Below are 281,657 nucleotides of genomic sequence, written 5' to 3'. Positions count from 1 at the left end.
GCCGCTTTCCTTCTCTGACCTCTGCTTGGATCCCAGATAAATGGCATCGCTGTCCTTTGGGGGTCAGAAACCAAAAGATGGATGTTTGGACTTGTGGGGCTCCACCTGGGAATGGGAGGATGTGGGGAGGTGTTGGAGGCCGGAGGCAGCGGCAGCTCAAAGTGTCTGGGGCAGACAATGGGCACTGTGTGCGGGGCACGGGTGGGGCACTAGGGGGGCAGAGTGACACTCTGGCAGGAATGTGCCAGGCCTGTCTGGGAATGTCAGCACATGACTCCCCCTTGCTGGCTCTCCTGTGGCAGGCTCCCTCCTCTGGCAGCCCAGGCACACAGAACACTGTGGGTCAGAGATCAGAGTTTGAAGCAGGGGAAGGGAAGTTGAGGGTGGAGAGGGCGTGGCAGGCCTTCAAGGTCCCCCCCCCTCAAACCTAAGCCATCTCTTTGGGTCCAGGAGGAATAATGGGGAGGGACATCGGATTTGATGCGTCCCTGCCTGGGCGGGGCGCTTCAGTGAAGTTCAGCCACCTCTAGGACTCAGTTTGCCCACCTGGTCAAACAATCTCTGATCACTGGGTCCTCCAGGAGTCGAAGCACCTCCTCAGTTGATCTCCCACCTCCCTATGGACGGGTAATTTTGCCCGCCATGATCACCAATTGTTCCAGGTTTCACTCAAGGATTGAGAACAGGTTGCCTGAAGACATTTTCCTCCTATTTCCAGAGGTCTGCTTCCAGCTCCTTTCCCACAGGCCCCACAGGGTTCCCACTGGCAACTAGGTGGGCAGAGGGGGTCTGTCTGCTTACCCCCTCTTTGCTCCCTTGCCTGCCACACTGCAGTACTCTCTGTTGGCTGTCCTCCCTTCTCTGGCTTTGGTCCCCTCAGCCCCTGCCTAAGCTGTCTTCCCCCAGAACCTTGGTGTTTTTTGTAACTGGATTTGAGGTTTGTGCTTTCCGGCTCCTCCTCAACCACCATGCTTGACTGTTTTCATGCTTACCACATAAAGAAAGGAAACTGAGGCCCAGGGACGTGATGGGGTCCCAGGTCCCACAGCTGGAGATGTTAGGATGTGAGCCCTTGTCTTTGGTATTCCTGTGCCTGGACCTTGATCTGATTGTCACAGTCAGAATAAGCTTAGACAGCTCAGGTAGACTTCCTAGCAGGTGACACGAATGACCAGCCCTTGCCAGGCCCAAGTGCTCACGGTCAGGACCTTCATCTGTCATTTAAGACATTTTCTTTAGGGGATGGAGAAATGGCTCAGTGGTTAAGAGGACTGGCTGCTCTTTTAAAGGTCATGAGGTCAGGCTCACAACTATCTGTAATGGGATCTGATGCCCTCTTCTGGTGTGTCTGAAGACAGCTACTGTGTACTTATATATAATAAATAAATCTTTAAAAAACAACAACAAACAAACAAAACCCTTTAAGACATTTTCTTTGTTCCTCTCTGCAGGGCAGCAGGGATAAAGGAGTTGGGCAGTCTGAGCCTGTTTGCCTAAAGCGACTTTTTAGGGTCAGGGAGTTCAGCCAGGGCGTGGAGCCTCCGGGACAGTCCCCATCTACATGAGTGTCTCTCTTACTGTCAGGGGAGCAGACGCTAGCCTTTCAGGGATTCCCCAGCCAGTCCAGAGATTGTCTCATAAGCCCCCAAGGTGGCCCGGGGCTACTGGATGACTTCATGGGTCTTTCCCACACCTGACTCACTGTGGCTCACAGATGAACCCTGTGCCACCTCTGGAGGAATGGGACTTGTCCAGACTGCCAGGAGGTATGTGTGTGTGTGTGTGTGTGTGTGTGTGTGTGTGTGTGTGTGTGTGTGAGAGAGAGAGAGAGAGAGAGAGAGAGAGAGAGAGAGAGAGAGAGAGAGAGCTCTGCCTGCTGGGCAAGTTTGGGCTCTACTGAATAAAGAACAGGGGAGACAGAAGGACACTGGAGGTGCTCCTAGGGAATTCCTGTCCCTCTCTGGGCCTCAGGTCATCTGTGGTGCCCCCCCCCCCACATACACACACCTCCTAGACACTCCAACTAGGACTGTGGCTGCATCCAAGTCAAGGAAAGAGGACAACCCTGTCTATCTCCTCCTGGCCCCACCCCCTGACAAATATGGATTGGCCTAGGTGAGGAAGTTAACTCAGTTTTTCAACCTGGAGAAAAGGCCATTTTGTCTTCTCTAAAGCTTGGAACTGAACTTGACTGCTAATCTCAAAAGGGAGTGGGTTGCCAGATACTAAGTATCAGTTCTGGACAACTCCTTGGCAGATACTGTCTTCAGTCGTCCTCTCTAATTCTCAAAGCCTTGGGGCTAGAGAGAGGGTTTAGCACTTAAGAACTCTAGCTGGTTTTCCAGAGGGCCCCTGTTGGATTCACAGTACCTAACAAACATCCCTAACTTCCGTTCCAGGGAACCGATGCCCTCTTCTGGCCTTCAAGGGTGTTGCACCCATGTGGTGAAGAGAAATACACACAGGCAACACACACACACACACACACACACACACACACACACACACACACACACACACACACACGCACACACTTGGTGGGCAGTAATGGTGCATGCTTTAAACCCCAGCACTTGGGAAGCAGAGGCAGGCAGATCTCTGAGTCTGAGGCCACCCTGGCTTACAGAATGAATTCTAGAATATCCAGGGCTACACAGAGAAATTCTGTCTCAAAACAAAAACAAAACCCCCAAACAATATAAATAAATAACAAACAGTTTTAAATATAATAACTCTTTTTTTTTGGTTCTTTTTTTCGGAGCTGGGGACTAACTCTTTTTTAAAAAAGATTTATTCATTTATTATACACTGTAGATGTCTTCAGATACACATCTCATTCCAGATGGTTGTGAGCCACCTTGTGGTTGCTGGGATTTGAACTCAGGACCCCTGGAAGAGCAGTCAGTGCTCTTAACCACTGAGCCATCTCTCTAGCCCATAATAACTCTTTAAACAAATAAATCCTCAAAGCTTCCCATGTCTTCATTTTGTAAATGAGAAACTGAGGTTCAAAGGGGAGGAGAGAGTCAGTGAAGGTCACGCAGCCCTCATATGGTGAGGTCTGACCCAAGGCCGGAGTTCTTGTTCTCAGTAGTATTTTCTGCACTGGTTTAGACCTCTCGGTTCCCTCTAGCGTCCACCCCATCCCCACCTCCCACCCTGTTCCTTAGAGAGCAGCAGGGGCTTGGGGAGAGGCAAGAGGGGTAAGAGAGGCAGAGCCAGTCTCTCTCACTGCCCCCTCCTGTGCCATGGTGTCCAGGAGTAACTGCCACACCCCCCTCTGTGTCCCAGTCAACACACTGGTTAAGCCTTCCAGCCCACTGCTCTGCCTTTGTAAATCTTTAAACAGCTTGATGATTAATTAGTTACTCTGAACCAGGGGTCACTTGAGAGCACCTGCTGCCTGAGGCCTAGGGTACCCTCTCCCCTGTACCCAAGACCTCAACAAGTCCCCAACCACAAGGTGAGTAAGAGATACACAGACATGTCCTGCCTTATGTATACAGATATATACAGACATGATATATACAGACAGATATATACAGACACGACCCATACTGGCCCGGCCAGTGTTCTGGGCCCTGAGCAATAGCAGTCAGGTCTGCTGTAATCATTCCTCGTAGCTCGGCTGGAAAAGGTACTTTCCAGAAAGCCAGACAACCAACCCTGGTACCCACAGGTAGAAAGAGAAAACTGATTTCCATAGGGTCATCCTCCCATCTCCTTCTGGCAGCCATTGGAGATCCCCCGACCCCAATCTGTCTTTCTTACTCTCTCTCCTCTGTCTCTCTATCTGTCTCTCTCTCACATACACACACACACAGTAAATAAATAAAAAGTCAAGATGTATTTTTTTTTTAAAAATTCAAATGTCAAATGAGAGTTAGCAAGATTCTGTATGTTATGAAGTATAATTTGGTGCGTGGGCACCGGGGGTGGGTGGTTGTACCTGGCCGGCTCCTGCCAAGTGCCCCTGAGAAATCACACCATGTAACAAATCTGGTATAAAAGAGGTTTACTTGGGGGAAGGGAGGGAAGTAAGGGTCTGGATAAGGGGTAGAGTCAGACAGAGCCATGAGGGCAGAGAAGGGGGGCAGAGAACATAAAGAAGGACAGAAGGGGGTAGAAAGAGACGGGCAGGGGCTGGGGATTTAGCTCAGTGGTAGAGCGCTTACCTAGGAAGCGCAAGGCCCTGGGTTCGGTCCCCAGCTCCAAAAAAAAAAAAAAAAAAAGAACCAGAAAGAGACGGGCCAGGAGCACGTGAAACACAGGGAGAGAAAAAGACGCAGTGACTTGGGATGGTGAACAGTGCTTTTCTTTTTCTTTCTTTCTTTCTTTCTTTCTTTCTTTCTTTCTTTCTTTCTTTTTTTTTTAAAGATTTATTTATTTTATGTATGTGAGTTCACTGTCACTATCTTCAGACACACCAGAAGAGGGCGTCAGATCTCATTACAGATGGTTGTGAGCCACCATGTGGTTGCTGGGAATTGAACTCAGGTCCTCAGGAAGAGCAGTTGGTGCTCTTACCCGCTGAGCCATCTCTCCAGCCTGAGCAGTGCTTTTCTTTTCTTTTCTTTTTTTTTTTTCCGGAGCTGGGGACCGAACCCAGGGCCTTGCGCTTGCTAGGCAAGTGCTCTACCACTGAGCTAAATCCCCAACCCCGAACAGTGCTTTTATATGCGGCCTCCATTTGGAGGCAGATAATGGCAGCCAGTGATAACGTCAACCATTGCTAAGTCCCTGGTCCCTGGAAAGAGCCTGGTGGAATTGCCTGTAAATCAACACTGTGCAGGACTGTGATCCCAGAATTTGGAAGGTGGAGGCAGGAGATCAGGAGTTCGAGGTCACCTTCTGCTTCATAAGGAGTTTGAATGAGGCCTCGTTCAACCAAGCAACCAACCAGAATCCCTACCACCAAGCTGAGCACAGCCGCAGCACTCGGGAGGCAAAAGCAGGCAGGTTTCTGTAAGGCCCAGGCTAGCCAGAAGTACAGAGTGAACACTCTCTCAAACACAACCAAATGAAACAAACAAACAGCCACCCAAGCCTCAAACTGGCAACCACACCCTCCCTCCAAAAAGATCAAAAATTCAAATGAGGATTGCATGCCTTTAATCTTAGCAGCTTGGTAGGCTGAGGCAGGAAGATTACTGGGAATTTAAGGCCAATCTGGGCTACAGAGTGAGACCCTGTCTTGAAACCAAGACAGACAGAAAGAGAAAGAAAGAAAGAAAGAAAGAAAGAAAGAAAGAAAGAAAGACAGAAAGACAGGAAGACAGGAAGAGAGAAAGAAAAAAGAAAGGAAGGAAGGAAGGAAAAAAGACAAAAAGACAGACAGGAAGAGAGAAAGAAAAAAGAAAGGAAGGAAGACAGAAAGACAGGCAGGCAGGCAGGCAGGCAGGCAGGCAGAAAATGTAAATGAGGGGACATAGGTCTGGGGAGAGTACTTGCTTCTTGTGTGTAAGGCCACCAGTGTGAGCTCCCGCAGAGCAAAAGAATAAAGACCCTGTAGGCTTTAACTCCATGCACACCAAAAGTACCTCTCTAGCCTGTGTAGTGAGCTGACTAGGGTCCCCAGGTTCCTGCCTGCCTGTGCCTCAGAACGTGACCTTATTAGGAGGAGGGTTGCTCACTAATTAGAGGGAGGATCTCAAAATGAGGTCATCCTGGAACGGGAGGGGCAGAAATCCAGGTAGAGTCCTTTGGAGAGGAAGGAGTGGGCTCCATGAAAACCAACCAAAGGGGAGGAACCCACTCGGAAAGAGGCCAAGACTAGAGGCGGGTGGCATCAGGAGCAGGAGGAGGCTAACTTTTTCCTGAAGTCCTTGGGCGCAGACTTGGTACGGGCTGGTTTGGGACTTCCGGTGATGGCTGATGTTCGAGCTTCAGTTTGTGGTTACAGGGGAAACCATGTGCACACCCCATCGCCCAGCCCTTCCCTACCGGCTGTGCTCCTCTGCTTGCCGACACCGCTGCTGAGTATACACACAGGCTTGGTTTTGTTTTGGTGTATGTGAGAGTGTGTGTGCACATGTGTGCTTATACTTGTGGGTGTCGGAAGCCAACCTCCACTGGAATTCTCCATGCGGGAACTTGCAGTAATCCTTTTATGCCCACCTCCCAAGAGCTAGGGTCACAAGCATGCACAACCACATCTGGCTTAGCCATGGTCTCTGCCCATTTGGGCTACATGAATGAAAACAGAGGATGTGGAAAAGGAGCCGTGGAACCTTGGAGTCTTTCTTGGGAGCTCTAACAAGGGCCAATAGGGTACCCTACCCAGTCTGGTTCTTGCTCCATACCCTCGGGGCTGCCTTCTAGCTGAGGTAGCAAGCCAGTGGGGCCTCTGTAGCCACACACAATAGTCCCTCTGTGCCTGACAAGAAAGAAAATGGGAATGGAGAGGGTAGGGGTGAGGGCGAAGGAAATACCGCCGCTGCCTGTACCACAATAGAGTTTTGGCCTCGGCGGAGGTCTGGTGTCCAGAATTGGGCATGAGGCTCTGGGCTAGACATTAGTTGACTGTTTTGGGGTCACCTCCACTCTCACTGTGCTGATCTCGAATAATCGCTCCCCCAAATATTTAATCCTGATGCCGGTAGATGAGGGTCACATGGCCTTCCGTGGAGGAGTCTGAGATCTCTTAGGTGGGTACACAGTGTGGCACAATGATAGTGGAGGGGTTTCTGGGCCCAAGAAACTGCAACTTTTGGGGTCAAAGAGGTGGCTAGTGTGCAGCACTACTGGTCTTTCGGAGAACCTGAAATCAGCTTCCAGCACCCAGGTCGGGATGGCTCACAACTACCTCTAACTCTAGCTCTAGAGGACCTGACACCTTCTTCTGGCCTCTGAGGGTACCCAAACTCATGTTCACAACACACACACACACACACACACACACACACACACACACACACACACAAATCTTTAAAAAAAAAAAAGGAGGGGGGGGCTGGAGAAATGGCTCAGCAGTTAAGAGCACCAACTACTCTTCCAGAGGTCCTGAGTTCAATTCCCAGCAACCACATGGTGGCTCACAACCATCTATGGAATCTGGTGTGTCTGAAGCTGTCTACGGTGTACTTGTATACATAAATTAAATGAATAAATCTTTAAAAAAAAAACCAAGAAAACCAAATAAACTGTAACTTCTACTTCCCAGCTCTTGAGAAGCCAGATGCCATGCTCTGATGCCCATCAACTCCCAGGACGAGACCCATATGGGAAGCAGTAGAGGCCAAGCTGTGAGTCCTGCAGAGTGATGGGTTATCCAGACTGTCCAGGGCCCTAGCTGATGCCACATGGGGAGGAGAGGGGTCTGCTGAGCCTAGCCCAGCATGCGGATTTGGGAGCTAGATGAATGCTTGCTTTAAAAATAAAAATGGGAGGTTGGGGATTTAGCTCAGTGGTAGAGCGCTTGCCTAGGAAGCGCAAGGCCCTGGGTTCGGTCCCCAGCTCCGAAAAAAAGAACCAAAAAAATAAAAATAAAAATAAAAATGGGACTGGGGAGATGGCTCAGGGGTTAAGAGCACTGACTGCTCTTCCAGAGGTCCTGAGTTCAATTTCCAGCAACCACATGGTGGCTCACAACCATCTGTAATGAATGGGATCTCGGGATGCCCTCTTCTGGTGTATGTGAACACAGTGACAGTGAACTCATATAAATAAAAATAAATAAATCTTAAAGATAAAAATGAAAAAAAAAAAACCCAAACAAACGAAAACTCCTGTATGTGTGAGTGTGCAAGTGTGTGTGCGTGCAAGTGTGTGAGTGTGTATACACAAACGTGTGTACAGGAATGACAACCACCGGTGTCATTCCTTATTTTCTACCTTGTTAGAGACAGGTCTGTTTGTTTTCATAGCTGGCCTAAGGGCTTCTGGGAAACTCTTCTGTCTCTCCCTCTTCTGTCTCCACAGGACGACTGGAATTCCAGCAGGCACTGCCACAGCAGGCTTTTTGTAAGTCCTAGGAGTCCACACTCAGGTGCTTATACTTGTATGACAAACATTTTAATCACTGAGCCATCCTCCCAGTGCCTGCTCTTGTTTCCAGACTAACGTTTCAGGCCTACATGCTCCATAGCAACAGATAAATGTAATTCTTCCGGCCGGGCGTGGCAGTGCACGCCTTTGATCCCAGCACTCAGGAGGCGGCGTCAGGTGGGTCTCTGTGAGTTTGAGGCCAGCCTGGTCTCCTAGTGAGTACTATCCATGTAGCCAGAGCTACCCATAGAGAGACTCGGTCTCAAAAACAGAAATTCCACAGCCAATAATGTCACCTTTGATGCCTGTGAGCTGGTGGGAAACATGGGCTTCGTGGGAACACTTACCAGTGGGTGCCGAGACCCTCTCCTGGCTCCAGCTTCTGGGTCAGCAGGTGACAACTGTAATACTGCTCAGCTCGTGAGTGTGGCAGAGGGAGAGGAAGTGATTGACAAGGGGCCTGGTGACATGGGAGTTTATTATTATCATGGTCTTTTGCTTTTTATATTATTATTATTGTTATTACTGTTAGTATTATTATTATTGTTGTTATTACTGTTGTTGTTGTCTGGATTTTGTTTTTGTTTTGTTTTGTTTTAGACTCTCTCAGCTGCCGGGATTATAGCCATGCCCAGATTTACACGGTGCTGAGTGCTGAGCCCAGGGCATGCTGGGAAGGTACCCGACCACATCCCCAACCCCATCATTTTCATAAGCAGTAGATAATTCCTTTTCTCCAGGCAAGTCTTCGCTGCTCACCTCTTCTTCCAAGAAGCCTTCTCTGGCCACCCCAAGCTATGTGGCACCTCTGGCCTCCTGCAACAAGGGTCATTGCTTATCTATGGCCACCACACTGACCCCATGTTGAGGGTACCCTTTGTGAAGCCAGCAAAGGGCTAAAGTCTCAAAGCTGGGACGGTAGACATGGACACACAGTGGGGGCTCTGAAAATGTGATTTTTTTTTTAAATATAGCTGTGACCGCAGCCCAGGCTGCCTCCCTCAGATTGTGCTGGACTGCCTCCCTCAGACTGTGCGGGTTTCTTTGTATATCACGGTGCCTGCTGGGGTTATGTCAATACAAGCATTTGCACACATGGATGTGGTTTTGACATCTGCAGGAAAGGATATAGGTATGATTACACACCGTCATTAACTGCCACGTCCATGCACATGCTCGTGGGCATGGGTGTGTCCCTACAGGATGCCCTGACACTGGGGCATGCCTCTGTGTGCCCAGAGCAAGGCTGTGGCAGAGAAAGTGCAGCAGCTGCTACATCCAGGTTCTGCCATTTCTCATTTGGAAACTAAAAATAGCCAGTGCCCAACCCTACCCCAGGAGGCAGGGACCAACAGGCAAGCCTCATAGGACACCCCAGACTGGCTGTTGCTTTTGTCCCTTCTTAGGCTGCCATGCTCCCTAGCCTTCCCTGCCTTGGGCTCCCATGACCTCATGCAAGCCTTGCTCAACCAGGGCTACTGAAGGAGGAAGGGCCAAGACCCCGCCCATGTCCAGGCAGCTGGACACAAGCAAGGCCTGATAAGGTCAAGCAGGGATTGGGGTCCACCCCCGCCTCCAGCCAGGGCCAGGCAGGCGGACATGAGTCAGCAGAGGGGGCATCAACAGCCCAGGCCTGGTCACAAGCTGGTGGCAGAGGGCTTGGAGGCCAGAAATGAGTGTGGAGGACTCACCTGGTCTCTGACCTCACTTTCCAGCTTTCTGGGATGGAAGGCTCTCCTTCCACCCCAGAAGCCCCTTGAAGAGCCCCTCCTCCCCTGCTGGCTTCCGGAAGCTCTGGTCATGCCCTTGTCCTTGGAAAAGTTGATGGCCTCTTGCAGAAGAGCTTCTGGCTTGGCTTAGGAAGTGCCCGTCCCTGAGTGCTGTCCCTGCCCTCCCTAGGCGGGAGGTCAGCCTTGCCTTCTGGTCTGGAAACATCTCAGAGTCCCCTTCTCTGGGAAGTCAAGTCCTTTTCTCACACATCCAGACCTGAGCTTTGTAAGACCCTGAAGCGTCTTTTGAAACTCTACTCACGCGATGATCCCTGGAAGGGTCCAGTCACAGGCCAGGAGGGGTCATTGTTGTCCTCCTTTACAAGGAACAAAACCACAGCCCTGTAGGACACATGCTGGCTCGAGACTCGCCAAGCTTCATCTGAGCCCAAGCACGCTCCAACATCCACTGTGGCCGTTCTGTTCTTTCCTGTGACTTCTGTCTTTAGTATTGACGACCCAGGTCAAGAGCCCTGAACTTAGGAAGATGAACAGCTAGGGCTAGGTCAGCCTGAGCTACCTAGTGAGACTCTGTCTCAAAACAAAACAAAACAAAACAAAACAAATAAAACAAAAACAAACAAACAGGTACTGCTCTTGCAGAGAACCTGAGTTCAGTTCCAGGACATAAGTGAATGGCTCAATTGCTCACAACTCGAGCTCCAGGAGATCTGACGCCCCCTTCTGGCCTCTGAGGGCACCTGCACTCATGAGTATATACCCACTTTGGACCTCATATATACATATAATTTAAAAAATTCTTTTTTTTTTTTAAAGACAGGGTCTCATTAAGTTGCCCTGGCTGTCTCGGAACCCACTTTGTAGACCATACTGGCCTTGAATTCACAGAGATCCCCTTGCTTCTGCCCCCAGAGTGTTGGGATTGAAGGCATATGCCACCACACCTGGGCTAAAAAAATAAAGTTCCTTAAAAAGACAAAACAAGGGGTTGGGGATTTGGCTCAGTGGTAGAGTGTTTGCCTAGCAAGCTCAAGGCCCTGGGTTCGGTCCCCAGCTCCGAAAAAGAGAATAGAAAAAAAAAAAAAAAGACAAAACAATAAATAAACTCATTACTAAGTGACTGAGCCCCAGTTTCCTTGTTTGGAAAGCTGAGCCAGTAGGAAGCGTTCTCTTGGAGTGGGGAGATCTCCAAGAGCGAAGATTCAGTCTGTGAAAAAGAAAGCAGCAGAGGCGGGGTGGATGCCTACATCAAGGCGTTGTTGATCAATTTATTTACATTTTTAATTGACGAATTAATTTTTTTAGATGTAGTCTCAGGGCTGGGAAGATGGCCAAGTGCCCACAGAAATGCCATGTCTGCTTGTAATTCCAGTGCCGGGAAGGCAGAGACAAGGATACCCACATCCCCACTAGTGAGCTGGCTAGCCAGACTCGACAAATCAATGATTTCTGTGATCGATTGAGAGACACTGCTTCACAGAGGGACAGAGCAATGGAGGGAGAGTCCCGACCATCTCACCAGTGCACATGTGTGGCCATGAGTGCCCACACACCTATACACATGGAGGGGGGGGGGAGGGAGTGCGCCAAGGCTGCCTTGAACTTGCTGTGTTGCTGTGTTGGCAAAGATTTCAACTACTTGGGCTGGAGAGATGGCTCAGCAGCTAAGAGCACTGACTGTTCTTTCAGAGGACCTGGGTTCAATTCCCAGCACCCAGATGGCAGCTTGCACCGTCTGTAACTCCAATTCCAGGGCTTCTGACACCCTCACACAAACATACATGCAGGCAAAATTTAAAAGATAAAAAAAAAATTAAAAAAGATTTGAACTGCAGCTCTTCTTCCTGCCTCTACCACCCAAGCGCTGGGGTGACAGGGTTGAGGCTTGTACCATCATATCTAGGTTTCTCTCTGTGTTAGTATTTTCTTCTTCTTCTTCTTCTTCTTCTTCTTCTTCTTCTTCTTCTTCTTCTTCTTCTTCTTCTTCTTCTTCTTCTTCTTCTTCTTCTTCTTCTTCTCTTCCTCCTCCTCCTCCTCCTCCCCCCCTCCCCCCCTCCTTCTTGGTTTGCTTTATTTGGAGACACTGTGTATCCCTGGCTGCTATGTAGACCAGATTTGTCTTAAGATCACAGAGAAAAGGTGTTACAGCTCTTTTAGAATTTGTCTAGCAGGTTTTCTGACTTTGGTTGGGAAACACCCCCCCCCAAAAAAAAAAAGATTACAGAGAAAGCTGCCTGTCTCTGCTTCCCAGGTGCTGGAATTTAAGGTTCGAAGTGTTCGGAGACTAGAGTTGAGGGAGGCAAACACCATCTAAGCCTCCTGGGAGGGAGAGAGCAGTCATCCAGAGAGCTACGATGTGTCCACAGGGGAGATGTCCTGTCTTGTCTCTGTCCCTGTGATCAACACCGTGAACGAACACCGAGAGCGAAAGCAACTTGGGGAGGAAAGCATTTATTCGGTTTAGATGTCTGGATCAACAGTCTGTCACTGAGGGGAATCAGGGCAGGAACCCAAGCAGGAACAGAGGCAGGAGCCGTGGATGAAGGTGGCTCGGGCCTGCTCCCAGACACATTTCCTTATAGTCACCCAGGGGTGACACTGACCACAGTGGGCTGGGCCAAATCCTTAGGTTTGTATCAAGTTGGCAAAAACTAACGGGCACAATGTGACTGTTGGGGACGAGACAAGGGAAGAAGGGGCAGAAAGTAAAGGGGGCTGTGGGGGGTCCCTTGAGAATCTTCACGGTAAAGATATATTCTTGTATTTCTTCTACAAGCAAATCCAAACTGTTGTGGTTTATCTCTGTGCCTCTTTACTGTGTGACTGTAGGCAAATATCTTAATCTTGCTGGTTTTTTCATTAAAAGAGTCAGTTAGATGGTAATCTATCTCTTCCTGGGCCCAAGGGACACCGTGAATTCCCAGGATGCTTTACTACGGACCCACTTGGGCAGGATGTACGGGGGTTGGGGGGGGCGGGATCCCCAGCTGTTAGCTCCTTTGGGAGCTGCAAGGCACCAAGCTGTGCCAGAGGTTTAGGGATGGTAAAGGCTTGGCTGGATTGTAGCCAGACCTTAGACCACGGCTGGGGCATTCCAGGAAGAAGCCCAGTTGCTCCCAGCCCAGCTGGACAGCGGGAGTGTGGGGTATGGAGGGGCCGGAATGGCCACCTGGCCCCGGGAAAGAAACCTAAAACCTTTTTTGGGCCAGGAACTGAACTGCCACAAAGCCCTGGGTGAGAATATTGGCTGACAAAGGGAAGGCCCCAGGACTTGGCCTGTTCCTGAAGCCAGCTTCCTAAGCATCCGGTTCCTGACTCAGTTTCCTCCTGTGTAAAAATGGGGGCAATCAGTGCTTAGCTTCACAGAACAGTGTGGAGGACCCAATGAGCAGTATGGTACAGTAGGGTTCTTCTGGGATCACCTCCCCCATCCTCTGCGGGGACCTCAGGGACACCTGCAGACCCCCTTTTATGTCCCAGACTTAAGAGACTTAAACAAGAGGAAGAAGAGGAAATAGTTAAATACAAATAAATAAAACGGCTGTTTATGGAGGAAAAGCTGCCGAAATCACGTGACCAACCATTAAAATGCGTCAAAAGGTTCCTGGGAAAGAGCTTCCCCCACCCCACCCCCGTGCCCCCACTGTCCCAGTCCATTTCTGGTACATTCTTCCTGAGCCAGTAAGAGCAGAAGCATGCCAAGATGTATTTACCCCTTCCTTAGACGCACAGGTTCCGGTCAGCCTTGTTTCTGCACCACCAACAATGCGAGGATCAGGAGCAGCTCATGAAGCACTTCCTGGTTCCTCTAACGGCTGGGATAGGCACATTATTGTTAATTAGCTAGGCTCTGGAAGGAAGAGCTGTGTTCTGTTTTATAAGCCAGGGAATGGGGAGGCCTGGGTCTGAGTGTAGGATCCACTGCTCTCTACTCTGGGCATTGTGTGTTTCCCTTCTGCTGCATTTTCTTCATCGGGAAGAGCATGGCTGCATCCACAGAGGAGATCATGTGGTCCACTGATGGCCTGCAGGCCATATCCTGCAAATGCATGTGTTTTGCTCATACAGCTTTCCTTAGAGCGCCCTGGGGAATGTACCCTGTGGATATAGTCTGCCTAGCATACATGGGACCCTGGGTTAATCCCCAGCATCATCTGAACCAGTGGTGCTAGCATATCCTTATCATTAGTCATCGGGAGGATCAGAAGTTCAAGGTCATCCTCAACTACATGTTTTCTTTTTTTAATAATTCGTCTTTATTTTATGTGCACCGGTGTTTTATCTGCACGCATGTCTGTGTGAAGGCGTCAGAAACCCTGCAACTGGGGTTACAGATAGGTATGAGCTGCCATGTAGGTGCTGGGAATTGAACCCAGGTCCTCCGGAAGAGCAGCCAGTGTTTTTAACTGTTGAGCCTTGAAACTCTGTTTCAAAAACAAACCAAATAAACATTTCTCCTAGATTTGGAGCTTTTTACATTGAACACAGATTTATGGATTCAAAAACAAGACCACCCCAGGACTGAGTGCTGGCTGGCTACAGACTAGATGGCCTTAGACATTGGCCTTAGACCCCACCCTTTCCCCTATTGCTAACTCCCCTACCTGACTTAAAGGCCTTGAATACATGAGGAACGTTGCCGCTCTGAGATTAGCAAAGTTTAAATAGAAATGCTTTGTGAAGCTCTGGTCCCCAGCATCCACTTTCCTATTCGTGGGACACTTGGAGGTTCTGAGAGTCAGGAGCCACCATTTAGGATGAGCCAAGCCTATGGACCCAGAGACCCTGAGCACTGGCTCCAGGATGTCTCCCCAACCAAAGGGAAGAGGAAATGCTGGCACCACGTCTAGGAGGGGCTCTGGGCTCTGGGCTCTGGGCTCTGGGCCAGATGCTGCATCCCAGGAGGTAACTCACAGCTTCTCCCTTAGGCCTGAGCCGGAAGCTGGGCCACCAACACCTGGACTTGCCATCTCCTGGTCCCCAGGATGTAGATTCCTGTGTGCCCTGCCCCCACGCCTTCCTCTTCCCCACCTACATTCAGAAGCCACATCCTGCTCAGAGGGGTGGGCCCAGGCAGTCCTGAAGGAGACAGGGATGTGGGTGGAGTCTCTTGGGACCTAGGACATCCTCTCTCCAAGGTGGTTGAAATCCTTTCTCGGCCTCAGGTTCCTTGGAGCAATTCTTTTTTTAGTTGAGTTTTGTTTTGAGACAAGGTCTCACAGATGCCTGGCTGGTCTCTAACTTGCTATGCACCCGAAGGTGACCTTGAACTTGTGATCCTCCCGATTCTTCTTCCTGAGCTCCAGGGTTATAGGCTGGCAGTGCCATATCTGGTTTCCAGGGACTGCCTATCAGCAGCAGGGCTCACAATAGGTACCGAGGCTGAGACACTGCAGAGGACGATAGAGACTCGACTCCATCTCGGGCCAAAGTCACACTGAGAAGAGTCCTCAGCGTTACGGTCATTGGAGGTGGGGGTAAGGGTAAGAGGTAGGGGGTGTGGGGTGGGACAATGGTGCTGAGGAGGTCTGAGGGGCCCCAGCACTGCAGGCCTGACACCTGAGACCTACTACTATTTATCTTCTTTGTGACCTCAGAGAAGATCCTCCTGAGGGCCTCTGCTTCCCCATCTAACGATAACTCTGCTATATGCATCAGACTTGGTGCTAAAGCCGATGTGATAGAGGCCAGGGCGGACCTTGGTCCAGACCTGGGAAAGGACAGAGCATGAGGCAGCTCTGGACTGCGGATCTAGGGAAGAAGTACATCTGTCTCTTGATTCTTGTCCCCAGCCACCTGCTGCTTCCACTAGGGTGGGAGTGGAGAGGCTGGGGAGGAAGCTGGGCCGAGGAGGAAGCCCTGCTCACTCTGTAGAGAAACTGATAGACTGACTCACCGGCTTTGAGGACCTGTGGGTGGTCAGCCCAGGTGCAGCCTTGGGCCTCCCTTGACAGCTCTGCCCACAAATAGCCACCCTTTCCTTAGGAAACCCGATGAAGGGGTGGACAGCACAGGATGAGAACCATGCAAGATACTCCAGCCCTGTCCTCACTGGGCTCCAGAGGGATAAGGAGAGACAGAAAAAGCAAGGACAGAAGACACGACAGGGACCTCCCAAAGTGCCATGTTTGCTGGGACCACACGTGACCCGCCCCCTCAGATACAAAGCCACTTAGTTCAGGGGGCAACACTTACAAGCCAAACCTGTGTTCGCACGTGCCAGTGGGGAAGGGACCTAGCACACACCAGGCAAGCACTCCACCACTGAGCTACACATCCAGCCTATTATTTTTTGTTTAGTTGGTTTTTTCCAGACTGTGTAGCCCAGGCTGTCCTGAAACTCACTCTGTAGACCAGGTTGGCCTCGAACTCAGAGATCCACCTGCCTCTACTTCCTGCCTGCTGGGATCAAAGGTGTGGTGTGTGCCACCACTGTCTCCGCTCACATCCAGTCTATTATACACACCCCATTCTCATTTATTTGCGTGTGCACCCGAGGGCAGACATGTGGAGTTCAGAGGACAACAATGTGGAGTTGGTTCTCTCCTGGCAATCCAATTCAGATCAACAGGTTTGTTTGTTTTCTGACATGGAAGTAGGGTATACTGTGTGGTGTAGGCTAGCCTCGAATTAATTCTGCTGAGTTTTCCTCCAGAGATTCTGGCAAGATTGTAGCATGCACCACCATACTTATCTGGACTGGACGCTTTTAAAGGGCTGGTAGTGGTGAATGGCTACAGGCAGTCTGTGCCTTAGGGTAGCTTGGGGGAGTGCAGGAGGATGGGGGAGAGGGCAGTTCGGGTGATAGGAGTTTGGGCACAGGCCAACACAGCCTGAAGCTTTATCTGCCGTCTTGTCTCCGCCATCCTTCCGAGTTGCTCCTTGGGTTTCAGCCTGGAGTCTTGGGGAATGGAGGGGTGGTGAGAGACCCGGGGGCAGTTGGATGGCCGCACTGGTACTGCTAGTCTGTCCTGAGGACCCAGGACTGTCAAAAGCCCCCACCCCCTGTCCCTAGTTATCTTCTCCCAGGATGGTGGGGAAAGTGAGAAGCCCTTATCTCCCTCACTTCCCGCCATAGATATCTCCTCAAAGCTCTGCTGTTCTGTCTCTCGTGCCTACCCCCCACAACTCCAGGCCCCAGGGAAACGGAGCAAAGAAGGGGGAGCTACCTGTAGCCCTCCCACCTTGAGGCCTCAGAGAGGGGCAAGAAGTAGGGTGAGATAGGGCAGGAGGAGTTCGAGGCCCCTTCCCTCCCTGCCAGCTCCCTGGCCATCTACCTTGCGCCAGAATACCATGGGAAACCTCAAGCAGTCAGTGTGGCTGAGCTGAGAACCATCAGACGACCTGGGACTTCTTCTAGGGCTCACAATACCAGTTATTTGCTGGTTCATGACTGGGACCGGGCTGAGAGGAAAGGTTTAGGCAGCCAGGATGGTTGGAGCAAGGGGCCTAAGGGAGTTTCTTAGTATTCCAGGTTTGTACAAGACAAGGGTGACCTTGAACTTCTGATTGTCCTGTCTCCACCTCCTCGGTGGTAAGATTACAGATGTGGGAGGCTGGAGAGATAGCTCCGTGGTTAAGAACACTGACTGCTCTTCCAGAGGTCCTGAGTTCAAATCCCAGAAACCACATGGTGGCTCACAACCATCTGTAATGGGATCTGATGCCCTCTTCTGATGTGTCTGAAGACAGTGATAGTGTACTCATATATATATATATATATATATATATATATATATAATACTTCTTAAAAGACAGATTAATAATAATAATAATAATAACAACAACAACAACAACAACAACACAGATGTGAGCCGCTATCCTCACATACTGTGGCCCTAGATGGAATCAAGGGCTTCGTGCATGCTACCAACTACCCACATCTCAAGCCCCCTCTTTCAGGGTTTTAACAGATTGCAGTGCCACAGTGAGAAGTCTGGAGAGGTAGACACCCATATGCAAGTGTGCCCATGTATATGTGGGGACTTTGTTTGCCTCTCTGGGCTTCAGGTTCCTGGTTGTAAGATGAGTCACTGCCCCACATATTGCCAGATGTGAATGAGGGGGAACCTAGTGACATTAACAGCGGACCATCTCCAAAGTGGTCCTGTCACACGCTCAGGTGAGAGAATTGCTGATAAGCAATGGAACAATGGCGTTCATGTCTTCCGAACCTTGTTCTAGGAACTGGGGGTGACTAAGTGTGGGAGGAAGGGGCTGTCTGTGCAGTGGAAACATCTCTCCATTGCTGTCAACGTCTGCATTATAATTCTCAGAACCTATGAATCTGTCGTTGGACACATTTGAGGATTCTGTGGGGGGAGATAAGAGGCTCGGGATGGAGTATCCAGGCCAGAGGTGATCACAGAGCTTCAGAAAGAGGAACAAACAGAACCACATGCTTAAAAGGTTAAAATAAGGGCCTGGCAGATGGCTCAGTGGTTAAGAGCACTGGCTGCTCTTCCAGAGGTCCTGAGTTCAATTTCCAGCACCTGCATGGTAGCTCAACACTGTCACTCCAGTTCCAAGGGATTTGACAATCACACAAAAATAAATAAGTATAATTTTGGAAAAGTTAAAATGATGCTGGTCATGATAGCATGACCTTTGCTCCCAGCACTTGGGAGCCTGAGGCAAGAGGATCTCTGTGAGTTAGAGAGGCCAGCCTGGTCTACATAGCCAGTTCTAGGACAGCCAGGGCTACAAGGTGAGACCCTGTCTTAAAAAAGAAGGAGGAATGGGTTGGGGATTTAGCTCAGTGGTAGAGCGCTTGCCTAGCAAACGCAAGGCCCTGGGTTTGGTCCCCAGCTCCGAAAAAAAGAAAAAGAAAAAAAAAGGAGGAAAAAGAAAAAAAAAAGGAGGAAGAAGAGGGGGAAGAGGGGGAAGAGGAGGGGGGAGGAGGAGGGGGAGGTTAAAATAACAAATGCTGGGCTGGAGAGATAGCTCAGTGGTTAAGAGCACTAACTGCTCTTGCAGAACATCTGAGTTTGTGCCCAGAACCCAGACAGTGGCTGGAACTCCAGTTCCAGGAGATCTGGTACCCTCTGCTGACTTCTTCAGGCACTGCACACACAATACACATACGAACGAGTAGGCACACGCATACATGTAAATAAAAAAGGAGAGCGTGCTGATTGGGACCATCAAATGTGGAGGAGACTGTGGAGGCTGGAGCAGGAAAAGCACATCAGTGGGAAAGGGGGTGACTGACTCCCAGCTTAGGTGGCAGGATCGTGTTAATGGGGGTGCCCCCATCTATTTGTGTTACTAACTGTTTTTGCATTACTCTGTTGTATGTTCCTGAGAGGCCATAGTCCAAACCTGGGTGTGCTCTCCTGACTTTGTTTTATCTTTTATCCTTTGAGACAGGCTCTCAACTGTGTAGCCCAGGCTGGCCTCAAACTCGACTCTCCTGCCTCAGCCTCTCAAGCGCTAGATCATTCTGACTCTGTTCCTCATGGCTGCATGTGTAGCTTGATTCATAGGGGGCATGCCCCAAATATCTCCACCCTCCAGCAGGGACCCCAGCCCTGCATTTCACTATAATCGTTTGTCTCTGATATGGTCCTGTGACCTGCAAGTGTGGCATGGCACATACCTGAAATCCTAGTTCCAGGAAGCAGAGTCAAGAAGACCTCTGTGAGTTTGAGGCTAGCCTGGACTACAGAGGGAGTTCCAGGCCAGCCTGGGCTACAAACTGAAACCTTGTCTCAAAAAAAAAAAGTATGTTCTTCTAATTTACCAAGAATCTTAGTCCACTTTCCATTGCTATGACAGAATGACAGTGATGGAGTAACTTATGAAGAAGAACATTTGGCTCTCAACAGTGAAGGCTTGAAGTCCAAGTGCATGGGAGGCCCCCTTGGCCTTGTGCTTACAGAGAAACTGGAAGAGCAGGCATCAGGAAGAGGAGAAACCCAAGGAGCAGGCACAATTCATAAGAACCTGCTTGGAAGGTCACTAAGCCAGTTCTACAAGAATGGAACTAAGCATCAGGAAAACTAACTCATCCCGTGAGTCTAGCCCCGCTCTGTGAGAGGGGTGTCCACCCGTCCTCCTGACCTGATCACCTGTTGTCTCACTGTGGTTACACCAAGGAACAAGGTGACATTTGATAAACACCGACCATATTCCAGCCAAGCCACCAACTCTGTGGTGATTGTTCACAGCAGTCCAGAGTCGAGGAGGCCAGACCGAGGGTGCTTGGTGCTACTGTAGGATCTATGAGCACCCCAGCACCCCAGGGAAGCATTCTGTCTATGATGGCTCAGCTCTCTCTGCAGAGGGATTAAACTTTTTTTTTTCCTTTTCTTTTTTTTTTTTGGAGCTGGGGACCGAACCCAGGGCCTTGCGCTTGCTAGGCAAGCGCTCTACCACTGAGCTAAATCCGCAACCCCGGGATTAAACTTTTTTATTTGTGAGTGTGTGTGTGTACGTGTGTGTGTGTACGTGTGTGTGTGTGTGTGTGTGTCTTTGTATATGCCATGGTACACATATAGCGGTCAGAGGACAGCTTGTGGGAATCTGTTCTCTTCTTCCGCCATGCAGGTCCCACATCTTGGTCTCAGGTCGTCAGGCTCTGGTCAGCGCCTTTACTTGCCGAGCCATCTGAGCATAGTCAACTTCATTTTACCATTGAGAAAACGCAGGCGCAGAAATGACTTGTCCAAGGCCGCATGTCTACAAGTGGCACAGTGGGAATCTTACCCATGTAGGTGGTGACAGAGTCCCATCACGTGACCACCTTCATTCACTGAAAGATTTTACTTTGTTAACGCCAAGGTCACTGGCTGAACACGGGTGCCTTTTAGAGAAAAGATTTGGTGGCAGTGGTGGCCCACAACTTCAATTCCAGCAGAGGCAGGTGGATCTCTGTGAGTTTGAGGACAGCCTGGTCTACAGAGTGAATTTCAGGACTGCCAGGGCTGCCTGAGAAACCCTGTCTCAAAAAAGAAAAAAAAAAAAAAAAAAAAAAAAAAGAACTGGTTCAGTTTCTTGCCCTCCTTGTGGTGGATGTTATTATCCAGGGGAGAGACTTGCCTTGCCAAGGGCAATGAAGACAGCAGGTGTTTTACAACGAGGAGGAAGGAGTAGGGGGGACTCAGCGTGGTCTACTGCAACCCCCTTAATTCTTGACCACTTTTCTGCCTCATGGCCATATTTGCTCTGCTTCCTGATTGAATGGCAATGGTGCCCTTGTCTGATGTCCTCACACCCCTGCACACCAGAAGCTCAGGGACATCCCAGCCCCATTGTTCAGGCCAGGAAACCACCCACCTTCCATAGCCAGGGAGTTGTTCCTTCCAGGAGGCGAAGGCTCAGTAGCTGGCTGGCTATGTGTGCCTGGATATGGATACACTCTGCTGTGTCAAGGCATGGGCCTGGGAGGGGCTACCCTACCCCAAGGGGTCACTGGACTCTCTACCAGGGCCCTTTGAGGGATGGACCCAGGTCGGAGGGCAGAGGATGACAGAAGCCAGATGAGAGTAAAGGTGATCTGCTCCCTCACAGCTCTGGAAGGCAGAGTTGGGGGCCTCTAGACCCTGGTGGTCCCTCCATCATTCATAGCATCCCAACTCTTTATTCATCTACTCCATTGGGTCTTGTGGTAGCTAGTGTGTGTGTGTGTTCTCCTTAGGGTCTGCTGTGTGTGTGCGGGTGCATGGGTATGGGTGTGTATGTGTGTGTGCGTGTGCACTGGGGAACTGAGGTACAGAACCACGAAGAAAGGCCCAAATATGGTCATGTAGAAATAGGAATGTATTTATTTCTTACTGTTTTATTTTATTTTATATTTGGTTTTCTGAGAGACAGGGTTTCTCTGTGTAATGTCCCTGGCTGTCCTAAAACTCACTTGTAGACCAGGCTGGCCTTGAACTCAAAGATCGCCTTCCCAGTATTAAAGGCATGTGCCACCATGCCTGGCCAATTTTAAATTTTTTTTTTTTGGTTCTTTTTTTTTTTTTTTTCGGAGCTGGGGACCGAACCCAGGGCCTTGCTCTTCCTAGGTAAGTGCTCTACCACTGAGCTAAATCCCCAGCCCTAATTTTTTTTAAAGACAGGCTCTCACTATGCAGCTCCGGATGGCCTGGAATTCACAATATAAAGCAGGCTGACCTTAAACTCAGACCGTTCTCTTCCTGTCTCTGCCTCTGGGATTAAAAGTGTATGTCACACGCTCCGCCTGAAGCTGGAAATTATGAACAGAATTCTGTCACTCAGGTGCCATTCTTTTTTTGTCCCTTTCCTCACTTCACAGAGCTTACTTGTTGCTGGGGGTCTCCCATCCATGTCCCTGTTGATTCGGTCTCTTCTGGCTAGGCCCAGCCTCCCCTCCTTCCTGGCTCAGGATTCGGGCACCAGATGAAGAGTGTCCTCTCTGATCCTAGCCAGGGCTAGGACTTTCTGGAGGAGGAAGCGTCTCATTGAACATCAATCTGGGGGAGAAAGGGCGAGAGCCCTCTGAGCAGAGGGAACCTTAGGTCAAAGAAATAGGAAGTTTCCAACCCTGTCTGTGAGTTCCAGCTCTCAGGCCCTTTCCCCCATGGGAGACACTGCACAGTCACTGTCTTTGGCACGGCAGTCTGTCCACCTGCGAGGCCTCTCACCTCTCAAAGATTTCCCCTAGGACTAACAACAGGGTGGCCTCTGGGAGCTTGGTTGAAGGTTCAAATCTTCCCTCTGTCAGTGCAGCTCTTAAGGCCCAAGACGGAATTAATGTGCTTGGGAAAGATGGTCAGAGAACAGAGCTCCTGCTGTCAGCATGGTTTAGGGCCCAGGAGAAGCTGGAAGGAAACCAGGCTTTGAGGAAACCACCTGACTGGTTAGCACTGTGTCTTAGGGTTTCTATTCCTACACAAAACATCATGACCAAGAAGCAAGTTGGGGAGGAAAGGGTTTATTCAGCTTACACTTTCACATTGCTGTTCATCACCAAAGGAAGTCAGGACTGGAACTCACGCGGGGCAGAGAGCAGGAGCTGATGCAGAGGCCATGAAGGGATGTTACTTACTGGCTTGCTTCCCCTGGCTTGCTCAGCTTGCTCTCTTATAGAACCCAAGACACCAGCCCAGGGATGGCACCACTCACAAAGGGCCTCCCCACCCTTGATCACTAATTGAGAAAATGCCTTACAGCTGGGTCTCATGGAGGCATTTCCTCAAGGGAGGCTCCTTTCTCTGTGATAACTCCAGCTTGTGTCAAGTTGACATACAAAGCCAGCCAGTACATAGTGTCAACTTGACATGGGTTAAAATCACCTGAAAAGGGAGGCTAAATGGAGCAATTTATCACGTTGGTATGAGGGCGTGTCTATGAGAGACTATCTTGATTTTTAATTGATGTAAGAGGGTCCAACCTAGCTGGGTATGATAGAGTACATCTTTAATCCCAGCACTTGGGAGGCAGAAGTAGTTGGATCTCTGTGAGTTCGAGGTCAGTCTGGTCTATATAGTGAGATCCAGAACAGTCAGAGACATTGTCACAAGAATTAAAAAAAAAAAAAAAAAAAGGTTCTGCCCACTATGGGTGGTACCATTCCCTAGGCAGAGGTGGGGTCCTGGGCTAGATAAGGAACTAGCTGAGCTTCTCTCTGTCTGCCAGGCAATATCCTTCCTTCATGGTTCTTGCCTTCAAGTTCCTATCGAGTTTCTGCCCTGCCGCCTTCTCCCAATGATGAATTGTGACCTGGAATAGTAAACCAAATAAACACTTTCCTCCCTGGTTGCTTTTAATCTGAGTGGTTTTTTTATTTGCTTATTTGTTTGGTTTTGAAGACAGGGTTTCTCTGTGTAGCCTTGACTGTCCTGGAGCTCACTTTGTTGACTTCAACCTTAGTGATCTGCCTGCCCCCACTGCCCGGTTAAGTCAGTGGGAATACTGCCCAAGGTTTGCTTTAAGTACAGGCAACTAAACCCAGAGCCTCATGCATCCTAGGCAAGTGCTCCACACTGAACCCAACCTTCTTTTTTTTTTTTTTTAAAAAAAAGGTTTACTTTTATTTTTTTAATTACAAAATTATCTTTTATGATCTTTTGGTGTTTTGCCCCTGTGAAGGTGCCAGACCCCTGCAACTGGAGTTATAGATGGATTTAAGTGATCATGTGGGTGCTGGGAATTGAACTCAGGTCCTCTGAAAAAGCAGTCAGTACTCTTAACTCCTGAGCCATCTCTCCAGCCCTGAATTTATTCTTATTTCATATGTATGGGTGTTTCTCTGTGTATCACATGAGTGTAGTGCCTATGGAAGCCAAAAGAGGGCGCTGCATTCCCTTGGAACGCCATAGTTGTGAGCTGCCGAATGGGGTGCCGGGAATTGAACTGAGGTCCTGTAGAAGGGCAATGTGGCAAGCAGTAAGATACACAGTTAATATAACAAAACTTATATTTTATTATGCCGAGGCTCATCACAAAAGTTCACATTCAGGGGTTGGGGATTTAGCTCAGTGGTAGAGCGCTTGCCTAGCAAGCGCGCAAGGCCCTGGGTTCGGTCCCCAGCTCCGAAAAAAAAAAAAAGTTCACATTCTAAATTACGGTCCTTAGCCTATCTCTCCAAGGCTGCTCACCTGTGATTTATCTTAGGTGAAGATCAGGTCCAGTCTCTAACAGAAGTCTCTGATTTGAGGGTCAGGATCCTGGAGGAGACTCCCCAGTCACAGGGCAGATCAAGGTGTTGCAGTAAATATTAAAAAATGGTGGAATCTTTTATCCCACGCTAGCGCCGGCACCCATGGGGCCGCATGGCACTGTGGGGTATCTTGTACTCTCTCTAGCTCCAGCACCCCGTAGGGCCACATGATACTGCAGGATATCCTCATCTCAGCGCTCCATGATGCCCCCAAGTACTCTCTGACCCAGGGGAATGGCAGGCCGTTCCAGCGTGTTACCTTGCCACTCTGGTCCCTGGAGTTAGTTCTGGCACCCATGGGGCCATATGGAACTAACCATAATTTATCTCTGGTTAGTATCTCTCCCTGCGTCTCTCTGTTAGCCTCGAATTAGCTGGTTCCAGCTACCTGGTAAAATCCTGGCTCTAGACGTCCAGCATGGGTTGGCCTATTGCGGCTCCCTGCCTCGGACTCTGCCCACACCTCCAACAACGGTCCCTTGGTGTTGAGATATAAACTCCTAACTACTCAGTGAAGTCAGGACTCAATAAACTGTAATTTACCAATCAGATTTTATGTTAAATCCTCAACCCACAATACATACATACAATAAACTCACAACCAATTGATAAAGCTATAAACCGCTCACCTATATAAGATAAACTGACCTATAGAAATCCATCCCTTAAGAAATATTCATAACTATCTGTTTCTATGTAGAGATGCATGGTAAGGATCATTTATGTCTGCCTCCAAATTGCCTCTTCTCTCTCTTCTGCCTCTCTCTCTTCTTCTAAGATCTCTGTTTCTGCTTCCCTTCCTTCTCATCCAATGATTGCGTCTTTTTATCTTGTGTCTGCCTTCCCCTGCATAACATCAACCTACATCAAGGGGTCATCTCTCCAGATGTTCAGAGCAGAGCAGTGTTCTTGGTCTCTGCTTAAATACTGTTTAATGGGCGCCTTGGTATTCATGAACCGTGTCTGGCTGTCTTGAGTGATTAGTATCACTGAGTTCTGGTTATCAGGTGTGTCTTGGGTGTTGACTAAACTGTTTTTACATGTCTAAAAGGCATTTTCTAAACCATACTTATTATAAGCAGTAAGCACTCTTAAATGCCTTCTCTCCGGCCCCTCCCTTTTTGTTTGTTTTTTGAGACAGGATTTTTCTCTATAGCCCTGACTGTCCTGATACTTACTCTGTAGATCAGGCTGGCCTTGAACTCCTAGGGATCCACCTGCCTCGGCCTCCTGTGTGCTGGGATTAAAAGTGTGTGCTGTTATTGCTCCCTTTCTCTCAAGTTCTAAAGAAGTCAGTGTTACCTCTGCCCATCCACTCTCCTGGGGAGGCATGCAAATGAGGTGGTGAGCCACAGAACACCTTGATTTGCATATAACCAAATTTCAGCCCTGGTTTCTTCTGGGCCTTCTTTCTGCTCATGCCTTCCCTTCTCTTCCTTTTTTTTTTTTTTTCTATTCTTTTTTTCGGAGCTGGGGACCGAACCCAGGGCCTTGCGCTTGCTAGGCAAGCGTTCTACCACTGAGCCAAATCCCCAACCCCCCTTCTCTTCCTGATGGCAGGTTTTGTCTGTCTGCTCAGGTCCCTGCAGTATCCTGGAGTCTAGACGTGTGCCTAGTTTCCCCTTACGCACCGAACGGAGGGACTGAGGAGTGAGCGGAGAGAAAATGACTGGAAGAGGCAAATGAGGTCCAGAGGAAGGAGTAGCAGAACAGTGAGCGGCAGTGGGCACTCCTGTCACCTCCGGGTTGAACAGGCATGGCCACGTCCTCTGGGAGGCCACTGGGTCAAGGGTTCCAGGGCACACATGAGTCACCAACCCAGGAATTCCATTCCAGCTAAGGAGCTAGCCCTGACTGTGGAAAACAGGACACTTTCCGCACAAAGATACCAATCACGGCTCCCTGTCTGTAACACTCCAAACTGGAAATAATGGACGTGTCCGTCAACAAGGGAATGGCTAAGTCAACCATAGAGCTTCCACTTGATAAAATATTAGGCAGCCAATAAACATGAGGTTCAGAGATAGGGAGAGGAAGCCAGGCCGGAAGTATAATAGCCCAGAAAAGAGCCTGGGATAAAAATGGCGGGGCCAGAAAAGCAGGATACTACTGTTTGGGCTTCCCCCGCCTCCCCTTTTAATATACAGTGTGATCTCAGCAATGCCTTTTAAAACAGTCGTCAAACAAAACACTATGGACGGAAATACATCAAGCCCTAACAATGGCCGAGCCCCGGGGGTGGGGCTGTGGGTGGTGATCTTTCTTCCTTATTTTGACTTTTCTGCATTTTTCAGATTTTCCCAAGTGCTCATGCATCATGCCTTTTATAGTCAAATTAAAAATGAGGATTTAGACTCTGGGGTGAGCACCCAAGATCTGCCTAGGTGCTGGAGTGTCCGAAGGGGACTGGCCCCGGGCCCAGTTCTGGGCTTGGAGGTGGCCCAAGGGTCAGGATCAGGACAGCCCTTGTGTTCCTGGACAAGTGCTCTGTGACTTAGTAGTCATTCCTGCCCAATGGGTTAGGGCAAAGAACAGCATGAGAAAGTGGCCTAAATGGTGTTGATAGAATGTTTTCTAGAAGAGCTATTCTGCCACCAGACACTCAGAGCAATGTCAGTCTCTGGCCAGGGCATCCTGGGATTGGAGATAGAAGTCGGGTAGCTTCCAGAATCTTATCGTGGGGGTTTGGGAGGGAATTGAGGCACACAGCCAGGAGTCAGAATCCTGGCTTCTCCCTCAGGTGAGAGGAACTTAACTTTCCTGTGCCTCGGTGTCCCTGCTCTGAAGGCTTTGCACTGAGGACCTTGGGTCCATAAATGCTCTCAGTGCTCCCATGCCCTTGGAGTAGGGACAGGGGTCTGAGAGGCTGCTCCTTGCACTGGGGTCACTGACACCTCTCCTATCCTACATTGTTTCTAGCACTGTCCCTGGATAAGAGTGTGTGGGTGCAAGGCTGTTCCGGGGTTCTAGAGGCTTACACCACTGAGAACTTTGTCCTCGAAGTCCCTCACTGTTAGTAGTACAACCCTCCTGCAGAAGGCAGGCAGAGGGCAGGGTGGAGGCTGCCTCTGGGTAGCAGTGTGGATGTTCACAAAGACCCCGTGTACAGACAGTCCACACATCCTGCACAGTGAGCAAGCGTGCTCTCAGCTCGGGCTGCCTGTCATTGCAACACTGCCAAGGCTCCTCCCCTCACCTTGTTCTGGACACTGCAGAAACCTCAGAACTGGTTTATACCGGGTGTCCTGCTCTGATGCAGTCATTAGCTTCAGGTATGTCTGATTCCTGGACACACACACACACACACACACACACACACACACACACACACACCCCACATATATTTCACATACATACCCCATACGTATATACATGCACATACACCACAGACACACAAGCACCCCCTCCCACATACACATACACATATACTACATATACATATGCACAAGCACACACACCACACACAAACACATATCATATACATATACCACACACACAAACCACAAGTACATACACTTCATATACTACACACAAACACATGTTATACATACATATACTATACACACATTACACACAAACATACCACATATACATATCACACAAACTCACACATAGACCACACACATACACCACACACACATGCAAACACACGCCACACACACACTCCCCATCTCCTCATGTCATCCCCTCACATACACAACATATACACACATATAAAACACACACACACACACACACACACACACACACACACACACACCCCTAAGGCCTGACTTTGACTCCTGTGTGACGGTGCCTCTGTTGGGTTATCCCACAAACACTCGGGAATCTGTGAGACTAAGGCTCAGTCCATGGAGACAAGCTGAGAGATATTAAAGTAAGTCATCGGTGTCATACAGCTGACAATGACCAGGCCTTGACCCAGGCGGTCTGCTCTACATCCAACCTTAGGTCTTGAGCTTTAAGAACTGAGACTCTGGGCTGGAGAGATGGCTCAGCGGTTAAGAGCCCCGGCTGCTCTTCCAGAGATCCTGAGTTCAATTCCCAGCAACCACATGGTAGCTCACAACCATCTGTAAAGAGAGCCGATGCCCTCTTCTGGTGTGTCTGAATACAGCTACAGTGTACTTATATATAATAAATGAATAAATCTTTAAAAAACAAAAAAAGAACTGAGACTCTTCTACCTGCTGTTGTTATAAAACCCAAGGCTTCCCAAGGTCACTGTATATTAATGCGGGGGTCAGAGTGACTTCTAAATTAGGGAAGGAGCTCTTTGCCCATGAACGCTGAATGCAGTCAGCTATCAGAGGGACCCTTGTTCTGAGGGTTTCTTGTTCTGACACAGTACCCAATATTTAGAACTGACTGGAGTTGAGTCTGTGTCTGTCCATCCTTCCATCCATCAAGATGCTTCTCAGAGGCCAGCCCTGTGCCAGTCCTCGGGGGACAGAGATTAAGACTCACCCTCTGCTCCTATCCCAGGATGCCCAGGGGACAGCACAGGTCTGATTAGATGGAGAAGGTCAGGAGGGACACTGTAGGCCAGGGTGAGTCCACTATGTGGTGAGTTCTGAGGTTCTAGGAAGGCTGTGGACAGCAAAAGAGAAAAAGCTACAGGAACAGCAGCTGCTGGGGCCAGGATGAGGGTCAGTTGCTGGGGTCCCCTTGCCTATGGGAGGGTGACTGGGGCCACCTGCTCCCGGGTGCCATCTAGGAAAGAATGTGGACACTGCCTTCCCACTCACAATGGGAAGAGGAAATCCAGGCTAGAGTTAGGGGTAGGTGGGGCCAAAGGTCACAGTGGGGAGGGAACTGGGAAGCAGGCAGTACCCTGGTGTCTCGACACATCCCCTGCCACTGGCCTCCTCCCTCACTTCCCCCTTCTTCTTTAATAAGCAAACTGTCCCCACCACGGGGCCTCTGCACTTGCTCTTCCTCCAGTCTGGAATGGAGCTTTCTCTTAACCATTCTTGGGAAGGTTAACTTTTTCTTTTTTCCCCCAAGAGTCTGTGTAATATTGATTGGTCTGGAACTCATGAGGTAAATCAGGCTGGCTTTGAATGTATGGTGGACCTCCTGCATCTGTGTCCCAAGTTCTAGGGTTAAAGGCTACACCCAGAACAATGGGTGACTGCTGTCGGCTCAACTGGACTTAGGCTCACCCAGGAGATGAGGAGTTTTCAAAAAGAATTAACACAGAAGAGACCCGCCTTGAACATGGTTGAGACTGTGGTAGACTGGGGCCTGTAAGGGCCTGAAAGTCCTGTGAGCAGTACCCTTTCGGGCATCCTAAGCCACTGCCTGGAAAGTGCCCTCCATTTCCCCTACCTAGACAGGATGGGCTGAACTCTCTAACACCATGAACAAAAATGAGTCTCAAGCCAGGTGTAGTGGCTCACACCTTTAACCGCAGCACTTGGGAGGCAGAGGCAGGCAGTTCTTGTGAGTTCAAAGCCAGCTGAGTCTACAAAGTGAATTTCAGAACACCCAGAACTGTTACACAGAGAAACCCTGTCTCGAAACAAAACAAAACAAAATCTCCTTTAAGTTACATGCATCAGGCCACTTGGTCACAGGAACAGAAAAGCAGCTAATGAAATTCATCCCCTTCAATGTCTTCTTCACAGGGACTCCTGACCTCTCTCATGGGCTATTCCTCTATGGTTGGATCTCCTTTAAAGGAGCCAGCTCAATTCAGAGTTCAGGACAGGTAGATACCTGGGAAGGAGCACCAGAGGTCATGATTGGTTGCCTGCAGTCACTCCAGGGATAGACCTGAGAAAACTGAGGCACAGAGAGGCAAGCCACTTGTCCCCCTGGCCTGCCAAAGTGGCCCTGGCTTTCTGGGATCCGACACTGAAGGGTTGGGCATTCCATGGTTTTCCTCCTTCAGCATTGGCAGGGTGTGTGGTGAGTGGTCAGCCTCCTATCGACGACCTGCCTGCTCTGTGCTCCTTTTCCTCCTCTGTACTGAGAATGCCAATGTTTCTTTCTCTGGTAGGGATGGAATCCAGGGCCTCAAACACGTTAGACAAGCACTGTACCACTGAGCCCCCTTTCCACTAAATATTGTGTCACTAGTTATTAGTATCGTGCGTGGATACCCGCACGACCCTGTGCATCGGTGGAGGTCAGAGAGCAGTTTTCAGGAACAGGTTCTCCCCTTGCATGGTGGGTTCCAGGAATGGAACATAGGTCTTCAGATTTGTACAGCAAGTTTGATACAAGTTTTCACTAATGTCTTAGGATTTCCATTGCTGTGACAACACACCACGAACGAGGCAACTCTTATTAAAGACAACCATTTCATTGGGGCTGGCTTACAGTTTCAGAGGTTCAGTCCGTTGTCATCATGGCGGGAAGAATGGCAGCGTGCAGGCAGACATGGTGCTAGAGGAGCCGGGAGTTCTCCATCTTGATCTGAAGGCATCCAGGAGGAGACAGAATTCTACACTGGGCAGGGCTTAAGTATAAGAGACCTCAAGCCAACCACGACAGTGACACACTTCCTCCAACAAGGCCACAACCTATTCCAAAAGGCCACACCTCCTAATAGTGCCACTGCCAAGCATTCAAACACATGAGTCCATGGGGTCATACTTATTCAAACCACTACAACTAAGACAGGCCTTACACTAGAGTCCACGCCGACCTTGAACTCGCCCTTTCTGCCCCAGCCTCTCAAGTGGCTGGGATTGCAGGTCTGGATTTAAACGTTAATTTTTAATTGGCACAGGTTGTTCATGACTATGTATGGGAGGGTGGGATCCTTCAATGCATAGATACACTATGTGCTGGTTACATAGGCGGATTGGTGTACTCAAGAAACATATCAAACAGAAGTTACTTCTTTGTGCTAGGAACATACTCGAGGTGTGTGTTTTGATTTTTTTCTTGTTCTCTTTTTCCAGACAGGGTTTCTGTGTGTAGTCCTGACTGTTCTAGAATTAGCTTTATAGTCCAGGCTGGCCTTGAACTCAGAGATCTGCCTGTCTCTGCCTCTTGAGATTAAAGATATGGACCACCACCACCCAACCTTGTTTGTTTATTTTGAGACAGGATCTTACTATATAGCTCTGGCCAGCCTGGAACTCTCTATGTAGAGGAGGCTGTCCTTGAACTCACAGAGATCCACCTGTTTCTGCTGAGTTCGGGGACTAAAGGTATTCACTAGAACACCCAGATATCTACTAAGTGTTTTAAAGTATACATTTGTAGGCTACACAGTAGCTTATAGTAGAGCACTTGCCTGAGACACACAAGACCCTGGCTTCAAGTGCCAATACTGAAAATGGTCATGCATGCCATTGTTGTCAACTAGAATATGCTCAGAAACAGTCATCTTTTTAAAAGGTATTAGTGCTGTTATTAGTGTGTGTGTGATGTATACGGAGGGCAGAGAACAATTTTGGAAGTTGTTTTTTCCATCTTTATGTAGGTTCTGTGATCAAACAGGCTGTCAGGCTTGCAAGGCAAGCATGCTCCCTACTCCCACCTCAGACGGCGTCTTTTTGTGTAGCTCAGCTGTGGTTGTCCAGAAACTTGTTATATAGATCAGGCTTGTCTGGAACTCATAGAGATCCATCTGCCTCTGCCTCCTGGTGCCGGGATTAAAGGAGTGCATTACAACTTCTGGTTTTAGTTTTTTAACCTTTTTTTCTTTTGGTTGTTATTTGAGACAGGGTTTCCTATGTAGCTCGGCCTGTCTTGGAACATACTATGCAGGCCAGGCTGCCCTTGAACGCACAGAGATTCACATGACTCTGCTTCTCTGGTGCTAGAATTGAAGGCATGCATCACCACCAGCTGGTTTTAGTTTTTGATATTTATATCATTTAATTTTATGTGTGCATGTGTGTGCCTGGAGTATGTCTGTGTACCACATGCATTCAGGAGCTCAGAAGCAGCACTGGACATCTGTGTTATAGACAGCTGTGAACATCCTTGAGTGCTGGGAATCAAACCTGGGTAATCTACAGGAGGGGGCCAGTGCTCTTAATGGCATCTCTCCAGCTGATCGAGCTCTCTCATTCTCTGAGAGAGAGAGAGAGAGAGAGAGAGAGAGAGAGAGAAAGTGTATGGAAGCATCACCTGTCAATAAAAAGCTGATAGGCCAATGAGCTAAGGCAGGAGACAAGAGGTGGGAGTTCTGGTAGGGAGAATGGAACTCTGGGAGTCAGGCATAGGAGGAGATTCATCTCAAACTCTGAAACATCTCAAACATGAAACTGAGAAGAGGTAGCCAGCCATGTGGCACTTGTGAAATAGAATAAACAGATTAATTAAGTTATAAACTAGTTGGGGAGCAAGTCCAACCCTATGGCCTAGGTATTTATTCATATATAATTAAATCTCAGAGTCAATTTTTGGTAACTGGGGTGAGAGTGGAAGAGACCACGTGTGTGTGTGTGTGTGTGTGTGTGTGTGTGTGTGTGTGTGTGTGTGCCCATGTGAATGCAGTGTCTCTGGAGGCCAGGAGAGAGCACTGGATCTCCTGTAGCTGGAGCTGCTGGTGGTAAGGTAAGCCACCTGCCTGCTGCGAGGACTGGAAATTGTACTCTGTTTTCTCTGGAAGAACAGTATGTGCTCTTAGTGGGGGAGCCATTTCTCCAGCCTTGGCTAATCTTAATTACCAATTTGATGGAATTTAGGATCACCATGGAAACAAGTCTCTGGGCGTGTCTATGAGGCATTAGGCTAGCTGATATGGGAAAAGCCACTGTGAGTATGTGTGTGGGCAGCACCCTCCGTGGCTGGAGTAAGAGAATACACACCAGAGAGCCGAGCCCTGGCGGTGTTCACCTATCTCCGCTTCCTTACAATGGAGGCCGTGCAACCAGCTTCCTCCAGTTCTTTCCACCACGCCTCTGCACCACGATAGACTGACTATACCCAGGAACTATGAGCCAAAATAAACTCTTCCTTCCATAAACTGCTTTTGCTGGGGATTTTGCCACGCTCAGGAGTAACAAATACACCCTTCTATGTGGTCCAAAATTAGAAGCTTTTCTTCTGGTCCAGCTGAACCCTGAACCTGTTAACCATCCTCCCTCTCTCCCCTCCTCCCCTCCCCCAGCCCAGTGTCTGGTAAGCACTCCTCCATTTTCTCCTCCCACAACAGCCACTTCTTCAACTTCCCTGTGGAAGTGAGAACATGTGGTTTCTGTCGCGGGCCTAGCTCACTCCACATAGTGAAACGACCTCTGGGCTTATCTATGCTCCTGAGGAGAGCAGAGGTTCCTTTTCTCCACCATGACTTGTTCTCGGTGGCACACAAGTACCACATCTCTTCCCAGCCATCAGCTGATGGCACTGGGCTGACTAAGCACTGGGCGCTGAGGTTGGTTCCTTGCCCTAGCTATGGTGAATAGAGGCTCAAGGGAAGGGGCAGCATTCTCCAGCACACTATTTCCCCTCCCGTGGGCATGTGCACCTAGTGAGTGATGGGCCGGCTACACCAGGAAGTAGGGCCTTTCTGGTTTCCGAGGAACTTCCACACTACTTCTGGGATACCGGTGCAAATCGACAGCCCCACCTACAGCGTCTGTCTGTCTGTCGTCTGTCTGTCTTCATCTGCATCCCTGCCCAGCGCCCATCGCAGCCTGTGCCTATTTTATTTTAGTATGTATGTGTCTGAGTCATGGGGGAGGGGTGCCAAGGTGAGAGTTTCTGAGAGATTCTCCTGCCTTTTCTTCCCTTCTCACTGTAGGAGTGCTGGGGTTCTTGCTGATTGGGAAAACACAACCCTGATACCAAGAGAAAAACAGAAAGGTGGGTGGGTGGATGGATAGATGTACAGACGGACAGACAGATGAGGAGATGGCTCAGCGTGGTACTGGGCCTGTCATACAAGCGTGACATCTTCAGTTCCCCATAACAGAAGTAAGGCATGGACATCTGTAGTCTCAGTACTCCTATGGAGAGAAAGGAGGTGGGGACAGGACACGGCCAAGGGACTAAGGACAGGAAGTGCTATTTGTAGTAAGGCCAAGAATGTGAAGGGGAGCACAGAGGTGGGAAAGGCTGGGAGGCTCCTCCCATTGGTACGTGTGCCCTGTCCTTTCTCAGATGCCAGGTCCCCCAGGGGCCAATGGTGAAGCCAGGTTCTACTGAGAGGTCGGTCCTCCATATCTTGGCAGAAGACAGCAGTAAGGAGGACCCCTCGCCTCCACCCCTTATCTGGCTTTCAGTGACAGTGCTTCTGGTCACCTTTGGGGGTAGTGTCTTCTGCTGCTGACTTGGGAATTTTATTTTGGGATGCAGATCAATTCCTTCCAGATGATCGGTGATGCGTACCTGGTGTGTTCTACTGTCGAATGAGAGAGGCCAGTGTGTACAAGCCAGGACAATGGCAGCTGGCTCGAGAATCTGGACCTTGAAGGACAGAAGGGCTAAGCTGAGTGGGAGGAATGGAGTGGGCTCTGTGCCTCTCTTGGAGGGAGGGCAGGGTCCCTTGGGTACCAGTGCTGGCCTGGGAAGGGTAACTCCCCTCCCTTCCACTCTGTCTTCTACAGAGTCTGTGCCCCACCAGCCATTGTTCAAAGGTTTAAAAATAAAGGTTTCTTGGCCTACACCCTGCTGGGGATCCAAGGGGCAGCGCCAGCCCAGGGCTGACGGGCTTCTGGCAGGATAAGGGGGCCTTACCCAGCTCTACCACCAGCACCACTGGAAGCATGGCGGTCCCTCTGTCTATTTTAGGGGTGACAGTATGGGAGGCAGTGCTTCTCACTATGGCTGTAAGGGTTGGGTGGGGGAACCTGCCCTCCTCAAGCTCTTAACAACCGCTAACCAATGAGGGAGATATGCCCTTCCCCTAACATCTCCCTTACTTACGTAATGGTTTCACAGTAACAGCCACTGCAGGTAGCCTGGTGGTGGGCATGGTCACTGTTACCGCCACACACAGGAGGAAGTCAAGGTTCAGAGAGGGTTAATAACTTGCCAAGGTCACACAGCTGGCCAGTGGGGGAGCCGGGCTCACCCTGAAGTCTGTTGGGTTCTTCTGAGTTGATGATGTCACCCATTAATCTGCCACCTCCTGTAACCATCATGCCCGGCCTTCCCTGGGCTCCCATTCCACACCCTCTCTCAGAAAGATTTCTGCCTCTCCTAAGCAAAAAGAGAGGAGACACCACGTGGAGAAGGGGTCAGAGACAACAGGGCAGGGGCACTAGAGTGTGCTCTGGCCAGGGTAAGGTCTGTGCCCTGGTGTTCAGTGCTCACCCAGAACCTTGGGGCAACCTTGAGGAAACAGATCAGATGGTCACTACTTAGGTGGGAGCTGTGCCCAGAGCTTTCCTCTAGACAGTGTCTAGCTCAGCCTTTCTCAAACTGTGGATCACGACCCCTCTGTGGGTTGAACAACTCCTGCCCAGGGGTTGCATATCAGATATCCTGCATATCAGATATTTGTATCATGACTGATAACAGTAGCAACATTACCGTTTTGAAGTAGCAACGAAAATAATTTTACGGTTGGGGGTCACCACAACATGAGCAACTGTATCAGGAAGGCTGAGAACCGCTGGTCTAGAAGGTTAACTGGAGGCCCCCACCCCCTTTCCTTGCCTGCATCACGGTTCACTTGTGAACCAAGGGACTCTGAGGCATCCTACATGGTAAGCAGGAGAGGTCAGGTGGGCCAGTTCCAAGAGGGGACGTCTCCACACGCGCTTCATTCAGCAGGCAAGCAGGGCCCTGCCTTCCCATGGTGGCACGGCTGCCAGCTTCCCATTCCAGACAAGGTCTGGTGATCCCCCATCCGCCCCCGAGGCCTCTGGCAAGGCTGGCACATTGGTGCTGGCACCGGAATGCAACATTCCAGAGCCCCCCACATTCCTGCCAACCCTAGATTCTTGGCAGCACAGGAGGGAGCAGGGGCTTCAGGATGTTGGGGTGGTAATGTGAGGAGGATGGGGGAGGGGCAGACTCCTCCCAACCACCGGAGTCAGGGCCTCAGGTGCTGCCTCTTTCCCACCTTAATTTAAATCTGCAGGTTCACCAGCACCGGGCAGAGGGCAGGTGGTCAAAGTGTAGGGAAAGTCTGACCCACTGTGTGACTCTGGGCAGGACACATGCCTTCTCCTGTCAGTGACTCAAGAACATCTGAAGAAGATACCTGAGAAGGTGCCTTCCACAGTCAGTACAGAGCACTAGAAACTATTGGTCCGAGCTGAAGGGATTTAGGCTTGCCTCATTTCCGGGGGTGGGGGTGGGGTGTCCCTCTCTTCCCCCTGACATCCCTTCTCTCCAGTCACACCAAGTGTCTTCCCTCCTGGGCTTTTCACTTATCCTCCTCTGGCCTTCAGGGAGTGGCCCATGTTGGGACTTCAGCCTTCTGGTCATTCAGGCCTCAGCTCAAATGTCACCCTCACAAAAGCCTGCTCTGACCTCTTTCTTAAGCCAAGGCCTCCGCCCACTCGGTGTCTGTCAATCAGATTTCTGATTTGTGTCCTTTATGCCACCCTGACACCGCTGAGATAACCCTGCTCATTCCTTGTTTATTTGCTGACTGTCCTTCCCTTGGGCTGTCACCTCCAGGGCAGGGACAAAGCATGGCCTGTGTCCGTCCCCCTCTCCCCGCCCCTCCGTGCTGGCTCTGCAAGCATGGGTTATCCCTAAGTCACTTTGGAGAGGTTTCTGAGATTCAGTGGGGTGGGGCAGGAGGGAAGACTCAGGACCTCTGATCCCCATGGTCCATTTCCCAAGAGCAGGAGAATGCCCCAGACCTGGAAACCCCCTGGGTCTGGTTGCCAAGACATGCAGTTCCGGGGTGACCTCATCGCCTTGAAAGGAGGGCAACAGGGGCAGGAAGCAGAGGGCGCATCAGACAGACTAAATTTAGAGTGTTTGATTCAGTCCGGGTAGACAATATTCCTGGAGTCCCTATTGTTCCTGAGGGGCCAGAGGGCAGGCCGCTTGCTAAATGACAGATCCTGATCCATGCCAAGTTGTCTGGGTACATGGGGGTGGCGGCTGGGGCAGGGTTGGGGGGCCACAATGGAGCTGGAGAAGAAGCTGGGCGGAAGTGAGGGTACAGTCAGGTAGTCTCTGGGCTCTACGAGCACTGCCCTTTGGAACTAAGGTCAAGGGTGGGAAAGAGGGGCCCCGGGATAAAGAAAAGAGCCCTGAAGCCTCTTAGCTTTGTAAGAAGGTCACTACTCTCCACCCTGTTCTGCCATTGTCCAGGTGGGGGACCTCAGGCTCAGCAGCTCTAGGGACATTTTACCCAAGGCCTCATAGATACCCTAATATCCTATTTAATATACCAGGGCTGACAGGCAGCTGTGCCCTAGGTCAGACACTTTGCTCTTGGGGCAGGTACTGGCTGTTTCCCTGACCTCAGGTTCCTGTTGCCACAGGACAGCCCGCAAAACCCATTGCCATGGCAACGAAGATTTGGATCTGTATGGCTCTGGAGGTGCGGGAAGTTGGGGCTCGGGTGCTTCTGACCTGGCTGACCAAAGCTGAGGGCTGGACCACAGCCCAGCGGGCTGCCTGAGCTAATCCTCCTGCTGGGCCACACAACCCCCAGGGTGTCCTGTTTCTGCTCCCACGCTGCAGCCAGCCTCTGAAGGAAGATGGTCACAGGGCTGTTCTTCCCACTTAGAACTAATCTAGGGGCTGAAGCCTCAGCAGGCCAAGTAAGGAGAACCCAAGCCCACCAGACAAGCCTCGCTGAGGTCCGGGGGAACTGCTTGGCCCAGTTGCCCTGGAAATGGGGAAGGGAGCTAGAACTTTCAGTGAGACTTGCTCCGTACCCTGGTGTGTGACGGGCAGGGGGGAGGGGACCTGGGGATGCTCAGAGCTTGGTCCTGCCTCCCTTCAGCTCCCTGGCTCAGACCAGGCCTTGAAAATGAAGCCACTCCCCTCAAAAGCCTAACGAGGGCTCGGGAGGGTCTGACCGCTCACACCGCTCACGTGCTTTCCCTGGTATGGCCTGCACTAGCAGAGGTCTGTGGGTACCACACTGCCCGCGCGCAGCCCGCAACCCTGTCCAGGGCGGCTCCGAGGCTGCTCGCTGCTCCTCTTGATTTCACAGGGTGAGTCACGTTATCATGTTCGCAGGGCTGAGTAACCACCTGAGTTATTTATACCCACGCTAGGCAGGCTTCCTTCCCTCCTCCCTGAGCCCGGCTGGCCAGAGGATGGGTGGTGGTGGGGAGGAACCTGGAAGGGGGAAGGGGACTGGAAGGAGGCAGCTGAGGCACCCCCACATCCCATCCCCTGAGGCGCCACCCCCATAAAAGCACCCAAAAATAGCCATGATTGTCCCAGCACAACAGGATGGGCCGGACCTATGGCATCGATGCATAGGGTGACAAGGGACTGGGGAGGGGGGGGGATTTCTCTCCTGAGCGAGTCACCCGTCTGGAAAAATAAAGGAAAAAGCTGAAAATTTTTTCCTTCCATCAAAACAGGAAGGAGCTGGGGTGACGGGAGATGAAGAGGAGAGGAGTGTGGGGGTTGAGGTGTTATTCTCCAACGTGAGGTGGTCTTCCGGGATTGGAAGCCCTTCTCTGCCTGCACACAGGGACCCACCAGTCAGCCTGGCCCCCCTGGGTGTTTCTCCTGTGCCATTTCTGGGTATTTTGATCTGACTTCTCCCCAACACTTACAGTGATGTACACAGACCCCAGTTCCATTCCCACTGTGTCACACAAACCTATTTAACTGGCCCAGCATACGCCAACGGTATTCCACATGGGAGACTATTTCATCTAGACAAGAAAGATCTGTCTTCCTGGCAGGGTGTGGTGGTGAAGGCCTGTATGTGCCAGGAATCAGGTGGTTGAGGCAGGAGGATCAGAATTTGAGGGTAGTCTTGGCTACCCAGCTAGACTGTCACAACCCTAAACCAACAAAACGAAACAACCACCAAAAACAAAACATATTTTTTTTTTCGGAGCTGGGGACCGAACCCAGGACCTTGCGCTTCCTAGGTAAGCGCTCTACCACTGAGCCAAATCCTCAACCCCACAAAGCATATTTTTTGAGACAGAGCTTACACTGGCCGGCTTGTTACTTGTCATTAGACTAAGGTGGTCTCTGATGTAGATCCGCCTGCCTGCCTGCTGACTGATGGGGTAAAGCACATATAACCACCGTGTACCCCGGCTGGCCTGGAACTCACCATGTAGACCAGGCTGGCCTGGAAATCACAGAGATCCACCGGCCCTTGCCTCCCGAGTGCTGAGATGAAAGGTGTACACTGTTGGGGTTTAAATCTCGGCTCGAGTCCAGACAGAACACACCAAACCAACATGGTTCCACATGGGGAGGTTTAATGAGAGAAGAGTAGAAGAGGGGAGGAACAAAGGGTGGCCATGAGCATGTGGAGGGAAGGGGGAGGGATGGGGCGAGAAGGGACAGGGAAGAGGGCACCAGAGCAGAGAAAAGGCAAGAGAGAGAGGAGGGGCCAAGCAGCCCCTTACATAGTGTCAGGCACAGCTGGCTGTTGCCAGGCAACAGTGGGGCGGAGCACACCTGGCTGTTGCCAGGTAGCTGTGGGGATGGAGCTTAGATAGAATGCCAACATACACCTCTGTGACCAGTTAAGACTTGTTATTTATTAAAGATTTATTTCATTTTTAGTTTTGTGTATGTGAACACACACACACACACACACACACACACACACACACACACACACACACACACACAGAGTATAGGTACCCTTAGAGGCCATAAAAGGGCCTGGGATCGTTTGGAACTGGAGTTGCAACAGTTGCAGGCCACTCAGCATGGGCCCTGGGACCTCCGGTCCTCCTCTGGTCCTGGGACCTCTGGTCCTGCGGAAGAGTGGCAATGCTTTTAACCACTGAAACATCTCTCCAGCTCCCGACTATTTTAATTTTTTAAAAATGTTTCTGAGGGGCTGGGGATTTAGCTCAGTGGTAGAGCGCTTACCTAGGAAGCACAAGGCCCTGGGTTCGGTCCCCAGCTCCGGAAAAAAAAAAAAGAACCAAAAAAAAAATGTTTCTGCATATGAGTGCTCCTTCTGCAAGTGTGAATGCGAATGTCGGGAGAGGACACCAGATCCCATTCCAGATGGTCGTGAGCCACCATGTGGTTGCTGGGAATTGAACTCAGGACCTCTGGAAGAGCAGCCGGTGCTCTTAACCAGCTCTCTGTAGCCCGATTTATTTTATTTTTCGGGGTGTGTGCTCGCACATGAGTGCAGGCGCCAGCAGAGGTCTGAAGAGGGTGGCGGATCCCCTGGAACTAGAGTGAGGCTTGGGAGCTGCCTGACATGTGTGCTGGGAGCGGAACTGGAGTCCTCTCAAGTTAACCACTAAGCCGACTCTCCATACCACTACTCTCCCTCTCCTTGGGAATCCTGGCAATCCAAGTCTAGGTTCCAGTCTAAGTGTCAGAGACCCTCCCAGGAGCCACATTCCCTCCCTCAGGCTAATTTCTCATCTGTCACAGGATTGTGGTCATTCTTGTGTAGCTTCCTGAAACCTGCTATGAAGCCTGTCAGTGAAGTCTGCTGTCCTTGGTGGGGGTTGGCGAGCAAAGCCCCCTTCTGTATACCTCAGTGCTACACACATGCCTTCATTCACTACACTAACCCCACACCATCCCTTGATGTCACTGGCTTCAGCACAGGACAAACCCATCTATGTTTGCCGCTCACTTGTAACTATGGTGGAAATAAGGCAGTCCCAGAGAGCCCCTGGCACAAGGAGAGTGGAGGGAGAGACAAGGAAGGAGTAAGGCCATCTCCTCAGGGCTTCAGCTCCCTTCTGTGGCCACTGACGATGGCTCACCATGGCCTGGTGGCTCTGGTAAGGTGTGCTGGCTGGGATGCATCTTCATTCAGGAGTTGCGCACTCCTCAGGATGGATGTTACTGAGCCTGCTGGTCACCCCACTGGGCCAACCTCCATTACCTAACTGCTACCCGAGGCAAGATGGACAATCATCTAGATCTTTCTGTCTCCCTGGGTCTGTAATCACCACCATCCCAGCCACCAGCACAAAGCAGCGAGCTCTGAGGGGTGAGCCGGCAGTGTCTCACCCAATCTTTCTGAGGAAGCCCCATGGTACCACGCTCCTGGCACTCACCCATGTCTGCATCCCCTGTATCCTATAGAAGAGGGCACCAGGTCCTTTGACATTAATCCTCCAAGTCAGGATTCCATTTTCCTGCCTGGCCAATGGGGATACTATATTTTCCCCACACTGCTGGGCAGTTGAGAGTGATGATGTATGAATGTAAACCATATATAATTAGTGTATCTTCCCGAGTGCAGAGGTTTGGTCATACCTGTATCTCACACCTGAGCTACACAGTTCCAGGCTAGTCTGGGCTATATATCTCCAGACTGCAAGACTACATATGCCTAAAACCACTGTTTCCCTCCCCCCCTCCAAAAAAAAGGTCATGCAGAGTGCCCATGCCTTTAATCCCAGCATTGGGAAGCGAAAGCAGAACGGTAGAGATTTCCAAAGTCTCTCAGAGCCACAGTGAGTTAGTAGCTAGTTGGGGATACATTATTTTAATTGTTTTTAAAGATTTATGTATATGAGTACTCTGTCTCAAACCAACCAACCCACCTAAAAAGTGAAATCAATTTTTCTTTAAAAGCAAACAAAAGGGGTTGGGGATTTAGCTCAGTGGTAGAGCACTTGCCTAGCAGCGCAAGGCCCTGGGTTCGGTCCCCAGCTCCAAAAAAAAAAAAAAAAAAAAAAAAAAAAAAAAACCTCAGGAGGGGCATGATGGTGAATATCTTTAATCCCAGCACTTGAAAAACTGAGGAAGCAGAGGCAGGAAGAACCCTGAGTTCAAAACCAGCCTGGGCTACAGAGTAAGAAGTCTGTCTCTGGAAAAAGGAAAGACAGAAGAAAAAGAATGAAAGGAGGGAGGGAAGGAAGGAGGAAGAAAGGAGAGGAGAGTAGAGGAGAGAGAGAGAGAGAGAGAGACAGACAGACAGACGCATGCACGCACATATACACTTTAGGGGCTGGAGAGACTGCTTGACAGTTAAGAGCGCCTACTGTTTCTGCAGAGGGACAGAGTTCAGTTCCTGACACCTACAAGCACGTGGCCTTAATGCCAGCTCCTGGGGATCTGATGCCTCCGACCTTCAAGCACACAAGCGTACACTCACACACTTTAAAAGATGAACACAGGGGCTGGGGATTTAGCTCAGTGGTAGAGCGCTTACCTAGGAAGCGCAAGGCCCTGGGTTCGGTCCCCAGCTCCGAAAAAAAGAACCAAAAAAAAAAAAAAAAAAAGATGAACACAAATCTTTTGAAAAAGACCCGTTTACTTGCTCCGTCACTGCACGTACAAGGGGGAAGGTACAGAGGTGGTCCATAAAAGTGGGTGGGTGAGGGCAGTGCTCAGGGGTCAGGGCACAGTCTGCATCTTGGCTGAGCTGTTAGAGATCTTGGTGTCCCCACCTGTGAGAACACCCTTCTCTGTGGGCTCTGTGCACCTTAAATGAGTGACTGCTCAGAGGATTTGGGGCAGACTGCCTGCTGAGCACTGGGCCACAGAGTGTGCACCTTTGATGGGAGACTGGTGACTTTTATGTTGTAGCACACTTCCTGCTCTGTTCACAGGCCCCGCCGCAGTTACTAATAGTTCTATCAAGCAAGCCAGTACCCCACTGAGAAGGGTTGCCTGTGCCCCCTCCTTCCTGCCCCATCCTGAGCCCTCCAGAGTGCTCAGGGCTCAACTGAAACGGACTTAGAGCGGGCTGGGCTGGCTTACCCATTCCCAGAACACAGCTTCTTCTCCAGGTGCCTCTAACAATCCTGCCCTCAGTGAGGTAGGTCCTGGGATATTCTGAATCCTTGGCTTTTCACCTTCAGCCTTAACAGCACCCTGCATGGGGCCCACAACACACCAAAGTCAGGCTGCTTTTCCAAGCAACACAGGAGACACAATAGAACTGGGAAACAGCCTCGGTTAGACTGTCACTGCTCTGCCCTTGCTGGGTGATGATAGGTAAGTCCTAAGCCTCTCTAACCCCTAGTTTCCCCTTCCCTAGGAGTGAATTCCAACAGCAGACTTCTCAGGGAGGATGATGCAGCCATCTGCTTGTCCTTGCTTTCAAGGGGTGCGACTGTGCTATGCCTGCTGTAGGCTCAGGCAAGACACAGCACTACAGCTGAGGCAGCCATGACAGAGGCCCAGAAAATGCCTCCGGGCTGAAGTGAGCCTGGCAGGGGTCTTCTCCAGGAGAATGAACCTTTGTCCATTCCAGTAAGAGAGCAGTGGGTGGGTCCCCTCCCAGCCATCTGGCCAAGAGCTCTGTGACATCCAAGGACTCTGCTCCTTCCAGCCGTTTCCAGGTAGGCAAATCCAAGTTGCTGGTCCAAACATCCACATCCTCTTCCTTGTCTGGAGCCTTGGAGAATCTAAAAATGTTCCGGCTCTGCCTGGTGGGGTAAACAAACACTGGCTTCCCTCAAGCTGTGTACCTGACAGGCCCAAGGCAGCAGGGTGGGCTCCTGTGGTCCATGGGTCTGTTTTTCCTGGGCTGTCCCTAAGATTCACAGCACAGGGGCCAGAACCCTGTGCAGGAAGGGGTTATCTCTCCAGCAGAAGGCCTAGGACCCTACATTAGGACAAGTCTCTCTGAGTTCTGAAGGCCTCGGATCCTGCCAGCCTTCGGCTGTTTTCCTAACCCTGGCTCCTGGGTTTGGAGGTGGTTATGTGCACATTCGTACCCTGTAGTATTGTAAAGGCCAACATTTGCATTAGCACAGTGCTCCTGCTGCACTTAAAACGCTGGCGTGTGTGAAGTCATTCAAACCAGTGAGGAGGTTACTACTTTACTACTGATAGCCACAGCTACCGGGGAGTTCATTGAAGCTCAGAAAGGCTAAGTAATTTTCCCAAGGTCACACAGCTAGTAAGCAGTCCAGGCAGTCTTTCACTAGGGAGCCCTTTTGGCCTCTCTGAGCCTCTCTTGTCTGCAAAATAAGAGTGTGTGGTGGTATCTCTCCCTGTTTGGAGGCTCTGAGGTGAAGCAGACCTGTGAGGAGGGCTGATATGTCTACCATAGGTCTCTTCCTCAGTGAGGCAGAAGATGACTGCCTCACACAGTGGGGTAGCATTACATGACCCTGGGCTTGAGTGCAAGGTCATCTGTCACAGAGAAAAGGCAGTCTCTCCAGGCACTGTTGACGCTGGAGACACAGGGATGGGCCCTGGGAAGGAACCACCTCTCTCCCTGGCATCTTCTGGCTTCAGCCGGGCCTTAGGCAACCACACCCAGGTGCAGCTGGTTCATTTTTTTTTTTTTTGTCAACTTGAGGTGAGCTGGCTATTATTACCTGGGAAGAGGGAACCTCGGCTGAGAGGACGACGCCTCCATTGGATGAGAGGCCTGTGGGGCATATTCTTGATTCATGTTTAATGTGGGGGGACCCAGCCTACGGTGGCTGGTGCCATCTGACAGCAGTGGGCCTGGCTTGTATAAGAAAGGTAGATGAGCAGGCCACAGGGGAGCAGGCCAGTCAGCAGTGTGCTTCTATGGCCTCTGCTTCAGATCCTGCCTTGAGTTCCTGCCCCGACTTCCTCCAGTGACAGACTGTGATCAGGATGTGGAAGGCAAATAAAGCCTTTCTCTCCATGCTGCTTTTGGGCCTGGTGCTTCATCACAGCAACAGAAGGCAAACTAAGGCAGAGGGTTTCAGTGGAGGAGGGTGAGACTACTCTGAGCAGTTGGACGAGTCCCCTTCTTGGGCAAACCTACCCCAGCATTCAGAGGTCGAGCACGGCCTTTTCCTATTTAGCTCATATGGGTCAGAGTGTGGAGCGGAGAGCTGCCGGGTGAGGCATGATGTCTGCGTATTTATTTGCTGCACCAGCACAGCAGATACTTACCAAGCAACTGTTGCATCCTGGGAGCCAAAGCCCCCATTCATTCTCACCTCAGTTTAGTGCTGATACAAGAGCAATGCCCAGACAACCCTGAGGGGCTGCTAACAGAGAACCGGGTGCAGGTACCAAGCTTGACAGGCTTCCTGGAAGAGGTGCCTGCTGTGTCGATCCTGGAGGGAAGGGAAAGAGGCAAGAGGGGCTCTCCCGGCATGCACCTTAGCATTTGCATATCTTGTCTCTGAACACATCTCCACAGACAGGAGTGTCTTTTGCCTCTTCTGTGTTGTCGGTTTTCTATAAAAAATTATTTTTACATTGTAATTTGGGTGGGAGGCAGTGCCCATGGAAGTCAGAAGAGGATGTCACATCTCCTGGAGCTGGAGGAAGACTTTTATGAACTTTCCACAGTGGGTACCGAGAACTGCACATGGTGAACTATCTGTGCAGCCCTGGTGCACACATGTTCTGTCACCTTAACCTGCATACAGACATTAATGTAACTGTCTGCACACACAGAATTAAAGGTCTCTCATTTGGGTCCTGGGATTGGCCTCCTTCCTCATTCCGTTTATTAAATGCTTTACCTAGGGCCTACACATAGTAGGTGCTCAAGACTGCTGTTTTGAACAGCTCTGCCCCACCCCTCCCATCTGTCCTGTGAGCTCCTCCAGGGCGTGCGACAGATGATAAATTCCCCCTGGAAACGCCATCTCTCAGGGCACAGAGCCCCTAGATGTATACTTGTGCATGACACTCACAGAAGCACTGTGCAGAAAGTGCCCTTATGGGGGGCTAGAGAGGTAGGTCACTGGTTAAGAGAAGTTGCAGCTCTTCCAGAGGACTGCGGCGCAATTCCCAGCACCTACTTGGTGGCTCACAACCAACTCTAACTTCAGTCCCAGTGGATCCAACACCCTCTTTTGGTCTCTGTGGGTACTGCGTGCATATAATGCACAGACCCCACAGACAAAACACCTATACACACCAATCAATCAATCAATCAATCAATAATAAAAATTATGGACCCCTGGAGCCCAAGTTGTGACCCCCTAAATCACTAGAACTGTGTGATCTGGTCCAAGTTGCTCAGTCCCTAGTGCTCCAGTCTCCATGCTGGTAAGATGAACTAACACATCTTTTAGAAGCTCCGGGGGTGCGCAGGGGCAGCTCATTGGCAGTTCTATCGCTGTCCTTACAGATAAGAACCCAGGGCAAAAGCAAGGCCAACCTCACCCCACTGCCTGGAGGAAGTAACTTAAAATATCTAAGTCTTCTTACATGGCATCGAGTGCGCTCAGTGATTTCTGAAACACAGTCAGACAACATATCTTGTCTCCGAACACATCTCCACAGACAGGAGTGTCTTTTGTGTGCTTCCCACCACTCCGTGAGGAAGACAAACCCCTTCAGTGCACCAAGGTACAACTAACTGCACGTATCAGTTAAAAATGAAGTTAATGTATACGTGTGCTGTGTGTGCGCATGTGTGCAGGTGACTGGGAAACCTCTGGGATCATCCTCAGAAACACTATCCACCTCCTTTGAGACAAAGTCTCTCATTGGCCTGAAGTTCATGGATTGGTCTAGACTGGCTGGCCAGCAAGAACGAGTCTCCAGCTCCCCAGTACTGGGATCACAAGTGTGTGCCACTATGCCTGACTGTTTAGATGAGTTCTGGGGATTGGACTCAGCTTCTCATGTAAGCATTTTACTAACTACCCTATCTCCCCAAACTCCCAACCCAACCTATAAGCCCATTGTCACAAAGATGATAAACACTTCCAGTCCCATACCATATTCCCACAATCCTCTGAAATTCCTCTTATCCTCCAGTTGTGTCTCTGAGTTACAGAAGAGGAATTCAAGGTACCATCGGAGAGCTTAACCTTCCCAGAGGTCACCTGTCCCAGGCTACCTCCCAGCCACTGGACCACTCTGCTAGCTGGTCATTTGCAAAAGTGGATACTTGGAGCCATGCGTAAAGAGGTCCAGAAGGTTCTTCCTTATCAGGACCACCCCATCCAGGGCCATGAAGGGCCTCATTTAGTGGATGTGGGGTTGCAGACCAATGGGAGATGACAGACAGCAGAAGTGGATGAGGGCACGGTGCCCTAAGGGCAGGAGGCATTGCAGTGAGCCTGCCGGTCTTGTGGGTGCTGGGCTGGCAAGTGTGCTTGCGTGTGACTGTGTCACTGTGACAGTGTGACTGCTGATGGCAGGGACACAGCAGTTTCCTGAGCTGGGGGTGGAAGGCGTTAACTGTGAGAGTGCTGGTGTGGGTGGGTAGCTTCTGGGTCTGGAGCTGGGGGGGGGGGCAGAGAGGGGTAGTAAACACCCCGGCGATGTGACGATGTGACGATATGACGATGTGACGATATGACAGCAGCATCTTGGTGGCAGCCCTGGGAGGATGCGGCAGGGCTGTGGGGGGTTGTGTGACTTTGCAGTTCAACAGATTCAAATCCAGCCTCTGCTGGCATGGCAGCGCCTGCTGTGTGCCAGGCAACAAGGAAGGAGAGGCAGACCCAGCTCATAGCTGAAGGGTTCCCACTGTGGCTGGTGTATAGATGTGTTCTGATCATTCAGACATTTAATCCACACCACACTCCGTCCCCCACTTAGAGAATGTAGAATGAATCGAAGAAGGGAAGTGACTTGCCCAAGGTGACCCAGCTATTCAATTAGACTCAACAGAATCTAAGCTACCAGGCTGCGGATGTCTAGGTCTGGGGTTCAGGGGCCACACTCCTGGTCTTGGTCCTGGCCCTGCAGACATGCCCCTAAACGCTGTGCTAAGGGGTGGGGCCACGGTTCACCTTCAGTTCTTGCCAAGGGGCTAGATGCACAGTTAGAGGGGCTGCATGGCTCTCGGAGACCCTGTCAAGCAGCAGCCTTTGCCCAAGGACCTCCCTTGGCTCCTGCCCCCTCCCGGCGCTGACTCGGGGCCAGGAGAGGAAAGGCTGTCTCCACCCACCTCTTGCACTCTCCCTTCTCCTTTATAAAGGCCGGAACAGCTGAAGGGTGGCAACTTCTCCTGCAGCCGGGAGCAGCCTGCCTGCCTCCCCCGCTGCCTCCCTGAGGGCTTCCCTCCGGCCGCCAGCGCCCATCTTTCTCCAGAGGGATATTTTGCGCACACACACATACACACACGCGCAAAAGGGAAAGGAGGAAAAAAAAAAACCCACCCTCTAGCTTCGTTGCAACGAGAAAGACCGAGCAGCCGCAGCTTGAAACCCGCAGAGGACGCCCAGAGTGGCGAGCGGGTGGGTAGATAGACAGACTGACCCGCACCGCGTCCACCTGTCGGCCCGGACCGGTCCAGAGCGCAGTGGGCGCGCCGCGCGCTCGGAGCAGCCGTGCCCGCCGCTTGGGCCCCGCGCCAGGGCGCACACGCTCCCGCCCCGCCACCCGGCCCGGAGTTTGCACCTCTCCCTGCCCGGGTGTTCGGGCCGCCGCTGCAAAGCCAACTTTGGAAAAAGTTTTTTTTTGGAGACTTGGGCTTGGAGGTCCCCAGCCCAGTGCTTTCTGATCTGGGGGGCCTTTCCAGAAAATGTTGCAAAAAAGCTAAGCCAGCGGGCAGAGGAACACGCCTTTAGCGGGCGAGTGAAGACGAACCATCGGCTGCCGTGTTCCTTTTCCTCTCTGAGGTTGGAGTCCCCTGCGCGCCCCCACACGGCTAGACGCCTTGGCTGGTTCGCGACGCAGCCCCCAGACCGTGGATGCTCGCGTGGGCTCGGGATCCGCCCAGGTAGCGGCTTTGGACCCCGGTCCCTCGTCCAGGTCCTCCCCAACCCCCCAGCGACGGAGCCGGGGCCGGGGGCGGCGGCGCCCGGGGGCCATGCGGGTGAGCCGCGGCGGCGGCTGCAGCGGCCTGAGCTCCTGATCGCGGCGGACCCGAGCGGAGCCCACCCTCCTCCCCAGCCCCCCCACCCTGGCCGCGGGGGCGGCGCGCTCCGTCTACGCGTCCGGGGCCCCGTGGGGCCGGGCCCGGAGTCGGCATGAATCGCTGCTGGGCGCTCTTCCTGCCTCTCTGCTGCTACCTGCGTCTGGTCAGCGCTGAGGTGAGTTGCGACGGCGTCTGGGGCAGGATCCTTCCCTTGTTGTCCCAGCCCCCACGCCTGGCCGCCCCCTCCTCTCCCTGCAGTGAACTTTGGAGCCTTGCAGCGCGTGAGCCAGGCGCCGGGCACTGGGTGGCCCCAAGGGCTGGGAGGCCAGGTCCCGGGTGCTGGGCTCATGGGGAGGAGGCAGTGGTGGGTTTCTTTCCAGTGGACCAATCTAGATCCCTAAAGCTTTTAGCGTCCTAGAAGGTTGTTACCCTGCCCCCTGCCTCAGGAGCTAGAGGTCTTAAGCTCCATCCAGGTTAAGGGGAAAAGGTGAGGTGATACCTAGGGTGCCTAAGGCATCGAGACCTCCTGAGTCCACCTCAGAATCAGCCTGGGCTTTGGATCTGCCCAGGACCCAGCCCGACCTAGAAGTGTGCCCTCGAACTCAGGATATCCAGAGACCTTTGGAGAGGGTTTTGGTTCCACCCTATCTTCTGCACTGGGCTGGGGACCTTGGGGTCATGCTGGACGGTCTAAAAGCACCTTGTATCTTGGTGCGGGGGGGGGGGGGAGAGAGAGAGAGAGAGAGAGAGAGAGAGAGAGAGAGAGAGAGACTAGAGAGACAGGCAGACAGACATACGGTAGGTTTAGACGCTTGGAGTAGAGACAGGACTGGAGGTGGGGCACGAGGAGAGGGGGGGTTCTGAAGGAATCCAGCCCCCGGGGCGGTGTGTGTCTGAGGCCCAGCCGTACCTGCGCCCGCACCCTGCGAGAGGAAGGAAGCACCTTTCTCCCCCGCAAGCAGGGTGCGGAGCGCACGCTTGCAGAAGCCTAGCTGCAAGGGCGGTAGGGTATGGAAACGTCTGCGGGAAAGATCAGGTCGGATCAGTGCCCCTACCCCTCCCAGACTCACGTAGCAGTGAGTTGGCAAGTCTACCGGGAATCCAGGTGGGAAGGGGGCGGGGCAGGAGGAGGCGCGAGCCGGAGCGAGGCTAGGGCCAGGAGTGCGAATTGCCCGGTCCCGTCCCGCCTCCTCCCGCGGAGATCCCGATCCTACACCTAGTCGACTGTCGGCCGGGCTAGCCCGATCGCCTGCGGCCAAGCGCAGGGGAGAGGCAGCGGCAGGGAAGGGGTTAAGGCGGAGGGCTCGGAGGCCGCAGCCCGACCTTGGGCCGCAGCCAGCGCAGGTTGTTTTGACCACGGAGGAGCCGTCGCCGTCTCCTTTTGTTCTTGGGGCTCCTCGAGGGCCGCCGGCCGCCCGCCCTGGGGGCCCCGCCCTTCCGCGGCTGCCCCCCGCGGCCGGAGCCCGAAAGTGAGCAAGCTGGGCTTGGCCCCGCCGCTGCCAGCCGCTCGCGGCACCCCCTCCCCTCCTCGTTAGCAGCTCCCCGGGCCGCGGCCAGCTGTTGGGGAGGGGGACACCGGGAGGCCCCAGCTGCCGCCTTGCCGCGCCTCGGGGACCTGGAGGCTGGCTCGGTGCCAGGGCGTCCTGAGAACGGCGGCACCCCGCGGCTGCTCTCTGCAGCCCACCCCGCCCGGCCCCCGACTCGCTCACTCACCCCACGCATGCACACTCCTGGCCGGAGGCGATGCTCCGCTCCCGCGGACGGGCGCGCAGAGCGCCGGGCACGCACTAAGGCGACCAGGTCGCGCGCCCGCCGCCACGCCCGTGCACACGCGGAACACACGCGCACGCGGCCCGAGTACACGTGCGTTCACACACCCACGCACGCACACAGGCACGCACAGTCCCTTCGTACACTCAGCGCCAGGTGCCCGCCCCCACGCAACAGGTGGGCCCTCGGTGCGCCCTGGCACCTCACCGCCTCTGTAGCCACCCCATTTCCTTCCTGAGGGGTCTGAGAAGGGAGGGACAACCCCAGATCCTGATCTGGACTCCACAGCACGCCTTTCGGCCTGGTTAGAGTAGCTTGGCAACCCCTCAAACTTTACCCCTCTGTAACGGCTTTTCAACCACCCCGAGTGCCCGACGGAAATGTTGGTGTGACCCCAGAGACTCCAGGGTGCAGGATAGCCAGGCATTTTTCCTTTCAAATGAGTAGTCATTTGACCTTCAAGACATAGGGACGCCACCTACCTGCTGAGTGTGTCACCCACACCCTCCCTTACTTGGTTAATCCTGGTAGGGATATGGAGCCCTCCTGGGCGCTGCTGGATGTGTAACATCTGGATGAAGTTTCCCAGGCCTTCTCTTACATTCCAGCTTCTTCCAGCAGCACTCCATCAGTCGCATGAGTATTTGCATTTAGGTTGAGGCTGCTGCTCAGAAATTCAGCCTTACTCCTCCGTAGACTACTTCTGGGATCCCAATTACTGTGTTTTGCAGTTGTCGAAGGTCTTTCCCGATAAACTTGGGAGTATTGGACTGAAATCATGCAGACATGTCCCTATGGAGACCAGCCCAGGCAAGCTCCAAATCAGTGTAGGGAGACACAAGGAGGGTTTGCCTCTCTGAGCAACCCTGTAGTTGGCTGTGTTTTACATGGAGGTTTAAGGGTTGGAAGCATGCTGGTAGCATTGAGGCAGCACTGGAAGGGAATCATGAACAGGCTGCTGAGGCCCATCTCCATCAGCTGAGCTGGCTTCCCAGAAGGTGACTGTCATGTGACTATCTGTCTGCCTCAGCGCCCTTCTGCCGGGAAGGAGTGGAGGGCCCCTCCGCACACACAGTTACCAACCACCCAGTCTCCTTCTGGCTTGCTAATGTTCACCGGGCAGGGGTAGGGTGGGGGTGGGGAGACTGACCCACTTGCTGGAATCCCCCTGCCCGGAAGTGTGAAAGTCAAGTGCAAGGGCCAGGAAGTGTGTGTGTGTGTGTGTGTGTGTGTGTGTGTGTGTAGGAGTTAACTCTAGGTGTTTGCCTGGGGTCCATGATGCCCTCCCTCTCTTGGATGTTCTTTTTGTGATTATATTTTCTTTCAGATTTTTTTTTTTATTTGAGATCGGGTCTCATGTGGTCTCAAATTCACTATGTATGCGGGGATGGGCTTGAACCCTTGATCTTCCTACCCACCACCTCTAAAGTTATAGGTGTGTACAGCCCTGTCTCACTGCGACAGCTTTTCAAGTTTTCCTTTATTTAGCTGTTTAGTACCCGCTTTCTTCCTCAAACTGCAAACAGCAGGGAGATTTTTGTCCTGGTTCCCACCGTGTTAGTGTGGTGCTTATAGCCTGAACAATCACCAGTAAGTACGAAAAGAATGTGACGGTGGGTGGGGTCCAGGCCAGCAGCACCTTCTGTCTGTCTGTCTGTCTGTCTGTCTGTCTGTCTGTGTGTATGTATGTATGTATGTATGTATGTATGTATGTATGTATTTATTTAGGGTTTTTGAGACAGGGTTTCTCTGGGTAGCCCTTGCTGTCTTGGAACGTGCTCTGTAGACCAGGCTGGCCTCGAACTCAGAGATCCTCCTGCCTCTGTCTCGTCTCCCTAGTGCTAGGATTAAAGCTGTGTGCTGCCACCACCTCCAGGCACTGAGGTGTTTCATTAACATGGCCTCAATGAACCATGCTCCCCGCCCCCCAAGACTGGAATATACTCTTCTGTCTTAGGACCTGGACTGTGAGCAGGGAGAAAGGAGGTGGGACGGAACACAGGGAGAAGCTGACTGGACCTCAGTTTCTCCTACCTAAACTATGGAGTGGGTTGGACTCAGAGTTACTCATAGTAGGGAAGTTAGACGAGGACAGTGAGTTCAGTGGGCCACGGGTGGCACATTCCACAGACAGGCCCTTCTCTTCCAGCTTTGACATTTTTCTCTTGTTGGGCTGTAGGAAGAAGGGGACGACGCTGAGCAAGAGAAAGGCCCAGAGAGGGCTTCTCCAAAGAGCTTGTCTGCCATCTCATCTAAATAAGGCCCGAGACGCAGGCAGGCAGGCAGGCAGGCCCTAGGAGGCTTCGTCAGCTTCTGCTTCTGCCAGCCACAGACAACGCCCGGGTGCTGGGCAGAGAGCCCGTCTCCCTCATTGCAGAGGCAGCAGGCTGTGGAGAGTATCAGTGTGTGTGTGTGTGTGTGTGTGTGTGTGTGTCTGTGTGTGTGTGTGTGTGTCTGTGTGTGTCTGTGTCTGTCTGTCTGTCTCTCTGTGCGTGTGCATGCACAAGCGTGCACCCAGGTGGAGGGTGGAGTTCAAGCCCTTTTGATCCACCAGGCTGGCTGGGAACAGGTAACTTACCTGGCCTCACTCTTGCTGCCTCCTGCAGCTGGCTTTGGGGGTGGGGCAGGGAGGAGGTTGTTTCTCTGGGCTGCCAGGCTGGCTCGGGCCCCACCTGCTTCCATCCCACACCGTGCCCTACCGTGCCCTACCGGGAGCCCCAGGCCTAAGAACCTGTGGCAGAAAAACCAGGCTTCAGCAGCTCCGTGTGCGGGGCCGGAGGGAGGACTGTTGCACACAGACACGTGGACTCTGTCTGCAAACAGGTGCTTCTGAGAGTCTGTAGAGTGGACTTCTGCCTCTTAACACCCCCGGACCCGGACGAGAAAGAGACCCACCAGCCCACAGGGCACCTGGTAGTGTCCGTGTGGGGCTAGGTGCCATTTCCTGTGGCCCTGCGTGGGGGATAGTGCCAAGTCACACCCCGGGGGACAGCAGCTCTCTACACCTGTCACCATCCTTGAAAATGTTCTGAGTGTCTGGTCCAGGACGCTGTCATTCGCTGCCCTCGTTGGAGCCATATGCAAAAACTGCTCAGCTCGTGAAGTGCCTTTTATTTGGGACTACACTGCTCTGCTGTGCAATTACCGGATCAGCTGGGGTTAACCCCATTTAAAGGTTGAATAAGATGCCCTTTGTTTCTTTTTTGATGGTACTGGGAACTGAACCCAGAACCTCATGGATGTTAGGCAATTGCTCTGCCGCTGAGCTATACCCTCAAGTCTTTCTCAGTTTTTATTCTGTAACAGGGCATTGCTAAGTTTCCCAGGCTGGCCTTGAATTTGTTCCATAGCCCATGCTGGTCTCAAACTTACAATCCTTCTGTCTTATCCTTCCAAAAAGCTGGGGGGGTGGTTAAATGCCTGTGCTACTATGCCCAGCTGAAAGTCCCGTTTTATGGTAGGATTCATCCCAGTCGTCCTGGTTCCTCCTGCATGGGGAGTCTTGGCTTTTTGTCTGCTTTGGGCTTCTCACCCCACTCTGGGGGCATTTGGGGCCAGTGACACTGTAGCCAGTGTGACATCATGTGTACTGTGGGATGGTGAATAGCACCTCCGCCTCCACCCGCGGGTGCCAGCAGCCTGTCCCTAGGCATGACCACTAAAAATGTCTTCAGATGGTGTCAGTGTCCCCTGAGAGTGTCAACACTGTAATCGAGACTAGTGCTGTAAAACAAGATAGGGCCACAGAAGCAGCAGGGGTCCCCCAGAGAAGTCCAGGAGAGGTTAGGCATGCTATGGCTTGGGAGGGGCCCGCTCTGTCACTGGCTAGTCATCCAGCCCTGTGGCTGTGTATTAATTTCTCTAAGTCCTCAGTTTTCCCATCTGGAAGATGGGACTAATGATAATGTCAGCCCTGGGATTGTACTTTGTGCAACATTATTTGCGGATAGTGTCTGGCATGAGGGATCAGACCTGAGAGAACCTGCAGAGTACGGGACAGTCCTTCACACATTTTACCAGTATTTCTTGAGCACCAGCTGAGTACTTTTCCTACCTCCACAGTCTCTACCTGGATTTTTTTCCCACACAGCCTCTGGGGGTAAAGGAGTTGAGGACTGGGGTAACTGCTCGGTCTGTCCAGGCTCAGGGTGCTTTACCTCACTGGCAGCTCCAGCCATCCCTCCACAAACACTTATCCCCTGGGTAAGCAAGCCACCTTACACAGCCGGGCTCTGGCTATCCTCGGCTCCTCTGTCAACCACAGGCAGAATTAGAATGGAATCAAATGTTTTCTAACTCGATTCATAGAAAAGAGCCCAGACCAGAGAGAGGCAGTGGCCAGCTAGAGGTCACACAACAGAGGGTAGCATTGCGAGGCATGGAATCTAACTCTCTTGAATACAGTTCAGAGTTTGATAAAACTCAGGGCGAGTGGCCATCTCTGCACTTGCTCCAGACCAACGTCTGACCATCTGTCCTGCACATCTCTGCCCAACTGTGACTCTGCCATAGACACTACCAGACACCAAATCTCTGCCCTGATCCCTAACCTCTCCATCACACTTCTAACATCCCTAGGATACACTAGGAGGTTTATAAACTCCATGACTGAACAAAGTGCCCCTGATGCTGAGTGAAGTCTCAGGCGCCAGATTTCAAGGTGTCCCCTGAGCCCCCAGCCTGTCTTCTTCTAGTTCCTAGGTCAGCTTTGGGGACCAGAGGTAGGCAAGACTGAACCCCTACAGAGTTCAGTCACATTAGACAAGTGTCCAAAGTTTTTTGTCCTGTTTTGGTTTTTGGTGACACTGGATTGCCCAGGCTAGCCCGGAACTTCTGGGCTCTAAAGATCTTTCTGCTCTGTGTGGTGGTTCCCATTTTTATCTCAACACGCAGTAGTAGAGGGAGTCAGATCCTGAGTTCTAGGCTATCCTGGTCCGTATTGAGTTTCAGGGCAACATAAGACCATGTCTCAAAAACGGCAAAACCAAACTGTCTTAGATTTTCTGTTTCTGTGGTAAAACACCACAGCCAAAAGCAACTTGTGGAGGAAAGGTTCTATTTTGTTTACAGTTCCACAGCATGGTTCATTGGGGAGGGAAGGCAGACAAGAACCTGGAAGCAGGAACTGAAGGACAGGCCTCAGAGGAGAGTTACTTACTGGCTTTTGCTTCTTGTGGGCTGACAGCTTGCTTTCTTAGAGCACCCAGGTCTACCAGCCCAGGGGTGGCAGCACCCCTGGTGCCCTGGGTCCTCTCACATCAATTAGTCAATCAGTAGTCAGTGAATCACGAAAATATACCCCAGGCTTGCTCACAGACCAATCTGATGGGGGCATTTTCTTAATTCAGATTCCCTCTTTTGACTCAATTGACTCTAGCTTGTGTCAGGTTGACCTAAAACCAGCCAACACACAAACAACGCTCTTCCTGCCTCAGCCTCCAGAGTAGCTTGGGACTACAGGTGGGCACCTGGGCACTATGTATCTGGCTGAGACACATAGCTTTTGAGCAGGTCCCTCCCTGCCAGCAGCTAGCCAGGGCAGGAGCCTCTATTCCACCATAGACAGAGAAGACAAACCCTCCCCCTCCACCACACACATGTGCTCAGTTACTCAAAGCTCCAGTCTCAGGGTGGTTCAGTGAACATAGGTAGGGCGTCTTCTCTTCTCAGTCCAAGGAAACTGAGGCACAGGGTGGTTTAGTCCTCTCAGAGTTTCTCACAGGTTGTGTGGTCTTGTCACAAGCCTCTAAGACTCTGTGTGTGTGTGTGTGTGTGTGTGTGTGTGTGTGTGTGTGTGTAGACAGACAGACAGACATGGTATGGTATCTTGCAATTTTCCTTTGCCCCTTATTGCTAGGACATTTCCCAGTCTCCTCTGCCCTCACCTCTCCCTTGGGGTTGGAGGGTTCTTGGCGCCAGGCCCTTGAGACTCCTGTGACTGTGGGGATGTCCCAGCTGTATACGTGTGATTGTGGGACCTGCGGTTTCCCTGGAGGAAGCTGGCTCGGAGTGAGGCCTGTTAAGGTTCTAACTAAGTTTCAAGTGTTTGGTGACAGGCCAGAGGGGCTCTAAAAATAGAGTTTGGTTGGGCACGGGGCATGGGTAAGCTTTCAGGTTTCCCGGTTGAGCCTGAGGATTCCCCTTTATTTCCTCTCTGGCAGAGACTAAGTCAGTAGCACTGGGACTCATGGTCTTCTGAGACCACACAACTCAGCGAACATTTTTAAGCACCTTTTGGGCTGGGGATTGGCGTCCGCACTTCACTGTCATTGAGTGAAGCCTCTGCTCACCCTGGGTTTGGGGGCCCTGGGCGAAGGATGCTACCTGCTTGAGCCTCTGCTTCCCTCACCCCATCTGTGATGTGGTGATAATTAGGTCAGTGTGTATGCTCGATCGCTTGCTCGCTCGCGCGCGTGCACGCACACTCTTGTGAATAAATCTTAGCTGCCAGGTGTGGAACAGTAGAGAGAAATGAGATTGTTGGAATTTCTCCAGGACCTGTGATCTGATGGAGGAGGCAGATGCAGACAAGCTGGTGGAGACTGGGAGTGGGGGTGGGGTTGTAGGAGCTTCGTGTAAGAGAAAGCATGTGGTTGGCAAGAGAACCATGGTGAGCCTTCACCTCAGTTTACTCAGTTCCTGGTGTCTGCCCGACAGGGGGATCCCATTCCTGAGGAACTCTATGAAATGCTGAGTGACCACTCCATCCGCTCCTTTGATGACCTTCAGCGCCTGCTGCACAGAGACTCCGTAGGTAAATCGGATCCTCCCTCCAGAACCTCAGCCTCTACTGATCTGTAGCACATCCCAGTGAAGGCCTGGCCACACCTACTACCCAGGGCAGGGCAGAGTAGGCAGACTAGTTGGTACCTGGGATGTGGGGTGGGGCAGAAGCAGCACCCACATGCGGCTCTGGTTTGGTGCAGAGGGTGGGGTTCCTTGAGCAGACTGGGCAGGGACAGAGTACTCAGGGCATGCACTGAGCACCTATCCAGGTGTAGACCCAGCTCAAGAGGGTAGGGAGCCGTCTTCCTGCCCCTCTGGCCCAGAGCCTGCTCTCTAAGGTCTCCTGGGGACACCTAGCTACTAGGATCAGCTGGCAGCCCTGCCCATGCCCAAGAGTGCGCTGGGCAAACAGGCACGTGCTTAGTGGCACACACGTGGCGGGGCCGGCAGGCTGGGCTGGGAATGTATTTATAAATGCTGTCTTCAGAGCAAATTCCATTCTATTCCAACCTCTGGCCTGGTCCCTGGAGCCCTGTTCAGCACCCCCCACACCCACCCCCCGCACCCGCAGGCCCTTGTCCCTCTGGGGTCCTGTCTCTTTGTCACTTTGTAACCCTTGCCCAGACGCTATCTACGGGGGAACAGCATTTCCTGCCTTTGTTTCCTCTCTCCGTTGGGCCCCTGGCTCCTTCTCAAAAGCATTCCCGGGCCCTTTCAATACAGCCAGGGCTGGGGGTGGTAAGGCAGGCAGGAGGGGGCCCCAGCTGGGCCCACCTATTGTTCACCAGGGCCCCCACCCGATGTCTCCCACCCGTGCCCGGGCTGGCCAACTCTGGCCACACAATGGGGCAACTTCCAAATTTAGCTTTCTTGCTGTTTCTTTCCAAGGCGAGCTCTGCCGCCAAGCTCAGGCAGCCCCTCCACACCCCGGGTGGGGGTCGGGATCTTGGATGTTCAGTTTTCAATAGCAGGCCTGTTTCGAGGCAACCATGTGGCGTATTTTTTCCCTAATCAACTTAACCTTTCCACAAAGCACATCTCTCCCCATCTCCCCCCTCCCAGCGACATTCCAGAGATGGCAGAGAGGGAGAGAATGAGGGACAGACAGACAAACAGAATGACATGGTCAACACCATCAGGCTGGACAGAAGCAGACCAGTCCGTTAGTGGCGATCTGCAGGATTTTCTTCAAGCAGGATCCTCAGGATCCTAGCTGGGGTGGCAGCTGGCAGAAGCCATCTTTGATGGGACCAGTGGGCTGGGGGAGACATAAGCGCCCCGGGGTGCTGTAAGGAAGTGGCAGAGGTTCATTTCCAGCAGTTCATTTGCCGTCTCTCACCACTGAGAGACAAAGGGGGCCTCCATCTTCAAGATGAAGGTCAAAGCCTTCTTACCAGCCTAATAGTAGCCAGTCCTGGCCAGGGTCTCAGGGCAGTGTATGTGTGGCATGGAAATGTCACCAAGGAGAGCTAGTAGCACTGAGAGGAAAGGACTCTGGCCTAGAGAAAGGAGCTGTAGCTACTGGCAGGAAGACGAGCAGATCTTGGAGAAGAGGCAGAGAAACCCAGAAGGATGAAGGCCTAGGAAAGTCAACCTAGTGTGGCTGGCGCAGGCCCTCCCACCCCCTTCCCTCTCCACCCCTTTTCTCCAGACCAGTAGGACCATTGTCAAGGCTCCAGAAGGCTCTGCCCGGGCTGCTGGCCCCAAGGGGATTCTGGGAATTTCCCTATTCAGCACTTCCTATGGGAACGCTTCAGAGGGTACTGGGAACTGGCCTCCAGTGCTCTGGGTCCCTGCTCCACCCTGGAGGCTGAAGAGGGTTCTCTACAGTAGCAGAGGGGAAGGGTTATTTTTAACATCATTAACATGAGTTCTGGCCAAAAATGGGGCTAAACACACAGAGTGAGGCTGGAGGCTCTCAAAGATGCAGTGTAGGCCCCACCAATCCCACTGAGCCACGGGGCTGCTCAAGGCTTTGCTCGATTGCCTCTTCAGAGCCAGGAACCTCAGGTGCCGAGGATGCTAAGGGCGGGGCCTTGGAGAGTAAGGAAACCATTCTTGACGTGGGCCACCATGTCTGACTGTGCTTTCCCTTGCAGACGAAGATGGGGCTGAGCTGGACTTGAACATGACCCGAGCACATTCTGGAGTCGAGTCGGAAAGCTCATCTCGAGGGAGGAGGAGCCTAGGTAAAACTGAGGGTCCTTAGCTATTCCTCAAAGCGTGGGATCAAGGGAAGAAAAACTAGGGCACACTCATGCTCCCGGATTGGGAGCTCTCTCCAAAATCTGTTCCCCACTGTTAGGGCTGAATGAGGAGTGTAGCCGACTTTGAAGTTGAGCTACCATGCCCTCTACCCTGTGTTGTGCTTTTAAAATAGTGGTTTGGGTCTTTCTGGTTTTGAAACAATTTCACTCTGTAGCCTTGGCTATATAGACTAGACTGGTCTGGGATGCAGAGATCTGCCTGCCCGCCTGCCGCTGCTTTTACACTCACCACATCTCTGCAGCCTTGAATAGATGTGGCTAACCCCATCCACAGGCCTGGAAACCAGGGCAGAGAAACTGGAGTGGAAGGGCTGAGGTCATAGGGCTTGCTTGTCCCAATTAAATCAAGGTCTTCTGAGGGTGTCCCCTCTGTCTACTATGACCCATGGCTGCACTGTGGCCTAATGCAGAACCCAGCAGGATTCAGAACTATAGATTACTCCTTAGCAGAGAGGTGGCCACCTACAGTTTTCAAGTCACTGGAGATGTGGCTGGCAGAACCTACAGGTCTCCAAGCCCACCTGTGAGCTTTTCTGTTGATGACAGTACTTACTGTAGACTTCACCCCATAGCTCCGTTGTTAATCCCATTTCACAGATTAGGCGTGGAAGGAAAAGGCCATGTACAAATAGACTAGTGGGGCTGGAAAGATGGCTTAGAGGACAGGAGCACTTCCAGAAGACCTGGGTTCCATTTCCACAGCAGCACTTGACTGACTAACTCCTCTTCCACAGACCTGACTCCCTTACACGTGCAGGCAAAACACCAATGTACATGAAAAAAATTTAAGAATAACTAAAAAAAGAATAGACCAGTGCACCCAGGTGTGGTGGCACAGACCTTTAATCCCAGCACTCAGAAGGGAGAGGCAGGCGGATCTCTGAGTTTGAGGCCAGCCTAGTCTACAGAGTGAGTTCCAGGACAGCCCCCTGGCTACATAGAAATCCTGTTTGGAATGAAACAAGCAAACAAACTAAACAAAACCAAACAACGAAAGACCAGTGCAAGCTAGCAGGGTGACAGTGCAGAAGGACTCAGGACAATACCACAACTGTTTGACTCTGAACAATTGGGAGCTAGGTTCTATAAACATTTACAAGGTCACAACGGGATGATCTAGCCTGATCTTGACCGCGCTTCTTGTGGGGTAGATCTCACTGTCCTTGTTTTCAAATGGGGTCAACTGAAGCTGAGGGTGGTTCAGCCACCTACCCAAGTTCGGGGCTGTCTGTGTATGGGGGAGGTTCCAAAGAAGTCGGTCTGCTTCTGACAGGCCCCTTCCCCCCAGGGTCTCTGGCTGCAGCAGAGCCTGCCGTAATCGCCGAGTGCAAGACGCGTACAGAGGTGTTCCAGATCTCGCGGAACCTCATCGATCGCACCAATGCCAACTTCCTGGTGTGGCCGCCCTGCGTGGAGGTGCAGCGCTGCTCGGGCTGCTGCAATAACCGCAATGTGCAGTGCCGGGCCTCGCAGGTGCAGATGCGGCCGGTGCAGGTGCGCAGAATCCGCCCCGCCCCGCCCGTCCCGGGCCCCGCCCTGCCCCGTCCCGGGCCCCGCCCCACCCCGCCCCGTCCCGTCCCGGGCCCCGCCCTAGCGACTGAGCAGCAGCTGCGGGTTGCAGAACTTGGCTGGTCTTCCAGGCTCTTTGTAGAGGGGGACGCTTTCTGGGATGCTTTCTCCAATGAGTCACTTCGTAGACTCTGAAAGTTAGTTAGATGAGCCCAGGATGTAACTTGGTTGAACTGCTAAGTCATGGACCAATGTCATCTGCTCTACAGGGACACGGTCCCACAGTGCCCCTGTCTTCAATCTGCCCAGGTCCTCTCAATGCACCATCGTACTCCGAAGCCCCTACATTTTGGGATTTCAACTGTCCGTTTGGCAAGCTTTGTCTTTCGTGAAGGTGGCATAGAGTGGTCTATAGGTGGCAAGCATTATAGGAACTGGGGCCCCCACTGGCAAATGGCCCAGCTCTTTGGCTACCTTGGTCTTTTTGGAGAGATGCTACAGATGCTATTCTGTGGGAGGGACCCAGAGGCCCGGGAGGCCTGGCTGTCTTCTAACTCAGGAGGACAGGTCTCTGCACCCTGACTCAGCCTCCTCCCTTTACAGCTCCCCACAGGGCACACCGCACAAAGCTCAAAACCAGCCCACCCAGTGCACTGGTTGTGTGGCCATGTTATCTTTCTCTGCCCTCTGCCTGTGGCCTATGCCCAGTCTCCTGCCTGTCTTCCATTCCTGGCCTGTTTCTGTGACCCAGAGTCCAAATGACATGCTATGCTTCCCCACCCACTGCCATGGTATCTTCTGTCCCCAGCTTTAGGAATGGACACCTGACATCTGCCTCCCCCCTCCCAGCCTCTCTTTTAGATAAGGCCTCTCTCACTTCCTTCCAGATAACCATCTCCCCGCTCCACCGAAGCCTCTGGCCTTGGCCAGTGCTCCAGGAATGGGGACCCACAGGACTCAAGCCCTAACCGGAAATGCCTTTCTCCCACTCTGGGGGGTCAGGGAGGCGGGGTGGGGGGGTTGCTACAGCAAAGCCGGAGGCCAGGTCAGCTAGGTTGAAGGGCTTGTTTTGATGGAAAAGCTCAGAGAGCGGCAGAGGGAAGGAAAGGCCTTGCATTTGTTTGGTCCAGAGCATTCACTGTGCAGACAAACCTGGCTTTTGGCTTTCGAGGAAAGAATCCAGCACGAAGGACTGCCAGGCACATGAGGCCACCCCTGCACGGGTGGCTTCTACAGGGGAGTGTTGCTCATTCTGTCCTCCAGGTGAGAAAGATCGAAATTGTGAGAAAGAAGCCAGTCTTCAAGAAGGCCACAGTGACCCTGGAGGACCATCTGGCCTGCAAGTGTGAGACAGTAGTGACCCCTCGGCCCGTGACTCGAAGTCCTGGGACATCCAGGGAGCATCGAGGTAAACGGCCTTCCCAGGGGCTGCTCTGTGGGGCTCAGCCCAAGCCTCTTTCCCATGCAACAGCTGGGAAAAGGACAGGTCTCTAAATAGGGGTCAGGAGGCCGGGGAGAGCGCTCAATGGATTGAGTGCTTGCTGAGCACACATGTGGACCTGAGTTTTAGACCCTGGCACTCATTTAAAAACCAAACATGGTAGCCATGCCTGTCATCCTGGTACTGGGAAGGTGGAGGTAGGAGGACCTCAGTTGGTTAGCTCCAGGTTCAGTGAGAGTCCCTGCCTCAGAAAACAAGAAGAGCGATAGAGGAAGACTTGATGCCAACCTCTGACTGCTCGTGTGTGTGTGTGTGTGTGTGTGTGTGTGTGTGTGTGTGTGTGTGAGAGAGAGAGAGAGAGAGAGAGAGAGAGGAGGCATCTAAACCTACACGATGTATATACCATGCAGAAAATACTTAAATGGAGAATGAGGTAAACTTATTGAGACTTGATCTCACTGAGAACAGTCTAGATTCTTCTTAGCTCTAAATGAGGGTGCAGCACCCAGCCTGGCTACCAGCCAGTCTCCCTTTCACTCATGGCATCTCCTGGAGATATAATAAGTAAAGGCTGGGCATCCACACAGCCGGGATGCAGCGAGCTGGTCTAATGGTCAAGCATCTGTCAGAGGTGTGCACGTCTCTCACTCTACAGACAGTTAGGTTTGGGTTGGAAATGTCTCAGAGGCTCCTTCTCTCTGTGTGGTGGGTGTATCCGATGTCCAAAGATGCTCAGGCCTTGTTCCAGGTCACACAGCCCAACCTAGGCCAGTAGGGTCCTGAAATTCCCTTTCTTGGCTCCTCCCTCAGCCTGGGAGTTCTCTCTAGCTTTTACTCACCTGCCCTACCATCTATAGGAAGAATTCTTTTTCTAAAAAAAAAAAATTAACTTATTTATTTTTATTTCATGTGCATTGGTGTTTTGTCTGTGTGAGGGTGTCAGATCTTGGAGTTGTAGACAGTTGGGAGGTACCGTGTCAGTGCTGGGAATTGAACTCAGGTCCTCTGGAAGAGCAGCCAGAGCTTTTGACTCTCTGAGCCATCTCTCTAGCCCATTAACCGTTACTTCTGGAAGGTTGAGAATACTGAGGGGTTGGCCTCCAGATTCATCTCTAGTAGAGCACAGGACAGCGCTGGTGTTTTGGAATCCTTAAGCTCAAACCTTTGTCATTTGTGAGTTGGATGAATTGGCACAGGCTTAGCCCAGCCCAGCCTCCTGCACACAGCCCTCGGGGCAGAAGCTCTCTGGGGGTTTTCCAGTGCCATTCCTCCAGGCACTCTGAGCCCTCCCAGATCTCTACACCACAAGGAAAACTTGGCATTTTCGTGGAAGTGGGGCTACCTCAAGAGAGCCAGTCTGGGAAGAGCAGACAGGCACCGACCTCACCAGCTGGAGGCCAGGGACTCTCAGTGGCTCCCAGGAAGTGCAGGCCCCCTGCCTGACAGACCTGGCTTCTCAGAACCCAGGAGGAAGAGAAGTTAGAGTCAGTCTGATCCAGGTTTCCCAGGAACTGTCAGTTCGGCCAAGCATTGGAAGTGTGAAGTGTAGATAGATCGCAGGGTTTCAAACACAGCTCTTTGCCTCAGTTTCCCCAACATTGTAGGATGGATAGGACCCAGCATGGAAACGAAGGAGTGTGTAGTGGCACCCGGTGCATAGCAGGGGCTCGCTGGGGTTCCTGGTCACTTTACGCACTGCCTTAACCGTAGGAGGTCACTGCTGCTTTTCAGAGTGGTTAAGTGACTTGCCCCGTGGCACACAGTACCAGGAAGAGCCCAGGTTTGAACCTGGGCTTGACCCCTTGACTAAGTTCTGGCCCAGCTCTCCATTCTGCTTCTCAGAGTACCCAGGAATTTGAACAACAGGCACAGCTCCAAGGAAAGTCTGGTTCTGGTATAAAGCCTCCTCATCTTGAGGCTAGAGGAGCCAGAGGTTGGTGGTACAGACCTCAGTAGCAGAGCTAGCCAGAGAGATGGGAAGCACAGAGGATCACAGGGTGACAGGCCACCACTCGCAGTGTATTGTGGCTGACACTCACCCTGAAGCTCTGGGCAAGAATAGCTTCCTTGATTTTTCTGCAGCCTGACTGTGGCTGGAGGAGGCAGCTACACCTGTGGCTCAAGAGCTCAGGTCCCCAAATGACCTCTCTAGGCATGTAGTGAGGCAGGGTGCTTGAAGCACAAAAGAGGGTTGTGCCATCCTCTGAAGATAGGTGCTTGGTGGGTATGGAGAGCCAACAGGACCTCCTGTTGGGTAGAGGGATCCAGTGCCAGGCCACTGCAGGGAGAGGGAAGATCTATCTCTGGGCAGCGACAAGGACTTGGGGGCCACATAAACAGCTTCCTGGGTCCTGTACTGCTCTGCCAGCATGCTGCCAGGTACTCCATGAGGTGGGCCAGCCTCCTGCTTCACTTCCAGATGGAGAAACCGAGGCATAGAAAGGTTCAGTCATCCCAGGGCTGGTGAGCACTGGGGGTTAGCTTTGACCTCTGTGAAGTCTGTCCTCTCTCTCAGACAGCCCTAAGGCTCACAGTAGGTATCGAGGTACAAGGAAAACCCCCCATGACTATCATATGCTAACAAACACTTCTTCTTGAACAGCCAAGACACCTCAAACTCGGGTGACCGTTCGGACGGTGCGAATCCGCCGGCCCCCCAAAGGGAAGCACCGAAAGTTTAAGCACACCCATGACAAGAAGGCACTGAAGGAGATCCTTGGAGCCTAGGGGTGTCAGCGAGAGTGTGGGCAGGTGAGGACCCAGCAAGAAAGCCAAGCTTCAGATACTCCCTGACTTTTAGATCCTCTCTGGCTGTGACTTAGACTCAGGGTGAGAGGGTGAGCAGGGGCCCCTTCAACCCAGACATCCCTGAGGTTTTCTCCTGCCTAACTCGGCCTCAGCCTCTCGGAAAGAGGGCATCTGCTTCACCACTCAGATTCCCCATAACTCCTCTATCCTAGCCTTGGGGCCTGCTGGAAATGGGCATGGTGGCAGGAGCCCTAGCTCCTTGCCTTGGTATGGGTGCCGAAGAAGCCCCTGAGTCACCTCTGACCCTGCATCCCTCTTCTCTGCCCACAGGGTTATTTAATATGGTATTTGCTGTACTGCCCCCATGGGGTCCTTGGAGTGATAATGTTGTTCCCCTCGTCCGTCTGTCTCGATGCCTGATTCGGACGGCCAATGGTGCTTCCCTCGCCCCGCGTGCCCAGCCACCTCCACCAGCAGCAATCCCTGCCCTGCAGCTCCAGAAGCAAAGGAAGGACTCCACTCCAGGCTGCTGCTTCCCTCTACCCCAAGAACCTGGGACAAGCGTGCGGAGCTTCACAGAGGACTGGACCGGCCCCAGAGCCTGGCATTTAGCCTGAGGACCTCTGCATGTCCTGCCTGGTTCCTGGACCACTGGCCAGCTAGCAGGGAATACTTTCAGGCAGGCTAGGGTCCCTTGCAGTCCTGTGGCAGGGAGCACGGACTGGAGGAACTCTCATGGCACCCAGATCTGCCACGCACTCATCTCTCCCTGTCCCTTTAGCCTACAGTGGCTTTTCATTTTATAAGTATGAAATCGTGGAAGACATGAACTCCTCTGGGCAGGTGGCCACATGCCTTCTCTGATGGATTAGAGGTGCATTGTGCTTGTGACCTGGGCCATGTCCCTGTCTCTTTCCACATCCCCTACATTCACTTCCGGTTCATTTCTCTACCTCCACTCTGTGTCTTCTTCCTCATGTGCCCTTCAGTCTGCTCCTCCGTGGGGTGCTCGGATCCTGATTGAGGCTCTGAACGCCCCTGTCATTCCTCCTTAGGGCAAGAGACCTGTCTATTATATTCCACTCCAGCCAAGAGGGCCGAGTAAGGTTGTATGGGATGTATATTACACACAGGCACTGCATGTGGAGATTTCTGTTCACACCCTAAATATGGCCAACTTGTCTATTTATTGTGACGTTCTGGCTGATATAGGTCAAACCTCTGAGGAAAGGGAACCTTGTTTTAATTCATACCGAGGCCCTATGTGGACTGGCTATGTGTGCCCTGACCCAGCCTGAAGCTCGGAATGAGCTTGTGGTTCTGGGGACGCACCTCTTGTCTGCCCGTTGCCCCCACTTCCTTGGTCTCAGCTGTCCCCTTCCTGGCAGGTGTGGGACTCGAGATCTTCAAAGGAGGGGCAGCCCTCGCTGCATGTTTTCCCTCAGATCTTTTGCAGTTCTACCTGATGGCTCCTTCTAGGAAGCTACCCAGAGGGAGAACCTTAGAGGCCTCTGGAGGACTGGGGTTGATGTGGCCCGCCTTCCTCCCCACCCCACCCCACCCCCGACCCCTGCACTTTCCCCTCCCCATTCCTTCCGCTTCCTTCAGTTTGTAAAGTTGGTGATTATATTTTTGGGGGCTTTCTTTTTATTTTTTAAATGTAAAGTTTATTTATATTCCGTATTTAAAGTTGTAAAAAAAAAAGCCACAAAACAAAACCACGTGAATCTTCCATAAGTCTGTCTGTTGGCATCGGGTTTGACAATTAACCTTTCCATGTTGGCAGGATGCACCAACAGCTTGCTACGTGTTCCTTTCACTTGGGGAGGCTAGGCGCCATCGAGTTTCCTTGGGTGTGTGTGCATGCACGTACACACACACACACACACACACACACAAACACACACATACACACACGCACGCACACACATGCACACGCACACACACGTGCTAATGTATATTGGGCCTGGCTCCAGGAGCAAGCCTCTATCTCAGGGAGAGGTAGACTAGATCCTGACCCTGTAGCAGAACCCAACTCCTGGACTTCCAAACCTTCTGTGGAGAGGCGGGTTTCTGTTAAGCAAGGGTCCTCAGGGGAATGTATAGCCCCTGCACTGTAAGTGACATGTGTGGGCAACTGGAGGAGGCCCCAGAAGGACTGTGGGATTCTTCAAAAAGGGCCGAGCATTGGACTTTAAATACTTTAAATATAAATATTCCGTATTTATAGTTGTTAAAAAAAAAAGCCACAACACCAAACCAAGTGAGTCTTCCGGAAATCTGCTATGTGACTTTAGACTAGTCACAGCTCAAGCTGGTCGTAGAAAAGGTGGGAAGGGAATGGATTGGTGGCCACCACGATGGGGCCCTAGAGTTCTGTGTCTTCTTGTTATCTTTTGGTGCTGGAGAGGGAGCCAGCAGCATGTGCTAAGCAAGTGGATACCCACTGAGCAATTCTCCAACCTTACTGTTGCTGCTGCTTGTAGGGCCTTGGATGCCAGCTTATAAAAAGTCACATTCTGGGTTCTACTAAAAATGTGGAGTTGGAGGGCAACCCAGGAAGACGCCCTGACTCATTGAGATGAAGAGAACCTAAAGCCACGTTGCCCTGCAGTGCTGCGCTCTCTGTCCCCGGATGTATCCAAGGGCAGCTGGGGATAACCTTGGCTAAGGTAGAGCCTCCCACTCACCCCTTGAGCCCTACCAAAAGTGTCTGTCCCCGCCAGCACTTCCAGAGACTCGTGACGAGTCTATCCTGAGTCCCAAACTGTGCTAGAGCAGAGTTGTCCAACACATGGCGGGGAGCGGAGCTGAGGGAAATTTCTGGAAACTCCTGTCCAGGCTAGCATTCTAATGTAGAGCCCCCTCTTTCCCTGGACCCTCAGTTTCCAGTTTTTCCCAGACACCAGAGCCAGTGCTGGTGTTGGGGGATGGGGGTGGGGGAGACTCACAGGATATAGAAATTGAGACAGCTGCAGGGCCCAGGACATCTTGAGAGCTGCCAACAGCTGGACTATTTAACGAACTATTTAACGGAACTTTGTAGAACTGCTTGGATCTGCCGCCTTACCAATGCTCCTTGCCAGGTAGCCACACTGAGTCCTTGGACCTCAGGCAACTGGTGGGCCTTCAAATCATCAGGCTAAAATGGCATTCTCCCCAAAACTCTAATGCTGGGGGAAGGCATTCTCTCTTTCTCTCCTCCCCTGGCCCTTTTGCTGAGGGAGGCAGGCAGGGTTGAGGCAGAATCTTTATAGCCTGGTACTCAACTTTGTGCACCAGGCTGTCCTTGAACTTGTAGAGATCTGCTTGCCTCTGCCTCCCAAGTTCCGGCTCAGCACTCTCTTCGTGCCTCCCTTACCTCTGTGGTAGCCCTCCAAGGAAAAGCCATGTGATTTATCTTATTCACTAGTCTTTAGCAGCTCATAGGTATCTGATGTAAGACTGCTGTGAACATCATAGTCCATTACTGGAGGGATGGAGTGTGTCTGCCCCAAAGCACAGCTCTTCTGCATGAGCTCACTCACCATGGTACGCCTGGAAAACTATAGGCTACAGTGTCAATAATGACAAGAAGTTTCAGTTTCTCACTGGCTCCTTGCTTGGGCTAGCATCTCCCTTGTTGGGGAGATCTGCGGAGGCCAAGATCATATTCAGTACCTGTGTCCAGTCTCATCTCTCTCCAAGTCTGTCCTCCCATCTATTAATCCTCTCATCTGTCCGTCTGTCTGTCTATCCACCCATCTGGTTTTCATATATTTGCCTACCGATCCACCCATGTGCCCATCCATCCGCCCACCAACACATCATTGATAGATACGTACATCTACCCATTTGCCTTTGCACTCATCCATTCATCCATCCACCCACCCACTCATTCACACATTCCCTCATCGATAATCCATCTACCCATTCATTCATCCATCCATCCGCCCATCATCCATATATATCACTGTTGTGCTTATCTGTGTGTCTACCCATTCATCCAGTTACTCATCTATCTGCTCATTTACACATCTACCAATTCATCCATTCACTTGTTCATAACCCACTCATCTTTGTATCCATTTGTCTATCAGTCTATTGTGCACATATCCGTCTATGTGTATCTACCCCGTCCATTCATCACTCACTATCCCAGTCACCCATCTATTCACACAACCATCCACATATCCATCGTCCGTCCATCCATCCATCCATCCATCCATGAATTCATCCATTCATCCATCCATCTCTTTTCCTATCCCTCATCCCTGATCCATCTTTCCCATTCTTCCTCTTCTGAGCATCACTTGTACCATAGTCTGTCTTTGCCACCTCATTCCCTTAGTCTCTGAGGAGCTTGAACCCCATAGTGGAGGGGACACAGCAATGAACACCAGGTCCCCATTGCAGCCTCATTTCCTTCCTCTGTGAGACTCACAGAGGTGCTGCACAGGGTAAAAACACAGGGCAAAGGCTGCCCAGCAAGTTTGCCCTGGTAAGTGTTGGATTCGTTCCCAACTCTTGGCATCCAGCCAGTGGCTCAGAGCAGTGCAGGAGGTGAAGGCAGAGCCTGATAGTGAGCAGCAGGATTCAGGTTCACTGCGGCAACACCCACGACTCTGCTTTGGGTACTGCTCCATTGTTCTGCTCAATATACCTAGTGCCTCTCAGGCCAGGTCCCAACAAGTCCCCACCCCCAACAGCAGCTCCATGACATACAACTTGTCCTCCTACGAAAGGCAACAGTCCCCTTGAGGGACATCCATGGGCCTGACTACTTCTCCTTAGGAAGTGATGAATTTGAGAACCAACTTGGATGTGGGGCTGGGGGAGGCCACAAGTCCTTAGTCAGGTGGGACCCCAGTCAGATTTCTGGGCAACAAACAACCCTTTCTAGAAGATATGACCTTATGGGCTGCTGGGTACCTTGTTAGCACAATGTTCATGGCAGGGGCAAGGGTACCTTGTACCTGGAGCCCTAACATCTTGGGGACCCAGAATCCTTTGGAGGTAATAAAGAAAGGTCAGACACACAGACACATACAGTGAAGCTGGGATCTGGTATGGTTCCCTAAAGCTACCTCTACCTCTGACCGAGAACCTCAGCTTGTTTATTAGAAATGGTTCAGAAGGGGCTAGTTAGTCTGGGTAGGAGGTCTCTCTGTAGGTGAGCGAGCAGTCGCAGACTAAAAATCCTGGAGGAGGAAGCCACAGTCGCTCATCTTTGCATACCAGATCAATCGCCAACAGTCATGCTTGAACTTCTGAGAAGTGCTTCTTCTTTAGCCTGGCCCGTATGGGTAAAGGCTTTGCCAGTTGGTCTCAGCACGTTGCACCCATGTCAAAATACACTTTCAGTCAGGCCTCCTCTGCTCCCCTACCTGTCATGATGCATTTGTGCACCAAATGCGCTGTTCACACTATTGGCCTGCTTTAGGACAGTGGGCAATCTAGATTCAGTTCCCCTCATCTCTCACTCAGTCCTGCCATTTCTGCTGTGCCCACCCCAGTCAGAGGGGACCGTATTTCTGCTCTGTTGCTCTCCAGCAAGCCAGTAGAGAGCTGTGAGAGCCACCCTCACTGATAAGGGCAGCATCCTGAACCCAGAAGTACTGATAAGTACAATTGCACTCATGAATCCTGCTGGATCCTGAGACAGTCCTTGCACCCTCGCTGTGTGCACACCACACACTCACTCCTCCGGACAGTCCTGCACCCTCGCTGTGTGCACACTGCACACTCACTCCTCTGGACAGTCCTGCACCCTCACTGTGTGCACGCCGCACACTCACTCCTCTGGACAGTCCTTGCACCCTCGCTGTGTGCATGCCCACACTCACTCCTCTGGGGCTTTACTGGTATGAATGAAAGAGCAAGGCATGGGGGGCTGGGGATTTAGCTCAGTGGTAGAGCGCTTACCTAGGAAGCGCAAGGCCCTGGGTTCGGTCCCCAGCTCCGAAAAAAAAAAAAAAAGAAAGAGCAAGGCTTTTCTAGCGTTCAGCTTTAGATAGGCTTGACCACAGTCTAAAGTCCTCCCAGGGTCCTGGGAATGGCAGGTGCAGCCTCAGCAGTGAGGCATCCAATAGCCATGTATCTATGCTTCATCTACCCTCCTATCCACTCAGTTATCCATTTGTCCATCCATCATCTACTCATCCATCTGTATACCCATTGTCTACGCATTCATCCATCAATTGTGCTGGCACGCATTTGTCTACCCATCATCTACCCACTATCCATCCGTGTTCCACCCATTCACCCATAACCCTCCACCCATAATCTACCATTTATCTACCCGTTATCCACCCATCGTTTGCATAATCTCCCATCAAGCATCCATTACTATCTGTCATCTACTCATCCATCCACCCATCCACCCATCCACCCATTATCTATCTATCCACTTATGTATCCATCCAATACCCATCTTTCTACCATCATCCATCTGTCCATCCACCCACTCCTTCCTTCACCGGCAGTGAAGGATCTCTGTGGAGACCCTGGGTTGTGATCCCTTGATAATGATGTGATTCGCCATACTACACATCAGGTTTGGGTTTCACTTTTGGCTCTCAACCCTGAGGCTACAAGAACTGAACTTTCAGAGAAGCCACAGAAATCCTCAGGCTTTGGTCTCCGTCGTTTTCTGTTCCGTTCTGCTCTTGTGGTGCTGAGAATGGAACTCCGAACCTTGCCATGCCAGATAAGCCATGGAGTTGCACTCGGTGCTGAGCCCTCAGTTCTCGGTTCTGAGTCCAGAATTCAGGAGTTTAGGATATTGTCCCCTGATCCTCCCACTGCCAAAACTCCTTCCTTTCCGTGCAAGGACCAGTGTCTTCATCTTCAATGCGAGGTGACTCCAAGTGGCAAAGCTGACGTCTTGTCTCTGGCTGCACACCAAGTATCCTGGCTCCAGCTGCACACCACGGGCCACATCTGTTGTAACCATGGGCCCATTCTTACTAACTCATCCCCAAGCAATCCCTATAACCAGTTCCAGGTTCCCCAAGCCTCTTCCGGCAGCCACTGCCTGCAGCCAGTCCAGGCTCCGGAGGAGAAGACGCTTAGAGTGGACGTGCAAAGACTGGGTGTGTAGGTCGAGGTTGTTATGCAGGTGAAGGCAGACACAAGATAAAACAAGGCCTGTCATTGGACAAACAGGAAGGGAGGCGGGAACAAAATTTTAGAAGGAAAGGGAGAGGCGGAATGGAGCAACATGGAGGCAGACATAACCAATCCATCGCCATGCATCTCTACATAGATACTGGTTGTTATGAATTTCTTAAGGGATGGATTTCTATAGGTCAATTTATCTTATCTAGGTGGGTGGTTTAGATCTTTGCCAATTGGTTGTGAGTTTACTGTGTATTGTGGATTGAGAATTTAACATATAAGTCTGATTGATAAGTTACAATTTATCGAGTCCTGACTTCACTGAGTAGTTAGGAGTTTATACCTTAACTACAGGGGGCGGTTGTTGGGAGTGTGGGCAGAGTCCGTGGCAGGGAGCCGCGATAGGCCAGCCCATGCTGGATTTCTAGAGGCCGGATTTTATTGGGTAGCTGGAACCAGAGAGTTCGTGGCTAGCAGAGAGCCACCGGGAGAGATACTAACCAGAGATAAATTATGGTTAGTTCCAAATGGCCCCGCGGGTGGCAGAACTAACTCCAGGGCCCAGAGTGGCAAGGTGCCACGGTAGAATGGCTCTCGGATCGCTTGAGTCTGAGAGTACCTGGGTGCAGTATGGAGCCACTGAGTTAAAAGTACCCCACAATGCAATGTGGTCCCACGGGTGCCGGCACTAGTGTGGGATAAAAGGTTACCTTTTTTAAAAAAAAAAAATTACCGCTACATGGGTGCTTCACACGTGGCTAGCGGTCTGGAGAGCTGCACTCTATACATCTACATTGCCCTGAACTGGCACCTCCTACTCCCAGCACCCAGCACAGCACTGTCGCCTCGGGGCCCAGCCAAGGAGGCTCAGCTCATAGCCTGCACTTTGCCTTCGATCCTGCCTTGGCGCACCGGATCCAGGGAGTGTCTGAGTACCCATTCCTCTGGTTTACTGTCTGGATTTGGCCATAAACTCCAGGGTGGGAGAGTGACACGCTCTGTCGGAGCCCTGATGCTGATGCAGTTACAGGCACGCTTGAGCACACGTGGATGCTGCTGAATCGGGGAATCCTTTGACCTACGGGCCCAAGTCAAGGGCGAGGTAACCACAACCCTGTGCTCAGATGGGAAGGCGGAAGGCAGCAGAGTCCTCTGCTATCCAGGCGACTCAGTTCAGGCAGAATTTTAGAAAATCAAAATTAACAAGCTTTTCATCCCAGCGGCGGAGGTAGGCGGATGTCTGTGAGTTTGAGGCCAGCCTGATATACAGAGTAAGTTCCCGGATAGCCAAGACTATGTGGAGAGACCCTGTCTTGTAGGGAGCGGCGCTGTAAAACAAAGATGGCGCCGACATCTGGCGCCCTCCTGTGGTAAATAACAGTACTGCGCATGCGCGGGTTTGCCCCTGCTGTCAATATGGCCGGGGCGGTACCATGCTAGTGGGGTGATTCGTGCTCCGCCAATCCCTGGAGGACAAGTAACATAGGGTGATTCGTGCTCCGCCAATCCCTGAAGGACAAGTAGCACGACCACAGCCTGTTGTGTATATAAGGCGAGTGCCTTTGCCCCTCCGAGGTCCTCGTATCAGCAATGAGGTGGCCCTGCAATAAAGGCTGTTGAGAAGAATCCGACCTGACCGTTGCGTCTTCCTTGCTGGCTGAGGTGGGCGCGACAAACTGGTGGCCTGTACTGGGACCCGAGGACATCCTCGTGGATTTAGAACTCTTCAAATCTAGGACAGCGATGTCGGTAAGTTCCCGGGTAAGGGACGATAAAGTTCTCTGGAGGTAAGCAGAGATGATGAAAGCCTTGGTTTAGAGGCTATGAAGTCTGTGGTCTACAGCAATGTTGTTTCCAATTGATCCTTTGTGGATAGGACTTGTAATTTTGTTTCTTTTCTTCTTTGTGTGGTGGATTTGTTTTCTTTTGAATTGCCACCATCCCGGACGGGAGTGCATTTGCTGGGAATAGCCAACAAGTGCCAGGCTGGGAAGTCGTGTGTAAACAAACACGCCAGCCCACCCTGCAGTAAATAAGTGCATTGAGTATGGGAAACTCACATTCCAGCCCACTCCTGACAGCTCTCCAGGAACTCCTCAATCAGCATAAGCTCAAAATCGAAAGGAAAATCCTGTCGAGCTTTCTTGATGAATGCGACCGTTGTGCTCCATGGTTTATAGTATCGGGATCTCTTACCTTGCGAGCATGGGACAAATTGGGAAACGATCTGGATAAAGAAGCCACAGAGGGCAAGCTTAAACCCGGATCAAAACCTCTTTGGCGAATGGTCCGGGCCTGCTTAGAGGATAGACAATGTGAGGAAGCCGTTAGGACAGGTCAGAAAATCCTTGCAAAGCAACAAGAAAGTATGTCGGAGGGAGAAAAGGTCCTGAAGAAAGAAAAGAAAAGAAAAGGAGACAAAAGGAACAGAGAGAAGGCAGAGATAGAAAAAGGGGATAATCAGGACCAGGAAACAAATAAGATATATTCCTCTTTAAAAGCCTTGACCTTAGGAATGTCAGATGATTCAGAGCTTAGTGAAGATGATGAGGCTGATCTCGAGGAAGAGGCTGCTCAGTATGAGAGAGAGAGATATGATCCAGACTGGCCACACGCTAACACCACGTGGCAACAAGGCAGACAATTAGGCAAGAAAGCGGTTATACCAACAGCACCTCCGTATAACCCTCAACATAAAAGCATGGTTAAAACTGCAAAAGGTACTTCCTTTTGCCCAGAGGTGTGGAAAGAGATGGGATTAAGTTTTCCAGTATTTCTGGATGCTAACGGGGATCGGTATCATGAACCCATTGATTTTAAGACCATAAAGCAATTGGCAGAATCTGTCAGAACCTATGGGGTCAGTGCAGCTTTTGTTGTGGCTCAAGTTGAGGCTATTGCTAGATATCGTCTCACCCCTGGGGATTGGGGGAGTCTGGCTAAAGCTTGCCTCTCCTCAGGTCAATACTTGGATTGGAAATCTTACCTTTATGAATATGCTAACACTCAGGCCGCCATTAATCTGGCCTCAGGAGTAGACCCTCAGAGACATTGGGACGATGACATGCTATTGGGTCTAGGGAGATTCGTTCTGGACCAGACTGGTTATCCAGAACAAGTTTATAGCCAAATTAATGAAATAGCCATCAAGGCATGGAAAGCACTGCCTAATAGGGGCGCAGTCTCCAGGAACCTTACCAAGGTTCTGCAAGGGCCCACGGAGCTGTTTTCAGACTTTGTAGCCCGTATGGTAGAGACCGCTACCAAGATCTTCGGAGACTCTGATACAGCCATGCCTCTCATTAAGCAGCTGGTGTATGAGCAATGTACAAAAGAATGTAGGACTGCTATAACCCCATATAAACATAAAGGTTTAGAAATTTGGATGAAAGTCTGCAGGGAACTGGGAGGACCATTGACTAATGCTGGCCTAGCGGCAGCTGTGATGCAGTTAAGGAAAACCGCCACCACCGGTACCTGTTTCAAATGTGGCCATAAAGGGCATTATCGAAGACAGTGTCCTGAAAGGAGTAAGGGGAGAATTAGCGATAGACCCAAGCAGCCTGGACTATGTCCACGGTGTAAGAAGGGAAACCACTGGGCAAATGAGTGTCGATCTGTGAAGGACTTGGATGGCCGACCCCTATCGACAGGATATGGTGGTGCACGGCCAAAAAACGGACAACGGGGCCCACGTCCCCAGGGCCCTCAAATATATGGGGCTCTGCAGGGCGATCCTAAGAATCCTTTCCTACAATTTTTTATTGAACATCCAGTGATCTTTCCTAAGGTCACTGCCTCAGAGCCTTTGTCTGGAGCGTTAGATATTTATACAGATGGCTCCAAAACAGGTGTAGGTGCCTATATGGTTGATTCTCAAGAACCAGTCTTAATTCAATACAGTCCAGGCACCCCCCAAATTACAGAATGTAAAATTGTATTGGAAGTTTTTAAAAGATTTCATGATTCTTTTAATTTAATTTCTGACTCTGCTTATGTAGTTAATGCTGTGCGCTCACTTGAAATTGCAGGGCCAATTCGGTCGACTAGTACTGTATGTCAAATTCTTTTAGAATTACAAAAATTGATTTGGGCCAGAAAAAATAAATTTTTCATACAACATATTCGAGCCCATACTAATTTGCCTGGTCCCATGACCAGTAATAACACCCTGGTGGATGCTAGTACTCGTAGAGAGTTTATTTTTCATGCCGCTCCGGTTGATCTCGCTAGAGGATTTCATCAAAAGTTTCATGTACCTGCCTTTACTCTTCAACAAAACTTTAAAATCTCTAGAGCTACAGCCCGTGATGTGGTGTTACGTTGCCAGAATTGTGTTCAATTTCACCACCCTCCTCATGTGGGGATTAACCCTCGTGGTCTGATCCCGCTAAAACTTTGGCAGATGGATGTCACACACATATCTCAATTTGGAAATTTAAAATATGCTCATGTTTCTGTTGATACCTGTTCCGGTATTATACACGCTACTCTGATGACTGGTGAAAAGGCTCGTAATGCCATTAGTCATTGCTTAGAGGCATGGGCGGCCTGGGGAAAGCCTGATAGTCTCAAGACAGACAACGGGCCTGCCTCCACAGCAAAGTCCTTTCAGACATTTTGCCAGACAATGCAGGTCGGTCATACTACAGGATTACTATACAATCCCCAGGGTCAAGGAATTGTGGAAAGAGCACATCGTACCTTAAAAGAGCTTATACAAAAACAAAATGAGGGAATTGCCAGCGGCCGAACACCAAAAGAACAACTTTCTTTAGCTCTTTTTACTCTAAATTTCTTAATTTTGGATGCGCATGGCTGCTCTGCCTCGGATCGCCATGCTGCTACTACACCTATGACTAATGCAGAAGTGGAAGGATGTCTTAACTGATGAATGGCGTGGCCCAGATCCCGTGATTTCGAGATCTAGGGGAGCTGTTTGCGTTTTTCCGTAGAATCAAGAAAATCCAATTTGGGTACCTGAGCGCTTGGCTCGAAAATTGCCTTCTGCTCTTCCTGAAGATGAGACTACGAGCCCTATTACTACTGGGAATGGTAATACAGGCTGAGTCACTCATCTTGTGGGCTATTGCCAGATCCTGGCCAGTACCCATGCCAGTTCATAGCATTCTACTGTTTTGCCAACTTTTCTCTACCTCCTGTTTGTGTGATGTTCCCTGTATAGTGCCAGATGGAGAAATGCCCCAACGGTATGCCGCCACTAACTTTTCTCTGTCGCATACCTTATGTTTTACTGTTAAGAACTCTTCCCTGGGGTTGGGGATTTAGCTCAGTGGTAGAGGCCCTGGGTTCAGTCCCCAGCTCTGGAAAAAAAAAAAAACTCTTCCCTGCCCTGTGTTTGGTTGCATAGAGCCACATTAGCTAATTGGTTGGATCCTATGAGTGGCAGTACAATGGACACCGGGATCATCCTGGCTGCTTTGAGTCAAAATACCCAGGGGGTCTCTTCAGCTAGCGGGAACACGTCAGTCAATAGTTCTGCTGATTTGAACATTACAACACTGATTATGATGCATAATTGTAGCGTTCCCATCACGCCCAGGGCAAGGTAACTATACACAGCATAACTCTACCTGTCGTAGAGTCTTACCCACTTGCCCCCCGTATCAAGAGTTCCCACCTGATTTTACCCCATGTCAGAGTCCATTTCATAGAGCAAAACAATTCTTGCCAGGATTTGAGTTTTCCCCACCTCTTGGCAAAACACAATTTAATTGGAAACAGAATAAGTCTGGCATGGAAAATCTCTGGCCTTGGTTTCAGTGGGTGCTGTCCAATGAGCAAGGGGCATATACATCCCTGACCCCCTTTGCTAGGTTGATGGGTGAGAACTTCACACTGTATAATGTTTCAGCTACCAGAAAAAATGATACCAGGTTGATCAATATAATAACCTCTTGGCAAATGATACTGCCACTAGTACTTCAGTATGTGTTAGATCACCTTTTTTCTTTCTGATAAGCTCTAATGTAAGCAATGATGTTTTAAATTGTAATAGCTCTGATGTAGTCTGCTATTTAGCTGAATGCTGGGATGGCACCAACGACACCGCAGTGATGGTTAAGATTCCCTCCTTTGTGCCAATCCCAGTGGAGGCAAACCCAGATAGCTTTCCTATCCTTAATTTGCTAAGAGCCAGAAGAGATTTTGGAATTACGGCAGCTATAATTTCAGTGCTGTCTGCTGCCGCAGCTACTACAGCCGCAATAACCATGACTAAACAATGCAGACGGCTGAAACTGTCAATCAGATTGTAGAAAGAACTGCAGTGGCACTAGAGATACAAGAAGAATTTAATACCCATTTGGCATCTGGCCTTCTATTAGCTAATCAAAGGATAGATTTAATTCAAGAACAAATTGAAGCACTGTATCATATGACACAGCTGTCCTGCGTTTCCTCCCTTAGAGGTTTATGCATTACTCCTTTGCAAGCTAACTTTTCTCAGCATTCTCACCAGAGCAAAGAAATCTCGAATTATCTGAAAGGAAACTGGTCCGTGAAAGCAGAGCAACTATCAAGACAATTGCTGATGCAGATTGCTGTCCTTAACAGCACTAGATTGGACCCCATCACAGTTGAAAATTTTACCTCATGAATCACCAATGCTTTCTCCTTTTTTTTTTTTTTTTTTGCCTTCAATGTAGGAGAAATATACTACTACTCAACCTCTACTGTAAGGTTGGTAGCCCTGAGAACTCCTTCATCACTGTAGCATGTTATGGATACATTCCTACTCCCCAAGAGAAGAGGGGCAGACATGTCCACATGCAGTGCTTTCTCCTTTTTTAAGGAGTGGGCTGGCATGTTTGCCTGGGGAACTATTGTCCTCCTGGAATGCGGAGTATGTCTCTGGCTTATTGGCTGTTTAAAAAGAGAACATGCCAGACACAAAGCGGTTGTTTACCAGGCTATGATCGCCATTGAAAATGGTGCTTCTCCCAACATATGGCTGGCCTCTTTGAAAGATTAAGAGTTCGCCCTAGATCATTTTTGTCACTGTCATGTGGAGTCATTGTATCCAGAGACGGGCAACTTTCCTCGAGCTCGGACCAACCTAAGACACGGGGCCCGGTGGCGATAGGGTAACCTAACGACGGGTAAGGCCGAGTCATCATCAGGAACGACCTAAGACAGGAGCAATGACATATTGGCGTGACACCCTGATCTAGACCAGTCATTTTATTAAACAAAAAATGTAGGGAGCTTTGCGGTAAGACAAAGATGGCGCCTACATCCGGCGCCCTCCTGTGGTAAACAACAGTACTGCGCATGCGCGGGTTTGCCCCTGCTGTCAATATGGCCGGGGCGGTACCATGCTAGTGGGGTGATTCATGCTCCGCCAATCCCTGAAGGACAAGTAGCAGGACCACAGCCTGTTGTGTATATAAGGCGAGTGCCTTTGCCGCTCGAGGTCCCCCGTATCAGCAATGTGGTAGTCCTGCAATAAAGGCTGTTGAGAAGAATCCGACCGTGTTGCGTCTTCCTTGCTGGCCGAGGTGGGTGCAACACTGTCTCAAAAGAAATGTGGGGAGGAAAAATTAAATATACAAAGCTGGATGTGATGTGATGGCATTTGGGATGTTGAGGCAGGGGGATTATGAACTGTAGGCCAGAGGCCCACCAAGAAGGTGCTGCAAAGTCCGTTGGTTTTGTCTGAGGACACAACTGTGGACCCGATCTGACAAGCATGATAGGACCTGGATACTACTCAGGGGACGCTTCATAGAGAGCCAGTGACATTGAGTGACAACAGCCTGGTATTCTGGGGGCACAGAAGGAGCAAATTTTGAGGTGATCTTCATTTTGGAGCATGGGCTTGGGCCACAGAGGGTATCAGGAGCCTCAGGATGGCTCTGGCAGTTGCCTACACAGTGACCACTGCACCTGAGATGAAGACACTGGTGGCAAGTTGCAACACTAAGAGCGTGCGTCAGGTGAAGAGGTGGCTGGAGGCCTGTCCTTTGTGTGTGGTCTGTTTTTAAGACCCCTTGCTCCCCTGAGGTGCTAAGGGCAGAGCAGAGGACACAGAGAGCTCTTATAGGTCAAAGTGCATTGTTCCTTCTGTTATCCGGGACCCCTGTGGCTGGTGGGCGTGAAGCCAGCATCCCTTCCTCTCTCATGAACACCTGTTCCTTGGCCAAGCTCACATCTGTCGGCAAGCTCACTCCTCAGCCAAGACGGCAATGCTGTCTTCTGGGGACTCAGCCATGTCCAGTTGTCTCACACAGTCTGTGTGGGTGTCCACTCCCATCACTGGACCAACTGGACCCTTGGCACCTGGACAGCTGGCACCTAGAACACTTGTAAAATTCTCTCTCTCGCTCTATCTCTCTCTCTCCCTCCCTCCCTCATCTTTCTCTGTCATCCTTGAAGGCCTAGAACTTGCAAGGTCAATGAAGCTGGCCTCTGGCCTGAGACTCATTGAGATTTGCCTGCTCTGTCTTCCCCTTCCCAGATTTCCTTACAAGTTGCCCTTACTTCTCACTGCCCTGTCCCTATGTGGTGACTCCTCTCATCTGTACTGTGTTCAGAGTCCTGCCCCCTCATCTTTCCAAAAAGATCCATTTCTGTGATTCATACACACAACCTTACACCCCCATGAAACAACATTTTCCTTATCCTCCCTTAAATTTACTTAATGCAAATAAACTCATGATGGACCCAACTATCAGAATTTCAATTAAAGACTCCCTATTCTCAACCCAAGCTTTAGTCTCCTAGAGGCTGGAGGTGCCGTTCCCATACTCTTATCCCTGCCTCCAAGATGCAAAAAGACCCTGAGGTCTGTCAGTTTCTTCACCACCACATGTCCACATGTCCTATATTTGGTTACACCAGCCTAGTTGTGCCCTGTGTGCCCCCCCCCACCTAAACCACACCAACATCTTCAAAATCAACCTCAAGGTTACTGCCAAACTGACTGACCTAAGAGTGATAGCACAGGCCTTCAATCCCAGCACTCAGGAGGCAGAGGTTGGCAGGTCTGTGAGTTCAAGGCCACCATGATCTATGTAGTTAATTCCAGGCCAATCAGGGCTACATAGACAGACCTTGCCAAAAAAGAATTTACAGAATTTATGCTTTGATCTAGCGATTCCATCCCTGGGTTTGCACCACTGAGAACTGGAAGCAGGCGCTCAAAGAGGGATTTGAACAGTGTTAAATCATGATAGTCTAGATGCCCATCAGTACGTATGGATGCAGTCCATCTGCACAACAGAGTACTATTTAGCCCTGAAAAGGAGGGGCCTTCTGATGTACAAATGAAAGGGTCTCTAGGGCGTGTGCTAAGTGAATAGTCAGGCACAAAAACCCAAATACTTTCTCATCTCATGTCCCTGAGGTTCCTGGAGCTGTCAGATTCGTGAAGACAAGGGGCAAGGCTAGAAGAGAGAAGAGGTAAGTACAGCTAAATGGGCAGAGAATTTGCTAGAATCTGGCAACTAGATGAAGATTTCAAGGTGGGCGGTGGTGCTGGTTTTAGTGAGATACCCCCAGTGCCCCTGAATGGTGAAGTCAGAAACAGCAAAGGTTGTAAATTCCATGTTAAGTGTATGCTACCATTAAAATTTGGGACCAAAGATTGCCCTGTGACCCTCCTGGCCAGCATGGGCTTCTCTTCTGAGTTGGTCAAGGTATTCTGATGCTTCAGCGAGGAAAGATGCCTCTCTGAGGTCAGGATCTGTACCCAACACCTCACCCTGTGGTCCCTTGCTGCCCCCTTCCTGACAGCCTAGCAGCTGTCACCAAGATGTAAGTGGGTGGTGGGAATGAGGATTGGTGGCTCAGCCCAGCCCCTACCCCAGCTCCCACCTGCAGCAGGGGCACTGGGTTCTGTAACCACATCCCCTTCCCAAACACTGGAATTGTCCCATCAGCTGAAGAGCTCTGAGTCCCTGGCTCGCACTCTTAGAGCAGAAGGAGGCAGACGTGGGGTGTGTTGATACGGGTAGGAGCTGAGCAAGGTCCATGGCCCAGGGCTCTGTCTTCCCAGCATTGAAGCTCCAGTCCTGCCAAGTGTGTGTGTGTGTGTGTGTGTGTGTGTGTGTGTGTGTGTGTGTGTGTGTGTGACAGAGAATTTGCATGTGTGTACCCATGCTTGTAAAGATTCACAGAGGTCACAGCTTCATAGAAGCTGGTCTGCTACAGAGCTCTAGTGATCTGACTGTTTCCATCTCCTCAGCCCTGGGATTATAAGTACTCCATCTGGCCCTGCTCTTTATGTGGTGGTGACCTAACTCAGGTCCTCAGGCTTGCCCGGCAAGCACTTTCCTGACTGAGCCATCTCCCTAGCCCTGGTACTGGCTTCATATCTACTAGATAAGTGTCTGGGCGGGTCTGTGATGCTCAGGAACTGCTAAGCAGGCTGTCTGAGCGGAGAGCCCTCGTCTGCATGCTGAGTCAGCAGAAACACTGTGCTCTCAACCCCAGAGATCATCGTGATTGATCTAACCAGGGCGTTGAACATCTGATTCTCCTGGAATAGTGGTTGGTCTAAGCGTGGCCATGTGATTTCATTCTGCCTAATGAAATCTGAGAGGAGGTTTGTGCTGTTCAGGGGCGGTGAGTGTGGGGGCCCTTCCCAAAGAAGGCCAAGCCTTCTGTGGAGGTGCCATGGTCCACTTTGCCACCTTCCTGCTGTGACTTAACATGACATGTTAAGGATCAGCAGTCATTTTGTAGAAATGAGGCCAAAGGGATGCTGAAAATATCGAGGGGCAAGGCATGGTACCTGCCTGTAATCTCACCACACAGTAAACTGAGGCAGGAGAATTGCTGCCAGTTCAAGGCCAGCTTGAGCTGTATAGCAAGACTGTCTCAAAAAGAAAAAAAGAAAGGAGGAATGAATAAAGCAAAGACTGACAGAAAGACTGCTCTGATGGGGTGAGGCCAACTGCCACTACCTCCTAATTTCTGGAAAGATCTTCAACTCTCTCCCCCACGCTGCTGCTAGTGGGATATTTTCTTCTTTATTTCATTAGCCTGTGACTCACTGCTATTGCACTGTCCTATAACCTGGCAAGCGTTAACTTTTATCTGACTTCAAGCTCTTTTACATCTTGGCTAAAATGGAAACTTCTGAGCTTCCTGCCCTATCTGCCCCGTGCAAGCAGGTGAAGCCGCCTGGTACTGAGTGTGGGGGAATAGGTTGTGAGGCTGAGGAGTCTGAAGCGTGGGCTTGGAGATTACTCTGTGGACTCAGGCTTCCGCTGAGAGGGAGGGCTGTTGTTGGCTTGTCTCCTGGAAACCAGGACTCCCTGGGGGAAGGGAGTTTGCTGCAGGGAGAGAAGGAAGAAAGCAGAAAGCATCCTCAGAGCTGAGTCTAGCCCCCCCGTCCTAGATGGCCGGGTGTGTGTGTGTGTGTGTGTGTGTATGTGTGTGTGTGTGTGTGTGTGTGTGTGGTGTGTGGTGTGTGTTGTAAATGGACCTCTATTCTTGGGGAGGAGAATGGAGACTAAGAGCCTTGGGCTAGCCACGTACTCTGGCCCTGAAGTCCTTCTCTTTCTACTCCTCCATTTTGTAAAAAGTTAGTTTTGAGACAAGGCACCACACAAGTGTAGCACAGGTTAGCTTTGAAGGCTGACTTTTCTGACCCTCCTGCTTCCTTCTCTCCAGTGCTGGGGTTGAAGCTGTGTGCCACTGGACCTGCATTCTGTGGTTGGGAATGGGGCACAGGGCTTTGTGCATGCTTGGTAAGCCCCAACAATCGGGCCATCATTTTTCTTCCTTCCTTCTTTCCTCTTTTCTTCCTTTCTGTCTTACCCCTCTCTTTCTTCTTTTCTTTTTCTTTTTGGAGGGTATGTATGTATGTATGTATGTATGTATGTATGTATGTATCTGTGTATGTATGTATCTGTGTGTGGTATATGTATATGTTCACGTGGGTGTGTGCATACATGTAGAGACCAGAGTTGACATGGTGTCTTCCCCTATTGCCTTCCACCTTATGTTTTTAGTCAGGGTCTCTCACTGAGCCTGGAGCTCACCAATTCGGAGAGCTGATGGCTGTTAACCACCAGTGCCTCAATTGTCTCCCCGTTTCCAACATGGGGGTTATTCACTGGTGCTGCTCTTTACTTGGGGTCCAAGTTTAGGACCTTAATCTTGGGCAACAAGTGCTTTACCAGCAGAGTCATGCCCTCCCTCCATTTTCTATCCTTGAGTTGAGGTCTCATGTAGCCTAGGCTAACCTCAGTCTCACTATGGAGCTGAGGATGATACTGAACTTCTGATGTACTTGCTTCTGCCTCCCAAGTTCTGAGGTTACAGGCATGCTTCTGCCACATTATTTCTTGTACTCATTTTTCTTTTTCAGACAGTGTCTTGCTGGGTAGCCCAGGCTAGCGTCAAACTCATGATACTCCAGCTACAGCTACCCTATTGCTGAAATTGCAAGCCTGTGCCACCATACCCGATTCTGCCTCTGCTCTCACTCAACCCATCAACCTTTCACTTTCCCTACTATGTGTTAGGACCCATACTATGCATAGGGGACACCCTTAACAGGGGACCAAGACCCTGTGCTGGGACTTTCGCATCCTAGTTAGGGAACAGGAAGGAGTTAGGTTCAGAGAAATGAACGCAGCATGCAGGAGGATCAAAGATGACCTACTATGTGCCAGATACCAGCCCTCACAGTTCTGCCCCCAGAGAGTCCCACCTATTGGGGGTGCTGTAAAGGTGTGTATTGGCACCCTTTCTCTGTGGGTCTGTGTTGAGGGGTGTGTGTGTGTGCACAGCTGTCTGTGGGTGTGGTAGAAGCCTCTGTACTTGTATGTGTATTTATATGCTGCTGGCAGCCGTGTGTGTGTGTGTGTGTGTGTGTGTGTGTGTGTGTGTAAAGAGGAAGGCAGGGCAAGAAGAGCTTGAGTCAGACCTCCCTGGTGGCCTCAGTGGCAGCTGAGGTCCGGGGTTCTCCCCCACTTGCCCCCCCTCCCCCGTCTGGTAGAGTAGGGCAGGGCTGAAGCTGGGGCTCTGTGGGAGCTAGGGCTGGGCCCAGCTGGAGCTGTTTGCCTTTCCTGGGTGACTGATGGCATGGAGCGCCGCCTTCCCATGACAGACGCTGGAATGTTCCGCTGATGAAGGCAGAAAGCTCCACAGTGGGGCCTCCCCCAGGCCTGCTCCTAGCCACCTGTCAGGCCTGGGAAACTTCCAGACCCATCCTGACCCCATTCCCAACTCCTGGCTCCCAGGGTATCAGGCCAATTAGAATACCTGCTCCCAGAGGGCCATAGGGAACGGGACGGGCAGCTCATGGGCAGAGCCGGGCTAGGGACTAAGTTGTCATTCACGATGCCTACTTAGGTCCCTGTGGTACTCCTAAGAGGTCATCTGGGATCTAGGGATGCTAGATGGTCCCAGGATGTGGCACCTTGGGGTCCTTTGAAGGGCTGTTACCTCCCCTCACTGCACCCTAGTGGTTTCCTCCACTAGATAAGGCCTAGATAGGGAACTTGAGAGGACATGGCTTGTGGGGGAAGAGGACTTGCGTCTCCATGACTGCAGACTCGCTTTGATTCCAGGTTGGTATCCAAGTTAATCCCTAATTCAGGGCCTCATTGCCAGCAGGACCCTAGATTCCCAATTAAGATCTGAAGTAAGTGTGTGTGTGTGTGTGTGTGTGTGTGTGTGTGTATGTGTGTGTGTGTATCTGTCTGTCTGTCCTGTAAAGTAGATGGGCTGGTGGGATCTGGATCCTGACTGAGAATCTGTATGCTTTTCAGGACAAGGTAGCTCAGCGATCTGATGTGCAAGGCCCTGAGGTATTTTGAGTGGGTTTCCATGCTGACCATGGATACTAATCTCACAAGTGGGGACCCAGGCATTCCTGGGACAGTCCCTTATCCCCAAGGGTAACTCTAGACTCTAGGATCTACTTCACAAACACCCCATGGATTTCTTAATTGGTTAATTAAGCAAACGTAGTTGGGCTAGAGAGAGGAAACCTCTAGGAGCCTCTTCTCAAAGATCCAGCAGCAAATGAGTCACTGGGACTTCGTGAATGAGACGTCCCTCATATTCTCAGGAATGTGATACTTGGTCCCCAGCTGGTGGCCTTGTTTGGGGAGGCATGGGAAGCATGGCCTTGCTGGAGGAAACACAGTCACCAGGGATGGGCTTCCAGGTTTCAAGAGACTCATGTTGTTCCAGGTTTTCTCTCGCTGCTTCCTGTTTACAGTTCAAGATGTGAGCTCTCAGCTTCTGTCCCAGCGGCTGTGTCTGTGTCTGCTGCCATGTTTCCCCACCATGGTGGACCCTTACCTCTCTGGGACTGTAAGCCAAATATACCCTTCCTTCTGTAAGTTGTCTGGGTTGTGAAGTTTTACCGCAGAAATAGAAACTCTATGGGAATACAGACTGTGATTGGTCAGGTCTGGGGCCTGGGACCTCACACCAACCAGCACTCCGCCAGGAGAGGAGGCCCGCTGCAGTAATTCTTGGTTCCGGATCAGAGCTGCAGAAGCCAGTTGCCCAGACAACCATGTGATCCAGGAGACCTGGCCCCTATTGTGAGGATGGCTGGAATGATCAGAATAAATCGGCCTATTAAGCTGGGTCCTGCTACCTGGTGGATGACTGACTTAGAAGCACTGTCTCCTGAGGGCCTACTAAGTACATCTGGGTGACAGGTGGAGCTCACAGACCTTGGTCTTACAGAGTGGAAGTCAGTCAGGGGAGATGGTGGGAGATGGTGTGGAAGGGGCCCTCAAGGCTCCCCCTTGCTCTCTTATTTTGAAACTGAGTCCACAGAGAGGAAGGATGTCCTTCAAATTTGCCACACGATTAACGGGGTTGCATTAAGGCTTAGCCCCTTGCACTGCAGGTAGCGTCTCCACTTTCCTTCCTAGAAGACCATAACTGGAAAGTGAAGACCAGTCAGGGGAGGCCTGGGAGGTCAGGGAAAGTGGACAGATGAGGAAGGAGTCAGTGGCCTAGGGCTTCACCACATCCAGAGGAGAGCAGCTTGCTGTTCCAGTGTGTGTGTGTGTGTGTGTGTGTGTGTGTGTGTGTGTGTGTGTGTGTGTGTGTAGGTCAGAGAACCACTTGGAGGGGTCAGTTTTCTCCTTCCACTGTATGAGCTCTGGAGATTGAACTCAGGTCATCAGGCTTGGCTACAAGTGTCATGGCGTACTGAATGATCTCACCAGCCCTACCCTTTTTTTTTTTTTTTCTTTTTCTTTTTTTTGGAGCTGGGGACTGAACCCAGGGCCTTGCGCTTCCTAGGCAAGCGCTCTACCACTGAGCTAAATCCCCAACCCCAGCCCTACCCTTTTAAGAAAGCAAGCCTCTAGTGTTGAGCTCATTGTAGATCCATAGGAAATACCGTGAGAATCTAACCAGTTTCCCCAAGTAGCAACCAGTTACAAAGCTAGAAAACAGAGTCACAACCTAGATGGTCAAGCCTAGACTACAAATGCTCAGCCACCAAGGCTCCTCGAGCTGCCCGTCATCCCACCCCAGCTGTCCCCAATTCAAGCCACACTCCTCATCCCCTGGCCTCTGCTGCCTCGTTCATCTCTGCATCTCTGGCATTTCAAGAATGCCACAGAAATGGAATGACAAGGCATGTAACCTTCGAGGGCTGACTTTTCCCACTCGGCGGAACCCTCTGGAGGGTCATCGGGGGCTTGTGGATCAATGGCTCGCTCCTCTTTATCGCGAAGTAGTTTTCCATGGTGTGGATGTTCCATGGTTTGTTTAACTCCCATGTGTTGAAGGACATCTGGGCAGTTTCCAGGTTTAGGGTGTTATGCATGAAACTGCCGTAAACATTCCCGGACAGGTTTTCTCATGAGCGTAGGCTCACATTTCTCTGGGAGAAGTGCCCAGCAGTGCAGTTGCCGGGTCGTATGGTATTTGTGTGCTTAATTTTCAAAGGAAATTGCCAGACTGTTTTCCAGAGCCGCCGGGACCGTTTTACATCCCTGCCAGCAAAGTCCGAGTGATCCCGTTTCTCTGCGGTGTTGCCAATGGGCTGTGGCGTCACTATAACTCTTGATTTTTATAGCCATTCTGGTAGGTGTGTAACAACATTTTGTTGTGGTTTGAAATGTGCACTCACTAAGCACTCACTAATGGTTAGTGACATTGAACACATTGCTGTGTACTTAACGCCATCTGCAGATTCGCTGTGTCTCTGCCTTTACCCCCAACCCTCTCTGTAGAGCTGCAGTTTGAAGCTGGGGCCTTGCACACATTAGGCAAGTACGCTACCAACTGAGCTACATCCCTAGCCCTTTAAGATATCTATATACAGATATAATTCATTTATTTTTATTTTATTATCTAGGAGAGTATTTGACTACATGTATATGTCTGTGCCTGGTGCCCAGGGAGACCCAGAAGAGGGCATTACATTCCCTAGAGCTGGAGTTACAGATGGTTGCGAGCCATCACATGGCCGCTGGGACTTGAACCCATGTCCTCTGCAAGGGCAGCCAAGTGCTCCTAACCACTGAGCCATCTCCCTAGCACCTTTTATTTTTAATTGTGTGTGTGTGTGTGTGTGTGTGTGTGTGTGTGTGTGTGCACAAGTGCAGGTGCCTGTGGAGTCCAGACTGGTGTGACACTCATGATCCTCCTGCCTCAGCCTCCTCAGTGCCGGGGTCACAGGCAGGCATGCACCAGCAGATCCAGTACCTGTCATCCTCTTGAATGCATACAGTCTCTTCACGGCACGTGACCATTTTCTCTCTTTTATCTCCCTCCTGTATTGTTAAGTTATGAGAGTTCTCACACATTCTAAACACTGGCGCTTGGTTTGGTAAGAGGCTTATGAGCATCCTCACCCCCACCCCACCCCACCTCACCCCAGCCCATGCCACCCGACCCCGGTCTGGACTCTCGCTGTCTCATCCTTGCAACAGTGGGTATTCCGCAGAGAAACAGACTTGCATGAATTCAAAGTTATCTTTCCTTTGTGGCTTGTTGTTCCTTTGGCTTTTGAAGACAGGGTTCCATGTAGCACAGGCTTGACTTTCTGAGGCCCCTGGATCCCCCTCCCGAGTCCAGGGATCCATAGCTGTCATGCTGGGTTTGTGTAGCCCTGTGGATGAAACCCAGGGCTTTGCATGTCTTAGGCAAACTTCCCCAAATGAGCTGCACCCCCACAAGCTCAAGCTTTTCAGATCAAGTACAAGAGCTGTGTGGTTAGTTCTGGACTCTAAAGATTTCCTTCTGGTTTCTTCTCCTCCAGACTGTGTGTGTTTGTGTGTGTGTGTGTGTGTGTGTGTGTGTGTGTGTGTGTGGAACCCTGCTACCCTGTCTGATTTGTATGTGGGTACTGGGGAATCTCAGCTGTCTGATCAGCATCTGAGCCATCTCCATGCCTCTCCCAAAAGGTTTATGTTTTTACACTTAACATTATGTTTCAAGAGCAGAGCTCAGAGGCAGACAGCTTTAGTCCCAACACTCAGGAGACAGAGGCCAGCAGATCTTTGTGAGTTCAAGTCCAGCCTGGTCTGGACTGGTCTGGTCATAGGTATACCTATGACCCCAGTGCTGAGGGGCAGCGACAGGTGGATCCCAATAATCAGGGCTTAATAATCAGGTGGTCTAGCTCTGACTCAAAAAAAAAAAAAGGTTTCAGGTACAGCTGCATGGCTCAGTAAGTAAAAACGCCTTCCCGAAGACCTGAGTTTGACCCCTGCAACCAATGTGGAAGGAGAGAACTGACTCCTGAAGTGAAGTTGGACTCTCTCTCACACACTCCTCCTCCTCCTCTTCCTCCTCCTCCTCCTCCTCCTCCTCCTCCTCCTCCTCATCCAGCAAATGAGGGCTGGAGAGATGGCTCAGTGGTTAAGAGCACCAACTGCTCTTCCAGAGGTCCTGAGTTCAATTCCCAGCAACCACATGGTGGCTCACAACCATCTGTAATGAGATCCAATGCCTTCTTCTGGTGTGTCTGAAGACAAGAGTGGCAGATGATAAAGAAAAATGCCCCAATGTCAGTCTTTACCCCCCCCCCCACCTACACAAGCATGCCTACACACACAAAGGCCACACACAAAGACAAAAACAAACTGGCTGTTTCAATAACCCCAGTTGCTTTTCTATACATACTTGGGAATAAGCTTTCTTACATTTACAAAAAAAAAAAAAAAAAGCTGAGATTTCTGTGGGAATCACCTGGCGTGGATGTCAGTTTGGGGAGAATTGACATCATTACAATATCGAATCTTCTGTTCATTAATATGGTGTGTCTTAGCCTAGCCTGGTGATACACACCTGTAACCCCAGCGCTTAGGAAGCTGAGGCAGGAGAAACACAAGTTTGAGGCCAGCCTTGTTGTAGAAATTATTTAATCCCCACCTGGGGTTTCTACCCCACTTTAGACCATTTAGTTCCCGGATAAAAGAAACACACAACCTTTAGTTTTATTTTTATTTATTTTTATTTTTACAATAAGCCTTAAATAGCACAACAGCCGGGCAGTTGCCTACCTGCTATGCTGCTAGCATCTACTTTCCTACCGATAACCCCGAGTTACTTACCGTTAGATGAAGGAGCGTACTCCTGGACAAAACACGCCAAGACAGCATAGATTTCACGCGCCTCTGAAGAGGAGATGATGAGGGGAAGAAGTGAGGAAGACAGAGAGGGCTATGGGTCAAGGTCCGAGTCTTGTATCTGGACCGCGACGCGAGCGACGGACGCATGTAATCAACACAAGTAACGCATGCGCAGGGGGTGTGCGATGGGTGCTATGGCAACGGATGCAGGAGGGTCACTGTCTGTCGCCTAGAGATGACAGAGCTGGACTCAGAAGCTGGCTGTAAACAGCTTCTGGCTGTCCGTGGATGGTTCTGATGCTAACACTGTGTTTCAGCTGGGATAACCAGGTCTTGGGGGCCCACACTTAGCATTACAAAAGAGAGCAAAAGACCGAACCTGGGCTGAGAACCAGCCTTGAAACAGAAAGAACAACAAATATATGAGCTGAGGCTCCATTTATTATGTTTGATTTCTTCCACCAGTATTTTATAGTTTTCAGTACATGTACAATTCCATGTATAGATTTGAAAGCAACTCCCAGGAGTCATTCTTGGCTTCCACCATGTGGGTCCTGGACTCGAACTCAGGTTATCCGGCTTGGCAGCAAATACCTTTTAACACACTGAGACCCCTTGTAGACCCCGCTCCCTTTTCTTTTTGTCTGGTAAGACAGGGCCTGACCAGGGACTCTAAGCTGGCCTCAAACTCAGTCCTCTGTAGGAAGTACTATGGCAGTCGCCTCTACATAAACACTGGGGCTAAACTCTGGGGCCCCGCAGCCGCTATGACATATTCTGCAGAAGGACCTAATTGAGAACTGCCTGAGAGACCAAGGGTTGCTGACACAACGCCAGCCAATAGAAAACTGCTGTTTAGAAGAGATGATTTCTTGGGACCAGTGGGGCGTGGGTGGAGGGTATTAAAGGAGCTTGCAGCAGTGTTCAGATGAGCTTGCTGTGGCTTTTCTCACCTGCTCCTGGGAGTCAGTGTCACCGACTCCAAGCCACCTCACCTCCAACCTCCAAGGGCAGTGAGTTCAGGCACAGGCAGCATCTGGCACCCGACGTGGACCGACTACATCATCCTCATTTTGTGGCTGCTTGTGAAACTCCTTTTCTGGGGCTTGTTCTTTTGTTTTTTGTTTTTGTTTTTGTTTTTGTTTTTGTTTTTAGCCTGTTGCTGCAAGAGCGGATCGACCTGATCTGCTCTTCTCCTCGAGGTGCTGCTGCTGTGCCCCTCTGCTGCTTCTTCAGTGAGTTGGCCCCTTAGTGTTTTATGTTGTGTGTCCCGCAAATGTCAGTGCACGGACCTCATTTCTGTCTATTTTGTCATCTTTGTTTGTTCCTCCTGGTGACTGCCTTACTCTCACTTTTGTCTCAGTTGGAGAGTGAGGGAGCAACGGCGGCAGCCATCTTTTCTTACTTTGTCTGGGTGAGCATGCGGCAGCCATATTTTCTATGGTGAGCATGTGGCTGCCAACTTTTCTGTCTTCTTTGTCTTTGTCCGCTCATTTTCACTCTTGGTCTGGATTCATCCTGGTACCTGACATAGGGGCTGGTCTCTCGGGAGGATTGACTGCTGATTGCCTTTTCCGTCTCGGGGACACTATGAAGGCATAGGTCCTTTGAGCTACACCTGAAGGCTACATCTGTCATATTTGTCATATCCGGTCTTCATTTGTTTTCTTTGTAGTTGTTGTCATGGATTCTCTCTCCTCTACCATCAAGGAACCCCGGATTAGGGCACTGAAAACCCTTCTGGTTACTCGTGGTCTCAAGTTTAAGACTCATAACCTGGACCAATTTTGAGAGAAGGCTGCTATTTTGGTCCCCTGGATATTGCTGGAGGACATGTGGGACCCTGACCTCTGGATGCGTGTTCTCTTCTTTGCTCACAAGTGCGAGGTACACCCTGGGGTTACCCCTCCCTTGTTCTCTGTCCCCATCTTCCTTGCAGTCATGGCCAGTCTTAAGAATTCTTCCCCAGAGGAAGTGGTGGCTGCCCATAACAAACACTAATATACACCTTTCCATCACTGACCCCTTCCTACTTTTTCTGGGCAAACAGGTTGACTTTAGCAATGAGGATGAGGGCGCCTCTACTCCAGCCCTCCTGCTGTCAGGCTCCAAGCTGTCCTCCAGTGCTGCTGTCCCATGTCCCTCACTCACTAGCCCTTCTCCTGCCCCATCCGAGTACCCCCAGCTTACCCCTGGTGTGATTTAGGGGGACCTTGCCTTCCAGTGGTCACTCCTGTGGTTGTGATGTCCGTCCCCCACCCTGGATTGCCTCTCCTCTAGGGGGCTTCATTCTCCTCAGGTATATCGTGAGGCTTTCTCTGTCAATCTTGGCCCTGATGTGGCAACTAGGCCCTGGATTCCCACTCCTGGCAGACTTGGCACTAATCAGAAAAGCTCCCAATGATTCTAACCCAGATTCCCCTTCTTTTGAGCAAGTACTGAAGCGATGGGCCATGCACCTCCTGACCTATTGCAATTGGTATAATCTCCTGAGGGAGGTGCTCAACCCTGCTGTGTTTCTTAATTGGAGGACTGCATATCATGACTTGGCTGAGAATCAGGCTAGGGTTAATTTGGAATATACCTTTTTTTTCTTTTCTTTTTTTGGGAGCTGGGGACCGAACCCAGGGCCTTGCGCTTGCTAGGCAAGTGCTCTACCACTGAGCTAAATTCCTAACCCCTGGAATATACCCTTAATGTTACTTTTAACACGCTTACTGCCATGTACCAGGGGGCAGTGAAGGAGCCAGAAGAAGACCAGGTCATGGAAGTGTAATAGACACACTGTGTTTATTAATTTTTCTTCAGCCTGAGAGGGCCGATGAGCTCTGGGCTTTGGTGCCCCTGCCCTCCACTCTTTTGCCTACCCTATTTTTTCTCCTCCAATGTGAGTTTGGGTTTGCCCTTCTTGGACTTAGTCACTACTACATGACAGTTAGAAGGCACCTGGCACACAGAGGAAATTCTCTGCCTTACAACCAAGGTCTCCTCCATCGGCCCTTGTATCCAACTACACAATGTGTCCACAATATTACCATTTACGTGGTAATCTAACCTGTGGTACCATGTTAGGCATGGAACGTCACGTTCCCCTTACGAATTACAAATCCCCAACAGATTCCCCAAGCATATCACATCCTCCCCTGCCTTGCTGTCCAAGAGTCCCTCAAATGCCCCCCTTGGGATCACTGCCAGCCTGCACTAGGTGTAAGACATGGCAGGGACTACCTGATATTGTCATCTAACCTCACTTGGCATGTGGAGTTCACCTCACAGGATGCTTCCAACATCACTCCCTATGTTAACAGGGAGCCAATAGATTCCAATATGGCCCCATTGTGACAGATTTATGTGGTCCCTGTAATTGTCTTGATATACATACCCTTACTCTCCGAAAAGGTGGATATACTGGCTGGTTTTGTGTGTCAGCTTGACACAGATGGAGTTATTATAGATAAAGGAGCCTCCCTTGAGGAAATGCCTTCATGAGATCCAGCTATAAGGCATTTTCTTAATTAGTGATCAAGAAGGGGAGGGTCCCTAGTGGGTGGTGCCATCCCTGAGCTAAAGTCTTGGGTTCTATAAGAAAGCAAGCTGAGCAAGCCAGGGGGAGCAGACCAGTAAGTAACATCCCTCCATGGCCTCCGCATCAGCTCCTGCTTCCTGACCTGTGTGAGTTCCAGTCCTGACTTCCTTTGGTGATATGAACAGCCATGTGGAAGTGTAAGCTGAAGAAACCCTTTCCTCCCCAACATGCTTCTTGGTCATGATGTTTGTGCAGGAATAGAAACCTTGACTAAGACAGTAGCCATCTCTTTAATGGGACATATTTCCGTATAAACCCATTGGTGAAAATATGGACTGGGGAGACCCCCCGTGAATGTGACCATTGGCTGCCAGACTGGCTTGAAAGCCACCCCACTCTGTGTCAGACCTCCCTCTTTCTTTCTGGTCACCAATACCTCCATTATCAGAGACAGCCTTAACTGCTCTCATGAGAAATGTCTTCTGACAGCTTGCTGGATGGGCTATTCAACAACAGCCATCCTGATGAGGGAACCAGCTGCCATTTGGATGCCTCTGGCAAATACCACCCACTTTCATGGCCCATACTCACTACCCCTACACCAGAGAAAGAGGGATTTGGCATCGCCACGGCGACAGCAGCCATTGTTGCCTTGGCCCAGACAACCACCACAGTGGAGACTGTCCATGCTGTAGAGTCTCTCAGTCAGCTGTGCCAGGAGACCCCAAATCAACATCTTTATCAAGCCATCCACACTTTACAACAACAGATTGACTTACAGCAGAAGAGTTGGTGGCCCTTGCTAGGGACATGTCTCTATTGGCTTGTGACCCCAGGTTTCACTCAGTTTGCCTAACCCCTTACCAGATACATAACACCACCAAAGCCTGACAACAGTTGGCTTAATATCTTGAAGGTACCTGGTCAGACACGTTCCTTAACTATTCTGTGCTGTTAAGGGAGAACATGGCCAACGTCAGTGAGACTAGGGTATCCGTGCTCTCCTGAGATGCTGGATTCTTTGGAAGACTGTGGGACAATTTTTTTTTTTTGGTTCTTTTTTTCGGAGCTGGGGACCGAACCCAGGGCCTTGCGCTTCCTAGGCAAGTGCTCTACCACTGAGCTAAATCCCCAACCCCGACTGTGGGACAATATTAAGAGGCAGTTTGACCCCTCGTGGATAGCCACTTATGCTATGATGGAAGGAACTGTCATACTAGTAATTATTTTGTTTAAGTGTCTCACACAGCAAATCTCCAGGCAGTGCTCCATAAATAAGGCAACACTTCAGGTGCTGGTGGCTCTTGAAAATCCTGATTTCGGTCCCCATAAGGAAGTGATCAAAGCATGGATGGCAGAGATCCGTGAGACCACCATGTAGGCTGTTCCTCATCTCCCCCTTGTATGACGTCCCTCCGGAGTGATAACTCTTTGAGGGCTGGTAGTCAATGGCAGGTAAGACCTAGAAGACAGGACAACCTAAGACAGGCACAGTTCAGTGTACTGGGAATCCTCCAAGGTAGGGTCAACAATGTTGAGGCAGTGGCACCCCAACTCCCACTAGGCTGTCAAAATCTGAAAACAAACAGATGGAAAGTAGGAGGAACAGCATGGACCACCTCTATGTAAGTGCTGGGGGCCGTGCATCTACAAAGACAGCTCCTACAGGAGGACCTAATTGAAGACTGGCTGAGAGACCAAGGATTGCTAATGCAGATGATGCCAGTCAAACGGGACCCGCTGTTTAAAAGAGATGCTTTCTTGGAACCAATGGGGTGTGGGTGGAGGGTACTAAAGGAGCTTGCAGTAGTGTTCAGAGAGCTTGCTGTGACATTTCTCACCTGCTCCCCAGAGACTGTGTCGTTGACTCTGTGCCCCCTCACCTCCAACCCCCAAGGGCAGTGAGTAGTTCAGGCATAGTCCTCCAGCTTCTCAAGTGCTAGAATTATAGGCACGTGCCAGTATGCTAGGCTTAAATCTCATATGTGTCTCTGTTTCTTTCTTTATGTGTTTGGCTCTTTTATGAAGCACACTGTGTGTGCTTGGTCCCTTCAGAAGCCAAAAGAGGGAATCAGAACCTCTAGAACTGGAATTATAGTTATGAGCTGCCATGTACATGCTAAGAATCAAACCCAGGGCCTCTGGATAAACAGTCAGTGCTCTTAACCACTGAGCTGTCTTCCCAACCCCACTTTCTTTCTTTTTTTTTAAATCCCATAATATATCCTTTTTTATATGTTTGGTTTTAATCTGCCTGTACTATTAAGACTTGAAATGAATTTCTTGTAGACAGCATATAGTCGAGATGTTTGTGAGTCTGCTATGCCAATTTCTGTCTGAATTACTGAATTTAGACCATTAACATTTAATGTACATCGGGAGTTAAATCTGGGTTTTTATGTTTGTTTGTTTGTTTGTTTGTTTTTCTGTTTTCTTTCTCTTGCCTTCCATTGGAATACTTGAACTTTTTTGAGACAGGGTTTTACTATTTAGCTCTGACAGTCCTGAAACTCACTGTGTAGACCAGGCTGGTCTCATATTCAGATTGATGTGCCTGCTCCTGCCTGCTGAATGTTAGGAATAAATGTGTGTGCCACCATGATTTCCCCTGCATTTCTGAGGGGTATCTGCTTTAGATATAGCCTGAACATTCTTTATAAATCCATTTTTATTAATTTTTTGTGTAGTTGTACTCGTGTACATAGGTTGAAGGGCAGCTAGCGGGAGGCAGTTCTTTCCTTCCACCAGGTGAGTGGAGGGTTGATCTCAGGTTGTCAGGTTGTCATATCATGCTGGGCCATGTTGCTAGTCCTCTGAATAGCTTTGCTCACCCCAGGTTTTGTGACCATTTCATCATCTATTTAGGATCCCTTTGTATTGGTGTTATCATTTCATCTATTTCCAATGTAGACACCTTCACTCTCTTTAAGCCTTTCACTGTGTCTTTCATACAATAGGTGACTTAACCGTTCCCCCTCCATGCACAGAGAGCTGCATCTGTCTGTAATATTTTTTGCGTCAGTGGTCAAACACACCAGAAGGAAAGCCTGTGGTACATACCACAGGTTTTGCTGCCTTCCTGATGTCCCTAGAGTCCTTCCCTCCTTTCCTTCCTCTTCACAGAACTTTCTTCAGCTTTCTAAAGAGGCAGTTTGTTTACGATCAGCTCAGTTTTCTTAGATCTGAATACGTCATGATTTCTCCTGCATTTCTGAGGGATATCTTCCCTAGATACAGGTTTCTGGTTCATGGCTCTGCCCTGCAGTGTCTCACTAACTTCAAACTTACCATCCTCCTGCCTCATCTTCCCAAATGCTGGCGTGCACCCATACCTGCTTTAGGTGGCTAGTGCTACCTCGTTCCCATCTGGTGGATTTCAAAGTCAGGCTCCCCGCTTGGCTATTGTTGACCCATCCAGCGTTAAGAGGGCATGAAAGTCCCAGCCCCTTGGACAGATTTCTCTGACAGGTCACTGGCTATTGGCCTTGTTATTACCACATTTTAGCCTGTTGAGGATCCCTTCTTAGCCTCTGCTGGCATGGGTGGATCCACAAAAATTCTCCGAGATATTTGGCTGGTGTCTTACTGTGTTTTGTGCTGTTGTAACAAAACACCAGAGGCTACAGGCTTTACAAAGGAAAAAGGCCTCCCATTGATTCATGATTTTCAAGGAAAGAAAGTTCAAGAACCTTTTTGGTGAAAGCCTGGTGATCTATCACAGCAAAGTAGGGAAGTAAAAGGAGACAGACACTGTATAGGTGTGTAGAAGAGGCCAAGGGAAAGCAGCTAGTTTTAAAAGAACCCACTCCTGTGACAAAGTCTTACTGCTACTACACTAATCATTCTATGAGAGTATCCTTCATGATCCCAAACGCCTACTAAAGGCTCCACAACCTCTCCACGCCAGACACTGTGTCACTCTGGGATCCAGCCTCAGAGTGACTTTGTGGGACAAACCCTATTTGAACAGAGTGACAGGAGCAGGGTGTTACTGCCTGGAGTTTTTTGTCTTCTGCTAGGTGGCTGCTTTTCTGTTCTTTCTGTGGAGAGCAGGCTCTTCTCCCTAGGGTTCTTTCTGTCTGGGTCTATTAGCATTCTGGCTGCTGGTTTTTCCAACTCTACACCGGGGACATCCAGAGGCCTGGAAGCAAACATGCTCACCACCACGTTGTTCCTCAGTCCCAAGAGCTCTGGTTGGCTCACTCCCTCCCCACAGCCCCTCACTACGTTTACCCTTTGTGTCTGCAGTTTTTCAGTGCTTAGTGGGAGAGCCGGAAAGAGAATATATGCTTTTTGTCTCCCAGAAACGGTAAGGTTTTTGGAGTGTTTTGTTATTAACCTGGCAGACTGAATTCCCAGGCTCCAGCCATGCTCTGCCTCAGTCTTCCAGATGCTAGGATTACATCCACAAGCCATCATGCCTGCCTCTGCTTCACTTCCTTGTCTTCTTCTTTTTTTTTTTTTCTTTTCTATTTTTCGGAGCTGGGGACCGAACCCAGGGCCTTGCGCTTGCTAGGCAAGCGCTCTACCACTGAGCTAAATCCCCAACCCCACTTCCTTGTCTTCTTATTAAAATCTGGACTGTTTGGTTTGCAGCATGCCTTTCTGTAGATGCAAGATGGCCACGCTGTCTCTACCTGCCACCCTTGTCTTCCTTTCTTCTTTGGTTTGTTTTGTTAGTATTTTTCCCGACAGGGTCTCACTCTGTCGCCCAGATGGCTGACCGGAAACTCGCTGTACAGAGTAGGTTGGCCTTGATCTTGCAGAGAGGTCCTTCTACCTTTGTTTTTGTGTACCACGGTCCTAGTCAGGGTTTATATTGCTGAAATGAAACACTATGCTAAGGGCTCAATCGGCTTCCACTTCCATATCACAGCTCATCAAAGGAAGTCAGCACTGGAACTCACAAGGGCAGGAACCTAGAGGCAGGAGCTGATGCAGAGGCCTTGGAGGGATGCTGCATGCTGGCTTGCTCCCCATGGTTTGCTCAGCTTGCTTTCTTATAGAACTCAGGACTACCAGCCTAGGTATGGCACCACCCACAGTGGGCAGAGCCCTCCCCCACCAATCACTAGTTAAGAAAATGCCCCACAGGCTTACATACAGCCCAATCTTACAGAGGCTTTTTCTTAATTGGTGTTCCCTCTACCATGGCAGTGACTTAAATTAGCATCAAGTTGACATAAAACAATCCAGCACAGCCACCATGCTTGACCATTACCTTTCTTCACATAATTTGCCTGTTCCTTTTTATTAATATGTATTTACTTATTGTGTATTCAGGGTGTGTGTATGTGGGATGCACGTGAGGGCACAAGTGTGAAGGTCAGCTTGTGTGAGTCGGTTCTCCTTCCACTAGGTCGGTCCTGGAGATGGAGTTCTGGCTGTGAGATTGGCACTAGGTGCCCTTACCGACTGAGTCCTCTCTCGGCCCAGCTGTTTCTTTGTGTTCCCTCCTGGGAAGCACCTGGGCCACTGCGGCTCTCAGCTACTTCAGGAGAGCCCCAGAGGCCCCCCTGGACCTGGGTGCCACATGTTTGGGCTCGTGCCCAGGAGCGGGTTGCTGAATCCCGGGCGCTGGCTGTCACAATTTGCCAGTGTTTTAGCATCTTGCTTTCTGGGAGGCGACAGCCCGTGCATGCCTGCCCACTGCATATGCAGAATCCTGATGAGAAACTAATTAAAATCACCTTAGGAGTCCTTTGGTACAGAGGAGATTATTCTGGCAAAGTGACCACTGCTCCTAAGATCATGTCTGGGCTTGCGCACCTCGACATGTGACATTATTGCTGGTCATCAACTTGACAGGATTTAGAGTCACCCAGGAGACAAACCTCTGGGCCTGCTTATAAGGATTTATCTTGATTAGGTTAAATTGGGGGGGGGCACCCTACCTTGGGCAGCACCTACCTCGGGCAGCACCGTCTCTGCCTCCTGACTATGGACAAAAGACGAACAGCTGCCTCCTCAAGTCGCCACTCCCGTACCTTTCTCAGCACGACGGACTGTACACTGCAACTGTGAGCCACAGTGAAGCCGGCCCACCTGCCTTCAGTTGCTTTCGGTTAGATTTTTTGCTCCAGCAACCAGGAAAGTGATTAGTGCGCTGAGTTCCCCCTGGCGACAGGAAAGTGTTTGGTTCGGCCCTGTGGTTAGAGGGCTGAGGTGTGTGGTGGGGACACACCCAGGAGCAGAGAGAGTCTCTGAGGTCCCAGGAGAGAAGCAACCCACTGGGGGATTTGGTATGAGGGGAGGCGGGCCCCAGTACTGGCCCAGCACACAGTAGGTCCTCAGTCCTTGCCAATTCAATAAGGTGGTAGCACATACCTGCAGTCCTAGCGTGAGGACGGTAGAGTCAGGAGGATCAGAAGTTCAAAGTCGTCGCTGGCCTGCTTATGAGTTTGAGGTCAGTCTGGGGTACCCTGTCTCAAGAAAACAAAGCCCCCCAATCCAATGCGACATAAACACCAGTAAATGCTCCTGACACTGCCCTGTTCAAGGAATGGTGACAAGGGGGGTGGGGGGAGAAAAGGGTTGGGAGCAAAAGCAAACTCGGTGTCACTAACTGTCCAGTGCTGGATGCGGGCCCTGCGCTAACTGGGCCCTGGCCCAGGAGGGATGTAGTTAAATCAAGTGAGGCTCTAAAGGCTCCCTCTAGCTGCAGGACAGACTGTGACAGAGCTATTGGAGGTGACAGAGCAGTGCCGTGGGGTGGACAGTAGGGCGGGTGTCTAGAGATACTTCAGTCAGAATTGATGAGAAACATCTGCTCTGCCATGCCTGTCAGGACAAGAAACAAGATGTACATGGTGCCACCCGGGGCAGCCAGGCCGGCAAACTGACGAACATTCAGCTGGCAGCCGCCCCTGCAGCCAAAAGTGGCTTTGTCCCTCCGGGCCCTTCCCAGGCCTGCTGGTCAGAGATGCTCTGGGGTCACCATCAGGACACTTCAGAGAGAGCTCATGGAGAATCTGAGTCTCCCAGGGCAACCGGGACACAAATGTCCCCACACAGAGCAGGCTGGTCTCAAGAAGACCTTGCGGCCCAGATGGGTTGGCAGCTGGGGATCTGGACTTGGCTGGGCTAGACAATGACCCCCCTGTCTGCAGTTTCCTTGCCCCTTTGAGCCCAGTCCTGGGGGATAAGGTCCTGCTGGACAAGTGTGGAGACAGGCCCGGGAGGATCTGGTCCTGGGGAGTCACGGAGACAATGTCGGCAAGGAGATCCGAGCTCCTCCCAGGAACAGGGCCCTCGTGTGGGCACCTGAACTGAGATATTATGGGATGTTGTTGTATATGAATTTGTTGTAGAGCCTGTCCTCTCCCTCCACCCTGACAAAGATTCCAGGCATCAAACCAGATCTTCAGTTCAACGTGGTGACCTCCTTTACCCACAGAGCCATTTTGCCAGCCCTCTGTTAAGGTTTTAATAAACACGGCTCAAACTGATACCACACCCTGTGCTTCTGGGACATGGGTCAGTTGTGTGTTTTCGGGGCTGCTTCATGGTGAGGAGACCCTGTCTGACCCAGTTTATGCAGGACTGGTCACACCAGGGCTTCCAGAATGCTAGCCAAATTCTCACCCAGCTGAGCCACGTCCCCAGCCCTATTGCTAGTTTTATCTGTGGCACAACTGGCCCCCCAGCCACTAAGGTGCCCTTGCCTGAGGTTCTCTCCTGCACTCAACCACACACCCAACCTTCCACGCTGCACAAGTCCATTCACTCTGAGCAACACCCCCTCTGCACTCCAGACTAGTCCTCCACTCTTGCAGGGGTTGGCTGGGGTAGGCATGACCTAGGAGAGTACCCTTCCTTCCTTCACTTTGAAAATGAAGATACTTATTTTCCCCAAGATCAGGAAAGCTGGTTGGAGCAGGATTTATTAGGTAGGAAACTAACTGCTTGAGGGGGATTTTAAAGACCTCCTACTTCAGAGTGATGGTGGCTCTGGCCTCACAGGTCTTTGTATAGGGATGGGCCTGGCTCAGTGCTGGAAGGAAGGAGAGTTTTTTTGTTTGCTTGTGTGTTTGTTTTGTTTTGTTTTGTGTTTGTTTGTTTTTTTTAAAGACAGAGTTTCTTTGTGTAGCAGACCTGGCTGTTCTGGAACTTGCTCAAGACCCAAGCTAGCCTCGAACTCTTGAGCTTTGCCTTCCTCTCCTTCCCAGGTGCCATGCACCACTGATAATGGGCAAAATGTGTAGCCTAGAGCGGCCTTGAACTTGTGATCCTCCTGCAGTTATCACCTTCAGTAAGTCTTACCATGTGCACCACCAGAACCAGCTATGTTATATATACAGGGTCTCACTATGCAGCCCTGGCTAGGATTAGAGGCAGGGACAGTTGTGCCCGTGAAAGGGGGAAATTTTGAGACAGTGCTAGGGTTTCTACTCTGGCCTGTAGCCTCACCCTGGCAGTCTCTTTCCTTCCTCCCTACCTACCCACCTGGGCAGAGCTCCTTCCACTGCCAAAGGCTGGGCTGTCTCTCCTGGCACCTGAGTACACCCTTTTTTGTCCCCTTCGTTTTGTTCGGGTTTTGTTTGCTTTTTGTTGATTGGATGTGGTGTTAGAGGGGAATCAGGTCACTTCCCCACCCTGGCCTTCTTGGATGGGGTTTTTCTCCACTCAGTCAGTAGCCAGCTGCACCCAAGTGGTCCAGGCAGGCCCCAGGCTCCCACCAAGGATGGCTGTGGGGATGAGGGGGCAGAAGAGCAGCTGGCTCTGCTGGCTGGAATTAACCCTGACCGGAGATCTCTTCTTTCTGGTGTTCAACCACTTCCTGTCACATAGAGCACAGACTCTAGTTGGCTCTGGGGGTAGAAGTAACCAGGGACATGTCTTGAGTCCTTGCCTGGTGTCTGGAAGCCACAGACTGTCACGAGGTACAGCCTTGCCTGCATCATCTCCCCCTCCCCTCCCCTTTGAGAAGATTCCTGTCTAGCAGATGCCAGCCGATTCCAAGAAGGACCCTGATTGGCTTAGGCCAATTACTATCTTACTATCCTTTGGCCACTATGTGGCTCATGAGTGGACACATCACCCATGCCTGGCCAATCCAAGCAAAGATCTCTGTTTGCACTCTAAAAAGCAGATTCCCTGTGTCTACCGAACATGAAGGAAAGCCTTAGATTCAGACCTAGCAGGTGGCCATCCTGAGACCTCATAGGAGGGGCCAGCCTGCAGTAAGAGTCCAAGGACACATGGCTGAGAGGTGAACGCAGAAACCTGGGGACTGTCACTGATACAGAGCCCAAGCACTTCTGCTGTTGAAACCACCCAAGTTGGCTTTCTGTGACTCCTGGAACCTATTGCATAATTAGGGACAAGCCTAGAAGCCCGCTTCTGTACCTCCAGCAGGAGGATACCACTCAGTTCTGATAACAGGCCATGCTGGTGAGGAGATATACCACACCACAAATGTCTGTTTCCTGTCTTCAGGCTTTGAACCACCAAGCTTCTCAGAGATCTAAGCCTTTTGCCTGCATTTTTCCAGATGGGAACACAATGCTTGTTTCCCAATCCATTGGCTGTATTGGAGTCCCTCAGGCTTTGAGGGAATGCTCCTTTCCTGCCCACACCGGAGCTCGCCTGAGGCTACATCCTGGACTCCTGGAGTGAGTTAGCCTGTGAGTGAGTCACCTTCTATGGCTCCCAGTTACCTACAGTCCCCGGTACAAGGTGATCCCCTCTATCTCCTCATTCTGTATTCCCAGGGACAGGGGCCGTACAACCTCTTATCTCTATAAAATGTTAGATATCACCAAGAGTTTGTTGATTGATTATGACAGAGTGTCACTATGTAGCCCAGGATAGCTTCAAACTCTGGGTCTTCTTGCCTCAATCTCCTGAGTGCTGGGATAACAGACATAAGTCACCATGTCTGGCAAGAGAGAGTCACTTTAACCTTAGCTGGCTGGTGTTGGCTCATCCTTTTAATCTCAGCACTCAGGAGGCAGAGGCAGAGGGATCTCTGAGTTCGAGGCCAGCCTGGTCTAGAGTAAATTCTAGGACAGCCAGGGCTACACAGAGAAACCCTGTCTCATAAAACATATATATATATTATATTATATGTATAATATATATTATATATATACATACATACACATATACACAGAGGCTGGAGATACAGACCGGCTGGGAGACCCCGAGCTCCATTCCCAGTGCCGTAGAAAATGAACTCACAGTCAACTTGGCCTTTGGTGTTCCTCCAATGAGCAGCAGAGCTTAGTAAACTAACTAAAGCCTTGAAGACTTGAGATCACAATCTCATGGAGTATGGACTGGAGAAGGCTCGGCGAGCTGGGTCAGATGGTGTCTCTTTGCTCCCACACTCAGAGTGGCCCTGTGCAGCCAGGCCGCTGCAGGCTTCCTCACCATATGACAGCACATAGCTCCAGCAGGCTGAGGGTTGTCATTTCCGCCACATTCCAGTGTAGCATCGTGGTTCCTGAGACTGCCTGCACTCAAGAGCTGGGAAATTGGGCCCCACTCTTTGAGAATGGCAGGTTTGAGATAATGGCCCCACTTCCTGGGTTCCAGTTATCTAGCTGCTTGGACTTTTTTTTTTTTTGGAGCTGAGGACCAAACCCAGGGCCTTGCGCTTGCTAGGCAAGCGCTCTACCACTGAGCTAAATCCCCAACCCGTGCTTGGACTTTTTAAGTAACTGGACTACAGGCTGGTGCCTGGTGGACAGGTCACCACAGTGAGAGTTTTCCCTGGGAATTCTCTGACTCTTGGAGCATGGCAGAGATAGGAAGGGATACCATAGGTGCCCTTGGTCTTTGTCTTGACCTCTGCCCATCCTCTTCTGGTGCTACATGGATGTGGGAGAGTCTCAATGTGTAGACTCACACCTGGACAGGCCTTGTCCATCGTTCCTCACTCCAGGGCAGACAGCTGTCCCGGGAGACCTGGGAAGGACTGCGGATCCCAGTGTGGGCTGCCTTGTCTCTTCCTGTCTTTCAGTGCTGCCCCGTGTGTTGCAGCACATCCTTCTCAGGATCTGTCTCATCTTCTGAGCTCCTCCGTCCTGCTCTTTCCCAGAAACTCTTTCTCTAGTCACTGTTCTTCAGAAACCCACTTGCTACCTTCCTGGACCCCCCAGACATTAGTGTGCACTGCACTGTGGTCCGGCTGCTCCTTGGGCCCTTCTTCAGCTCTCGGGGTTGGGAAGGGTGTCTGAGCTAGCCTTGGGCATTTCCACTGCACGCCCTGCCAAGGTGAACTCAGCCTGTATCATAGGGTAATGGCCATTCACAGGCCAGTGCTGCCCAGGTTGTGTCCTGACTGGGACCTCAACTTCGGTATTCGGTATTCGGTGTCTACTCGATAACTCCTGGGAGGTGACTCGGCTTAGCATCCATTACATCACCCTTATCCTGTCTGCCCTCAGTGCCTACTCCTTCCTGACCCCATTCCAAACCTGCCCCTTTCAAGCTGGCCCCATTCAGCTGTCTGGAGCCTCCAAGCCTCTGGCCTGGCTTTGAATTTTGGATCATCCCTCTCTTTCCTTTTTTTTTTTTTTTTTTTTTCCGGAGCTGGGGACTGAACCCAGGGCCTTGAACTCGCTAGGCAAGCGCTCTTCCGCTGAGCTAAATCCCCAACCCCCCTCTGTTTCATCAAATGACACTGTCTGTCTCTCAGGCCACCTTCAAACCCTGGCTCCTAATGCTCACAAGAGGCCCCAACCTCAGTGCCTCACTAGCCTCTGCCGCCCCCCCTTCAGCACCAAGGGCCAAGAGAGTCCTGCCCTGACCTTACCTGGGCTAGGTCTCCCTAGAGCTCTGCCTGTGAGTCCCCTCTCCCCAAAGTGCTACCTAGTGGCCCCTCCCTCCAGATCCTCCCGGACAACCCACCCCCACCCTGCCTCATCTGTGTGTACGCCTTCTCTCCAGCGACTGAGGTACTGCCGGCACTTGGGAAGAGTCTTCCCTACACTACCAGAGGTATGCAGGGCCTGGACAGGTATCTAGAAATATTTGTTCAATGAATGAGCGAATGACCCTGTCCTTGAATTCTTTCCGAAGGCAAGAATGCCCACTTGACTTCTAAACATCTCTCAGCCCAGCACTTCAGACTCCTCTGGAGAACTGGAGCCTGCTTGTCATTCCTGACCTGGCTAGTGAGGACTCCCACCACCACCCACACTCTAGAGGCTTCTCCTTCACTCTCTGTAAGCAGTCACATCAAGTTCCCCCATTCATCCACCCTGACTCTTGTTGGGTGCCCTTCTGAGAAGAACCCATCTCACCTACGGCTGCTTGCCTGTGGCTGGTGGCCGCCCCATCCTTCTGACAGCGGGTGTCACTTTGCCCCTCGGAGCCTCTGCACACAGCAGCTGTACAGGCAATGTTTGCAAAGTTGAGTTAAACATTTGGTTCAGCTTTCTGTTTGTTTTCCATTAGGTCTTAATTTATTCTAGGTCATGTTTAATGTTCCGTTTCTCTTTCCTTTGTTCTATTAGATTTTCCTCTGTTTGCTCCCTTTCCCCCACCATCTTTCTGCATATATATAATTTTATATCATTATGTATAATTTTTAGATTTATCTATTTTGTAACTTACAACATCTGTGAGTGATTTGCCGGCTTGTTTATGTGCACCATATGTAAACCTGGTTTCTGTAAAGGTTAACAAAGGTCACGGGATCCCTGGAACTGGACTTATGGGTTGTTCTTTTTTTTTTTTTTAAGATGTGTTCATTTAATGTATATGAGTACACTGTCACTGTCTTCAGACACACCAGAAAAGGGCACCAGATCTCATTACAGATGGTTGTGAGCCACCATGTGGGTGCTGGGATTTGAACCCAGGACCTCTGGAAGAACAGTCAGTGCTCTTAACCACTGAGCCATCTCTCTAGCCCTTGGTTTCTGTTTCTGTCTCTCTGTTAGGAATAGAATCCAGGTCCTTGTTGGGTGTTCTGCCAGTTAGCCACACTCTTAGCTGCGTTTATTCTCTATGTAGTCCTCGCTGTCCTGGGACCAAAACTAGAATTGTCCTGGAGAGTAGTCTGAGCTGGCCTCGTACTCAGAGATTCACCTGCCTCTGCTCTCAGGTGCTGGGATCACAGGTGTGTGCCACCACGCCCAATTCTGTTGTATTGTTTTTATCTTGGTATATTCCAGCAGACATTCCTCGCTCTATTCTGACGTTCTCTGGCCCTGTCCTTTATAAATACATTTCCAAACACGCATTCCCAGCCCTCAGGGACTCCCGGCACATGCCCTGGGACTCTTGAGCTTTGTAACTGAGATTTCCCTGAGGAGAGAGAACAATGTACTGGACACGTGCATCCAGCAGGGTGTGGCTCCAGGCTCTTCCTCCTACTGTCTCTCCAACAGACAGACAGAGAGTCAGACAGACAGGACAGGCGGCTGAGAGGCACCAGGGGAAGGTGGAGGGATGGGTTTTGAGAGTGACTGACCCTTCTGGGACAGATAAAATGGAGATGGGGGGTGGGGTGTTACTGTGGGCAGATGTGCCACTCTGGCTTGAGGCCAGGACAGGTGACAAAGTGGGGCTCCCTCTTCTGAATATTCTCAAGGGTGTGCATAGGTAGACAGATAGCCAGAGAACCAAAGACTTAAATCTAGAAACCTGGGACACAGACAGTAGGGCAGGGCGATGGATCACAGTGCCCCAGGTGCGTGACGGTCAAGTGGAAATGGGATGGGATGGCCCGGGGCCTTTCCTAGCTGGGCACAGAGAAGTCAAGTCTTGATGTCGCCCATACCACAACCCCATGAGCTCTTGAGGTGGAAAACGGGAAATTCTAATGCAAAGGTCTCAAAGATCTCTAAGCAGGAGAGTCTGGGTCTGGATACTGAGACTTGCTGTCGAGCTGCCTCTCCTGCTCCGGGAGTGCCTGGGGCCACCTGGCAGAATGTACCTCTGAGGCAGATCCCAGCGAGCCAGCAGCTTCTTCCCACACTGCTCTAGCTCTCCCGGATCACAGAGGACATGGGAAAGAATCAACACAGCTCTGCAGAAGGCTGCAGGCAGCTGGTCCTGGCTAACTGTGGGATCTTAGTCTAGTTCCTCCCAGGACCCCTGAGGTGCTCCAGGGGTTGATTCCAGAGCCCCATGTCCCTCACTGCTTCCAGGCCCTTGTCCATGAGGATCAGGCCAGAGCTGACCCTCAGTAACAGTAAGAAACTGGGTGGGCGTGGTGTGTGTTCATAATCCTGGTAGTCAGGAAGCCAGAACAGAAGGACCAAGAGTTCAAGGCCAACCTGTACTACATAGCAAGGCTGTCTCAGAATAAGTAAAGCAAAAGGGACACCACCGTAAGGCACGATGCCAGCCCTGTGTGGGGAAGGGCTGGCTTCCTGCCCTTGATTAGGGAGGGGTTCCAAATTACAGTATGTGGTGCTGGGCATTCAAAGCCCATCATTCTGCAGCTAGAGAGTCAAGGAGGTCCCTCTGCTCTTCCAACTGTGCCCTAGCCACTCTGCTGTACCTCCTCAGGGACCATGAGTTGGGCAAGGACTGAAAACAGAAGCCCTTCCTTGTTCAACAGCTGTCCTCAGACCCCCATCCCCACCCCCCCACCCCAACTTCTGGCACTCAACTTCAGCTTTTTGTACAACAGAATTGAGTGGAGGGTTGAAAATAAGAGGGGATCCCGTTACTCCCAAGTCCAAGGGCACCCAAAGAGGAATTCATCTCTGTGGGGCCAGTCTGGCACCGAGCCAGTGCCCCCAGCCACAGCCAGGCAGCTGGACAGGACAGCTGCCAAGAATGCCAGGAATGTAGGCGGCTGTGTCCTTCCCGCTCCTCTTCCTCCCCCTCTAGCCAGAACCGGATATTTCCTATCGAGGGAAACCCGGTCCCTTTATGGGAAAACCTCAGGGTAGCTGGTGGCATTGTCCCTGTGTTTGCATGGGTAAATGGGGATGGGCACTCAGAGTCAGGGTCTTCCAGCACTGCTGGGTGGGTGATGATAGGGCAGTGGCATCATCTGTGGGCCTACTGTGCACTAGATGCTTCATCTCATAGCAACCCTGGAAGCTGAAAACTTCTCCAAGCATGGGGGTACATGTTTAATCCCAGCACTCAGAAGGCAGAAGCAGGAGGAGCTCTGAATTCAAGGTTAGCCTTGTCTACAGTGTTCCAGGACAGCCAGAACTAAAGAGTGAGGCCCTGTGTGGTGCAACAAAAGGTGAATTGGGGCTTGGAGAACTAAGACATTATCCAAAGGCACTGGCTAGCAAGGATCAATTGACTGATTTTTTTTTTTTTAAGATTTATTTATTATATATGAGTACACTGTCACTGTCTTCAGAAACACCAGAAGAGGGCGTCAGATCTCATTACAGATGGTTGTGAGCCACCATGTGGTTGCTGGGATTTGAACTCAGGTCCTCTGGAAGAGCAGTCAGTGCTCTAACCACGGAGCCATCTCTCCAGCCCCTGACTGATGTTCTTTTTTTTTTTTCCGGAGTTGGGGACCGAACCCAGGGCCTAGGCAAGCGCTCTACCACTGAGCCAAATCCCCAACCCTGACTGATGTTCTTAAGGTTGGCTGCTGAGCCAGGTGGTCTCCATTTATCTGTGACAACTGGGGCCCTGGGGCTCCTGCTACATGGGACCTGCCATTGGCAACTGATCTGTTTTGAAGCTGGCCAAAGATGAATGTGGGGAGTCTGTCTTTAGAAGGGGCCTGGCACCCCTACCCTGAAGTGGTCCTGGCTGGTCCCCAGGGCTGTGGGATTCAGTTTGGTCAGGAACCAATAGGCATGGAAGGCTCTTCCAGACTTCTCATGTTGGTGGCTGAGGGAAGCCATGGAAATGGGAGTATGAGAGGTGAGGCAGGTGAGCTCTGGGATTTTCAGGGTGCAGGCCCTGCCTTCCAAGGCTAGCTTTCTCCATACTAGGCTGTGTAATTGGGGCTTCACCAAGGGATTCAAGTGGAGCCCCCAGCCCTTCTCCACCAGCTTTTCATTCCTATCCAGCCTTAGACGAATGAAGGAGCAGGTGACAGGCAGGGAGAAGTGTGGCATGTCAGCTGACTGGAGAACAAGGAGTCATTCCCATGGGATCCCTCCATCAGAAATCAGGAGGCCTGGTGATTTGTTCAAAGTGACAGCTGTCACCTGGTGCAGCTGTGATCTGAAGCTGGTCCCAGACACCCACCAGAATTCACACGGAGCCTGGGCCTGGAGCCTGGATCCCGCCCCTCCTCCACTCCAGGCTCAGCGTCTGAACTCCAGGGGTTCTGTCCTAGTGAGCTGTCCGGCACCGGCTCTGGGTCCCCCGGGGGGCTAGGGTCAGGTAAACAGGATCCCAGCCTAGCTGCCTGACCTTGCTTACCTCCCGAAAGAATGCGAAGCATTCTGCCCTGTCTCGGGCTGAGTCACCCCGCAGCAATGTGCCCGCAGGCGGCCTCCAGCAGCCCTCTCCGACGGACCCCAGCCCTTCGCCTTCCCACCGGGTGATGTCATGTCGCCCCCCTGCCTGCCCCCCGTGGAGCCCACCGATGGCTCCAGTTGCCATGACGACGGCTCACAACAGGAAACGAGGCCTGCACTGGGCAGAAACACAGGAAGCTGCGCTGAGCGCTGGGCAGCATTGTCAGCCCGTAAAAAACAAAACAGGACAAAAAGATTTAATGAGAACAATTAGCCCAAAGAAAGAGGAAAAAAAAAAAAGGCCAAAAAAACAAACAAAGCCAAACAGCCTGAAGACAGGGGCTGGCTAGGCTCCAAGGACCCCGTGTTTTCCCTCCCACACAATGTAGGTTAAATAATATTTCCTTCTCAGAAGAGGCTCTTTGGGCGCGAGAGTTCTTCCCGGTGGCTCCCCCTGCTGCCCCAGGTGCAGCACTGGCGGGCCGTGGGCACGACCTGCCCTTTGCGGAAGGGGCATCCAGCTCAGTAGAGAAGGTCTTAGCCAGTGAGTGCTCGCAGACGGACCAATCAATGGCCCCTGGTGTGAAATCATTGCGAGTGACATTCTCTTGAGACTTTTCTTTTTGTCAGTCTCCTCATCAAGTATCTTCAGCATCCTCACCATCTTCCCAACTCATCTCTGTGAGTGCAGGAGGTGCAGTTAGCGCACCTAATGAGTTAGCGCTCGCTCGAGGCCGGAATCAGTTCACCACGAACTGACTAGCACCAGAGACAGGTAAAAGAGCGTCCTCAGGAACCAGGCGCTCAGTTGTGGGAGCTGGGAAGACTTGGTGGGGCCTTATAAAGGCATGCTCACGCCTGACTTTCTCCCTATCTCTAGTGGTAGGATCTCCCCCTAGCTCTGTGATGTGACTGGCGGAGAGCCTGCAGCTCGAGGGAAACCATAAGAAGCCTAGGAACCCTTTAGCTGAAAACGGAGTAAGCCCTGGGCAAGGAAAACTGCCGTTGACAAATCCATTCAGTTCCCTCCTTAGGAACTGCAGAGTGTGAATGACCTCAGCTGGAACTATAGTAGAGCTGGACTCTGGACGCGTGACATTCAAGCCATCCCCTGCGATGAGGCACCAGCAGGCACCTGAGGTGGGTGGGCCCAGTGCCCCTGCCAATGAGCAGCAATGGGAGGCTGCTCAGAGCCAGGATGGAGAGTGGCAGGCATGCTTAGACAAGAGTCACTGCAGAAAAGAGACCAGAAGTAACACACAGGCATTTGTTTGGGCAACAAAAGTGTATTTGTTCGACTCGTGTACAACATGAGCTCAGGCGCTGGCAAGAAAACCCTGGATGTCCTGGAAGAGAGACACAGACACAGGATTGCAGTGGAGTCTAAGTTAAGGAGAAAGGACACAGGGAAGAAGCAGAGGAAAGGGCCTGAGAGGCATTGGTGAAGAGAGGGGGCTGTCCACTGATTGTCCAGGTACCAGGGAGCTCCTGGTGGCCTTTCTTCCTTCTTCCCTTCCTTTTTAAAAAGGCTTATTTATTAATGTGAGTACACTATCACTGTCTTCAGGCACACCAGAAGAGGGCATCAGATCCCATCACAGATGGTTGTGAGCCATCATGTGGTTGCTGGGAATTGAACTGAGGACCTCTGGAAGAGCAGTCGATGCTCTTAACCACTGAGCCATCTCTCCAGCCCCTCTTCCTCTCTTTTGACAGGGTCTCACAATGTTACTGGCTGGCCTGGAACCATCTATGTAGACCAGGCTGGCCTTGAACTCTCAGAGATCCACTTGATTCTCCTTCCTGAGTGCTGGGATTGCAGATGTGTGCCTGGCTCACAGGTGGCTTTTGAGCAGGTGGTAATGTGTGTCAAGTCAGGCTGTTTTGGGTGACCCCTCTGGATATCACAGAATAGAGGTCAGGAGGTCAGGGTCCCCTTTTCTTTTAATTAAAAAAAAAGCCAGGAATGGTATTAAGTCTTTAATCCCAGCTCTTGGGAGGCAGAAACAGGCAGATCTCTGAGTTTGAGGCTAGCCTGGTCTACAGAGTGAGTTCCAGGACAGCCAGGGTGACATAGTAAGGTCCTGTTTAGGGAACAAAACAAAAACAATAAATACATACATACATCTATACATGCATACATACATTTTTAAAGGAATTTTCAGGGCAGATAAATTAGAGCAGTATTTGTTTTTTAAGATTTATTTCATGTATGTGAGTACACTGTAGCTATCTTCAGACACACCACAAGAGGGCATCGGATCCCATTCCAGATGGGTGCGAGCCACCATGTGGTTGCTGGGATTTGAACTCAGGACGTCTGGAAGAGCAGTCAGTGCCCTTAACCTCTGAGCCATCCCTCCAGCCCATACATACATATTTTTTTTCTTTTTTTCTTTTTTCTTTTTTTCGGAGCTGGGGACCGAACCCAGGGCCTTGTGCTTGCTAGGCAAGTGCTCTACCACTGAGCTAAATCCCCAACCCCACATATTTTTAAAGGCATACATTTGGGTGCTTAATCAACTTCACTGAATAATAACCACCTCACACTGCACCGCTTGCTTTCTACACCTTGGCTTGCAAGTGAAGAACACAGAGCTCAGATAGGTTGAGGAATTCGTCGGAGGCCACACAGCACAGAATGATAGAGCTAGATTCTAGCCTTCCCCCCACACAGAGCAAACTCAGTGCTGAACCCTAGGCCACACAGGTGAGATTGACCTAGCAATCCAGATGGAAGAGAGAGGTGGAGGAGAAGGTGGCCCAGCAGCTCAGGTGGCTGAGGCCAAGGCTGAAACAGAGAAGGGAAGGTGTGACAAACAGAGCAAGCAACCACAGGATGCCCCTCAGGAGGAGAAGCAAGAGGGCAGGGTTCAGCGTATGGCTATGGAGGGTCGGTGTGGGGGACAGCAGCAGCAGAGATGAATTTTAACCCAGACCTTGACCTTGGGTCTCACACTGGATCTTCTCAGGTGGGTTTGCAGAGAGGAATTGCCTCCCACCTTGTCCTCTGGCCCCATCTTGTCCTAGGGGCAATTAGAAATGAGAATCTGACACCCCACAGGTGTTAGTCGGGTTCTGGAGTATCAGAATAGAGTGAAGGGACAGATAAACAGAAAGGAACGAAAGGACAATTGGTAGGATGGTTTATAGACTGCGCGGTCCAGCTGAGTGGTCCAAATAGCCGACCACCAGTGGAAAGTTCAAGAATTCGGTAGTCCTTGAAGCTGGATGTTCAGCTGGTCTTCGGTATATGCTGGACTCTGAAGAAGTAGCTCTAATGCCAGTGAAGGATTAGACTGGCCAGCAAGTGAGTAAGCAGGCAGGTGTGGCCCAGATTAAAGGTGGCTCTTCTGACCTCAGAAGATCCAGAGTGAGGGGCTGGAGGGATGTCTCTGTGGTTACCAGCACGGCCTGCTCTTTACAGAGGTCCTGGGTTCAGCTCCCAACACCTACATGGTGGCTCACAGCCGAACTCTGGTCCCACAGGATCCCTTGCTGTCTTCTGGTATGTAGGCATACATGCAGACAAAATATCCATATCCATAAAATAAATAAATCTTAAAAAAAAAATCCAGGCCCTGGGTTCAGTCCCCAGCTCCAAAAAAAAGAACAAAAAAAAAAAAAAAAAATCCAGGGGGCTGGAGAGATGGCTCAGTGGTTAGAGCACTGACTGATCTCCCAGAGGTCCTGAGTTCAGTTCCCAACAACCACATGGTGGCTCTCACAACGCAATGGGATCTGATGCCCTCTTCTGGTGTGCCTGGAGACAGCAACAGTGTACTTATATACATAAAATAAATAAATAAATCAAAAAAAAAAAAAAAGACAGCCAAGGCTACTCAGAGAAACCCTGTCTTGAAATAAAATTGAAAAAGAAGAGGAGGTGGGGGTGGGTGGTAGGTGCGTGGGTGACCATCCTCAGAAGCAACGGGAGGAGGGAGGAGATAGGGGTTTTTGCAGAGGAGAAACTGGGAAAGGGGATAACATTTAAAATGTAAATAAATAACCAATTTAAAAAAAAAAGTAGAAGAGGAGGAGGAAGCAAACTCACAGGCTCTGAACCTCTGCTACTCAAAAAGAGGCTATCTCTCCTGTACCTTATCTCTCCTGAGGTTCCAGAGAGCTCAGCATGCATGGGCTATCTGTGCCTCAGCTCCCTCATCTGTGAAATGGGGCTAAAAGCAATTCGTACATAAACCTGCCTTTAGCAAATGCTGAGGGCATGGTGGGGAGGGGTCTCTTGGCTGAGTCCAGTTCTCTAGTGTTTTCCTAACACTGCTTCATTCACGGCCTCTCTCTGTCCCTTGGGGAAGAGCTGACCTGTAGGGAAAGCGTAAAGTCCACTGGTGTACTCACAGGAAAGCACCTAGAGGGCCAGAGGAGACAGGAAGGATCCATCCGCCTTTTGTGTTACCTCTACATTCTGACAAGTTCTGGTAGTTGCGAGCTCCAGCTTTATCCAGTAGTGAGTGAAGCTCAGAGAATGGAGGAGCGTGGATACCTGGGATCTTAACGCCACCTTGTGGTCAGTATGAGTTCTGCTATCCTGGAAGACTCCTGGGATACACTGTGGGCGTCTGCCTTGTTCCAGAGACCTTTGTTTTTACTGAAGATATTTACTTTAGTTTTCCAACCGATAGTGGGGGTAGGGAGTCTGGCCCTCGCTTCTGGCAGCAATGCAGCTTCCCCATACGCCTTTTGAGGACCAGTCTCAGGCTGAACACCAGCGTGGAGGTTATCAACCAGACCGGCTCTCTCTCAGGAGAAGCCCCAGACTGTCGAGCAAAGAAGCTCACAGATGACAGCAAGTCAAAGGCGTGATGGAGGGATGCTGGAGGTTTCGCATCATCCACAGCCCTCAGTGAGCCAAGGACTGGGTGGGAGGGGCCCCATAGGACTGGAGGACTGTCATCGGGATATGATGAAACCACCCTAGCCTTTGGGACCTCATGGAGGGAAACGTGCTGGGGATTATGAGTGGAGAGGATGGTGGCAGTAGCTACAGAGTCAAGGAGAAGGAAATGCCAGACGGGGCAGGGACACCTCTTGAGCATCAGGCTTGTCTGGTTCAGTTGCCCGGACCAGATACCTGAGAAAGGTTAGAGAGAGGAAGAGGTCAGGAAGGGCAGGAGGGGAGGGGCTGCGGCCTGGGAAAAGGAGGGTGCCCCCTTGAGGTTGGGGATTCCAGGTGGATCTACCAGGGACCAGTGATGTAAAAGGTTTTGGGGTAGAGGTCACTGCTCCTGGTGGTCTGTTCTGTTAGCGTGTAGACAGGTGCCGCTCACCAACAGATCTACACAGGGCTGCCGGGATCCAACTGTGAGCTCCACCACAGAAAAGGGAGGGGCCCGACACTTACAGGGTGATGATACTAGTTGCAGAAGGAGCAGCCCAGGAAGCTGAGTTTGTGACGGTCCAGGCAGAAGAGAAGGGGACCTGGCTGTGACACGGGGGATGCAGGATGGGGTCCAGCAGAAGATGAAAACACAGCTGGTGTAAGTGCTCCGGCATCAGAGCAGGGAATCAGCTGCCAGACCTGTGTAGGTGCAGCCTGCACAATGGCACCACACACCAGGAAGCTGGCCCTGGGGGCTGGACAGGGAGGCAGGGGAACCCTCTCCGGTACCCTCAGACCCAGCATCCAACTCCACCTCCTACCCTCCTTCCACCTGGTCACCTCCCTCATTCCGCTGCGCTTCTGCGGTGCACCCTGCTCTCCTCCGCCCACAGTGATCCTAGGAGACTCCTAAGCTATCTGTCCAGAGAGGTGTCTCCACACAACTGCCCAAAGGCAGTCAGCTACCAGGGTCCTCCCCAACCCCCGCTGCCTTCGATTATAGATTATATCCTTTTCGGGGTCTGTACTTTTACATTTTTACCGTAGATATACAGTTCCTAAACACACGGGTGTAATACAGCTCGGCAAGTCTCTTTGAGGAAAACCCTAAGCTAACCCTTTCTTCCCTTCTGAATCCCCCACCGTCTCCCTATTCTTTGCCAGGGCCACCATGTCAATCCTCTGGCTTCCACTCTGCGAATCTCTAAGTGAAAAATACATGCCCATGGGATGTGTTTATAAAAAGATAAAGGTGGGGGGTATGTTCTATGGAGGTGTGGTGCGCTATGGGGAAGGGGGTGTCTCTGCGGGGCCACGCTGAGACATCCTTTCCTGAGGGACCAGCAACACTATGGTATAGTATTAAAATAGAGTTTATTCAGGACATGGGGAGGCGGAGGGGAATGAGGAGAGAAGGGACAAGGAGAAGAGGGTAAGAGCAAGAGAGAGAGGTAGGGGGCAAGCAGAGCCTTTTATAGTGAGTGTCAGGCATACATGGCTGTTGCCAGGTAACTGGGGGTAGAGTTTAGACAATGCTAACACATGGACACCTTCCTGATGGTTCACGGCAGATAGAAAGGGAGGGCATGGGTCTCTTTCACCCTGAACCCCACCCCCACTCCCCAGGACAATGATATACCTGTGCTCAGAACAATATTCAGTCTTCTGGCAATGAGATCACTGAATGTTTCGTGCAGCTGTGGGCTAGGATGTGCTGATATACTGAAGAGGGCTCAGCTTCTTGAAGTTATCTTTATTTTTCTTGGAGGGGTTTTTGTCTGTTAGTGTGGTAGTTTGAATCCTCCCCCAACCCCATGCTCATACATTTGAATACTTGGGTCCCAGTTGGTGGAACTATTTAAGAGGGATTAGGGGGTGTGGCCTTGTTAGAGGAGGTGTGTCACTGGGGTGGGCTTTGAGGATTCAAAAGACTCATGCTGTTCCCAGTGTGCTCTCTGCCTCCTACTTTTGGATTAAGACATAGGCTCTCAGCTGCTCTTCCTGCAACCCATGCCATGCTTTGCCACCATAGAATTTAACACTCTGGGACCTTAAGCCTAATCACATACTTCTTTTATGAGTTGCCTTGGTCATGGTGTCATACCACAGCAATGGGAAAGTAATTTTCCAGCTAGGTCAAGTCCCTGAGGCCACTCAAGGACTCAGCACCTTGTTTAGTTCCTAGGACTCACTCAACATGAGAAAGCTGGGCATGGTGGTATAGGCTGCAATGCCAGCATGGGGAGATGGGCACTGGCTACTGTCTGTAGTTCACTGGCTAGCACAGCCTAGCCTACTTGGTGAGTTCCGGGCCAGTGAGAGACCCTGTGACAACAAAAATTCGACACCTGAAAAACAGCAATGGAGTTGTACTTCACATACATATATGCATGCCTGCTGGAATAAACAACACACATACACACACACATAGACACACACATACACATACAGAGACACACATACACACCACACATGTACACACACACAGAGACAGACACACAGACACACACACATACATACACGCAGACACACACACAGACACAGACACACATATACACACAGACAGACACACACACAAAGACACACATACACACCACGCACAGACACACAGACACACACACACAGACACACACACACACAGACACACCACACACATACACACACAGACAGACACACAGAGACAGACAGACACAGACACACATGCACACACATGCACACACAAATATAAACAATATACACACACATGCACACAAATATAAACAATATACACACATACATGCAAGTGTGCGTGCAAATGCACGCATGCAAACGCATGCACACACACCCCATGTGCACACACCTTTTAGATTTTTTTTTTAATCTGTAAAATGCTCAGAGATTAACATTACACGGTCTACGCAATGAAGCCTTTTTGCAAAGGGTCATCAGCCTTCTGGAGTCCCGCTGCGCCTCATTCCAAGACAGTGCCAGTTATTCTCAGGTCTCAGCAGCTAAGGAGATACTGAGAAGTTAGCAAGAGCCAAGCATAAAGGGGCTCTTTGCTTGTACAGTTATTTCCTCAAAAGATAAATGTTGGGTTAGTGTTGTAGATAGAAAGCACCTTACTCAGCTTCCCACAATTAACAGCCATTCCCCACGAGCAGTCCATCTTCATCCTGGAGTGCTACCCAGAGAGCTGCATCTTCCTTCTCCCAGCAGGCTAATCGAGGCTGCCTCATGTTGTTCAGCCCAACCCAGGGCTGACAAGGAGCCCTGCTTGCCTTCCCAGCTGGCTCCCTGAGTCTGTCTGGTGGGATCTGGGTTGGTGCTGTGCCTGAATTGTCTCTTCGTCCTCAGCCATCCCTGGCTACTGGGAGGGCTGGGAGACAGGTGAGCAGCAGTCACTTCCAGTGTATTTTCTTGTAGGAGAGGAGTGTGCTTGGCTTACTCTAGGGGTGACTACCCACCCCTGGCGAAGGTTAATTTTCTCCATCTCTCTGTCCAATCATTTATACCTTCACTGAACGGTTGATCGGGCTTTAGAACGTTCTAGAGCCTAACTTTGGTTTTCTGTCAACCTTTTCCTTAAGATCTTGGCCTCCACTCAAATCTTGTCCCAGCCTAGCCCCAAGTTTTAAAACCATTTTTTAAAAAGATTTATTTAATTATACGAGTAAACTGTCATTGTCTTCAGACACACCAGAAGAGGGTGTCAGATCCTATTAAGATGGTTGTGAGCCACCATGTGGTTGCTGGGAATTGAACTCAGGACCTGTGGAAGAGCAGTCAGTGCTCATAACTACTGAGCCATCTCTCCAGCCCTTAAAACCGTTTCATTAGAATTTTATTTTTGCATTATGATATGATACACCCACAGTCATTCTACCACCCACACAGTTTACCACTGTGTAACATCAGCTTCCTTCGTAAGCTATGCATCCCTGTCCCGGCCTGCGGGGGTTCAGTGGAGACCTGGGAGTGGAGAAAGAATGGGGGACAGGAGGTACGAAGGAGGAGAGCAAGTCTATGGTTTGATGAAGCTCTCAAACTTTATTTTGATACAGTGGCTTATAAAGACAAGCAATCGGGAAGACCAAACAGGGCCCAAGACCAATTTCACTATCGTCGCCTAAACCGTAATCCCTATAGCCCTAAACCGTAAATTGCAGGTACATTGATAAGAACAGATAGCAGGCTAGGTTTCTCAGAGGGCATAAGTGGGCTTGACTCCCAGCACATCCCTTGCCCTCACCTCCCTGCCCAGGAGAAGGTCACTGGTCTCACCTTGGCGACTTCTCCTTGCTGGTTCATTTTACCATCGCTGGTTAGTTCTGGGTTTGGGGGTTTGTTGGTTCTTGTGGTTTTGCCATAGGTCTTATGAATCTTAGTCTGCCCTGGAGCTCTCTAAATGGTTGAGAATGGCCTTGAGTGTTTCATCTTCCTGCCACTACCCTGAGGACAGGGTTAGTAAGCCACCTACGGCTCGGTGTGTGCTGAGGGCACCATTCACGAACAGCCCTCTGCATGGTTTTGGAGGTGAAGCGGCTTCGTGCCTTCGTCCGTTCAGTATTTTAATGGATTTGTTTAGCTTTTTGCCTACCCTGTAGTTTATTCAGTTTCAAGTCTGCGTCGTGACCCAGTATGTGGATAACTTGGACTTCACTGGCCCGAACTCCTGGATTTGGGGGCCGTTTCCAGTTGGGGGTTGTATAAATACTGCTGCTATGACTATTTTGAAATGTGTTCTTTGTTGAGTGTTTTTGGAAGAGTCACCGTAAGGAATGTCCCTGGAGACAAACGGGGCTTGAGTGTGTTCCGGCGTGCCAAGATTTCCCAAGCTCTATGGTCAGTCCGCCTTTGCCTCAGCCAGCCGTGTCAGCTCGCCTTGCCCTACGTGCACGTCAGCACTTGCAGAAAGTGTCCTATCAGAGGCCAGTCAGTAGGGGTGAAGTTATAGCTTGTCGTGGGGTTCTTGTTTGCGTTGTGTATGTGTACATGTTCATGTGTGTGTGTGTGTGTGTGTGTGTGTGTGTGTGTGAGCGTGTGTATGCACAGAGACGGAGATCGATTCCCTGTGTCTTCCTCTGTCAATCATCTTTTAAAATTGTGCATTTATTTGTTTTATGTGTTGTGTGTTCATGTTTGTGGGCAACCACGTGCCAAGGCACATGTACATTGGGAGCTACAGATGGTTGTTAGCAGTCATATGGACGCTGGAAACAACCTGGATCCTCTGCAAGAGAGTCATGTCTCCAGCCCCACGCTTGGTATTTTTTTTCAATGAGTTTGCATATGGTCCAGGCAGGCTTTAAACTTGCTTTGTGGCTGAAGATGACTCTGAGCTCCTATTGGTCCTGCCTCCACCTTTTGATTCTCTGTGATTACAGACATGTGCCGCCATTTGGCCGCTCTGTTTTTCTTTAAATGATTTCCCGGGGTTAGAGATGTCTCAGCGGTTGAGAGCACTGACTGCTCTTCCCGAGGTCCTTAGTTCATTCCCAGCAACCACATGGTGGCTCACAACCATCCGTAGTGAAAGCTGGCGCCCTCTTCTGGCCTGGAGGCATATGTGCAGGCAGAACACTAATAAATCTTAGGGGGGGGGGTGATTCTCAGCTATTGCACTCCTGGGCCTATACCCAAAGAACTCTATGTCCGGACAGTGACACTTGCACATGGATACTTAGTGCTGCTCTATTCACGAAGCAGACAGCTTGAAGGAGCTTAGATGACTGTCAACAGGTGAGTGGATGATCACAGTGTGGTGCGTACATAAAATGAGACGTGTGGATTAGCTGTAAAGGGAAAGGGAGCCATGAAACCTGAAAGAAGAAGAAAATGGAGAAAAAAAGAAAAGAAAAGAAAAAAGAAAATGGATGGACCCAAAAAGTGTAATGTTAAGCAGTGTGACCCAAACTTTGAAAGAAAAAAAATGCACGTTCTCCCTCAGATGCGGCAGATCCTGGCGTATGATGTATACATGTGTTTGTGTAGACAGCTGTAAGTGTGGGTGAAGTAGAACGTTTAGGGACAAGACCAGGAGAGGGTAATACTAGTAGATGAAGAAGGACGGAGAGCAAAATGATGTGAGCTATGAAGAGGACAGCAAACAGCGTGTTGGTGGTTTCCTTCCTAGTTTCACCTCTACCATAGTATCCCCTTCTCCCCATTGTTCCTCCTCCTCCTCCTCCTCCTCTTCCTCCTCCTCTTCCTCCTCCTCCTCCTCCTCCTCCTCCTCCTCCCCCTCGTCCACCTTCTTTCCCCCAAGACCGAATTTCTCCATGTAGCCTGGTTGCCCTGGAACTCCTATAGATTAGGTTGGCTGAACTCTGAGGTCTGCTTGCCTCAGCTGGGACTAATGGCATTCACCACCACTGCCAGTGTATTTTCATCTTTATGGCTGATGTGTGAATTCAGCTTTCCTGAAGTAGTGTGAACCGTTTTCGTATTTCAAAAGAATCGAACGTGGGTTCTTTGTTTGAGACAGGAGCGCAGAGAATGCTAGGCTTTGCCTTTACTTACAGTGACCCTCAGTGCAGTGGGAATTAGATGTGGCCCGTCGCTGAGTGCATTTGTCAGCGATTGTTCCTCTGGAACTGTAATTACAGACCACTGGGAGTCACCACATAGTGCTGGGGTGAACCGAGCTCCTTCATAGGAACAGCAAGTGCTCTTAGCTTCCGAGCTACCTCTCCCACTCCCATAATTATATTTCTTTTAAAGGTTTGTTTGTTTATTTTAACGCATGAGTACACTGTTGCTGTCTTCAGACACACCAGAAGAGGGCGTCAGATCTCATAACAGATGGGTGTGAGCCACCATGTGGTTGCTGGGATTTGAACTCAGGACCTCTGGAAGAGCAGTCAGTGCTCTTAACCACTGAGCCAGCTCTTAAATTTCAGAGTTTATCATTTACATTAGGTTTTAAGCCACACAGAGCCCATAGTGTCAAGCAGGAGGTCGAACTGAACCATTCCCACAAGGATAACCAGTAATTTTAGCACCGTTTGCTAGAAATATTATCTTTGACCGACTGACCGATGAGTTTCCCCCTTCTCTCTCTGTTTCCACACAGAATCTATAGATGTACTTCCTGCGATCAGCTCTTTCCCCTTCTTCCCTCTGTCTTTGCAGATATCGGGACAGGGAGACTCTTCTTGCCATCCTGTTACCCCATTTGTCCCTTCTCATGTCAATCAAACGCTTTATGTCCTGCTACCCTGTAGGAGGGTTGGGCATGCACACACCGTGGTGAACATGCGCAGGTCAAAAGACAAATGGCCAGAGTTGGTTCCCCCCTTTCACTGTGTGAGTCCTGTGGCTAAGACTTTTTGGTCTTGGGCTGGGCGGCTCTTTTACCTGTTGAGCTATCTCTCAGGTCCCTCCTCCCTTGTTTTTGCTGCCCTACTGTTTGGGACAGCAGTATCAGATAAAAAATCTAATGCAAGCCATACATACAAGTTGCAGGCATACTTTGAAATTTTTAAAAAAATAAGATTTACTTTTCTTTTACGTGCATTGGTGTAATGCCTGCATGTATGTCTGAGGGTGTTGGACCCCCTGGAATTAGAGTTATAGACTGTCGTGAGCTGCCATGTGGGTGCTGGGAATTGAATCTGGATCTTCTGCAAGAGCAGCCAGTGTTCTTGACTGCCGAGCTGGTTTTTAAACGCTTAAATTTCCTTGCACTCTTCCACCCACCAGAGGTAGTGGGAAAGAAAAGATAACGTATAGGAGGTGGGTAAGAAGTTGACCTGTTTAGAAAGGTTCTTTGGAGCAACTTTTTTTTTCTATTTTTCAGAGCTGGGGACTGAAACCAGGGCCTTGCGCTTGCTAGGCAAGCGCTCTACCACTGAGCTAAATCCCCAACCCCTGGAGCAACTTTTTTTTTTTTTTTAATTTTTATTTATTTCATGTCTGTGAGTACACTGTCCTAGAGCAACTTTTTAAAAAAGATTTATTTGTGTTATGTATGTGAGCTCACTGTTGCTGTCTTCAGCCACACCAGAAGAGGGCATTGGATCCCATTACAGATGGTTGTGAGCCATCATGTGGTTGCTGGGATTTGAACTCAGGACCTCTGGAAGAGCAGTCAGTGCTCTTAACCACTGAGCCATCTTTCCAGCCCTTGGAGCAACTCGTGTCTGTGTTGTCTGAAAGTCAACAGTTCAGTTCACAGGTTACCACTAGCAGGTCCATCCACTCGCAGACACTTTATGGATCTATCAGTAGCTCAGCTCAGTATAGTCGGGATGAGAAACAGGAATCAGCAGCGGTGGCACTACGAAGCAGAGACAGCAAGGCCTCAGCCTGGGCTTGAGTCAGCGGGGCCGGAAAGAACTTCAGGAAAAGCTTTTGGCTGTGTCTCTCAGGGAAGCGAAGATCAACAAAGACAGGGGACCCTCAAGCATTGTATAAACAAGCTCAGTGCCCACCCCCATCTATCCATCTTGTCTCTACATGTCTTGTTTTGTCTTAGCATGCGTCTTGCCCTGTCTTGTCTTAACACATGCATCTGTCTTAGTTGACATTATTTTGTCAATCAGCCCAAGTCCACAGAAACAACAAGAAACTATAGCACACCACCATAGAGTCCTAACAAACATAGTCAACTTAATGTAAGGTGGGCCAATACATGTGCATTGTTAATAAAAAAAATCTTTTATCACGTTTCCTTTTATATGTTTGTTTTAATAGAACATCTTTTCTCTGTGTCTACTTCAACAAACTATTCTTTCATGAGTCTCTCTTAGCCTTCTACATCTATGTCGGCTTTAATGATATGTTCTTTTATGTGTTTGCCCGAACAAAACATCATCTAACTGACTTTCAGAGAACCCTTAAGTTTTTACTTCACAAAACCATTTCTCCAGCCCCATAATTTGAAATTTAATGATAGCTACATTTAAAAATTTAAAACAAGTGAAAATAATTTTTTAATATTTTGTTTAGCTTAATGTATCAAAATACAATCCTCCCAGAATAGCATCAAATTAAGTAGCAAGGGCTTGGTTTTGCTTTTTCAAACATGGTCTCGAATTGTAGCCTAGGCTGGGCTCAAACCCACAGTGACCCTGCTGCTTCTTCCTCCCAAGTAGATTACAGGCAGGAGCCGCCACACCCACTAGAAAATTACTATATTACCATAGGATTTGGAGTGCTGGGTTTTCATTGTAGATTTTCTTTGTTTGAGATAGGGTCTCACTATATATGCCAGGCTGTCCCTGAACTCCCTGAGAGCTGACTACCAGTCTTCTCAGTGCTGGAAGTAGATGTGTACGTGGCTAGCTTTGGTACCATCTGTGAAATCTGTATTTGATACTCTTTAGGTCTCTCTTGGGGTACACACTTTTCAAGTGTTCCATAGTCACTGTGGCTTCTGGTCACCAACGCAGGCTATACTGATACAGGAGGAAGTGGGGTCCCTTCTTGGGGTTCTTAGTTTCATTAATAAAAACTTAAGAATAGTATCAAATGAGGTTCTGGAGAGATAGCTCAGCGGTTAAGAGCATTGACTTCTCTTCCAGAGATTCTGAGTTCAAATCCCAGCAACCGCATGGTGGCTCACAACCATCTGTAATGGGATCCGATGCCCTCTTCTGTCCTGCAGGCACACGTGCAAACAGAGCACTCATTTACATAAATAGATTTAAAAAAACATAAATACAAGGAAAAGTTTCAAACAGTCTGGAAACTACTGCACCAAGGTGGGTCTCTTTTAGCCTGGCCTAGAGTGAGCCCGCCTTCCTAGGGGTGGTCCTTTAGCCAAAGGGATTTGAACCAGCCAGACTGGAATTGTGAGGCCGGAGGTTTCTGTGTTTGCTTTTCCTGGCTGGCTCAGTGTGCTGAGGAAGTGGGCTGCACTTACCTGGCCATCCACCTCCAGCATATGGCTCCAGAAGCTCCGTACTAAAGAGGAAATTTGTGGTAGAGTTTTTTCCCTCAGTACCTTCCCTTGTAGACCTAATTTACTTTGATGTTAAAAACGTAAGTTGGGCTTGGTGGTAATCCTGGGACTGGAAACCAGTGACCGCCACATTCCACACTTAGCTCACCAGGGATGGGGGCCCAGTAAGTTTTGTTCCTCATTGGGGTGATTTCTTTTTCTTTTCTTTTTTGTAAATGGCTTCCCCACATAGTATAGACTTCCACCAACTCTGCAGGTTCTTCACGTTCTTACCGCTGGTGTCAGCTGGTTGCATCTTGTCTCTTTTTTTCGTGGTTATTCCCTCCCTCCCCAGGAGGGTTGTCAAAACTGTTATGACTTTCCTAAATAAGTAAAATAAAAATCCCAGCACTCTGGAGGCGGAGGCTGGCAGACTCTGTGAAGTTTGAGACCAGCCTGGTCCACAGAGTAAGTTCCAGGACAACCAGGGCTACACAGAGAAAGCCTGACACGGAAAAAAACAAAGACAAGACAGAAAACCTCTCATTCTAATTTGTGGATTCCAGTTTCTTTTTTCTTTTTCTTTTTTTCTTTTTTTTTTTTTTTGGTGTCTTCCTTTCCCCCACCCCTTCAGCTGTGGTGTTTTGCATGCCAATTAGAAACCATTCTCCTGGTAAAGTGGGCCCTTTAGTAGAAGGGGCTTCCTTTGTCTTTGCGATGCTTTTCACCCTCATATTTAAATAGCTCTGCTAGCTTCTTCCCCTCTTGTTTGCCCTCCATGCGTTTACAGTCCCTCCTTTTCAAACATCTCTGCAAACTGCATCCGTTGGGGAATGTCATGCAGTCTGATTTTTTTTTTTTAAACTGGCCCTAGTATTAGTTCCCTACGTTTACTGAATCACAGGACATTTGAACTTAAATCGTCTGTGCTCATTTTTCTCTTTTCTTGCTTGGTTGCTTTTCTCGGTGTTTTTCCTCCACGCTGGTGCACCGCACCGACCTCTGAGTTTGCCTTCTTTTGGTGTTTACTCGAACCTTGGCAACTTGTATTCTTAACTTATCTGATTTATTTTTCTTGCTTTTTTTTTTTTTTTTTTTTTTTTTTTGCTCCGGGGTGTGTAAGGATATTAGCGCTCTTGAACTCCGCTCGCCCCAGTTACCGTGCCTCTTGTTAATTTCCCGTCTGTTTTTCTCTGGGAAACGCGGTTTCTGCTATTTTCGCCCTCAGTGTTTTCATTGTCTCTTCCTCATTGCATCAGACCTCAGACCTCTCTGTCGGCCGCCTGCCCCCTCCCCGCGCCCCCCTTACCCTGTTCTTGGGTTGGAATTCCCCTCAGGGATAGGGAAATTTCTAGTGTCTGTATTCGCAAATGTCTTCATTGTACCTTTGTTCTTAGTAGATATTTCCACGGAATGTACAGTTCTCGGATGATGGTAATTCTCTCTCGGGACAGGACACAGCCCCTGCCTTCTTCCTTTGCTTGATGTCCATGCGCTATTCTCTCTTCTTTTCTCTTCGCCAGCCATAGGTGTTTTAAGAGTTTATTCTAGGAGTAGGGAACCCCGGAATGTTTCTGTGCACTGGGTGACTCGGTCCGCTCTGGTAGTAGAAAGCGCACTGGGTCACAGGGCCTGGTTGGGGAGAGGGTTGTTGCTAAGAATCCAGGCAGTGGGGGTGGTGATGTTGAAGGGGAAGACCTGAGTCACCTCCAGGAGGTCAGAACCATCCAGGAGGTCAGAGCCGCAGGAATGAGGAGGAAATGGGAGGGAGGCGGGGAAGGGCGAGTCGGACCTGCCCTCCAGGGTGCCGAAAACTGAAAAGGCTTAGTGCTGGGTCCGGAGGGAGGAATTCTTCGTTCCTTCCACACTTAGTTCCGGCAAAGGTGCAGCAAACCAAAGGGCGCGGCGGAAAACCATCGAAGTCCAGGCTGTGGCGGGATCTGCTGCGGGCCAAGCCGGTCTCCACCTGCGCCTAGCCTGGGGCCTCTGGGTAGCGCGCTCGATTGTGTGACCCGTGCGTTTTGGCATCGCCCGCTAAGACTGGCTCCGGTTGATGGGTGGAAGCATGGAACGGTGGACGCAGAGGCACCTGTTCGGGCCTGCCTAGACTACGCACTCCTGGTGGAAAACCTGTGGCGTCTGTCCCTCCTGCCGCGCTACGGTCTCGGCCCTGCCTGGTCTCCTTTGTATGGAAGGAAACAAATGACCTTTTTTACTCTGTGACTATTTCCTATCTGCGCAATACGGCCCTACAACGGGTTGTTTTTTTTTTTTTTTCAATTTTCATTTTGTTTCATTTTTAAGAAGATTTATTATTTAAGACAGGATCTCTACATAGTTCTTCTGGCTGCCCTGGAATTCACTGTGTAGACCAAGGTGACCTCGAACTCATAGTGATACGCCTGGCTTTGCCTCCCGAGTGCTGAAATTAAAGGCGTGAGGTACTATCTCCAACTTTAAGGTTTTGTTTTATTCTTGAATGTTTTACGTGGATGAATGGTTGCTCGCCTGCATGTATGTATGTGCATATTGTGCATACCGAGTGTATCAGAGGATAGTATGGAATTCCATGGAACCAGGTTGTGAACTATATATAATGTGTGAGTTGGGAACCAACCCAGGTCCTCTAACAGAACAGAAGTTCTCTTAAACGCAGCGCCATCTCTTCAATCCTTATTCCAATGTATTTATTTGAGACAGGGTCTTACATAGCTAAGGCTGGCCTTGATCCTCCTGCCTCAGCTGCCCAAACGCTGAGATTACAGGCCTGCTACTTTCGACTTCAGGACCACATCAGTTCCGACCGTCCTAGTCATTAGGGAGACTTGGGGAGACTGATCGCGTCCAGTCCAGAAGACAACTCCATTTAGACCCTAAGACCCAAATAAGCTAGAAGCATCAGACCTGCTGCCAGCTGCCCAATTTGGCCAGCAGGCGGGGTTAAGGAGAGGGGCGTGGCTCCGGCAGCGAGGGGGCGGAGCTGACCCTCTGGGCGCTCTCAGAAGCACGCGCGCGCGCGCGCGCACCCGCTCTCTGGCGCTGGGGAAAACGTTGCGCAGGTTCAAAAATGGAACGTCGGCGGCGTGAGGGAGCACTAGAAGGTGTGCGCGCGTGCGCGTGCGCGCCCGGACGAGCCTGACGGGGTCCCCGCCGTCCCGAGCATCGCGCGCAGCAGCCGCGGCCCCGCAGCTCCACCCCCGGCCCGGCCCGGTCCGGTCCGGGGCCCACTCGCCCGCCGCCCCGCATGGAGCTGTCAGCCATAGGCGAGCAGGTGTTTGCGGTGGAGAGCATCCGGAAGAAGCGCGTGCGGAAGGTGAGGCTGCTCGGGGGCGGCTCCCGGGACGGGGCGAGGTCGCCTCCCGCTCCCCAGCACCGCCCACTCCAGGTTGGGCAGAGCAGAAAGTGGTGCGGGGTTCACCTAGGAACCCTGGGCTGCCTGGCCGGTCTCCACATCCTGTTCCCCACTTTCCCCGCCACTGTGTAGGGCCAGTAGAGTTAAAGTTGTTGCCCTCAGATGCCGGTGCATCCGAGGCCACCTGGGATGGAGATGAGGATGGGACTAGAGATCCTGAACTCCATTCTGTCCCGTCCCCTTTACGCTCACTTCCGAGGAGACTAAAGCTCAAGTTGAAGAAGCAACTTGCCCGTGCGTTAGAGTCAAAGTGAGTCTCGAACTCGGCTCTCTGGATATTTAGTACCAAGTCCTTTGAAGTTGGCAGCAGACCTTTGGGAAAGTCTCCTGTGGCCTCTGAAGTTTTCGCGTTGGACTTTGACCTTCCCGATCCCAACCCCCCAGGGCACACCTTTCTTCTCTTCTCCCATTCCTCCCCTCCCCCAACCTTCCAGCCGGGTGCTGCTCCGAAGCCTGGGCCACTGTTGTTGGGGCATCCTCGAAGCTCCTCCCACCTCTGCCAAGGCCTTACACACACACACACACACACACACACACACCCTGAGATTTAAGGAGGCGGTTTTGCCGCGCTCAGGACCACATACCTCAGCCTGCAGTTTCCGGTCCAGACCTCAAGTCTACGATTTTTGTGCACGTGCTTGCTAAGGGGCTCATCCCAGAGTGAACGAAAAGAGTTATGTCCTGGATCTACAGAAGGATCCCCTTTCCTTTTCTCCCCGCATCTCTTTGGGAGGCTCCTTTTTCATTTGACGGAAGTGCAGGTAGGGGGGCACCTGCTGTAGCATCCTCAGCAGGGGTTTGGACCCAAGGTAGGTGGCTTATCTGTTGGTTAGGGCTGCTTTCTTTCCTTGCCTTTCCATGGTACTAGACAGAAGCCGGTATAGACATGTCTATTCCAGCAGGGCACGGGGTAGGTCAAACAGGGAACTCCTTCCTTCAGTCAGCACTCCCGAATCCCTGCCGGGGTTGCAGTGTATTCTAGATACTCTGAAGCCCAGGGCTCCCTTTTCGCTCTCAGAGCTGGAGGAATAGGGTGGAGCATGAACGAAGGATGAATGTGTAAAGTCGGACGCCTTAGGCAGACCAGGTGCTTCTCATAGAGAGCTGTCCACTGTGTGGTGCTAGGGAGGGAACCTTCAGCAAGGTAATCAGAGATGAGGTACTCAAAGTTCTCCTATGTTGATGTTTCATCCAGTGCACGGTGCTGGACTGGACATTTAAAGACCCTTTTCCTTTGAGACTCCAGTTCCTAACAAGTGGAGGGCCTGCCGCCTTTTGATGGGGTCCTGCTAGGCAACCTGTACCTGAGGCTTCGTTTTTGAAAGTGAGGAATCATGGTCTTGGCATGGGACTTAAGCCACGGTGTGAGCCGCATTCTGCATGCACGTTCCCACATGGCCTGTTTCCCTCTGTGACATGAACCCCTATCTTGGGATTCCAGGGATGTCTGGGACCAGATACACTCCCATGGGACAGCAAGGAGGTCTGTGGGGATGTCGAGTAGTAGCCCGAGTTCGGGGGGCGTTGACTCCAGGTTGACAGTCTTGAGGCTCACAGGTTGGTGATACTGTATTGTTGCAGAAGGTCCTGCAGGTGGTTGTAGAGTGTGTGGGTCTCACCCTGTCTCCTCTGTTCTTTTCACAGGGCAAAGTTGAATATCTGGTGAAGTGGAAAGGATGGCCCCCCAAGTAAGACTCCTTTGTGTGTCCCCCGTCTGTTGTCCTCTTTTTTTTTTTTTTTTTCCCGGAGCTGGGGACCGAACCCAGGGCCTTGCGCTTCCTAGGTAAGCGCTCTACCACTGAGCTAAATCCCCAGCCCCTGTTGTCCTCTTAACAAGCTGGCTTTAGGTCCTGTTGCTTTTGTAGCAAGCATTGCTAAATCATCAGCTTTTCTAGGCCTTAATTCCCCTCTGGTAAGGTGTGTCCTGCTTGTCCCTGCATCCTGCCCCCCTGCTGGCCATGAAGTTAAGGCCCCAGCATCTTGGCTTCCAAAATGGCTGCTGGCCAGGTGAAGAGGTCCCCATGTGGGACAGGTACAGTGCTAGGTGAGAGGGGAACCTTGGGCAGTGGCTCCCCAGTCCTTACTGCATTCAGTGTAGGGAGAGGCAGATCCTGGGTCATCTTGGATCTGCAAGCTACTCCCTTGCCTATAGAACAAGTTACCAGGCATTCTTTTTTAAGTAGCTGTGAGTCAGAGCTTTTCAGGTGAGGAAACAGAGTTGGAGACAATAGGCAACTTTCCTTGGGTTGCACAGCGAGGGGAGGCAGAGCGAAGCCTGGTCATTTCCAGGTTTCTTGGAATCCCTAGTGTTCTTTCCTAAGGCTGTGGGGTAGAGAGCTAGCTTTGACACCTAGCACAGCCTGTGGGCCTCTGGTGCTGAAGCCTAATCAAGAACCTTTTCACCAGTCCCTCGCAGCACAGACTTGGTGCTGGTGAGAACAAGCAAGATATAGGACCTCTCTGTTGGCTTGTGAATGACCTGCTCTGCCGCCGGGAAAACCTCTCTGCTTTCCCGATGGCTCTGACAACCTCTGGACTGGACTTTTCTTCTCCTATGGGAGAGTGGGGGGGGGGGGTGAGGGGTGGAGGTAGAGGGCTGACCTGTAATTGGGTCCTGAGATATCACAGAGGGATGATGGGAAGAGGGGAAGCCAGCCCTCAAGTGCAACTTTCCCCTCCATAAAGGGGGTTCGGCGGCCCAGGCTTTCACTTCTCTCCCAGGCTGCTTAGCCAAGAAAGGTGGGCCTCAGGCCTCTAGGTGCTGTACCCGATGACTGCTGTGCACATCACACATTGTCTACCTTTCCCTCTACCCCATCTTCCATTCCCAAATGCCCCTCCATTGGGCAGTAGTGGTCAGTGTCCTCAACAGGGCTCAGCTGTGCTACCCTAACTGACTGTATCAACAGCTTCCCTGAGGAGAAGGGGAGTTAGCACCTTGACAGCTCTCCTGGTTCTGCTCAGAGCCATTTGACTAGATCATCTGAGAATGATACCTTCTCCCTACTTTGCTGCAGAACTTAAGGCCTGGCTGCCCCATGCCTACCTGTGAGCCCTTGGGCAAGTTCTCCGCCTTTATTTGCTGATCTTTAAATACTGAACCCCCAAAGCCTCTCCTAGAACCAATTTCTCTGTGCGTTGGGCTGAGAGTACAGTGAGGGCCCATAAACCCTGTTGCCCTTAGAAAAACACTGTCTTTTCAGAGGGAGAAACTGAGGCTCAGAGAGAGAGATCATTACAGGAACATAACTGCCAACCCACCCCCCAGCACCCACAGCACAATGTCCAAGAGGCCTGTGAGGCAGGTCCAACAACCGCCAGGCAGCCCCACCTCACATAGAGAGGTTGAGCTTGGGGGATAAGGCCAGGGCCTCTGATAAGCTGGTTTTCAGAACTGACTTGGACCTGAGGCTGAGAGAGTGTGGGGAGTGGGTGTTGTCTAGCCTAGTCTTGGGCCAGGGTGAGAGTGTTGTAGCGACTCTCCTCATGGCTAGTTGAGGAAGTTCTAGTGACAGGAAGGTTCCCTTCCCTGGCCACTGCAAGAGCCATCTTGTTCCTGCCCATTTTCTCCTCCGCAAAAGGCAACAACAGCCTCCCCTTCCTAAGAGAATGTGGTAGAGGGGTACTCGTGGGACATTAGGCAGAGGGTGTTAACTACAGGGGCTCTGTTTGCCTCAGAGACCCTTGAATCTTCCATTTTTGCCTCTTCCTGCCCAGCACCCTGCTGCTCCCCCATCTCGTTCTTATCATGCATACACATAGCTCCAGCTTTTCAGAATGACTGCTCATTGGAGCTTGAGTAACTACATCAGTTACCAAGCTGCCAATGGGAGACCCCTGGCATGAGCCAGGGGGTCACCACTTTTCAGATGGGGTACAGAAACTCAAATGAGATTCTGACCTACCCCCTGGGATAAACGGCCAGCGCCACCAAAGGGGCCCTAGTGTGTCTTGATGTTAGCTTTTCTGATACCAGATTATCATGCTTCCTTATGAACTTTGGTTATGATTGACAAGCTATGACCCAAGGCAAAGCCCTAACTTTTCATCCATTTCCTCATATTTAAATGAAGGCCGCTAGGAGTCACTAATGCACCCAGGTATAGGCAGCCAGGTACAGAGAGCACAGTGCTTCCTCTCCAGGCCTAGAAGCCTGATTTAGCCCTGGTAGCCATGCCACACTCAAGTATGGTAGTCCCAGCTTAACACATCGAATCTTCTCCACAACCCAAAGCGAAGGGATTGCAGGGAGGCTCGCTCTAGAATCAGGGCCAGCAGTTGGGGCGGTTGAAACGGGAGTCATGTTGCTGCCGCTGGCCTTGCTCCGCGAGGCCCCAGCTTGCCCGGTTTCTGTATACATCACGGCAGCCCCCTCCCCCATCCTGCAACGGCCGGCTAGGACCCAGTGACCTGTCTTGCTGGGGTGTTGCGACCCACCCCAATCGCCTGACTCCAGCTCGCGGGTACTGCATAGCCGGTCGGGTGCAGTAGTAGAGCTTGTTTACCGGGCTGGGGCAGTGGGGGGGCGGGGCAACAGTCACGTGGCCATGTTTATCTCCAGCAGGCAGGCGTGCTCCGCCCAGATAGGCTTCCAGTGATCTGGGCTCCCACCCTCTGTTTGAGTGCGCAAGCGCAGTGCTCTCCGTACGTCAGATATTTGCAGAGGCCTTTTGCATCAAGTTTTGGACCTTTCCAAGACCATGCAGTTTCACTTTGCCTCAGGAGCTGATGATCCTCTCACCTCCTTCCATCCTGCTGCTTCCTTTCTCTGCCAGGGGACTTGGTTCTAGTACCCTAGCCCCCCTTTTCTGTGGTTTCACAGCTTTCAGGGCTTAAAGACTCTAAATCTAGGGAGTGATCCTAGCCCAGGAGGTGACCTTGTGCAAGTTGCTTAACCTCTGTGCCTCTTTTTTCATCTCTAAACTGGAGTGGTTATTTAGGTACCTGTCTTGGTGAAGTATATTGGAGGCAGGGTAGCCTGGTGCACTTGGTGTGACAGACTGTGGAGTCAGTTGTGTTTAGATGAATGAACTGAGGTGTAGAGATGGGTGGGGACTTGCCAGGAAACAACAGTAAGAAATGTGTCTGGAGGTGGGGAGAGCAGGCCAGAGAGGCTGCGCAGGTAGTGAGGAGAGAGTGAGCAGAAAGCATGAGTTCACCTGTCCTGGTGGTAGTCAGCTCAGTAGTAGCTTTCCTGGAGCCTGGGGCTCTGAGAGGCGGTGGCCCTTACATTGTACCAGTTGAGAAAGGAAACCACAAACACCTGGCTCTTAGGGACAGCTAGGGGACGGCTGCTGGACCAGGAGAAGAGTTTGTATGCTGGGCTGGTGATGTTTATTGCTGACTGCCTAGAGGCAGCCCAAGATCCCACGAGGGAGGAAGGAAGAGTTCCGAGCCTGGGCGGCCTGCCCTCTCCCAGGTCCAATGTCCCAGAGCTCTTAGGGTGTCTCTCTGCCTCCTTTCTCCTTGCTCAGAGCCCTCCCACCCCACCCAGTGATCTGCTTTTTCCAGGAGGACCTTGGCCTGATTCGCAGAGCATGGCTGGTTTTATTTGGGTTCAAAAAGATTCGTGTAGCACTGGACAGGTGGATTTCTTTTTTTCTTTTTTTTCTGGAGCCGAGGACCGAACCCAGGGCCTTGCGCTTTCTAGGCAAGCAGTCTACCACTGAGCTAAATCCCCAGCCCCGACAGGTGGATTTCTGAGTTTAAGGCTAGCTTGGTCTATAGAGTGAGTTCCAGGATAGCCAGGGCTACACAGAGAAAAGCCTGTCTTGAAAAAAAACAAGTCTGTGTGTGTGTGTGTGTGTGTGTGTGTGTGTGTGTGTGTGTGACATACTTCATATGTGTACTGTCTTTATATTTCATATATGAATTTATACCTTATGTTAGCCTTCATGTATGTGTTCGTATTTTACTTTATTCTTTGATAGTTTCATGTATGTATATATTTTTTCTGATAATGGTGTCTTTTTTAACATTTATTTATTATGTATATATACATCATACAGCTTTCTGCCTGCATGTATGTGCCTGGCAGGCCAGAAGAGGGCACCAGACCTGATTATAGGTGGTTGTGAGCCACCATGTGGTTGCTGGGAATTGAACTCAGGACCTCTGGAAGAGCAGACAGTGCTCTTAACCTCTGAGCCATCTCTCCAGCCCCTGATAATGGTGTCTTAAATTTTTCTAAATGAGTACACTGCCGCCGTCTTCAGACACCAGAAGAGGGCGTCGGATCCCAATACAGATGGTTGTGAGCCACCATGTGGTTGTGGGGAATTGAGCTCAGGACCTCTGGAAGAGCAGGCAGTGCTCTTAACTCTTGAGCCATGTCTAGCCCATGTATAATGCATTTTTAAAAGACGTGAATTTTTACAACTTGTTATGAATCTTCTTGCTTGCATGTATGTGTGTGTGCCACCCGAGTGCCTCAGAGGCCAGGGGAAGGCAGTGACGTTATAGATGGTAGTGAGTTACCCACCATGTGGTTGCTGGGAATGGACTCGGGTCCTCTGCAAGATCATAAGTGCTTATAGTTGTTGAGCCATCTCTCCAGCCCTTAAATGTGGCCATATTTACCCCATTTCCCCTTTTTCTTTTGTTGTTTGTTGTATTTTCATGACAAGGTTTCTCTGTGTAACCCTGTCTGTCCTGAAACTCACTCTATAATCTGGGCTGACCTCAAACTCAGAGATCCACCTGCCTCTACCCCTGAGTCCTGGAATTAAAGGTGTGTGTGTGTGTACATGTATGAAGGTGCACGTGTATCTCACTGTGGAAGTTAAAGGATAACTTGGTTCTCTGTCTGCTTAGCAGGTACCAGAGATCAAAGTCAGATTGTCACACTGGGCAGCAACCACCTTTACCTCCTGAGCCACACAGCCAATCCTCAGCTCCTTTTAAAAAATATGATTTGGGGTGGGAGGCATGATTAAGAGCACTGGCTGCTCATCCAGAGGTCCTGAGTTCAATTCCCAGCACCCACATGGCAGCTAACTTCAGTTCCAGAGGATCTGGCACCTTTCACAGACATACATGTAGGCAAAACACAAATGCACATAAAATAATAAATATTAATAATAAGATACATGTATTATTATTTTTTATTACTATTTATCTGTATGTATGTGGTTATGTACACATGAGTGTCAGTGCCTAGGAGACCAGAAGAGGGCGCTGCACCCTCTGGATCTAGCCGATACCTGTGAGCTACCTGACCTGGTGCTTGGAACTGAACTCCTGCTCTCTGCAAGAACAGCGTGTGCTCTTGGTTGCTTGAGACATCTTCCCAACCTCTACCTTTTGAAAACTACCTTTCTGATTAGTGGATTTTTTCATAAGACTTTTCATACATTCATAGTTTTGACTGACCCCTCACCCCATTCCCTGCTCTCATCCCCACTTAAGCCTTTCACCTCTGGCATTCTGGTCTACTCTAAGGCCACGTGTGTCCTGGCCATCCCCTCCCCTCCCCTTCAGAGTCTTTTCCCCTGTGTCTCATGGGACCTGTTAGTTTCCTGACCTCTACAGATGCTGCAGATTAACACAGGTCCAAGCAACTGAAGCTAGGCTGCATCTCTGAGAACGCACGTGCTGTCTGTCTGTCTTTCCCAGCCTGGATCACTTCATTTAGTTCAACATTGTTCACTCCCATCCATATTACTGTGAATTTTGTCACTTGTTTTTCTTCCCGTCTGTTCCTGTCCGTTCCACTGTGTTGTGTGCCACAGTTCATTGTCTCCTCATTGCCTGTGAACATTTAGGCAGGTTCCGGTTCCCAGCCACAATGTATAGAGCAGTAGAGGACACAGATGTGCAAAGGTCTCTTCAGTGAGTGGTCTTTTAGTACATGTCCGGGAGTGGTACAGTTGAGGCCGTGATTTATTTGTTGTTGTTGTTGTTGTTGTTGTTGTTGTTGTTGAGACAGGGACTCGCTGTGTAGTTCTGGTTTGCGTGGAAGTCTAGAGCAGCAGACCCAGGCATCCATTCACCCATTTTTAGTTACAATTTTAAACTTGGAACCGTAATTGATACAATTCTCCCTCCTATTGCTTTAAATTTGTATCCATTTTTGTTCTTTAAGGTGCCCGACAGCTGGGCAGTGTTGGCACACACCTTTAATCCTAGCATTCCAGGCAGAGGCAGGCAGATCTCTTGTGAATTGAAGGCCAGCCTGGTCTAGAGAGTGAGGTCCAGGGCAGCCAGACACCTGTCATGAGCCAGGCTCAGAGAGAAGGGGCTGCAGGCCTTGCTTGATGGTGGAGATGCTGGTGAGAGGGGGCTGAGGCTAAGCACCATAAAAACACAAGCAGCAAAAGCCCTCCTCCCTGCCGGGCACGACTGTGAGCAGCCCTGAGACCTTTAGTCCCCACCTCACAGAGAGGGGCAGGGACACCCAGAGCTGCTGGGCACATAACTCAGGACTGCATAGTCAGCTACCCTCAGAACTGGGACTTGAACCCAGATCAGCTAGCCCCAGAGCCTCTGCTGAGCTGTTGGGTGGGGAAGAGAGGCATCCTCAGGCCTCAGTTGGATGTGGGATCTAATGGGAGTCTCCTAGAGCCGTTGTGATTGCGTGTGGCATGAATGAGGCGTTGTGATGTTGTGCAGCTCCCGGAGGCCTAGGCTAAGGGCTAGGCAGGCCCAGCTCTGACCCTTTGTTCTTTTCCGCAGATACAGCACATGGGAACCAGAGGAGCACATTCTGGACCCTCGCCTTGTCATGGCCTACGAGGAGAAGTAAGGGCCCTGCCTGTTCTGGGCCTGGCCTGAGGCCAGCTCCAGGACTTCTCAGGAAGCCTGCCAGGGTCCTGGCCCCGGGCAAGAGTCTTTAGGGCAGGGTGGGTTGGGGGTGTGCATGGCAAGGAAAGGTAGTAACACCTAGGACCAGTCCCTATGGGCTTGGTGTCTCCCTATCTGCCAGCGCCTGCCCTCCCATGGCCTCCTAGTCCCAGGCTGAGGATTTATTCAGAAGCACCGACAGATGAGCCCCGTGTGGGAATGACAGCATCCGACGACTTCCCCTGTCAAAGAAGGAGTCTGATGCTGTCAGGCAGGCCAGGGATATGAGGAAGGCTTGACTTCTGGCCTCCTCGGCCCCCTGATGAGAGTCATGACCCCACCGTCCCATAGGCCTCACTGCCCCTTTGGTCATAGGACCATGAGGTGTGCCACAACATGTCACCATTTTTAAAATTCCATTTCTTTGTGTGCATGGGTGTATGTGTGTGTTGGCATACCACAGTGCACGCATGAGGGTTAAAGGACACTTTGCATTGGTTCCTTCCTTCTGTCATGTGGGTCCCAGGGTCAGGAAGCCCCTTTACTAGCTGAGCAGCGATCTCAACAGTTTCCCCACCCTCACCCCTAACGCCAGCTTTTAGACAGTCTTGCTATGGCCCTGTAGCCCTGGCCCACCCAGAATTGTGACTGCTACACTTTCCTATGTCTCCTACGTGCTGGACATAGGGTGTGTGCTACTAAGTGTAGTTCTCCAAACTGTTTTTATTTGGCTCCTTCTGGGAATCTTCAGACACAGGAATAAGTGTCTTTGGACAGATGAGGAGACTGAAGCCCATCTGGGCAGTTGGGGGCTTATCCAGAGCTTTGCAGACAGCACCTGTGTCAGGTGACCTGGGTGGGTCATCATTGCTACACACCTGCTTCTCCCCAGAGACTTCTGGAAGCACATCAAAGGATGTGTCGTCGTTAGTCCTTTTTTGTCCTTGTTTTGTTTATTTTTTTTTTTTTCAAGACAGTCTCTCCGTGTAGCCCCGGCTGTCCTGGAACTCGCTGTGTAGACCAGGCTAGCTTTGAACTAACAGAGATGCTGCTTCTGCCTTCCAAGTGCTGGAATTAAAGGCATGTGCCGCCGCTGCCACCACCGACTAGGGCTGTTGTTCTTTTTAGTATTTATTTTATGCGTATGTGTGAATGCCTGAGTGCATGTGTATGTACTACTGCATGCAATGCCTCTGGAGGCCACAAGAGGGTGTCAGGTCATGGTGGTGGTCCTGTCCCACGGTTTCTTTCTGCTCTCTCAGTTCTTACAAGCAACGGTTCTCAACCTGGGGGTCAAACAACCCTTTCACAGGGCTTACCTAAAAACATAGATATTTATTTATATTACAATTCATAAACAGTACAAAATGACAGTTATGAAGTAGCAACTAAGATACATTTATGGTTGGAGCTCTCTGCGACATGGGGAACTGTATTAAAGGGTCACGGTTAGGAAGGCTGAGCCACTAGGGCTGTGTCACTGAGAGGATTCTCTTATATTTTTGGTTGTGAGCCTAGCCTTTAACGGCTGAGCCATCTCTCCAGCCCGAGAGAATTCTCACAGACGGTCTTGGTTTTCCAAGACAAGGTCTCACTATGCGGTCCCAACTGGCCTTACACATGTGGCAAACCTCTTGCCTCTACCTCCCCTGTGCTGGAACTATAGGCGTATGCCATACGGGTGTGTGGACTGTCTTTTGACTGTGACAGAGAAAGCACAGGAAGTGTCAAGGCCAGGTGTTCATTCCTTGTCTCGGGAGATGTTTGCTTGGCTCCTGCCACTTTAAGACATTTGAGGAGGACTCGTTTATAGAGAGCCCAGGTGGGGAGGGGGCCTAAGGTCACTCAAACCCTTATAGAAACTGAGCGAGCTCCCAACCCCTACCTTCTTTCTGGTGTCCTGAGGTTTTGTGGGCTACAGGAAGGAGGCACGGTTGGGGTGGACTGTGACAGGCAGAGTAAGAGTACCTAGTGTCCTGTGACCTTGGCATTGCCAGGTACGATCTTGAGTTGTGTCATACAGGCTGAGGTTGGCTTTGTGAGGGGTGCGTTTTTCCCTATGTACTTAGACGACACAGTTTCCTTCCTTTCTCTGCAGATTCCAGTAAGTCCCAAGTAGGGCGGCTGGGCGGAGCTCCCCTCACCAAGGAGCTTGACCTACCCATTAGTGCCCCAGATGCTCAGGGCAGACTGGGTCTCCAGGCTTCCCCGCTCTAGTTGAGCATGAACAGCAGAGCCCTGTATGGCTGGCCCTAGTGTAGCAAGGAGCTGTATGATTTCAAAGTGAAACCCAGACCCTAGACATTGGATGTCAACCCCACTGTTATGTCCCCCAGAGTAGTGGGGAGGGGTGTGGGGTGGCCTATGATGTCCCCAACCCAAACGCATGATGGAGGAGGGGGTGAAGCAGACACCTTGCTCCTCTTAGATGTCACCAGTATCTCTTTCTCTTCTGCCACCTTCCTCGCACTCCTAGGGAGGAGAAAGACCGAGCATCAGGGTATAGGAAGAGAGGTCCGAAACCCAAGCGGCTTCTGCTGCAGGTAACCACTGCCTCTGAGCCTTCTCCCCTCACCCTGCCCAACCCTGCCTTGCCCCCACCACCTGCATGTGCACTGCCCTTGGGCCCACTCTCTTGCCCTACCCAGCGCCCCTGGGTACAGTAGAGTGAGACACGCAGTGGATACAGTTCCATAGAAGGGAGTTTGTAAAGGCCTCGTGTGGAGCTGAAGCCAAGGTAGTCAGCCTGGGTAGGGGACTCCGGTGGGCCTGAGGGTAGACATATGGCCAATCTGTGAGAGCTTAAAATGTCTGAGTAAGCCTCTTTTGATCCTCCAAAACTCTATAGACACAAAATATCTGAGGATCTTAGTATTAAGGAAACATGGCAGAGTAGGATTGCAAACTCCAAGAACTGGAGACCCTTGGCAGCCTGAGCATGACCTTGGGGCGGCAGCCATGTTCTCTCTGGAGAGGAACCTGCAGTGAAGGCTGTTTTTCCATATGGGCCTTGCAAATGTTTCTGTCCATTCCCATGATGCCGTAAGTCTTGGCAAAGAAGCCAAAAGAGTATGGAAGCCACCACACAATTCAGTGATTGTGTGCAGGCCTTGAGTGTTTTCTCACCTATGTGTGTGTTGGGGGAGGAGGGAGTGGACACGAGTATGTGTTCTTGATTCTGTAAGGCCCGCCTATACTTTTGACCATCTTTGGTTCTTATATGTTTAACCTCTCCTGGTGCTGGATTTTCTTGGACTCTCCTTATTGGACAGAATGGCTGGTCTTGAGGATGACCTGTGAGGTTTGTCATAAACAGGCCCTAGGAAGGAAGCGACCTTTGCTAGACACGAACACAGTGGACATCACAAGCAGACACGTTCCGTCTGTTTATCAGAACAGGGCAGATGTGTCAGGCCTTCTGCTGCTGTGGGACAAACTCTTCCAATGCAGCAGCTTGAAAATGGGAACTGCTGTTGTGTCCCATGGCCTCGGTGGATCCACAAGGTGGTGCTGCCTCAGCTGCTTGTGGAGTGATCTTGGTCTCAGATCCAGTCACGGCATCTTGGGGCTAGGACAGGAAACTTGGCTGCCTGGTTGCTCCTCATGGTCAGTGAAGCAGTGCTGAAGATTGACAGCTCCTGCCCTGTAGGTGACCCACAGTGTGTCCATGAGTTTCTGAGTCAAGTGGGTGGTCAAAGAGTAAGGGAGGAACCACACTGTCCATATGTCTTCGCCTGAAGTCACACTCCACAGAAAAGTCTAGAAGGTGGTGTTGCTGGACACAGCCTTTGATGAGGTACTTAGGTCTCCTTGAGGCTTGGGGTTTACCTGGGGTCCTACAGCAAGTAGAACCAAGCTGTGATCTGGAGCTGTCAGGGTAGGGTAAGGGCTGGGCTGGGCCCAGGGAGAGCCTTGAGGTCCCCTGTGTCAGCTTTCTGTTCCTGCCAGCGACCCATGCTACATGCCAGATGATCAACAGGCATTATTGAGTGTGGGACTGCCATGTGTCACCACTGCCTCGGGCCACCTTGACACTTTGTGATCTCGTGGCCCCATTTGATGGTCTCTTGTCCTGGGAACTCTTTGGCCTCTGGTGGCATGTGGCAGGAAATTTGGAGTAATGTGGGATCTTCCTGACACTAGGGTTTTTTTTGTTTTGTTTTGTTTTTTTTTGGATCTGTACAATTTTTACCTAAAGTTGGAAAGACAGACTCCCCATTCTAGAGTTCCAGCCCTTAGGTGTGTGAATGCGCCCTCTCCTTCTCCTTTACCAGGGCTGAGCTGGCAGAAGAGACCTGGCCCCTAGAGTGAGCAGAGGGTAGCTCCAGAGCCCAGGAATGTCCTGTCTGCAAGCAGCAGGTGGGATGCTGTTTGTGCAGGCTGGGCTGCCCCGACTCCTGCAGGGCCTCTCCCTTCACGCCTACAGTCTCCTTAAAGAGCTACTGTTTCAAGGAGCTTTCAAGGCCCCCCGGGAAGCAAAATTCTCTCCTAAAAGGCAGAAAATCTCCATAATGTGTCTACTTCAGAAATCTAGTTTTGCATAGCACTTGATAGTGAACCCAAGACCAGGCAATTGCTAAGCAAACGCTGTGCCACGGAGCTGTGCCCCTACCCTGTTGGCGTTGATTTTCAATGTATACTTGGTGCCGTTCTGCTGTGGATCAAAGGAAGAGTAAGCCCCCCCAGCCTTGACCCTCAGCCCTGGGGAGACAAGGCCCAGGTTTGAGTCCAAGAGGGATGGCTGACCTCAGCGGGTTTGAGGGTAGGCAATACCTAATGTGGTCCCTGGCCCATGGACAGGGGAGGGGCAGGTGGAAGAGATGTAAATGAAGCTGGGTATACTGGGGAATACCTGAGCAAAGGTGCTGCAGTGGGGGGCGGGCTGATCCGCCACGCCCTGGCTTGCCCCTGCAGCGACTGTACAGCATGGACCTGCGGAGCTCCCACAAAGCCAAGGGCAAGGAGAAGCTCTGCTTCTCTCTGGCGTGCCCACTCGGCAACGGGAGCCCCAAGGGGGTGGTCAAGGCAGGGGCAGCTGAGCTGGTGGAGAAGGGCCCCTTGGGGCCCACCCTGCCTTTCCCGCTCCGCAAGCCACACAAGGCCCACAAGTACCTGCGGCTCTCACACAAGAAGTTCCCGCCATGCGGGTCCCACCTGGAGAGTCACAGCCATCGACGGGAGCTCTCCCTGCAGGAATCAGCAGCGCCAGATGTCCTGCAGGCCACTGGAGACTGGGAGCCTGTGGAGCAGCCCCCTGAAGAGGAGGGTAAGGCAGTCATCCTGGGATCTCAAGGCCTGAAACTGTGGAGCAGTCAGGACTGATTTGGTCCTGACCCCTGCCCAATCCCACTATTAGCTGGGCCGGTGCATGTGCGCCCTCCTAGGCAGCCAGCTTCAAGCGATGGGGGATGGGCTGCGTGCTGCCACTTACTTCTGACTGCCCATTTGGTGCCAACCTGTGCCTCATCTGTGTCTTTGTTCCATGGCCGCAGCAGAAGCAGACCTGACCAATGGGCCGCCTCCCTGGACGCCCATGCTCCCCTCAAGTGAAGTTACCGTGACTGACATCACCGCCAACTCCGTCACAGTCACCTTCCGCGAGGCTCAAGCCGCCGAGGGCTTCTTCCGAGACCGCAGTGGGAAGCTGTGAACAGCGGCTTTCCCTCTTAAACTGTGTTTCTTGGGGCTTGGGTGAGGAATTCCAGAGACAGGAGGGGCTGGGAGCAGGGTAAATATTTTATTTTTTTAAAAAAGCAGAAACATGGGGAAGACCCCACCACCCTGCCCTTGCTTCATGAGGGTTGTTTACAAAGAGGCCTCTGGGAAAGGGTGGGAAGGCCAGTGCTGTTTGGGTCTCATCTCCAGGGCAGATGGGGACAGGCTACCCTTCCCAGTATTCCTCTGTCATTATCTTTCAGAGGCTGATCCTTGGAGTTGGAGGAGCCCAGGAGGTCCAGACCTTGCCTCAAGCAGTCACCCCAGCTTTCTGGTGGTGTCCCTCCCTGTTCCTTTACTATGAACTTTCCACTCCAGCTTTGTGGTGGGACATGGAGATTGGCCTTGGCTACCAAGGACAAGATCAGGACAGTGGGCCGGACCAGGGAAGAGGCTGCTCACCAAGCCTCTGAATGTGCTGTCTCCCCGACATTGGCCTGTGCACAATCTCTAGATGGCTGGAGCACATCCAGCCGCCCCAATGTGCACACACGGCGTGTGTGTTCACACCTGCCCTGTGTCTATAGACCTGTCCATGTGGACCTTGCACACCTTTAGAAACTGACCAGGTGAACACGGCGTCATTCACAGCACAAACGAACTTGCCGTGGCACCCTTGCTCCACCTCGCATGTACGTCACATGACAGGATCGGTCTCTGTTGGTTTGCAGCTGTCAGCATGTAATCTCCGAGCCTCGGTCAGGACCGGGCTTGGTGTGCAAGGTGCAGAAGCTTCCACACAGGCTCACAGACACCTGGCCCACCCTGCCTCCCACAGGAGTTCACGTTCTTTCTGACTCAGGTGACTTTCCAGCCCCACCCCTTCCTCTCCCCTCCCCTGGTGTGTGGGCAGTCAGGGAGGGGGTGTCCCACCACTTTCTCAGGGCAGTCCTTATCTTCTCTGTCACCCCCACCCCCACCCAACCTGAATGGCACAGCTTAGGACGACCCCTCACATCTCGTGGGGATTGAGTTATATGAGTCAGGTGTGTGGTCCTGGTGGTGGGGGGCGGTTTGCTAGTTTGCACAGGTGCCCTATAGGCTGACACCTTCCTGCCAGGGGAAGGGCCCCTCCCTTGTTGAGGGCACACTGCTCTCTCAGCCCTGCTACCATAGGAACCTATGTGGTGGGGTCATAGCAGCTACCAGTTCTGCTGTGTCTTTAGGGCGCCAGCAGGGTCTGTATGAGCAAGGGTAGGATGACTTACTTTTAGACACTCCCGTTCCCAAACCAAAGATCCTGTACCCTGTGTCTGTCTGGGATTCTGTCCTCTACCTTCTCTAGTCCCTGGTCTCCCTCTCCTTAATTCTCAGTTGTCCAGGGCTATCTCAGTGCTTCCATTGAGGGCAGTCTTCTGTGGGTGACCTGAATCTGGAGGGTTTCTGGGTGGGCCTGGGACAGGAGGAGCCTTAGTCAGTGGCCTCCAGGAGCCTGGGAGTGGGGAGAAGCTGGGTGTTCTTGAGCTCCTGGAGAGAAGGTGAGGGTGGGTGGCTGAAGCTTTTCTTTGCTGTTGGATTTGATGGCCCACAATACTGGGGGACAGCATCCTGTTGATGTCATGCTCCCCATCCCTAGGGGCATGAGACTAAATACCTGTACAGTTCCATCCTGAGGCTCCAGGAGGCTTTCCAGGCAGCTGTCTTCTGTCTTTAGCAGTAGGCAGTGTCCTTTTCTCTCACGGGGCCCTTTGTGCAACCCACCAGTTCCTGGAGAGTATGGCCTAAGCTGGGTATCCCTCAGGGTGGCCATGTCACTCTGGACTGCTGGAAACTGGCCACCTAGGGAGAATGGCTGAAGGCTTCGAGTGGCTACACAGGCTTCTCCCAGCCCAAAGCTACCCAAGTGGACAGTGACCTCCTCCACCCACATACACTAACCCCTTACAGGGCCAGTACAGAGCAATGAGTGGTGGCCACCAGCCTGTGTTTTCCCTGGCTCCACTCATCTGAATGTAGAGATTGGGTTGTTCTCCCTCACTGGGTTGGGGTGAAGACACGCCTCAGCCTCTGGTGTGGACTCTTGCAGTGCCACAGTTGAGCCCATCCAGGCCATGTGGTTCTCGTCTGTTAAGACGGTGATCTTATTGCCAAGCTCCTCTCGCCTCCTGCCCACTGAGGGAGGAGCTCAGTGTCGGTGAGGTGGGGTCGACTTTGCTTTATAAACGGCGGGCCCGACCTGGCCACCAGGTCTCAGCACAAGACCGCTTCCTTTGCACAGAATGAGCTACGAGCTTTGTTCAGACTACCTGAATGTATTGGGAGGAATCGGGCATAGGCCTTCCCCTGGGGGGTATGTGCTGGGAAGGGTCAGCAAGTGTAGACCGCAGTTTTATTTTTGTACTGATATTGGTGAGAGACTATATCATCTATTTATTTAGGTGATTTATCTGGTAGGTGAGGCAAAAAATTATCAAAAAAATACATTAAAATGACTTTAGAAACTTATGTGTCTGGTTGTCTCTCTTGATGGTATCACAACCATATGATTACACACACACACACACACACACCCCAAACTGTAGCCCAGGACCCCACGCCTCCCAACTATAGTCCGTGGTCTGGGACAAGTCATCCAGCCTGCTGAACCCAGTTACAATCAACTGAAGACAGAAGTGAGCCTAGTGTGTCAGGGCGGGGCTCCTGCTGTGGACCTTGAAGTCTGAGTGTCAGCTTGAATCTCTCCAGTCTCAGGCTGGAGAATCCAGGTCAATCATGAGGCTAAGTCATGCCTACAGACGGCACACCTGACAACCCCAACGCAGGCAGGCAACGCAGAGAGCATGGACTGGTGTGAGCACACCTGTCCTTACTTCCCTCCATGGCCCGTGGGATGAAGCAGGACAGGAAGGACTTGATACCTGCAAAGGAACCTTCCATTTGTCCATCTACAGCCAAGACGAGATGTGATGTCAAGAGAGCCACTGAAGGTGTGTCCACTGCTCTACTGAGCTCAACCCCACAGGGAGCCCTCAGTATCCAGGACTTTCCAAAGAGGTGGCCCATGACAATCTAACAGAAGACTCGAGCTTCTTGGTAGGATGGCCACTGGTCCTTGGAGCTGGTACTGGCCCCAAGTTTGCAGTGGACAGTATTCATCTCTCTCAGTCCTCTCGGCTCGGCTGGTATTTCCACAGGCCAGCATTCATCTGAGGGGTCCAGGGCCCTGTTGTCTACCTTCCGTCACCTTGCCAGGCCATGCCTCTGATGCTGTCTTAGTCCCCACTGGGAACAGGAACAGTCAGATTACCCAGGGACAGCACCAGCTTCCCACAAGCTCCTCTCTCTTCGGGATAGGAGGCAGTCAACCTCAGGACAGCAGCCTTGGGGTGAGCAGACAATATGTTAGCCTTGTTTCTTCCTCTGGCTCTTGTTGGTCCTCTGGCTGTGGGAGACAAGTACCCAGTTTCAGCGGCAGATTCTGAGAGCTCCCCTGGATTGCTCCCCTGGCAACAAAGGCGTCTGTTCCACAGGAGGAGCAGAGTCTGTAAGTCTGCACGAAGGTCCTATGTAGCCCCCAACCCTTTCCGTTTCCTGGCTCTGGCAGCATTCACTGGGCACCTGCACTAGATCTTACAGAGATGGCAGCTGCATAGACACACCACCACACATTGTTCCCACCAGCCAATAGTATTGCATGGGGCGGGGCATTGGGTCTTAGGACCACGCCCCACGCCCCCCCCCCCCCCCCCAGGAGATTGTTGCTGACTGGAAGCTGCTGCAGGGAAATGCTTATGGGGTAAATCTAGTGTCTTGTCACCTATAGATGGCAGCAAGGACCTAGGTGATGTGCACCCAAGTCTTGAGTGTCTGAGTAGGTGTTGGAACAAACATATATGAAATCACTGTTCTTAACCTTCCTAATGCTGCAACCCTTTAATACAGTTCCTCATGTGATGCTGACCCCCAACCATAAAATTATTTTGTCACTACCTCATAGCTGTAATTTTGCTACTGTTGCGAATTGTAATGCAAATATTTGATTTTTGACTGACTCATCAAGGGATTGTGACCCACAGGTTGAGAACCATGGCTCTAAAGGAACAGGAATCTCAAGGTGACCAACCAGCTACTACATTAGCAAGCCACCTCCACAAGGCTCTGCACCACTCAGGGCTCACCATCAGTTCCCACCTTTGACAGATGAGAGTCATCACCCTAAGTAGCTTCGAGGCAGCTTTGAGAGGGGATATCTATGCTGGGCTCTTGCATTGCCTCTCCCCTGCTTGTCTTCCTGCCCTGCCCCAGTGACTGTGTCATTGGGCAGATGCTTTGGTGAGGACTGAGGCTGGCATCACCCACAGTCAATAGATGGAGGGACAATGAGCCCATCTCCCTCATGTTTCCTGGGAGTCCTCTGTGGTACTTGCTCCTTAAGAGCACAAATTTAAGGGGCTGGAGAGATGGCTCAGTGGTTAGAGCACTGACTGCTCTTCCAGAGGTCCTGAGTTCAATTCCCAGCAACCACATGGTGGCTCACAACCATCTGTAATGGGATCAGATGCCCTCTTCTGGTGTGTCTGAAGACAGTGACAGTGTATTCACATACATAAGATAAATAATCTTCAAAAAAAATCACAACCTTAAGAGAAATTTATGTAAACCTGCGGTCTCAGTGTTGGGGAGACTGAAGCAAGAGGCAGCCAAGACGAGATGTTATGTGAAGAAAACCAACCTGGTCTATATAGTGAGACTCTGTTTGTTTTAAGAATAAATAAAGAGCTCTTTCCCTCTTGCTCCTGCTCCTTACCCTCTCTGCCATTCCCCTCTTCCCTCTCTCTCTCCAAGTGCTCATGGCCAGCTTCTACCCTGTCTCTCTGCCTTTCTCTGTCTCTACTACCCCCTCAACTCCCCTCCCAGTGCCCTAAATAAACTCTATTCTCTACCAAAAAAGGATAAACATACATGAAAGAAAGAAATCTTAAAAAAAAAATAGAGTATTTTCCAGCAATCTGGAAGTAGAGGCTGCAGTTGTCTATAAGTTTATGCTAACCTGATGTACATAGGGAATAGCAGTCAGTCGGGACGATGTAGACCCTGTCTCAAAGGTCAAACAAGAAGCCGAGTGCGGTGCCCACCCATGCTTGTTATAACTGCAATCTTGGATGCAGAAGAATCAAGAAGCTCAAAGTCACCCCTGGCTCCTGTCCTGGAACCCTGGGGTGGGCTCCATGTCAGAGATCTGCCTGCCTCTGCCTCCCGAGTGCTGGGATCAAAGGCGTGTGCCACCACTTCCTGGCCCAAGCTATGTAGGGACTTTGAGAATTGCCTGGGTTATGTGAGACTTTTTATCAAAAAATGAAAAATAAGAGAAAACTGAAGAAGATAAAATTTAGAGGGTTAGGGCATCTTTCACATTAAATCCACTCAAGTTTCCCACTACCATAGAGACTCCCAGGCTATTAGCCCTCTGCAGAAACAGCAGGTCCAAGAGTGTTTTCCAGCTGGGTGGCCACACTCAGTCGTCCATATTACTAAAAACAAGGCATACTTCCATATTCCTATCAGCACTCACGGGTACCGAGTGGAGGGGAAAGGGGAAGCTGTCTTCACACACAAGCTTCTAGAGCCTCCACATCCCTGTGTTGGGACTGGTACTGGATGCTCTGGCCTGCCTGTGTCATCCCGTGGGCAGCAGGCCATGTTCCCATGTCTGTGTCCTTTTGGCACACTCCAGGTACTGCGTCTGTGGGAGGGAGTCTATTCCAAGTGCAGTCTGAGCTGATAGCCAAAGGGGAAAGGAAGTGTCAGCATGTGGGGCATGTATCCCTGGGAGACATTCTTCTAGTCACTAAACATGACGCAGCTGCTCCTTCTGGGAGTAGTCAGATGACTGGTAAAGACTGTGATACAACGTGCTGATTGGTTTTTGTCAACTTGACACAAGCTTCGGTTATCTAGAAGGAGGGGACCTCAACTGCGGACATACTCCCTCACCCCCATCAGAACGGCCTGTGAGCATGCCTACAGACCATGAGGAGTTTTCTTGGTTAATGATTGACATGTGAGGGCTCCGCCCACTGTGGGCGGTGCCTCCACTGAGCAGGTGTTCCTGGAGTGAATTAGAAAGCAGACGAGCAAGCCATGGGGAGCAAACCAGTAAGCAGTCTTCCGAGGCCTCTGCTTTCAGTTTCAGCCTTGACTTCCTTCCCTTCTTTGACGGACTGTGATTGGGATGTATAAACCACATCAACCCTTTCCTCCCAAATTGCTTTTCGTCACGTTGTTTATCACAGTGATAGAAAAACCAAGACTCGTTCTTCCTCCTCCCTCTCCCCAGGCTCTCAGACCCCTAGGAATCTACACTGTCAGAGCCAGAGCTCCTGGCTGAAGAAAGCTGCCTGGCCTTGGCTGACTGCATACGGATCTGACTGAGTCCCCTGGACTGTTTGAGCTGCTGGACTTGTGTCTTAGTCAGGGTTTTTATTCCTGCACATAACATCATGACCAAGAAGCAAGCTGGGGAGAAAAGGGTTTATTCAGCTTACACTTCCACATTGCTGTTCATCACCAAGGGAAGTCAGGACAGGAACTCAAGCAGGTCAGGAGGCAGGAGCTGATGCAGAGGCCATGGAGGGATGCTACTCACTGGCTTGCTTCCCCTGGCTTGCTCAGCTTGCTCTCTTATAGAACCCAAGACTACCAGGCCAGGATTGGCACCACCCACAAGGGGCTGGGTCCTCCCCCGCTTGATCACTAATTGAGAAAATACCTTACAGCAGGTCTCATGGAGGCATTTCCTCAAGGGAGGCTCCTTTCTCTGTGACAAGTCCAGCTTGTGTCAAGTGGACACACAAAACCAGCCAGTACAGCTTTAGAATCTGAGGTTTCCTGCCTATTAAGCAAACATCTGGCTGCTGATGGTGGGCTTAGTTCTGGTTCTGCCCGGAATCTTGAGGATTGAAGAAAACATCTTAAGATGTAGCTCAGTTGGTAAAGTACTTGCCTAGCGTGCACAGAGCCCTGAGTTTAGCCCCCAACACCCCAGAAAATGGCATGGTGGTATCTACCTGTGATCCTAGGCACCAGAGACACAGAGGCAGGGAGGTCTGGAGTACAAGGCCATCTTTAATACCTAGTGGGTTTGAAGTAGTGTACGATACATAAGACCTTGACTTGGGAGGAAAAACCATTCTTCAGGCCAGGTGTGGTGGTGTGCACTTTTAATCCCAGCACTGGGAAGGCAGAGGCAGGTAGATCTCTAAGGTCCAGGCCAGCTTGGTCTACAGAGCAAGTTCCAGGACAGCCAGGGCTTGACTGGTCAGTTTTGACTGCCTAATTCAAACAAACATCTCGCTTTGCTGGAGTCTTGTGCCTGCTTGGGTTGCTTTGGATTTCTGGACTCTAACAGTGCAATGTTTGTACACCACAACCACACAAATACTTTAGATCTCATCGACCAAATAGGCCCAAAGTCTGTCCAACTCTACGATCTAAGTGTTCTTTACATTTAGTGTGATACCCTGAGTCCCTTTCTTCTTGTGCTGTGTGCATTACTTACTGTGACCTATTCCCTCCTTACCTCCCTTCATTCTGAGGAGTGTTGATGGGACAGTCAACATCCAGTGTCCAGATGTGGGTGGTGTGGGCAGAACATCCTATGCGACAGCTCTGCTGTCAACCCCAACTGATCACTAGTCTTGGGGTCCCTCCTGGCCTTGACCGTTCCCCAGTCCAGTCCTCCATCTTTCCTAGGGATTCAGGGAGCCACTCCACAGCTTCAAATGCTTAATTAAACCAACCGTTGACACCTTTCTAAAAAAAGATTTATTATATATAAGTACACTGTAGCTGTCTTCAGACACACCAGAAGAGGGCATCAGATCCCATTGCAGATGGTTGTAAGCCACCATGTGGTTGCTGGGATTTGAACTCAGGTCCTCTGGAAGAGCAGTCGGTGCTCCTAACCACTGAGCCATCTCCCCACCCCTTAACATCTTATTTGTATTAATTAGCTGGAGTTTCTGCTCGTTACTTTGGCTAAGATCCCTGAACAAAACTATTCTGAGATTTTTTTTTTCCTTTTCAACCCATGCCATGTAGGGGCACGTGAGGTTAACCTTTGTTAGATTAGGAGTCACCTAGGAGACACTGCTGGGCAGTGTGAGTGTGAGGGCTAAACTGAGGATCTGTCCTCCAGATGGAACTGATTTTGCTGGCATGCAAAATGCCAACCACGACAGTCTCACGGGGGCTTGCGTCAAGATTCCAGCAACCTCTAGGCAAATCAGTGTCAGATTTGGATTACCCGTAAGGAAGCTGAGTCATTTTGAGAGGCTGTGACGGTGAAGGCTAAGTGTCGATGGAGACCCCTGTGTTCTATGCACGCCAGGAGCATGCACTGCCACAAAAGAAAGCAGGCGTGGGGTGGACTTGTCCCAAGAGGTGTTACAGGTACTGTAGATGACAGAGCTGGAGAGGTGAGCCATCAGCCCCTGGTGGCAGGCACAGAGCTGTAGGCTGTGGCGTTTGCCCTGCTGGGTTTTGATCTGGCTTTGATAAAACTTTCCTTGTTTTATTCCATTCCCCACTTTCAGAGTGGGGGTGTTTGCTCCATGACACCATGTAACAGAAGCGTGTAACTTGTATGATTTTCTGGTTTGTTCCTGTTTTTGTTGTTGTTTACAGAAGCTTAGTGTTAAGCACTTGCCTTGAGTCTCAAAAGAGACTTTGAGATTTTGAATTATGGCGAACTGTTAAGATTTTATGCTGGGCAGTGATGGTCCACGCCAGGGATGCACAAAGAGAAACCTGCCTTGAAAAAAAGCCCCACCCACCCCCCCCCCCGCAAGAAAAAGTTTTAGGGACCAGGTCCGGGAAGGTGGCTTAGCAGTGAGGACCACTGGCTGCTCCTTCAGAAGACGTAGGCACCATTCCCAGCGCCCACACTGTTGCTCATGCTGATATGTAAATCAAATCCTTCTCTGGGCTCTGTGAGCATCGGGCACACATGGTGCGCAGGTATATATGCAGGTAAAACATCCAAACACATAAAAGTAAAAATACCAATGAAGCAAAAAAGATTTTTGGGTACCTTACAAATGAACTGAATGCATTTTGTGTTACAAAATGGCCATAAACCTTTGAGGGTCAAGATGGAATATTCTATTGAAGGGCAACAAGAGGAAGACTTTTTTTTCGGAGCTGGGGACCGAACCCAGGGCCTTGCGCTTCCTAGGTAAGCGCTCTACCACTGAGTTAAATCCCCAACCCAAGACTTTTCAAAGATGGTTCACACTGTGAGTCTGACTGGACTTGGAGTCACCGAGGAGACACGCCTTTGGATATGTCTAGCAGTGTTTCCAGAGAGATGCGTGCCATCTTCTGTGGTGTGTGTGTATGTAGGCCAGAGGTCAGTGTCAATGTCACGTGCACTCCTCAATCAAACACCATTTCTTTTTCTTTGAGACAGACTCCATATGTAGAGGGAACTGGGCTGGAACCCAAGGGATATATATATATATATATATATATATATATATATATATATATATGTGTGTGTGTGTGTGTGTGTGTGTGTGTGTGTGTGTGTGTGTGTTATATTATATATAATATATAAATTATTATTGCATATATGTATATATGCATACTATATGTGTGTATATATACATATGTATGGGGTGCCCACAGAGTCCAGGAGAGGGCACCAGGTACCCTGGAGCTAGAATTAGAGCAACTGTGAGCTGCGGAAGATAGGGGCTGGGATCTGAACTCCCATCTTCAGGGGCAGCCGGCCTGCTCACCTGTGAGCCATCTCGCCAGCTCCCTTCCTTGCCGTTCACACTCTGATGGCTGAGGGGGCCTGGTTGTCCACTTTATTAGAAAAGAACTCAGGGGCTGGAGACATGGCTCAGCGGTTAAGAGCACTGACTGCTTTTCCAGAGGTTCTGAGTTCAATTCCCAGGGACCACATGGTGGCTCACAACCATCTATAAATGAGATCTGATGCCCTCTTCTGGTGTGTCGGCGGATGTACTCATACGTGTTAAATAATTAATATTTTAAAAAGAAAGAAGAAAAGAAAAAAAGAAAAGAACTCAGGTTTTGGGATTTTAAAACTGTTCTTTTGTTTGTTTGTTTGTTTGTTTTTGGTTTTTTGATGACTAGCCCAGGATGACCTCAAACATGTGGCAATCCTCCTCCCTCAAACACACATGACGAACCGATCACGTAAAACTTAATCTCTTCTTTCTTTTATTTCTCCCATTTATTTATTTATTCATTCATATTATTTTTTAGACAGGGTCCCTCTGTGTAGTTCTGGCTGTCCTAGAGCCCACTATGTAGGCCAGACTGGCCTCAAGCTCAGGGAGATCCTCCTGCCTTTGCCTGCGATTAGAGGCATGCTGTGTCACCATGCCCGGCCCAACTGAAAATTTTCAAGTACAAAATAAAGCACCTATTGATGGAAAAATAAAAAAGATAAAAAGAAGACACTGGCAGGTGGATTTCACAGTTTAAGGCCAGTTGGTCTAGTATTGCGTTCCAGCGTGGCAAGCTACACGGTGAGACCCTGTCTTCAAACCAAAGCAAGACGACAACAAAACAGAAAGGAAAACAAAGAAATAGACTTGGGGTTGGGGGGGGGTCACCAAAAGATTTTCTTGAACCTCTTCTTGCTGTTCAAGGCAACGGGGGTCCAAGGTGCAGATTTTCAAAGTTATTCACCAAATCTTACAGGCCCCAGGACTGTTGGGAAAGAAATACGGGCGCGCCAATGGGTATGAGGAAGTGAGGCAACAGGGAGGTTCTAGTTAAGAACGGGGACAGAGGGGCTGGGGATTTAGCTCAGTGGTAGAGCGCTTGCCTAGAAAGCGCAAGGCCCTGGGTTCGGTCCCCAGCTCCGAAAAAAAGAAAAAAGAAAAAAAAAAAAAAAAGAACGGGGACAGAGAGGTGTGACGAGTGCATGGCCGAGAGAAGACAGGACTGGGAGGCCCTGGTGCAAGAGAACAAAAGATGTCTAGAGATGAGGGGCTGGGCCCAAGGAAGGGTGAAGGGAGGGACACCCAAGGAACATGGGAAGGGGAGCCTGGGCCTGCAGCAAGAAGCCTGTGCCCAGGACTGAGAGTTCTGCTGCAGTGGGCAGGGCCTGTAATGGGGCAGGGTTTGCTGAAGGGGCGGGGTCTGGACTAGGAGGCGGGGCCTGCAGCAATGTGGTTCTCACCTCCTTGATCCTCCGGAGCCGCCTTTGTATGCGCCAGCTGTTTTTCTCCAGTTCATTCCATGGCCTAAAGGGCCTTTGCGGGTTCACAAAGTTTGTCCAGCAGTCAGCAAACTCTGAGATGAAAAAAGAGGGTACCCTGTGAGTCCCCAGGCCGTGCGAGGCCTTCCCCTACTACCTTCCCTTCTCGGGGTACTACTCTCTTCGTAGAATCTGCCCAGTCTGGTGGGGGCGTATCTTTGGCCTCAACGGAGCCAAAGCATCCTTCCTTCCTGTCCAGCTTCTTCCCTATCCTCCTGGCCATGGCTTGTCCTATTGAAGCTGGAAAACCTTTGCCTACTGGTGGCCGTGGTCCTTTCTTACGAGGGAGGTCCATGACGTCCACGTGGATCCCTGATCGCCACAGAGTACACAGCCCCTTCTGGAACTTCTTCCTCCAGTAGAAATACAGGCGGGAGGTATAGATCCGCAGAATTAGGTCTGGGTGATCCTTTTTGAATGCAGCGAGTTGCCGGGCACAGTTTGGGCAGGGGCTCCAGGTGAGGTAGCAGGTAATTCGCACTTGGCTCAGCTCCATGGACCGCATCTTCTCAAGGAAGAGGATTTCTACATGCTGTTCACCTTTCTGAGGGGAGTCCAGGCAAAGAGATGTTGGAAGTCAGAAGCCAGACAGCATGAGACTGGGGTGAGCTTGGAGACCTATCTTGTGAATTTCCTAATGTCTTGTCCAGCACAGGGAGAACCCCTTTCTGTCTAAGATTCTTTTTTTTTTCCCGGAGCTGGGGATCGAACCCAGGGCCTTGCGCTTCCTAGGCAAGCGCTCTACCACTGAGCTAAATCCCCAACCCCCGAGAACCCCTTTCTGTATCCAACCATTAACTCCACATCCCCAAAGCACCACAGCCTTTTCTAAATTGGACAAAAATCCCAGAGGTGCCCAGAGAAAAGGGGTTAGCAAACAGATGGTACTTTCATATCATGGGCCCCAGTGCTGTGACCTCACTTCAGGATGCTGACCCTGAAACTCATTATGGAAACCAAGCTGGCTCCGAACTCTGGAGAGCTGGGATCAAAGGGGCATGCCACTAAGGTGGGGAAGAGTTTTTCCAAGATGTTTTAACCGAAGAGCAGTTTAGTGAAAAAGAAGGATGGGCAGCAAGGGAGACAGCCATGAAGAGGCCACTGTGTGCAGTTCATTGTCTCCTCTAAGGCAGACTGGGGAGGATGATCCAATATGGACTCCCCATGTGTGGCAGGAAGCATGTGCTATGCAAGGGAACAACCTTAAAAGATCCAGGGAAAGCAGGAAAGACTGAGCCCCAGTGTGTTGAGTAAGAGAGAGGAACTGAAGGTTGGGAGCCCTCGTGGTATTCATGATGTATTGGAGGGGCAGGGGGAAGTACCTGGCTGCCTCTTGATCTAGCTCTGACAATCAATCTGGTACCTTGTATAGCAGGTAGCCTTTGAGTGGCTCTTGGCCATTGGCCCGCTCCAGTTGGTAGCACAGATAGGACTTCCTGCGATAGTAGCGATTCTGGACTGGCTTGACCCGGTGGCTGTTGTTAAATTGCAAGTAAAATACATCTTCCCTTAGCAGATTCATTCGGCTATTGTAAAAGAAACAAAAAGATAAACAAAGGTGAGAAAATGTAACCTCTGGACTCAGCCTGCTCTTAAGCCAACTCTGGGCCAATGTGGGGTTGGCAGTGGGTGGTCCAGGTGTATCAGGGACTTCTCCCTACCACCCTGCATACTTCCTGCCTGGGCCATTTAGGATGGACGGTCATGCTGAACTACTCTAGAAAACATTTTACATTTATGTATCTAGTTATTAACTTTGTGTGTGAGCAGTGTGCATAAATCTCACAGCATGCATGGGGAGGTCCCTGGAGATCGTTCTGGTACTTTCTCTCAATCCTGGGACTCCAGGCCATCTGATGGGGCCTGGCCAGAGCTACTCTTGTGTGGAGCAAACATGTTCGCACAGACAGCTCAGCTCTCAGGGATGAGTAACCCAGTCTCAACAGACTCTTCTGTCAAATAGTGAGCTAGGCCTCTTGTATTTCAACCAGGAAGAGAAATGAGAGACAGAAAATAGTCCCCTTTCCCTTCTGGGCTATGCAGTTGGGCCGCCTTGTCCCAGGTCTTTTGGTCCCACCAAGGAGTCACTTTGGCCAAGAACCATCATTTCTCTTCGTGGTTGAAATCCAGGAGGCCCAGCTCATCCTGGTTAATCTGTATTTCCTACAGATCTCTCTCCTGTTCTTTCCCAGATCGGTGACTGTGGCATGCTGGGAAACACTCCCCTCCTCCTTATCCCCCAACTCCTGATCTCAGAGTGTGGAGTCGATGGCAGGGGCAGCTTGTCTAGAGGGAATCTATGCCTGTTTCCAGGAGTCAGTCTTCCTAACTCTGGCTTCCTTTTTCCTGCCTCTCCTCTGTGAAGTGTTTCTGCAGTGAGCCCCTAATCCTGTGATCTCTGCTGGAAAGCCCACCTTCCATTGATCATCTTCTCCTTTTCTGTGTGTATGTGGCATGTTTGATACATGAATGTGTGCATGTACACCCATGTGTGCCCATGTGGAGGCCAGAGCCGGCCAGACACTGGGTATCTTATGGCCTGAACCGGAAGCTCCTCATGTAGTCTATGCTGGCAGACGAGTGGGTTCCTGGATCTATCCATCTTCAATACCCAGGGCTGGGCTATAAACACACGCAGCTCTGCCCAACTTTTCCTACATAGGTACTGGTATTCGAAGTCAGGTCTTCACGCTTGCAGAGCAAATACTCACACCTCCCAAGCCATCTTCCTCATCCCCGCCCTCTCTAAGTGTCCAGGAATCTTGTTTTTGGCTTTCCTGCTTCTCTATCAAGATTCAAATCAATAAAAAGTCACCACATGTTGGGACTAGAGGGCCATCTGAAGGATTCCAGTGGTTAAGAGCACTTGCTGCTCCTGCAAAGGACCCAGCTTTGGGTGCCAGCAACCACATGGTGGCTAGCAGCCATCTAACTCCAGTTGCAAGGTATCTGATAGCTTTTCCTTCTGCCCTCTATGGGTAGTGCATGCTGGTGCACTTGCATAAGTGCAGGCAAGGCATCTATACATACAAAATTAAAACAAAACAAAACAAAACAAACTCACCACATGTAAAGTTTGGTGAGATTCTTTTTTTTAAATATTTATTCATTTATTATATATAAGGACACTGTCACTGTCTTCAGACACACCAGAAGAGGGAATCAGATCTCATTACAAATGTTTGTGAGCCACCATGTGGTTGCTGGGATTTGAAATCAGGACCTCTGGAAGAGCAGTCAGTGCTCTAACCACTGGCTCATCTCTCCAATCCATTTGGTGAGATTCTTAAAGTCCTAAGAAGGACAGAGTACCTTGTAGTCACTTTTTTGTCTCAACTCTTTTAACTTATCTCTCAAAAGGAAAAATGGGCCTGCTGAAGGGAAAGTAATTGGATACATGTCAAACCTAGGAGCACAACCAGGCAGATAAGGGCTGATTCCCAAGACTACAGGCACAGGTGTGTGTGTGTGTGTGTGTGTGTGTGTGTGTGTGTGTGTGTGTGTGTGTGTGTGTAGGTGTGTAGGTGGGGTGGGACAAAGAACACCCCTTTGTTTGTTCTGTAAGGAGGTTTGTTGAAGGGACATGTCCCTCCCTAGCTCACAGTGTGAAAGAGGCCAAACCATCTGGGCCCCGACCAAAAAGCCAGTCTCTGGTCCAGCCTGCACCCCTGCCCTGTCTGGTTCTCCAGGAGAACGTAGCCCCATGTTTTCAGGGAGGAACACACACCTTCATATGCAAAAGAACAAGAGCAGGTTAATGTCTAAGGGTTTTGAGCCCCCACACTTCCCCCTTCCTGCCTAAGTTAAGTCCATTGTCCTAGATCAATGAAATGGCTTTCCTTTCTTTTCAAAAAGATTTTAGTTTTCATGTTTAATGATGGAGGGGCTGGGTGGGGGAAGGTGGGTATGTGTACGTGTGTGCGGGTGCCCAGAGAGGTCACAAGAGGCTGTCGAACTGAGACTGGAGTGCCACACCCACTCCAGTGGAGTCTGTGTGACAGGAAGCCTGCCCATTTGTTAAGCTTTGAAAGGAGTCGCTCCGCCTGGTGTCTTCCTCTTATCTACAGGACTTTCCTGACTGACACTCGGGAGGCAACTTCCAATCCAGTAGAGGTAACCAGGGATAAGGAAGGTAAGAGGAGGACGTGGGAGATTCGGGTTCAGACCTTAGGATAACAAAATTTTAATGAAACTTTTGAAAAGATAGAGCATATGCCCTTTCTCTCCCATTTTGTGCAAAAACATAAAAAAAGATGAATTTTGGGAGGGGGATGAGAATACGTACCCTAATTGGCTACAGTGTGGATTCATTCCCTCACACAGGAACCAAGTTCCATCCAGTAGGTGCTTTCGATGAGATCTGGGACTTTTCTGTGTCATCTCCAAATTATGATTATTTAGGATATTTAAAAAATAATTCTCAGAGGTTTGAAGGGTATGAGCCCACTGGTTATGCCCCGGTTAGGAGGTGGTTCACACCAGGATGGGTCGAGCCTGTTTGGATCCACAAAGACCCAAACAAAGGATTTATTACTGCACATCCAGATCTGTTTTGTCTAGCAGCGGCCGCTAACATGGTACTGCCTCGAAAACCGAAAGCGCAAGTAAGTTCACCGCTCGCTGCAGTGGCCTGTGTGGCGTATCCTTTTGCTATGTTGTCTGGACATAAACAAATGGTGACTATTAGCCATAGTGGAGGATCTTATCACGTGACTTGTGAAGCCTGTATTTTTGTCTAACTGTGTTTCCTCTGGATTGGATAAAGAATTTGCTGTTATGTTGACTGTAAAACGACCTGCTTATGTTATGCTGCCAGTAGACTTGGGCTCTGATCCTTGGTTTGATAACTCTGGATTACAAGCTTTAGAAACCATTAATGACTTAATTAGACCTAAGAGATTTGTGGCCGCCTTAATTTTAGGAATTTCGGCATTGATTGCTATCCTGACATCCTTTGCCGTATCCACTACGGCTTTAGTTAAAGAGATGCAGACAGCTACTTTTGTTAATGAAATATATAGAAATACTTCTGTGGCCCTCTCAGAGCAACACCTTATTGATAGAAAATTAGAAGCACTCTTTGTTCTCTCTTGTTCTCTTACTCTTACTCTATTCCCTTCTCCATTCTCTCCCCATTCCCCTCCACCTTCTCTACACATGCCCATGACCGGCCTCTACTCTTCTACCCCCCCCCCCGCCCCTGCCCCTGCTACCGTCTTAACTCCCCTCCCCATGCCCTGAATAAACTCTATTCTATACTATATAAAAAAAAAGAAAGAAAGAAAAGAAAATGAGAAGCCAGAATTAATGCCTTAGAAGAGGTGATTTTAGAATTAGGACAAGATATTGATTCTATTAAGACCAGGCTTGCCACCAGATGTCACTCTAGTTTTCATTATATCTGTGTGACTCCTTTACCTTATAATGAATCAGAGAATTGGAGTAGAACTAAAGCTCATTTCCTAGGAGTTTGGAAGGATACAAATATTTCTTATGACTTGCAACAATTACAGGAACAGATTACAGCCACGAGTCAGAGACATTTAGATGCCTGGAACGTGGATAAACTTGCAACATCATTTACTAAAAGTTTAAAAGCTTTGAATCCTATGGATTGGATTCAGTATTGCATCTTCGCAGCCATAGGGTCAGGGCTCATGATTGTTGTATTATTAATCTTCCCTATTCTTTTTGGCTGATCCTGAAGTCCCTCCATACCATCAGGCCAGATATCCTGGAGCTTCGTCTTAAAAACAAAAAACCAGGAACTGCCACACCCACTCCAGTGGAGCCTGTATGACCTGAAGCTCTTGTGCTTCGTTTCTATCCAGAACAGAGGCATGTGCCTGGAATGGCTTGGCCTCCTGGAGGTCCCTGGCTGTCTCCCTACAAAAAGATGATGACTGGGGTCTATGCTTGCGGTGGAGGTGCCTTCTGTGTTCTAGCCTTGGTGATCTCAGCAACTTTAAGTCTGTCAACAATATCTGATTTTAAGAATATAGCAGTGTGGGAAGATGGTCGTGTACCTTTAGATGTCTCAAGAACTGAAAGTTCAGAGACGGAAACGTCTCACACCATCATGATCCTGACGAACTCAAAGGCTGTGATGAATTCTACTGCTGCACCCATTAGTTCCCAGCAAATAGGAGAGAAATCAATTGCAGCTACTAAGTGCATGACTGTTCCAGAAAAGCCTTTCCCCCATTTTGGGAAAGTTTTGTTTAGCATGATTCAGAATCGTAGTGACTCTTTTAGAAAGACCGTGGATAAGTTCCAACAAGTTGAGCAAACTTATCAAGAGTTAACTAGAAGGAAAAGAGAAGGTAACATTGAGCAAGAAATGAAAGAAATTATAGAATGGTCACAAAAGTTTCCGTATTATTCTGAGGGTCCATAAACATAGAGTTTTTTTTTTTTTTTTTTATTCTTTTTTTTTTCGGAGCTGGGGACCGAACCCAGGGCCTTGCGCTTCCTAGGTAAGCGCTCTACCACTGAGCTAAATCCCCAGCCCCAAGAGTTTAAACTTTATTAAAATAAAGGTAAATGTTGAATGCATATCTGGTGCCCCCAAGTCTGACAGTATAACTGCAGTCTTCTAAACTATTGTCTGTGGCTGAGAACTGTTTCCTGGACTGTGCGTTCAGCTCTCCTCCTTGCAAGGGACATTTGGTGGGGTGATGAATAAGAGCTGGATGATTGCCAATTATGATGTACCTGTTCTAACTGCTTAAGTCTATGCCAAGAAGTAAAGCTTTTCGCAGCAGCATACACCTCGAGTTTGTGTCTGTCTGTTGTACGCACGGAATCCGTTCCCTACCTGAAATCCAAGCCTTGGTCCCTCTGCTGACACACTCCCCTGGGTGGTCTGTGGCACAGGGGCTGCCTGGTGTGAGTGCCAAGCCCCTCTTCAGGAGCAGGTGGCGTGTTTTTAACCACCAAGCCTTCCCTGCCGTCCCCAAACTTTTATCTTCGACAGATCTTGCTGGACGGTAACGTTCTATAACCCAAGGACTGACGTGAGGCCAAGCCCCTCCCCAACCATAATAGCGTGGGTGCAGGCACAGGCGAATGCATGCATGCATGAGTGCACACACAGCATAGGAGCAGTGCATACAAAACTGACGAAACCAAGTCTCCTTCAGCGCGTCCAACCGCCAAAGCTTGTGAACCGAAACCCAGAATGACAAAAGGGCAAAAAGGGCAGCCAGAACCCAGGGGAGAACGGGCTGCCTCTGATGGGGCCTACAACATCCAAAGTGCACAGGACAGCCCTATTCCAACAGTAAACCGCTCATGGAGTCATGCTTTTCCCTCAAAAGGACACACAATCCACTTAGGCCCATCCTTGCTTGTGACTTTGTTTTTAAAAACAGGGTCTGGATCAGCTTAGCCTTGAACTCATAGAGATCCATCCTTTTTTTACCAGGATCGAAGCTATGCACCGCAGAAGTTCGGTGGCAGCCCAGGCCTTTGATCCCACCACTTGGGAGGCAGAGGCAATCTCAAAGAAAAAAACAAAACAAACAAAAGCTCTGTGCCACCACACCTAGCATTAGGTAGGTCCTTCTAGAAAAAAGGATTTCACTGTTACGTATGCAACGGCATCTGTGAGAGTGTGTGCATGTATGTGTCTGAGTATGTGTGTGACTGTGTGTGTGTATGTGTGCATGAGAGTGTGTGTGTATGTGTGAGTATATGTGTATGCATGTGTCTGGAGTGTGTGTATGTATGTGTGCGTGTGTGTATATGTGTGTGTGTGTGTGTAAGTGTATGTGAGTGTGCATGTGTGTATGTGTGTGAATATATGTGCATGAGTGTGTGTGTGAGTGTGTGTGTATGTGTGAGGTTATGTGTCTGCATGTATATGTGTGTATGTGTGTGATAGTACGTGTGAGTGTCTGTGTATATGTGTATGTGTGTAAGTGTGTATGTGTGTGTATGTGAGTGTGTGTGTCCCCATGTAGCATTTGGTGCAGTACGTGGGAACTGGGGAATTTTGCCTCCTCCCTGCCCTTCTTTCTCCTAACTTGGCACCCTTGAAGAACCAGGGCCTTCCCCAAAGTACCTGAAGGAGCCGGTGTCCAGAGTGTGTGTATGTGTGTGTGTGTGTGTGTGTGTGTGTGTGTGTGTGTGTGTGTGGTGTGTAGTATGAGTGTGTAAGTGTGTACATATGTCACAAGGTGTAAGAAAGGATATGACTCTCATAAGTTGTCCTCTGACCTCCTTATGTACGCCGTGGCACCCACTTACCCATACACAAAGACAACACAAAAAAGGGTCAAGGCGCTTTTATAGAATGGGAGAGAATCTTTGCCAGTCATTCATGTAACAAGGGATTCATATATCAAAGGTTAAAAAAAAACTAAACTAAAAATATTAGACACCAAAACCCACCATCCAATCAGTAAATGAGAAATGAAGCCATTCTGAGGTTGGGCTATCACAGTTGGTGAAATGCCTACAGTGCAAACCTGAGGCTCCTCAGCTCTCACATTAAAAAGCCAGCCACACAGGGATGGGCTGTAGTCACAGCTCTGTAGCTGGCTATCCCAACCATGTGGCCAACTCATGGCCTGGCCTGGCCCAAAAGCTAAGGTACAGCAACTGAGCAAGGCACCCATCATTCCTCAGTCCTCCCCAACATTCACTCAAGTACACACACACACACACACACACACACACACACACACGTTTGTGAGCATGTGAAACCATATGCACATATACCTCACACCCATATATATTGAATTTCCATCTCATTCAGCAATAGCTTATGCCTGCAAATCCTAGCACTTGGGACCAGCCTGGTCTACATAGTGAGCTCTAGGCTACCCATGGCTACCTGGTGAGAGGCACTGCCTAAAAAAGTTAAACAAAACATTAAATTAAAAAAAAAAAAAGAATGACACCAAATTCTGGGGAGAAAAGGATGTATGGGAGGAAGCCCCTCCTCTGTGAGTAGAAATATACCACTAATGGAGTTGCTGTAGAACAGCATGGAGGTCTCAAGTGACCAAGAATTAAAAGAGCCTAGGACCCAGACACACCTGAGTGTAAACGGGAAAGTCACCACACCACAGAGGCACCTTCACAGTATCCACAAAAGCCAAGCCAGGGGACCAGCCTAGGTGCGTCCATCAACAGATAAATGGATGGAGACCTGGGTGCTGCGTACACAATGGAATTTTACTCAGTCACGAAGCAGAAAACATGTGCTTTGCAGGTGAACGGATCGACTTAGAGACCATGCTGCTGAGCGAACAAGCCAGACAGAAACGCAAAACCACATGCTTCCTCATTCAAATACGTACGTATGTGTGCACATGTGAAAGGGGGAGAGAGACTATTTGTGGTGAGGAAGGGTCTAGCTGGAGAGAAACAAAAGGACACTGGTGGTGTGTGTGCGTGCATGTGCACACCAACTACATCAATATACATTTGTAAAAACACAATAACTAAACCCATTATTTTAAAATGGGTTTAAAATTATAAAGACATACGAAACAAATTAAAGCAAGGTTCCTAAAAGCCCAGAAGAGGGCAAGCAGTGGGGTCTTCTGAAGGAACCTGGGGTGGGAGGAGACACAAAGTGGCTAGTTCTGGCCACCTCTGCACTACAAGAGGCACTATTTGGGCTTTTGTTTCCCTTTCTTGGGGCCTCCGTGGCCCTGGGAAAGTCCCCGGTTTCTGACTGGGCTCCTAAAGTAGCTGTGTGTGACCACATCCACGCCTACTGGGGCCTCTGGATGGGATGGCGCTCCTGTTTACTTTCCGTTGTTTTTTGAGACAGAGTGTTTTTGTGTAGCCTTGGCGGTCTTAGAACTTGCTCTGTAAACCAGGGTGGCCCCGAACTCACAGGGATACATACGCCTGTCTCCCAGATGCTGCATTCCTATCTCTGTTCCCAAGCTTCCCACAAACCTGCTCTGCCATGGGATGTCCTGGGCAGGGTGGTCGTGGCCTCAGGTCTGGGGGCTTCACTTCCTGCTTAGTAAACTCTGCCTTTGAAATCCTGACAGTGATGTACAGGCCATTCCCGGAACAGGAGGGCTAGGATGTCTCAGTCTCTCAGCCTTCCTTTCCTTCCTGTGATCCTCTCTCTGGCTTAGCACGGCAAGGCCCAGGTAGAGACACGTCTTCTCATGCAGTCAGAACAAGGATCCAAAAGGAAAAGAGAAGCCAGAAAGAGAGCCGGTGCAAAGCTGGATGGGAGGGGGAGGGGCAGAAGGAGCCCTCCTCGATCACCCCTAACTGGCACTTGGTGTGGTTCAGGTCACAGGATTTCATCTTGGGCCCTGGAGAAGGCAACTCCTTCTGGCCTATCTACCACCCCAACAATACAGGAATGGAAGACATTTTAGAAGAGGTCTCAGGCTGTCTCTCCAGGTTACACAGCAAATAAACAACATGGCTGGAGGGCTGGCCAGGTCTGCTTGGTTGTGCTCCCTCCTCCTCCAGCTGCCCCTTCTGCGGCTCTCATTGTTCCCAGGAAAGTAGCAGGAGTGGGGGTGGGGAAGAGGTGACTCCCACAGAGCCTGCCAGGTCTCAGATATAAGGACAAGGACTTCAGGTTCACCTTCCTGAAGCTTTCGGCCTGCTTTGGCAAGTCCCAACTAAGGATCCTCAGATTAGAAATACAAAGAAGTCTGTGAAAGCTGTCACCCCAGGGCCTGGCTCTCACAAGGACAGTCCCTGGCAGGCCTCCTCCTCCTCCCTCTCACCCCCCCATCCTGCCTTGGCTCCTCTCCGGCCATAACAGCGGCTCAGGCAAGCTTTTAGTCATCTGGGTCAAACTGAGCTCTTATTTCTCTTGGTGTCATGAAACATCAGGGGAAGCCAAGGGCTATTGTCCATGGCCAGCCTATGTTCTTACTCTCCCAGCTTCCCCCAAATACCTGCCTCCTGGTCTCACTTCCCATTCTGTCCAGTTGCCAGAGGTGCCTTCCTCGGCTGTCCCTTTTACTCTTAAAAACTCAAAAAGTATCCACTGTCGTCGCCGTCATCATCATCATCATCATCATCACCACCACCACCATCACCACCATCATCACCACCACCACCACCACCATCACCACCATCACCACCACCACCATCACCACCATCATCACCATCAACATCACTATTATTATCACTCTGTGTGTGTGTGTGTGTATGTGTGTGTGTGTGTGTGTGTGTGTGTGTGTGAATGATATAGGTGTGCACCTGCCATGGCCTGAGGGTGAAGGTCAGAGGGCAACTCTGTAGAGCTGTTTCTCTCCTTCCACCTTTATGTGGGTTCCAAGGACCAAAGCCATGTCACAAGGCTTGCTTGGCAAGCACCTTTACCCAGCGAGCCACCTTACCAGCCTGCTCCACTCTTACCCAGCTCGTTCCTCAAACCTCCTCCCCCGGCCTCTTACATAAGTGTACCCTGTCACTCCATTCTGTTCTGTCCCCAGTCCTCACAGCTCACCTGCACCCCACCTGAACCTCATCTCTGGGAGACGTTTTATTAGACAGACATTTGACAGGGTGGGTGAATAACTGGAAGGACCCAGGATGTAGTAAGGTCTAGAAAATGGAAGAGGATGCCAGGGTATGGTCAAGGGTTCTCCTGGGGTGCTGGCAACCAGGGCAAGGACTCTGTACTCCCCATCCACAAAGAGACCTCTTTGCTGTGTGAGAAGCGCAAGTTCAAGGTTCCTATGCGTTAGGACTCAGAATGCAGCCGGTATTTGGAGGCTGACCACTTAGGTGGGTCCTCATTCAAGGTCGAAAGCAGACTTATAGGAGGAGGGAATTTGGACAGAGGGACACTAGGAAGGAAGGTGACACAGCACACAGAGAGGTCAGGGGAGAGCATGAGGAAAAACTGTCAGCCTCTCGGACCTGGAAAGTCTGACAGCTCCTCCTTCCTCTAGGCACCTAAGGTTGCCATGTTTTTAAAAATTATTTTCTATGTGCATTGGTGCTCTGCCTGCATGTATGCATGTGTGAGGCTCCCCTGAGACTGGAGTTAGAGACAGTTGTGAGCTACCACATGGGTGCTGGGAATTGAACCAAGGTCCTCTGGAAGAGCAGCCAGTGCTCTTAACTGCTGAGCCATCTCTCCAGCCCCTCAAGACTGCCTCAATGGCGTTTCTTTACCTTCCAGCCTCCATGTTTAGACATAAACCAATTGGCTTGCAGCAGGACTCAGTGATGGGAGATACCGGGTTACGGGATTGGGAAGGCCTTGTGGGTAAAGACGCCCCCCCCAGAAAGAAGAGGTCTGGGAGGAGGGAGAAGAGGGAAGGTAATCAGTCATGAGAAAGCCCCTCACCTGAAAATCTCCTGAAGCTTGCAATCATAGAAACTAAAATTTATTCTCAGTCTCATCCAAGGCCTGAATGGTTGGCCGTCATTGTCCACAAACTTGTTCCAACACTTTTTAAATTCTGAATGAGAAGAGGAGAGAAAGCAGTGAGGCCCCGCAGGAGTCTCCACCGTCACTCTAGGGTGGCTCCCTGGGCACACCCCCCTCACTGTATGGCAGACCCACGTGCCATTCTACGGTGCCGGTGCCCACCCCTCACCTGGTAGGTCCATGGCAGCCACGTGGACTCCTTCCTGAATCAGCCTGCAGAGCTTCTGCTGGTAGTTCGGGTTCCTTAAGTAGTAGTACAAGCGGGAGCTGAAGATGGCCAGGCTTAGGTTGCGGTGTGCGGCCAGGAACCTGGCTACCTGCTCCGCGCACTTGCTGCAGGGGCTCCAGGACATGTACCACGTGACCTTGAACTCTTCCATCGGGGACAGCACTCTCAGGACTTTGTCGTGGAACCAGTATATGAAGCAGAGTTCGGCGTGGATGTGGCCCTGGGTGACAAAGGGGAACTCTTGATTGGAGGGAAGGAGCAGGGCTCTGGGTGGAGGGGATCTCCACCGGGTGTCTCATCCCTCCCTCATCATTCAGGGTTTAGTACTAACTGCATTCTCAGCATCCCCTCTCACTAGCACTCTGAGCCCTGTTGAAGCCAGGTCCACTGGGGGATTGGTTGGTTACCTGTCAGCCATATCTGCTGTGGAGGACATGGGCTAAGAAGACCCCTTAAGGAACCACAGGCCACGGGCTGGAGAGATGGCTCAGTGGTTAATACTGCTCTTCCAGAGGTCCTGAGTTCAAATCCCAGCAACCACATGGTGGCTCACAACCATCTGTAATGGGATCTGATGCCCTCTTCTGGTGTATCTGAAGACAGGGACAGTGTACTTATATATAATAAATAAATCTTTAAAAAAAAAAAAAGCAAACACAGGCTAAGGGTAGCTACCAAGTCCATGAAACGTGGCTCATCTGAGGTTACAGCACGTGTGCAATACAGAGTCATTTCATTGCCTTTCCTTTAATTTTTTTTTTATTATTTATCTATTGGTTTTTCAATACAGGGTTTCTCTGTGTTGCCCTGCCTGCCTATCCTGGAACTGGCTCTGAAGAGCAGGCTGGCTTTGAACCCAGAGATCCACCTGCCTCTGCCTCCTGAGTGCTGGGCTAAAAGTGTTTACCACCATGCCAAGCTATTTTTGTTTTATTTCTTTGCGTGTGTCCATTTCACTGTGTATCTAAGGATGACCTTGAACTCCTGACCTTCCTGTCTTAGCCTCTGGAGTACTGAGGTTACAGACACCACCACTCCTGGCTCATTTCAAAGAGAAAAGGACTTGCGCCATGGTAGCTCACACCTGTAAGCCCAGCACTTGAGAGGCTGAGACAGGAGGATTGAGGGGAGTTGGAAGCCATCTTGGGCTATAGAATGACATCCCACTTCAATACCTGTGTGCCAGAGTTTGTGTGTGTGTGTGTGTGTGTGTGTGTGTGTGTGCTATTTAATTAGAATTTTATATTGATTGGGCAGTAAAATACTGTTGTTCATGTTGGATTAAATAAGTCCTTAAAATTCACCTTATGCATCCTGTCAGATTTTTAAGCTACAGGCACTGGGAAGGTTTAGATTCCTTCTATTAGAGCAAGCCTGCAGCCTCCCACAAAGTGCTCCTAGAACATTCCAGAGAAAACGTGCCACCAGGGGATAGAGGACAAGAGTATACTAGGACATTCATGTGGTCACTGCAGGGTTGGTACTGGTCAAAGCCATAAGCCACAGTTGCTACCAGAGGCCTTGCACACGAGTGTAGCCAGGCTGGGACCGGCAGGCTTAGTGGGAAGGCTGGGGTATGGCCCTTAATAATAATAACAACTTTTTATTTTGGTTTTTCGAGACAGGGTTTCTCTGTGTAGCCCTGGCTGGCCTTCAATTCAGAGATCCGCCTGCCTCTGCCTCTCCAGTGCTGGGAGGCATGGCCCATTACCACCCAGCATCATTCTTATTTTTTGAGACAGGGTTTTACTGTGGTATCCCTTGCTGACCTGGAGGTGGTTATGTAGACCAGGCTAGCCTTATGCTCACAGAGGTATACCTGCCTCTGCCTTCAGAGCGGTGAGACTAGAGGTGTGCGCCACTACACTCAGCCTCTGCATTCTCAATGGGCGTGGTGCGTGCCCACGGTGGGAACATGTGTGTGCTCATGAGTGTGCTTGTGGAGGGCTAGAAACTGAGCCCGGGTGTCTAGCTCACAGTCCCCGGTAAGGCAGGGTCCCACATGGTACCCAGAGCTTGCCCACTCAGCTAACTCCGCAAGCCAGCTTGCTCTGAGGTTTCCTTTATTTTTCCTCCCATAGGTTAGGGCTATAGCTGGCCTCTAGGCCCAACTAACTTTTACAGGGATTCTGGGGACACCAAGTCTGGACCTCATGCTTTTTGTGTGTCCTTGGGGTCACCTCTGCTGGCCTTTGGGGTTTTTTTTGTTTTTTTTTAATTTATTAGTACACTGTCGCTATCTTTAGACACACCGGAAGAAGGCATCAGATCCTATTACAGATGGTTGTGAGCCACCATGTGGTTACTAGGCACTGAGCTCAGGGCCTCTGGAAGAGCAGTCAGTGCTCTTAACCACTGAGCTATCTCTCTAGCCCAGGCCTTTGGTATTTATTTACTATTAATTAATTAATTAGTTAAGATCTCACACTACCCAGGCTGGCCTCAAACTCCACATAAACAAGGACGACCCTGAGCTTCTGGTCCTCCTGTCTCCACTTCCCGAGTTCTGGGATTACAGGAGACTGCCGCCGTGCCCATTTTCCTATGCTGTGGAAGATCAAACCGAGGACTCCCAGGAATGTCAGGTAAATATCCCACCAACTGAGCCACACCCCCAAGCAAATACCTGTTTCCTGAAGACCCCTTGGCGAAGGGGGACAGGTAAAGCGCAGTCCATCCCATTCACTTCATAGCACAAGAAGTTATTCTTTCGACCCCAGGCATAGCGTACGTTCTTAAAATGAAAGTAGAATGTTTGTTGATATAACTTCTTTAGCGGGTTTCTGCAGGCACAAGAGAGAAAGCAGAAATCACAGAGTGTGCCCTGGAGTGATCCCAAGTAGAACAAGGCCCCCCCTCGACCTTTGACAATTTTTGGACTTTCCAAGCAGGAAGACTGAGGGGAGAAGAGAAAAATCCTGCCGCCAGAGAGGTGCCTTCCAACTTGGGCCCCACGCTGCTCCTCCCAGTCCTGTAAAGCCTGAGAAAATGAAAGGTCCAAGACTCTTCAGCACTTTGTGACAGTTCCCTCCAGACTCAACTCCTCCACGTGGGATGGAGGTTTGAAAAATCACGGAAATGAGACCGGAGAGATGACTGTCTGACTGGTCAGTAAAGCGCTTGCACACAAGTCCCGATTCCCAGAGCAGATGTCAAAGCCAAGTAAGGGGGTTGTGAATCTATCCCTGAGTTGGGGAATCTGAGATAGGAGGATCCTCAGAGCTCATTGGCCGGCCTGCTGGAATCCACAAGATCATTTCACTGAAAGACTCTAGCTCAATAAAGTGGAGAGCAACTGAGGAAGACGCTTAACATCAACTCCTGGCCTCCAGACGGGTGCACAAATCATATACCCCCACACACACACACACACAAGATATACTGTTAGAGAAATCCCAAACTTCAGATGGGGGATCTACTTGTCTCGGTATTTCTTGGACCTGAAGTCATCAAGTCCTTCCCTGACCCTGTAGGCGATGTTCCCATTTAACAGACAGGAAAATCCCAAGCCGGTAACTAAAGTCTTTAAGGAGCAGGAACAAGAGGATTATGTATGCCAAGACTGAGCCCTGCTTGAACTATATAGTGCCAGCGTTCATCGCAAAATCCTGTCGGGGGGGGTAGTGTGGGGGTGGGGACAAAAGAAGTAAAACGAGAACAACAACGACGACAACAACAAAACAGCCAACTATCACTGCCACCACAATAAACTAATACCCAGGAGACAGAGTCTGGATCCCCTAACTCAGAGCTGGTTAGGGGTTAGTGGCCTTGGAGGGTACCAGGCTGGACCCCTCCCTCATAGCCAGCAGCCTGTAGAATAAAAGCCAGACTTCAATCAATCCTTGGTCAGAAGAACGGGATCTGAGTCTTATCTCTGACTCTGGAAGGAGAGGTGACATCTGGGACTGGTTACAAGGCCACACACAGAAGACAAGGCTCTTCGCAGATAACTGCCGATAACCAGCTTCAGAGCCCTAATCCTGGAGGCTGATGGCTGGCGAAGGGCTTTCTGTTGAACGTGCTGTTCTGTGATATGGCAGTCGTCGCCCTATACAGGTCTATCCGTCACTGGACAGAACAAAGTTGCTCAGGGAAAGGTGAATCATCTGTTCTAAAGACGGACCAGGGAGATGGCTCAGCAGGTAAAAGAACTAGCTTTGAAATTAAAGCCTACATTTCCACCACACCCACGCACGCACGCACGCACGCACGCTCGCACGCACTTGCGGCTGGGCCGCACACGGGACAGTGGTCTCCATTTTCTGTCCACTCTCACTCCACTTTCTTGGCAATACACTGGGTCTATCTTTTGCCTTACCCTTAAAATTGTCCGAAGAAATCTTTAATTGACATCACAGGCACCAGGAGAGAGGACAGAAATCAGTGAGCGTGTCACCCAAGGGAGTGGGTAGTTTGGGGTATAACTTTCTTCTTATTCGTAGGTTTAAAATACACTCACATCTCTTCGCGTTGGGTGTGTGTACATGTGTGTATGTGCTATGAGTTAATATGGGCAGGCTGGGAAGCCTGGGGCTCAGGAGAGGGCCTTGGATCCTCAGGAGCAGTAGATATAAGCGGTTGTGAGCCACACCAAGTGTTTGCTGGGGAGCTGAACTCTGTGGAAGCAGCAAAGGTTCTTAACTGCTAAGCCATCTCTCCCCAGTGCCAACCCCACCCCCTATTCTTTTTCTCAAAGGAGATCTGAATGGTGTGGTTCCTAGAAGCGAAGAAGCGCAGTGACCATCTGGGCAATGGGTGTGTTGGGGAACTTCTCTTCACTCTTTCCCAGCGGGGAGGGGCTACTTCTGGGAAGGTAGTTCACGTAGCCTTAGAGAGTGGTCCCCCTCTTCTCCCTTTATTACCCGAGGTTAGGTTAAACCAGCACGGATATTCTAGAACATCCATAGAAAGTTCTCCAAACGCGACCGTCCAAAGTCTGCTTCCATGCATTTCTCTTTAAATTTTGACGCCCAGTCCAGCCCTGGATCAGCAGGAAGACCCACAGCAGAGCAGCCCCAGACTGAGAAGGCGTTCTCAACAGGAAGAAATATGGGCGGCGTGGAGAGGGGTGCAGGGAGGGTGGCCAGTTTAGACGCAGCTATAAGGCAACCGAAGCGGCTCAGAGCAAGGACCCGCGAGGAGAGTGGGATCCTGGAGAGAGTGAAGTAGGAGTCGGGGGCTGGGGATCTAAGGATCTAAGGAGCTCAGCACGAAGCACAGTGGGGGCCAACAGGAAGAGACTGCTGTGAAAATTTTGGAGGAGTGGGGCCAGCGGTACCTGATCGGTGAATAGGGTCTGCGATGGCTGCATCCCAGGCACACTGGTCCCATCCCAGCGTTGGGCCCCAGACCCTGGGGTTGCATTTGTACAACTGCCAATGTACAGGCCCTGGCTTTGGGAGACCCCAGAAGTTCGAGTGACTTCCCCGGGCCATGTGAATGCAGGCCCCACCCTCTTCCTGCTTCAGCTCCCGGAATGGGAGGGCTCTAGGCGATCAAGCCCAGAAGGCTCCTGCCCACCTTCTCTCCTATCTGTCCCCTGGCTTGGCAGAGACCTACTCCTCCGGACAGCGGCCCGCGGGGATCCCAAAGAAAAAGGGAAACTAACTGATGGTTGCGAGAAGCGGTACCGAGAGCGGTGAGGGTAGGAGAGACGCCCCAAGGATGCCCCCAGGCTTCTCCATCCAATCGCCCGAGACCAGCCTGTGCCCAGAGCTTGGAGCCGAAACTGCCAGTTGAACCAAGGGTTTGACTCTCCAGGTGTGAGGAGTAGGGACTCCTAGATTCTCTCCCTTCGGCTTAGGAGGGGAGAAGACAGCTTAGCTTCGCGTTTCGAATTCTGGGCTTGGATTTTGGCATCCTTCACCTCTAACTTCCCAACTGCCCCAGGTGTGGAGCTAGACTGAGATCGACGGGGACCCAAGCTCAAACGGGTCTTTGGTGGCTCAGATCAGCCAGCAGCAGGTGGACGGACGAGCTGGCATCAGAGCCAAGCTCGCGTCCTTGCAGATGAGGGAGAGCGATGTCCAACGATGAATGAGTTTGCTGTTCCACAGACCTGTGTCTCTCGAGGGTGGCAGCGTGGACCGGGAAAATGAAGCACGTGCACGCTTTTGGTTTTTGAAGTTCATCCAGCGTTCTTTGGAGGAATAAATGCGCAAGGCATCAAGTAATTTTACATGGTTTTGGATACATGTGTGCAGGTGAATCTGTGCTCTCCACAGAGGCTCTGGGCACAGAAGCCAGTTCCTGGAGGGTGAGCGTGTCACAGTGCCCCCAGCTGGCGGAAGGCTATCCGGTTTCTGTACAAGCAAACTTGTTGAACTTGGTGAGAGACGTAATGTGTGAAGTTTTCTATCGCCTTGGAAAAGAAATGGACAGGATACAACAGCATTAACGGGAAATAATACTTCAATCAGAAGTAGGCACATTTAAAAAGAAAATACAACAAAAGTTGATTCAGAAAATGCACCAAACCCAGATCCAAAGGAGTCAGAGGTCATAGTGGTAACAACACCCAGCATTGCAGCCAAGGAGTAAACTCTGTCCCTTTCTTTCTTTCTCTCTTTCTTTCTTCCTTCCTTCCTTCCTTCCTTCCTTTCTTTTGTATATGAGTACACTGTCACTCTCTTCAAACACACCAGAAGAGGACATCAGATCTCATTACAGATGGTTGTGAGCCACCATGTGGTTACTGGGATTTGAACTCAGGACCTCTGGAAGAGCAGTCGGTGCTCTTAACCACTGAACTGCCTCTCCAGCCTGTCCTCTCTCTTTCGATAGGAGAGATGGGATGGCTCTGGAGATGCCTCGGATGGAGTTTTAATCTCTCAGTAAGCCTGGAAACCGCTGCCTTGCCCAAGAGTCCTAGTGTGTGCCCTTCCCCTGTTAGTGGGGGTTCCCAGCGACAGTCCTAGAAAAATCGGGAGTTTTTGACTGAGCCATTTCCCTATCCCTTGTGTGTTTGGCTTGATCAGAGATTACAAAATACTCTTACAGTCGCTATGCCATTTTGTACTCCCTGTGCCAGTGTGTGAATGATTTGTTTTCCCCACACCCTGCCTGGCATCTGTTGACACACGTTTCATCTTAACCACCAATGGATTGATAACGATATAGTGGGGTTGTTCTGTTGCTCTGCTCTGCTTTTTTTTTTTTTTTTTTTTTTTTTTTTTTTTTTTTTTTCCGGAGCTGGGGATCGAACCCAGGGCCTTGTGGTTGCTAGGCAAGCACTCTACCACTGAGCTAAATCCCCAACCCCTCTGCTCTGCTTTTTGAGACATGCTGTCTGGGTTGGGGATTTAGCTCAGTGGTAGAGCGCTTGCCTAAGAAGCGCAAGGCCCTGGGTTCGGTCCCCAGCTCCGAAAAATAGAAAAGAAAAGAAAAGAGACATGCTGTCACTAGGTGGACCAGGCTGAACTTGAACTCCAGATCCCCCTGACTCGGCCTCCTCAGGCCTGGGATCACGGGGATACAGCACTGTGCCTCATCCTGTTGTGTCTCCGAGTTCATTTCCCCATGGTTAGTGACAGCGGACAGGGCACTCAGGCGCTTCTCTACCATCTCCAGGGAGCCGAGTTAAATAGAGTGTCACCTGCAGGAACATATTCATCTCTCTGACGCTTCCCATCTGGAACGCCACTAAGTCTAGCTGTTCCCTCCCCTCCGTTCCGTCTCTGTGAACTCAGATGCAGTAAGTCACTAGGTACTGTGTATTTTAGGGTTAGCATTGCTGTGATGAAACACCATGGCCTAAGCAACTTGGGGAGGAAAAGGTTCATTTGATTTATGAACACATCACTCTTCATCATCAGAAGAAGTCAAGGAAGGAACTCAGACAGGGCAGGAACCTGGAGGGAAGAGCTTGCTCTCCATGGCTTGTTCAGCTGCCTTGTTATAGAACCCACGACCACCAACCAGCTCAGGGATAGCACCAAGACTCATCAGGCTGGGCCCCTCCCATATCAGCCACTAATTAAGAAAAATCCCCTATACCCAGATCTTTAAGAGGTTTTCTTGCAATTGAGGTCCTCCCCTCCTTTTTTTGTGTGTGTTTTACTTTTTTTTTTTTTTTTTTTTTGGTTCTTTTTTTCGGAGCTGGGGACCGAACCCAGGGCCTTGCGCTTCCTAGGCAAGCGCTCTACCACTGAGCTAAATCCCCAACCCCTACTTTATTTATATGAATGCACTTATCTTCAGACACACTAGAAGAGGGCCTCATTACAGTTGGCCGTGAGCCACCGTGTGGTTGCTGGGAATTGAACTCAGGACCTCTGGAAGAGCAGACAGTGCTTTTAACCACTGAGGCATCTCTCCAGCCCTCCCTCCATTCAAGTTACTCTAGCTTATGTCAAGTTGATACAAAACTAGACAGCCCATTGTGACTGGCTTTTTTTTTTTATCCCCACAATGTCCTTAGTGTTCATCTACATTGGAGAAAGTGTCTCATTTGGGTTTTTTCTTCCTTATTTTGCTTGTTTTGCAGACAGGATTTCTTTATGTAGCTCTGTCTGGCCTGGAATTTAGCTGGTCGCGAACTCAGAGATCCACCTGCTTCTGCCTCCCCAGAGCTGGGGTTAAATTTGTGCGCAGCCATACTGAGAGGTCCCCTAAAAATAAACCCTAAAGATAGAAAAAGTTTCAGTTTCCAAGGAAAGCAGATTGAGCTCCCCAGAGGGAGCTACTGAAAACAGACTGTCAATCACTGACGGCTGTGAGCTTGGGGCTGACCTGGCTCTTAGAATCTCCTCAACACCTAAGAAACCCACCCATGTAACTTCCCGGCAGCCACCATTAAAGCTAACCCCCCCCCCCAATGTTCTATAAAAGGCTTGCATGCCTTTGTCTGGGGTTGACCCATGAAAGGCAGTAATTTCTACGGAATAAACATTCTGCCTTTGCTTACCATTTGAGTCTGGGGGCTTCCTTCTGTGATTCTTGGACTTTTACAGTACTTGGCTCAATTTTTTTGTTTGCTTGTTTTTTTTTGTTTTTTTTTTTTTTAAGATTTATTTGTTTCATGTCTTCAGGTACATTGTAGCTATCTTCAGACATATCAGAAGAGAGCATCCGATCCCATTACAGATGGTTGTGAGCCACCATGTGGTTGCTGGGAATTGAACTCAGGACCTCTGGAAGAGCAGTCAGTGCTCTTAACCACTGAGCCATCTCTCCAGTCCTGCTTGGTGTGTGTGTGTGTGTGTGTGTGTGTGTGTGTGTGTGTGTGTGTGTGCTCTTTTTGTTTGTTTGTTTGTTTGTTTGTTTGTTTGTTTTTGAGACAAGATTTCTCTGTGTTGCCCTGGCTATCCTGGAATTTGCTCTGTAGACCAGGCTGGCCTCCAACTTAGAGATTTACCTGCCTCTGCCTCCCAAGTGCTAGGATTAAAGGTGTGGACCACCATCCAGCCCAATTTTGTTCTTTAGTGGCAAATACAGGCTGAGGCTGGAGCTGAGCCCTGTAGAATGTTCGTCTAGCACTTAGTGAACTCTGGTTTCATTTCCCAGTCATAAACTCCGCACTTAGGAAGTGGAGGCCGGGCTGGGGATTTAGCTCAGTGGTAGAGCGCTTACCTAGGAAGCGCAAGGCCCTGGGTTCGGTCCCCAGCTCCGAAAAAAAAGAACCAAAAAAAAAAAAAAATAAGTAGGAAGTGGAGGCCGGAGACCCCAGTGTCCAGCTCACTGTGGATTGTATATGGAGCTTGAGAGGGGCTGAATAGCAGTGCACTGTGTGAATTCTGCTTCTCCATTCATCATCTGCTGATAGACATTTGGATTTCCTCCATATTTCATCTATGCAATTACAAATGTCAGCCGAAAAACTTCTCTTTGAACCCCTTTTCAGCTTTCCAGGTCATGTGATCATTTTATTTCCAACTTTTCTTTTGAGAGAGGCTAAGTAACCCAGGCCAGCCTTGAACTCACTGGGTAGCTGAAGATGACATTGAACTCCTGAAACTTCTGCATCCACCTCTCAAATACTGGGTTATAGACCTGTGCCACCATGCCTGCTTCATGTGATACTGGGATCGAATCAGGACGTCGTGCCTGCCAGGTAAGCACTCCTCTAACTGAGCCACTCCTTGGTCCTATTTTTAACTTTTTAGAGGCAGGGCACTGCCACACTGTCTTCTACAGCAGGTGTCTGTTCTATCTGTCACTCTACTCTGTCCCTCACTTATCTTCTATTTGTTCTCTTCACATTTCCTGAGCCACCCCCCACCCTTTTTTAATTGGGAAAAGGATCTTACTGCTTAGTGCTGGCTAGTCTGAAATTCACTAGGTGGACCAGGTTGGCCTCAAACTCACAGAGCTCTGCCTGTCTCTCTGCCTCTGGAGTGCTGTGCTTAAAGGCTTGTGCCACCAGGTCCAGCTTGCATTTTTCCTTCCTAAGACCCCCCCACCCCCGCTCTCTCTCTGTCTCTTAGGGGCCATGCTAATCTTCTCTGTATTGTCCCAATTTTAGTATATGTGCTGCCCAAGTGAGCACTTAAGACTTTATCTTACGGATATACAATTCCTCTTTATCTTTATCTTCGATGTCCATGAAGGCCAAAGTCACCGGAAGTCTTAGAGCCAGAGTACAAGCAGATGTGAGTGGCCCATCGTGGGCCTGGGGACCTCTGGTCCTCTGCAAAAGCATTATGAGCCCTCAGCCCTGAACCGTCAATTCAGAACCTCCCTTTGTTAAGTTGATGAGCTCTCAATGTGCAGGGTCCACAACCATCTTTAACGTACAAATGGCTCATGGGGGCTGCATGCTGGTTTAGGTAAAAGCAAGAATGTTCCAAGGGGTGGAGAGAAGGCTCAGTGGTTAAGATCATATACTTCAGAGAACCAGAGTTAAGTCCCAAGCACACATTTTAGGCAGCTCACAACTACCTGCGAGTCCAGCTCAGGGGGAATCCAACCTCTCTGGCTTCCATGGGCACCTGCCTTCATATCCGAACACAGACATAAATGCATACACACAATCATGAATGGTAAAGTTAAGTCTTAAAAAAAAAAAGATCCTGGTGGCGGTGGTGAATGCCTTTAATTCCGGTACCCAGGAAGCAGAGACAGGAGGATCTCTGTGAGTTTGAGGTCAGTCTGGTATACAGAGTGAGCTTCAACACAGCCAGGGCTACACAGAGAAACCCTGTATGAAAAACAAACAAACAAACAAGCAAACAAAACAACAACAAACCCAAAACAAAAACCAATGAACCAATTAGACAAACAAAAAGACTCTGTCTTAAAAGTAGAGACTGGTGTGTCTGGCTATGCAGCCCAGCATGCACTTGCTGGGCCAGTACAATACTTGTCCTTGGGCCCAATAGTTCTCAGGGTCCTGCCCTTATCATTCTGCCCAGAGGCACAGTGCACAGTGTACAGTTACACTGCAATGCAATGCTCTTAGACCAAATAGGGCAACCACTGTGAAAAGTCTTTCTCTGTGAAGTTTAGTTTTACAGCATTGTGGGGCTGGCGAGGAAAAGCTGCTGCCATTTTCCTGTGATGTCAGAGCTTGGCATGTCCAGGGCAGAAAGGTTGGAACTAAACACATGTGCCGCCAGACCCAGTTTGCAAAAGAGAGTTTTTCCTTTCTTTTTTGTTTTATGTGTATTGGGATTTTCCTGCATGTGTCTTTGTGAAGGTGCCAGAAGTCCTGGAACTGGAGTTACAGACAGTGGTGGGCTGCTATGTGGGTGCTGGGAATTGAACCCAGGTCCTCTGGAATAGCAGCCCATGCTCTTAACCACTGACCCATCTCTCTAGCCCTTCAATGTACTATTTTTAAGAACAGAAGAAATTTGTTACAGAGGTACTGCTGACTCTCTCTCTCTCTCTCTCTCTCTCTCTCTCTCTCTCTCTCTCTGTGTGTGTGTGTGTGTGTGTGTGTGTGTGTGTGTGTGTGTGTGTGTACTAGTCAGGGTTCTCTCTCTCTCTCATTTATTGGAATGACGTACAGTCTGCAGCCCAACTAATCCATCAGTGAGCAGCTATGGATGGAAAGTCCAAAAACTAGTAGTTTCTCAGTCCTACAAGGTCTCCTGTATACGCTGGAATCCAGAAGTCTGCTCCACTAAGAGCAAAGGAATGGATGTGCAAACAGGAAGAGGGCTTGCAGACAGAGAAAAACCTTCCATCTTCTTCTTTTTTTTTTTTTTTCGGAGCTGGGGATCGAACCCAGGGCCTTGCGCTTCCTAGGTAAGCGCTCTACCACTGAGCTAAATCCCCAGCCCCAAACCTTCCATCTTCTATTGTCCTTAAGTGTCTGCTTCCAGCAGAAGTGAAGGTGTGTCTTCCTTCCTCAAGCTAGGGATTTCGGCTGTGTCCTCCGTTTCTGGATTGTAGTTCATTCCAGATAGTCAGGTTGACAACCAAGAATGGTCATCACACTGTGTGCATGGATGCCTGCATGCATGCTGTGTAACATACAGGAGGGCAGAGGGCTGCTTTCAAGGTCAGTTCTTTCTTTCTGCCATTTGGATTCTGGAGATCCAACTCTGTTCACCATGCCCAGTGCTTTTGTCTGTGGAAACGTTCTGCAGGACCACTTTTGGTTTGTTTGTTGAGAGGGTCTCATATAGCCCAGTCTGACCTCAAACTCACGGCATAGCGGGAGATGACCTCACACTCTCCATCCTCTTGCTTCCAACTTCCAAGTGCTCAGCTTTAAGCTTGTGCCTTGACTCCTGGCAACCATGAATACTTACGTAATCCTCAGCATGTGTGGGTCAAGTGTTCTTTTTTAAAAAATTATCTTATTTATTTACATTCCAGTCATTGCCCCCACCCTCCAGGGCCGAGCATTCTTTATATTTAGCTATAAGTTAACAAGTCAGCTTGTGCCCACATCAGGCACCAAAGGGACTCCACTAATGTTCTTGCTTACACAATGGAACAGAAGTGCCCATGTGACCCATCAACTGTCAGGACCTACATCCATCACCACTTGACCCCACTTGGTAAAGATGTCATGTTCACAGGCGTCCAGGAGGGATCACTACTCTGTGAATGTCAGCCTTCTCCTCTGGTTCCTTGACTTGATCTCCAAACAGGTTCTATGACAAAGCAAGGGCGTCCTTCCTCTGCTTCTGAAGAGGAGAGGGTTCATTTCATCGCTAGCCAATAGTATCATGTGTTTATGAAGACTATAGTTGGTGTATGTGTGCTGGGGAGCAAGCCCAGGGCTGTGTGAACTCTAGGCAAGCAAGCGTTCTGCCCATTCAGCCACATCCCCAGCCACCTTGCCATGGGTTCGGGTGTGAAATAAACAACACATTGGGGAAGCAGATCTGACTTTTGGAAGATGCCACTAGGCGAGGCAGTGATGGCAGGCACATCTCTTTAGTCCCAGCACCAGGGAGGGAGGGGCAGATGTATCTCTGGGTTTGAGGCCAGCAAGTTACAGGACAGCCAGAGCTTCTCAGAGGAAACCCTGTCTCAAGAAAACCAAACCAGAGGCTGGAGAGATAGCTCAGTGGTTAAGAGCACTGACTGCTCTTCCAGAGGTCCCCAGTTCAATTCCCAGCAACCACATGGTGGCTCGCAACCATCTGTAATGGGATCTGATGCCGTTTTCTGGAGTGTCTGAAGAGAGCGGCAGTAAATAAATAAAATGAGAGAAATCAACTCACAAAATAAGCTTAGAGAAGAAAACTCCCCCCCAAAAAACAAAAGTCAAAATCCAACAATAAAAAAAAAGGGGTTGGGGATTTAGCTCAGTGGTAGAGCGCTTGCCTAGCAAGCACAAGGCCCTGGGTTTGGTCCCCAGCTCCGGAAAAAAAAAAAAAACAAACCACAGGGTAATATCAAATGGGGAGCAATTTAAATACACACACACACACACACACACACACACACACATGGTGAGGCAAGGGCACAGCTGAGTGAGTACATGAAACAAACCAGACAATGCCTTTTCCTGTGGTGTTGTTTTGAGGCTGGGTCTCAATGTCAACTCAGGCTGACTTTGAACTTGAAAGCATGTGGAATTATCCACCCAGAATCAATAACTGAATAATTTATATACCATCTAGCTATCCATTGTCTATCATTTATCATCTATATTATCTATCATGTATCATCTATACATCACCAATGTATCACGTTATCACCTATCTATAATCTACTATCGATTGGTCACCCATTGATCATCTACCATTTTATTTACATATCATTGATCTACAAGGATTTCAGAGCTATCAGGGTCAATCCAATGTTGACCAATGTTGGCCGACTCTCATGACTAGAACGGTACCCGCCTGGTATGTCGGGGTTCTGGGCTGCATTCCTGGGAAACAACCTAGTTCGCTTGTTCATGCTCTGCTGTAAACTGCAGAGTTTGGCGTCCAATCCGCGGGACCTATTTCTCCCTTCCTGTTTTACAGCCACGGGACTGGAAACACAATGGAATTTGCAGGCTTGGTTCGCTCTAATCGGCCCAAGCCACCCCCAGATTTTCCGTTGGTTCCGCTGGTGGGCCAGCCTCTGAGAGAACAGCCCAGCTGAGGATGCGGCCGCGCCATCCACCCTGCAGCTGCGCAGTCGCCGGCTGGGACACTAGGGCGGGTCCTCTTGTTGTCCCCGCCGCCGCTGCTTCTCCGGCCGCCGCCTGCAGGGGGCGCCAGGGTCCGGGGCGCCGCAATCCCTGCCGCCACCTTCATCCCTACGATGATCCCTAGCCAGGATTATGCAGATTTGGGATGGCTATGCACCTCAGAGCTCTAAACGGCACGGGGGCCGTGGCATTTCAAACTACTTAGATCATGGGCCAGCGATGTCTCCGGTGATAAAAGACTGCGATTGAATAGTTTGCAAGCTACGAATCTATACCAATATCGGAGAATATTCCTAATATCCAATGCGTGATTGATTAGAAAGGAGCAAACGGAAGGCTGGCTTGAGTAAGGGGGCGCCAAGATCCCGCGCAGCAGAGAATATAAGGGTCCGGACTTGGGATTCGAGAAGGAAGGTGCCGGCTTTCAGAGAGGGAGCATTAATAGATGCTCATCCGTTAACCTGTGGCTTTCCTTTGGGTCACCAGAGGTTAGGTCACGCTGTAAGAACCAAGGGATTGGACTCAAGGACGCCTTTTTCGACATATGCTAAATATTCCAGGGGCGGGGGCGGGAGTCCCATCATGCATTTGCACTCAGGAACGACGCCCTCAGTGGGCCAGCAACACATAGAAATACTAATTGCTATGGAGCTTAAAGATTTTTGTATGGAAGTGATGTCACCTATGCTCACATCGCATTGGCCAAAGCAAGTCACATGTTTACAGCGAACCTCAAAGATGGAAAATCTGACTCCATCCTGTATGCAAAGGTGGTGGTGGGGGGGGGAGGTGTTTGGAAGCAACCCTGAGCTCGCGCGTCTCCCTGCCACTCAGGTGTAGTCACGTTCTCTGAATGCCTGGGCCGGTAAAAACCGCAAGGAAAGGGAGGGAATGGCTACTGGGTGCCAGTTACCTTTATATCCAGACCCTAAGGGGGACACATCCTGGTAGAAGTTAGCATCAGGGTCCTAGCTGGGACACAAAAGACCATTTGCTAAATTCTAGCCTATCCCCTATCATTCGGTTACCACCTAGCCGACGAAAATATTTAGTTAAGAATGGAGGGAAAAGGGGTTGGGGATTTAGCTCAGTGGTAGAGCGTTTGCCTAGCAAGCGCAAGGCCCTGGGTTCGGTCCTCAGCCTGGGGGGGGGGGGGGGGGAAAGCTATCACTTTTAAAATACCTTGCTTAGAGAGGAATGAGGAAGATTCTGATTGGTCTAGGGCTTCTGCTTTCAAGTTACTGGTTTGTTTTGTGTGTGCTTGGTTGCTATTATATTACATAGTATCTATGACTTTAAAAAGTGAATCAAGGGCTGGAGAGATGGCTCAGGGGTTAAGAGCACTGACAGTTCTTCCAGAGGTCCTGAGTTCAATCCCCAGCAACCACATGGTGGTTCACAACCATCTATAGTGAGATCTGATGCCCTCTTCTGGTGTGTCTGAAGACAGCTACAGTGTACTCATATACATAAAATAAATAAACCTTAAAAAAAAAAAAAGTGAATCAATGTTGCCAGAGGGTTCTTTACCTGTAACAATGAAAACACAATGTCTAAGAGTCAAAGAGCGGGCTCAGCAGGTAAAGATGCTTGCTGCCAAGCCGAAGGAACACTTAGAGGAGCAGCGGGATGAGTCGCGGTCAGTCTCCTGCACTCTCATGATAGGAAAAAAAACCGAAACAGATGTTCACGAGTTCTCTGATCTCAGTGTGTATATGGGTGTGTGAAGACCCAAACAAACATAAAATAAAAGCGACTAATCAGAAAACGGCACTGCAAGCACACTGAATGAACGGTTCTCCAGAGCAAGCATGAGATTGGAAATGCTCGTTCTAAGACAAACAAGCAATCTTTGGGGAATGATTTTACACATGCAGCTGTGAATCAGCATTGCAAGGTCAAGGATGGCTAGGGGAACGTTTCATTTGCTGGACCAGCAATCTAATCGCCCCTAGTTGTGAATGTGTGGCTTGAGGCATGGGGTTGGGGATTTAGCTCAGTGGTAGAGCGCTTGCCTAGGAAGCGCAAGGCCCTGGGTTCGGTCCCCAGCTCCGGAAAAAAAAGAAAAAAAAAAAAAAAAAGGTTTGAGGCATGACAGTCTGAAGCCATAAACACATGTTCTGTTAAAGGGCTTGGGAGGTTAGTTGGTGAAGAGCTCATCTTACAAGCCTGAAGACCTGAGTTCAGATCCCCAGAACCAACATAAAAACCCAGGGAGGATTCTCCCAGGGGTGGGAAGACGGGAGTTAGAGCCCTAGAAACACATGGGGGCCAGTCAGCCTGCTATTTGTGGTTAAGCTCCTGGCCTGTGAGAGACTCTGTTTCAGGTAAAAGGAAGAAGGCACTGGAGGACCAACACCTAAGTTTGTTCTTTGCCTTTTACACCACACACACACACACACACACACACACACACACACAGAGAGAGAGAGAGAGAGAGAGACAGAAAGAGAGTGTGTGTGTATATATATTATATTCGATTAAAAAAATAATCAAACTATCCCCTCCCCCCAGAATAACCATGGAAATAATGCTTTTGTTTTTGATTTGTTAACACAGGGTCTCTCTATGTTGTCCTGGTTGTCTTAGAACTTGCTATGTAGACCAGGCTGGCCTCAAACTCAGAGCTCTGCCTGCATCTACACGGACTAAGCATGTGTCTTGCATGACACCCAGCCTGGAAATACTGCTTTTAAAAGCAGGACTGGTTAGCCTTTCCGGGGAGGTAGCTGGGGTTGGTAGAGGCTCGCCTAGCAGGCTTGAAGCCTGGGCTTGATCCCCAACACTGTGCAGCAGCTGCTCCACTCCATTAATAGCTCCAGCTGGTGGCACCAGCTTACAGCAGTTTAGGACTCCTGCCAAAGCTCTGAAACACCAGCTATGTCAAGGTCTGCTAAGGGCAGTACCACCCCTGTGAGAGAGGATGCTGACCAGGAAATGAACTCTCTGGCTTGCTCTAACCTGGAGGCAAAAGATGGTAAAGGAGAGGCTGTCATGGACCTACCCTGGAGTCACCTGAGATGGGGCCACATTATGGGGTTTGCATTAGCTTCTCTGGAGCATCATCTGTGATAGCTTCTATTGCTACCTTAATATCAACACAACACAGACACAGACAGACAGACAGACAGACAGACAGACACACACACACACACACACACACACGTGCGCGCGCACACGCAGGCACGCACACACGTACACGCGCGCGCTCCCATCCCACCCCTTCAACCAGCATCCAGTCCTCACCTACTGGCCAGTGCACAGCTGCCCACCGGTAATAGCGTGCATCACGTGATGGCCGACAGGGGTGGGGGTGGAGAGGCAGAGCCCCTGCAAAACAGGCTTTGGGGCTAAGGCAGAAAGGACAGGATCGTGGTCTTCTGCCCTCACCGAGGCCTGCTATCATCGACTCTGACTGGGTGGGTGAGAAGACGCTAGTGTTTCCTGTGGTAAAACTGGAAGCTGTGACTGTGGCAGAATGAATGAATCTGACTTGAAGGTAGACTCACCAAGTGTCCCCAAAGGAACACTATCCATTCTGTCCTAAATAAATGTTACTTGTAAAGAGAAAAACAAAAACAAAAACAAAAAAACAAAACAAAAACAAGTATGGTGGTGAATGCCTGTTAGTCCTGCACAGGGGAGGTGGAGACAGATGCCTCAGAAAAGTTCAAGGTCATCCTTAGATACATAGTTAGGTCTAGACCAGCCTGGGCTACAAGAGGCCCTGTCTCAAAAAAACACAAGACTAATTTAACTTGTTCCTAAAGGTGCAAAGTGACAGAAGACAGAGCTCTCCACCCCTCGATGCCACTGTCCTCTAAGTAAATGCATACTCTCAAGTCCTTGTCAAAATATCTGGTGTTCAGCTGCCAAGATAAAGGGCACGATTACGCCGGGCACCAGACAGGACGCGGACATGGCTCCATGATCAGATAGGGCTGTTGAACGTTGCACGGTGTCCCATTGGGAGCGCACAGAACAGGAAACGCAGTTGGTGCATACACAAGCAAGCGCACGCAGCTTTTGAGTAAGCAGATAACATTGCTCATGCGCAATGTCCAGAGCAGCCCTTGGCACCGGTAGGCCTCCAGCGTGAAGAATGTTGCCTGGCTTGCCACCTTGTTTTTCCTGCCAAAGTTAGGATAAGAGGCTTTTCACTTACAGACGATTTACTTTGTGAGTCACGGGCCAGAAATGGTGCTTTGGGACCCGAGCCAGCAAGGAAGCAGCCCTGAGCAGGAGGAGGGGCTCAGTTCTGGGAACAAAGGCCTGTGTTCCTCTCCTTACGTGCAGAAAAGAGTTAATGGTCACAAAAGAGTTAATGGTCACAAGTGATACATCTGGACCTTGATTCTGCTCAAAGAAAGTAATAGCTTAGAAAAAAAAAAAAAAGGCAGTCATCTCCCCTAGTCTAAAGTTTAACGCGTTCTTCAGCATGTTCCAGAAATCAAGGTAGGGGCAGGTCAGCGTGTGTTCCGTCAGGGGTGAAAGGAACCCAATTCTTAGGGGATCAAATGATAAATGGAACGACGGAGGGCCTGCGTGATGTCAGAGCTCTGGCTTCTGCAAGCTGCAGGTGCCTCGGCTCTGGCTCCTCTTTCTGCTGGTCTCTTTTCAGACCAGTTTCTTGCAGTAAGAAAGTGGTGGAACAGCAGCAATAACAAACCCTCGCCACCATCCTGAGGAAGGAAGAGGAGCTGTATCCCAGAATTCCCGGGAGGGGGAGGGGCACGAATTTGAGATTGATTGGACTAGCATAGGTCATGTGCCCACCTGTGACCCAATCACAGTGTAGCTGAGAGCAGTGTTCTGTACTATGGAGGAGGGGTGGGTGGGGGTGGGAAGGAAGGCCTCCTGGGAATAAAACAATTATTAGTGCTTAAAATGATATTTTAGGGCTTGGAAAGATGGGGCACTGGTTAAGAGCACACACTACATTTGCGGAAAACCTGAGTCCAGTTCCCAGCATCCACAGCAATAAGCTCACAGCAATTAAGCCCACCAGGCAACAGTAAAAGACCACCAACTCGTCTAGCTCTTGGTGGTGCAGGCCTTTAATCCCAGCACTCGGGAGGCAGAAAGAGGCAAATCTCTGTGAGTTCAAGGCCACCCTGGTCTACAGAGTTGATTTCTAGTTCAGCCAAAGCTACACAGAGAAACCCTGTATCGACAAACAAAAGAACAAGTAAGCAAACGAAACAAAAGACCATCTGTTCAAATGGCCAAATTGTAGCAAACTTTTTTTTTTTTTTTTAATTTTAAATTGCGCACAGCAGAACAGACCTGGTCCAGCAGCCATCATCCCTAGCGCCAGTTTTAGAGAGCGTCCCTGGATGGGGAAGATGAGGTTTTTAGGGCAACTTAGAACAACGGACTTTCCAAACGGGGGCTTTGGCAGGCAAATAAGCAGGGAAGAGCAAAAATACATCAAGCTTGTCATGACGAGCTCCTCCAAGAAAGGCATGGTGGCCATTTCTTGAACAGGAAGTGCAGAAACATTTGTAGCTGAGGATATACACGGGACATAGCTTAATCCTTGAAAGAGGTTTAGTCATACACAGGAATGAACCCAGTTTAACTTTGCTATGAGATGGCTTTCAAGTTTAAGGTTGATTTATCAACAACCACTTATAACTACCTCTAGTTCCAAGGGAACTGATGCCCTTTTGTGGCCTCTGTGACACATGTGCAACACCCTTGCCCAACATGTACACGTAAGTGTTGATGTTGTTTAATGAGCTGCTTTACTTTTTCCCTCCTCCCTTCTTCTTTTTTTTCTTTTGAGAGTCTCTTTGTGTAGCTAGATTTGAGCTTATGATCCTCCTACCTCAGAGTCCTGAGCGCCGGGATTACAGATATGTGTCACCATACCCAACCAGTTTCATCTTTTGTTTTGATGTATGCAGGGTCTCACTGTTGACCTCTGGTGACCTGTAACTTGCTGTGTAGATCAGGCAGGTGCTGGGATTAATGGTGTACAGCAGTACAACTGACCCTTCATCTTTTAATTTAGAATTATTACTGGAATTCTCTTTGGGGGAGGGGGTGCACAGGTTCATGTAGCTCAGGCCAGCCTTGAACTTGCTACATAGCTGAGGATATCTTTGAAAATTTGATCTTCCTGCCTCAATTTTCCAAGGATTTTAGGTATGCACCACCATGCCTGGTCGAATTCTTCCTCCTCCTCCTCCTCCCCCTCCCCTCCCCCCTCCTCCTCCCTCTCCATCTCTATCTCTCTCTGTTTTTAGAGACAGGGTTTCTCTGTGTAGCCCTGGCTGTCTTGGAACTCACTCTGTAGACCAGACTGACTTTGAACTTAGAGATCTGCCTGCCTCTGCCTCCGGAGTGCTGCGATTCAAGGCCTGCGCTAGCCCTCCTGGCTTAATTCTACTCTTTTAAGAAAACTACAGGGGCTGGAGACATGGCCCAGGGGTTAAGAATACTGACTGTTCTTCCAGAGGTCCTGAGTTCAATTCCCACAAAACCACATGGTGGCTCACAACCATCTGTAATGGGATCCTATGTCCTCTTCGGGTGTGTGTGAGGAAAGGGGAAATGTACTCACATACATAAATAATTTTTAAAATGTACAAATGGATGATCTTTGCATGAATGAGTGGCAAAGAGCTGTGTTGAGGGGATCCTTCAAGGATCTCATAGCAACCATCCCTTCCTCACACACGTTTTCTCAAATTAATAGTTTCTGACCCAACTGTCCTTCCTCTGCGTGCTCAGCAAGCATCAACCGGTAAGGGCCAGGTGTTATCTGCCCGTCCTTCTGACCTGCACTCACAGGAGTTCCCTACAGAAGGTCTGCAATGAGGCAGCTCCTCTTTCTTCCTTCAATTTCTTCAATCTATCTCTCCTGCTAAGGCGGTTTCTCCATTTACAGAGGAACTCTATTCCTGCCCCAGAACCTCAGATCTCCATGACCTTCTAGGTCCCCCTGATGAGCGAAGAGAACCAGTGCTACCATCCTGTGAGCATCTCGTCGTGAAGGAATCTGATTGGCGTGGCTAGCGTGGAAGGCAGCATTGCGGCTCCAATCAGCTGAGGAGCATGCGCAGCCCACCAGCATGGAGAGGCACGTGATTAAGCCAAGAGACCTGGGCTCAGTAAATGCTTTAATTAGTACGCATCTTTTGAAGGCATCCTCTGAGTGCGCGCTGGCTGTACCTTTGATCCCAATCGAAGGATGGGTGGATGCCAGGCTGATTCATTCATGACCTGAAGGAATCCCTACCCTTGGCCTCCTAGCGCTACACCTGAGCTGTTTCTTGTTCTTGCCAGATCTGTCACATCTTTATTGGCTTTCCTAATGACTTCTGTTGTTGGAAGTCATTCATTACATTGGCTGCCTGAAGCCTGATGTGAATGAGAGTCTGAGACAGGGAAGGAAGGGCTTGGGGCCCTGCCGGGGTACGAGCCAACCGTCTTCCTCCTCCCTGTTTTTAGCTTCCACACCCAGATTAAAAATAGATCCTGCCTGTGTGACCTTCTTTCTGACATTTTGCCTTCTAGACACTGACCAAGGAGTTTGTCAGGCCCTGGGTTCACCTTGGCAAGTGTCCAGTGAGGCATAGCAAGGCACTGATGACTTTGTGACCTTAGAGATGAGGAAGACCTGGGTTTGAGTCTCAGACCCCAAACTGAGGAATGAGGTCTCACTGGTTCATTTCCATGAGTCCCTCCTTCACTCCCTCCTTTTTCCCATCTCTTCCTTCCTTCCTTCCTTCCTTCCTTCCTTCCCTTCATCCTTCCTTCTTTCGTCCCTTGAAACAGAAACCATGTATCCCAGACTAGCTTCAGACTTGCTGTGTAGCCACATATGACCGTGAATTCCTGATCCTCATGTCTCCACCTCCCAGGTGTTGAGGCAACAGACATGCACCCCCGTGCCTGTCTTGGACCTGATTTTTTTTTTTTTTTTTTTTTTTTTTTTTTTTTTTTGTCCATGAGGGCCTCAAGAAGGTAATGGCTTCTTTGGAACTAGAATTACAGACAGTTATGAGCCACCCTGTGGGTACTGAAAACTGAACCTGGGTCCTCTGCAATCCATCTCTGTAGCTCCACGTTGAGCCTGATTCTTGATTGAGAAATCTGTAATACATCTTCCATAAGGAGTAAATAAAAATTCTAGCAAATTCTTGAGCCATAGTGGACCATGTCTGCTAGCCTTCCCACCCTCTCCATAGGTAGGACTAAAAGCTAACCTTATTCTGAGGATTTAATGGAAGATTCTGTCTTACACCCAATATCCTGCCCATTCTGCTAACACTCATTGAACTCCTGGTTATGCAAAACAAACCAACCAACCAAACAACCAAACAACAAACCTCACATGGGCCCTGGCATATTTGAGGTCCTGGGTCTTTATCCCTCTCTATGGCGTCGAAGGATTTTTGATCACATTGTGAACTCAGAGAGAGATTGTGAACTGGAAAACACTTATTTCTTGTTATAATGTGGCTCAGCCCTTGCACACACCTTTAACCCAAGAACTTTCAGTAAACGAGAGCCAAATAAAGTCAAAGATAGATAGATGTCGGTATTCTACCTAAGCTCCACCCCCACAGCTACCTGGCAACAGCCAGGTGTGCTCCGCCCCACAGTTGCCTGGCAACAGCCTGCTGTGCCAAACACTATAAAAGGGGCTGCTTGCCCCCTCCTCTCCCTCTTACTCTTTGTTCTTCTCTTCTCTGCACTCTTGCCCTCTTTCCTGTCCCTTCTCTCCCCACACTCCAACCCCCTTCCCTCCAAATACCCCTCCCCCTTCCCTCCATGGCCTCCTTTGTTTCTTCCTTCTTCCACTCTTCTCTCATTAAACCTCTCCACGTGGAAGGAACCATGTTGGTTTGGTGTGTTCTGTTCAGGATTCGAGTCGAGATTTAAACCCCAACAATAGGTCAAGAGACAGAACAAGCAACCAGTTGACAGGGAGTGAACATAGGAAAAAAACCATAGAGAGTGAGAGGAAGTCAGGAGTAGGGATAGAGAGGTGCACAGGAAGTAGAAAGGAGGCCATTCAGTTGGAAGGCTCTTTAAGACAGTGTGAAGAATTCTGGGATGCCAGTGGAGTAGGAAGGTCGGCTGGCTGCTTTCGCTGCCTTTCTGAGCTGGCGGGCTCTCACTTTAGCATCTGTCTCCCCAGTCTTCATTGGTAAATCGAACTTTTAGGATTCTTTTTTAAAAACAACAAGGGGCCGGAGAGATGGCTCAGCAGTTAAAAGCACTGACTGCTCTTCCAGAGGATCTGGTTTATTTTTTGGTGGCTATTAGTGTTGACACTGCCTCTTTAGAGTCCCGTTTTAGATTGCTGCATGGCTGTATCAGCTTCTTAGTAGAGAAAAATGTTTATGGATGTATTCTCTCCTCCCCATCATTGGGCCCCTGAGCATTTTCAGTCTGGTCACTGCTGTGTCTCTAATCTTCTTTGTCTCCTGTCTCAAACCTCAGATCCCACTCTTACCTCTGCTCTGAAATCCTCTTTCCCACCCTAGATCCCACTCATCCGTAGTCTCTAGGGCAAATCCCTTCAGACATGATGAACCAGAGAGGGTAAAGTCAGGAGGCCCTGCATGGGGATTATGCTTTGGCTCAGAAACCAACAGTGAGGTGCCTTTCCTCCCATCCCCAGGACACATGGGTCCTAGAATTCAGGGATGGATGTGTCAGTGGCCTCAGCCTCCCTCAGTGTGTCTGCTACCCCTACTCTTCTGCAAGTTTGGAGGTCATGGTTTCTGAGGCAGGAGGTTTCTGCAGAAGAACACAGATCACTAACCCAGAGGCCAGGGCTACAAGCAACCTCGGGGCTCCCTGGGTCTTTTACATTGGTTACTTTTCCTGTGTTTGGACAAAAGACAGGACAAAAGAAACTTACGGAGGAAGGGTTTATTTTGGCTTATGGTTCAGGTACCATCCATCATGGTGGGGACGGCGTAGAAGCAGGAGCATGAGGCCACTGCTCACACCGAGACAACAGCCAGCAAGCAGAGAGATGGATGCTGGTGTTCCACTCGTCTTCTGCATTTCATTTTGTTTCTGTCTGGGACCCCAGCCCATGAAATGCTGCCTGTGACATTTAGGTGGCATCTTCTCACTTTGAATAACCCAACCTGGAAACGCCCTAACAGACATGTCCAGAGGTTTGTCTTCTCGGTGACTCCGGATCCTGTCATGGACAATGTTAAACCATCTCACCCTTGAACCAAGAGAAGAGTTAGTGGTCTCTGTGACGGGGAGCAGTGATGCCAGTGCTGTGAGGTGCAGTAGACATGTGTGCAAGAGCCTCTCAGAAGGTTCCTTATACTTCCACGTCCTCATGTTGCGTTCTGGTGATATGGCCTAGGTCATCAGAACCATGGGAAACTCCAACGACCAGGAAGATCGGTGTGGGTGGGTGCACATCAGTACAGAGAGCAGTACACCCTCTCAGAGTCCCTGAGCCATCTCGTCAGCCCCTGAAGTCATTTTCTAAAAATAAAAGATTTGTTTATTTCTTATGTTTAGGTGTGTGCCTGCAGAAGTTTATGTGCCCCACCTATGTGCTGGTGCTGCAGGTGGCCAGGAGGGGGCATCAGATCCCCTGGAACCAGAGCTAAAGGCAGGCATGAGCCACCGGATATGGGTGTTGGGGACCAAATCTGGGTTATCTGAAAGAGTAGTAAGTGCTTTTGACCACTGAGATGTCTCTCCAGACCCTATATATTCAATTTTTACAATTTAAAAGATTTCATGAGCTGGGTGTAATGACATGGCACCTTTAAACCCAGTACTTGGGAAACAGAGGCAGGTAGATCTCTATGTATTCAAGGCCAGCCTGGTTTATATTGATTTTCTTTTAGGACAGCCAGGGTTACAGAAAGACCTTATCTCTACAAAATAAAATCAAATATCTTGTTAAGTATTTGAATTTTTAATGTTAAAAGGGGGAAACCACAGAGGGGTATTTAATTATGATGCAAGCTTTGGAAAGGCACAATTCTTAAAACTCCAGGACTTAAGTAGCTTATGAATGTATGGTTTTTAAAACCAAGTATCAAGTACAGCTGCCTCGGTTCCCTGCAGACAGCTGCAGGGCTGCAGCCTGTGACTCATGCCCTTGCTGGAGTGGCTGTCAGTGATGCCATCGAGTCTGAGTCTTCCTGGTCTTGCCAGTAACCTCTCACCTATAAGTAATTCCAATAAACTCATTGTTTCATGCAAAGAGATAAACAAGTAGAAATGATTTCTTGGGAGGAGTGACAGAAAGGCATAAGATTTGAGCCTGAGTCTAGACCTTTCATGTCAGAGGAGATGCTGAACTTGGTGGCACACAAATGTAGTCCCCGGGCTCCCAAGGTAGAGGCTGGAGGTCAGAGTGTAAAATCATCCTCCACTACATAGGAAGTTTGACATCAGCCAGGCTCTGCCTCAAAACAGCAAAAACAAAAGTCAAGGAAGAAATGAAGTGGCCACTGACAGTTCACACCTGAAGGACAATCTGCAGGTCTGGAGTAGATGAAAAGAACAAATTATTAAAGATGTTCACAGCTGGATAGAGTGTGCACATCTGCAGTTCTAACTTGGGAGGCTCAGGTGGGATTGTTTGAGCCCAGGAGTTCAAGACCAGCCTGGGGAACTTAGAGACTTTATCTTGCCGACAGTATTAAAGTCACTAAGGATGTCCCATGCTAGACAGCAAGGAGGCAAACCCAGGACTGCAGGGGTCAGAACCAAGAACACAAAGTCAACCAAATATGTTCCTTTTGGACTAAGATACATGAGTTAATAACTGCAAACAAACAAGCAAACAAACAAGGATAGAGAGTCACTATTTTGCAAAGCCCCATGAAACCTTGAGTCTAACTAATGACCTCAGAGGATGGTGACACTATGAAGCAGTAATTTAATAAGATGAGATTTATTCAGAATCAAAGAGAATAGAGGGAGGGGAGAGGGGGAGGAGAGAAAGAGAGGGAGAGAATACAGTTTGTGGCCCTTGGATCCTGATATTGTGTCTGAGCTTGGTGACACACACCAGTACACAGAAAGCTGAGACAGGAGGATGTAATGTTCTAGGCAGCCAGAGTTGCATAGTGAGACTCTGTCTTTAAAAATAAAATAAGGTGGGACCTGAAGAGATAGCTCAGTGGTTACTTGCTGCTCTTAAAGAAGACCAGGGTTTGCTCTGCAGAACTCACATAGCAGCTCACAACTGTCTGTAACCCCAGCTCCAGGGGATCTGATGCCCTCCTCTGGTTTGTAGGCCCCAGACCCAGCCATGTGTGTGGTGCTCAGACATACATGCAGGCAAAACACGCATACACATAATTAATTAAATATCTAAACAGTTTAAAGGTTTACTTGTTTATGTGCCTTATGAATGGGTACTTTGTCTGCATGTGCGCCTGCACACTGGAAGAGGGCATCAGATCCCATTACAGATGGTTGTGAGCCACCATGTGGTTGCTGGGAATTGAACTCAGGACCTCTGGAAGAGCAGCCAGTGCTCTTAACCACTGAGCCATCTCTCTAGCCCCCTATCTGAACAATTAAAAAAAAAAAAGAATAACAAACATATCAGGATAACACATTATCTAGTCAAAGCAGTCACCTAGAGATCACCTTTTAGAGAACTGGGAAAGAAAAAGAAAAGTAAGTTATAGTCTTAAATCCATACATGGAAAAGGCAAAGTACATAGGAAATGACTAAATTTTCAAATCGGTCCTTAAAATGAAAAGGATTTAGTAGAAAAAGCAATTCTTGGTCAAAATGTGCAGACATAAATGTCTGTAATGTTTTGATTCAGGATGGCCTCCATAGGCTCAGATGCTTGCAAGTTGGTCTCCAGTTGGTGGTACTGTTTGGGGAGGCTCAGTGGGTGTGGCCTTGCTGGAGAAGGTGTGGCCTTGCTGGAGGAGGTGTGGCTTTGCTGGAGGAGGTGTGGCCTTGCTGGAGGAGGTGTGGCCTTGCTGGAGGAGGTGTGTCGTTGGGGGTGACTGAGAAAGAAAAGTCTCACAGTTTACTGTCTCGGCATTTGAAGATGTGAGCACTCAGTTTCCTGCTCTTGCTGCCATGTCTGCTGCCTGCCCCAGCTTCCCACCATGACAGACTCTTACCCCCTGAAACCACAGCTCAGATAAATTCTTTCTTCTACAAGTTGCTTTCTTGGGATGCTTTATCACGGCATTAGAAAGATAATTGCCTGCCTATACTAAAGATTTACTATTTTATATGTGTATTTATTTACTTGCCTGCACGCGCGCGCGCGCGCGCGCGCGCGCGCGCGTGTGTGTGTGTGTGTGTGTGTACCATGTGTGTTCAGGACTCATAGAGGTCAGAAAAGGGACTCAGGTCTCATGGAGCTGGAATTACATTGTGAGTGGCCATGTAGGTGCTGGGAACCAAATTCTGATCCTCTGTGGCAGTCAGTGCTAACTGCTGAGCCATCTCTCCAGCCCTGTTAATGCCTGCATTGAAAAAGAAAGACCTCAGGTGGGTGGGGTGGCACACACCTTTAATCTTGGTGCTCCAGAGGCAGAGGCAGAAGGATCTCTGAGTTCTAGGCCATCCTGGTCCACAGAGCTAGTTCCAGGACAGCCAGGGCTACACAGAGAAACCCTGTCTTTGAAAACCGCCACCGCCGCCACCACAACAACTACCACCACCACCACCAAAAATCTCAAGTTAACAAACTGACTTCTTATCTTGAGAAGAGCAAACGGCATCTATGTCGGTGGGAGACGCTGATGGAGATAAAGCCCAATGTAGTGATTACAGGAGGGAAACACAACAGAGCGTGGCTATGAAACTAAAAGTTAGTTCTTTGGAAAAAAAAAATCAATAAATCTGGCAAGCCTTCATCCAGCCCGTTGAGACAACTGAAGGGGAATAACTAAAAGAAGAGGGAATTTGACATTCGAAATAGGAGGGAATGTTTTCTAACTCCTCCCCTAAGCCAAGTGTACCACACACAAAAAGAAAACTTGTGATCAATATAGTTTGTTAACATTTATGTAGTAATCTCAGTAAACGGCCTGGGAGATGACTCAGTGGTAAGGAAGGGCCTGTCTTACTTTTGCAAATGTCCTGAGTTTGGTTCCCACCACTGGAGCTGATGGCTCAGAACTACCTGTAACTCCTCCTCCAGGGACCTGACTTCCTCTTTGGCCTCTGTAGGCTCCTTCACTCACACATCCATTCACACACACACACACACACACACACGCACACACGCACACACACGCACACACGCACACGCACGCGCACGCACACGCACTCGCACACACGCACACACACACACGTGCACATAATTACAAAATAAAATAAACCTGTGGCAGTGATCCGGTTTCACCATAGCAGTTAGGAGACAGAAGCAGGTGTATTTCTGTGAGTTCATGGCAAACTTGCTGGATACTGGAAGTTCAAGGCCAGGTAGGAGTACACAGAAAGACTTTGTCTCAGGCCCATGGAAAAAATTAAATAACCAACCAATCAAACAAACAAAAAGACTGAAGACAGCTACAGTGTACTCATATATACTAAATAAATAAGTCTTTTTTTCCCCTCTCTTTTCTTTTTTTTTTTTTTTTCGGAGCTGGGGACCGAACCCAGGGCCTTGTGCTTGCTAGGCAAACGCTCTACCACTGAGCTAAATCCCCAACCCCAATAAATAAGTCTTAAAACACACACACACACACACACACACACACACACACACACACACACACACACTGGAAAAACAGGGCCAGTTGTGGTAGCTCGAACCTTTAATCTCAGCACCCACCCCCACCCCCCCCAGGCAGAGGCAGGCAGATCTGGTCTGAAAAGGGAGTACCAGGTCAGTCAGAATTGCACAGAGAAACCCTGTCTCAAAATAAGGGCAGGGGATAGAAGGGAACTTTCTAAACACGAAAAAGGGCCTCTGAGAAAAAGTCACAGCTACCGTTGTGCTCAGTGGTCAAAGTTCAAATAGTGATCAAGAAAAATGGCGCCTTCTTTTTTTTTTTTTTTTTTTTTTTGGTTCTTTTTTTCCGGAGCTGGGGACCGAACCCAGGGCCTTGCGCTTCCTAGGTAAGCGCTCTACCACTGAGCTAAATCCCCAGCCCCTCCTTCTTTTAATTCCGTAATTCAACATTTCACAGACATTCTCACTAGAGCAGTCAGGCAAAGGTGAAGTAAAAGGAGCCCAAATGGGAAATGAAGCGAAATTGTCATCCCTAACACCCCAATTCTCAGAATCCACAAAAACCATTGCTACAGCTAACACCCTCCACAGCAGAGCCACGAGGTGTAAGACTGACAGACTGACTGGGAGGGGCGAGGGGGGCTAGAATGGCGCACTGCGCAGGACTGTGCAGGCAGGGGGATCTGGGTTTGGAATCACTGTATCAGTGCCAGGCCAGGCTCAGGGGCATGCGCCTGGAAGCCCGGTACTGGAAGCCCGGTAGGAATGGAGACTCGAGGGTCCCTGGAGCCTGCCGACCAGCTAGTCTAGGTGAATCGGCACTCTGCAGGGTCAGTGAGAGACCCTCTCTCAAAAGAGAAGATGGAAATTGATAGAGAAAAATCCCTGATATCGATCCATGGCCTCCACATGCACACAGGGATGCACATGCAAACACGTGTGTGCACACGCGGCAAAGCAAACAATGTATGTATATAAAAGAAAGAAATATGCGAAAATTAGCTATGTTTTTACTTACTGTCAAGGAACAAACTGACAATTAAGAAATAACCCCGGGGCTTGAGAGAGGACTCCGTGATTTTAAGCTCTAAACGCTGTTGCAGAGGCCTTGTGGTGGCTCACACTCACCTCGCAGATTAGTTCTGGGGGATCCGAACATAGCCTAACATCCATGGGCTCCTGCACACATATAATACACATGCATACACTCAGGCACACATACACACACACACACACACACACACACACACTCACTCACACACTAAATCAAATATATAAGTATTCAAAAAGAAAAAGAAACCCAGGCCTTTAATCCCAGCACCTGGGAGGCAGAGGCAGATGAATCCAGCTTGGTCTACAAAGCTAGGGTAGCCAGGGCTACACAGAGAAACCCTGTCTCAAACAAAGAAAAAACAACAACAACAAAAAAAAAAACCAAAAAGAAAGAAAGAAAAGAGAAAGCAACCCTCTCTACAATAGCATTGATGGAAAAACCTGGGATAAATTTGAGAGAGGAGACACATTTGCACACTGGAAATTATGAGGCATTACTGGAGAAATAAATTAAGGAATCAGTAAAGAGATGAAAAGAACCTGTGCTCGTGAATTGGAATATTTAATATTGTTGACATGGCAACATACCTTGGAGCAAGCTACACATTCAATATCCAGAACGAGCTTCATGAAAATTAATGGGCCGTAGAAAAAATTATCTTCTCATTATTGTGAAATAGCAGAGAACTACAACTAGCTAAAACACACTGAAGGGCTGGGAATGTGGCTCAGTGGGTAGAGCACCTGCCTAGCAGGCACCACATCCTATGCCCAGCGTCACGAAAACTGGGCACAAGGGTGCACACTTATAATTCCAGTGCTTAGAAGGCTGAGGCAGGAAAACTGGAGTTTAAGGTCATACTTGACTACATATTAAGCTTGAGGCTAGCCTGGGCTACATACATGAGACCCAAAGAACAAATGTGAAGGATGCATAGTTTCCAATTTCAAAACGTATGACAAAGCTGTCATGAACATACTGCCTAGACAGAGTGGTGCGGTGGTGGGATCTGACTCATCCTGTGAGCAAACACGGGAAACTGTGGGCCACTGTAATGCATGTGGAAAATATTTAATAAATCAGTGTTTGAACAATGCCCAGGCAGGTTGTGTGACGCTCTCTGGAGCACCAGCTATTCAGGAAGCTGAGACAGGAGTCTGAGGCCAGCATGAGGTAAGATAGCAAGGCCCCGCCCCTCAGTTGGTAGAGACTTGCCTACCACACAGAAAGCCCTAGGATCTACCTTTAGCACTAAAAATTCCAGGAGTCATGGCCCACGCCTGTGATCCCAGTACTCAGGTGAATCAGAACTTGAGGCTGTCCTTGGCTATGCAGTGAGTTCCAGGCCAGCCTGAACTACATGTGAGTACAAAGCTGATGGAACTGGGTGCATCTGAGTTCCAGCTCTTCTCTGATGAGGTGGGGCAGGAGACTGACCTGGAAACTCAAGGCCTAGCTACCACGGAGCATGAGACAGCAGAACACACAACAGGAACCCTGCATCAGTAGATGGGAGGTGAGACCTGGTGCTGAAAGTGCCTGTGGACACACACACACACACACACACACACACACACACACACACACCCCACACCATACACACACACATCCCATACACACACACACATATACACACACACCATACACACACATACCACACACACACCACACACACACACCACACACACACGCAGACACACATATATACAGACACAGAAACACACAGACACACACACCACACACACACAGACACATACACCACACACACACCATACACATACGCACACACAGACACACACACAAACACTCACACAAACACTCACACAGACACACACACCATACATACACATATACACAAACACACACAAATACACACAGACACACACCATATACACACAGACACACACCCCACACACATACACACCATACACACACTACACACCATGCACACACACATACACACCATACACACACTACACACCATGCACACACACCATACACATATAGACACACACACCAGACACCCACACATATCACACAACTCACCACGTATACATATACTACACACACACACATGCACAAATACACACTGCACAGCATACACAGTTATAGACATATACACACACCATATACACATATGCACACACGAATACACACACAAACCACACCATACACAGTTACAGACACACATACACCATACACACAGGCACACACTCACTATATACACACACACACAAATATATACACCACACACCATACATAGTTACACACACACACACACACACACACGCGCGCACACACACATGCATGCACTAATAAAAGATAAAATATTGAGTTAAGCTGGTGAGGGAGAGATGGGAAACAGCATTTAAGAGCACTGGCTCCGTTTGCAGATGACTCAGTTTGGGTCTCAGCACCCGCATGATGGCTCATGGCCTTCTCCAGGGGATCTGATGCCCTTTTCTGGCCATTGTGGACAACAGGCATGCATGAGATACACAGACATATGAGCAGGCAAGTACTCAAACACATAAAACAAAAATAAACAAATCCTTTAAAGGGTAAGCTGGAGTGTAGTTTGAAAAGTTTCACCAGGAAGATATAAAAATTCTAAGCTTGGGGGTTGGGGATTTAGCTCAGCGGTAGAGCGCTTGCCTAGGGAGTGCAAGGCCCTGGGTTCGGTCCCCAGCTCCGAGAAAAAAAAAAAAGAAAAAAATTCTAAGCTAGAGCATCAGGCCCCTCTTAAACATATAATGCGAAATCAGACAGGACCAATGACAAACTTCCCTGAAGTTAAAAAATGGTTCTAATGGTTTTTGGTATGAAAGTTTTTAAATTTTACCTTTTTGAGATTTCTCGATGTCGTCTTGACTGACCTGGAATTCACTATAGAGACCAGGCTGGCCTCAAACTCACAGAGATCTCCCTGCCTCTGCCTCCCCTCCACCCTCCACCCTCCACCAAGCACTGGGATTAAAGTCATGCACCACCACCTCCAAGAACTTTGAAGTTTTCAAAATTCTCAGTATAACTTATTTAAAAATATTTTTCCCGTCCGTTTATTTTTGATGCGGAGAACGTGCACGCCACGCACACTGTGTGTGTGGATAGCAGAGGCAGCTTGTGGGAGTCAGTTTTTTTTTATTTCTAACCGTGAGTGTGCTTGTGTAGGGGTGGGAGTAGGGTGTGTGGGTGGGGGACGTGCTCTTAAGTACAGCTTCCCAGAGTCCAGATGGGTACACTGGCTCTAGAACTAGCATTATGGGTAGCTGTGAGCTTCCCGATGTGGGTGCTGGGAACTGAATCTCTATGTTGGGGTCTGGGAATCACCTCACAAACCAAATTCCAATCTCAGTCAAATAGGGATGGCTTATTGAATGCCACACCCCAAGACTGATCCATCCAGGCCACAGACCAGACTCAGAAGCTGACTTTGACCTTGAGTCACAAAATCCACAAATATCTATGTCAAGTTATTCACCAATCCCAATCAGGACTTAGAAATATCTTTGTTGTACACTTTTCCTGCTCCCATTGGTTAAGGTATTCAACTGTGGCAGGGACTTGCCTCACCTAACATTCATGCCTTAACTTGACAACTAGGATGTCAGTTACCCATACAACATGTCTCTTTCTGCCATGTAGAGTGTCTGTTCCCAGGGAGGCCTTGGGAACTTAAACTTCACTCGACCCCTACTCAAAATGGAAGTCTTATTCCACGTAGCTTCTTATATTGGTGCAGGCGTCTGTCTTATGTTGGGGTTCATCCCAGGGGCAGCTTACACAAGCAAACACCATAAAAGTTTATACACAGGTGCAGGAAGCGCCCGCTGCCTGACTGTTGACTCAGGTCCAAGCTTCCTGTGGGTAACTCTGCAAAGCACTTCTAACTGACCTCCAGCGTGATTGGTTTCCAAGGACACCAAAGACCATCCTCGCTACAGAAGTAACAGCACACGGGAAAGCTTCCTTAGTAACAGCACAACATGACAGGCCAGACAGGTAACAGTAACCTAGGCCCTAACATTTTACCTAACGGTTAAACTCCGGAAGAACAGCATTCACTCAAGAAACCACTGAGCGGTCTCTCCAACCCCACCACTAAGTTAAAAGTTTGTTGACTTTCATTGTTTTTTCCCTCCAGCCCAGTCTCCTTTAGAGTGTGTGCATCTGCGAACCATCCACATTGGCCTGAGGCTGCTCGTATTCTCCTATGGCTGGGCTCTGGTTCCTTCCCTGACAACTCACCAGGTTTAATTGCCTGTGAGTTCACTAACTGGCTCGGCCAGTCTGCCAGTTTTGCTTTGTCTTCTTAAAAACGTTAGGATTTGGCTTCCTTTAGCTCTTTGCTTGCTTTCCACTCCTTCCTGGTTTATGGGCATCTCCTCTTTCCTACGTTCTTCGAGGCACTTACCTGGCTGCCCTCTGTCTCACCCCTCCTATTGAATGTTTGGTTTTCTGGGTTGGGGAGATAGCACAGTAGGTAAAGGGCTTGCTGTGCAAGCAAGAGGACCCACGTTCAACCTCAGAAGGGCTGGGTGTGGTGGCAGGGGTTTGTAATCCTGGTTCTGCAGATGGGGAGGGAGGAGGATCCTGAGATTCAGGTGGCCAGACAGTGTATCCTATTGGTGAATTTCCCAGCCAAGTGAGAGACCTTGTTTTAAATTATTATTATTATTATTATTATTATTATTATTATTATTATTACTACTACTACTACTACTACTACTACTACTACTACTACTACTACTAATTTTGAGTCAGAGCTTATCTGTGTAGCCCTGACTGTCCTTGAACTCACTCTGTAGACTGGGCTAGTTTTAAACTTCAAAATTCACCTTCCTCTTCCTCCTGAGTGCTGAGATTAGACTCGTGTGCTTTGTTTTGAAAACAAAACACAAAGGTAGACAGCTGGGGATGACCCCACGGTTGTTATCTGACCCCCCCACACTCAAGCATGCACACACACACAAGCACATTGCACATAATTACCTTCCTGATATTCGCTCTTTTCTCTGACATGTGAAATTTCATTAGTTTACTTCTAAAATTACCATAAACCCCTGCATGCTTCTTAAATTCATGAAATACTTAAAGTGTGTATATACAATGTAGAATGTATTATATAAGTGATATCTGTAACATATAATATCTACTCTTTAGAATCGCCGTGGAGGTCTGCCTTGTTGATGTTGCTCAGTCCAACCTGTAGCTTTATTTCACTCTGGGTTTTGGAGACAAGTCCTCACTGTAAACCCCATGCTGCCTCAAACTCGAGCTTACAGCAATCCTCCTGCCTCAGCCCCCCCACACCCCCACCCCGCCTCAGCTTTTGTAAGGTTTCTGGTGTAATTGAAAAGAGTGTGATGTCTGCAGTTACTTGGGGGAATGCTCTAGAAATTCCAAGGGAGGCTCATACTTCTGTAAGTCTCCTTTTCTCGAGCTCACTGCCTGTGTGCTGCGGCTCCATTTCTTCAGGGGAAGATGGGAACTGGAAGAACTCAGGGCACTGCTGCGACAGAACTCCCGGGGTCAGGGTGGGAATTCTGCCTGTGGTATCAGGAGGTGGAACATGCCACACAAGCCAGTAGCTTTGTCGCTTCTATCCAGTTAAGAAAACAGAGTTGTATTCATCACGGTTCTCTAGAGTAAAAGAACTTATAGAATAACTCCCTCTGTCCCTCCCTCCCTCCATCCCCCTTTCTCTCTCTCTACACACACACACACACACACACACACACACACACACACACACACAATCTCTCTATATATCCACATTTATAGGTGTGAATATATATATGGGATATAGGTCATATATATGTATTTTGTAATATATAAAATTTATTTATATATATGATTTGTTTAGTATGACTTTCAGGCTAATCCAACAATGGCTGCCTAGGAATGGAAGGTCCAAGAATCTTGTAATTGTTCAGTCCATGAGGTTGGACGTCTCAGCTGGCCAATTCAGTATACACATGAATCCCAAAGAAGTAGGTTCTAATGCCAGTGAAGGAGTGGCCTTGCTAGCAAGGTTACAGCAAGCAGGCAAAGACAGAGGTTTCTTTTTCCATGTCCTTATTTAAGCATCCAGCAGAAGTGTGGAATTAGAGGTATGTCTTCCCACCTCAAAGATTCAGATTAGAAGGCTGGCATTGGTGGCACACGCCTTTAATCCCAGTACTTGAAAGGCAGAGACAGGGGAATGTGTGACTTGGAGGGCAGCCTGGTGCACAGAGTCAGTTCTGGGACAGCCAGTGCTACACAGAGAAACCCAGTCTTCAAACAAAACAAAACAAAACAAAAGATTCCAATGAGAAGTGGATCTTCCCACTCTCCAATGAAGCAAAACTCCCTCACCGGTGTTCCCCTCCATTTGGGGTTTTAGTTAATCTTAGATGTAATCGAGTTGAAAACCTAGAATAGTCATCATGAGTCTACTTCTTGTCAACCTAACACAATACTATCTCCTTGTGTCATGATTAATTTACAAATGAAAACAATAACCAGGTCATAATTGATATAACAATTTCACATATCACAATCACAAACACATTACACATTAAACCAAATAACATTACTGTAATTACACATAAACCTCATATAACTATCCCTCATACAACCACAAATGCATGATACATTTAGAATAGGTGGCCATGTCCCCTATGGGACATTCTTTTAGTATCTCGACTTAAGTATGATAACCATTGATATTCTTTATTGGTGTTACACTGTACGATAAAGAAATGAGTCTTTCGGAGTTGGGGATTTAGCTCAGTAGTAGAGCACTTGCCTAGCAAGTGCAGGGCCCTGGGTTTGGTCCCCAGCTCCGAAAAAGAAAAGAAAAAAAGAAAGAAAGAAAGAAATAAATTAGCCTTTCCACTCATAGCAGAAGACCATGCAGACATTACCCAGAATGCCTCAGTCTTCCCAGGAAGCACTGGGAAACCGATAACTTCTCAGATTGCTTACTTACTGTGATGTGGCACATATCTTACAGTCTATTCAATCAGTATCAATTAATTTCACTGTCCAATTTGGGGATTAAAGGATGACAAAATATTTATTACAAAAAAAAAAAGAAATTAGGTAAAGGAAACACAAACACCTGAACAAACAAACTCGTAACAAAACACAACACACACTCGTGTCAATTATAATCCTCGTTTCTGCAAGTGGTCACGCGGCCTTAGATGGTATCTGTAACTCCCTTCCTCTACTATCCATTCTGTATTTCTTCCACCCTCTGCAAGCCCCTCAGTCAGTCTTGGCTCTGTTCCTGGAGGAGTGAGCCATCCCTTCGTTCCTGATGGCTCTGCGTCCTTTGTCATCCTGCCTGGACTAGGCTGTTGAGGTTTCCCATGGACTTTAGCCACAGGACATTGTAGCACCAAGAGATGCCCTATAGGATCTTTTGTACTCTGGATATAATCTTTCTCACCTCCACCGTGGAGGAGCAATCCAGTTTCCCCTTGGTAGCATGGATTAATCACCCTTTCTAACATTATCATTCCTTTCTTAGCCCGTTGGCTTAAGGGTGTCAGAAGCCCAAAGTGGCCAGGGCAAAGTCTGAGCTTCCCGTTCAATGGATGCTTGCTTGGGTCTCAGCAGGAATGCTCGCACTCTGGAACCAAAACTTCTAGGGCAGCAGAACTCAAGGTCAAGAGAAGGGAACAGGAAGCAAAACATTTCCTAGTAGGTCACTTGGGTGACAATGAGTGGAACTGTTCCCATTTCCATGCTTCTGGACAATGACTATAGGAGAAACAGTACTATATATTGGTTTCAAAGCATATGCTGCCTTTGGGAGAACCCTGTCCCAGCCCTCCATACTGCTGCCATTTAATGATGATGTGACTGTGTCTTCAAAAGCCATTCCATCTTTCTGTCAGGCCATCTGCTTCAGGATGGTGGACATTAGGAAGGTCAATGGTTTTCATGGTTATGGGTCCCATGTCGCACTTCTGGCTGTGAAAGGAGTTCCTTGGTCAGAAGCAATGCCGTGTGGAATACCATGATGGTGGATAAGGCACTTTGTACATCTGATGGTGGTTTCAGCAGAAACATCAAATGCAGGGAAGGCAAATCTATAACCAGGATAAATAACAACTCTAGTAAGGACCAAGTGTTGTCCTTCTCCTAAAGGAAGTTGTTCAATGTAGTCAACTTGACACCAGGTCACCATGCGGAACGATAGCGTATCTGGGACTCATAGTTGGTCTCTGCTGTTAGCAGATCTGGTACTCAGCAGTAGCTGTGGCCAGGTTAGCCATGGTGAGTGGCCATCCATGTTGTTGAGCTCATGCATAACCCCCATCTCTGCCACCAGGGACTCTTTGTTCTTGGCCCCACTGGACAATGACAGGGATGGCTGGGGAAAGAGGCTGACTGTCCACAGAGTCCACCATCTTATCTACTTGGTTACTGAAACTTGATTATTGAACTCCTCCTCAGCTGAAGTCACCTTTTGGTGAGCATCTACATGGGACAGAAGTATCTTCCCATCCTTCACTCATTCGGAGAGATCTGACCACATATTTCTTCCCTGGACTTTTTTTCTAACCTTTTCCAATCATGCTCTCTCCAAGTCCCTGACCATCCAGCTCCAGGCCATGTGTCAATCTTACATCTGGACATTTCCCCTTACAAAATGATGTATAACATGTGTACTGCCTGAAGTTCTGCGCACTTCGAAGATTTCCCTTCATTTGTGTCCTTCAGGGTTGTCCCAGAAAGCAGTTGGAATGTTACAGTATCCACTTTTGGGTAGTGTCTGCATATCACGCAGAGCCATTGGTAAATCAGGCCCAAGTCTGGATGGATGGGTGGATGGATGAATGTATGGATGTATGGATGGATGAATAGAAAGATGGATGGATGGATAGATAGATAGATAGATAGATAGATAGATAGATAGACGGACGGACGGACAGACAGACAGACGGACAGACAGACAGACAGACGGACAGACAGGAAGAGACTTACAGGTTGTGGTCCTGCTAGCCCAACAATGACTGCCTAAATATAGAAGGTCCAAGAATCCAGTAATTGTTCAGTCCATGAGGCTGGTATCCCAAAGAACTCAGCTCGAATGCCAGTGAAGGAATGGACTTGCTAACGAGGGTGGAAGGAAAGAGAGCCCCCCTTTTCCATGCAGTCTACCAACAAAAGGTGTGGCCCAGATTAGAGGTGGATCTTCCCACCTCAAACGATCAGGATTTCAGAAGGCAGAGACAGGCAGATCTCTGAATTCTGAGTTCGAGGCCAGCCTGGTCTACAGAGGAAGTTCTAGAACATCCAGGGCTACACAAAGAAACTGTCTCAGGGCTGGAAAAAAACAGCCGCTACCCTGGCCAATTATCCTAGGGGCAGCCGGGGAGGCTGGATGACTGGATTTCAGGTCTGGCAGCATTGTGCTGTCACGAGAGGGGGCTGCAGAGCCCTGGGGTGCACCGGGGACAACAGCAGTGTTCAGCCCCCTAATATTTAGGGCGTTTCTATAAACTCTGCCACTGCGGGTACTCTTAAGACTGTTATGCAAGTGGACAAAGACATGGGCTCACGGTTCCTTGCAGAACCTCAGGGTGACTTCAGCAGGAAAAACCCACAGTTCTTCAGTTGAGGATTGCAGAGATGAATTAGGGCAACTTGCCCTCGGAGCTTGTCTGTGGCTGCCAAAGGAATAGTGGAGAGCTGTATTTATTGACATGAGAGAAAGTGACAGACAGACAGTCAGACAGACAGACAGTGGGTGGATAGATGAGTAGTTGGATAAATAGATGGCGGATAGACAGATGGCAGAGTTATAGCTTGGCTTTTGATGAGAAACACAATGGTTTATTAGAGCTGAGCCGTTTAATACATGAAGGGCATTCGGAACTGAGCTTGGCACATTGTTTTGTTTTATTTTCCAACCTAGGTTCTCTCAGTGAACCTGGGCTGTTAAACGTAGGAAGCTCTTCACATACACACACACACACACACACACACACACACACACACACACACACACACCCATATATGTATATACACGCATATATATGTACTTATATATGCATATACATATATGGGTGTGTGCATGTATACATACATATGTTTGAGACTGGGTCTATCTACTTAGCCCTGGTTGTCCCAGAACTCACTATGTAGACCAGGCTGGCCGCAAACTCACCTGCCTCTGCCTCCGTAGTGCTGAGATTAAAGGTGTGGGTCCACACTGCCCAATCCAATATGTTTCCATTTTGAGAGACTTAGAAATGCAAATTCCAGTCCATGCTGTGGAAACTAAGGTACAAGTCGCCAGATTCCCACAGACAGAGGGAGGAATGGCGTGCGGAGCCATACCTGCTCCTGACTGTGGGTGCTGCAGTCCTGGGGCTTCCCGGTGAGCTTAGGCAGTGTGTGGGTCGGCGATCTCCTGTTGCTCTCAGCTCACTCCGCTGCTCCAGTGGCTCCAGAGCTCTCTACCGTGGCTCAAAGCAAAGAGCCCGTTTCTTTAATGAGTGTGTTCTCCACTCACGTCTTCCCAAAGGGTTAAATTAAGGGCAGAAACACGGGAAAACAAAGCGCTATAATGTTAACAACTTTTACTTTGTAAAAAGATGTATTTGTTTTTATTTTACATGTGTATGTGTGTTTTGCTGAGTGTATGTATGCTGCCTGGTGTAGGAGGAGCCAGCAGAGCCTGGATCCCCTGGGCCTGGAGTTAAGGACAGTTGTGAGCACCTGTGTAGGTGATGGGAAGCAAACCTTGGTCCTTTGCAAGAACAATGAGTGCTCTTAACCACGGTGCTGTCAGTCCATACAAATCTTTATTTTAAAGATTTATTTATTATGTATAAGTACACTTTAGCTGTCTTTAGACACACCACATGTTCATACATTACATGTATGAAGAGGGCATCAGATCCCGTTACAGATGGCTGTGAATCACCATGTGGTTGCTGGGATTTGAACTCAGGACCACTGGAAGAACAGTCAGTGGTCTTAACCACTGAGCCATCTCTCCAGCCCCTGTACAAACTTTTACCTGAAGGCCCATTTTCTATTTCATATCCTTATAAGGTTTAAGAGAACTTGATTTATGGTGCCCGGGAAATTATTAGTGGTTAGAAATCACTTCCTGTACAAGCCTGAACATCAACATTTGGACCTTCAGCACCCACAGACAAGCCAAGTGCTGTAACCCCAGTACTTAGGAGGCAGAGAGGGAGGAGCCTAGAGGTAAACTGGCTCCGGGACAGCCTAGTTGTTCAGCTCAAACTCTGGGTCTGAAATAAAGTGGAGAGTGACCAGGGGAGGCACTGAAAGTCACATGAGGCCCCACATGCACACATGCACATGCATCTGCACATCACACGTGCACACACACACACACACACACACACACACACACACACAGAGACACATACATACACACACAACCTGACTTACTAAAGCAATAAATTGTTTCAAGGTTCCATTTTTTTTTTTGGGTTCTTTTTTTCAGAGCTGGGGACCGAACCCAGGGCCTTGCGCTTCCTAGGCAAGTGTTCTACCACTGAGATAAATCCCCAACCCCCAAGGTTCCATTTTTTAAAAAGAGATTTATTGGGGTTGGGGATTTGGCTCAGTGGTAGAGCGCTTGCCTAGGAAGCGCAAGGTCCTGAGTTCGGTCCCCAACCCCGAAAAAAAAAAGAAAAAAAAAGAGATTTATTGTATTTTACATGTATGAATATTTCACCTGCATGCATGTGTACCACGTGTGTGCCTGGTGTCCACAAAGGTCAGAAGAGGGTGGTGGACCCTCTGGAACTAAAGTTAAGGATGGCTGTGAGCTACCCTGTGCTGAGACTTGAACTTGAGTCCTCTGTAAGAGCAATGTATGCTCTAAACCACTAAGCTATCTCTTCAGTCCCCATGGGTCTAATTTTTAACCATATAGTCGAGTTGTGGGTTTGGACTTTCAGTTAGCCCAGGTTAGCCTCCAAATCTCTATGTAGCTAAAGATGTCCTTAATATTGAGCCCTGATCTTTCTGCCATTTGTTTTGTTTTTGAGACAGAGTCTCTCTATAGCCCTGGCTATCCTGGAACTTGCTCTGTAGACCAGGCTAGCCTCAGACTCACCTGCCTCTGCCTCCTGAGCCTGAGTGCTGGGATTAAAAGAGCGTGCCACCACCACCTGGCCAATCTCTCTGCCTTTCTCTCCCCATCCCTGTGGATGCAGGTCTGCTCCACCATGTCCAGATTATGCTGGGCTGGGATGTTGATATTCTGTCTAAGCTCCACCCCCACGGCTATCTGGCAACAGCCAGGTGTGCTCCGCCCCACAGTTGCCTGGCAACAGCTGTGCCTGACACTATAAAAGGGGCTTCTTGGCTCCTCCTCACTCTCTTGCTCTTGCTCTCTTCTCTGCTCTGCCCTCTTACCCTTTGTCCCTTCTCTCCCCATTCCCTCCACATGCCCAGGGCCGGCCTTTCCTCCCCTCTTCTAGTCTTCTTCTCTCATTAAACCTCTCCATGTGGAACCATGTTGGTTTGATGTGTTCTGTCTGGACGCAAGCCAAGATTTAAACTCCAACATGGGCCTCAATCCTGGGACGCATGCATGCAATCACTCTTGCGGCTGAATCTCGTTCTGTGTCCCTGGGATTTCGTCCTTAACACAAAGCATTGTAGCAGCTAATCAGGCTTCAAGTTTTCAGTATTTACCAGGGAAATACCTTAGATCTGTAGGAACCACCTAACTACGTGAGGACACCTGTTGACCTAACATGTAAGAAGCTGAACAGAGGGGCTGGAGAAATGGCTCAGTGGTTAAGAGCACTGACTGCTCATCCAGAGGTCCTGAGTTCAAATCCCAGCAACCACATGGTGGCTCACAACCATCTGTAATGAGATCTGATGCCCTCTTCTGGTGTGTCTGAAGACAGCGACAGTGTCATCATATAAAATAAATAAATAAATAAATAAATAAATAAATAAATAAATAAATAAATAAAAAGAAGCTGAACAGATACAGATACACCCCAGATGGGAGGCTTAAAGGAGTTAACATTTGTAAACCAGACCAAACTAATCAAGGCCTCCTAAAAGGCAATTACGTGAAGAAATACTGGTTATTGAAATCTTCTAGACCCATAATGAAAATAATACATTTCATATGCTAAATTAAAGCTAAGATAAATAATAAAGTAGGATTTTCCTGTGGTGTTTAACTTTAATAAATTAAACATTAATTATTAAAACCTAAGTAAGCCTAGGAACAAATCTTTGCTGTACACAAAAACCCCCTTGGGGGCTGGAGAGATGGCTCAGTGGTTAAGAGCACCTGACTACTCTTCCAGAGGTCCTGAGTTCAATTCCCAGCAACCACATGGTGGCTCACAACCATCTGTAAAGAGATCCGATGCTCTCTTCTGGTGTGTCTGAAGACAGCTACAGTGTACTTATATATAATAAATGAATAAATCTTAAAAAAAACAAACACAAAAACCCCCTTGGAGGGCACCGGGGAACCCCACACTAGTGGTCGATGTGCTTATGGGGTTTAGGTTATTGGAGAAACTCAGTTCTTTTTGTGTGGGGTTAAACGGGCACAGAGTGTGTAGCCTTATATGGGAAGTTGACTTTTGTCACAGCCTTCTGCTCCACAGATGCTGGCTGACAGGCCACAGATCACACAGGACCCAGGGGACACTGTCCCCAGCCCAGGAGTTGAGGTCGTGGCTCACAGTGTCTCTTGGGGAATGTCCTGTCTTTCTGTGGAATACTCTGGGACTGCAAGCTGTGCTGTACCTGAGTAATAGTCAACACAAGGCTCAGCAAACCCACACTGTAATGCTGTCCATTCCTTGGGCGAGGTCTAGCAGGCAGCCTGTGGTGGTTTGAATTAGTGTGGCCCTCATAGACTAACGTGCTGGAATGCTTGGCCCAGAGGGAGTGGTCCTAATAGGAGGTGTGGCCTTGTTGGAGAAAGTGTTTTACTGCTGAGGCAGGCTTTGAGGTTTTATATCTGTTCAGGCTACCTCCAGTGTAGAGCACAGTTCCCTCCTTCTGTTGCCTGTGGATCAAGATACAGAACTCTCAGCATCTCCAGCACCGTGTCTGCCTGGACACTGCCATGCTTCCCGCCATGATGGTAATGGACTGAACCTCTGAAACTGTAAGCCAGCCCCAATTCAATCTCTGTCTTTAGTAAGAGTTGCCATGGTCATGGTGTCTCTTTATAGCAATAGAATTCTAACTAAGACAACCTTGTTCCCCCATCCCTTTGGGGTTGGGATAGAACACAGCCTCAGGCACGCTAGGCAAGTACATTGCCACTGAACTCTCTCCAGCCCAATATCAAATTTGAAGCACTGATGAGCAGGACCTAACGCTGTGCTTGCCCTACCCTGCCACCTCACTACTGAACTCAGTCCGGCAAGCATTGGAAGGGAAGCTACCTCTGTTCCCAAACGTGAAGTTCCAGGACCCTTGAAGGCAGCACCTCAAAACTTCACTGTAGGAAAATGGGCGGACTTGCCCACTTGAGTGTCCCCATAGCCTCTTATATTTGAATACTTAGTCCCCAGACGGTGGCTGCTTGGGAAGGATTAGGATGCAGCATTGTTGAAGGAAGTGTGTCATGTGTCACTGGGGGTCGCAAGAGGTTTCAAAAGCCTCCTGGTATCCCCAGTGGCTCTCTCTGCTCTCTGTTTGTGGGTCAGATGTGAGCTACAGATGTCACCACAGTGCAGTGTTTGCTCGCCTGCTGCCCTGCTCCCCACCATGACAGTCGGGCTCCCAGCTGCCTGGAGTTGTAAGCCTCGATTAAACACTTCCTTCTGTTAAGTGCCTTGGTCATGGTGGATTATCACAGCAACAGAAAAGTCACTAAGACACCAACCAAACAGTTCACAAAAGTGAGGACATTGTCATATCTTGCCAGGGTAGTAAAAGGCCTTCCATGAGGAAGAAAGATTTCTTATTTTTGATTTTGTGTGTTTCTATGTTTGTTGTTGAGGGAGTTGGGTAAGTGCACATAAGTGCAGTACCTGTGGAGGCCAGAAGAGGGCACCAGATCCCTGGAGTTACGGGTGGTTGTAGGGCACCTGTGGGTGCTGGGAACTAAGCTCAGGCCCTCTGCAAAGCAGCCAGTGCTCTTCCCCCTGATCCGCCTCTCCAGCCCCATTTTCTGTTATTCTTTTTATACGAGCTCTCACCGTATAGCAAAGGATGACCTTGAACTCCTGATTCTCCTGCCTCTGCCTCCCAATTGCTAGGTCTCTGGGTGGGTACTACCATACATACCAGGTCTCTCTCTCTCTCTGTTTTCTCTTTCCTTTCTCCCTCCCTCCCTCCCTCCCTCCTTTCTTCTTTTCTGACAGTCTTGGGGCCCACAAGATAATTCCATGGGTAAATGTATTTGCCTTGCAAGACTTTGCCTTAAATTTAATCCTGGGAGCTCAAAAAACTGTAAGCCAGCCCCAAATTAAGCTTTGCCTAGTGTGACACACAGTCTCCTTCTGCTGCCTGCAGATCAAGATGTAGAACTCTTGGCTCCTCCAGCACTGTGTCTGCCTGCACACAGCCATGCTTCCCGCCATGATGATAATGTTAGATGTCATCATTCCTCCAAAGGGTCCTCTGGAGACCCCAGAGAATGAAAAAGGAAAAACAGAGGTTACCTAACCCACAGTAGGAGATTGCACTCCTCTAGTCAGGTGGCATAGTCCCATCTGGGAATAGGACCACCGGGGATGCTGGCCAGAGCTGGCAGTGTGCACCACGGTGGCAGTGGCAACCTCTACAATTCAGTGCTGGGCTCTGAACCAGGGCTAGGTATGGAATGATCAGTGGATTTATAGATAGAGCCCCAGCAGCCCCAGCAGCCCCCATACTTTGGGAAGTGCCTGGCTTTAATCTGAAGTGAAGAAACTGACCTGGAGGAATAGCATTCCCCAAAGACGGGAAGGTAGCTACAGAGGGAAGCTAGCCCAGGGGGAGCGCAGACAGAACAAGTTTGTGCAGAGCAGCGGAGAGATGAAAGAGTGGGTTGCTTCTCACCTGGCCCTCATTCCCTGGAAAGGTGGGGTGGCGGGGGGAGGCAGGGAGCCCCCGCTGGAACCAGAAGTGTTGCTGGATTTTCTCTGTAGTGGCCCTGAGGTCGGCTCTTCCAATGATAGGAGCTCTTCTGTCCCCCTCAGGGGCCTCTGGTTTCCATGAGCCAGAATCCATGGAGGAAAGTCTTCACGAAACCATGGTGGTGATGTAAAAGTTCCACAGCATCCCAGCTGGCAAGCAGAAAGAAGTTCACTATATACATACATGCACACATGCACATGTGCACTCACAGACATGCACATACATATGCACTTACACACACATACATATACCCATACATGCATACTCTACACACACACACATACATGCACACACACGCACATATGAATGCACATGCACTCTTGCCTCTCACACACATTTATGGGCGCAGCTTAGGTTTCTGCAGGAGCTGTTTCCCCTGTTGCATTTGCCTGTCTCCCAGAAGGAGACTATCAAGGAGGCCATGCTACAGTAAATGGACTACACAGACATTTCTGGTCACTTGGAATCTCACCAGCGGCTCAGGCTCTGCCTCTGTGTGGAACTGGCTGGGCCAGACCCTCTGAGTCTGGGGTTCTCTCCAGAGCCTCCTCTCTGCAGTCTAAGAAGGAACAAGCTCTCCTCTAGGGCCTGAAAGGCACTCCGATGGGCTAGACTCATCCAACTCCCATCTCCCATTCACTCAGCTCGGGTCCTGCTGACTCCCTCAGGTCTGCACAGCCATTGCTCTCACCATCCCTCTGCCTGGGAATCTCTTGCCCAGGGCTCAGCAGCAGCGTCTCTCTCTCACAGTCTCAGCTCACACGTGGCTTCTCCAAAGTCCTCTAACCATGCTGGAAGAAGGTCATAGAACACATACCTGCCGCCTTCACCATACAACCCCATCCAGTCCCTTAAAACACATGGCCTGCCTACATGGTCTGCCCTGCCTTGCATGTCCAGTCCCTTTCTGTCACTCATAAGAACCTGAGCTACTCAGGAGTGGAAGGTATCTGTGTTTTCTATGTCCCCACCACTTAGAATCCCATAGATACATACAGAAAACGTTAGCTTCCTGGAGACCAGTGTCGAGCGTTGTCTGGGGAGCTGGGTCCTGGGATCCCTGTCCTCAGGGAGCTCGTGATTTATAGGAGTAGGAGGTGACAAGTGACCAGACAGAATTCCTGGTACCAAGTAAGGAAGCAAAGGGGACAGAGAAAGGCTGACCAGCCCCATCTTGGAGGACCAGACATGGCTTCCTGCATAGGGTGACCCTGCAGTACTGAGTACTGGGAGACAGTTCACACTGGCAGTCAGGGAGACCTTCAGATCTTATCCAAAGGAGGGAGAGGGGCAGCACAGATCCGCTTTTGGAGTCTCAGAAGCAAAGGCCCTGAGGCAGGCACTACTCAGTGACACCCTGGGAATGGGTGTCAGGTTAGGGACAGTTTTGGCTTGTCCTAGAGACACGAGTGAGTCACTGGGAAGGGTCCTCACAGATGATATTTTCGCTTCTTCACCATGAAGGCTTTTAAATTGAGGAAGGACTCAGAACTACATTTCCAAAAGGCCCCACTGTCTAAATTGGTGTTTCCCATGTCTCTTGCCCAGTTATGACCATATTCAGGCCTATTGCCAAACAATTCCAGCACTGGCTTTCTAAACATAGGCAGCCTTTTCTTAGCAGCACATACTATCGCAGCACGATCTTGAGGAAACTCGACTGTTTTAGATTCTCTCTGACTCACATTGGTCACTTGGGTTCCCATCCAGTTTCATTGGTGGAACTACATCCCAGGGCGGGGCTTGTGGGGGGGGGGGATAGGGGAATGAGAATGGAGAAGGTAAGCATTGCTTATCCCCATATTAGACAGCAGTCAGTGCCCTCCAAAGTGTCAGAGAGTTATCACTGCTCCTTCCTGGGGTTATTTTTGGTAATTGAATTGGTAAATAATACACAAGTCAGAAGCACTTAGAAAATCCTTGAAGCATCATGTGGACTACACAAAGGGTTGGCTCTGGTGTTTCACAGGTCTTCAGAATGGATCCAAGGCACAGAGTTACAGAGTAAGAAAAACATCTAAGTGTGTGTGTGCTTGGATCTGTTGTTTTTGCAGCCACAATACTTGACAGGAAGGAACAACTTGTTTCTGTTCACCATTTCAGACGGTTTTACTTCACTGTGATGGAGTATGGCTTAGATGGTGGTTGTAGGAGTGTGTGCTGAAGGCCATTCACATGTATGTATGTATGTATGTATGTATGTATGTATGTATGTATGTATGTATTATGTATGTATTTGCTTGTTACATGTATGTTTGGTGTTCACAAAGACAAGATGAGGACACTGGATCCCTTGAAACTTGAGCTGCCATGTGGAGTTCAGAGAATTGAATTGGAGGGGTGTTTAGAATTGCGTTGGGATTCTCTGGACAAGCAGCCAGGGCTTTTAACCACTGAGCCACCTCTCCAGTCCCTAGGCTATAATATTCAAAGGTCTGCACCTAAAGACTACTTTCAAAAGCAAGGGTCTATGTCCTACAGTTTCTTTGGCCTCCAAAATGGCACCACCAACTAGAGGACAAAATACGGACATGTGGGGAACACGTGGGGAACACAGCAAACTGAGGTTATGTCAGTACAGTGTTGGGGGGGGCTTGTATGTGTGCCTTGCTGTGTGCATCCCTGTGTGTGTGTGTGTGTGTGTGAGAGAGAGAGAGAGAGAGAGAGAGAGAGAGATCCTGTGTGTGTGCTTCAGTGCATGTATCTGTGTGTCTGTGTGTGGTGTGTCTTGATACTTGAGTGGGCGTGGCACTTAGACACACATGCTTCCAGCACCACAGACCTACCACATGCCAGACTGAATTCCAGATGCTAGAAGCCAAACGCTGTGTCCTCACAAGACAGTGGGGACTCCGTTTTACAGTGGAAGAAAACAGAGGCTCAGAGAAGTTGCCAGCTCCGGCCACACAGCTGGGTGCGTCTTAGGCTCCCTCACCCACTCAGTGTCTTTCCACTTTGTGTTTCCAGAGCTTGGTGCAGAGAGAGATGGGGGAGGGTTGCAGTGAGGGTCTGGTCAGCTTCTAAAAGTCTCCTAGGTGACCCATCCACACTTCCCACACATATAAACTGAACCCCTGTCTTCTTCAAGGTCCTGTGCTGACAACGGTGAAAAAGGGGAGCCAGGCAGGCAAAGTCCCATCCCCCAGGAGCCTGGGGGTCTGGTGAAGGGGTTAGACGTTAAATACACAGGGAGCATGGAGGGTAGGAAGGGAATACGGAGAGGTAAGCGGACCGAGAAAGCCAGGGAGCAGAAGCGAGCTCCCTGACAGAAGGTGGTCAGAGGACACTTTCTGAAGAAGGGACATTTGGCCTATTGTTCATACAACTCAGGTGGGGACATTGCTTGGGCCCAGGAGTTTGAGACCAGCTGGAGCAACATAGTAAGACAACTGTAAGGAAGGAAGAGGAGCTTTCGAGGACGGCTCAGCAAGTAAAAGCACTTGTCGTACAAGCCCGATGACCGGAGTCCACTCCTTGCAACCCACACGGCTGTCTGGGGCCAGGAATCTATAATTTTAGTACTTATATAATGAAATGGGAGGCAGAGAGAGGAGAGGCTTCTGGAAGCTGGAGAGCCAGCTATCTCAGAGTACACAGAGCAGCAGAAATAAGAGGTTCTGCTTCAACAAGGTGGAAAGAGAAAAGTGAGCCTCAACAGCTGCCCTCTGCCCTCACTAGGACATCGTGGTATGTACACACAAGTGCACACATGCACGCACACACACACACACATACATACATGCATGTATGCACGCATGCATACATACACACAGACACACACACAATGCAGCGATGATAATATTTTAAATAAAGGGGGAAAATAAAGTGTAATTAAATCCACCTACAACCTCATGTTTTCCTACCCATCCACTTTGTTTCCAGAAATTATGACTCTGAGACTTCTATTTTATGAATAAATGCCAAGGCCAAAAGCTTTGTTTGTCTCCCAACTAGCTCCTAACTTAATTATCTATCTATTCTATTCTAAGTCATACTGTGTGTCTGGTTACCTTGTCCATGAGACTGTCTTCTTCTGTGTCTGGAGCATGTCTCCTATGCCAGACTATGTCCTAGAATCCTTTCTCTCTCTCTACCGGATGTCCCACCTTCTAACCCTGTCTCTGCTCATTGGCCATAGGCCTTTTGATTGACAGATGAAACTTCCATACTTTGCACAGGAAATTATTTCTACGAAAAAGAGGTAATATTTGACTGAAGACTGAAAGCATGAAGGAAGCCTGTGAGCTGTGACTCCTAAAAAACGTCCGTTGCTACACCCGTGAACTCTTCACCAACATGGCTGCCCAAACATGAGCTGAACCGGGATCACGCCCGTCGACATGCTAATGTGGTGAGAGGAGTTCGCAGGGCCTCATCTCTACACAGGGACCACAGACAAAGAGCTAAGGCAACCAAGGAAACCAACCGGTCATCTGATACCAATGGTCGGCCCTGAAAACATACGTATAAGTAACATGCACAGACTGAGCAGGCTGCATTATATTTAGGAACATGCACAATATTAAAGAAAAAGAATTTGAATGAAAAGAGGGGAGCTGCACATGGAAGGAATTGGAGAAAGGGGTGAAAAGGAGGAAATAATGTAATTATATTATAATCTCAAAAGAAGAAAAGAGAGAAACAACCACATATCCGTCTGAAGGAGATACACATGAGGCCTCACTGGGCTGACAGAGGGAAGAGGGCATTGCCAAAAGCCTGGGGTGAGCACCACCTTGGAATCTTCGGAGTCCAGAAAGATGAGGTGCTAGAGAGGTGGCCCAGCTGATAAGAGCAATGGCTGCTCTTTCAGAGGGCCCAGATTCAATTCCCAGCATCCCAACAGCAGCTCACATCCATCTGTAACTCCAGTTCCAAAGAAGGCAGTACCCTCTTCTGGCCTCTGCCTATGCCAGGTAAACATGTGGCACACAGACATACATGCAGGCAAAAGACCCATATACATAAAATAAAATGAAATAAACTAAAATAAAATAGTCTTTTAAAAGATGCATGGATGTCTCGCTGCTACACAGGAACATAAACGCTCTGCCCAGATGGTCTGGGTCATTTTAAATTTTTTTTTTTTTAGAGATTTATTTATTTATTATATGTAAGTACACTGTAGCTGTCTTCAGATACACCAGAAGAGGGCATCAGATCTCTTTACAGATGGTTGTGAGCCACCATGTGGTTGCTGGGAATTGAACTCATGACCTCTGGAAGAGCAGTCGGGTGCTCTTAACCACTGAGCCATCTCTCCAGCCCCGGTCTGGGTCATTTTAATCCCCATTCCCGATGCTGTTGTCCTCCTCCCAAGACCACACCCAGAAACCTGAAGTTCACAAGGACAGAAGCAGGATGTGCCTTGGAGTTAGCCTTCCTCTTCCTTAGTCTTAAACTTCGAGGACTACACTGACCCATAGCCCCTTCTAGGGCCGCTCACTGCTTGAACACGTGCTGGGTAAGCCACAGCACTGTATAGCTAGCAGGTAAAAGAGAGGCATGACATCTCCCAGTTTTCGGTGAGGGTAAAGAGGGCATGGTCCCCCGCTGGGCTGAGTCAGTCCACTGGGACAGAACCCATATCATAGCCCTCAGGATCCCACTGTGAGTGCAGAGCGAGGAACTGGATTTCCCAAACACAGGCTCTGCTCTCTGTTGCTAGGAAGGGATGTTCCACCCAGCAGTGAACTTGCCTTGGGGTAACTGTGGCTCAGACCTTCCATGGATGGATCTTCCATGGGTCCTGGGCAGTTACCAATCCTCTTTCTTAATTTTTTTTTCTTTTTCAAGGCAGGCTTTCTCCATGTAGCCCTGGAACTCACTCTGTAGACCAGGCTGGCCTCAAATTCAGAGATCTGACTGCCTGTGCCTCTCAAGGGCTAGGGTTAAAGGTGTGCACCACTGCCTGGCCTGATTATTAATTTTTAAAAACACTGATTTGATTGTTTTTCTGTGCGTACATGTGCCGTGCCTCACATGTGGAGGTCAGAGAAGGTCTGCTCTCTCCTTCCACTGCGTGGGTCCTGGGGGTCAAATTCAGGTCATCTGGTTGGCTGCTGGCACTTCTGGTGCTGTTCTGGCCACAGGTTACCTGCTGAACCATCTTGTAGGCTCCCAGATCCTCTTTCTCTGTTGATTCTGACCTTGCTCCAAGTCAGCAGGCCTGAGGGCATTTGTCACTCTAGACTGACAGGCTAATGCCAGACAAGGCCCTCCCCTCCCTTCTCTGATCCACTTTCCCTCCCCAGATGCCCCTCCTGCCTCCTGCATAGGGGTTTCCACACCACATCTCCTCCTTCACTCTAATTAAAGCACTCACACGTGCCAAAGACTAAGGACACAGCACCAGCAGTTGGATATCACAAAAGAAGTGTCCCCAAAATACGGCACTGTAAAAGCAGCATCTGACCCCAGAGACCTCACCAGTTTTGTTTTTTAGTGTTTGGAGTTTTTCAAGGCAGGATTTCTCTGTGTGACATCCCTGGCTATTCCGGAGCTCACTCTGTAGACCAGGCTGGCCTCGAACTCACAGAGATCCACCTGCCTTTGCCTCCAGAGTGCTGAGACTGAAGGTGTGGCCACTACTGCCCCACTGAGACCTCACCATTTTTAACATGAGCTTTGTCCCAAACTGGGACCTACTTGTGTTACTACAATAACCCTGAGTTTTTATAATTAATAATATATTACTATTATTAATATAATAGTAATTTAATATAACCATATTAACATTGTAATTATATGATACATCATTATCTAATATTTATAACATTAATATTTCTGTTCTATTAATTATGGTATATAATAATATTCTAATATATAACACCTACTTGTATTATAACAACCCTGAGTCTTACTCACTGTTCTATTGCTGTGAAGAGACACCACGATCAAAGCAACTTATTAAAGAAAACATTTAATTGGGGGTTTGCTTACAGTTTCAGAGGGTGAGTCCATGGTCATCGTGGCAGCAGGCACACAGGCATGGCACAGTAGCTGAGAAATCACATCTTGTCCACAAGGAAGAGGTAGAGTGGGACTGGGCCTGGGACCAGTTTTTGAAACCTCAAGGCCTAGCCCCAGGGACACACATCTCCAACAAGGCTACACCTCCTAATGCTCCAACTGAGAGCTAAGTATTCACATGTATGAGTCTATAGGGTCCGTTCCTCACACAAACCACTACATCCCCCTGACCATGTGACCTTGCCACCCTCCCTGTTCAGAGGAATGTCTATTTTCCCACCCAGGAGTCAGCTACAACTCAGTGGCTAAAGAGGATACTAGCTTATTGCATCTATGCCTACATGTCAACATCCAGAGACTGTGTTCTGGTCCCCTGGAGGGTCACCACGCTCAGGGGGCCACAGCAAGCTCCGGAATTATCCATACGTTTTATTGCTTGGGATTGTAGGATGGAAGTCCGCAGTTTCTAGAACCCATGCCCCATTCCTGCCACCAACTCTCTCTGAGGTGTGTCAGTTTGCTTCTTCAAGGTGGCAGGACGGCAGCTCTGTTGGCTGGATCTGTAATGTAAGAAAAGCCTGCCCGGGGCCAACGTCTGTCTGTGGAATTAAGAGTTAACTAATTAGGGACCTTAATCACATCTACAAATCGTTTTACTTTTCCCAGAGAACCCAATATGGGAGTCTAATCCTAGTCTGTTCTGCAAACCCTCCCCATGTGTGAAGGGAAGGGATTCCTCAAGATATGCACACTAAGAGCCTTGAACCTATGCCTTGACTGTGGGATGTACTGAAGGAAGTGTGAGATTTCCCCAGTTGGTCCTTCAGGGCTCCTGCAGGGCTCCCAGGGAAAGGCGAAGCTTGACTGGAGACAGAGGACCAGTCAGATTTGGTTTCTCTCATTGTACCCACAATGACAACCTTGGGCAAGACCAACAAGGAAAACCATCAGCTGGGCCCAGCCAACAAACAGAAGAAGGGGAGGGAATACATTCTGAAAACTTGAAGCCACACTTACATGTTTCATGCTTCCGGCAAGACAGTGGTTCTCAACCGTGAAACTATCTGCATTGTGTGGTCATGCAGGGAAAGTCAATTTTCGCACCTGACTGACTTCTGTTTCCTGACGCTTCCGCAATAGCTCACAAAGAATGATGAACGATCCCATAAGTAGATGGGTGGTCATCTTCTTCATCCTGGGGCCTCCTCCGCTTGCACAAGCACAGACACCCACATTCAACTTACTGCTCATCCATGCCACCCCAGCAGAGCTGCTCTCTACTCAGGTGAAGTTCACCTCGGGTTTGCTGTCGTGCCACCTAAGAGTATTTTCTCAGTAGCATAAAGACCTAGACGGGGAGCAGAAGGATTTCACTCAATGTACTTTCTATACATAGCTACAGGAATGGGAAAACTGAGATTTTCTTTGGTAAATTTGCATCTTCAAGAAATGGGGCTATTGTAGAGACTCATAGAACCAACCCTCTGCCCCCTCTCCTCTCTGGTAAATCAAAAGACAACCTTGACCCTGACAAATCCCCACACCTCTCCAGCCCAGCCCTAGACAACAGGTGAACAGGGCAAAATCTGTGTTCATGTCTAATCGATATCATTAAGGAAGGATAGCATCTCCAGGGTAAACAGTACAACCCTCTAGCGCTTAAACATCTAAGTACATAGGGTGTATGTGCCTGTACTCTCCATGTGGGGAATGTGTGTGTACACATCATGCAGGCCCGACTTTAGGGAAAGAACTGGGCTAGAAGCTCTTAATAGCTCAATGCAGGTTAGGGGCTATTCTTGCACTTTCCGTTTTATTATTTATATTGGTTAAATTTTTGCTTTGCCAAGAACAAGACCACTGGCCTAATGGAAAATCCGTTAAATAATTTGAAAACAAACGAACGGAATGGAAGGGGGCTACAACCCAGAGGGAAGGCTCCAGATCCCACTTGCACCTCCCAAGAGCAATGGCGGAGTCATCCCTGCAGCTGTGGGCTGTAGAATTGTGCTGTGGCCTGTGGCCTGAAAAATATGAAAACAGATTTCACTACGAGGGTGAGTTCTGTTAAGTGACCCAAAGGAAGCCTGCTTTGGACTCACTCTAGGGTGCCTTAGGGTCCTCTTCCGAGACCTTTCCCTCTTTGCTTTACAAATATATTCGCCAAGGTCTACATGCAGGTGTTGCTGGAGACCTTGGTCGCAGACTTGGGTCACCTCCGCCTTCACCCCCCTTTCCCGCGGTGGCTTTTTTGTTTTAACTTATCTGAACCGGTTACAAAACCACACTCCCACGAATACATAAATAATGGATGGGGTGCTGTATTAAAGAAATCCCCACAAGGCCTGGCAAAGCTGCAGTGAACGCATTTCTGCTGTATCATATTTAACTGTTTGCAAACGTCTGCCAGAGGATGCACAGCGCCCGCAGACTCCCGGGGCTCATCGCACCTCTCTGTCGAGGGCCTGACAATTCTGGCATGAGGAGTTACAAGGAAAGTAGGAGGTGGCAGGGATCCTGGGCCTGCAGGATGAAAGGGGATAATATAAGATTGCTCTGCACCTCACTCGGCTTGGCACCAGCCAAGCATCCATGGGTCTCCCGCCAGGACTTCGGCGGAGAGGACAGGCCCCTTTAAGAGCCTTCGCGCGCCCCCGCCCGGCGAGCGCTCATTTTCCCTAGCAACCGCCCCGGGGGAGGGGGAGGTCCTGGCAACGGCGCTCAGGCCTGGAGCATCACGTGACGGCCCGCAGCTGGAACGCGAGCGCGCGCCCCGCCGAGCGCACGCCCGCCGGGGGCCTGAGCGCTGGGGCGCGTGCGCGAGCGGTGCAGCACCGGCCGCGGGAGCAGGGAGTATTATGGGCTGTGGGTGCCGCTGAGCAAGATGGAGCTGTCTGCAGTAGGCGAGCGGGTCTTCGCGGCCGAATCCATCATCAAACGCCGGATCCGAAAGGTGAGCCCTCCGCCCGGACTGCCCTGTGTCCCCCGCTGCCGTGTCGGAAACCTCGGGCCCTCCGGGCGCAGCGGTCCCGCTAGCCGGGTTCCCTCAGCCACCCCCGCGCCGCCGCCTCCTCCTCGCGTCCCTGCATCCTCCCCACCCCCACCCCCTATTTTTTTTTTTTTTCTGTTTTTCAGGGACGCATCGAGTACCTGGTGAAATGGAAAGGGTGGGCGATCAAGTGAGTGTCGTGGGGTCGGGGACAGGGAAGGCAGCAAGAAGACACCTTGGGCCTTGGATAGGGGTGCGTACTTGTGCCCTCGCTGTGTGCCTCTGCCCCTTGGGTTTTCATTTTGCTTTTCTGTACCCGTGACTCGGCAGGTACAGCACTTGGGAGCCAGAGGAGAACATTCTGGATTCGAGGCTCATCGCAGCCTTCGAGCAGAAGTGAGTTGGAGAAGCTGGCAGGCGCGGTGGGGCGCCGCGCAGGGAAGCGGGAAAGGCGGGCTGGGTCGGGGAGTGGGGCCCAGGAAAGGACTCTTTTTCATCCTTGGCGTTTCTTGACTGCAGGGAAAGGGAACGTGAGCTGTATGGGCCCAAGAAGAGGGGACCTAAACCCAAAACTTTCCTCCTAAAGGTAACCTGGCCCAGCCCCAACAGCCCCCTCTCGGGCCCCCAGCCAGGGCGCAGCACAGGGCCTGCAAGGGAGGGACAGATCCTTCGCTGCCTAGGCGGGCAGGCTTTTCCAGAGGGGCCCCAGCTGGGCAGGGGGTGGTTGTGAGTCCCTGACAAGTCCCTGGCATCAGGCCTCAGCCAACCCAGCCAGAGGGGCCTGGGAGTGGGGTAATCAAGGAAGAAGCCAGAAACTGGGGGTGGGGGATCTACTGTGCTCCAGGAAGCGGGTGAGTGAAGCAGGTGGGGCATACCCAGGAGAGAAGGTGACCCGGGAAGCTCTTTTTGCTAGCGATTCATCGCCTCCAGCCTTTAGTACACTGGCCTGTTTTGTGATTTAGAGTCTTGGAGCTATTAGGTATGGCTTACCTCCTGGCAAAACACCAGCCTCCCTTGCCCTGTAGCGCCCACCTCTCTTAGGGTGCATTCTGTGCCTTCTTCCTTAGTACTTGGGGGCCCAACTTGAATGTGACCTTAATTCCTTCAACCTGAGTTTGATCATCCACACTGAACTACCAGCTTTTGAGTCCTGACCATGTCTACCCCCATCCTGATATTTCTGGAGATTCCGATGAAGATGGGGTGGGGCATGGTGAACATAGCCTGTTTGGCAAGAAAGCGAAGAACTTCATGGGAAGCCATCTTGGAGAGTTAGGGGTGTTTTTGTTGTTGTTTTGATTTTTTTTGATGAGGAAGAACAGAGCCTGGGAAGAGAAAAGCAAGATGATCCGTGTGGTCCACTTAATGCAAGGCTGCTGGTGCCCTCCTCCCTTTAGTTTCCCTAAAGAACTAACGATGCCCCGGGTCTTCACACCAAATTTGGCACAGAAACACAGGAAGGGCTCCTTGGAGAAGAGACTGCAAGATGCAGAACCTCATAATCTCCAGTTTGTCCAAGAGCTCCAAGCTCAGTGGGGGCGGGGTGGACCAGTCCCGCTGTCTCGGCCCCTTCGGCAGCCAAAGGACTGGGTGTAAAGAGTTAGCCTTGGACCAAATGCAAACGTGGAAAAAAACGTTCGTTTCCGGAATCCTTTAGTCTTGTCCCCCTACTCTCCGCCTCTAGCCACAGTGCATCGTCAGGGATTAAAGCTGCAACCTTAACCCTGACGCTTGAGGGTGGGGAGGGGTGGGCGGAGCAGCTGGAAGACTGGTGGGCTATGTTGACAGCCTGTCGGCGCCCCTGGCGCGCCCTCTAGTGGTCCAAGGCGGTAATGATCTTGAGTATCGATTCTCAAAATGCCTTTTTGTTAAAAGTTGTAGTGTCTGGGTTGTTTTGGGGCCCAGGTGTGCCGAAACCTCTGCCCGAATTATCTCCTTTAATGTTCTCAGCATCCCAGTGGAGTCGATAGTACTAGTCCCCTTTCACAGATGAGTGAAGATGAACACATCTGTAGGAAACAAGGCTCAGAGATGCTAGTGCAGGGGGTGGAGCTGTGTAGCACCTTAATCCAGAATTTAGGAAGCAGCAGGACCTAGAGGGATGTTTGTAAAGGGATGGAGAGGTGGCTTAGGCTGGACCTGTTGCTTTGTGATTAAGAGGCAGTTCAGCAAAATACACTCAGCATTTTCTGCAAAGGGTAGTGCTGAGTGTCCTGGAGCCTTTTAAGAAGGCTGCCATATCCCCATTCCACACCCCGGAAAAGAAAACAGGTTAATAGCATATCCAGTACCACAGAGAGCTGGCAGCTGCGTCTAGATGCTATCTGCAATACTCCCCAAACCCTGGAGCCACCCGTCCTGTGAGCACAGTGAATGTGACCTGCGGTGATTTTGAAATTCACTAAGCAGACCCAGGTCCTACTGTCAAAAAACTCTCAACCCAAGGAGAATTACATCTCTTGTTTGTTTAATATGTGAGTGTGGGGGTGGGGGTGGGGGTGTGTGTGGTAGTTTGTCCCTGGTGCCCATGGAGGCCAGAAGTGGATCCTCAGAACCGGAGTTACAGGCCACTTGTGAGATGCCATGTGGGTGCTGGGAACTGAACCTGAGCCCTCTGGAAGAGCAGCCATTGCCTCTAATAGCTGAGCTTTCTGTCCAGCCCGAGAACCGTATCTTACACAGTACTGTTTAGACGTTGTAAAGTAAGAGATGTCTCTTACGGACATTTTGAAAGCATGTTTTAGGAAACGCTGGTTTCTCAGAAGCCTGGTGCCTGCCAAGTACTGGCTGCCTCCAGTTGTGTGGTCAGCAGGTGCTCTAAAGCTGTTCAAAGGAGAGCGCCGCCGAGGCGGGACTCACTGGGACAGCACAGAAAGGGAGTTGGCAGGTCCTTGTTTCTGAAGAGATTTCTTTTCTTTTTTTTCCCGGAGCTGGGGACCGAACCCAGGGCCTTGCGTTTGCTAGGCAAGCGCTCTACCACTGAGCCAAATCCCCAACCCGAAGATTCCTTAAGCTCCCCCATCCGTGTGCCTGGGAGGGGTGTAAGGGGCCCCTTGAAGAACGCAACAGACTGACAGGAGCGAGCTGTGTTTGGCTCAGTGCTGCCACCTAGTGTCAGCGAATGCGGCCAGGGATGCTCCAGCTTGATACAGAGCCAGGTAGTCTTGAGGTGTGCTTGTCCCTTGAGGATCTCGGGCTATCTGGTTCACCATAAGCCAGGAGACCCCTGACAGGTCATGATCTAGGTTTGTCAGGGGTGTACATGTTTTCTCTTTGTACTGATTAACAACTGATTGGGCACCCCCTTTCCCCCCACAACACAGATTCCTTCTGGGGGCCCCAACAGATTAACTATGGGAATGAGCTCCTCCCAGGTGCCGCTAAGGTCTCACAACTAGATTAAAGTGTCACAAACTAACCCCATGCTTTGTCCCACTGGAGCCAGAGTCGCTGTTAAAGTCGGGATTCTTGTCCTTCCCTACTTGGTCCTCAGCTGCAGCTGTCCACTCTTACCATTGAATCCTCTGAGCACTGGGGTGTCCCAACCTGGCCTCAGGAACTGCTAGGATTCTCTCCGTATCTGGGCGGGGTCTGGTCTCTCTGCACTACGGAAAGTCCTCACCTCTGCTAGGCAGCCTGTGTCTCTAGAAAGCTGCACCTCACAGAAGGGGGCAGCATCATTCAGAGGAGATTCTGAGCAGCTGGCCCTCATCCTTAGTGAAGGGAGGGCTAGCCATGGAGAAGTCAGTGTTGACTCTCTGCTCTGAGTCCTCTGGAAAGGGGCGAGCTGGGGTGGAACCTGGGCTGGTAGGGCCTTTCTGGGGTGGGGTTCTTGTGAAGCAGCAGCTGAACTGCTGTTGAGTTCTGGGGGTTCTCAGAGATCACACTTGCCTCTGCATCCAGAGGCAAATTGTCTTGTGCCCACCAGAGGCCTGGGCTGGCTTCTCACACTGGCTTCTGAATATAGGCTTTGGACTGCTGGTGCGAATGCACTTTGCCTAGGGTCAGGGTAGAGAGGGGCTGGTGCAAGGGTCTCTCAAAGTCATGGTCTTCTGTGGTCAGGGTGGATGGGACTGGGAACTAGGAAAAGGGAGGATCTTATTCTGCCACCAAGAATTAGCCCTTGGAAGAGTCCAATGCTTGCCTAGGATCCTTAATAGAGAAGAGGGTTCCTCACAAGGTCACTGTTGTTATTGCTGAGTCTGCAAGAATAGCCCTGTGGGAGGTGCGCTCGCTCGCGCTCTCTCTCTCTCGCTCGCGCTCTCTCTCTCGCTCGCTCCTGCTCTCTCTCTCTCTCTCTCTCTCTCTCTCTCTCTCTCTCTCTCTCTCAGGGGTAGTAAAAAGACCTTAAGAATTACCTGGCTCTTGAAGACAAGTTACACACCACCACCTCTCTGTACTGGTTTCCTGTTGGGTTTGGTTTTTAAGAGTATTATGTAACCCAGGCTATCCTCAAACATACTGTGTAGCTGAAGATAACCTTGAACTTATGATCCCCCTGCCTCCATTTACAGGTGTGCCCCACCCTGTCAGGCTTATTTGGTGCTGGGATGAAACCTGGGGCCCCGGGCATTCTAGGCAAACCTGAGCTGCACTCCCCAGACTTTCCTTTTCAGTCTGAAGTCATAAGTCACTGATTGTTCTGGGTACTCTTTCTGAACAAGTACTGACGGAGCTCAGGGTTATCTGGCATAGGGGTGTCCCGGGACCGCGGGAAGTCTTGAGGTCCCACCCACGCCCCTTTGCCTGCAGGCCCGGGCCCAGGCGGAGGCCCTCCGCATCAGTGATGTGCATTTCTCTGTCAAGCCAAGCGCCAGCGCCTCCTCGCCCAAGCTGCACTCCAGCGCTGCGGTGCACCGGCTCAAGAAAGACATCCGCCGCTGCCACCGTATGTCCCGCCGCCCCCTGCCACGACCAGACCCACAAGGGGGTAACCCTGGCCTGCGCCCACCCATCTCGCCCTTTTCTGAGACCGTGCGCATCATCAACCGCAAGGTGAAGCCCCGGGAACCCAAGCGGAACCGCATCATCCTGAACCTGAAGGTGATTGACAAGGGCCCGGGAGGTGGCAGCACTGCCCAGGGCACCGGGGCACTGGCCCGCCCGAAAGTCCCCTCGCGGAACCGGGTCATTGGGAAGAGCAAGAAGTTCAGCGAGAGCATGCTCCGCACCCAGATCCGCCACATGAAGTTTGGCACCTTTGCACTCTACAAGCCCCCTCCCGCCCCTCTGGTGCCCTCTACTGCGGGCAAAGCTGACGTGGCCTCCTCGGGGCCTGGGCTGCTCCTGGCCACCCCAGCTGCTGCCCCCTTTGACGCACACAGCTCTAGCTCTTCCGGCTGCCCCTCACCCACACTGCAGTCCTCTGACCCAGATGATGCACCACCCAAGCTCCTCCCCGAGACCATAAGCCGATCTGCGTCCAACTGGCGAGAGTCAGAGGTGCTCGATCTGTCCATCCCTCCTGAGGCAGCTGCCACCGGCCAGCGGGTGCCTCCTGATGTCACTGCTGCTGCGGGCCAGGCGCTACACACAGTTCTGGAGGCCACAGGTACCGGCTCCTCCGAGCCTGAGGCTGGGGACTGGCGCCCCGAGATGTCGCCATGCTCCAATGTAGTCGTCACAGATGTCACCAGCAACCTCCTGACCGTGACCATCAAGGAATTCTGCAGCCCTGAGGATTTCGAGAAGGTGGCTGCTGGGGTGGCAGGTGCTACAGGGGGTGGGGGTGGCACTGGGCCAAGTAAGTGAGGAGCTTCCTCAAGGAGGGAGGCTTTGGGGGGCCTCCTTCCAGGAGTTGTACTTGTGCTCCCACCCTATCCCTGCCCTCAGACCCGTATGCCTGTGCTTTGCTTGCCTCGAACGGCTCAGTGTTGACCCAGGGATGGTGCTGGCAGTCCTGGACTTGGTCGGGGCCCTGGTAGGGCACAGGAAGGAAGCTCTGCTCCCTGGTGTCCCTGCCACTGTCCCTGATTGTGCAGGTGGGGCCCACTAGGTGGTTTCTGGGGAATCCCCAGAACTTGGGGTTCACCTATCCTATCCACACCCCACCCTGCCTCTCCTAGCTTGCTTCTTGCTCTGTGTGCAGTGTCTGGTCTCGGTGCTATCTTGGTATCTGCAGGGCCCCTAGGAGATCCCACCTAGGGCGGGCACAGTCTCTTAGTACCACCTGGCACTGAGTGAAGGATGAGGCCAAAATGGGTCCCTCCCTCGACACCATTGAGGGTGGTGGCAGCTGGGCCAGAGGTCCCCTCTCCTGCTTGCCTACATGTGGACCAGGCCCGTGCAGATCTCCTGCCCCACACACTGTCTCTATCCAAACCCCCCTTTGAAGGTGGAGGGGCTGGCAGACATGGCACCGAGCCACAGCCTCTGGGCATCTGAAAACCCCTTCCGTCTTCTACCAAAGGTGCTGCAAGGACCTGCTGTAGAGGCTTCTGGCCGTGCATGTGTTTGCCCCTGGCCCATTCTTGTGTAGATCCATGTGTGTGTTGGGTGCAGGGCCTTAGCTCTCCCTGCAACACCCTTTACGGTTCTCCTCAGAACAGGGTCGCTAAAGGCGTGGCCTCCGTTGCCTTAACCAGGCCTGGCACAGTCCAGTCTGTGGTTTGTCGTGGAAGCCACAGGCCTCTCCAATCCCAGGTTGCTGGGGGATGTGGAGCCCTCAGTCCCTTCTCGGGATGGTCCTCTTGAAGGTCAGACCTTCACTGCAGACATGGCGCAGTAGGGACTGTGGCAGAGGAGGAGCCCAGCTGCAGCCTCTTGTTGCAGATGTTTGTGGAGGAAAGAGGAGGCCCAGAGACCTCCCAGGGGTCTTCAGTTTCCCCCACTCCTCCCGTTTGCTTTTAACTGCTGAGGCTTCCTAACAGTCTGGCCTGTTGGAAGACTTCGGGTGCCTTGGGCAGCTTCTACCTGCCCTCTGCTGCTAGGGAACCGAGGCATCCATGCCAATGGCAGGCAGAGACCAAAGCCCCAGATTTAGGCAGAGAGGGGAGAGAGGGTAGAAGTGTCTGTGTTCAAAAGAGAGGGAGGTGCCCATCCCCAGGCAGCACTGGGAGTCCATTGGCCTACCCTTGGCCACTGCCTGGGAGTCACCTGGGTGTTGAATGGCATGTTCCTGTGTGTAGTCTGAGCTGGCTTCTGGTGTTCACAGCCTTTGGTACCTTGCTCAGAAGCATGGGAAGAGGCAGGACCACGTGATCTAAGGACAAGTATTCTGGTCTTTGGGGAAGCTACTTCTCCTTACCATTCCCCTGCCAGGGTCTGCAGCACAGCCCCAGCCCCCTTGCCCCAGGGTATAAAACAGGGGCTCTCACAGGGTTTGAGAGGGATACAGTCCGGTCCCACCCTGTCCTGTGTTAGCTCCCATACCGTCCAAGTGCCAATTGGCTTTTCCCCCAAATAAGGGCTGGTATTTCGCCTCTGTCCCCAGGGGCGATTTCCCCCTCCCCCTTCCCCAGGTGAGCCACCACCTGGGTGCCAGTTACAGGTGTTTGCAGAGACCATAGAAATGTGTTTTCCTGAGAGTCTGTGTCATTTGTGACCTTTTTTTGTAAAGAAGTTGTGTTTGCAGAGGCGATTTTATGACAGGAAAGTGAAAGAGTTAGTTTTGCAGAAAAAAAAGAAAAAAAAAGAAAAAAATTTTAAAAAGTAAAAAAAAAAGAAAGAAAAGAGAAAAATATTAAAAAAAAAACCATCATAGGACTCCTAAGAGTGCGAGGCTGGGGGGAGAAAGCTATTTAAGAAGAACGTATCAACGCAGCGATTGCACAGGTGAGGTGGCAATGTTGGGGTGGGGTGGAGGCCTGCGCTAGCCGGTGGGCTCCCTGGGATAGAAGGCACACAGAGGTGGTCACTGTCCTCCTTCCTTGACAGCAGGCAGGATGAGTCTGTTGTGACTTAGGAGCATGCTTCCACTTGCTTGGAAGGATGGCACCAGTCCTAAGGTAACTTGCAGGAAGCTCGGGGGACAGGCAGGTGGCGGTAGTGGGCCTCGGAGGGACCGACTCACTGTTGGTGCCTTTCCGCCGAAAGGCTTCCCCTCCGTGAGCTTTTGTCAGCTCTCTGGGTCACGTGGTTCCCAGCAGCTCCACCGACACTCTAACGACCCAGGCGCCTTTGAGCATCCCTGGTTAGGAGGAGGGATGCAGGCTTCAGAAAGTGGCTGACGGAGTAATCTCCTCGCTCATGCACAAGGCCTCAAGGTGCACGGACCCAGGGAAGATGTGGGCCCGCCAGCGAGCAGACCCCTTTCCTCTCCTGAATGGTCAGGAGCAGGAGGCCCAGAGGCTGCACAGACTCCTACACAGCCCTGCACCATCAGCCTACTGCAGGCCCCTCCCCCACCCCTGCTGCTTTTCATTTGCCTACTTACCAAGCAGAAGTTGCAGTCCCTGTTTGCTTTATTTTTGTATGTGAAATGACCCCCTCCCCCCTACAGGTCATGCCTTGTAAGCGCATCCTTCCCACCCACTTGTCAGGAAACAGGAGTGGGTGAGTTCTGCGTCTTGGGTTTTGAGACGGAGGGTTGGGACCCATCCCTCTTGTGGATCTTGCTCTGATCTCAGTCAGTCCCTCTGTGAAAGGGCTGGACAAGGCAGTGAGGCCTCAGCACGAAGCACTCTGGGGCTTCCAGCTGCCCAGCCTGAGCGAACCGAATGTGCCTCCCTCCCTGGCTTCAGTGGGAGCTGATGGGATGGAGGGCGTTGTCTCATTTCAAAGGAGGCTGAACTACTTCACGGGAGTCTGGCTGGCAACTTCAGAGCCCTGGCTGTCCTGGCTTTTAAAGGGAAAGGTGGGACTCTGGGGCTGGTGTAGGCTGGAGGGTTGTCCCTAGCAGACACTAGGTCAGTCAAGGATGGGCTGGCCTGGTCTCTGGGGACCTGAGAGGGCAAACTCACCCCTTCTTACTTTAATGGTTTGTTGGGTTTTTCTTGGTTTTTATGTTTCTTGTTTCTCTTTTTCTTCCTTTGTTTTGTTTTTTGCACTTCATGAATGGTGGAGCCCAGCCTGGTCAGCTCTACCCTTGGGTTCCAGTGCACTAGACCAAGGTAGCCTCTCTGGGGCTTCTATGGTTCAAGGACTCACTTTTTTAAAAGATAAGAGAAAATTTAAGGGTTTTAGTTTTGTTCTGTCTGCTTCTCTTCTTGGTTCAGAAAGCCTAGAGAGTGTGGTTACCCCCTTCTGACAGACATTTGAGAAACAAAAACAGGTACCTGGTCAGGTGGGGGCTCGGGACCCCACTTCCCAGCCTACAGTTCCCTCCGTCCTTAAAGGAGTCAGGGTTCCACTCCAGCTGATGCAGAGCACCAGTCATGTGATGGAACCAGAGGGTATGAAGGGGCCAAGTGGTGGGGGTCAGACGCTGGGCACCCCTGGGCTGAGGGGAGGAAGCAGGCATCTTTTTGTTGCTTTTAACTTAAAGACACAAAGGCCTAAAGAAATATGTATCTTATAATTTTTTTAATTTTTAAGAAGCTCATTTGATGAACTGCACGAATGGATTCTATATATATATATATATAATATACGTACATAGCTCTATATTTGGGGACGGGCACTGTCTCTTTTCTCTCGCATTTTAAAGATGAAGTGTCTTTGCCTTTGTCTGTGGTTCAACCATCCAGCTCCCAGCTGGCTAAACTTTGCCTCCAGTGGTTAACGGCAGGAACGTACTAAAGCTGGCCAACGGAGGAAGGGGCGGGGCCTCAGTCTGCCCTGCCCCCTGGGGAGGAGCTCCAGTGGGGAAGATAGCTTATTTTGGATGTGGGTTCGGTAGATCTGGGCCAGGGGAGGGCGGGCTCGTGCTGATCACTCTGTCTTGTACGTTTTGTTCTGCTGCTCTTCAATATTGTATCGATGCCAGGAAAGGGGGTGAAACCTCCTTCACCCCCAAATAAATTGTCACATTCCGAAGCTATATCCCAGCCCCCTGGGTGGGGCGTGCGCCTCATTTCTTCCGGTTCCCATGATGGCTTTCCTTTGACGTGTCACACTCTGGAGTTACGTCAGAGCCATGTCAGTCAGGGCACAGGAGATAAAGGCACTTGCTGTGAAACTTAGCAACCTGGGGTCAAGTCCCAGAACCTACATAAAAGGGAAAGAAGCATAACCACCTGTGCACACTTTTCTCTCCACACTCATGACATGACATGCTTACACATGCTTCATGCACAGGCAAGTACACACACAAACACACAGGGCTGGAGAGATGACCTGGAGTTATGAACACTCGCTGCTCTTGCAGAGGACCCAAGTTCCAGTCACAGCACTCATGCAGAGTGACTGTCAATCTCCTGTAATTCCAGCTTCGAACATCAGATGCCTCTGGCCTCCAAGGACACCTGCCCTCACATGCACGCATCCACGCACAGGTACACACACGTGTACCTTTTTAAAAAAATGTAATTCACAAGGGTACAGAGTTATCCATGAGGGTGGATGGTGTCAGCACTGGGCCAATCCTCAACCACTGCAAAGCCCTTCCACCCCCCACCCACAATGCACTGGAGGCCTTCAGCACACTTGCCCAGGAACACTGAGACCCGCTGCTCTTAGAAGTGTGGCTCTTGCCTGGTACGCACATGTCAGGAGTGGAAGGTCAAGGGTCAGCACCCACAGAGAGCAAGGGGTCCATGAGGCTGTCACTCTAGAGCCACACAAGTCTGAAGGAGCACATGGCTGCTTTTGCTGCTGGTCCCCACTTCTGAGTGGCATGAGCCATCCCTGAGGACCTGAGCAGGAAGCAGCCTTCAGCAGTGTCCTTGGTGAGCTGCGGGCTCTATGCAGTACGTTCTATGAACGTCTGTTGGTCAGGTGTGGGCAGTGTCACCACGCTCTCCTCTTCCCACCCCAGTATCATGTCTCCATGTCCAGTGACTCTCCACGTTGCCGCCTGTGTTCCCTAGCCTGTCCCTTTTAGCAGATCTGTGACCATGGACGACACATCTGTATTCCTGCCTACCTCCCAACAGGGGGTGTGCGAACTCTACAGACTGCGGTGGAGCTCAGTACCCTCAGCCTACAAAGTGTCCTCTCCCCCACCTCTTGTCACCCCACCCCAGTGCATGTCCTTCAAGACCGTTCCCATTGACCAAATGCCTGGCCATTCCACCTGTCCTCTGGGCTCTGTCCTGACTGCACCTGGCATTGTCCTGTGTGATGTCTTCTGACGCCTCCTCCTAGGATGGTTGCCTTTCTTGTCTGCTGGCAGCTAGAGCACGCTCTTGGCGCACTGCAGGCACACCTTAGCAAACTGTAACAGGACAGTGACGTTCTCCAACAGCTGAGAAGCAGATCTTGGCTGACCGTCAACGTTTTGGCTTGTGGCCAGCAAGACCAACAGGAGGGAGTCTCTGCCTAAGACTGGCCATGGAGATGAGGGCTGAAGAAACCAGGGTGAAAGGGAGAGAAAGACCTCACGGAAGCACTTGCGGCAGGGGGTGAGGCAGAGGAGTCCAGCCATGAAGGCTTGCTGGACCATTGTGTCATTTGCTTTGTGCCATGTGCCACCATCTCATCATCTTGAGAACCAACCTCACTGTTCCACTTCCAGGAAGCTCCCAGCAGGGGAGTTTTGTTTCTTGAACTGGACTCATGCAGCCCAGGCTAGCCTCAGAGTCACTAGGTAGCTAAGGGTAGCCTTGAACTCTTGATCCTCCCTGTTTTACCTCCCAAGTGCTGGAATTACAGCCATGCACCATGGAACTCACTCTAGGCCGCCAAATCTGAGACCCACTTGCCTCTGCTTTCTGAGTGCTGGATTAAGGTTTGTACCACTGATATTTTGTAACTCTTAGGAATTGCCTTAACCTGAATTGCTTACCATAAACCTAGGCCTGTGAGTTATATGCAGGAGCAGGGGACAGGGCCAGGTAGTTCATTTGCCTAAAATAACCCACCTCTCTAGATGGATCTGTTTGCAGAGTCCCAAGTTGTGGAGGATAGAGGCCAGAGGCCACAATTGCCTTTGGCAGGCAGGACAATAGTTAAAAGGTATTGTCCCTGTCACATGCGTCTGCTAAGCAGCTGTGACTCTATTGTTGAGGGATTAATGAGTGACTCCCCCATCTCTTGGGGAGATGAAGGTCTGGTTGACCTGGCTGGGTCATGGGCCAGCACCGTGAGCTGAGAGTAAGCCTACCCTACAGCTGATTTCCCATCTTGTGTATAGGCCTGGCCCATTCTCTTCCTCAAGGTCAGGGCTAGGGTAAGGTCAGTGACTAGATGAAACTCAGACTTGGGTCAGAGTGAGAGGTGGGATTGATCCGGGTGAGAATAGCCATTTGTCTGCAAGACTGATTTGTTGATTTTGAAAAGCTGTTGGACTGTGTGAAGCAATGGTCAGAGAAGCTTCGTCAGAATGCCACGCCCCTCGTCCCAGGCCAGATGAGGATCCTGTGATGCAGTTCTTCATCCCAATGCTGGCCTCCATGAGGACACGCTTCAGAAGGTCCCATAGCCTGCAGAGATGGGGCACACAACACCTGCTCTTCAATGATGTGTCATAGAGGGAGTGACAGGGGAGAGAGCCTATGTCCTGGCCTCCTGAATCCCAGGCAAGCTGAGTACCTATAAGGAAAGACATGAGCCCAGCAGAGTCTTGGGGTGTGTGTGTGTGTGTGTGTGAGAGAGAGAGAGAGAGAGACAGACAGACAGACAGACAGACAGACAGACAGAGACAGAGAGACAGAGACATGGCCACTCTAGGGTGAGATTTGAAGTGACCTGTGTAAGGATGAGGAGACTTGGGCACGGAAGGTAACAGGACCAGAAGAAGTAGCTAGAGTCCCGGATGTTTGGAATGTGTGGGATTTGGTGATCAAGTGCCTTTAGAGTTTTCCAGAAGGAGCCTATAAAAACCACTAGGTATGTGAGGTATAGACAGAAAGGTAGGAGTTGTCACTGCTCACAGGCCAAGAACTCAGTGAGGAGGTAGCTGGGTAGGCAGGTAGCTGGTAGAAGGTGAGGCAGTGGGTAAAATACTTATCACATAGCACAGGGCCCTGAGTTCAAGCCATAACCCCCATGTACATAGCCATGTGTGGTCTTATGCATCTGTAATCCCAGGACAAGAGAGGTAGAGACAGGAGGGTCCGTAGGGCTTACTGGGCAGTCCATCCAGGCTGCTCTGTGAGTTCTGGGTTCAATAAGAAACCTTGTCTCAAAAACTAAGATAGAGGCCAGGCAGTGGTGGTGCGTGTCTTTAATCCCAGCACTCAGGGGGCAGAATCAGGCAGATCTCTGAGTTCGAGGCCAACCTGGTCTACAGAGTGAGTTCTAAGGCAGCCAGGGCTACAGGGCTACACAGAGAAACCTTGTACAAAAAAGAAAAAAGGAAAAAAAGACACTAAACCACCACCACCACCAAAACAAAAAACAAAAAACCTAAGGTGGTCGGTCAGTGTTGGAGAAACACATCTGCTATGGATGTAAGGCCGCTTCAAGGAGGTATCCAGGGCCAATGCACACTCTCTTTGGAACACCTTGAGGGTGAATAGACAGAGGGCCCAGGGGGGTATTTAGATTTGAGGCCTAGCCAACCCAAGCACCACCAGAGAGAGTCTTGAAAGTCTGTCCCTGACAGCCCTCAGCTCTGAGGTAACTCCACGTCAGTCATTTCTCAAATTAATTCTAGAGGGAAACTCGGGGGTGGGGGTGGGGGGAGAGTGTCACCCCTTGCACTCCCTGCCCCCTTCCCAAGCTCACAGCTTCCATCGCTGTGAGCAGCTGAGCAATGGGAGACACATAACACAGGTCAAAAGGCAAGGTACGTCGTGTCCCCAAATCTGTCCAGAGAGTGGAGCCTTGTCTGGGGTATGAAGACTAAAACCTTCTGTAGTAAGTCAAAGTATTAGAGACACTACATTTAAAAAAAAAGTCACAGGCATCTTTTCAAATATTTAAGTTTCTAAGACAGTTTTTTAGAAGTTCCTGGAGACCAAAAACAAAGACAACATGTGAGAGACAGGCGGATGCTGTCCCATGGGCACCCTGTGGGCTGGTGGGAACAGAACCGGCCCCTGCAGGTCTTGGTAGTTAGAGAGCTTGAACTGTGCTTCTATGTAGGGAGGGAGCCCTAGGATTGGGCCAGCAGAGATTCAGAACCAGGATGCCCAAGCCCGGAATCACCCCTGTACAGGGAACTTGGCTCATTCCTGACTCTGCCAGAAACACACAAAGAGAATCCTCTCTTGAGAAATTATAACTAAACCTTTCCTGGCACAAAGTTAAAAGTGTGAACTTGTGTTTTTCACACAGCCCCAGAACTCTCAAATTGAGAAATTAATATAAAAAACAACCCTGAGTTGCGTGACACCAGAGAGCATGTGGGAATAGCAGATGAAGTCTCTCTGGAAGGCTATGCCCACTGCATAGGCCACCTGGGACTCCCTCTGAAGAAACCCCCAGTAGCCATGAGACCACAAGCTCGAATGGCAATACACAGCAAAGGCACAGAGATGCACTCAAAGGATTCGGGACCCAGCACTTTTCTATTTGCAGTAAAGGGCAGGGGGCTCGGAAGCTCCTGAGTGTCACTCAAGGAAGTGCTCAACCACTGAGCTAGGTCCCTGGCTCAGTTTTGACCCAGGGTCTCTCTGAGTTGCCCAATTGTGGTGGGTTTTGAATGTGATCCTTCTACCTCCATAGCTGGATTTGAGATACAGAGTCTACACCGCCAGGCCTGGCTCCCAGCACATGGTAGAGTATGCATTGAGGACTTCAAAACTTAGCATGTCTATCCCAAACAGAACTTAAAGCAAATCTCAGTAAGATTTTAAGAATCAATGTCACAGATTACATTATTGGATTGAGTCAGTGGCAATATCCAGGAAGATTAGGCCACTGAGAGAGCTGAGAGCCCAGACAGAGATGTTCGTTTAAAGGGTCAACTTGCATTTACTTATTTATTTATCATGTGCTGTGGGCGCATGTAGAGGTCAGAGGTCAACTTTTGGGAGGCATTCACTCCCCATGGTCCTGGGGAACAATCTTAAGTCCCCTGGCTCACCTGGCAAGCACCTATACTTTCTGCATCAATCCTCATCAAACTATTTTTTCAAAGGTGCCCAAACTAGCCAATGGCAAAAGAGCAGTCTTTTCCCTTTTGAGACCGGTTAGCTGTCTCAAATTTGCTGTGTATCCAAAGATAAGTATGAACTCCTGCATGCACATCTGGTTTATGTGGTGCTGGTTGGGGGTGGCAACTAAGGCTCTGTGCATGCTAGGCAGGTGTTTTACCAACTGAGCCACACCCCCAGCCACCACCTTTTCAATGAATGAAACTTTGGCTGTTTGAAAACAAAATGAAATTGGATTTTAAAAGGTAGACACATGGTGCGGTAGAAAAGACTTTAAGGAGTTCCAGCTATACAGTCAGCTAGTACACAGTATTTAGATGAATATTTAAAATCTTGAGAGCTAGTGAGATGACTTAGCTGTCAAGAGTACTCACTGCTGGTTCAGAGGACCCAGGTTTGGTTCCCAGCATCTACAAAGTGCTTCATAACCGTCCTGAACATCAGTTCCAGGCGATCTGGTGCCCTCTTCTGGTCGACTATGGCACTGCACACATGGTGCACAGCACATGAAAGTAAGACTCCCACACATAAGTCTAAAAATTTTAAATGTTGTTGACAGTAAAGTAGCAATCCACAAATGGGCAGAATTGCAAATCAAATATTTTAACAAAAGAATATATTTAGAATACACAAAAAAATCCCCTTAAAATTTAACAACAAAAATGCTTTTCTTGATTGAAAACGGGAAAAATCCGGACATGGTAGAGCACACCTGCAATCTTAGCTGAGGTAGGAGACTGAGAATTCCAGGCTAGCCTGAGCTACTTAGATAAATTGTCTTGACAAAACCAAAACACATGAACCACAAAATGGGCAAAGGACTTGGACAGACAGTTCTCCAAAGAGGACAGACTACACAGAAGGCCAGTGAGCCCAGGTTGGTCTGCATCAGTGACCACTAGGGAACTGCCAGTCATAGCTACAGTGAGGGCTGGGCCTGTGGCTCAGTTGTAGAATGCTTTCCCGTTTTGATCCCAGCCCTGCATCAGCCTGGCACAGAGGTGCTGGCCTGTGTTCCCAGCATTCAGTAGGTGGAGACAGGAAGACCAGAAGTTTCCTCAGTTACATATCAAATTCCAGGTCAAGCCTGGGCTACATGATGCTCTGTCAGAGAGAGAGAGGAAAAGAGAGAGAGAGAGAGAGAGAGAGAGAGAGAGAGAGAGAGAGGAGAAGAGAAGAGAAGAGAAGAGGAGAAAAGAAAGAAGGGAATCCTCAAAGATATAAGTCCTAATGTCTGCCCTCCAAAATCACCTCACCCATGCACTTCTGGGACATTATGGAATTTAATATTCCACAGTTTTATTACGGAATTTAATATTCCACAGTATTAATATGGAATATTAAATAGCACAACCACGTCGGAAAACAGGATGGAGATGCTCCAAAATGTCAAAGTAGAATTACTATAGGATTCAGCAACTGTTTCTGATTAACCTCAAAGTAAGACCTTCAAAAGGTCAGTGGTGCCTCACATCAAGAGCGGCACAGTCACCAACGACAAAAATGAAGAGGCAACCCCAGGGGCCATCGGCGGGCAATGGAAATGTTAAATGCAATACCTGCTACGGCAGAGTATTGCTCGGCCTCGATGAGGGGGACCATTCCGATACCTGCTACAGCAGGGATGAACCTCGAGGGTCCAATGCTAAGGCAAAGCAAGGCAGCTCCAGGGCAGATTCCGTGGGACTCTGCTCACACTCAGTACTTGTGTAGAATGGGGCCTGGAGGGCTTCAGATAGGAGTATCTGAGAAAGAGCTCTGAAGTGATGGTGGTAGTGGTGGTAATATAGTATTCTAACAGCAGCTGGGTGTGCTGATACATGCTATCATCCTTGGGAGGTAGAGGCGGGAGGATCAGGTGTTCAAGGTCAGCTTAGGCCACATAGAGAGTTCGAGGACAGCCTGAGCTACTAAGATCTTATCTCAAAAACAAAACAAAACAAAACAAAACCAACAGAAATCAAGGGGCCCCGGGAGATGTACAGTGCCTGCCATGCAAGCGTGAGGATCACTTTCCATTCTCACACCCGGGTCAGCAGAATGCAGAGATGGGCACTCACAACCCCAGCTCTGGGGAGGTGGAAGCCAGTGTAGTGAAATCAGGGAGCCCCAGGTTCCATAGGAGACCTCTCGAAAGACAAGGTAGAGAACATGGTTGGAGAGATGGCTGGATGCTTCCAAAAGCACTTCCTGCTTTTCCAGAGGACCTGAGTTGGTCCCCAGCACCCTGTTAGGTGGCTCTTGAGCACCTGTAACTCCAACTCCAGAAGATCCAGTACCCTCTTCTTGTCTCCATAGATACTACATACCACACACACACACACACACACACACACACACACACACATACAACAAGTATACACATAGAAGCACACAAAAATGGGAAAACATCACAGAAGCGCTTAATCCTGCTGAGTGACATTGACATAGTAAAGATGGTCAACTTCATATCCTGTGTTTCCTGTATTGAAATGTTGGAAACACGATCAGTCCCCAAATCAAGCGCAACTTCATCTATTCAGCAATTATAGATGACAGCCACCGCTGTCGTTCACCTGCCCCTGCTGCCTCGCCAAACTTGTGCAGGCTCAGTGGGACGGTGAGATCTGAGGACGGCCATGACAAAGCCTCAGAGAAGGCAACCACCCAGGAGGTCCACATCTGATCCCAATTAATGCTGGATGGGGCTAGGTCCCCTCCTGTCCCACAGCTGAGAGATGGCCTTCATTAGAGAAACCTGGGACTAAAGTCTTTCCTGCCCTTTTCCAAAGGCTTCGTGAGCTTAGAGAGTGATGAAGGCCTGTGCCTTCATTGACAGTGATGGCCGGTGGTCATGGTCAGTTGCCACAGCAGGGGCCTTTATGAGTCAGTGGGCCTGGGGAGTGATTGGCGGAGCAGAGGGCCCATGGAAGCAGAACAGGGTGGCAGGGGTTCTGTGTTCTGGGAATAATGACATTCCCTGCCTTGTCCCCTGGTTATTCTTGCTTCATGGTCTAAATGGAGCCATGAGCAACAGCCTTTGGTGACTTGGCATCCCAGACACTCTCTGTCATGGCGGAGGCTCTGGCTGTGTGTGAGAAACCAAGATAAACTTTGGGAAGGCAAGAATGCCTCCCCAGTGTAGGTTCATAAACCTGACTGTCACCTCTCTGGCTCCCTTGGAGATCTCTGCCACACTCAGGCTTGATTTTGGGGCAATGGCACCTCAGCAGGTGGCTTGCTGTTCTGAGTACTTCCCAGCGCTCCTCACCTCCTGCTTTTCAAACTCAAGTACCATTAAGAGCGTGTCCAGAACTCATGTGGCCTGGCGGGAACCTGCTGGTCGCCTCCCATATAAGGCCTAAGTGTTCCTTTACCTTGAAGGAAAAGAGGTCACCCTTGGCAAACTGGGTTATCTGGGAGGGTGGAAAGAGGTCGTGGCCCCAGACAACCCTACCAAATCATCACACCATCCTGACACAACAGGATCCCTGGGGACAGACTGCCTAGCTGTGTGGAACCCATGACACACCTCTTAGCTGTTAGGTGCCTTTGTTTCCCCATCTACAAAATGGGGGAAATCTGGGGAGATAGCTCGGTCTATGAAGTGCCTGCCTCAGAAGCATGTTCACTCCCAGCACCCCAAAAATGTCAGGCCTGGCAGAACATGACCATAACCCCAAGGCTGTGCTGGGGCAATGGCAGAGAGAGGCAGGCCCCTGTAGTTTACAGGCCCGCCAGCCTTGCTGACTTCCAAGCTCTAGGGTGAGTGAGAGACCCCGTTTGAAAACACAAAAGCAGAGCAAGCTCGCTCAGCGGGTTAAGGCCACTGCTGTCAGGCTAGACAACCTGAGTTTGATCCCCAGGTCCGCCATGGGGGAAGGAGAGAACCAATTCCTGCAAGTTGTCCTTTGACTATGTGCGCACACACAAACAGATGGACGTAATCTGTAAACAAATAAGGAAAAGTGGAGAACGGTAAGAGGAGATACCAGATGATGACGTCTGGCTTCCACGCACATGCACACACCTGCACACGTGTGCACGCCAACTGTTGGGGTTTAATGGACGTCTCACGTCCAGACAGAACCAAACCAACACGGTTCCATAGACAGAATATCAATGCTAACGTCTATCCCCACAAACAGAACACAGTAGGAAAGTGCAGTGAAGAAAGGCCCTTCCTTCATGGGGTTGCTGGGAGCCAGACTGTGACTTTGCATCTGAGTCCTCCAGTAAAACCCCATGGTGCAGCCATTGGAGCTGGAGAGGGGTTGAGCCACCTGTTCAGGCATTGTTAAGTCGCACAGCTGGGACTGAAGTCAATACCCCACACATACACCCACACACCCCGTTCTGCCTCAATGCAAGCCCCTGAGGTCCCACAGTCAAAATCTAGCTCCCCACCACGTGTGGTCCCCCAAGGCTATGTGACTCACCTCCTTTCCCTAGGAAGCCCAAACCCTATTCCTGCCTGTGACTCATCCCTTCCCAGCCAGCCACCAGCGGCTGTGACTAAGTGACCCCTGCATGGAAATGTCACTCTGATCTATCATTTCCTCTGCCACCTGCTGTCCCCTTCCAGTCTAGACTCCTAATGGATGCCCTGTGACGACTCCAGAGTGTGGACTCCCATAGGGGCAGGGCAAAATATGCTTACTTCTCATGCCTTGACCCTACGTGGCCACAGAGGTAGGGGGTCATGCATGAGGTAGGAGGTTAGTAGGGACAGCCAATGCCACAGTTTTTCAAACCCTGTCTCCCTAGGAAGAACTGAGTGCATGGCAGGTGTTGATTGGAATTTGGGAATGAGGGAACATGTCTGAAATATACTGTCCCATGAATCAGGAATGGGTTCCTTAGGGCTCAACTGAGACTCCCAATATTTGGAGGTTGTTGTGGTTTGCCCTGGAGTTATCTGTATTTTTATGCTAATTCCGATGCCCTAAGGACGGCTGCCTAGTCTGACTTCATCAGAACTTTCTCTGCACTTCATTTGTAAAATACGGGTGAAGGCAGGTACAGGATAGAACGAGGCCTGTCATTGGACGAGAAGGAAAGATGGACGGGAGAAAAGTTTGAAGGAAGAGGAGGAGAGGGAGAGTAGCCCGAGACAACATGGAGGCTGGTGTTAAGACTCCACACTGTACCTTTACAGGTTGCTATGAATGTTCTTAAGGGATGGATGTGTACAGGGCTTTGCATGGTTAGGTGGGCAATTATATCTTATCATTTGGATCAGAGGTCATTGTGTTGTGTGTTCTTTCATGTAGAGATTTAAGTGTAAGAGTGTGTGGCTGCTAGAGACTTTGGGCCACCTCGGAATTGGGATGTGTGCTTCTGGCAAGATATCTACCAGATATCTTGGAGCACTGCAGTGCTGGACCTAGTGGGGGATAAAAGACACCATTTTATTTTTTATAATTTTACAACAACAGGGGGTCACTAAGGAACATGTTTTTTCGGGCCCCAGGGTGAACCTTGGAAACATGGCTGGTTTGAGGCTGGAGAGATGGCTTAGTGATTGAGATTTGCTGCTCTTGCAGAGGACCTGAGTTCAGTTCTCAGCGCCCACATGGTGGTTCACAATGGTCTGGAACTCCCATTCCAGCAGATCTGATGCCCTCTCCTGGTCGCCAAGGACACTGTATGCATGTAGTGTACGTTGACTGACATAGGCACACGTGTATACATAAATTATTTAATATTTTTTTGGTTTTACAAGACAGGGTTTCTCTGGGTAGTCCTAGCTCTCCTGGAACTCACACTGTAGACCAGCGTGGCCTTGAACTCATGTAGAGATCCGCCTGCCTCTCAAGTGCTGAGATTAAAGGCATGTGCCACTGCCGACACCAGGCTCTCTGATATTAACAGACCCTTCAGCCACGCCCTCAAATCCTGCTCCAGGTCCTGGACACAGGCTAGCCAGATGAGGTAGTTGTCTGGCTACTGCATAGAGATGCAAAATATCCCAGCAGCATGGGTTTCAGTGTGTGGATTTGGACATCGGTGCCCCAAATTAGCCACTGAGCACCCTGAAGCCACTTGCTGAACCTCTCTGTGCTTCAGATGGCTCTCTGCAACTCAGGAACAGTGGCCGAGGCCCAGAGTTTCCTAAGGACTCTTTGAGGCTTTAGTTGAGAGCTTCAAAGTTAATGTGACAGTGGACTCCGGACAGCTCCCTCCTTGTCACACGCTTCCTCCACCCTGTAGCAGTCGTTTCCCTCCACACTTCCTGTTTTCTGATTTGAAAAAAATGATGTGGGGGCATAGCTTGCTAGTGGTTGCAGTATGGACAGGTGGTAGACAGACTTTAGACAGGAGAGACCTAAGGACGGAGCCACCTGAGGCTGATAAACTAGCTCAGGGATGGAAGCAAGGAGGACCTGGCTCCCAAGGGTTCCCACCCGCCCTTAACCTCCCACCCACACCCCCAGTTGTCCCATTTTCCAACCAGAGAGCTTCCCTAACCTGGCCCCCATTTTTAGATTCACCCAGATACAGGAGGAACTAGATGGCATTGAATGCTGCTGCCAGGCACTTATGAAGGACCACTCTGGCAAGGTCCCATGGCCCTGCCTTGCTGTAGCCAAACCAAGGCTGTTCAGACCCATTTATCAGACAGGAATGGAAGGCTCCCAAAGCTCTAAAGGCAACATCTGAGGAACACCCCCCCCAACCCTCCATTCCCTTTCCTAGATCACAAACTCCCTTTGTGTAGAAAGCAGATGCACCTGGATCTATCCATGGACCAGAGACCCACATGTAGGAAACTGGCTCCTGGACCTCAAAAATGCATGCAGGGCTCAGTGGATAAAGGCATCTGCCATGAGGAGTGATGGCCTGAATTCAATCCCTGAGACCCATGTGTCAGGCTGTTCTCCGACCCTGGATGTGTACACACATCTCTCTCCCTCACCTCACAATAACTGTAAAGAACTTAACTGTCCACACAAGCCATTGACTGATTAGTGGGAGAGACACGGGTATGGGGCCACTAAAGTGAGGAAGGGGTGGGGCTGTCTAGCCAACAGGGCTCAGCGAATGTGCAGGAAGAAGCTATTTCTCAGGACACCCACACAGGACAGGGATGGCAGGTGGCCACGGGAGATGTTGACTGACAACTGCCAAACTCAAGTGCCAGCTTGGGCATCCACTGTCCATGGGACCCCGGGACAAACACTGAACCTGAGTTCAGCTTCCCCAGGTGTGGACTAAAAACTGGGTAGCATATAGCTAAAATCTGGCCATGGATGAGACTGCACAAGGCAGAACTTGGGAGGAAGAGCCCAGTATCTGGGAGCTACTGGGAACCCAGCCTGTCCCTCATAGCAACAGACGGCAGCCTTGCTGGCATTGTTCCTACTGGCTTTTCTTCTCTGGCCCTGGCCAGGACTCTGCACAGCTCGAATGCCTCTGCCAGCAGAATCTACTCTTCCTCCTGCTTTGGGGCCCCTCCAGGGCCTGCAGGAGCACATGTCCCCTTTCTGCCCAAGCCTGTGGCTGGGTTGTCTCTCTAGCTGCTTCCAGGAAGCAGAGAGTCTGGGTGGAAAGCTCTTGGCTTTTTTAGGAGGCATGCTTTCCCCCCACTCGTTTCCATGTCCCTCCTTATTGATTGGGACCCCTGATCCCAGCATCCACTACAAACGTGCAAACATTTTTGGGCCCCAGCAAAGTCCTGCCTTCCTCTGGGGAGGCTGGAGTGTGTTGAGCCAAATTCATAAACGAGTCCAGGAATCCAGAGGCCAGAAGGCACCAAACCCGGGAACTAACATTGAGCACCTAACCCATGCCCAGGAACACATAAGGAAGCAGGTAGCATTTATTAGTTACTTCAATGTCAGGCACTCTACCGAGAACTGTAAATACAAAGTGATGTGGTAAGAAATGGAGCCTGGGGCCTGGAAGATTGCTCAGTGGTTAGGGATGTGTGCCACAGAATCCTAAGTTCACTACCCAGGATCCACATGGTAGAAGGAAAAGAGAGCCGAGCCCTGAGATTGTTTCTGATCTTCATACAAGCATGTGTGCATGCAATGCACACTAGACAGAAAGATATGTAGGTAGGTAAGAAGATAGATAGATAGATAGATAGATAGATAGATAGATAGATAGATAGCCAGACAGACAGACAGATAGACAGACAGACAGGCAAATGGGTGAGTGGATGGATAGGTAGGTAGGTAGGTATATGGGTAGAATAAAACAGTAGAAAGAAAAGAAACGGTGACTGCCCCAACCCATGTTGGAGAGGTCTGTGTAATGTCTCTTCTCATTACATCCTGTTAAACAAGTATCAGTGACCCCACTGCCCAGATGAGGAGACATAGCTCCTACCAGAGACCAGATCTCATAGAGAATAGACCTGGTTCTTAAAATGGAGGTGACTCCTTCCCCATCCCCTTCCAGGAAGGGGTTGCTTTGCTCACAGGCGCACCCTCAAAGGGGTACACTGGCTGCACTCACTTTGAGTGTGAGCATCCCCCGTGTAGCAGCGGTTCTGGAGAAGGAGATGGGACTATGAAGCTGGTCTCAGGCTGTGTACAGGCAGAAGGCACCCAGAAGGTACTGCAAAGGAGGGCACCCAAGGTTGGTGGGAGGGGAAGTCGTGTGGTCACAATCCACTCCCTGGCAACATGGAGGGCATGTGGCAGAATGACCAGGGGATCCAGGGGCGGGGCCGCTGAATGATTTGTCCAGGACTGAGAGATTCCCTGGGGTGCAGGACACTCACCCCTGAAACTGAGGAAAATCCCAGGCCATCTGGTATGAGTTGGTGGCCCCAAGCCCACATCCAAATCCTGGCTCTGCTCCGTGCCTGCTGTGTAGCGACTGCACATGCTTATGGCTTTTATTATGTTCATTTACTTATGGGGAGCATGCATTCCACAACACCTGTGGAGGTCAGGTGACAACTTTCGGCAGCTGTCCTCCTGCTGCCATGTAGGTCGCAGGGATTGAACTCAGAATGTCAGGCTTGGCAGCAAGCACCTGCTAAGCCAGCCCACTGACCTGTGTCCTGTGCTTTTGGAAGGGATATGATTCTATTTCTTTCACCTGTCCCGTGCCTGTTCCTTTAAAATTAACCACAGTGTAATAAACAGTAACGGAGTGGAGCTTTTATTTGTCTGTCCATTTGCTTTATTGTATTTGTGGCATATTGTGCCATGTGTTTACGTATGTGGAGGTTCACATGTATGTGTATGCATGTATGTGTAGAAGCCAGAGATCAGCACTCCTGCCTTCCTCATTTGCTCTCCGTCCCAGTCTATTGCCCAGACCCCTATCACACTTACAGACTTGTGCCACCACACATAGATTTTGGTTTTCGTTGCTACACAGGGTCTCTCTATGTGGCTCTAGCTGGTCTGAAATTCACGACATAGACCAGGTTGGTCTGAGAGTCCCCTGCCTCTGCTTCCCAAGTGCTAGGATCAAAGGTGTATGCCATCACACTCAGCCAAAAACCAACAAATTCTAAGAAGTATATATGTGATTTACAACAAAATTTCCTTGTCCCAAGAATGGAATAAAAATGAAGAAATAAAGAGCTCAGGAGTTCTGTGGTATTATAGCCCAGGAAGAGCATGAGTGTAACACACAGGCTCTGGGCTCTGTATCAGCACCAGAACAGAAGATAAAGAAGGAATGATGCAAGACTTATGAGGAAAGACAAGGGTGCTATTATTGGTCTTAGGGAGGTTTCTGGAGACACCCCTGTCATCATCCCTGTAAGAACTTTGTTAGGTCCGAGGGGCAGTCCCAGAAGAGATGGACCCAGAATAGTGGCGCTCACTGCCTGTGGGGAAGTTTTCTCCAAGAAGCTACAGGAGATGGGGAAGGAGCTTGTGCTGAGCGCCAGGGCTGGAGAGGAATGGAGGAAGTGATGCTGCATGCTTCCGAGGACCAAGGCAGAGCTGGAAGGTGTTGCCGTGTCTGGGGAATTCTCAGTTTGAGATGCATGAAGGCAGCAGGCACAAGGATGGAGAACCAAATTATGATCAGATATCCAATTCTCTATCTATCTATCTATCTATCTATCTATCTATCTATCTATCTACCTACCTACCTACCTATCTCCTCTGTATGTTTGCGTGTGTCTCTGTCTCTCTGTGTGTATGTCTCTGTGTGTCTCTGTCTCTGTGTACCTCTCTGTCTCTGTGTCTTTCTGTCTGTCTGCCTCTCTGTGTACATGTCTCTGTCTCTCTTTCTCTGTGTGTATCTCCTCTCTCTCTCTCCCTGTCCTCTTTTCTCTTTCTCTCTCTTTCTCTCTGTTTTTCAACAAGGTCTCATGAAGCCCCGGATGACCTAGAACTCTTGGTCCTCCTGTCTCTACCTCCCGAATGCTATGATTACAGACATGTACCATTTCCTGGCTCTATGTGGTACCTGGGCTTCATGCCTGCTGGCCAAATACTCTGCCAGATGAGCGCTCCCCAGCCTAGAGAGAATTTTTTTTGTATACTCTCATTCTATGTTTTGTATATGCTTCTATTTCTCATTTTATAGAGGCAGACACAGAAGGTATCAAGAAAGGCCTGAGATCCACATCACCTACAAACCGGCAAGTTAGGGCCAGGTGCAATGGTGCACACCTTTAATTCCAGCTTTCTGAGGCAGAGGGATCTCTATGAGTTTGAGTCTAACCTGGTCTCTTGAGGAACTTGAGGCAGAGTTTGAAGCCTGCAAGGGCTACATAGAAAGACCTTGTCTCAAAAACAAACCAGCAAGTCATCAGGTTTCACAGATGCTGTGGAAAAGTCAAGATCCACAGCATCTGTGGGGGTTGGGGGTGGGAGTTGGGGAGACAAGGAGGGATGGGGGGGAGGCAAAGCGAGACTTTTGATTCACATCAAACCAGGCATTTACTGCATGTAGGAAATAGCTCCCTGTGGCTTCATGGAGCAATGTAGGAACCCTAGATAGACATACACAATAGGTCTACAGCACAACCAATACACTGTGAGCTAAGACAACCTCCATCTTCTTTTGAGGGTGCATTGGCTGACCCACCCTACTGTGGTCCCAGAGATGTGAATTGTACTCTGATCAGCAAGCAAACCTGTTCTCTGCTCGGAGGACAGCACTCGATGTTAGCCAAGGTTGTTACTGTATAGATATCCCTGTAAAAATAGTCTCCAACAAGAGATAGGATGTTGGGCTGGAGAGATGGCTCAGTGGTTAAGAGCACTGACTGCTCTTCCAGATGTCCTGAGTTCAAATCCCAGCAACCACATGGTGGCTCACAACCATCTGATATGAGATCTGATGCCCTCTTCTGGTGTGTCTGAAAAGACATGGGATGCCAGTAGCAGGTGTTTAAGCAGAGGGCTGACTTAGTAATGCAATTGGCTTAATAGTCATGCTAAGCAATTAATAGACTAGTTTAATCAAGATTCATTTCCAGCCTCTGCATTTATCTATTCAGCTGTCTCCAAACTCTCGGGTCAGCTGATGACACTCAAATTATAGTTGACTGTTCTGCTACTGAGAATGGTGTCAGAGCCTCCCAGGCTTACGCCTGGTTCTTGGTGCCATGTCGGTATGGGTATCGCCAGAGTGGCTTTCTCTTGGCCTCTTCTGGCATTGTCCTGGGGATTTTGTCTGTGTGTCTGTGTTCATGGACACACTAGAATCAGCTGGGATGCTGATGTCTTCTGTACCCTTAAGGCTCCATTGGCTCCAAAGATCTGAGGCTGGATCTCCAGTTGTGCATGCTTCCTCTGAGCCATGCTGCCTGGGCTGGGCTTTCAGGTTATTACCATCCACCCAGCTCTGGGTGCTGGGTGACAAGGAGAGCCCGCATTTGCAAGTTTCCTGTGCTACTTAATAGTATATCTGGACAACAATCCCTGACTCTAGGAGATGGGAGAGCCAAGGGGACATAATCCTCAGAGAGTGAAGGGATTTGGAACCGATGCCCATGCACCACCCATGGGGTGTCAGTGACCAGGTAAGTTCCCTCAGGATTCTGGGAGCTGCCTCCTCAGGAATGTCCTGGTTCCCAGTCATGTTCACGTTGGTAGCTGTGGGGGTCAGAGACTTTGAGATGGTCAAGGCTTAGCTCAGGACTTAGGAGCAATTGCCACAATCCCAGGCTGTAGCCCAAACCTTCATGGCCTTCCAGGGCTCTTACAGCTCAGGGATCCACCTCAGACAGAGACGGCCTGCAGAACAGTAGGGCTGAAGCTGGACTGGAAAAGGTGGGAAGATTTTTAAAGTTTTTCATCACAAAGTTAATTTTCAACAGAATATATATAGACATTTTAGACACGATGAAGTAAAACCTACACGCACACATAGCCCACTCCTGCCCACCAGCTTGCATCCCACCTGCCATTCTGGTCCAGGCTGCAGCGAGCTGGGGGTTCTCCTCTGGGAACCTTGATGCTTGCAGGCCTAAGGGCTCAGGTGAGGTGCTTGGAGTAGAGCTAACCTGCTCCTCTAGAAAGAGGAAGTAGCGGGTGACACTCAGGCGACCACAGCAGAAACAGATTAGGTCAAATCCCTCCTCACCCCCGGCTACTGTCTCTTTTCTAGCTAGCTTCCTTCCACCTTGGTAGTCCAGTCCAGGCAGACATGGCTCAACTCAAATGCTGCTTCAAATGCATTCTAACTGTGTGACCTTGGGCTGCCACTTGGCCTCCAAGGGTCTCAGTTCCCTCTTTGTTATCAGGAGCATGTTCAGGCTGAGGCTTAACTACAACCGAGCCGGCATCATGCCGAGCCCAGAGCCCTTAGTCTCCTCATTTGTATCGTGAATATGTTCAGGCTGAGTGTTAACTGCCACCGAGGTTGCAGCATGCTGAGGACAGAGCCCCGCAGGAACACAGCTGTGGGCATTTCGGGGACCCGGAGAGGACCAGAGCCCAGAAAGCAGGGTCGCCTTAGAACCCAGCCACCACGTAGCTCATCCAGTCACCTCCCTCCCGGTGAGATGAAGCGCTGGGCGTGGCGCACGCACCGGGGCTCCCGGCACGGAACGGGTGCGGGGCTGGGCTTCGGCCGGCCCCGGGGGAGCGAGTGGGGCGGGGCCGCCGCGCCCGCCTTCTCCTCCTCCCGCCGCGCGGGCTCAGAGCGGCGGCAGCAGCGGCCGCGGCGACAGCTCCGGCTCCTGCTCCGGCTCCGGTACCGGCTCTTGCTCTCCCGGGCCCTGCGCCCCGACCCCGCCGCCGCGCCTGCCGGGGGCCTCGAGCGCCCCCTCCTCGCCTCACGCTGAAGTTCCTGGCCGTGCTGCTGGCCGCGGGCATGCTGGCGTTCCTCGGTGCCGTCATCTGCATCATCGCCAGCGTGCCCCTGGCGGCCAGCCCCGCGCGCGCGCTGCCCGGCGGCACCGACAACGCCTCGGCCGCCTCGGCCGCCGGTGCCCCGGGTCCGCAGCGCAGCCTGAGCGCCCTGCAGGGCGCAGGCGGCTCGGCCGGGCCCTCGGTGTTGCCCGGGGAGCCGGCGGCCAGCGTCTTCCCGCCGCCGCCCGGGCCGCTGCTCAGTCGCTTCCTCTGCACACCGCTGGCCGCCGCTTGCCCGTCGGGGGCTGAGCAGGGGGACGCGGCTGGCGAGCGCGCGGAGCTGTTGCTGCTGCAGAGCACCGCGGAGCAGCTGCGCCAGACGGCGCTGCAGCAGGAGGCGCGCATCCGCGCCGACCGGGACACCATTCGCGAGCTCACCGGCAAGCTGGGCCGCTGCGAGAGCGGCCTGCCGCGCGGCCTCCAGGACGCCGGGCCCCGCCGCGACACTATGGCCGACGGCGCCTGGGACTCACCCGCGCTGCTCGTGGAGCTGGAGAACGCGGTGCGCGCGCTGCGAGACCGCATCGAGCGCATCGAGGTGAGTAGCGCACCGTCGGGGGGGGGGGGGACACGGGGTGGAGGGGCACTGCCCTGCCTGCGGCGCGCGGGTGTCAAGTCCCCGGAGCTGTCGTCTGGTCCCTCGAAGCATGCCCCTCGTAGGCACCATGGGAGTGTCCTGGTCTGGATCGCGGGTGGGAGCCTGGCATGGTGATGGGGGCGTGAGAATGGGAGAACGGCGTCCCCTTGTAGTGGAAATTGATTGAGACGCAGGTGTGGGGATGTTTGACAGGTAAGATGCTCTCATTAGATGTCCTTCCTCAGAAACCTAGAGCAGCTTCCACCCCATACTCACTACCATTAGGCGTTAGGCGTACTGTTAGCAGTACTCGTCGTAAGCCCAAGAGTGAGTGCCTCGTTAACACCAACCTGCATGCCTGCATCACCTCTCATCCTCGGGCCACGCCCAGTTTTATATACCTGAAGCTCCCGACTCTTGGGAAGATCAGCGGATGATTCCCGGATAGGGGTTCACTTAGCTCCGACTGCCTCCTTTCCAGGTCAGATACAAGGAGCCCGGGTAGTAGGGACCCTATTTGTGTGTGATGCTTAGGCATTATTATATCTATGGTCCCTCTCCTACCCGTTAAAAATCCCCAGTCTCAGGAAGTTTAAATAAAACAGATTGGGCGGGCAAACAGCCTGGAAAGCCTTGGCCATTCCCAGGCATGGACTGATTTCCAGACACAGGAGAGATCCTCGAAGGAGGGGTGAGATAGGGCAGACGCTGTGGCCCCTGCTCTCTTCCCCAGGCTGCAGCGGGCAAGGCAAAGATGAGGTAAAAGTGTGAACGAACTAAGTGGGCAGAGAGGGCACGCATACGGCTCCAAGTACAGGCTGGGTGCTGGAGGAGATACCTGTGGGGAGGTTATAGGCTCCATCCCATCAGACTACCTGGGAGTCAGCTGCTCACACCCCCACCTTCAGGGCATCAGACCACAGCCTCCCCAGACCACCTTCAGGGCTTCCACTCCCCTTATGGAGATGAGAAAATCCAGTTTGAACCTCCTGAGCTAAGTGTCAGAGAGGGAGGCCAGCCAGGCTGCTTCTTCTATGCCCAGGGCTGAAGTTCCTAAAGCCAAGAGCAGGAAAACAGCCCAATGAAAGCTGCAAGGAAAGGCGGCCTCAGTCTCCTCACCTGTACAGTGGGCACCGTGAGACTATAAGCCTCACCAGACAAACATACCAGTGGCAAAGATACAAACAAATACATAAACGGCAGTGAATTCTCCCTTTAAGATTGGACTAGGGGTTGGGGATTTAGCTCAGTGGTAGAGCGCTTGCCTAGAAAGCACAAGGCCCTGGGTTCGGTCCCCAGCTCCGAAAAAAAGAACCAAAAAAAAAAAAAAAAAAAAAAAAGATTGGATTAACGTGCAAAGCATTTGAGTTTTCCCTCAACTTTCCCTCGCTGCCCCAGCCCTGGCACCACAGAGGCACAGGTGACCCCTCCCATGTCTGTGACTGGCACAGCTGTGTTGACCCTGGCCCTGCTCCCTGTTGGCTCTTGGCAAGGTGGGCTTCTCTGAGGTGGGCCTGCCGAGGCTGAGGGATCCTGGCAGCTGGGACTTGGCAGTAGGTTGGCAACCCAGGCTTGGGGAGCCCCGGCTTCTCCACAGTCCCTTTCTCCTGTTTGCTGAGTGAGACAGACATAGAGCTACCAGATCTGGTGTCTGAGCCTAGCAGCATCCGGAATCAGTGTGGCCTGGAGCCACACTGCCACTCTCAGTGGGGACCCATGCACTTCTAGACCACTGCCCAGACTCCCCCTCTCTTCTCATACAGAGTGGGTGAAAGCCCCCGATCTGCTGTCACACACGCTGTCCCCTGAATTCATCCTTGCTAATGTCCCCAGAGGTGACAAACTAAAGGGGTTTTCCAGTCTTTGCCTTGCTGGCCCCCTTCAGTCATCTGACTGCCCTCCTCTGCCTCACAGTGTTTTCTTGGCTTCTAGATGCATTTCCTCTGCCCCTTCTTACTCTACCAAAGCACCTCTGTCTGCTTCGAGGTCCTTCTTGGCCCTCTGGTCCCCTGGGTCGGCTGAGCCACACCCTGGGGCTTCCAATGCCCACTCCATATGACCCTCAAATCCTCTTTGCATCCGTATGCTCATGCCCGGCTGCCTCTTGGCTGGTCTCTTCTCTACACACATCTGGGGTGTTCCTAAAGCCTACCCTGGGGTCCTTCATGGGGGCTCACACTCCTCAGCCTGAATCTGACCTGGCTTCCCAGCCTTGTCTCTCAGGTCTCTCCCACCTTTGCTTGGGTCAGTCCAACTGTCTCCCCATTAGCACCCGCTCTAAGACAGTCCTTCCAGAGGCCTTCCCTGACCATGTCATGCTCCCCTACATAGTCACCCACCTCTGCACCCCTGAGTCACACCTGCTCCAGCCAGACCTGTTTCCAGTATGGGGACGGGGAAGGTTGGCCTGCTCCTCATACCCGACCTCCAGTGGAAGCCTTATTTGAGGACTTCAGAAAAAAAAAAAACACACATTGATTTTTATTTTAAACTTACTTATTTTCATTGTTCACTAAAAAAAAAAAAAGGCAACAGGTTTGAGGAAACATTTCTCAATTAATTCCTCTATTCTCTCCCCCTTCGCAGCCCCTGATACCAGTCCACTAGCAGGCTCTGTAACAGGCCAGGGCAGAACCACCGCCCACCAGCCCCCACCCCCACCCATCCATCACTAGCCTGCATGTCTTGGATGGGCACAGGTTGCCTCTGGTTCTTTCTTGTATTCTGCATACGGTGGCAAAGCTGTTTGCTTCCTCTTCAGTCTGTTGAATGGAGCCTTTAGCTGGAGTCCCGGGAGAGCCATTCTTAGGTCAGGAGACGTTCACTTCCAAGCATCACTTTCCATGGGAGCTGGTCCACTTAGGTGGCATCTGGCCATGCTGGCTCGTCCCAGAGTTCCATTTTTGTGCTAATGTATGTGGAGGGTAAAAATTCAGGATTAGTTTCTTTCCTTGACATAAACCCTGCCCTCCATCGCCCTGTCTCCTCTACCCCCCCCCCCCCCGTTCTGGAGCAGAGCCACAGTGTAGAGCATCCTGATGGGAATCCCAGAGGATGCTGGGTTCAGGGAAGCAACACTTACTGATGCTCTAACAGTTATCACCCGTATTAGGAAGCACTTACTGTGCACCGGGAACTTTACAACATCTCATTTAATCCTCCCTTCACTCTATGGAGGAGAAACTATTCCTCTCTTGCCAACAAACCGACAGAGAGATTAAAGCACTAGCTCCAGGTCACCCAGCCTCAGAGCCTGGATTGGACCTATTAGTATCTGGCTCCAGGGCCCTGTCTGCTTCTTCAGGTTGATTTTACACTAGGAGGGGTCGGACGTTCCCCACCTACAAGACAGTGGGGAATACAAGTGAGGGCATCTCCATCTTTGGGTACTAAGAGTGAGCACAGTGCTGGCCAGGTCTCAGAGGCTGGCCCTGCTGGTGTGGAGGCTCCCCTGGGGCTGTCGGGAGCAGCTGGTCCGTTTGAAGTATGTATTATACATTAGCCCCTTCCGTCTCTGTCACGTGAGATAGGCCATGCACGTTTCTGTCTTGGGAGAGGACACCCGAAGGCTCAGAGTCTGAGGGATGCAATACAGGCAGACTTCTGCCCCTTGCCCCTGTCAGGAATTTCTGTTGTGAAGACTCCCCAGGAGGGGCTGGGATGAAATTCCATTGGTAGAGTGCTTGCCAAACGTGCACAAAGCCACAAGCCCAATCTCTAGCACAGAATAAATGGGACATTGTGATACACACCTGCAATCCTAACTCTTAGAAGGAAGAAGCAAGTGGATGAGACTTTCAAAGTCATCCTCAGCCACACAGCAAGTCCAAGGGCAGCCTGGGCTACACGAGAGTCTATCTCAAATAAATAAATAAATAAATAAATAAATAAATAAATAATAAAAAAAATAAAAAGAAAGAACAAACTTATAGCAGATCAGATACTTCCTAGACACCTTGCTAACTCTAAATGCCAGCTGCATGGGCACTTATTGCTTGGCATACTCCCTTCCCAGACCTCACTTTTCATATCTGTAAAATGGGTGTGCCAGGGTGTGAAAGGCCCTTAGCCTGAGTCTGCAAATAGAAAGCCTTCATCCTAGCAAGAAGCCTGGCTTTGTAATGCATGAGGCTGCTACTGTCTTGCTGTGACCTCTGAAATGCTCCTGTGTCTGATCCTCAATTACCCGATCTGTTGAATGAGACAGGACATCCCACGTCCTTTAAAAAAAAAACAAAAAAACAAAAACCTCTTGTCCTCTTAAGAAGAGAGGTCCTCCCCGCTGTGTCAGAAGCACGGTCACTTTGTATCTCTGTGGTCTAACACAGAGAAATACATCTGCAGCCTTTACGGGTTCATATGTGTTACTTATAAAGGACACACATCCCCAGTGGACAGGTCTGGGCAGAGAGATGTGGACACCCCTGGGAAAGCATTCCCAGGGTAGCAGCTAGAACATTTGCAGGTCCTGTAGGCTCTCCTGAGGCCCCCAGTTCCGGCCTTGATCACCACTGGCGAGGAGTTTTGCTTGTATTTGAACTTGCATGGCTCGGTGCCTATGCCATGAGTCCTTTGTCTGTGGCAGTGGCCATTTGTCACTGGGCAGAGGCACCATCACCCGCTTGTCTGAGGGCAGACTGAGTTCTGTCTGATACTAGCGTGAAGCTCCTGTGAACACTGTATGGTCTCTTCGGGTGGCCATCAGCCTCCTTTCTGCTGGCCCTATCCCCAGCAGTGGGATGCCTGGGTGCCAGCAGGGACATATATTTAGCATCGGTAGATACTGTGACACATTTTCCCAAAGTGGCTGTAAGAGTTCCACACCCACCCGAGAGAGAGCCTCGCCCACCAGGCCTGGTCATTGCAAGCTTCCTGGAGCTGGTGGGTGTAAGGGACTCAGGACTCTCATGGTTTAATTATGTGTGGTTTGCTAATTCACGACGTCAGGCACCGTTCCACTCTGGAGGTCTTTGTCCATGGTGGGATAAGGTCAAAGGTAAAGCTGCTCACAAAGGAAGGAACCTAATGGATGTCCCCTGCATGGCTTGAGTGTCTTATCCCCACTGAACAACAAGGGCAACAGTTGAGCTTGTGTACCCTCCGTAGTTCCACCCAGAAAGAGACCGAGGGAGGGACTTGTCCAACGCCACACAACTCAGCGGGGCTGAGCCAAGACTGTTGCCAGGACAAAAGTGAACTGGGGTAGGGCCAGGGGTCCTATCTTTGCTGAGGACACCAGGGGAGGCTCAGTATCATCAGGATCGTGCCCAAGTGGCTCAACTGGTTTTCTGATGCAGCCAACTGGTTCCATTCACCCCCCCCACACACACCCATTTCCCCTCAGTAAGGACAACAGAAATAGTAATAAACGTTTGAGGGCCACTTAGCTGTGACACCCAGACTTAGGTCCCGCCTTGCATCCCAAATGTAGGAAGTATTAAAACATGGCCAGACTCCCAGATGATGATCACGAGAGTCAGAGTGGCCCAGCAGCTTGCTCAAAGCCACAGATCCCGTAAGTGACAAACTCAAAACCTAGCAGACCACTGGGACTTGGAGCTGGCGACTGTTTGGCAGGCGCGATGTTGCTGGGGCGCACGCTGCTGGTGGAGCAGGTGAGGGCTCCAAACCCCAGCAGTTGGAACCCTGTTCTCTTGGAGCATCTTGGCTCCGGTGTCAGGGAAGCTGCCATCTGGGAGAGCAGGCACTCTCTCGGGAGAGGATGGGCTGGGGCAGGAAGAGTATTTCTGGCAGGAGGAACAGCATGTGTTAAAGCCTCGGGGTGAGATGGATTTGGGGTGTGGAGGCATGGGCACCTCCTTCCGAATGGGCCATCTCACCCCTGTCTTCTCCCTGCTCCACCCCCTCCCTCTGTCACCTGACATCCGGCAGTGTGGACTGCTGGCCTCCTCGTGCCTAGCTTTTCTCTCAGTGTAGTAACTTGACAAATGGTTTCGGGGCAGGATATGGAGATGTACGTATGCTTTCAAAACATTTGTTTATCTATTTTTGAGGTGGATCTCATGTAGTCCAGGCTGGCCTTGAACTTGATATGTAGCTAAGGATAACCTAGAATTTTGGACACTCCTGACTTCACCTCCTGAGGAGGGTCACAGGTTGTGACCATCCCACACAGTTTGTGGAGTGCTGGAGTCCTCTGCCAACCGAGCCGTATCTCCAGCCCCCTTAAGAGGGTGAAGTAGGGTTGGTGGCAGTGATGACGGTTAGCACTCCACACAGCTCCCAGGCCCCCTGAGGACCCTGAGATTGTACTGCTCTTGTGCCAGTCGGGAAACTGAGACACTGCATCTTTCCAGAACAAGCCACTCAGCTGGTGGAGCCAGGGTGTGAGCTGGCAGGACTCACGGGACATGTGCACAGTTGAGGTGGGGAGGCCTACACTACTGTCCTCAGAACCTGGTCTGAGCAGGCAGGGACAGGCTGTGCATGGGCCCTGAAGTCAGGCTTGGATGAGGTCGTGCAGTTGGCTTTCCACTCTTTCTGCACCTCAGTCGTGTCACACTACGGGATCCTCCTATGGGGCCCTCTGCGAGGCTGTCCTACACAGTGCGACGCAGCCTTCCTTTCCTGGTGTTCTCATGGCTGCTGAGATCATCCCTTAGGCTTTCTTAGTAGACAGGACAATACTGCATACTCACTTGGTGGAAGAACAAACTGAGACTCAGGCTGTGAAGGTTGGTATGAAAAGTGGGCACAGGACTGCTGTGTGACTTTAAGCAGGCAGCCCACCCTCTCTGAGCCTCAACACTTAGTCCTCAGGAGATAAGAGCAGCTTTGCACCTGTCAGCAGTGATCCTTTCTTGGTATCCCTGTTGAGGCTAAGGAGCTTCTTACTCCCACCTCATCCCCATTAGCTCCTGAGCCACTGAGCTGGGCCTAGAACCCTGGGCTTTGGCTCTAGGCCCAGATAAAATAAACTCTACCACAGCCTCTTAATAGCCCCCCTGGAGTCCAGACCTCCCTTCCTGCCCTATCAGGCGCTGAGTGGGGGACAGTGTGACATCATCCTTGCTGTCCCCCTACCGTCTCAGGCTGGAGCCCACTTGGCACGAGGCCCACGGAGCCCACGCCACACAGCCTGCGCCGCGACAGATGGAAGCAGGGTGGGGGCGTCGTGTTTCTCCGATTCACATGCTGGGGTGGGGGGCTGCCGCCCAGCCCCTGAGCCTCCTCCTCCCTGGCCTCCTGGTGCGACCAACAGGAACTTTGACCAAGGACAACTTATACACTCTCCCCACCCTCCGGCCACCTGTGTGTCCCCTTGAAGGAAGAAGCTAGACCCTACAGCGTAAACAGTTCTGTCCTAGTCACTCTGGAAGGAGAACGGAGGACACCCAGTCCCCAGCTGGAGACAAGACAGTGTCTCTCAGCAGCCCTTGTGCACCCTGAGCCTCAAGGCACTGGCCCTGCCCCTAAGAGCAAGTTAGGGACTCTTTCAGCCTCAGTGACCCAGTCCTGGCCTTGCTGGTCACTTCCTTGACGACACTGGATATGCCTCTTTACCTTTCCTGTGATAAGAGGATAAATGTGTCCCTTTCATTATCAACGTGCTCTGGGACACAGGAGCTGCCATGGGAACCAATAATATGACCTCAGGCTGAGGATGTGTAGGGTTCAAACTCAGCTTTGGTATTGTCTCTCATGAGCAGGGTGGAGGGTGACTGCCTCGTACCACCATTCTGCCTATAGTCGGGGGATCTGGGACGCCTCAGGTGAGGGCTGTGGTCAGGGCTGTGGTACACAGGAGAGAGGCCCATACTCTGGCTGGGATGTGTGTCACAGGGTTTCAGATGCATGGGTTGTGCCAAAAGATACAAGTGGAAGGCAAGCCATAGCCAGCCTTTGGATCTGTCATGGTAGGGCAGCTCAGTGGGAGTCACGGAATCTATAGTCATGAGGTGCACCGGAGGGTTCAGACAGTTCTCCATCCTGCTCACCACCACCAGCCACACACTCCCATCAGCATCGGTCATGAAGTCCCCTAAGGAGCCCTGCACCCTCCATGTCTCATCTATCGAGTGGCTCCCACACGAAGTATAAGGTTACCTCAAAGGATTGGAGGTCTGGGACAGGTTTACACTTGGCCCTCACCTCTGCTCAGAGAATCTTCCCAATTTGTTCACTGACCAACCACATGTGCACCTGCTGTGTGCCACAAGCTCCCACTGTGTTCCACGAGTGCCTACTGTGTGCCAGATGCTACCCCAAGCACTGAAGATATTACTGAGCTTCTGTCTTGGGCCCTAAGCCAGGGACTTAGGTATCATTCACTGCCTGGACCCCTGAGGAGTGTGGAAACATTGGGCCTTGCAGAAGTTGAGGGGACTGTGGAGGGCGAAGGAAGCCACATTCAATTTGGCTCCTCAAAGCTCTGCTGACACTTCTGTGATGTATTCATTAGAGAACATCCTTTCCGGTGTGACTCTGTAGCCTAGCCTGCTTGCTTGCCTCAATTCTGCCCAATTTAAGACAGGACCAAAAAAAAAAAAAAAAAAAAAAAAACAAAACAAAACAAAAAAAAAAAAACCACACCAAAAAAACAAAAAACAACAACTCTACACACTGTCCCCTGGGCTGGACACAGGGTGTCAGAACCGGCCTTGGAATACCCCAAATGCCAAAGACATCTATTTGTTGGTGTTTGCCACATACTCCTCCCCAGAATGATTCCAAGGCGATAGTGCAATTGTCTCGTGAGGAAATAAGTTCAGAGCACTTTACATAGTTTCCTAGCATCATGCAGCAGGTTGGTTCCCAAGCTGGGCAAAGCCTTTGGCTGTCTGTCACTTGAGTCCGGGATTGTCACTACAATCCCAAGATAATGGAATACTAGAGTTCCATCCAGACGACCAGGTCGCAGGTGTGTCCCGGGATGCCCTGCCCTGAACTGTGTCCCAGCCCTAGAAGGGGGATTTGTGTCATGTGGCCCAGCCAGAGGGCCCTAGATGTTCTCAGTGTGTTCCTTGTCCACTACAAGGCTGTGTTTGTGAGGGTCCTTGTTCCCTCTGCATGCAGGCTCTGCCTGTGTGTACCCTGCCTGCCATTGCTTCACTATCTCAGCTTTGCCTACCTAAAGCCAGGCTCACCTGTGGTCACCAGGTGTTACCATATGTGACATCACCGTCCTTCCTTTCCCTCTGGAGCAGCAGGAGCTCCCAGCCCGTGGGAACCTCTCCTCCTCCGCGCCAGCCCCTGCTGTGCCCACCGCCCTGCATTCCAAGATGGACGAGCTAGAAGGCCAGCTGCTGGCCAAGGTGCTGGCACTGGAGAAGGAACGTGCTGCCCTCAGTCATGGCAGCCACCAGCAACGACAGGAAGTGGAGAAGGAGCTGGATGCCCTGCAGGGTCGCGTGGCTGAGCTGGAGCACGGTAGGTCCTGGGGTGCAGGCGGCTGAGCGGGAACTTCCAGAGGCTGTAGAACATGACAGGGAGAGCCTGCTGCTGGGGGATTCCTGTCACTTGCAAAGTCACTGCCAACAGTCGTCATTTCTAGCTCTGCTGGGCCCAGGGGCTGGCTGTGTAATGACACCCTGGCTGATTTAATCTTCACTAACCACAGGGTTTTCACAGGTAAAGACAGTGAGTTTGACAGAGGTCACGTGACTTCTCAAAAGTCACACTGCGCGGGTAAGAGCATGGTCTAGACCTGTAACCGATCCTTCAGACCCCTAGCCATCCACAGTTAGCGCCTTTGAGTAATCCATGGACCTCAGCCATCTATTTAAGCCTCAGCCTGGCAACTGCCAGGGGTCAGAGAATTGTAATGTAGGTGTTGGTGTCAGACCCCTGGGTTCCAAGTCTGTCACAGGTTTGCTCTGCCACCTTGAAAGGTCATTTACTTCTCTAGATGGAGGGATGGTGTTAGGGATTTATGAGCTCTCACTGGTCCTTCTGAGGGCAGAATGGAGAGATGGGGGAAGCAGAGGGCAGCTCAGGTGCAGGGCAGAAGTTCAGGAGAAAGAAACCTGGATGTCTTCCTGGAGGAGGGGGTCTGGAGCCAGCTCTGGAGAGCAAAAACAGAAAGTACCTGTGGGAGCCATGGTAGGTTCAGCTGTAGGGGAGCAGTGGGCCTGGGGTGCTCCAGGGAGACACCCAGTTGACTACTTGGACCCTGGCAGTGACCTCTATCCTCATCCTCCAGCACTGTACTGTCCCTCTACACCAACGTCGCTGACGTAGCATCTTCTCTTAACTGTCTGCAGGAGGGAGAAGAAAGACATGGACGGAAAATAACCTGTGTGCTGAGGCACACCCGAAAAACCGAGATTTGTAACGTTGCCTGTCTCCTAAGCGTGTAAGGAGGTGTGTAAGGAAGTGGCATAGGGAAGGAAGGCACTTCCAACCAGCCTGCCACACGCAGCACCACACAGAGCTTACATAGGCGCACAACTGTAAATAGCTGTGATTATAGCTAGTATTTGACGAGCCTGTGGGCCTACCGACCCTCCGTGTGGAACGGAGAGCAGTTCATTAGCCCGTTCTGCTGAAGAAATGGAGGCCCAAGGAGGTTGCATTTATAGAAACTCACTGGTAAGAAAGAAGTGATAGGGAGATTTGAACTCGGGGCATCAATTCAATAGCCCCTGGGCCCAATTTAGTCACGCCTCTCAGGCCAGAGGCAAAAGTAGATTAGGTGAAATCGAGTGGCGCACACCCCCGCCCCCGCTGGTGGGCTGGAGCCACTAAACCCTCCTTGCACATTGTCCTCTGACCCCGCCCTGTCCTTTCCAGGGTCCTCGGCCTACAGTCCCCCAGATGCCTTCAAGGTCAGCATCCCCATCCGCAACAACTACATGTATGCCCGTGTGCGCAAGGCAGTGCCAGAACTCTACGCCTTCACTGCCTGCATGTGGCTGCGCTCCAGGTCGGGTGGCTCTGGCCAGGGCACCCCCTTCTCCTACTCGGTGCCCGGGCAGGCCAATGAGATCGTGTTGCTGGAGGCCGGCCTTGAGCCAATGGAACTGCTGATCAACGATAAGGTGGGCGGGCTCTAGGGCGCTGGGCCGGGCTTAGGGATTCACGGGAGGGCTCCGTTTCCCACAGCCGCAGAGCCCTGTACTACTAGGAGCTGAATGACTATGAATTGACACGTTGACTCTCCTGTTCCCTATATTCAGCACACATTTAACACCTACTGTGTGCCAAGTTCAGTTCTGGGAATAGACATTCCAGATGCGGGGCTGGCTAAAGAAGGGGGAATGAATAGAAGTTGCCCGCTAGAGGCCAGCCTACCGGCATGTGCACCTTGAGGTCTGCTCACTCTAAAAAGAGGGGTGTGGGGGAAGAAAAGTAATAACTACCAAGGAGGGCTGCTGATGGTCTCCAAAGCTTGCCCTTCTGGAAGGAACGGTGCCTATATCAGACTTCATTCTGAGGGTGATGTTTGAGTCTTGGCTATTTAATGTGCTCACTGGGCGATCTCATCTACCAGCCTGTGACTTAGTTTCCTCATCTGTCATGGGCTCTGGAACTTCTTTTACTCCCACCGTCCTGTCCTTAGGTCATTCCCTGCCTGTCCAGGCCACCTGTCCCCATGATTAAGGCAGGCCTTCCATCTGCCTGGCATCTGTGAAGTGAGGGAGAAAGAACATCTCTCCCAAAGCTGCCTGCTGCCTGCCACATTGTTTCAGCCTAGGGGATGAATGGTGGGTTTTTTGTTTGTTTGTTTGTTTGTTTTTGAGACACCCTGGAAATGCAGGTCACACTCATCTAGGACCAGCTCACAAGCTATGCAGCGGAGACCCCCACCGGGTGTCCAGGAGGCAGTGGCCCCAAGGGGTCAGTGTGGTATCTTGAGGTTCAAAACATGACAGGGGCGACCAGGCTCCGCGTGGAGAGGGCTGTTCTGCTCCGCTTGCTCGCCCAGGCCAGTCAGAGGGCAGCACTAGGCTGGAGGATTCAGCACCACGGACAGGGCGCCGCACAGTCAGCCTTGTTCCTGCAAGCCACCCTTTTCCTCTGTGTCCTTGCTCTGTGACAAGCACCAGGTTTTCGGTACCACAGCCAATTCCATGTCCTTCCAGGGGGCCTTTGTAAGCACATTCCCTCTCTGTACCCACCGACCTCCCCTGCAGCCCCCAGGCCTTTTTTTTCTTCTAAAGTCTGTCTCACGTCTGTGGCAAAATACCAGACAAAAGTAGTTTAAGGAAGGGTTTGTTCTGGCTTACAATTTGAGGCCAGCTGGGGGCTAAGGGGGTGGGGTTGTGGTGGGGTGAGAATGGGAAGGCAAGAGTTCACAGTCAGGAAGCAGAGCGAAATGAACTCGGACTCTCAGCTAGCCTCTCCCTTTTTATTCTGTCTGGAACCCCAGCCCATCAGCCATATCTGGGGTAGACCTTCCCTCAATGAGATCTCTCTAGAAACTCCCTCATAAGCAGTCAAGCTGACCGTCGACATGAACAGTTAGAGGCAATGCTGTCCCTCAAACCCTGCTCTCCCATATAGGCACAGCTTGTTCAAGGCCACACCCACATCCACCCTCTGAGTCTGGAATGGGGCCTGGTACCCATCAGGCGTCAGAGAGTGCCTCACGAAGTCGTGATCTCAAAGCATTTGTGAGGTACAGAAGCCATTTAAAGCCGCAGACAAGTAGCATTCACCTCACAGACCAGCACCAAGCTTCCAGGGCACCATGAGCAGAGTCCCAGCTGGAGTATAGGCTCATGATTGATTAGCCATGTCTGCCTTGGATACAGGAAGAGGCAGCAACCAGGTATTCTCTCCCCAACCTTACAGATGAGGAGCTGGAAGGAAAGAAGTCTCCCCAAGGTCAGATAGGGAGCTAGTGGCAGAGTCAAGGCCAGATACTGGGACCCACCCATCCTCTGAATCCAAGGCCCATTCTGTCTATGCCAGTGAATGAGCCCCACTGTGTGCTGGGATCTGTTTTAGGTGTGCAAGGGAAATTGATTTGTGGACACTGTCCCTTCCATGTGTGTCCTTGAAGCCCTGAAAACCAAAAAGGTGGCCCCTGTAGTCTGAGGATAGCTCCTTGGTGGGGTCATGTGGGAAAAGGGAGAGTTGGGGCAGGAAAGACGATGGTTGGGATGCAGGTCGGGCCTTGGATTCCATCTGTGAAGAAAGCTATGAGGCTGGCCACCTCGTCATCACACTTCTCCAGCCTTGGGCCTCTGACGTGGGGTTTGTGTCCTGTATCCAGGTGGCCCAGCTGCCTCTGAGCCTGAAAGACAGCAACTGGCACCATATCTGCATCGCCTGGACTACAAGGGATGGGCTGTGGTCTGCATACCAGGACGGAGAACTGCGGGGTTCTGGTGACAACCTGGCAGCCTGGCACCCCATCAAACCACATGGCATCCTTATCCTGGGCCAAGAACAGGTAAGGATCAGGAAGAATGCTTCCCAAGTCATTACCCCGCCCACTCCAGGGCCCCGCCCCCGATGAAGAAAACAGTGAGCACCTTGTCTGAGCCACCAATTCACAGATGGGCACTGAGAGAGCTAAAGAAGCATGTAGAACTCAAACCTGGGGTGAGACCTGAACCTTGGAGCAGAGCTAGAGTATGAGGTTTTTTTTTTTTTTTTTGGTTCTTTTTTTTTTTCTTTTTTTGGAGCTGGGGACCGAACCCAGGGCCTTGCGCTTCCTAGGTAAGCGCTCTACCACTGAGCTAAATCCCCAGCCCCGAGTATGAGTTTTGAGATTGAGGCTGGAGCCCTGGGAGGTAGCAGCCTTGGGGGTGGGGCTAGACCCTCAGGGACCAGGCTTGGACAGGTTCGGTGCCTGGCTTGACTTCTCTTCCCTTCCTCCCTCATTCCATGTTTCTCTCCTTTCTCTGTTGCCATCTTGGCTCAGGATACCTTGGGAGGCCGATTTGATGCCACGCAGGCCTTCGTCGGTGACATTGCACAGTTCAACCTGTGGGACCACGCTCTGACACCTGCCCAGGTGCTGGGCATTGCCAACTGCACCGGGCCACTCATGGGGAATGTCCTCCCCTGGGAAGACAAGCTGGTAGAGGCCTTTGGAGGTGCGAAGAAGGCCGCCTTTGATGTGTGCAAGGGAAGGGCTAAGGCATGAGGGGCCACCTCATTCAGGGCCCCTCCCTTGCCTGTCAGTTTGGGGACTTAGAAGGGGCACTTCCCTCCTCAGCCTGTCCACATGCTGGCCTTCCCTCCTACCCCACCCCTGGCCATACCTCCCACTTCTCCTCACGGCCCCCCACTTCCCAGAATGCCCTGCCCTGGATGGATGTCCCCTCAGCCACCTGGATAGGGGCTAGTATCTCACACCAATTGGTCCAATGTAGGGGTTGAGGCAGTCCTGCCTCCTGGCAACATATTGGCTTGGTCTCTCCCCTCTCATACACTGTCCCGCTGATCACATAGGATCTCACTAATTCCAAGGACATCCCCTGAGGGATCGTGGGTAGAAGTGGCCTTTGACCCTCACATCCCTTGTGCTTCAGGCCTACATCAGGCTGTAGAAAGGATGCCAGAGATGTATGAGACCAGATGCTCTTCCTCTGTCTTAATCAGTTGCCCACAGGGGCTGCAGGGTCATCTCGCCAACTGCCCCTGCCTCCTCCTCCCTCCTCTCACAGTTTCTCTGTGTGTTGTGGTTTGAATGTTGGTTGGATGTCAGTTCAAGCCCCACCTCAGCTCCCTTCCCAGCCCCTACCCTAACAGCTAGGGACCAAGACCCCGGAGGCCAAAGGGCTGTAATCAACCCCTGTACCCACTGGTAACTTTGCCCACAGCATGGTTGTCCATCCCCTCCATGCCTGACACAGGACCTGCTGGGTCACTCTAGCCTATCCTGAGAGCATCCAAAACAGAAGCACACTATGACTGAGGAGACACTTCCCTGGCAGAGCCCAGTTGCTTAGCCACCATATCATCTCTTTCTGCGTGGCCTTGGGAAGGATGGAGGATGCTGGGACGGAGAATAGAGCACTGAGTGAGAGAGAGAACCACTTGGTTCCTATGACTTGCTGTGTGGCTTTCGGTAAAAACCTACCCTCTCTGGGCCTCACTTTCTCCTAGTTCCTACCAACTTTCCTAAGAGCACAGAAGATTGTTAGAGCAGAGAGAGGCCATCCATTGTAAGCTCTTGCTGGTAGAAGATGGGAAAGAGCAGAGAGAGCGCAATTAACTTGACCAGGATCAAAAAGCACAACATGGCAGGCCTTCGGCCTCTGAGTCCCTCCAAAGTGCTCCTCCCTGTGAATCACACTGCCTGTCCTTGAGGGCCTTTGAGCCCAGCTCAAACCTGTGCAGGGAGGCACTTGAGAGGACACATGCTTTTCAACAGGGCACCAGAATCTCTTTAAGGGACAACCCAACACATTGACAGCCTCAGGAGGTGAGGGAAAGAGCCCAGACAGGCAGCGGAGGATGCAGGGCCCTGTTGGTCCTCTCCCAAGTATAGGAGCAGTAGCAGGTCAGCTGAACAGTGGGTACTGGTGCCTCTGCCCCCCACCCCTGACACACTTTTGTCCTTCTCTGTGCTCTCCATGGCCACTCGGCCCGAGACATGACGCTGGAGAGGCTGCCGCCCATGCCTGGGAATCGTGTCAAAGACTTGCCTCTGGCCTGTAGATCTGTGTTTCCATTTTGAGAGCAACTACAGGGCTCGGCACCTCCATCCCCATCCCTCGGAGGTAGCTGCAGAGGCTTCACCCAGACCTGCTGAGATCCCGGTTGCCCAGTAACAACCAATGACATCAGCCCCAGTCTTGGGTCAAGTGTCTGTCGGTGAGGACACCGCTTGTTGCTGAGTGACAGCTGGATTCAGAACTTAGACCTGGGGGACTCTGAGCCTCACCGGGCTCTTGCTATTGTTCTAGAAGAGGCCTTTGCTATTTATTGATTTAGAGGAGGCCTTGGGAAGACAGAGTCTTAGGAAGGATGCAGCAGAAACTGCCTCGTCATTTGAGCCCACCAGACACACCATCTCTGTCCTTCCTGCTTTGTCTCAGTGGTGATGAGAAAGGACACCTCAGTCACATTCCCATGCCAGGTCATCCTGGTTAAACTTCCACCTCCCCACCCCCACCCCCACCCAGGAGGAAAAAAATGGAGACACGGACTCATGGCTATGGGTATGGATGACTGGGGAAGGGGCGGCCTCTCTATTTCCAAAGTCCCCACCTGCTGTCACCTACTGTGCTATGGATTTTGCCTGAGCACGTGGAGTGCCACTCAGTCTTCTGCCGCTCCTGAGCACATCCAACAAGACAAGCCCTGAGCTGCCCCTGGGTCTGACGAAGATAGAACTAGGCCGGCTAGATAGTCTTAGACACTGAACCCGCAGAGTGCTGTATCCGCACCATCTGCGTTACCTCACAGCACAGTTACAAGACAAGACTGTTCTTAGCCCTGTGATGCAGAAGAATGAGACTCGGGGAGGTAAAGTAACTTGCCTGGTGTCAGTTGGCCAGCTGGGGACAGCACGATTTCCATTTGGAGGCAGATTACATGCCTAAAGGACGGAGTCATCTCCTTCAGAGTTCAGAAGGAGCAGAGGTGGGGTGTGGGGCTCGAGGCTGGGGAAGGGGTCTCTCATCTATGCCCAGCCTCAGCCTCAGGCTGAGCTGCAGTCTTCAGGGCAAGAGAGGAGTATCTCCAGAGTGAACTCGGAAAGGCAGGGTGAAAGTGATTCTTCCTCAGCCCCTGTTCTGGGCAAGGCCTAGGTCAGGTTCTCTAAGCTGTTTTCTGCCAGATTCCCCACCTGTGAGGCATGGAGTGGCCTCTCCCATGTCCCAAGGGATTATCTTAACAGTTACACATGACCGGGGACCACAGACTAAGGTGTGAGGATCTGGGAGGTGGGGTTGGGGGTTGGCAACTCAACCATCGGCTTGTAGATGAGGAAGCTGAGGCCTAGCTTGGCACTCCCCTGACTGTCCTCTTCTCCAGGACCCAGAGGCCACTCCCCTACCCCCAGACTGGGTTTTACCTACTAGTCCCAGCACCTTTGACGTGAGAAAACTGGAGAAGGGTCTCCTCCCAGATAAGGGGCTAGTGTCCTCCTCGCCCCCAACTCCAGCTGCCTGCCACCCCAGATCCCACCTCCCACCCACCCTGTTCCCTGCCCCTGCTGGGGGAAGAACAGGTTCCTTCACAGGCTGAGCAGCCAGCAGCGAGTATGGTTGGACACCGAGATGAGTACCCTCCACCGCCCCCTTCCCCACTTCGCTCTACTTTGTATATAAGTGACATGAGATGCTCTGTGTGTGTGAGCGCGTGAGTGACCTGTGCCATGGCTTTTGTTACCATTTCTTGTTTTTTGTAAATTTGAACGTTCAAAATAAACATGTGGTTTACTCGGAGAAGGAGGAGGCTCTTCTTTAACGTGGGAGGTGGGGGAGCCACCCTGTCTGCCCCCAACGCAGCATCTTCCCCTCGCCTAACCCAAAGCCTCACCCATCCATACATGCCCACCCCTCCCAACCCAGCCTGAGCAGTTCCACTAAGCTAGGCTCAGACATATAAGTTCCCAGGATTCTCGAGGAAGGCTGCATAGAAGCCAGTCCCACGTGGAAAGTGCCCCAGTTCTAGCTCCGCTTTGGCCTCATTCCCAACACCCCTTCCCCACCTGTGCCCCAGTTCCAGGATCCGGGTCCCTGGCTTTGCTTAGGACCCAATCTTCCTGAGTCATATGCCCAGACCTCCAGAGAGCTGCACCCCTTGGGGACTTGGGAGGTGGGACAGGAAGAGAAAGACCATGATATCACACACAGCCTCCCTGTGCTTCCTGCTTTTCTTTCCCTCCCCAAGTTTTGTCTAGGCTTCCCTCTCTGACCTCCTGACTGGACTCACACAAGCACTAGGGTCCACACCATCTCAGGGGGCCCAACACTTTAACTGCTAGACTTGATAACTGCTGGACTTGATAACTGCTGGACTTTGGAAAATCAGGGCTGAGGGGGCAGGGTTGGGGGTTGTGCATACCAGCAGGACAGAGCCTTCCAAACTCTCAAGAGTGGATTTACATCACACAGGAAAGCCACAGCCAAGTCTGCCGGGGCCCTGGAGCGTCTGTGTACTCTCAGGTTTGTTTTAAAATGCAACCCCAGGGAGTGGCAGACAGATACACCTGGAAAACTAAACTGCTGGCCAACACCTCTTATTTATCACACCTTGTACCACTTTCCTTACAAATGTCCTCTTCTCCCTTTGTCCCACTGAGCTGGCAATGTCCCACCACCCAGGGAAATTCCCTTCCACCTGCTCCACACCTGCGCAGATGAACAGATCTCAGCAGGCGAGCCTGGGGCTGCATATGCACCAACACGCACAAATCCACAGCCAGAAATAGCCAAGGAACAGCCATTTCCTCCCGCCTCTGCTCAAGGTCTTGCTCTCCTAGGCAGCAACATCATATCTTCTCTGGCCTCAGTCTCCAATGCTCGGTCCCAGCCCTACATACCCGACAGTGACCTTCCCTCTCTCCCTCTCTTATCTAAGTGTTAGAAGGATGAGTCAGTCTCTCAGTACCATCTCCAAGCCTGACAATGAACTGTGTGCCAGCCTCGTTCTCAGCTCCCTCCTGCCACTCCAAATGAACTATGTCTGCTTCTCCCAAAGGCTGGATCCTCCTATTTGACCTTTTCAAGAACCTGCCTTCTGAATCCCCAACTCCTCCTGGTCTGCTCTGTCATTCCTGTGGGCATGCAGGTGACCAAGTGTCTTCTCCCTTAAACAGGCCTTATTTGGGCTTATAGTTGCTGAGGTTTCGAGTCCATGGTCAGCTGGCTCCGTTGTTTCTGGGTAGTGAAGCAGAACGTCATGGTAGAAGGGTGTGAGGGAACAAGGTTGCTTGCTTTTGGTGGCCAGGTGGGGGGGAAGAAGGTGGGGCTCATACGTCAATCAAAAAAACATGTTCCAATGACTATTTCTTCCAAACAGGCCTCTCCTATTAAGAGTCTGAACTTCTAAGTGTAGTAAAGGGGTGGAGTCAGTGCCCTCTGAGCCAATGACCTTTCAGCCCACTAGAGACTGCCTGCCACCTTGAGCAGAGACCCTCTCTTGACCATCCCACGTGCTTCTTTGTTCTTTTTGTTACAAAACTCCCTGGGAAAGCAGGTGTTCAGGCTGGTAGCTCCCTTCTATAGGCTACCTCCACTTACAAAGGCCCGGGTTCCTCCCCCAGCTTAAACCAAGTATAGTAGCGGGCCTGTAGGTTCTGGAGGAGTTTGGAACTCGCCTCGGTTGTATTCGCTTCCTCTGCGGGACCCAGGTACACAGCAGCTGTTGGGTGGGCACTGGCCTCGGCTGTCTGTGTCCAGGCGAAAGGGCTGGTTCAGCCAGTTTATCGGATCACAGAGCAGGGCCCACTGTCAACCCCAGTCCTGGGGCCGACCTCTTCTGAGAAGCCTGGGAACAGGAGCTCTGAGCTCCCCTGTAGGAGAGGGGCAGAGGGCAGAGCTGGAGATAGAGAGGGTATAAAGGCTCTGTCTCAGCTCAGTCTCCAGGATGCCAGGCAGGATCTGTGCCACTGCAGGTGATCTCTTAGCCTGTGTGTGTGTGTGTGTGTGTGTGTGTGTGTGTGTGTGTGGTGGTGGTGGTGGTGGGGTTGCTTTGTTTTAGACAGAGTCTCTACATAGTGGCCCCTGGCTGTCCTGGAACTCACTCTGTAGACCAGAGTAGCCTCAAACTCAGAGATCCGCCTGTCTCTGCCTCCTGAGTGCTGGGATTAAGTATGTGCCACCAGCACCCAGCATACCATTCTTTTTAGGGCTTGGTTTTACTGTTTCATTTTGGCTGTCGTGACTCAGAAAGCATGTGCAGTCATGCCCCGCCTCCCGGTATATTTAGTGTGCAGTAAAGACCTCCTCCATCATCCCAGCCTGTCTACTTCTCGGCCCTCACTCAGCCACTCTCTCCATTTGCCTGCCACACTCTGGACATGCTGGCCGTCCTGCTGTTCCCTGACGTGTGCCGGACAGAGGGAATGTGCACAAGCATCTCCCTGGGACCAGACTGCTCCTTCTCCTCATTCCTGGCAGACTGACTTTCACTTGCTGCTTAAGTCTAGCTTGTCGCAGAGCGTTCACAGACATCTTAGTTGGGGTTTTACTGCTGTGCAGAGACACCATGGCTACAGCAACTCTTATGAAGGAAAACTTTTGGTTGGGGCTGGCTTACAGTTTCAGAGGTTTAGTCCTTTATTTCCTGTTGGGAGACATGGCAGTGTGCAGCTAGAGACATGACAGACATGGTACTAAGGAAGGAGCTGAGAGTTCTACATCTTGACCCGCAGGCAGCAGAAGGAGACCGAGCCACACTGGTCAGACGAGCTTATAAGACCCCAAAGTTGGCTTCCACAGTGACACACTTCCTTAAACAAGGCCACACCTCCTAATAGTGCCCCTCCCTGTGGGCCAAGCAGTCACACACATGATTCTGTGGGAGCCATTCCTATTCGAACCATCATAATGGCTACCCTGGGTTAATTGGCTGCCTGGTCATCTGTCATTTGTCCTACCTTTGTCCTGTATTCCAGATCTGGGGACCCCTCCTCCATTTCTCTTCAGAAAAGGGTGGGTTTTAAACCAAGGGTGACATACTACAGTAGGAATATGTGAGAAATAAAACCACTCACCTCATGGTGAGAAAGGAGGAGAAGGAGGACATGTATGTCCCTTTAAGGATGTGTCACCCATGCCCTAAGGGCCTCCTCCTAAGTTCCCACCAAGTCCTCCCAATAGTGCCAAGCTGGGGACCACACTTTAAACACATGGGCCTTGAGAGACATTTATGTAAACACAGGGGCCTTGGGGAGACATTCATCTAAACACAGGGACACTGCATGAGGTAGTGTGTGTGTATGTATGACTTAAGGGTCCCTTAGTCCCTTCAGGGACATCAAAACACATGTTGAAGAAACAAAAGCAGGCTGGAGAGATGGCTCAGAGGTTAAGAGCACTGACTGCTCTTCCAGAGGTCCTGAGTTCAATTCCCAGCAACCACATGGTGTCTCACAACCATGTGTAATGGGATCTGATGCCCTCTTCTGGTGTGTCTGAAGACAGCTATACTATGCACATATATATACTTTTTTTTTTTAATCTTTTAAAAATGTGGGGGGAAAAGAAACCAAAGCTGAAGCGGGGGCTTCTTCTGCAGACTGAGAAAACCCAGAGATATCAAACACATACCTCCCAGTAAGGTACCAGGCTAGAGTTGGGGAACAAAGGTCCCAGAGAGAAGAGTATTTTAGAGGGTGGGCCTGGCCTCAGAGCTACAGCCTTCCTCCAGGGGCACTGGAGACTTAAAAGAGATGCCTCAGACGAGCAGCAGGTTCATATGTGTAAGAAACTAGAGGACAAATAGGTGAGAGCTTCCTGTTATAAGTGGGGGTTCAAGATGAGGTGCTCCAGAAAGGTTTTCAGGGGTCCCCACAAATTACACTCTTGAAGTACAGAGCATGGGAAATGGTCCAATTCTCCCACAAAGGAGGACCTGCTCTCAGTCTCCCGTTCACTAAATTAAAATGCCAGCCACTTCAACAGTGGCTTGCTAGGTGCAAAAGTCTTCCATTCAACCCTCACACTGTCTTTGTTATATATGGTTCTGTATTCCAAAGATCAGATAGACCGTTGAAGAGAAGGATCCAGAGCTAGGGGGAGAGTTGTAGTTCAATAGATATAAAAATTCCGTAAAACTGCATTAAACTAAACACATGTGCATTCATAATACACAATACATATACACACATAAACACAACACTCACATGTGCATACTTACATTCACACACACACATTCATACATACACAATACATATACACACCAACGCACACACAAAAACACACATGCTCACACAAAAACACACATTCATACATACACATATGCTCATACATGTACACACACACGTACAAGTACACACACACACACACACACACACACACACACAGGTCTTAGGGTTTTTATTGCTGCAACAAAATATCATGACTGAAAGCAAGTTGGGGAGGAAAGGGTTTATTCAGCTTACACTTCCACATTGCTGTTCATCACCAAGAAGTCAGGACAGAACTCACACAGGGTTGGAATCTGAAGGCAGGAGCTGATGCAGAAGCCATGGAGGGTGGCTGCTTATTGGATTGCTTCTTCTGACTTGGTCAGCTTGCTTTCTTATAGAACCCAAGACTATCAGTCCTGGGATGGCCCCACCCACAATGGGCTGGGCCCTCCCCATCAATAACTAATTGAGAAAATGCCTTACAGCTGGATCTCATGGAGGCATTTCCTCAACTGATGCTCCCTGCTCTCTGATGACTCTAGCTTATGTGTCAGGTTGTCACAAAACCAGCCAGTACCCACAAATTGACACATCGGCACACACATACTCACTGTTGTGCCCACATTGTAAAAGCCCCGAAGAGACACCAGGAACCACAAACACATAAGAGTCTTTATTCAAGTTTGAGAGCCCATCAAACCTTTCTGATGCAACAGGATAGGAGAGTGACCCCCAGATCTAGGTGAAGGGGGTTTATAAAGGAAGATTACGTGAGGGGGTGAAGGAGTGTTGATCTTTAAGCTAATTGGTTCCTAGCACCTGGTTAAACCTCAAGTAGGGAGCCTACATCAAAAAAGGAGCATCTTGACCTGGGAAAGACTTATGTTTCCTTAGCCCACTCTATTGTTGTCAGCCAGCTGCTGGGTCTATTTTTCTACTGTCAGGGACATTTCGTGATTTTTCTCAGACCTCAAGGGTGGTGGCCATGTCTCTCCAAGGGCAAGTTAACTTAGTATGGAGTCTTAAAAGCAAAATGGAGTTTATTCTGCTACCGCAGTCCCTTCATCACAAGAACAAAGGCAATAAGGGAAGCCACTACCTCCACACTGGTGACTCTGCCCCTTACAGTCCAGGATGTTGTTGTTGGGGGACATTGCTGGAGCACATAGGGGATCCTTCTTTTTTTTTAAGATTTATTTTTATTTTTTATTTATGTGTAATTGGGGCTATGGGGAGATGTGGAGGTGTGTGTGTGTGTGTGTGTGTGTGTGTGTGTGTGTGCATGTGTGTGCAAGATCCGCTAAAGTGGAAGCGGAAGCTGCAGGCAGTTGTGAGCCAGCTGTAGGTGCGGGGAACTGAATTTGGCTCCTCTGGGAGAGCGGCAAGAGCTCTTCAGCACTGAGCCATGTCTCCAGTGCCATTCTATGTTATTTTTTACAGCTGGTTGGAAAAGGAAAGGCCACAGCCTCCCCTGAGACCTGAAAGGAACATGGCCCTGGGGATGCCTTGATTTTTACCCCAGTGAGACTCATTTCAGACCTCCAGAGCCAGCAGATGATCGGTCTGTGCTCTGAAGTCGCTGACCTTGGCATGCTTTGTTATGGATGCCGTTAGTAATATGCTAACTCATCTCCGGCATGAACAAAAGCCAGTCTCAAAACTTCTAGAAAATCCTACCGAGAATGAAAGTAAATATTAGTAACAAAAGAGTAATTCGTTACTAATGCTTGTGAATCACCTTATACACCTTTTAATTTAATTTTATTTTATTGAGCCAGGGTCTTACTTTGTAGTCACCTCTGCCTCCTGAGTGCTGGAATCAAAGGCATCCGGCACCCAGTGGCTGGATACAATGCACTTTGAGTAACTTGTTGCTATCATTGAGACAAGACGTCACTATGTAGCCAAGGCTGACCTTGAACACTAGATTCTTCTGCCTCAGCCTCCCGAATGATGAGATTCCAGGTGTGAGTCACCACACCCAGTGAAGAAGTCATCTTTGATCAGACAACAGGGTTAGTTGAACTACTTGATAATGAAAACAGACAACCCTAACACGTGTCCTAGTTAATCTTTCTATGACCATGATGAAGCAGCATAGTCAAATGGGGAGGAAAGGGTTTATTTTGCTTTCCATATCTTGGGTCACAGCATTCGCTGAGGGAAGCCAAAGCAGGAACTCAAACAGGGCAGAAACCTGGAGGCAGGAGCTGATGCGGAAGCCGTGGAGGGGTGCTGCTTATTTGCTTGCTCCCGGTAGCTTGCTCAGTTTTCTTATAGAACCCAGGACCACCAGCCCAGGGATGGCCCCGCCCACAATGGGCTGAGCCCTTCCCCATCAATCAGCAATTAAGAACACACCCTGCAGGCTTGCCTACACTGGGATCTTCTGGAAACTGTTTCAAAATTGAAGCTACTTCTGTCTCAGACATTGAAGTGGATCTGTTGTGTCTAATTGCTGTAAAACCAACCTGCAGCAGAGGCCCTGGTAAGAGGGAAGTTTGTCACTTAAACAGAAAGGTTGGGAAGGAGGAAGAATTGATAGTCAGTAAAATCTCCATTCCCAGGAGTTGGAAAAGGAAGAGCTAGCTGAAAATGAGAGCGGGACAGCATCAAGATTAGTCAGTAGAAAATCTAATGTAGAAATGGAGCTGGAGGGATGGCTCAGTGGGTTCCCAGCACCCAGCGTCTGTAACTCCACTTCCAGGAGACCTAACTTCTGGAGTTTTCAGGCACCAGACACAGATGTGGTACATTAACATGTTTGCTGGCAAAATATCCATAATTAACAAGTTAATTAAAATAAATCATTTTCTGGAAGAAGAAAATAAAATGGAAAACAAAAATAGTATTGATAGACTCAATAAATTCAACAGTTGGTTCTTTCTGAAGCAAGGTCTGGTGGCTAGGCCTGTTGGCATGTGGCAGTCATCTTACCTCTAGAGAGGCTGAGCAGAAGGAGTAACAGCTAAGAGGGTAGCTTGGGCTTTTTACAATGAGATTTAACTTTTAAAAAAATGAAATACAGACTCAAAATGGTTAAATTTCAGTGTAGAGGGTATAATAAAATAGAACTCCTTGTTTGTCAGACTGGTTTAAAGCCAGTTCTGTTCTAGAAGAGGGTATAGGAAGGGAGACCTGATTCTTTTTCCCCCCACTCTCACAACTAAGCACACACGTGTGTGATTTATTCCTCAATCCAGTGGCAGGCCTGAGAGCTGAGACACCTCCCTACCTCTGTGTCCTCTGGAGCAAGAAAGTGTCAAGGGACCTCAGAACGCCTGCTCCCTGTGAGGACCTCGGGGTGGAGCTCACAGAAGAGGGAATCTAGCCATGGGACGGACATATAAGTTTCAGGAACACAGAGGGAGGTGAGAAGTCAAGGGACTTATGTTTACCTAGGATCCTCATCCCAAGAGTTTATAGGCTCTTGTGAGCAGAGCAAGAGAATAAAGAGCGGGAGGAGAACACGGGGGCCTGGGAGCAGAGAGATCAGTGAGAAGCAGCCTTTAGCTGAGGGAGTCTGGAGGGTTGGTTAGGTTTTTCCTACCTCATATAGCTAGGGGCTTGAAGCAGGAGGAAGGTGAGCCCTGACTTCCAACCTGGGATAGACACTGGATCCCATGGTGCACTGTGGGGTGAGGGAAGGTAGCTGATAAACCAGGATGTGACCTGGGTTTGGGAAGGAGCCTGCTGACTGGAATGGAGGACTAGGAAGTGTAGGGCAAGAGACAGCAGCCTGGGAAGGAAGGAGTTTCTACAAGAATGGCTCCACCTGTATTGCTGTGCTGGGCCAGCCCTGTGAGGAGACAGGACTGGGGACTAGCAGCCCAGTCACTGGCTGGAGTAGGCTAGGATGGAAAAAGTGTAAAGAGGACAGCTTGGTGTCTGATAGAGGCAACTAAGTGGCCAGTGCAGTCTTTTGCCCAGAGGGGAATATGGAGAGAAGAAGCTGGAGACATGTTACAATGAAAGGCTTGTGGGCCACCCTGGTGGAGGAAGCCAGGATTCTGCTGGAATCGTCTGGACCCTGTGCACCACAGAGGCCTAGCCTGGGAAGTAAGAGTTAATAAAATCAGTATCTAGCTCAGTGGTCCTCAACCTTCCTGATGCTGAGACACTTTAATACAGCTCTTCCTGCTGTTGATGTCCCCAAGCATAACATTATTTTCATTGCTACTTCATAACTGTAATTTTGCTACTGTTACGAATTATAATGTGTTTTTCTGTGGACTTAAGCAGGCTGGTAAGACCTCCAAAGGGGTCACAACCCACAGGTTGAGAACTGCTGATCTAAAAGGACAAGGATAAGTGGAGCTCTGGGCCTAAGGGCCCCAAGGGACAGTCTTAAAACAGCATTTCTCAACAAGGCACACATCAAGAGCACTGCTGCCTGGAAGAAGGGGACATTTCCAGGGTACCCACTTCCCACTAACGGTTCCAGTAAGAGCTAGAACCCCCTGGATAAGAAAGCAAAGCAAACAGGAGGAGGCATTGTTCTTGTCAGTATGACAAAGTATCTGGCAGAAGCAATTTAAGCAAAGACGTGTAACCAGCATTGTGGCAGATGCCTTTAATTCCAGCACTTGGGAGACAGAGGCAGGCAGATCTTTGAGCTCTAGGCCAGCCTGGTCTAAGTTTCAGAACAGCCAAAGATACACAGAAAAGCCTTGTCTTAGAAGAAGGAGAAAAGAAGAGGAGGAAGAGGAGGAGGAGGAGGGGGGGGAAGGGAAGAGGAAAAGGAGGGGGAAGAGGAGGAGGAGAAAGAGGAGGGGGAAGGGAAGAGGAAAAGGAGGGGGAAGAGGAGGAGGAGGAAGAGGAGGGGGAAGGGAAGAGGAAAAGGAGGGGGAAGAGGAGGAGGAGAAAGAGGAAAAGGAGAGGGAAGAGGAGGAGGAGGAAGAGGAGGAAGAAGTTTATTCTGATTCAAAATCCAGAAGTATTGTCCATTATAATAGGGAGGAAAGCAGGTTGACCAAGACATGGCTCCTGTGTCTTGGTGGCTCCAGTAACAGAGAGGAAGGCAGGAAGCAGGACAGGACAAGGCACGGCTGTAACTTTCAAGGCCTGTTCCTCAACTGCCTACCAGCTCCATCCCAAAGGTTCTACAACCTGCCCCAACAGTATTACTAGCTGGAGATCAAGTGTTTTGCCCCATAAGCCCACGGGTGACATTTCACATCCAAACCACTTGTCAGAAAAACACACTCCCATTAAGGAGCCCAAGATGGGAGCCACAAATGAATTAGAGACCTGCGGGACTGAAGAGAGGGAGGTGCCCTGTTACCCAGTTGCTCTCACTGTTAGTGAGCACAAGGCAGCCTGTAAAAAACCCACCCTCCCCCATTCCATCACAGGAGACCCTGGAGTCTGCACTGCAGAAAGATCTGTAGGCACTACCTCTGTGAGGGAGAACTGTGTAAAGGGTTTTGCAGTTGGTGCTGCCAGCAGGGAAGCTGGGTCCCTGTGAAGTAAAGATTAAGAAGGCCTGTCAATTGCTGCTGCTTCTCAGAAGGTCACCGGTAACCATGAGAGAGGGAATTTCAGAGACATCGTGGGAGTGGAAGCCAGATTGCGGTGGGCAGAAGAATGAATGGGAGGCGAGAAAGGGAAGATAGCAAACATGTACCCCTTTGGGGAGTCGTTTGTGTAAGCGACAGAAGCGAGAGCATCATCCCCCTCAAAGGCTGCCCTCTGTCTCCTGGAGAAAGTTGGAAAAGAGAATTAAGGAAATTTGGAGGCTGAGTAAGACTCACCACAGACAGTCAGAACTTTCCAGGGAGGCAAACTAGGAGCTGGCATGCTCTTAGCTGAATTCATGCTGCCTAGTCTCAAACCGAGCCCAGTGTGTGTGTGTGTGTGTGTGTGTGTGTGTGTGTGTGTGTGTGTGTGTGTGTGCTTGCGGTCTGCATACTCAGGCTAGTGTCCCAGATCAGACCTTGTTATCGCCCTCCCTGAAGTTCTCCAGCAATTACTGTGCATTATTCTCACCTCACACCACGAGGCATTTGTGTCTCAAACTCTCCCTCTACTACTCTGCTTCCTTCTGTGTCTTTACCTCTATTTGATCTACTACGTTGACCCTGCACCCAGGCCTCCTGGAGCTACAGCTGTTCTGGGGTTCCCCAGGCAATTTGCTGTCCCACTCGAATTAGCCTTCTGGTCTTCTTGGGCTCTGCCCACCATGGTTTCACACTTAAAAGAGCCAGTACCCTGCCAGTCTCTGCTATAGAAGCATGTGGAACAAATGATTCTCTTTCCATTTCTTCTCCTGGCTCTCTACCTGGGGACTGTGCCTTCCCCAGAGTCATCAGCTAGTAGAGCTTCATTAATGAGTCCATGTTAAGCATAGAGTAAATGTTTAAATTATGGGGTATTCCACTGACCCTTTCATCCATTCTTCCTCTTCACCTTTCCCTCAGAAAGCTGCTCTAACATTCTTTCATCATTTCTTTCCAAGAATCAGAAGCAGCAAGGCCACTCCGGAGGGTTTGCACAAGAGAAAGATCTGGGTTCTTTCTCCGAGGTTATTCCTTGATTGTTTCCTTCAGTCTCTCTAGTTCTATACATAGGTTCGGATGGGATCACGGATGCTGTTACCTGTAAGTACTGTGTTGTGAATCAATGAGACAGTCACTGTGAAGCACTAAAACACTACATAAATTCTGGTTGTTATCACGATCTTGAGGTCCTTGTAAAATAGCAGATCAGCGTCACGACACCAACAAAATGCATTTGTCATTTTCGATGTCGAAAACTCCCAGGGCAATACAGCTTTACAAAATTTGTTCCTTTCCAATAACTACTTCTGCCAGTAGGCAGCTGCTCCGGCAGGCTTAAGACGACTATGAGCGAAGCCCCACCTCCTCGTTCTTTGAGCCATGCCCCTCGCGTAAGCGACGGCCTTCTAGGCCCCTTCGGAATTAATTGGCATTTTTCTACACCAATAATAAGTGAAATTGCTGTCAATGTCCGGTGATAGGACGGGACTTCCGTGATGGTTGCTAAGACACTCTTGCTCGGTCCTTGACAACCCTGGCGGGGGTGCTCTGGCAGCAGCCTCGGCCCCGGCCCCCGCGGGAGCAGGTGAGGCCGCGGAGTGCGGCGGGCAACGCGGCGGGGAGGGCTGGCCCTGAGGGAAGGCGGGAGGACGCGTGGGGC

At 50.3% G+C, this 281,657-nt stretch overlaps 6 protein-coding genes, 5 long non-coding RNA genes, 2 other non-coding genes and 1 pseudogene across 30 annotated transcripts in view; 8 read left to right on the top strand and 6 right to left on the bottom strand.

Annotated features, from left to right (window-relative positions):
* Positions 1–11,853: 11,853 nt before the first annotated feature.
* On the top strand, positions 11,854–11,917 carry LOC120093929 (U7 small nuclear RNA). Its single transcript, XR_005487641.1, has one exon. It is a non-coding gene; the product is annotated as a U7 small nuclear RNA (small nuclear RNA).
* A 36,875-nt stretch (positions 11,918–48,792) lies between these two features.
* On the top strand, positions 48,793–67,254 carry Pdgfb (platelet derived growth factor subunit B). Of its 3 annotated transcripts, none has more exon segments than NM_031524.1 (7): positions 48,793–49,250; positions 57,503–57,599; positions 59,671–59,760; positions 61,127–61,332; positions 62,611–62,755; positions 65,391–65,539; positions 65,867–66,427. In NM_031524.1, coding segments are annotated over 6 exon segments (726 nt in total). In that variant the 5' UTR covers positions 48,793–49,187; the 3' UTR covers positions 65,516–65,539; positions 65,867–66,427.
* Positions 67,255–79,294: 12,040 nt separating this feature from the next.
* On the bottom strand, positions 79,295–79,429 carry LOC120094022 (small nucleolar RNA U109). Its single transcript, XR_005487713.1, has one exon. It is a non-coding gene; the product is annotated as a small nucleolar RNA U109 (small nucleolar RNA).
* Positions 79,430–128,419: 48,990 nt separating this feature from the next.
* Cbx7 (chromobox 7) lies at positions 128,420–146,106 on the top strand. 9 transcript variants are annotated; one of them, XM_006242021.5, is made up of 7 exons: positions 128,420–129,066; positions 130,810–130,853; positions 137,839–137,904; positions 140,423–140,489; positions 142,861–143,212; positions 143,439–143,637; positions 143,865–144,003. In XM_006242021.5, exons 1-6 carry the CDS (start codon positions 128,998–129,000, stop codon positions 143,594–143,596), a joined length of 756 nt encoding a protein of 251 aa, XP_006242083.1. In that variant the 5' UTR covers positions 128,420–128,997; the 3' UTR covers positions 143,597–143,637; positions 143,865–144,003. The 9 variants fall into 9 exon arrangements, with proteins under 9 accessions (XP_006242083.1, XP_038935520.1, XP_038935519.1 ...); XM_039079592.2 differs by having other exon boundaries at positions 143,140–143,212; positions 143,442–146,106; XM_039079591.2 differs by having other exon boundaries at positions 143,038–143,212; positions 143,439–146,106.
* LOC120093692 (uncharacterized) lies at positions 139,062–143,198 on the bottom strand. Its single transcript, XR_005487265.2, has 3 exons — positions 143,059–143,198; positions 140,361–140,418; positions 139,062–139,265 (listed from the first exon to the last, which is right to left on the bottom strand). It is a non-coding gene; the product is annotated as an uncharacterized LOC120093692 (long non-coding RNA).
* A 7,723-nt stretch (positions 146,107–153,829) lies between the features above and the next one.
* Positions 153,830–172,940, bottom strand: Apobec3 (apolipoprotein B mRNA editing enzyme catalytic subunit 3). Of its 4 annotated transcripts, none has more exons than NM_001033703.2 (8): positions 172,793–172,940; positions 170,138–170,294; positions 167,452–167,731; positions 167,199–167,313; positions 156,264–156,426; positions 155,183–155,444; positions 154,823–154,935; positions 153,830–154,347 (listed from the first exon to the last, which is right to left on the bottom strand). In NM_001033703.2, exons 1-8 carry the CDS (start codon positions 172,843–172,845, stop codon positions 154,333–154,335), a joined length of 1,158 nt encoding a protein of 385 aa, NP_001028875.1. In that variant the 5' UTR covers positions 172,846–172,940; the 3' UTR covers positions 153,830–154,332. The 4 variants fall into 4 exon arrangements, with proteins under 4 accessions (NP_001028875.1, XP_008763937.1, XP_063119684.1 ...); XM_008765715.4 differs by having other exon boundaries at positions 153,847–154,347; positions 170,138–170,245; positions 172,793–172,928; XM_063263614.1 differs by having other exon boundaries at positions 153,847–154,935; positions 172,793–172,929.
* On the top strand, positions 170,291–183,556 carry LOC102547383 (uncharacterized). 2 transcript variants are annotated; one of them, XR_355848.4, is made up of 3 exons: positions 170,291–171,656; positions 177,401–177,565; positions 181,890–183,556. It is a non-coding gene; the product is annotated as an uncharacterized LOC102547383 (long non-coding RNA). The 2 variants fall into 2 exon arrangements; XR_005487264.2 differs by lacking the exon at positions 170,291–171,656 and adding an exon at positions 173,519–173,842.
* Positions 177,937–178,000, bottom strand: LOC120093920 (U6 spliceosomal RNA; annotated as a pseudogene).
* Positions 183,557–191,097: 7,541 nt separating the features above from the next.
* LOC134479939 (uncharacterized) lies at positions 191,098–192,562 on the top strand. Its single transcript, XR_010053887.1, has 2 exons — positions 191,098–191,222; positions 191,975–192,562. It is a non-coding gene; the product is annotated as an uncharacterized LOC134479939 (long non-coding RNA).
* On the bottom strand, positions 191,939–218,317 carry LOC102547313 (uncharacterized). 3 transcript variants are annotated; one of them, XR_005487263.2, is made up of 3 exons: positions 217,903–218,315; positions 213,815–214,041; positions 191,939–192,535 (listed from the first exon to the last, which is right to left on the bottom strand). It is a non-coding gene; the product is annotated as an uncharacterized LOC102547313 (long non-coding RNA). The 3 variants fall into 3 exon arrangements; XR_355847.5 differs by lacking the exon at positions 191,939–192,535 and adding an exon at positions 204,832–205,872; XR_010053886.1 differs by lacking the exon at positions 191,939–192,535 and adding an exon at positions 207,975–208,306 and having other exon boundaries at positions 217,903–218,317.
* Positions 218,318–220,798: 2,481 nt separating this feature from the next.
* LOC120093691 (uncharacterized) lies at positions 220,799–223,297 on the bottom strand. Its single transcript, XR_005487262.2, has 2 exons — positions 221,882–223,297; positions 220,799–221,463 (listed from the first exon to the last, which is right to left on the bottom strand). It is a non-coding gene; the product is annotated as an uncharacterized LOC120093691 (long non-coding RNA).
* A 425-nt stretch (positions 223,298–223,722) lies between these two features.
* On the top strand, positions 223,723–233,772 carry Cbx6 (chromobox 6). Of its 2 annotated transcripts, none has more exons than NM_001012119.2 (5): positions 223,723–223,817; positions 224,000–224,043; positions 224,184–224,249; positions 224,373–224,439; positions 228,660–233,772. In NM_001012119.2, exons 1-5 carry the CDS (start codon positions 223,749–223,751, stop codon positions 229,602–229,604), a joined length of 1,191 nt encoding a protein of 396 aa, NP_001012119.2. In that variant the 5' UTR covers positions 223,723–223,748; the 3' UTR covers positions 229,605–233,772. The 2 variants fall into 2 exon arrangements, with proteins under 2 accessions (NP_001012119.2, NP_001387975.1); NM_001401046.1 differs by having other exon boundaries at positions 228,606–233,772.
* Positions 233,773–252,013: 18,241 nt separating this feature from the next.
* Positions 252,014–270,090, top strand: Nptxr (neuronal pentraxin receptor). The gene is made up of 5 exons (NM_030841.3): positions 252,014–252,736; positions 261,943–262,165; positions 263,528–263,775; positions 265,956–266,135; positions 266,610–270,090. Exons 1-5 carry the CDS (start codon positions 252,128–252,130, stop codon positions 266,832–266,834), a joined length of 1,485 nt encoding a protein of 494 aa, NP_110468.2. The 5' UTR covers positions 252,014–252,127; the 3' UTR covers positions 266,835–270,090.
* Positions 270,091–281,470: 11,380 nt separating this feature from the next.
* The window catches only part of Dnal4 (dynein, axonemal, light chain 4), a 12,859-nt gene continuing 12,672 nt past the window's right edge, over positions 281,471–281,657 (top strand). Inside the window, exon 1 of the mRNA NM_001009666.2 lies at positions 281,471–281,582. The gene's annotated coding sequence lies outside the window, so the exon portion shown is untranslated. The remainder of the gene's footprint in view (positions 281,583–281,657) is intronic.

The sequence above is a fragment of the Rattus norvegicus genome, chromosome 7, assembly GCF_036323735.1.
Source record: "Rattus norvegicus strain BN/NHsdMcwi chromosome 7, GRCr8, whole genome shotgun sequence".
NCBI lineage: Eukaryota > Metazoa > Chordata > Mammalia > Rodentia > Muridae > Rattus > Rattus norvegicus.
This window is presented reverse-complemented; position numbering and strand designations above follow the sequence as displayed.

Excerpts from the sequence above, each read along its gene's own strand:
- Pdgfb (XM_063262996.1), top strand. The coding sequence starts at position 57,533 with ATGCTGAGTGACCACTCCATCCGCTCCTTTGATGACCTTCAGCGCCTG. Across the intron at positions 61,333-62,610 it reads TGCAGATGCGGCCGGTGCAG|GTGAGAAAGATCGAAATTGT; the intron begins GTGCGCAGAATC and ends TCTGTCCTCCAG. Across the intron at positions 62,756-65,390 it reads GACATCCAGGGAGCATCGAG|CCAAGACACCTCAAACTCGG; the intron begins GTAAACGGCCTT and ends CTTCTTGAACAG.
- Cbx7 (XM_006242020.5), top strand. The coding sequence starts at position 128,998 with ATGGAGCTGTCAGCCATAGGCGAGCAGGTGTTTGCGGTGGAGAGCATC. Across the intron at positions 130,854-137,838 it reads TGGAAAGGATGGCCCCCCAA|ATACAGCACATGGGAACCAG; the intron begins GTAAGACTCCTT and ends TCTTTTCCGCAG. Across the intron at positions 143,213-143,438 it reads GCAGCCCCCTGAAGAGGAGG|CAGAAGCAGACCTGACCAAT; the intron begins GTAAGGCAGTCA and ends CCATGGCCGCAG.
- Apobec3 (XM_063263614.1), bottom strand. The coding sequence starts at position 172,878 with ATGCAACCCCAGGGTCTGGGGCCCAACGCTGGGATGGGACCAGTGTGC. Across the intron at positions 167,732-170,137 it reads AAGGGGTCTTCAGGAAACAG|GGCCACATCCACGCCGAACT; the intron begins GTATTTGCTTGG and ends TTTGTCACCCAG. Across the intron at positions 154,936-155,182 it reads GGACGTCATGGACCTCCCTC|AGTTTGCTGACTGCTGGACA; the intron begins GTAAGAAAGGAC and ends TTTTCATCTCAG.
- Cbx6 (NM_001401046.1), top strand. The coding sequence starts at position 223,749 with ATGGAGCTGTCTGCAGTAGGCGAGCGGGTCTTCGCGGCCGAATCCATC. Across the intron at positions 223,818-223,999 it reads TCAAACGCCGGATCCGAAAG|GGACGCATCGAGTACCTGGT; the intron begins GTGAGCCCTCCG and ends TCTGTTTTTCAG. Across the intron at positions 224,250-224,372 it reads ATCGCAGCCTTCGAGCAGAA|GGAAAGGGAACGTGAGCTGT; the intron begins GTGAGTTGGAGA and ends TCTTGACTGCAG.